Source organism: Cavia porcellus, unplaced genomic scaffold (genome assembly GCF_034190915.1).
Source record: "Cavia porcellus strain 051 isolate PalLab524CR breed Dunkin Hartley unplaced genomic scaffold, mCavPor4.1 scaffold_11, whole genome shotgun sequence".
NCBI classification, from domain to species: domain Eukaryota; kingdom Metazoa; phylum Chordata; class Mammalia; order Rodentia; family Caviidae; genus Cavia; species Cavia porcellus.
In genome coordinates this window covers 30,749,912-30,989,593 of record NW_026947494.1, presented here as the reverse complement: position 1 = coordinate 30,989,593, position 239,682 = coordinate 30,749,912, and the positions used below count along the sequence as shown (strand labels likewise).

The 239,682-nt window shown below is 36.6% G+C and overlaps 2 protein-coding genes across 11 annotated transcripts; both read left to right on the top strand.

Annotated features, from left to right (window-relative positions):
* Nucleotides 1-8,134: 8,134 nt before the first annotated feature.
* Nucleotides 8,135-69,371, top strand: Nup155 (nucleoporin 155). The gene is made up of 35 exons (XM_003470279.5): nt 8,135-8,422; nt 10,175-10,312; nt 11,010-11,106; nt 14,332-14,402; nt 16,260-16,352; nt 16,940-17,106; nt 17,764-17,869; nt 20,043-20,116; nt 20,383-20,474; nt 22,892-22,989; nt 23,999-24,151; nt 26,921-27,021; nt 31,637-31,807; nt 32,842-32,952; nt 34,262-34,356; nt 35,381-35,469; nt 35,901-35,963; nt 36,569-36,716; nt 37,788-37,854; nt 39,873-39,988; nt 43,602-43,693; nt 46,754-46,884; nt 49,729-49,920; nt 50,626-50,764; nt 51,656-51,791; nt 57,336-57,489; nt 57,690-57,794; nt 58,455-58,609; nt 60,872-61,001; nt 61,851-61,964; nt 63,468-63,588; nt 63,991-64,101; nt 66,752-66,888; nt 68,451-68,557; nt 69,169-69,371. The coding sequence occupies exons 1-35, from the start codon at nt 8,266-8,268 to the stop codon at nt 69,305-69,307; spliced, it is 4,170 nt and encodes a 1,389-aa protein (XP_003470327.2). The 5' UTR covers nt 8,135-8,265; the 3' UTR covers nt 69,308-69,371.
* A 5,919-nt stretch (nt 69,372-75,290) lies between these two features.
* On the top strand, nt 75,291-204,727 carry Cplane1 (ciliogenesis and planar polarity effector complex subunit 1). Of its 10 annotated transcripts, XM_063258079.1 has the most exons (55): nt 75,291-75,798; nt 94,907-94,958; nt 101,698-101,820; nt 103,069-103,201; nt 103,308-103,427; nt 104,019-104,251; nt 105,985-106,091; nt 106,939-107,095; nt 107,640-107,743; nt 108,759-108,941; nt 111,712-111,961; nt 112,462-112,617; nt 112,779-113,548; nt 114,248-114,456; nt 114,645-114,725; nt 118,069-118,233; nt 121,205-121,378; nt 122,051-122,279; nt 123,735-123,874; nt 126,356-126,573; nt 128,878-129,042; nt 136,273-136,411; nt 140,067-140,176; nt 140,332-140,490; nt 141,222-141,330; nt 142,398-142,689; nt 144,169-145,099; nt 146,249-146,397; nt 147,425-147,588; nt 148,272-148,345; nt 149,847-149,923; nt 151,135-151,212; nt 153,436-153,628; nt 156,851-157,132; nt 157,295-158,059; nt 160,944-161,110; nt 162,421-162,553; nt 163,353-163,404; nt 166,310-166,414; nt 168,842-168,919; nt 170,153-170,274; nt 170,601-170,796; nt 170,984-171,133; nt 173,571-173,827; nt 176,493-176,580; nt 179,621-179,782; nt 183,236-183,266; nt 183,879-184,010; nt 187,766-187,931; nt 189,482-189,540; nt 189,957-190,124; nt 191,726-191,847; nt 194,627-194,716; nt 203,449-203,627; nt 204,043-204,727. In XM_063258079.1, exons 3-55 carry the CDS (start codon nt 101,740-101,742, stop codon nt 204,211-204,213), a joined length of 9,825 nt encoding a protein of 3,274 aa, XP_063114149.1. In that variant the 5' UTR covers nt 75,291-75,798; nt 94,907-94,958; nt 101,698-101,739; the 3' UTR covers nt 204,214-204,727. The 10 variants fall into 10 exon arrangements, with proteins under 10 accessions (XP_063114149.1, XP_063114152.1, XP_063114148.1 ...); XM_063258082.1 differs by lacking the exon at nt 94,907-94,958 and having other exon boundaries at nt 173,694-173,827; XM_063258078.1 differs by lacking the exon at nt 94,907-94,958.
* Nucleotides 204,728-239,682: the final 34,955 nt, after the last annotated feature.

The following is a 239,682-nucleotide window of genomic DNA, read 5'->3' as shown; positions in this document are numbered from 1 at the left end:
TGGGAGGGCTGCTGAAGAAACACAAGCACCCTCTGAAAGGAACAAAGACAAACTATGGGCTTTATTTTGAAGAATGATGGCAGAATGACGTACTGACAGCTGATTAGCGGAGCATTGGCATGCATGGAAAAAGCAGGAGGTTCAACTATCAGGTTTTGTGAGAAAACATAGAAGTAAATGCTGAAGGAAGGCATCATCTGATTCGCACATGGGAAAAACCCGTCACTCAGTTCAACAGGTACAGTGGGAAAGCAGCCATAGAAATGTAAATAGGAGTGATTGGATTAGAGGCTTGGGAAGGTTGTTGCGATGCAGAAATATTAAGCACAATGTTGCTATGGTGTATACAAAATTTCTAGAGTTGAAAACTCAGGCGGCTGGGGATTTAGCTCAGCGGCATAAGCGCCTGCCTTGCAAGCAGGCAGTCGTAAGTTCGATCCCTGGTACCGATAAAAACGAAAAAGACAAAAAAAAAAAAAAAAAAGAAAAAGAAAACTCAGTTGTTTGTTGTGTGTTGAATTAAAAGCAAGAACCATGCCAAACTGTCACATTTTAATCTGCGATCTACAAACAAAAATAATTGATCCAGGCGTGGTGGTACATACCTCTAATCCCAGCACTCTGGGAGGTCAAGCCTAAAAATTGCAAGTTTAAACTACTCTTGGGCAATTTTGCAAGACTTTGTCTCAAAAAAATTACAGATTTGGAAATGTAAGACCCATTGCCTATTTATCCATCAGCAATTAAAATTCTACCTTTTCCTGGTACAGTAGACGCTCTCATGTTTAATTTCCTTTTCAACACTTTCAGTTACTCATGGTTGACTATAACCCAAAAATACAATATGGAAAACTGCAGTAATACTTTATAACTTTTATTTATTTAACACCTAGTACATTAGAAAAGAAGAAAGTTATGCAATATCCTCATATCTTTCATTGAGAAATTAAAAATAAAAGACAGAATAAAAGCAAAAATGAATAGAAGAAAATAATAAACAGAAAACACAAACCCTTATCAAACTGCTAACATCATTTTTCATAGAGATTAACATTTTGACTCTCCTATAAAAATTGAAAAGAATTAGAATAGTCTAAACAACTCTGATAAATGAACAAAATCAGAGCTCCAACCCTCTCCAGCCCCATGACTAATCACAAAGTTACAGCAATCATGACAAAGTGGCATTGATATCAAGATAGACAAACCACCAAGATAACAATATAAAGCCCCAAAATGGATATCATATAAAAGACAACTGATTTCTGGCAAAGATACAAAAGCAATTATGTGGAGAAAGGATTGTAATCTCAACAAATATACTGGAACAATTGGATATCCACATGCAAAAAACCCAAACTTTACAGCACATCAAAAATTTCTTAAGATATCCAAAAGTCAACTCAAAATGGTTCACAGTGGGTTAGCTCAAGTAAAAGCAGACGTGGCGTGAGTCATTGTTCAGCTGAAGTCTTTCTCTCTGACACAAAATGCACTTTCTTTCTTTCTTTCTTTCTTTCTTTCTTTCTTTCTTTCTTTCTTTTTGGTACTGGGGATTGAACTCATGGCTTAACACTTGCTGAGCAGGTGCTTATGCCACTGAGCTAAATCGCTGGCCCCACATGCTTTTTCTTTATCATATTAATTAAACCATATGATTTTTATACATGCGTGACATATTTATTTCACTAAGTATATTTTCAAAGTGTATTTATTTACACATTAAAATGCCAAGTTTATCATCCTTTATGGCTGAATAGTATTCCATTATATAGACATACCACATTTTATCCATTCCTAAGTCAATGAGCATTTAGGTTGTTCCCAAGACCTGGCTATTATAAACTGTGCTGCTATAAATATGTGTGCACATATATTGCTGTAGTATGACATTTTTAATTCTTTTGGGAAGATACCCAGAAGGGGAATAGTGAGTCGAATGAGATCTCCAATCCTAGTATTTTTAAGAATCTCCACACTGATTTCCAAGGCACTTGCACCAGTCTGCATCCCCAACAATGGAAAAAGGTTTCTTTTTCCTTACAGCCACTCTATTTGTTATTGGTTGATTTCTTAATGCTAACCATTCTTTCTGGAGAGACTTGAAATCTCAGTGTTTTAATTTGCATCCCTCTAATCATCAGTACTGTTGAACATTTTTCATGTATTTATTTGCTGTTTGTACTTCTTCATCTGAGGAATGTGTGTTCATCTCAGATGCCCATTTTTGGAGTGGGTCTTTAAATCTGAGAGGACTGATATTTTTCAGTTCTTTATAGATTCTCAATAATAATCCTTTATCTGAGGAACAGCTGGCAAACATTGTCTTTTTACTCTGTTAGTGTTTTCTCTCGCTGTGCAAAAGCTTTTCAGTAGACTGACCCCATTTATTGATTCTTTGTGCTAAGTCCTGTGCACTCTGGGTTTTATTTATAAAGTCTTTGCCTATACCAGTGTCTTCAAGAGTTTTACCTACTCTTCCAGCAGATTTAATGTTTCTGTTTTAATATTAAAATACTTAGTCCATTCTGATTTTAGCTTAGTACATTGTGAAAGATATGGGTCCAGTTTTAATATTCAGCACGTGGAAAGCCAGTTTTCCAACACCATTTATTAAAGAGACTATCTCTCTTCCAGTGAATGTGTTTGGTACCTTTGTCAAAGATAAGATAGCTTAGTGTGTCTGAAGTTATATCTGCATCTTGTAATCTATTGCACTGATCTTCAGGTCTGGTGTTTTTTTTTTTTTTTTACCAATACCACACTGTTTTTATCATAGTAGCTTTATAGTATAATTTCAACTCAGCAATTGTAATTCCTTCTGTCTTGTCTTTGTTGCCCAGGATTGCCTTTGCTATTCTAGGTCTCTTCTGATTCCAGATGAACTTTAGGATTGTTTTCTCTAATTCTGTAAGATATGCTATTGGAATTTTGATTGGAATTGCATTGAATCTGTATAAAAATTTTGAAAGTACGGCCATTTTCACCATGTTGGTCCTTTTACCCAAGACTTTAGGATATCTGTCCATTTTCTAATATCTTCATCAATCTTCTTTTACAGAGTACTACAGTTTTTAATGTAGAGGTCTTTTACATCTTTAGTTAGATTGATTCCTAGGTATTTGATTTTATTTGGATACTACTGTAAAAGATATTGTTTCCCTGATTTTTCTCTCAGTGAGTTTGCTATTCATATACAGGAAGGTTATTAATTTTTGAGTGTTGACTTTATAACCAGCTACATTACTAAATTTGCTTATTAAATCTAGAAGTATTTTGGTGGAGTTTTTGGGGTCTTCTATGTAGAGTACCATGTCATCTGCAAATAATAATAATTTAACTTTTTCCTTTCCTATCTTTATTTTTTTCTCTTGTCTAATTGCTCTGGCTAAAGTTTCCAAGACTATGTTGAATAGCAGTGGTGACAGTAGACATCCTTGCCATGTTCCTGGTTTTAGGGTGAAAGCTTTCAATTTTTGCCCATTTAGTATGGTGCTGGCTATTTGTCATAGATGGCTTTTATCAGATTGAGATCAAGACTACCTATTCCAATTTTCTATAGGATTCTTATCATGAATGGATGCTGAACTTTGTTAAAAGCTTTTTCCACATCTATTGAGATGATCATAGGATTTTTGGCCTTGGCTCTATTAATATGGTGTATGACATTTATTAATTCGCAAACGTTGAACCACCCCTGCATTCCTGGGATGAATTCCACTTGATCATGCTGTACAGTCTTTCTGATGATTTGCTGCAGTCTGTTTGCCAGTATCTTACAGAGTATTTTTGCATCAATGTTCATTAGGAAGATTAGCCTGTAACTCTCTTACTTAGGTGGGACCTTCTCTGGTTTTGGAATCAGAGTAATACTTGCTTCCAGGAATGAATTTGGGAGTATTGCTTCCCTTACAATTTCTTTAAAGAGTTTGAGAAGTAGTAGTATTAGAATTCTCTAAATTTCTTATAGAATTCAGCAGTGAATACATCAGGGTCTGGGATTTTTTTTTTTTTTTGTCTTTTTCCTTTTTATTGGTACCAGGGATCAAACTCACGACTGCCTGCTTTCAAGGCAGGTGCTTATGCCACTGAGCTAAACCCCCAGCCCCTGGGATTTTTTTGTTAATAGGTTTTTAATTACATCTTTGATTCATTTATTGATAGTGGGCTATTTAGGATATTTTTATCTTCTTGATTCAGCTTTGGTAATTCATATGTACCTAGGAATCTGTCCATTTCTTCTGTATTTTCCATCTTATTAGAATATAAGATTTCAAAGTAGGTATAGGTGATTTTCTGGATTTCTGCAAAGTCTGTTGTGATTTCCCCCTTTTCATTTTTAATTATGTGGATTTGAGGCTTTTCTTCGCTTTTTGATAAGTTTGGCCAAGAGTTTGTCAATTTTATTTAATCTTTCAAAGAACCAACTGTTTGATTCATTGATTCATTAATTCTTTGTACAGTATTTTTAGTGTTCAAGGTTAATTTCTGCTCTGATCCTTATAATTTCCTGAGTTTTTGGTTTAGCTGGCTCTTTTACTGGAAGTTTGAGGTTCAACATTAAGTTGTTTATATGTGTTTGCTCTGTTTTCCTCATAATGGGTTTTTACTGCTATAAATTTCCCTCTTAAGATTGCTTTCATTGTATTCCAAAAGTTCTGGTTTGTTGTATTGTCATTATCATTCACCTGTGATTTATAAATTTTAAATTGTGCATTTACTGTGATATAATCTCACTTCAATTTGCTCAGTTCTGCCACAGATGCAAATCATCCCTTTGTCCTGTGTTTCCATATTGGGCTTTGAACATGGCATTTGTGAGATGCAGCATGTGAAAGGAAAGTACAGTATGCAGTAAAAAAATTACCAGGCCTGGGGATTTAGCTCAGGGGCTCAAGTGCTTACCTGGTAAGCATGAGTTTGTGAGTTCAATCCCTGGTACAAAAAAAAATTACCAGTTGCCAAGGGAATGCAGAAATATTTTAAGAGTTTATTGATACACTGCAAGAGAAGGACACACAATTTCCAAGTGAAGAATGCAACATTAGTGTGAAAGATAGGATTTTATAAATGTTTGAGGTTGCGAGAGGGCTATGATTAAAACAAGGTTTCCAGAAAGATTTTCTTTGTTTTTTTCTTTCTTTTGGAAGCAGGGCCTCACTATGCAGTCCTGACTTCACAGAGGACCCTCAAGGACACTGTGTGCATCAACTCTGAGAATTGGGTTACAGATTGAAAGAATTTTGCCCTAGAATAAATTCTGTCTGATTATGACAGTGGTCTAATGTGGGCCAAAATGGAAGCTCACCACTTCCTGCTTCTTCCTCAGCCTTAAATGCAACTCCCTTGCATGAAGAATATTCCAATCAGCTCCTAGTGTGTCATCAATGCCCACTCTAAGCACCACCCCTGCTCAAAGGTTACAAACGTTCCATACCCCATATCCCTGTCGAAGGAGACAGCATATCCACCATGGGTTGTGTGCTCCTTTCTACGTCCTCATCTCAATAAACCTGTTTGTTTTGTACTTTCACTTCTCTATTGCACCAGAAAATTATTTCACAGATCGTTGGGAAAACATGTGTGTTCTACATCAAAAGGATGTTTACACGCACTTTTATGTGTTTTGCCCTTATAGGCACCTATTATACACCAAGTGATGCAGCAAGAACTTTATTCTTAAATGTTATAAATTAAATTCTCTGCTGGCATTTAGGCTCCACACTACTATTGAGGTATCATACTTTGTAAATACTTGCATTCAGCTGATGCTTATCTTACTTAATAATGGCTCCCAAGTGCAAACATTTATTAATATATAATTGCTCCAATATTAATTATTGTCATGTGTTTTACTATGCCTAAAATATATTAAACTTTGTTTGTTTATATTGAAAAAATTAGTTAGCAATAGCTGTGGTTTCAGACGTGCACTTGGGGTCTTAGAACTAGGGGGCACGTCTGTATATTTGCCATGAGGTCAAAACATAACTGTGTGGATCTGTAATGTCATAGCATTTTTTAAACAAATTTTTCAATGTCATACAATTTTTAACATTAAGAAACTTATTCAAACCTTTGAGGGAGTAATAAAGTAATTCAAGTAACAGAAAAACACAACTCTGTTATTGATTTGCTAAATAATGAACATAGCTAAAGGTTTACCTATTAGTTTGTTTGTTTTGAGACTGGTTCTCATATGAAATTCAGCCTGATTTACAGCTGATCACTCAACTCATATCTTCCTGTGGCAGCCTCCACAGCGCTGGGATTATGATGTATGCCACCATTCCCAGCAGAGATTTTATTTGTTGGTTTGGTACTGAGGATCAAACTCACGACATCACACTTACCACGCAAACGCTTGAGCTAAATCCTGGGCCCTCAGAAGAAATTTTTTTTTTTTTTTTTTTTTTGTCTTTTTCCTTTTTATCAGTACCAGGGATCGAACTCACAACCGCCTGCTTGCAAGGCAGGTGCTTATGCTGCTGAGCTAAATCCCCAGCCCCTAGCAGAAATTTTAAAGGACTTTTTAAAATTCTCTTTTTGTCTTTTTCCCTCCCTACATCCCTACACTGAGGATGGAATCCTAGGCCTTAGGCATGTTAGGCAATGATTCTAGGGTTCAACTCCAGTTCAGGAACTGCTTTTTAAAGACAGGTGTCTTGATTTATCCACTCAAGTTTCTTACTGCAAGAAATATAGCTTCTCTTGTTCCTTTTATCCTCTATTTGAAAAACTACAGTGATGCATTTGAATTGCTTTGCATGTCTCCATGAAAACACCTTAAGGATAGGAATGTTTTTTAATTTTTTTATTTAAAGAGAAAAAAAAAAGCAAAACAGAAAAAAGGGTAACAATACAGAATAATTAACAAAAAAAATAAACACTAAGAAATCACTAGTTGATAAATTACATACTGTCATCTTAGAAACAGTTGTTCAAGTAACAAAATTAAAGCACAAAAAGTGGACATTCAGTGATACTGCAAACAGTTCTGCTCAACAATTCAACCAAAACTGAGTAATATGGTCATCTGCCTGACACACTTATACATGCAGTTATATCCTTTAGATTACTTTCTTTTCCTCTCTTTTTCACAATAGCAACTACACATTTTGGGTTTTATTACTCCTGTAGTTCTTATTACTTTTTACAGTAGAGACACAATGTGATATTTATAAATGATTATTTATTTCACTTATGAGGGTAGTCTCAAGTTGCCTCCATTTCAATATGAAGGCCTCAAGTTCATCCTTTTTTTAGCTCAGTAATATTCCATCATGTAAAAATACCAAATTTTCCATCTAGTCTGTAGTTGATGAACATTTTGGTTGCTTCTAAGATTTAGCTAATACAAATTGTGCTAAGGGATAGGAATGTTTGTTACTTACAGCAACAGGCACAGTTCCCAACAATGCAGAAAGTTATCTGAAATAGCAGGTGGCATCTTTTGCAGCAACTCCTGTACTGATTGCTAGGGAGAAAAAGAGTAGAACCACTTGCTCCATTTGTGCAACAGGAGGAAAAACACACAAGGGCCCACGTGTATGAAGAAAATATCTCCTCAAACACATAATGTTTCACAATACAGGACCACAGAACTAATGGCAGATGTGCAAATATGAAAGCCTAATTATTTTTATTTATTCCGCCGTCCATATGAGGAATAAAGTGAAGTTGTCGTTCGCATGTAATCTGTTTCTAACAAGCTACCTATTCCTAAATTATTTAGACCACAAAGGTCATTGATGCACGTGTCCTCTTTAATACTTGCAGTTGCTGGATTCCGCCGTGGGAAGCTCCCGACCAGAAATCCGCACGTGCCCAACCCATCCGGAAGAGCACAGGGCCGTCGCCCTCCCCGCTCTCCATTTCCGTATTCCTCTTCCCTTTTCCTCCCCAACCAACCCGGCCCTGTCCCACCCCTCTCCTTCCCAGTCCTTCCTCAGTTTCGTCCCTAGCCCCGTCCCTAATAAATCTTCCATTTCCCCCGCCCCTCCCCATATCCCCGCCCTCTTTCGTGTCCCCGCCCCTATCCCGAGTTCCCGCCCCTCGCCCCACCCCATGAACCGTTTCCCTTCCCGGTACCCTAAAGGCTTCCTCCAGTTCCCCGCCCCCAGAGCAGGAAGTGCGTCATGTTCCGGCGCCGGGGCGCTCGTTTGGCGCGCGCGCCTTAAGCCGTGTGTCTGAGTTTCTTGGTTTTCTCATAATCTTTCCTTGGAATTTGACCGTTTCTGGACTCTGGTGTCTACAATTTTTGAAATGCCGTCTTCTTCACTCGGCGCAGTGATGCCGGCCTCTACGTCGGCCTTAGCCCTGCAGGAAGCTTTGGAAAATGCAGGACGGCTAATGGACCTACAGTTGGAAGAGGACCGCACGTACCCGGACCTTTCCGATCTTCTCATGGTGTCTGCCCCGAGTGAGTGATCGGTGCCTATTTAAGTGCTTCTCCTTTCTCCGCTAAACGAATTCCCATGACTTTATTAGAGTTTCATCCAGGGTTGGTCCTGGAGAGGATTTGCTGAGACGTCGGGCGCTGTTCGCTGGCGTTTTCAAGAACAGGATTTTTTGCATTTACTTTCTTCATTGTAGATATTTGAAGCAGAGTCAAAGACGCCCAATTCTAATAAGCGTTTCACTGCCCCCAAGTATTTATCATTAAAGCCAGATAAGGATTTCCTGATCCTAGTCCATCTTTATTATTCCTTGTGTTAATAATTTTTTTTGTGTGTTTTTCGTTTTTATCGGTACCAGGGATCGAACTCACGACTGCCTGCTTGCAAGGCAGGCGTTTATGCCGCTGAGCTAAATCTCCAGCCCCATGCTTTTTTTTTTTTTTTTTTTGTCTTTTTCGTTTTTATCGGTACCAGGGATTGAACTCACGACTGCCTGCTTGCAAGGCAGGCGCTTATGCCGCTGAGCTAAATCCCCAGCCCCACATTGGTGATTGTTAACACTGGGTAATCAATATCTAGAGATTTATTGTATATTATTATATTCGTGTGTATCATTTAAGTTTCATACATTCCAAAATGCTCTTCTAATGTCAAAATTTCTCCCGTCTTCTTTCTAGAGAGCCGGGGGTAATTAGGTTGTCAGCAGGTCTGTTGTTCAGAAGTAGGAGGCTCAAACTGAGTAAACCAGCCCAATCCTGCAGTTTGTGATTTTTTTTTTTTTTTTTTTTGTGGTACTAGTAATCGAACTGAGAACCTTGCACATGCCAGGTGGACGCCTTGCCACTTAGCTGTATCCCTGGCCTTTGTGATCTATCTTAAGGCAAGAGAAAGGCTGTTCAGTGAGAACACTTTTGGAAAGCAGTCTGTGTTTTTCTCTAATAAGATACTGCTTGTGTGATACAATTTGCATTAGGCCTATTGGTCTGAGGGAAAAATCTAGAAGGAAAAAGCTTGACTCGTTTCAGTCTAAGAGTGTTGAAGGTAGGAAAGGGAATAAGCCCCACGCCCCCATATTTTCTTGGCTCACAGTTGTTTTATCTTTATTTATTTATTTATTTATTTTGTCTTTTTGAGATGGTGTGGTGGGCTCACTTTGTAGCCCAGACTGGTTTCAAACTTGCAGTGATCTACCTGTCTCAGCCTCCTGAGTCCTGGGATTACAGGAGTGCACCAACACACCCAGTTTATCTTTTAATCTCAAAATAATTTTATATTTTCCCATTTCAGATTAGTAAACTAATAGGAAACATACTGCACTATTAAACCAGGGATTCCTTTTTTTTTTTTTTTTTTTTGTCTTTTTCCTTTTTATCAGTACCAGGGATCGAACTCACAACTGCCTGCTTGCAAGGCAGGCACTTATGCTGCTGAGCTAAATCCCAAGCCACTGGGATTCCTTTGTTAAGAAGTCTTGGTGAGAAGTAATTTTCCCTCAGGTTTGAAATCATAACTGCCCTCTCTTTAATGTGTTGTATTCTGCATCAGATCATCTTTTTATACCTTTTGAACTACTATATGTATATATTTGTGACCTGAACTGCTGCTTTATATATAATTAATCATTAGTATATTTTTGTTTTTTTTTTTGTTTTTGGTACTGGGGATCGAACTCAAGACTGCGTGCCTGCAAGGCAGGCTCTTATGCCACTGAGCCAAATCTTCAGCCCTTATTAATACATATTTACTATAAATACGTGCTTTGTCCTTTTTTGTAGATAATCCCACTGTTTCTGGCATGTCTGATATGGATTATCCTCTACAAGGACCTCATTTGCCGTCAATACCCAATCTTCCAGAGATTAGCTCCATCCGAAGAGTTCCTCTTCCTCCTGAACTTGTTGAACAGTTTGGACGTATCCTATTACTTTGTGTTTAAGTATTTGAAAAATGTTAAAACTAGTACTTTCATTATACTTCTTGTTTTGTGTTTAGTTAGAGTAGTATATATGTGTTCATTTACATGTTTTACTTTAAATATATTTCAAATTAAGCATGGTGATGTACATCTATAACCCCTGCATTTGAAGGACTGCAAGTTTGAGGCAGCCTGGGCTATATAGCAAGACCCTGTTTTGAAAGAAAAAAAAAACCCATTTAAGTACATAGATAGCTTGCTTTTTTTATATATTTGTTTGTTTGTTTGTGACATTGTCAGGGGTCTAATGCAGGGCCTTGTACATGCTAGCTGAGACCTTTCACCGAACTACAACCAAACTCCCTACTCCAGATCATGAGTGATTTTTTTTGTTTGTTTTTGAAACAGATCTTCTCTATGCAGTTTGGGCTGGCCTTAAACTCACTCGTAGCCTAGGCTGACCCCAAACTTGGAGCAGACTTACTTCCTGCTGCAGCCTCAAGTGCTGAGATGATAGGCATGCATCATTACACCCAACCTCGTCATGAGTTTTTGTTTTTTGGTTATAAGCTTCAAGTCCAAGGGTCAGGAATATAGCTCAATGGCACAAATGCCTGGGGGCGGAGGGAGATATTGAAACGATCAAAAAAATGATGAAATTGAACTCTTTCTACCTTACATCAATATTACTTCAGATATGCAGTGTAACTGCATGATGGGTGTGTTTCCTCCTATCAGCAGAGCATGGCTCACGATTGACAGTGATATATTCATGTGGAACTATGAAGATGGGTATGTATTAGGGGGTTTGCTTTAGTGCAGTTAGAATTCAGATAACCTTTATTAGTCGTTACAGCTGGTGTTCTACTTATTATATTCTGCCTGATTTATCTTTCCTTCATTTCACATCCACCTCAATAATTCTTAATACTCATACTAATCATTGGGAATGTTAAAATGTGGGTTCTGTGTTAGGATTTCTGAAGTTGTCCTAAGAATCTGCATTTTTAACCAGCTCTCTAGTGATGCTGCTGGCCTCAGTCAGCATCAGTCTTCTTGTGCATATGTGTGTGAGACATAATTTGACATTTTTATTTTTTAATTTTTTGGGGTTTTGGGAATCGAACTCAGGACCTTGCACGTGGCAGGCAGGCATTTGTGTCACCTGCATCCAGGCCCAAGATTTATAAAGACTTTTCCTGGAATTCTGCTTCTGTGGAATGTGCATCTGGTGATTTATTGAAGTATCAATAGTTTTGTTAGCATTCATGGTCTTAACTTTGTATATAAGTTAAGTGTACTGAATAGAATCTAAGCAAAGGCCCAAGACAATCTTGCTTAAATATAGTAAATTGATCTGGTGATTTTCCTTTTGACTTTCCTTTTTTCTTTTCTCATTTTTGGTACCGGGGATTGAATTCACGACCTTCTCTTTGCAAGGCAGGCGCTTATGCCTCTGAAGTAAATCCCCATCCCCTGACTTTTCAAAGATACAGTTTTATTTCCACTTGTACATTGTATTAACCTTAAGTGCAGTACAAAATAACTGTGAGAAGGCCCATATAGTTAAAATGTTAACCATTTGTTTTGATACTGAGAATCAAATTCAACAACCTCATGCTTGCCAGGCAGGTGCTGTGCCACCAGGCTATATCACCTGCCTAAAATGTTAGCTCTTACCCCTAGTAACTAATGTTCTTTTTAGGAGCCTAGTCACTACACATTAAAAAACTGTATCATTGAATCAAAACTATGTTGATACTATGTTGATAGTATGCAACAGCTTACATTTGTAGCTTATGTGAAATAAGTTTTTTTCTGAAGTAGAGGTTTCTGTATCTATTTTTAATGTTATAATATTAATAATCATAGTAGCAGTGGTGTGTGATTGTGATTATTCTATATACACCTTGAATATTGTCCTCCTTTGTTAGCATAACCATCATTATGCTTTATTTTTTTATTTTTTTTGTCTTTTTCGTTTTTATCGGTACCAGGGATCGAACTCACGACTGACTGCTTGCAAGGCAGGCGCTTATGACACTGAGCTAAATCCCCAGCCCCCATTATGCTTTATTTTAGGCATGTGTTTCTTTGAGGAAATACAATGCCAAAAATGTTACAGAACAGATAAGTGTGGGAATAATTATTTAAGAATAGTATGCATTTTTCTGAAATTTTTACTTTTCCATTAAGATCTAACTTTTGTTGCTTTTGTTTGTTTGTTGAGACAAGGTCTCACTGTGTAATTCATGATGGGCCTCAACTCACTACGTCATCTAGGCTGGCTTCAAACTTGCAGTGACTGCTTCAGTCTTGTAAGAGTCGAACATTCTTTTAACAAATATTTATTGTGCTATCACATATTCCACATTGTCCTACCAGGAATAGTACCGAGTGAGATACATATGCTCCCTGCTTTAGTCTGAGGTACTATCACAGAATACCATAGACTGGATGGCTTATAAATAACAGAATTTGTCACATTTCCAGAGATTGGAAATACAACATCAAGGCCCTAGCAGATGTGGTGTTTGGTGAGGTCCACTTTCAGGTTCACAAATGGCCTTCTTTTCCTTGTCTTTACATATCAAAAGGGGCAAGAGTGCCCTTCAGAGCCTTTTTATGAGTTACCCATTCCATTCGTAAGGAGTCCACCCTTGCTAACAAATACTATTATAGTGGGAATTAGGGAGTAATATGGGATTGGAGCAGGGCGCAAACATTGAGTCTTTAATAACAGTATTGAAGAAAACTACAACTCATTGTAAGAAAACTGCTTGAGCCAGGCATGGTGGCATAGGCCTGTAATCTCAGCCCTGGGGGGCTGAGGCAGGATTGTTGTGAGTTTGTAGTTTGTAGTCTAGGCTACAAAGTGAGTTCAAGGCCAACCTGAATGGCATAGCAAAGAAAAGAAAGAAAAAAAGAAAGAAAACTATTTGAAGAATATGCTTATTGAAAAAAATCAAGGCATAGGTACTAAGTGTAGACTTATATATTCAGTTTTGTAAAACTTTTAGACTTAGTTCCATTTACTCACTCGTCTTCCTTTTATACGAGATATGATAAAAATGTACAAAATATGATTAGATTTTTTAAAAATTATGATAAAAGTCTTATCACCACTGATCTCTCCTCAGAATGCTCCCCCTTGTTATGGATGCACATCCATTGTTCCTGCCGTTTCTGAGGCAGTTCTGGAAGTCCTCTCATGTTGTGTTGTCATGGCTGTGTTGGTGTTCTGAGTTGATAAAAAAAAATTTACATTTATGGTCATTTTGACTTTGAAGAAGAACAAGAAGTGATAAATAAGATGGCTAAAGAGCCTTGTAATATTTTTCATGAGCCTGCTTTTCCATTGGATGGCACTTGCTAGTGACATCATTGTACTTTGTATTTATCTTATATAGGCATTTATGTAACTGAGCTTCAGAGCTGCTTTTTTGTCTTTTTTTTTCTTGAAAGTCAGCATCATGCAATAAATGACATTCTTAAAAATGGGCATGTCTTTCTTGCTGAAGTATAGCAGAGAAGCCTTTATTGTAGGAGGAGTTGACTTTTTGCACGTTGAGTTGAGCCAAGTTCGGGTTTTGTTTATTATTAACTTTAGAGTTCCACATGTTTCAGAGTCCTTTAAAATTGCCTTGGGTTTAAGATACAGGTTGAATTGCTAGGGACTTTTTTCTCAATATTTCTGTTCTACCTGATGCTCAGCTTGTGCTTTCCTTATGAACTCTTTCTCCTAACAAGTTCCTCTTCACACTCTTGCCCTTTCCCCAGTAGACTTGCTTTTATTTGATTATCAATGCTGTGCTTGCAGTCTACTTGGAGAGATGTTCAGAATGTGGTTTCCCTTTTTTTCTGATTCGTAATTTTGCAGGTCTCTGTCCCTGGGGTTTGGGACAGAACTAGTTTTTTCATTATATCATATGTCCAAAAATTTTTAACTAATAATATTATAAAATAAGACCTTGTTTTATATTTATGTATAACATATTTTTCTTCAATTATTGACAGAGGAGACCTTGCCTATTTTGATGGACTTAGTGAGACTATTCTTGCTGTTGGGCTTGTGAAACCAAAAGCTGGTAAGAAAAAATTGAGTGTGGAGCTGTGTTTGTAGATTTACAGATGCCAACTGACTTAAGGTTGAATAATAATACACTTTAAGTAGTTGAATTTCCCATTGAGGTTTTGTAATTGGAGATACTAATCTGTGTAGTCTAGTATTGTGAGGTTGTCTTTTATGTGTTAAACTGTAATTGGTGAATTTTATTTTGTTTTTCTTAATTTGCCCACTTTTTGTTGTTTTGTTTTTGGTATTTTAGATATTTTATCAGAGTTTAATGTAAGACTAATTTTTGTTTCTGCAATTTTTTTTTTTTTTGGTCTTTTTTTTCCTTTTTATCGGTACCAGGGATCGAAACTCACGACTGCCTGCTTGCAAGGCAGGCGCTTATGCCGCTGAGCTAAATCCCCAGCCCGTTCTGCAAATTTTTGATACTCATTGCATATGGAGTTTAGATAGGGTTCACAACAAATCTTTAGACAAATAATGATTGCTTAACTTAGATTGTCTATTTAATAATGCCATGGTATTTTTCATGACATTTAGCAACCTTGAGCAGAACGAATGTGTATTATAAAAGAAATGTCCGTAATCAAAATCAGTGAATGTTGTAACTTGGTAACTAATAATTGCAAGAAGATCTTGAGTTCAAAGCCAGCACATTTGAAACCATCTCTCAAAAAACCAGAAACCAAAACAGAATCATCCTTATATCATCATTGATGTTATTTTCATTCATGAATGCCAAGAACAACAAAACTTTATGTATCATTGTTCAATAAATTCAATACATAAGTATGAATTACCATAAAATTTTGTGCTTAGTGTCCTCTTTTAATTCATTATTATGTTTTAGAGGTACATGAATGTATAAATTACTGTCCTCTAATTGTTGCCACTATCCTAGCATTTTCCCCAGTAAATATATATGTGTATATATGTGCCTGTGTGTGTATATATGTATATATGTTTTATTTTATTACATTTAGGAAGTGAAATCTTTATATGCATGTATTTCAGTTCTAGGTAAATGTATATAACATAAATGTTGCCATCTTTACATTTTATAAATGCAAAGGTTCGTTTATGAATTTAAAGGTTCGTGTTATTAATTACATCAAATTGTTACGGAGCTATCGTCACTATTCCTGTCCAGTTCTCTGTGACAGGTTAAATAATACTTTTCTTTGAATTTTTGAGACAGGGTCTCACTATTAAGTTTAGACTGTTCTTGACATCACTGGGTAGCATAGGCTGGCCTGGATCTTGCAGTCATCCTCCTGCCTCAGCTTCTCAAGTGCTAGGATTACAGGCATGCGCCACAACATCCAGCTAAACAATAATTCTTACTCTTCCTCCAGCTTTTGGTAGCCACCATTCTATTTTAGTCCTGGTGAATTTGACATAAATGAACGCCATAGTATTTGTCACTCTGATTGGCTTGCTTCATTTAGCATGTATCTTTAAGTTTCATCTGTGGTGTGTGTAGTAGAATTGCCTTCCTTCATAAGGCTAATAACATAAATGTATCACATTATGTAATGTATCACATTTTGTTTAATCATTTCTTAATGGGTTCACAAATTGTTTTTGACTATTGTGAATAATGCTGTTGTGAACATGGATATAAAAATGCAAGTATCCAAATCTTAATAAATGTAAATTACTAAGTTGATTCTTTACAGAACTGGTTCTTTGCTATTAACTTATTTAAATGATCAAACAGTAATAATTTAGTATCAGAATTCACTGAGCTAGATTCAGGTGCTTCATACACGATTTAATTAGTAACTCATTTTAAGGGTAAAACAACATTCTGTTAGTGCTTAGATGCTGGATGTTTCCTAAATTAATTCCTTTCCTTTGTTTGCTGTAGGAATCTTTCAACCTCATATACGGCACCTCTTGGTTCTAGCAACTCCTGTGGATATAGTAATTCTAGGCCTCAGCTATGCTAATTTGCAACCAGGTATGGTAAGCTACATGTTATGCTTTTTTAAATAAAGAAATAGTACTTTGATTCACAAATGTTTCTGTTTGCTAATAATTAGGTTTACAAACAGAAGCATTTTGCTTCCATTCACAAACTACGATTGGTGACAAACATATTTTCCCCACGCAAACACAAATGCAGTCATCTTGGCTAAAATTATAAAACAAAACAAATTGTGTGTAAATAGAAGTACCGGTGTAATATGTTACTCCGTTAGTATAGTTAAAAACTAATCCAGTTGAATTGTTCAGTTTTAGTGACTCACTCATGACTGTACTGCACAGTCCTCAGGCTCTTTACCACAATTTATTAATGTGGATTCAGTATTTGATTGCTATTCTACTGTGTAATATTTATGTATATTGTAGGTTCTCTTTAACTTAAATTATCAAATTTTTAATATCAGACTTTTTTAGTAATTTAAGAATTGTATAGATAGCTTTTAGGTGTATTAATAAGAATTCAGGAAGTAAAACAAGATCATGCAAAGATTATTTTAAACTTAAAAATTAAATATTTTTAAAAATTAAATATTCTTGTACTTTTTCTTTTTAAAAAAATAGGTTCTGGAATTCTTAATGACAGCACGTCTGGTGGAATGCAGTTGCTTCCAGATCCTTTATATTCTCTCCCCACTGATAATACTTACCTTTTAACAATAACATCCACTGACAATGGCAGAATATTCTTGGCTGGAAAGGATGGCTGTTTATATGAAGTAGCATACCAAGTAAGTGTGACATTTCCTTTCTTTTCTGTCTCTTGATAGAATAAGGGAAATACAGACTTTTGTTTAAATTTTCTAATTTCATATTTTTAGGGAAAATAGTCAAACAGATAAGTAAAGCTATTGTAGTCTGTTACTACACCATGCCTATAAAACCCAGTCCTCTCCCCAAATGTAAAAATCCTTATCAGTTTTTTTATTCAGTGCTGGGAATTGAACTCAGAGCTTTGCACATGCTAGGCAAGTGCTCTGCCACTGAGCTGTGCTTCTAGCCCCCATTATCACCTTTATGTAAATATGTTGATGTATGTATGTATAAATATTTATACATATATATTTATGTATATATACATTATTTATGTATATACATTACATTATGTATATATACATTGTTTATTTTCATAAATGTATGTTTTTACTTATACTAATGACTATTTTCACAATTGGTTTTTCACTTAACATGTCTTGAAACACTTTTGTGGTCAGTATTTGGTAGATACTTTTAATTATAAAATTCAACTCCATAGTTCATTCTGAAGGGTTTATCTTGCTTTGTGTGTAGTCACTAGTATGTTATGAAGACTCAAGTATATTAGTAAGTAGGGTTTTATAGTACTCGTTATGAGTTACATATGTTTACCAGTCATTTTTTCTTTTAAGGCAGAAGCAGGTTGGTTTAGTCAAAGATGTAGGAAGATAAACCATTCAAAGAGTGCACTTTCTTTCCTTGTTCCTTCCTTGCTACAATTCACATTTTCAGAAGATGGTAAGTAGGAAACAAACAAAAAATATTTTCATTACATTATTGACTTAACATTTTCTTTTTCTTTTTTTTTTTTTTTGGCAGTGCTGGAAATTAAACTAAGGACCAAGCAAATGTTAATCAGGTCCTCTTCTATTAAGCTAGATCTTCTACCTTAGAAATTCTCTTATTTTTTGGCGTGTTTTGGTTTGTTTTTTAAGACAGGTTATGTAGTTCAGGCTGATCTTGAGCTCACCGTCTAGCACTGGCTGGCCTCATAAACCCACAGCAGCCTTCTTGCCTCAGCCTCTCAACTGCTGGGATTACAGGCATGCCCTACCACACCCAGCAGAAACTCTAATTTACTCTAACTTACAACAGTTTGTCATTTTAAGTACACATTGTTAATATAGTTCATCGGATCCCTTAAAGAATCAAGGGATTATAAAACAGAAAAATAAGAATTTTTTTTAAGTCAAGTTACTCATTTCATGTAAATGTAGCATCGTAGAACATGTATCAAAAACAGCAATGCACACTTAAACCAAAATGTGAGTGCGTACATATATGCACAAACAGATAGGACTGGGGTGGGGTTCTGACATTTAATACATGGTTTACTTGGTCTCGAACAGATTCTCAGTATGAAATATATATGTCTGAATTTTTAAATAAGCTAAAAAAATGAAATATGTGAAATCAATTTAAGTACTTTGTCAGGATAAGGTAAATATAACTTACAATTGTTGGTATGACTGAAATTTTAGTCTTTAAGAACTAAGTAACAGTTTAGTTACTTACGAATAGGGGTATATTCTGACAGGTGCCTTGTTACACAATTTCATCATTGTGCTAAAATCATAGAGTATACTTAAAGATGCCGATAACATCGCTAGATGATACAAATTTATAGGATTAAATTGTGTGTGTGTGGGTCCATTGATTAAAATGTCCTTATATGGCACATAATGTAAGAGTTCTTTCCTTTCACATGAATTATGCTAACTTAAAAGTTTTGGGCTGGGGATATAGTTCAGCAGCACAGCTCCTGAGGTCAGAAGTTCAATTCCAATTGCTAAAAAAAAGACCAAAAAGAACTTTTTTCTTTCTTTTCCCCTCATTTCTAGGGATTGAACCAAAGATATCCTGAATGATAGGCAAGTTCGCTTCCACTGAGCTTTATATCCCCAGGCTTTTTGTAAATAGAATCATTGAATGAATTCTATGACCAGAATTATGGGAAGAATTAAGTTTGTGAGCCAAGCTACCACTATATTTTTAAATTTTAAGATAGGATCTTCTTCCTATATTGCCACAGATGTTCTCAAACTTGTGTTCCTTCTTTCTCAGGCTCCCAAGTAGCAGGGATTAGAGGCATGTACCACTGTACCAAGCTCATTCAACAGTATTTAACAAATAGTTACTCTGTAACGATTTAACAAATGACAGTTTTACTTAGAATTTTTATTTCAAGAAATTCCAGATTGGGCATGGTTGTGCTTGCCTATAATCCCCGCTACTCAGGAGGCTAGGGCAGAGATCAGAAATTTGAGGCCACTCTGTGAAAATTAGTGAGACCTTGTCCCAAATTTTAAAAATTAAGGGCTGGGGATGTAGTTTATTTTTTTTTATTTTTTTATTTTTTTAATTTTTTTTTTTTTTTTTTTTTTTATTTTTTTATTTTTTTAATTTTTTTTTTTTTTTTTTTTTTTTTTTGTCTTTTTCGTTTTTATCGGTACCAGGGATCGAACTCACGACTACCTGCTTTCAATGCAGGTGCTTATGCCGCTGAGCTAAATCCCCAGCCCCTGGGGATGTAGTTTAATGGTGGAGTGCTTGTTTCAGGTCCTGAGTTCAATCCCCAGTATCACTAAAAAAAAAAAAAACAAAACAAAGATAGAAAAGAAAAGAAAAGAAATTGAATGTGGAGGTAATCTAGAACTTTCCTTCGGTGTAAAATTCATTTAGAAGTCAAAACAATAACAAGTGATGTTATAAACCCCTTCATAGTATTTTTATTTGCCACCTGATCCCAATGTTTCCCAGTTTGGCCTGGTGCAAATATCTTAGGACTTAGCTACAAAGCAAGACAGAGGAAAGCCCCTGACTATAAAGTTCTAATTCAGAAATTTAGATTTGTTAAGTGCTTACTTTGCCTGATTTATTAATCTTTGGTTTTGTTTTCTCTTATTTTTAGATCCTATTGTTCAGATTGCGATAGATAATTCTAGAAATATTTTATACACACGGTCAGAGAAAGGAGTAATACAGGTAAATATTCATATTTCACTCTCATTTAAGAATAGAAAAACATTCATGCTTTAATAAGGAAGATTTAGTTACTCCTTCTCTGTGAAGTGTGTTTTTTTAATAGACTCATCCCCTAAACATTTGTTAGGTATCCCAAGATTTCAGATCTCTAAACATTTCCATGCCTATTATGTATCAAATTAAAAGATCCCTTCAAAAGGAAAAATTTGTTTAATAAAATATGTACAGTATATGATCATGTTTAAGTGAGCTGTTTTTATTCACAGGTTTATGATTTGGGCCAAGATGGACAGGGAATGAGTAGAGTTGCTTCAGTTTCACAGAATGCTATTGTCTCTGCTGCTGGAAACATTGCTAGGTAATATGTAGTTTATTGTCACGCATTTCACTTTAGGTATCATTATTTATGTATGGCATACTGTGGTTAAATTATTTCCTCAGAACACCTCAAAAAGATAAGGAATGTTGGAGATGCCACTCTAGGTCAGTGATGGTGAACTTTCTAGAGCTTTCAGTGATACAAACAGCACACTGTGGCACACGTTCATAGGTTCACCCCTAGGCTGTGTTTGTAATAGGGCTGCTAGAGACTTCCTTTGTGATGATTTGAAATATAAGGTAGATTGTTTTTGTTGTGTAGTAAAGTTCAGCTTGTCATAAACATTTTTTGTTTTGGAACTTTTGATTTTTTTGCTTTGTTTTTCTGGTTCTGGGTACTGAAGTTAGGACCTTCCATGTGCTAGATAATTACTCTCCCACAGAAACACATCCTTTTTTCTTAGGACTTTACATTAACCTTAAGTGATCAATTACAAACATTGTAGATGTTATAACTAGGTGCCATGGTGAGTCTCCCTCATAACTAACTTTTTAGCAGGCCTGCATTGTACTAGTTTAGTCAGTCTGGTTGTTGGTAAAAGTACAGAGTACAGAATTTCAAACTGTCGGGTCTTCCTTTGCTTAGGGGGAGATAGCACCTAAAGGACTGCTAAGATTTCACTGGAGTCTCTTAAGTGCTGGAACCCAATCTGAAAACCAAGAAATTCTGTACTATAATAACTTTCACATATTTCCCCAATGTCTTGGTCAGCCACAGATACTCTTTTTAACATACTAAAGGCATTAGCTTTTCGGTTTTTCTTATCCATATACTTGAGTAATTACAGTGCATAGTCTTCATAAAAGATCAACTTTTTGTGTGTGTTACTGGAATTGAACCTAGAAACTGTCCGCACTGAGCTAAACCCCAGTTCTTCTATCTTTTTCCTTTTCTTTTTCTTTTTTAGACTGGTCTTACAATTCAGGTGACCTCCAACTGCTGTACTCCTGTCTCAGTGTCCAAAGTAGCAGGTTCACAGGCGTGGGCCACCGTGCTCAGCAACTTTCCTTTGTTCCCGCCTCCTTTCCCTCTTCTCTCCTCTTCCTCCCCCTTCCACCTTTCCCCATCTCTCTGTCTCTGTTTATCTCTCTGTCTCCTTCTCTCTTTTTTTCTCTTAAGTGACAAAAGAAGTCATGCTGAGTATAGTAGCTTATACCAATAATACTAGCTACTTAGGAGGCTGAGACAGGGCGCTAGGTCAACCTAAGCAATTTAGCAAGGCCCTGTCTCAAACCTGAGAAAGAGCTGGGAATTTAGCACTCTGTAAATTCAGTCTCCAGTACAACACCCAACGCCACCCCCACCCCTCAAGAAAACTCATAAGGCTACTAATTAAGACAGTTTGCTGTTCATTCCCTCCAACTTTCTTTAGGAAAACTTTTTAAATCTATGAAAAAGTAAAAACAATGTGGCAAACACTGATGTAATCTCTGTCTAGATTCATTACTTGTGAACATTTTGCCTCATTTTCTCACTGCCTTTTTCTGGGTCATTTGCTAATAAGTTGGAGACATGGTACCTTTACCCTTAGATTCTTCAGCTTGTCTCCTCTATAAGTCTTACATAATGACAGTACAGTTATCAGACCTAATAAATTAATAATTTTATAATATCTGCTATTATAACTGTATAATTACACAGTTTACATTAAAATTTTCCAGTAGTTCCAGAAGTAGCCATTTGCCTTTTCACATTTCACAATCAGAGTTTCTGGCTTCTATTAGTCATTAGTTTGTTGAATATAAACTACTCTCCCCTCCTGCCTGTTCTTTTTGATAAAGCTGGCATTTGGGAGAGAGGAGCAGAAGTGTTTATAGAATACCCCAATTTCTGAGTTCATCTTTTCTCTGTAATTAACCTTTCAGTTTTATTGCTTTTTAAGCAATATTACATAGGTTATGTGAACTGCTTCATTAGCAATAACTATTATAAATATCTTCATTACAAAGGCCCATTTTGCCACTTTTGATTAGTAGCAACCTTTACAATGATAATTTGAGAGCTGGGGATATAGTTTAGTAGTATAAGCTCCTCCCTGGCAAGCATGAGGTCATGAGTTCACTCCCCAGTACCAAAACCAAACAAATAAACAAAAGATAACTTGATTCCCTAATAACACATTTTTCTCCACCAATCATCTAGTAGTTTTAATTTTCTTAATGATCTTTCTTTGAAAATAGGAGTAGTCTTAACTATGCAATTTCTTTAGTACAGGTTATAGAGTTTTTGCCACGTTTCTTACTGCTATTGTCTTATTGCTTTTGTGTTAGCTTCTAAAGTAATTAATTTCAACATATTTTAGCATGTTTAGATATATAAATATACTCATGGAAAATGTGCCTTATAAAGTATTAGACAATTTATAAGTACTATACTAGGTTTTTACCTCTTTTTAGGACCATTGATCGTTCTGTTTTTAAGCCAATTGTTCAAATAGCAGTGATTGAAAATTCTGAATCATTGGATTGTCAGTTATTGGCTGTCACACATGCAGGTATGTTTTCTTTTTTTTTTGAGCCAGGGTCTCTCTATGCAGTTCAGGCTGGCCTGGAGCTCACTTTGTAGCCCAGGCTGATCTTGAACTCCCAGCGGTCCTCTTGCCTCAGCCTCCCGAGTGCTGGCCTTACAGGCATGAGCCACCACGCCCACCAAGACATGTTTTTTAATGTATCTGTCATTGCTTTACAACTTTTTTTTTTTTTTTTTTTTGAGACTGAGTTTTGCTGTGTAGTTCATGCTGGCCTTGAACTCACTGTGTAATCCAGGCTGGTCTTGACCTCAGGACAATCTTGCTGCCTGAGCCTTCCAAGTGCTGGGCTTACAGGCATGCACCACCACACCTGGCACAACTTTTGATAATATGTTTGAAAATTTGTGATTAGAAATGTTTTTACTTCTCTATCAGTTATCAAACTGTATGAGTACTTCATAAAATTAAGGATTTTGAAAATTGTCAGATTCCTCTGATTCTGTACTCATTTTATAGATGTATACCTAGGTAAAGTGGCTTACATTGGGGACAGCGCCATGCAAGCTCTGTTGGAGTAATTTCTTCCTACTGAAATATATTTATTGACCTCTTAATTTCTAGAGACACTTAGAAATCTGTCACACTTATTTATATTTTTCTATTTTTTATTAGTACCTTTGCAGTACATAATGATTGCATTCAATGTGGATCGTTCATACGTGTGCACGACACATCTGTATCCCTGTTTCCTTTTGTCTGTCTTTTACATTGTTCTTTATTTTTATACTTTTAGTTTCTCACATAAGAGAAAGCCATGAGATAGTTAAGCTTATGTGTCTTACTTCATTTAATATTATGGTTGCACGGAGCATCGGTTTAGAAATCTGTTTTAGCTAATAATAATCTTAGATCAGTGAGGGAAATGACAGTATGTTTTACTAAAGTTCTGTGTTTCTACACGCAATTATTTTGGTATGCGTGTGCCTCAGGTCCTTGATTTTGTTACTGATTTACAATTTTACCCCATTATCAGGTGTTAGGTTGTATTTCAGCACTTGTCCATTTAGACAGCCATTAGCGCGGCCTAATTCGCTGACACTGGTTCACGTCCGCTTGCCTCCGGGATTTTCAGCATCTTCAACAGTGGAAAAGCCTTTAAAAGTACATAAAGCTCTTTATACTAAAGGTAAGTTCTGAAATGCTATCAGATTTAAGATGAGATTTTAAAATTATTAAAATTAAAAGATTTGAAGATAGTACAAATTTTTCATTAGCATTTAAATTCTTTAGGAATTTTTCCAGATTTTTTTTTCTTTTTCTTCTTCTTCTTTTTTTTTTTTTTTTTTTTTTTTTTTTTCAGTACTAGGAATTGAACTCAGGACCTTGCGCTTGCTAGGCAGGCACTGTGCTGCTGAGTTACAGACCCAGTCCCATATATTTTTTATTAACATGCTGTTTTGAGCATTTCAATTGAAGTATTTAAAACTATAGTGCTTTTAATGAGTACTTTTAAGTTTTAATTTTAGTAGTAGCTTTTGTATGAACTCACTTGTCAAAATTGGTTTTATATTCAGTCTACTAGCATTTGTTAACTTTTTTCTTTAGAGTAATCAGGAAAACTAAAATGATTTTTCTGATACCATGCCTGGTGTTCCAGTGTCTTTATGGATGTGGACAGTTTTATATGCCACCGTATTAAATCTTGATGGCAAATTGTTTATAATTCCTGATTGTTTAAAAATTGTAGTTAAATATCCAAACTTGGAAACTTGGTGTGTGCTTTTTCCCTTGGGGGGAATTATTTCCAGTCATTCAAAAGGCCTTTTCTATGCTTATTCTGTTGTCCCTCCCAGCATTCTATTATCAACCCCTACACAAGTGAGTGGGATTTTGATAATGTAGAATGTAGTCTATAAGTCAAATTAGAGAATGTTACATTTTAATTATATTGTTTACACACCACTGAATACCTACAACCTTTCTATTTACACCTCTTTTGATTTCTTTTAGTGATACGTTTGCAGTGTACAAGTCTTGCACTTTTTTTTTTTTTTAAGATAGAGTGTTGCTATGTAGTATAGGCAGATCTTGGACTCACTTATGCCCAGGGTTGGAATTCTCTGTGATCTTCCTGCCTCAGACTTGAGTACTGGAATTACTGGCATGCATCACCATGCCCGGTTGCACTTTGTTGCTTTGTTTTAAGAGGACTAAACACTATTTAAGTTTATTGGTATATTTTAGATATACATAATGATCACATTTGTATAGAGAATTTGTACCTGTGCATGATATAGCTTGATTTTTTTTCCCCATTCCCCTACTCTCACTTTAGTTCCTCTTCCCCTCGTTTATGAAAGTTTTTTTCCATTTTTTACTTTTCTCATTTTCCATTTTCTCTTACTTTCTTTTCCCTTCTCCCCTCCTTAGTTCCCTGTCCCATTTGAACATTTTCTTCCTATTTCACAACATCTGTTACAGTTTTTGTTGTTGTTGTTGTTTTTGTTTTGGTACTGGGGATCAAAATCATGACCTCACGACCTCATGCTTGCCAGGCAGGTGCTTATGCTGCTGAGCTAAGTCTCCAGCCCCATACACAACATCTGTTACATGTTCTGGTTACATTATTACACATTCCTGCACTTCTTTTGTTTTATCCTTTTTGTTTTATATAATTACAAATAGAATTAAGTTTTAATTGTAGAAATTATTCAGGAAAAACATGCGATAGTTTAAGTTATGTGAATAATAGAAACTATAGCTTTTCAGCCCTGCATAATGCTACACACCTGTATTCCCAACAGGTTTTTTTTTTGTTGTTTTTTTTTTTTTTGTCTTTTTGAGACATTGGTCTCGCAATACAATTCAGGCTGGCCTTGAGCTCACTATGTTGGCCAGGCTGGTCTCAAACTCGCAACAATCCTCCTGCCTCAGCCTCCCGAGTGCTGGGATTACAGGCATGAGCTACCACGTCCGGCTTGTATTCCCAACAGTTTTAAAGGACTGCAAATTGTATCCCAGCCTGGACAGCTTTAGTGCCATACTAAGACCATGTCTCAAAACTTACAAAAGGGGAGGGGACATAGCTTCGTAGAAAGGCCATGGGTTCAATCCCAGCACTGAAAGAAAATAAAATTATATTTTTTAAAGTTCTACAAAGAAAAATTTAAGAGACAGTTTCTTCCACTTTGATAATAATCTTTATAAGCAAGTTTTGTGTTTTATTAATTGATTATAGTTCCTCAACCTAAAACTATCTAGTGAAATTGAGAATGATACATCTAAACTTAGTGTGAAAGGGGCAGGTTTGCAGAAGAGGCTGCAATTGCACATAGAAGAGTACATTTAAAGTCAGCTATAATAGCTGGCTTTGCTGAGACATTGCTTTTATGGTACATTTATCTCTGCTATTTCATTAAAACCATCACTTTTATTCATAGTGTGTATTTGAGTTCACCTGTACAAAACTAATTCATTGACTACTTACAAGACTGATTATGAGTCATAGCATTTTTTATGTACTAAATAAAATTTTATAAGATTAGTAATCAGTGAACTCTTCAATTGTGAATAGCTAGCTATTCTTTTTATAAAGTGTAGTCCAAAAATATGAAGAAAAGTTTTCCTGAAAGAAATACAGTATAAGATTGAGGACACCTGGGCTGGGGATTTAGCTCAGCGGCATCAGCTCCTGCCTTGCAAGCAGGCAGTTGTGAGTTCGATCTCTGGTACCAATAAAAAGGAAAAAGACAAAAATAAATAAATAAATAAATAAAAAAGATTGAGGACACCTGACAGCTGTACCCAAATAATAATTATATGTTCTTTCAAGGAATTTTTTATTTCATAACTTGTTTGTTTATAAAGATTTTTATATACTAATGTGAATTGTCATAAAGCCGATAGAGAATGCATTTTGTTTGACATCATGTAATAAGAGTTTATTAAATTTTAGGTATTCTGTTGATGGCAGCTTCAGAAAATGAGGATAGTGACATTTTATGGTGTGTCAACCATGACACGTTTTCTTTCCAAAAGCCAATGATGGAAACCCAGGTAAGTTATCTTGAGAATTCTAAAGAAACTTTAATGTAGTAGTCTTTTTGGTGATTGTTGTTATAATGCTGAGGGTTATAGCTCAGGGCACTGTGCTTGCTAACAAGGTTCTATGACTCAGCCACACGCTCAGCACTTATACAGTATTTAAGAATAATATGGAAAATACCTTTTGATTTATTGTAGTTTACTTCTAGTAATACTTTGTGTTTAGTACTAAAGCTGGGCGTGCCGGTACGTTCCTACAATACTAGCGTTTGGGAAGCTGAGGAGGCACAATTGCTGTGACTACAAGGGCAACCTGAACTACATGGTGAAATTCTGTCCTTACTCCACCCACCTCTGAAGAAATAAGAAAGAAATCATATTCAAAAGAAATGTAATCTGTTAATGCTTTGTTCATTAACAGGAAATTTTTGCATACCTTTAAAGAAAACATTAAGACCCTTTTGGAATGTTTTCCGTAATGTATCTGAAAAGAAATGTATCTTTTCTGAAATGATCTCCATCTCATTTAAATATATTGTATTTTTAGTTCTTCAGTTTTAAAGCAATAGATTACAGTTATGTCCTAGAATTTTAATTCTTTTTTTTGTCTTTTTCCTTTTTATCGGTACCAGGGATCGAACTCACGACTGTCTGCTTTCAAGGCAGGTGCTTATGCCGCTGAGCTAAATCCCCAGCCCCATGTCCTAGAATTTTATTTTAACAATTCCTATAGTTTTTCCTAAATTTTTAATGACTTTTAAATTACATAAACTTTTTAAAATACACTTTGAACACTAAATTGAACCCCACGAGAGAATTACTAACATTTTATCATTTTATTACATCTGTTTTTTTCTATCTACACAGATGTACACACACCAGCATACAGTTGTGTTGCAAATGCATAACCATAATGATATCCTGGGTTGGGAGCAAGGCTGTATTGAGTCCACCTACTGGTTCTTCCTGGCCATCTGTTCTAGTCTTTGTTGTTCAAATAAGAGGAGACAACAGCATCTTTCCCTGTCCCCTTCACGTCCTCTGTTTCGTCTGTCCAGGTTACTCACGCAGGGTCCTTAGCGTCTGCTCATTAAGCCAGATAAATCAGTCCCACTGAAGTATAATTAATAGTTTCTTTTGGAGCCATCTCCTTGTAGGCAATTTTGTGCCAGCTGTCACTGACTGCTTCCTGGTGTTTCTCAAATTTGAGCCTTTTCACTGAGGAAAAGAGTGCATAAGTGAGAGGAGGAGATCCCAGTACCAGAATGAGAGGATAGTTTGAATGAGCTCTATAGTTTGAATCAACTCTACCAAGTTCTGACATGTTTCAAGAAGCTAGGATAGGATCATGAAGTACATGCTGAGATACGTGCCCATTTTATTTTTTTAATTCTTTGAACTTTTCTCACCACCTGTTACGAGCCTCATGCTGTGAGAAATTGTAAGAACTCACAAGATATACATCCTATCCTGATACAGATGCCTTGACTGGTATGGGGGTAAAAGTTTAAACTCTGGTCCTACCTCTAAGCTGTGTGGCAAAGGATTTAATAGTTGTTAGCACTCCTGTTTCATCTAAAAAATTTTTAATAGTACTTACCTCTATGGATCAATCAAGGGATTATGTATATAAACACTCAGAAAACTGCCTGATACATAAGAAGTAGTTAATAATGTTAACAGTCCTTTTTATTTTTTTCTTAAAACATATAATTTTATTTGTATAACATCTGATCTATGGACTTTTCTTTTTAAAAAAAGCTACCAAATATGTAAACCTTGAACAAATTATGGTTTTCTAAAAATAGCTGTAAGGAGCTGGGGATTTAGCTCAGTGGCATAAGCGCCTGCCTTGCAAACAGGCAGTCGTGAGTTCGATCCCTGGTACCGATAAAAATGAAAAAAAAAAGACAAAAAAAAAAAAAAATAGCTGTAAAAGACATGAGAATAACTGAAAATTTTATCTTGTCTGAATATTTGATTAGGGAATTGTTAGCACTCTTAAATGTTATAATGGAAGGCATATGTAAATGCCATTTGGGTATGTATTTACCTCTAATTTTTGTTTTGTTTTGTTTTGTTTTTGGTACTAGGGATCGAACTTACGACCTCATGCTAGCCAGGCAGGCGCTTGTGCTACTGAGCTCAATTCCTGGCCTTTAATATGTTATAATGGCATGAGTACATAAAAGCATCTTTGTTTTTTTAAGATTCATAGAAATATATGTAGTAGTGACATGACAACTGTACCTTTTAAGATAGCTTAATAAGATAAAAATATACAAAAAGAGCAAACATGGGCAGAATGGTAGTAATTATTTGGGGTTAGGGACATTTACTGTAACAACATGTTTGTATGCCTGAGATGTTTCACTCAAAAATATTTTAGAAAATTAAAACATTTAAGCTGGGCATGGTGGCTCACACCTGTAATCTCGGCACTTGGGAGGCTGAGGCAGGAGGAATGTTACAAGTTCAAGACCAGCCTGAGCTACACATTGAGCTCAAAGCCAGCCTGAAGTGCACAGTGAGACTCTTCTCAAAAATCCAAAAAAAAAAAAAAAAAACCACCCCAAAACATTTAAAAATCTTAGAATGCAGGTAGGACTTCATATTTTTTTCTCATTTAATTCTTTAGTTTTTTATTTTAAAACACTAAAAGCAATACAGAATTGCAAAACAAAATAATAGAAGATTAACAATCGTTAATATAAATAGAAGATTAAGAATCGTTAATATATTGTGCATTACTGTCTTCAAAGTAGTTGCTGAGATTACAAGTTTAGACATGAAAAAATGATTAATGCAAGCACAAACTTTTTCTTTTTAGGTGCACTAATAGAGATTAGGAGTATAATTGTCTTATCATGTAATTATCTTTTCCCTTTACCTTCTTCTTTCTCTCATCCTGTTGTTCTTTCCTTTTGAGCAGTTTCTTCCCTTTCGCTGTCACAATATCTGTTGTACTTTTTCTTTTTTTTGGTACCGGGGATCAAACTCATGACTTCCTGCTTGCCAGGTAGGCACTTATGCCACTGAGCTAAATTCCCAGCCCCTCTGGTACATTTTGGATCTTATTTAATCTACCAGTTTTTTTAAACTAGGGAGACAATTGGATGTTTGCACGTGTGAGTCTGAATTTAGTTCACTTACAAATATGGTCTCAAGTTGCATCCATTTATTAAAGCGTTGATATTTTCCTTCTTTATAGCTGAATAGTACTCAATTCTACAAGAATACCATGTCTTTTTTTATGCTTTCCACAATTGATGAGCATTTGGGCTGTTTCCAAGATTAGCTATTACAAATTTTGCTGCCATAAACATGGCTGCACATACATCTCTGTGGTATGATCTTTTTAATTTTTCTGCGAAGATACCGAGTTGAAGAATAGCGGGGGCAAAGGGGACTTCCAATCCTATTTTTTCCCCCAAATCCATTTTATTCAAGGATAAATAGAAGAAAGAAAATAGACAATAAAATTTTAAAACACACCAGTTGGGGCAACAACGGTATATACATTATGCACTATCGTCTCGGAATCTTTCACCCAGAGTACTAGACATCTGCATTCAGTTTTCTGAACAGTACCAGTACCAATCTTTCCCTTCAGTGAACTTAGAGAAATCAGTGGTATAACTATCTTAACCATTTTTTATATACATAGACACACACATACAACATTTTTTCTTTGAGCTTGTCACACTAATGAAACAATATGATGTTTACATGTGTCTTCTTTATTTCACTATGTTCTTAAGTTGTATCCATTTACCTATAAAAATGTCCAGTTTATCCTTCTTTATGGCTGAGTAACATTCCATTGCATAAAATACCACAACTTTTTATCCATTCCACATTTGATGGGCATTTAGGTTGTTTCCAAGATCTGGCTATTATAAACTGTGCTGCTGTAAACATGGATGCACGTACATCTCTGTGGTATGATGTTTTTAATTCTTCTGGGAAAATACCCAGAAGAGGAATTGCTGGGTTGAATGGGACCTCCAATCTTAGCATTTTGAGGAATCTCTACAGTAGTTGTACCAGCCTATACTCCTGCCAACAGTGGGGAAGGGTTTTTTCTTTCCTCACAGCCCCACTGGCATTTGTTATTGTTGATTTCTTGATGATAGCCGTTCTTCAAGAGTGAGATGGAATATGTGTTGTTTTAATTTGCATTTCTCGAATGACCAGTGATACTGAACATTTTTTCATATTTATTTGCCATTTATATTTATTCATCTGAGAAGTGCAAATACATTTCAGAAGCTATTTTTGGACTGGATCTTTGAAAACAGGTAGGACTTTAGAAGAGAACAGTATTTTTTATGTGTCAGCTAAAAAATAACACTGGATTTACCAAGACAGGTTGGCTATCCTGCAAATTTGGTAAAACAATCATCCTGAACAGTTAATTCTAAGAAAACTTTGCTTTTATTCTGTAGTATGAGAAGATTCTTATTATAGAAGATGCCTAATGAAGAGAATAGGATAATAGAAATGAAATGCATACTATTGAGGATGTTCATATGAGTGGTTTACAAGGATATTACATCTATTTTTCCAGGAGCTTTTGTTTTATGACTTCAATAAGATGTGTAAAAAGTGCATTTCTTTTCTATAGATGACAACCCGTGTGGATGGCCATGCCTGGGCTCTTTCTCCAATAGATGAATTGAAAGTAGATAAAATAATTACACCTTTAAATAAAGACAATATTCCAATAACTGATTCACCAGTTGTTGTGCAGCAGCACATGTTACCTCCAAAGAAATTCGTTCTTCTCTCAGCACAGGTAGGTGCACATTAAGGAAGAGATAAGAATAGAATAGATGCTTAATGTTTTTTGTCAAATACTCTGTGAAGTAGTCTTATAATATTTTAAAATATATTTGTAGATACTAGAAGTGGTACAAAAAGATCTAGCTCTCTTTACCAGAGAGTTATACTTCTGGTTTTTCTTTGTAGTTTTGTATCTTTTAGGGGGGGTTACTGGGAGTCAAATTCAGGACCTCATGCTTACTGTTCTGTACCTTGTGTTTTACAGTCAAAACTTAAAAACTTTTGAAGGACTTCCTATATTGATATATAAATTTCTCATTTTGCTTTACAATTGAAAGGTATTCCTGTGTATCAGTATACCATGTTTTAATCAATCTATTAATTGAGTAACTTCTCTTTAAAATAATGTCACGGTCTTGTGCATTTGTCATTTTGCATCTATATAAATAAAGCTGTTATATTCACTTGGTTAAAGGGTATGTGCATTCATAAGTACTGTATTGCCATATTTCTCTCTATATATTCACTAATGATATTTGTGAATGCTTGCTTCCTCACAACCTCTTTTTGCTTTCTTATTAAGAATGTGATTGGGGGCTGAGGATTTAGCTCAGCGGCATAAGCGCCTGCCTTGCAAGCAGGCGGTCGTGAGTTCGATCCCCAGTACCAATAAAAAAAGAAAAAGAAAAAAGAGAATGAGATTGACACTTTTCAAGTGTTTATATTTCTGTGTCCTATTCTTACTCTATACGTTAGTGCTGCTTTATCTACATTTTCACACTACAAGATTCGTTGCATCATTCAAGTGCAGTCTGAATTATTAGTGAATAATGAACTTAAGGGCTCCAATGAGAGGGGTAGCATGGGAAGATCAGAATTTGTAACATTTTCTCTGAATATATAGATCTAGTGTAAGTTGGAACTGAAAAGTAAATGAACTTTGTATTTTTGGGTCTTTTTTATTTCTCTGATTAAAAAGGTAGTAGTTTCAGTTGTACGAGCCAAAACTAATAAATTCATATTGTTTAATCTTTTTGAACTTCTCAGGGGAGCCTTATGTTTCATAAACTTCGACCTGTAGACCAACTGAGACATCTACTTGTGAGTAATGTCGGGGGAGATGGAGAAGAGATTGAAAGATTCTTTAAATTACATCAGGTAATTTTTTTAAAATATAATATTTTAAAACTATGAAACAGTGAGTTAAAATTTTACCTAAGTTACAAGTAAAATACTGTAATAAGCAGATAATCTCAGTAGTTCGCCTTTCTTTAGCTGAGCCTGTGTACACTGACATTTGAAAGCAGACATGATGAGACTTCTTTCATAATTTTATTCTGATGTTAGTAAGTTCTTAGTAAAATACTACTAATTAGAGTCTGCTGATCAAGATGTGTGATAAATGCAATTTTTAAAAAGCAAATGACATTACCTTTATAGATTTGCAAACATTCACACATATGTCTATACTTAATGCCCTGACAAAGAAACTTGAGGGTGAGAAACTGGGGGTGCTAATATCACTAAGCCATAAATGGGACTGTGGGGTTAGCAATGTGAATGTGTTGCTTGAAATGAATATCTGATCAAATTGAATTATATAGCCCCATCTGGCATGTTAGCACATGCCTATGATTCCACATTTTGAAGGCTGAGGCAGGACGATCACTATAAGTTCAAGGCCAGTCTTGGCTACATAGTGTGTTCAAGGCTAGCCTGGACTCTATAGCAAAATTGTCTCTAAAAAGCAAACAAATGAAAAAAGTTATACATACCATAAATTCAAACCACCTGTTAAAAATCTGAGCCACACCACTACGGTGCTTACTTGAATTCGCTGAGCATGAGGGTTTTTTTAATGTACAGTATGCATTGTATTATAATATATACATAAGGAATATATGTGAAACTATTAAACTAGTACCAGTCTCATAACAAGATACTAGTAAATCTATTTACCTCTTTGTGATATTTTTCATAAGGCAAAAAGCCATGAGAAAAAAAAATGGAGAAATAAACCAGAAGGTATATTAGAATCTTAACAAAAAGAGAAAGGATCCTTTTATCCTAGTGTTTGTGTTACACTTTAAAATCTGTAGTCTTGTATTGTAGCTGGGCATGGTGACACACACCTCTAATCCCAGCATTTGGAAGGCTGAGCCAGCAGGATCCCTGTGAGTTCAAGGCCATCCTGAACTGCATAGTGAAACCCTGTATCAAAAAGGAAAAGCAATAAAATTAGAAGTCTTTACTTTTTATTTTATTTTTTTTTAGTATCAACTGATTTCATTTATCAACAGTTACTCATTGAAGAGAGCTTGTACAGTTTTATAAATGTTTGAAAACTTGTAATCACAGATTTGAACACTGGATATATTAGTAAAACAAAACTTCTGTTAAGATGTTTATGTTTAATATGTTTAAGATATTTATATTTGATCTAGGGAGACTTATTTTTTTTTAACAGGAAGACCAAGCTTGTGCAACTTGCCTTATTCTTGCTTGCTCCACTGCCGCCTGTGATCGAGAAGTATCAGCTTGGGCTACACGGGCTTTCTTCAGGTAGATGTGACATGTTTTTGTGTTGGCCACTTTTATAAATGGCAGCTTTGCCAATGTCACAGCTTAAGGTTGTGCCAAACAGTTCAATCTCTACATAGGCCAATTATTCATTTGCAAAAGAGTAAAATTGGAAAGACTATAATAATGACTGAACACCTAGACTGGCATAATTTTGTGTTACTTTTTTTTCTGCTTCCTCAAACTACCATTTCTGCTGTATATGTATCATTAGTCTGAGGGATTCTGAGTCATGTTAAGGAAATTTATTATGAGAGAATTTTTACTTTTCTCTCCGTGGTCCTGGGGATCAATTCAGGGCTTTATGCATGTCAGGCAGGTTTTTCACCACTGAGCTGTAGACCTAGTTCTGAGAGAGATTTGTGTGTTTGTTTGTTTAAATATTTATCTAAGTAGATGGATGTGGCATGCATGCTAACTTAATCCCATCTAATTCCAGCACTTTGTAAGGTTGAGGCAGAAGGATTGGAAGTTTGAGCCTGTACTGGGCAATTCAGGGACTTAGTGAAGAGTTGTCTCAAGAGGGAGGAGAGTTAACTTTGGGATGTAACTTAGCGGTGATGCACTATGTTCAATGCCCAGTAACATTAGAATAAAATAAAACACACACACAGACAGCAAGTGAGTTTCAAAATGATTTTGTTAAAAACATGTTTTAATGTATGGTTTGAATATAGTCTGATGTGGAAATTATAGGGCTATTTTCCCACTAAGTAAATTCTATGCATTGCATATCTTTTTTCTGTTCTCTTGGTTAACATTTACTGAATATTATTATATGTCCCAACTATATATTTCATGATCAGCACTATGAGTTAAAATCTAAAATTTAGAACATTTATTTGGAAGCACAGCAGGCCTAGGAACAATCTGTGTGTAGTTTTTAAAATAAATAATTTTAACGAACTCAGCTTCTATTTTCAAATAGAAAAAGAACTCAGCTTCTCTTTGTGCTTAACTCAAATAACTCAAATAGAAAAAGAACTCAGTTTCTATTTTCAAATAGGTATGGTGGTGAAGCACAGATGAGATTTCCGGCTACTCTTCCCACTCCAAGTAATGTTGGTCCCATCTTGGGGATGCCTGTATGTTCTAGTGAGTATGACATATTGAAATGAAACTTGGTAATAGTTTGAATTTTAGGAATTTTATGATATTTCAATCAGTAGAGCTTTTTTTTATGTTTTATAGCTGCTGTATTATGGGTGGTAAATTATAGCTTGTGCTTCTTTAAAGTTATTTTATATTAATATTAAATTTTTAATGTAATAAAATAGATAAAATAGATGCAACCAATAGTATTTACATAACTCATTTTGTTAAAATGCGTCTTTTAAAAGACAGCTACACGATAACATTCCAATGTCAGCGTTTTCAATATGGGGTTAGAAAGTTTTGGAAAAAGACGAGTTCCTAATTCTCCTCCTTATTTCTACTTAGAAACACATTCTGTGCCTAATTTTGATCAGATTCAAAATATGGGAAGTTTATTTTATAGATTTCATATTCTTCTTTCCTTTTATTAGGTTCTCCTGTTCCTAGTGGTAGTCCCTATCCTAATCCATCGTTTTTGGGAACACCGTCTCAAGGTACCCTTTTACTCTGTGGTTTTTTTTTTTTTTTTTTTTTTTTTTTTGGTACTGGGGATTGAACTGACAACCTCGTGTTTGCCAAGCAGGCACTTATGCCATTGAGCTAAACCCCTGGCCCTGCTCCTCCTATTTTTGAAGAAGTAATGTTATGCATTAATATCATTACTGTTTACTGTGAAAAAAGATGAGCCTTCCCTATTTCCTTGGAGAAAAATGTCATTTAATAGAAGTGATATCCAAGCAAGTATCAGCACTTGGCCATGAATGCTTTCATTTAAGCACTCCTAAGGAGTGTGCCTAGGAATATTAGCACTTAGCTGGGCCCAGAAATTATTTTTCTAATCAAGATGTTAGGAATGGTGATTGTATAGGTTTTTGTTTTGTCTTTTTTTTTTTTTTTCTTTTATTCTGCATTACCAACCCTTGCAAATCTGCCTGGAATTTTTTTTGCTTGGAAGAAATCAAGTCTGAAGACTCTTTTATCAAGCAAAACTAAATGATATCTATTATTTTGGGGTTCAGATGTGACAAACTTGGGTAATTGAGAATTCTTAGTTTTTAAAGTAATATCTTTTAGAGCTTTGTTATTATGTGTGATTAAGGTATGCACCCTCCTGCCATGTCAACTCCGGTTTGTGCTATGGGAAGTCCAGCAACTCAGGCCACAAGTATGAGCGGTGCAACTGGACCAGAGATTGTGTTTTCTGGAAAGCACAATGGCATTTGTATTTACTTTTCGCGAATCATGGGGTAAGTAGGCTATGGATGTTGCTCACTTTTTGCTATTTGGAATAGTAAAATATTTTTAAACAATAAATTTGAGACTTTTTATGTTAAATTTTACTGTTACTTTTAGCTCTTTTTTTTCATTGATAAGGTTTTCTATCATTCGTGCTATGTATTATCTATGTGTTTCATTGCTGTCTTTTAGTCCTGTGTGTCTATATGTAGCATCAGAATATATCTGTTAGAAACCTAATACAGCATTTCAAATCATGCCATAACCGGCGACATGTGTCTGGATGTCAGATGAGAAGTTCTGTTCTTGTTCATTTCACTCATGCTTATGTATAGGTTAGGAAGGGCTCTTTTTATCTTTGCTCCATTCTTGTATGTTTAGGAGAATGCTTGTTTCCTGGTCTAGAGTATCCTCAGCAGAGATAGCTATGCTGTTGTGCACATGATTTCATCCTCTTCACCCTCTGGGGGCATGGTTCCTTGAGAAGGAGTAGAAACTTGCAAAGCTTGTTGATACCTAGACTCAGAACTGGCCTCCCATTTACTTTTCCACTTCATTTGCTTGGTGGAAGGGAAATCAAGGCCCACTCAGGTGGGAAATAGACTTCCTATTTGTAAGTTATGAAGTCATATGGTAAAGGCAATAAGTATAGAGAAGGATAAAATTGCACTGTTTTTGCAATCACTGTGTCATCTAATTTACTGTCATGGCCAGTGTACACTTTTCTTAAATTCGAAATGTGTGCTTTCATTCATATCATTCAGTTTGAATTGTGACTGAGGAAGGAACTCCATTATAAATATATGGCTTTCTTCATCATAAGCCCTCTTTATAATTCATTATCCAGAGATTTTTTATTTAATTTTAGCAGCATTTCATTGTCTAAAATAAATAGTTTATATTTGATTTGAAAATTTTCCTGTTTTCCACCTTTCTCGCTCATTGAATACATGGTAATGAAAGCATTGCTATGTTTTGAAAACTGAACAAAGTTTTTACTTTCTTACAGAAAGGAATTTACTGTATATTGTAATTTTTTTCATAATTTATAGCACAATTGTTAAAATAACTTTCTGTTTCAGAAACATTTGGGATGCCAGCTTAGTTGTGGAAAAAGTATTCAAGAGTGGCAATAGAGAGATCACCGCAGTAAGTGTGTATAATATTATTTCATTGTTTGGATGTAATTGGTTGATGATATTATATTCTTTCACATTTCTTGGTATTGTAAATAAGGTGCATTAATTATTATTATTATTATTTTTTTTTTTTTTAAAGCCAGTCAAATTTAGCAGTGGGGGGGTGGTATACCAACTTTAGTGACACTAATGTTAATAAGTTCTAATAACCCACTGCCATCGGACCAGCCTAATTATTTTTTTTGTATAGATGTTTGTGTTCTTGTCCAGTAAACTGTTCTGTGATTTAAGCTTCAGCTGTAAGACTTATTACCTATATGATCATGAGTAAATTTCTTAACATTTGAAAGCCTGATAACTTTCTTTAAAAAAGGAAGAATAACATGTCTCTTTGTTAACTTGTTGTGAAGTATGAGTAAGTGCTATTACTTAATTTCACTCAGAATTTACTATTAATACTTGAGTGGTGTACAAAATACTACTGGATTCAACATTATCCCTGCATTGAGATACTTCCCAGATTGCTCTATGAAACATCTTATAGAACTTTGTAATTTACACATTTAAGTAGAAAGATTTCTTTAATGAATATAGGATATAGATACAATTTATTCTAAGCTTTTTTTTTTTTCTTTAAAGGTACCAGATAATTGGTAATGGGGAATCATAAGTCCAGGGTCTTGGCACTGAGCTACGTATCAATCCCCCCCGCCCTGGCCTTTTTTTTTGACACAAGGTCTTACTAAGTCTCTGAGTTGCCCAATCTTCTTCAGCCTCCTAAAGTACAGGGATTACAGATATATAGCCACATGTCTGGTCCCCAGTATCTTCTTACCTGTGATACTCTGACTTTTCACATCTCTAAGGAGAACATATTTAGCTGACAGATACAATGATACCTTAGTTGGAAAACAGCTCCCACTGTGAAGAGCAGAGCTGGAAAAAAGAAAATCTGCTCAGAGTTCTTAACTTTGCTTGATAGTCAAACCAAAAACCACCTGTACGCATCGTGTCTCTCAGTTAGTGCAAAGGAGTGACGCTTCAGTCTAAGCACCACTCTCGCCCAGACAAAATACAGTGCCTGCGTTAGTATGGAAAAACGTTTGTCAGTGTGCTTGTTCTTTTGTGCACTTTGGTTATGTAAAATATAATAAGCATGGCTGCAAACAAAGTGATACCAACAGTAAAGCTAAGAGGAAAACTATGAGAACCACAATAGAGATCAAGAAAGACATTTGTTACAACCCTACAAAAATGAATTTATATAGATAGATAGATATATAGATATATTTTTTTGGGTACTGGGGTTTGAACTCACAACCTTGTGTTTCCCAAGTAGGCATTTTCGCTGCTGACCTAAACTCCCAGCCCTCAATTTATAATTTTTGAGATTCAAAACCAGTTACTTGGTTTTCCATTATTTCTTATGGCAAAAACATATTCAGTTCTCGAACTTTTTGGTGTTCAAACATGAACTTGGAACAAATTGAGTTTGACAAGGTATCACTATATGAAATTTAAGAATTAGAAAAATTAATCTAGTGGTAGAAGTAGAAGTGATTACTTTGGTGGTAAGATGAGTAATAGCTAGAAAAGCACATTAGGAAACTTTCTTGTATGCTAGAAATGATTCTGTACTCTGATCTGTATTAAAAATACAGAAAGTTGGACTGGGAATAGCTCAGTGGCACAGTGCCTGTCTGGCAGGCACAAGATCGTGAGTTCAATCCCCAGTACCAAAACAAAAAATAAAAATACAGAAAATAAGATGTTCATGTAATATTTATTTTATTATATGTAAATTATACATTCATCTTACTGGACCAAGTAGAGACAAATATTAGATCCTTCATTGCCCAAAATCCAGGTCAAGATATGAATTGATATTAGAAAGAACTGTACTGTTGATAAAGGTAGGACACCTCAAAGGTAAATTTTTGTATATACAATTGCGACTATATGCATTATTTTATAGATAAGCTTTTCCCATTGTTTCTTAAACTTCTGAAAATTCTTCATTTCTTACAGATTGAGAGTAGTGTTCCCTCCCAGCTGCTGGAGTCAGTACTACAAGAATTGAAAGGTTTGCAGGAATTTCTAGATAGAAATTCTCAGTTTGCAGGAGGACCATTAGGAAATCCAAAGTAAGAATCAAAAGAATTCATTCACTTTTTTCTTTTTTGGGGGGGGTGGTTTGGAGTAGGGAAATTTACTGGAGAATAGGAATGGAGAATGAGGAATAGGAATAGTTGCTGAGAGACAAGAAGAGTTCCAAATGGGTTGCCCCTCACTTTTTTTGTTTCTACTGTATTTTTTGTTGTTGAGATATGTTTTACATACCATAAAAGTTATCCTTTTAAAGCATGTATGTTCAGTAGGTTTTACTGTATTCACTGGACAATATAACTATCCCTACTGTCTGATTTCCACAGCATTTTCATCAGGCCAGGAGACCCTATGCCCATAACATGACTCCTCTGTGTTTCCTCCAGTTCTTAGCAACCATTACTCTACTGTCAGACTGGACCACCAAATTCTACATATTGTATGTGAACAGAAATAGGCAAAATAAGCTTGTATGTAGCTACTTGCCCTTGAAGTAATTTTAAGAAAGCATCCATTCCAATTTTATTGAGTTCTTTTAGATCAAATGATTAAAAACCTTTTCTGCATTTTACAGAGATGAAATTATACAAATTTTTTTCTTGCCATAGAAGAATTAGATTGATATATTCTGCTTTTGATGAAACCTTAGGATACCTGCAACATTGATTTCATTTATTATGGGAATATTTTAAGCATGTTTTTGAGATAGTTTTTGTACTATAAAATTCATTTTAAATGTTCATTTCAGTGACTTTTCATAAATATATAAAATTATATATTCAGCATGATTCCTTAAAAACATGCTCTTGTCCATTTACAGTCATTGGCTTGCTTCTACTCTTGCTTTAATTACTAATCTATTCTATGAATTTACCTATTCTTGATATTTCACATAAATGAAATCTTATAGCAGTGATGGCAAACCTTTCAGAGAGTGATGTCCAAACTGTAAACTAAAACCCACTTTTTTTTTTTTTTTTGTCTTTTTCATTTTTTTTATCGGTACCGGGGATCGAACTCAGGACTGCCTGCTTGCAAGGCAGGCGCTTATGCCGCTGAGCTAAATCCTCAGCCCCTAAAACCCACTTTTTATCACTAAGTGCCAACACTACAATTAAATCCAAAAACTGAGGTTTTAGTTTAGACACAGCAGCTATTATCTGATGCTTGGCTGCTGAGGTGACTTGGCTCATGGTCCTATGGAGAGAGCTGTGTGTGCTTGCTGTGGCATGTGTGCCATAAGTTCACCACCACCACTGTCGTAAGTGTGTGGTCTCTGAGTTTGTTATCTTTCATTTAGGATGTTTGTGTATTAGTTCTTTTTTCCGTTTCATTGCCTGATAGAGTTTTAAGATAATAGAGCATTTCTTTCAGAGACCTTCGTGTATATTTTATGTCATTTTTTCAGTTTGTTATAGAGGAAAAGTGTGTTACCTATCTGACTCTATTTTCTCTGTAAGTGATATGCTTTTCATTTGGAATTTTTTGTGCTTTTCTTCTTGTCCCTTCCTTCTTCCCAGTATCTGCTGTAAATTTTGGTCCTTAACAGTTAGTTTCTCTCACTAGAGAAACAACAAGGTATTTACACATGTTTCTGATTCATTTTCACTAAATAGTTTGGTTTCAGGAATACATCCATTTGCTAGAAATGTCTCAAGCTTACCTTTTTATGGCTGAACAGTACTCATTGTCTAAAAAGAAAGCACATCTTATTTATCTGTTTTTTATCCATGTCTTCCAGGTGTAGCTGGTTTTGGTTTTTGAGTCTGTTGTAAGATCCTACTTCTTCAATTTATTGGGGATAAGAAGTTATTCCTATTTAGCTCAGCCCATGGTTCTTTGGTACTGGCCTATAGTCTTGTTTATGATCCTTAGGCAGTCTCAGTCTTGCCAGACCTAGAACAACCAATTAGAATAATATCACGTTGGCTAAAATAGTACAATCAACAATAACATTAGTATCAAACACAGCCTAGAAAATAACAAACTGTGGTAACTATTAATTTGCCACCTTTAACTATATGAACTATATTTGTAGTTGTGTAACAAACTCAAAAGGCAGAAAATTGTATGCAGTAAATAAGCCCTCAATATGCCAATTTTACCCTCAGGAGAAAATTTACAAGGGTTAAGGAAAAAATTAAAGGAATAGAGGAGGAGAAAGAGATTAGCGGCAAGGCTAGAGGACAGGATCACACAAACTGGGACTGGTACAGAAGACAGGAGGGAAGGAGAGAAGGAAAAAATAAAAGGAACGACCACAAAAATATCTAGGCTGCTTTCTGGCTGCGAGGCTGGGACTCCACCCTTTTAGCCTGCAGCTTTTGGCACACTTTCTGGGGGCTCAAATTCAGTTGGAAGCTGCTGGAGCAGCTGTCCTGAGTTCTAAGCTCAGTTGGCCCTCTAAGATGACTGTCAGCCGGTTACCCACTCCCATGGAATGTCGAGATCTGCTCCACTCACCAGCCAGTGCAGTCCTGGTGTCCATTTCTCCATTGCACCACTGCATCTCTGGGGAGGACTCTGGGATTGCCAGCGTTTTTCATGTGCCTGCAGGTTGGAACCTGTCTGCCATGCAGTCAGTCCCGACTTAGGGAGAAGGTGCTGCTGGCCACCACCTTCTTCATTGGAGTTTCTCCCTTTTTGCTCTCCTTGTGGGCTTCAGTTCTTACTTTAGATCCTTCTTGGGTCCAGGGACCCACTGCTGTCTTTCTTGTCCTTGCATTGCTATATTCCAGTGTCTGGACAGCAAATCTCAGAGAGGCTCTGTCCCTGCTGCTTACCACGCCACCATCTTCTCTGAAGTCCGCCATACATTTTAGGAGTATTTTCTTCTAGTTGTGACAGGGATGCTCTTTGCATTTTGCTTGGAATTACCTTGTTGTTAATAGTGTGGCTATTTTAATAATACTGGTTCTGCTAACCGAGGAACAGGGATGTCTTTCCATTTTCTAATGTCCCCTTCAGTCGTTTTCTTTTTTTTCTAGAGTACCATAATTTTCATTATAAAGATTTCTCAATCACTGAAATTTTTTCGTGCTTTTGTTGAAGCTACCATGAATAGGAATTTTTTTTCTTTTTTGGTGGGTTCATTGTTGGTGTACATGAATATTGTTCATTTGTGTTTATTAATTTTTATATCCTGCCAATTTGCTGAATTATTCATTATGAGTTTGGAGTCATGTTGCAGTTTTTAATGTCTTCTATAAAGTATTATGTCATCTAAAAATAAAAATATGTAATTTGATATCCTTTCCTGATCATATACCTTATATTTCTTCTTACCTGCTAAGCTGGATAAAATTTTATATGATATATTGAACAAGAGTGATGAGAGAGGATACCTTTGCCTGCTCCTATTTTTAGAGGGAAAGCTTTCAGATTTTTCAAATTTAGAATGATACTGGCAGTGTGTTTGTCATAAATGCTTTTATTAATTGGAGACAAGATCCTTACATATCTACTTTTATCAAGGTTTTTATCATGGATGGTGTTGGATTTTGTCAAAGGCTTTTTCTATATCTTTTGAGATGATCATGTGAATATAATTTTAAAAATTGAATTGTATGCTTTAATTGGATAAATTGTACGATATCTCAATTATCTCTCAATAAAGCTGTTACATACACATAATTGTGCAATTTTTTTCAGGACTCCAGCTAAAGTTCAGCAGAGGCTGATAGGATTCATGCGTCCTGAAAACACTCAGCAAATGCAACAGGATCTCCAGAGGAGGTTTCATGGTAAATTATTGCTTCTGATCAGTTACATGTATATAATTGTAATAGTTTTATTACTTGACTAGAAAATAAGTAGTGGGCTGCTTTTGGTAAGATCTAATTTGTTTTTTGAGACAGTTTCACTATATAGTTTTAGGCTGGCCTTGAACTCACTATATAGACCAGGCTGGCCTCAAACTCACCATGATCCTCCTGCCTCAGTCTCCCAAGTGCTGGGATTACAGGTGTGCACCATTACACCTGGCTTGATAACAATTTTTTTATTAAAATATAATCAATATGATTGCAAAAATGGCACAAAGTTGAAATCGTTTATTTCCATAGCTCTTTTAGCTCATATCATTTTGTTCCTTTTGACACCGAAAAACATGTTACCCATTTTTTGCTTTCTTACTGTGGTAATCTGTATGTACCATCAGCTTACCATTTTAACCTTGCTTTTTGGGTAGCTGTCACCAACATCTTATCTCCTAACTTTTTTTTTCATGTTTTCAGAGTGAAACTCTATGTCCTACAAACAGTTACTTTCCATTTTTCCCCTGTCCTCATCCCTGGACACTACTGTCACATTTTCTGTTGTCACTGGCTTATTTCGTCTAACACACTTGTCCCTTCCTTCAGTCTGGGGATCAACAAAAGGCACTTTGCTGAGCTATATTCCCAGTCCTTTTTATCTTTATTTTGACACCAGGAATTGCCAAGTTGGCCAGGCTGGCCTGGAACTTGGAATCCTCCTACCTCCGCCTCTTCAGTACATAGGTAGAATTACAGGAATGTGCCACCATGCCTTGCTTAGCATACTGTCTTCAAGACTCTTCCAGGATGTAAGATGTATTAAAAGTTCTTCTACCGTAAGCCTGAGTAAATCTCATGTGGTACTGAATGTCACATTTCGTTTGTTCATTTCAGTGGGCACTGGGTTGCTTCTACCTTTTGGCTATCAAGAATAACGCTACTCTACACATACCCAGATACAAATTTAAGTCCCCATTTTTGCTTTTTTAGAGATATATACACAGAAGTAGACTTGCTGTATCACATGGTAATTCTCTTTTTAAATTTTATCTTCAGATAATCTTGCTATATTGCCCAGGCTGATCTTAAAATTGTGGGTTCAGGCAGTGTTCCCACAGCATCCTGAGTAGCATATATCACTCTAGCCAGTTTATTTTTAATTGTTTTAAGGAACTACCTGCTGCTTCCCAAAGCTAGCAGCTGTACCATTTTGCACTGCAGTGCAAACAGGTTCCAGTTTCTCAACATATTTTCTTCTTTTAAGTTTATACTAACCATTTTAATAAATATCTCAATGTAATTTTTTTGCCTTTACCCAGTGCTTTGTGACAAACTTTTTTGTAAAGCTGTGAAGTAAATATTTGGCTGTTTTTAATCTATTATAAATTCTAAGAAAGAACAAGAAAAATCATGATATTCATCAGTTGCTCCATATATGAATTAGAATAATACATTTTACCAGTCATGGTAATGTCATGCACACCTGTAATCCCAGTACTTGGTAGGCTAAGGCAGGAGGATTGCTGTGCATTTGGAGGCCAGCTTGGACTCCTGAAATCCTGTCTCAGAAAAAAAATGGTTTTTTCACTTAAATTTTCCCTGCCATTTATTTGTTTGTAAATTCTTTGGACTTCCGTTATTAAGAGTTAGTTTATCTGGCTCATAGAGTTTTCTGCACTAAGATCCATGCATTTCTTTTATCCCAGGCTACTTTGCATTTTACAAGTTTTCTTCAGAACTTTTTTAGAAAGTCCTACAGTTTTATTACCAAGCATCACTGAGGATTTGACCAGTAAGACCAAAGTGATCCTATTGCTTCAGCCTTCCAAGGGTTAAGATTACAGGCATGAACCAACACTCTTGGCTTGTACATACAAGTAAAACTAGAAATCTTATTTCTGGGTATGCATCATACCCCACTCTTCATCCAGCTTTTTCTTTATACTATGTTTCACATTTTTTATTATGACTTGGATGATTTTGGTTTGTGGTTTTTTTGTTTTTCTGAAGTGCTGGACATTAAACCCAGCTCTTTGCTCATGCTAATAAGCAAACTGCTGAGCTGCAGCCTCACTCAGATGTTTAAAATCATATATATATACATAATTCAAACAAAATTTCTTATATCACTCTGCTTGTTTTTCATAGTACTTGGGATCGAACCCAGGACATTTGAAGTAAGCTATAATCCCCAGTCCTCCTTGCCATTTTTCCCTCCCGAGTTAAGTTCTAAATTGTTAAACTGTTCAGAGAAGGCTCAAGCCTGTGATCTGCCGAAGCTAAGCAGAGTATTGGTCTACCTGCTTTACAGTTTTGTGGGTTGTTTTTGTCAAATAATTACTTTTCATTTTGGTGTGATAATGACATTGTTATTACTCAAGGAAATGTCCATCTTGTTAAAGAATACATAATAAATACACAGTATAAAGCATATAGGACTAAAATAACAGCGTGTAAGATCTACTTTCAAAAAACTTAGTAAAGCAAAATAAAAGAGAGCACACATTAAAACAGACTGTTGAAAATGCAAAGCTGTGTCATGGCTGACTCAGTTGATTACATAATCTGCCAGTGTGTATTGATTCAGAGTGTGCGAAAATCAGTTATAGGCATCTTAATTATACTTTCCAGGAGACTGTGTTTAAGGATATATATTGCATTGTTTTAGTAGCAAAACATTGCAAACAATTTAAATGTCTTTTAGTGGAAAATGGGCCAAACTGTATACTTACATGATGATAACTACTCAGCAATAAAATTAAATGTACCTGACTTATATTTATCAGTATGGATAACCTTTGGACATATAACTATAGGAAAAATGATGGTGTGATTCTTAAAACCATATTTTTTACATGTATATGCACGAATGCACATGTATGTAGCATGAGGATGAAAATCTAAATACAAAGCTGATCTTGGTTGCCAGTGATGGCGCTGGAAAGATAACAGTGGTGGTTTCAACCTTAGCTATAGTTTTATTTGAAGTGAAGAAAACAGCTCAGACTGTGTCACTGTAAAACTTCATTAGTTGTATTTTATCTTTAGAGGCTCAACTGAGTGAAAAGGTTTCACTTCAGGCAATTCAGCAGCTGGTTCGAAAATCATACCAGGCTCTGGCTTTATGGAAACTTCTTTGTGAACATCAATTTACTGTGATTGTAGGGGAACTTCAGAAGGTAAAGTTTGTGTTTTTTCTTTAGGATCATAACAGTAATACTAAGTTTATTTTCTTTCGTGAGTTTTAATTTTACACTTTGATTTGGAAAGCATGTGAAGTTTTATGTTATAGGAATATTGCAAAAACTGTAAGGAAAAACCTTTTTCAAAGCACAGATTTTTAATGTGAGAATTTTGTATTTGGTATGTAAGTGAAGTCTTACTGTACCAAACATAATTTTTTTTTTCTTTTTGAGACAGAGTCTCACGTTGCGGTTCAGGCTGGCCTTGGGCTCACTTTGTAGCCCAAGCTGGTATCAAATTTGCAATGATTGTCCTACCTCAGCATCCTGAGTGCTGGGATTACAGGAGTGCACCACCACACTTGGCTCCAAACATTAGTATTTTTAAAACAGATACGACCTTCATTTGGGCTACTGGTCTCTTTGGGAATCTTGTAAAGTTTTCTGTCCACACCTTCAGTAAAATACATATAGACACAGTCACAAATTTTTTGTATACAATTTTGAGTCCAGCCTAAATGAAACACTTCTACTTACGATATTTATGATTGCAGAAATTTTTCTTGCTATCTTCATTTGAATCTGCTTTAAGCACAATGATAACTGACTGACTTTAATCTACATGTTAGGATCTTTGGGGGAAGAATGTATTCGTATCTTTCATTGTAAACAGTTTTAAACATATATAATAAGGAGAGCAAATACAAGAAATGCTATATGCAAATATTCTAGCAAATACTAATTTCCACAAACCCTTGACTATTCAGCATTTTTAAGATTTCTACCAATTCTTTTTAGTCTGTCCTCTTTTCTTTTTATTTACTAAGTTTTTTGAAAGTAGACACTCTACTGTTTAATCTTATATACTTGATGCTGTGTAGTGAGTTACATTGTGTATTTCTTTGATAAGAAAGACATTTCTTTGAACAATAAGTATCACACTTAACAAAATTACAAGTAATTATCTGACATCATCTAAAATAATGTTTTTTTTTCTGATTGTTTTACAAAGTTAGTTCTTTTGAATTAGGATCAGAACATTTGGTTCACTCATCAGACCTGCCATTTCTTAAAAATCTTTCAATCCAGAGCAATCTTTCACTTTTGTTTTCCTTGCTCCTTTGCCTTGTGGAAATCAGATCATCAATCTTATAGCACGTTCAGTCTAAAGTTATTCTTCTACCTTCCTTATAGTAAACTTATTCTCCTATCACTTGCATTTTCTATAAAATATAAATTAAATCTAGATAGGCTTGATTAGATTTAGGTTCATTAATATGAGGAAGAAAAGCAATCACCAACCCATTCCCAGAGAGGGTCTTGCTGTGTTATCTAGGCTGCTTCTGCTCAAAAGCTGCCTGCCTCATCCTCCCGAGTAGCTGGATCATAGAAACTCTTCTTAGATCCTCCTGTCTCAGCTTCCCGGGTATTGGGGTTATAAGCTTGCACCACCCTGCTGGTGAAAATAATTTTCTAAACTACAGTTACTTCCATAGTTATTGACTACAATTCTATAAAGAATTTTTTCTTGTCTTCTGAATGCATTAAGTCTTAACTCTTAAGTACCAGTTTTCAAACTTAAGGCTGAGCTCCACTTGTTTTCATTAGTGTCAGCTGAGTAATGTTTGTTTTTTTAAGCACATATTTTTTCCACCCCTTTTAAAAATTCATCCTAATACATCTGGTTATGAAAGCCATTTTCTTTTTCATGCTAGGTAGAATAATGGTTTTCAGGTAACAGATATTATGTAGGTAGCTTTTTAGCCAAGGTATTGTTTGTGATCGATTATTGAAACTTTCTTCTTGGGACCAAGAATTTAGCTCAGTGGCACAAGTGCCTGCTTGGCAAGCACAGAGTTGTGAGTTTGATCCCCAGTACCAAAAAAAAAAAAAAACCCAAAAACTTGCACCACCAATTTACAAGCTCAAAGAATAGATTGAGTAATTGTTCAAAAATTTGAACACAATTTAAGTGCTTGTTGAAATTTGGAAAAGGGAAATACGTGTATCATCAAATAGAATATTCTATTCTGATATATATCACCATAACACCTTATAACCCCATTTGTTTGAAATGCAGATCCTGCTCCAGTGTTAGAAGGCCTCAAATAATAGAATTCTAACCTTTTTTTGGAAAAAATAAAATGTAAGCTCAAGATTTTTTTTTTTTTTTTTGGTGGTCTTTTTCATTTTTGTCGGTACCAGGGATCGAACTCACGACCACCTGCTTGCAAGGCAGGTACTTTTGCCGCTGAGCTAAATCCTCAGCCCCAAGCTCAAGATTTTTAAAAAACATAGCCAAATGATTATATTTTCCTGGTTGTAACTAAAGACAGGTGACCTGGCTATGATTTTAGCTTCACCTTCCTTATTGGTAAAAAGAGAAATTTTAACTAGACCTCCTATCAGTTGTTTTCCAACTCTAAAGTGATTTTATGTAAGGGGCAAGAATTGTTCTATAGGGAGAGGGAAAAGAGAAATTGAAAAGAAGAATTAAGATGTGTTATATATGTATACCAACTCCACATGAGAGATGTAATCATTATGTATAGTACTACAAATGTGTACTAATTTAGAAAACTGCAAAAAAGATTTAAAAAGAGAATTGTTTCATTGTTTCTGTACTTCAGTTTGTTTTGTATTTTTGGTGCTTATGATTGAACCTGGGCTTCATGTATAGTAGAAACACTCTACCACTGAGCTACATGGCCCCATCCCTATTTTGACTTACATACTCTGTTAGTCTTTTGGTTATTTTAAGTTATTAAAAATTTCATTCTGTGTAAAAATACATTTCTATAATTTTGGTAGCAACAAAAGATTTTTCTCTTATTCTCCCAGGAGGTTCAAGAGCAGTTGAAGATCACCACCTTTAAAGATCTGGTAATCAGGGACAAAGAACTCACAGGGGCATTAATTGCTTCTCTTATCAACTGCTATATCAGAGATAATGCTGCTGTTGATGGCATCAGCTTACATTTACAAGACATCTGCCCGCTTCTGTATAGTACTGATGATGCTGTTTGTTCTAAGGTATGATGTTTTGTTATCTAATTCAGTGTGTTTTGTTTTGATAGGTTTTGTGGTATGCTGATAAATCACACTAGAATGGAAATTAGGAACTGTCATGTTTACACACACACACACACACACACACACACACACACTCTCTCTGTCATGTATAACCTCAGGATGATTCTTAATCTGTCCTGGCCTCAGGAGTTGAAATATATGGAATTTTAAAACCCTGGTATACTCTGAAGTTTATAGTAGAAACTAGTAGTTTCTGAGTTCTAGTAGAATTTGTATGCCATGTTTAAAAAATAACATAAAGTAAAGAAAAGCATAAATTTGTACATTAAGGAAATCAGGCAATTAATCTCTCCTAAAAAATTAAGGAACATCTGTAATGAATTAGGGTTAGTAGAGCAATTTTTATTGATCCTTTTCTACAGGTGGACAAAAAAATCAGTGTTGCACTGCCTGTTGACCAATAATGTATTGATTATACATAATTACAGACGCTCTGTCTTTCTTAACATATTTGTGAGAGGAATTAAGAACAGGTAGGATTGTTCTGGTCCAAAACTTTTCTGCCTAAACTTAAAAAGTTTGTATATTTGTTATTTTTAATGATAATAAACCACGTATAAATTTAGATATAGACTAAAAGCTAATATTGACAGCATTATCCTGTTGTTTGCTTTCATATTTTTTTAAGTTCTTATCTTATTTCAGGCAAATGAGCTTCTCCAGCATTCTCGACAAGTCCAAAGCAAGACTGAAAAGGAAAGAATGTTAAGGGATTCATTGAGAGAATATCAAAAAATTAGCAATCAAGTGGACCTTTCCAATGTTTGTGCTCAGTATAGACAAGGTGAGAAATGTGCTTCATCTTTTATTTAGCTCAGAGGATGAACGACAGTGTGTGAATTAAGAGAGGCAATGTTGAAGAACCTGGTTCTCCCTTCACATCAGTGGCTCAAGTAATCCCTTGGTATACATAACTTTTTTTCCCCTCTGGGTCTGGGGGTTATATCCAAGGCCTCGTACTTGGGAAGCAAATCTCTTATCACTAAACCTTACCCCTAACTGGAATTATGTAACTTTTTACCAGTAGTGTTTCATGCCTTACTATAATATATATAATACATATATATTTTAACTAATTTTAAAAACAAAACCTTGTTCTCTTTAAACTTACTTTAAATGAAATATAACAACTATAATGCCTATAACTATTAGCAAAAGTATTATTTTGAAGTCTTAAATCCTCCCGCCAACAGAGGACTGAAGCCCTCCTTTCTGTTATTTTAAATACAAAAATATTTTCCAGTGAAGAGATTTATTTAGGAGCCAGGCATGGTGGCTTGTGCTTGTAATCCCAGCATTACAGAGGTTAAGGCAGGAGGATTGTTGCAAGTTCAAGACCAGTCTAGGCTACAAAGTGAGCTTAAGGCCTGCCTGAACTGCATAGATAGACCCTGTCTCAAAAAGATTTTAAAAAAAGATTTATTTAATAGCTGCCTTTCAGGCGTATTAGGGCTGTTTTCTTTGGAAGACTCATCAGAAATAATTGATGATAAAACAGGCACTTAAGCTTTAATGATTAGTATTTTTATTTTATATTATTTATTATTTATATTATTTATTATTTTGAGTACATCACCTAAAAAATTTGATCATGCTTTTACTTTAAAATGCCAGCTAAGAAAAATAATATCCAGTTGAGTAACTTTCAGTACTTGTCCTTTTTCTTTCCCATTAGTTCGTTTTTATGAGGGAGTAGTGGAACTTTCTCTTACTGCTGCAGAAAAAAAAGATCCCCAGGGCCTCGGACTTCATTTCTATAAGCATGGAGAACCAGAAGAAGACATAGTTGGACTTCAGGCTTTCCAAGAAAGGTGAGTTCTGGCTTCCTCCCAGATTGTCATCTTTACAGATAGAGACATTTCTTTGTGTTACGTTTTGATTGATATTATCTGGGAAATACTATTTTGAGTAGACTACCTATAAAAATTTGATCATGCTTTTACTTTAAAATGACTTACTGTAGGGGCTGGGGATTTAGCTCAGCCACATAAGCGACTGCCTTGCAAGTGTGCAGTCATGAGTTTGATTCCCCGTACCGATAGAAAAACAAAAAGTAACTCCAAAATGACTTACTGTTTTATTAAGGCCTTCATCAGAGATTCTAATTTATTATCTTCTTTTTTTGGCAAGGAAATAGTGGCAATGTTTTTTATATGTTTAATATATCTACAGAAATTGTCACAAATCATAGTTATGTATTGAATGAGTTTATATATTTATTTTACGTGGTCATAGAACACAATGTATATATTGCTTGTGTGGAGTTGGTGCGTGTACGTAACACATTTCAATTCCTGTTTCTCATTTATTTTTCTTTCCTCCCCCTTCTACGTCTTCATCCCTGTCCCTTTTGAGAATGATCTGTCTTTCTGACTTCTATTGTCTGTCTTTTATTTTGCTGAGTTTGTCATATAAGAGAAACAATGAGATACATGAGCTGGTGTGTCTGATTTATTTTACTTAGCATTATGGTTTCAGAGTATATCCATTTAAGGAGCTAGGGATATAGCTCAGTGATGCAGTGCCTACTTGGCAAGGATAAGGTCCTGAGATGGATTCCTGGTACCCACACACAAAAAAATCTTGATCAGAGTATATTCATTTTGGGCTAGGGATGTATAGTTCAGTGGCACCGAGCCTACCTTGCAAGCACAAAGTGGTGAATTCAACCCTAATACTACCCCCGCCCCCAAATCCATTTTCCTACAAATGACTGAGGTTTATCTTTCTGTATGGCATAGTAGTACTCAATGGTGTATAAATACCACATTTTCTTTATCCATTCATTTGTCAATGAATATATAACCCTGTTCTAAGATTTAGCTATTATGAATTGTGCTGCTGTGAACATATGTGTGCGTGTATAGCTACAACATGATACTTTTAACTCATTGGGGAAAATACCTTGAAGTGGAATAGCTAGATCAAATTGAATTTCTCATTTTGGTTTTTTGAGGACTCTCTCTGCTGCTTTCTATAGTGCTTTTGCTAGTTTACGTTCCCATCAACAGTATGGAAGAATCACCCTTTTCTTGTAGCCTCTCTAGTATTTATTATTTGATTTCTTGTTGATAGCCATTTATCACAGGGTAAGATGGAATCTTGTTTTAATTTGCATTTCTTTAATGGGCAGTGATGTTGAGCATTTCATTATGTATTTACTGGGCATTTCTACTTCTGTGAAATGTATTTATTTCACTTGCCCATTTTTCATTTGGTTTTCTATAGAGGGCCTGATTTTTTTTTCTTTATGTATTTTTTAGTTCTCTGAGAAAATCACTGGGAAAATTTTTTCCATTCTGTAGGTTTTCTTTTCACTCTATTGGGAGTTTCTTTGGCTATACAGAAGCTTTTTAATTTAATATGAACCTATTTACTGATTCTCTAAGTTATGTTCTATGCAATTGAGGTTCACTTCAGAAAGTTCTTGCTTATTCCTATGACTTCAAGAGTTTTTACCTATCTTGTCTGGTTTCTAGTTTAACATTTCTTTCTTTGATCTATTTTGATTTTATATGTGGTGGGAGATAGGGGTCTAGATTCAATCTCCTGCATGTGAATAGCCAGTTTTTTCAGCCTCATTTATTAAAGATGCTGTCTTTCCTACAGTGTTTTGTTTTTTTTGACTCCTTTGTCAAAGTTCAGTTAGTTGAATGTAGTTGCAATTGTTTGTACATCCCTTGTTCGTTCTCTCTCTACCAAAAATTGAACTCACAACCTTGCATTTGTCAGGCAGATGCTGTGCCATTAAGCTATATCCTCAACCCTGGATCTCCTGTCTGTTCTTTTGATTCATATGTCTGTTTTTGTGCCAGTATCATGCTGTGTTTATCACAGTAACTTTGTAATATTATTTCAAGTCTGGGTTATGATGCTTCCCTCTTTGTTCTTTTGGCCTAGCATTGCATTTGATATCCTGGGTCCCTTCTGTTTCCACATGAGTTTTAAAATTGTATTCTCCAGTTCTGTGAATCAAATGGGAAGGAGAGGGAAGGGGATTTAAAAAAAAAACAAAAACAGGTTAGGGTAACACCCTCCAAGATGATTGCTAATTGTACAAACTTAAAGCATATAGTGATAAAACAAAAAATTTTTTTAAAAGAATGCTATTATAATTTTGATTGGGGTTGTGTTAAATATGTATATGAATTTTGAAAGTTTGGGCATTTTGATTATATTGCTTTTGCCCATCACAAAACAGGAGATAATTTTTGATTTTCTGATTTTCATTTTTCACATAACTATGGTTTTGGGGTGGGTATTTTTTTTTTTTTAAGTACTATCTTTTTGTTGTATAGGTCTTTCACATCTCTTAGTTAGGTTAATTCCTAAGTAGTTAATTTTCCTTGGTGCTATTATAAATGACATTTTTTCCCCTAATGTCTTTCTAAGTGGGTTCATTAGTAGTATAAAAGAATGCAGTTAATTTTTGAGTTGTTGATTTTATATCTGCTATATTACTGAATTTGTTTATTAATTTTAAGAGTCTTTTGGTTAATTTTTTTATTTGCTATGTAGAGATCATGTCATCTGCAAATAATTATTTGCCTTCTTCCTTTCCTCTACACAGCACTTTTTTCTTTCCTAATTGTTCTTGCTAATGTTTCAAGTACTGAGTTGAACATAGTGGTGACAGAGGGCATCCTTGTCTAGTTCCTGGTTTCAAAGGAAAATCTTACAGCTTCTTCCCATTTAACAGGATATTGGCAGTAGGTTTGTCATTAATGGCTTATCAGATTAAGATAGTGTCCTTCAATATCTACTATTTTCTGTGTTTTTAATCACAAAAGGATGTTGGCTTTTGTCAGAAGCTCTCTCTGCCTCTGTAGAGATCATCCTGAGATTTTTATTCTTGCTTCTATTTATGAAATGTGTTACATTTATTCATTTTCCTATATTGAACCAATCTTATCCCTGGGATAAAGCCTCCATGGTCACGATGTGCAATCTTGATGATTTGTTGCATTCTGTCTGCCAGTATCTTGTTGAGGATTTTTTTCATTAAAGGAATTGGTCTACAATTTTCTTTTTTTGGTTGGATCCTTCTTTGGTTTTGAACTCAGTAATTAATGATAATTCCAGGAATAACTTTGTGTGTACTCCTTCCCTTTTAATTTCATTGAAAAGCTTGAGATGTATTTTAGAACTTGCCTAAAAGTTTGAGTAGTGGACCCATCTGTGGATCTTAAGTTTTTTTAGTTGGTAGGGTAGTTATTACTGCTTCAATTTCATTGTATGGTTTTGGATTATTCAGGGTTTTAAGATCTTCTTGGCTTAATTTTGGTAATTTGTATGTGGCTAGTAATCTATCCATTTTATTTGAGTTCTCCAATTTATTGGCATACAGGTTTCTTGTAGTTATTATTGTTTTTTATTTCAGCAGTATCTGTTGTGATGTCATCTTTTTCATTTCTAATTATATTGATTTGGGTTTTTTTCCTTTTTTTTGGTTAGACTGGCTAAGGCTTTGTCCATTTTGTTTATTTGTTGAAAGAACCAACTCTGGTTCAAAAATTTTGGTCTCAACTTTATTGCTTCTCTCTTTTTTAATTTCCTTCTTTGTACTTTGGATGGTTCTTTTTCTAGAATGTTGATGCATCATTAGGGTATTTATTTGGACTCACTCTGTGACATAAGTATTCACAGCTATAAACTTCCCTCTTTGGGTTGCTTTCATTGTGTCCTATAAATTCTGGTTATATTTTATTAGCATTATCATTTAGTTGTAGAAACTGTCTTATTTCTTCCTTGAATTTTTGTAACCTGTTTAGTTAGGACACTGTTTAGTTTCCATGCATTTGCACAATTTTTGTGTTTTTGTTGATTTCTAACTTTACTGCACTATGATCTGATAATATGAATAGTATAATTTCAATTCTTTTACTTAAGGCTGATTTACTGGGTACTGTGATTCATTTTGGAAAAGTTCCATGTGTTACTGAAAAGAATGTTCATTTTGTTGTTGGTAGAAAACTGTGATATCTACAGATGTTCCTCATTTAATGACCTATCTGTTTAGTAACTGTGTGTAATATTATGATCCAGGCACAGTGTTTTGTCACGGATTTATAACCTCTCCTTTTTTTGTACAGTTCTGTGTATCTTCTTCGTAGAGCCTCAGTGTTTGTTTACATAGTAATGTAATCTAGTAATGTAATTTTTACTGATCGTATAGTACTGTAGTTCTTTGTTGTGTTATACATTACAATACTGCATGTAAGAGTTATGCAAATAAAATCAAAGTCATCAAGTTGGAGTTAGCTTTGACCATTTCTTTGTACTCGATACTGTAATGTATGTACTATATACAGTTCTTCGTTTAGTGACAAATTCATTTAACTACCTAGTCATCTGATAGTAAGAACAAAACTGGAACATAAGCCAGAAGTGCCTATAGTCTGATGTATTTTAGTCACATTCACTAAGCATGTTGTGCAAGTAAACGTAGCATTCATGAAGAGACAGTGTCTTCAACGCATTTTTTACATACTGAATCAGTATCCAAAATGTTTTGCCTTGGGAGCTCAAGTGGGTTGTTGGGCTTTATATTGATAGTTGTGGTATGTCGTTGCTCCTTTCTGTCCCTGGGTGATTACTTTATCCAGTGTTGGGCCAAATGGTTACTCTTTGCTGCTGGTGCCCTGTGTTGTGCTTACTTGGGATGCCCCTGGGGGGTTCCACTCGTCTGTTGTGAGTCTGCTCTCCCATACAGGGGTCAGGGTTGCAGAATTCTAATTTTAAACCTTGAGATAAATTTTGGTCTGATTTTTTTTTTTTTTTTTTTTTTTTTTTTTTTTTTTTTTTTGAGACAAGGTCTTGCTATACAGTTCAGGCTGTCCATGAACTCACTGTTTGGGCTAGGCTAACCTCAAACTCACAGCAATCTTCTTTCTTCAGTGTCCCAAGTGCTGGAATTATAGGCATACACCACCATACCCAGTTGAAAAAGAAAAATTCTTAAAGTCTTGCAAATGTTTTTAAAACCCCATCTGTAGGTTTTGTAATTTTTTCTTCCTTATTATGGATTGAATCCATGTCCCTGTGCACCCTAGGCAACACTTTGTCACACATCCCCAGCACTTTTTTATTTTCAAACTGGATATAACTACATTGCCCAGGCTGGCCTCAAATTTGGTAATCCTCTTGTCTCAGCTTCCCAAGTAGCTCAGATTATAGGCATGTACTATCCTACCCATCTTGTATTATTTTTAATAATCATGTAACTATGTATATATTACATATTATATAATATTGGAGTTCTTATGCATATTTTTTTCTTGTATGCATTTAAGTAAAGTAAATCAGTTCCTTTCTGGTTAAATAATGTAATTGACCCTTTTCCATTCTTTTCCCAGACTACAAGCTTACAAGTGCATTACAGATACACTTCAAGAACTGGTAAATCAAAGTAAGGCTGCTCCCCAGTCTCCTAGTGTACCCAAAAAACCTGGTCCTCCAGTGTTATCATCTGATCCCAATATGCTGAGTAATGAAGAAGCAGGACATCACGTAAGGACTGAGCATATTTTAGTTCTGGGAGTAAACTTTTTTAGAAGTTCTGCATAGGAGTGGCGTGTAATCATCTTGGGGAAGAATATCCCTTAGAAGTTACCATTTAAAAATTCTTTATTCTTGCTTGGAGTTTAGGGCAAGATATTAGGATGTCCAGGAACCAAACCTTTATGCTAATTTTGCTGTTTTTATTTTAGTTTGAACAAATGATTAAATTAGCACAACGATCCCAAGATGAGCTATTCAGTATTGCCCTCTATAATTGGCTGATACAAGCTGACCTTGCAGATAAACTGCTACAGGTAAAAACTATTTTTATAGTAGAACTGTTAACATTCTTTTAAATTTAAAATAGCATAGCTTATTGAGTTAAGTATACATAAAGGAAATTCACACTTGCTTTGTGTATCTATTGGTAAGTATTAGTATAAAGCAAATATGTAACATTTTTCCTAAGAAGCAAAGTAGATTGTGATTTAATCTTATTCTAGAAGGTGATTAGGGTAGTTTACATTGTAGGGTAGACGTCATTGGATTTTGAATTAGGAAATTTGAGCTTTGTTTTAGTTCTGACATTTAGTCATTGTGTAACTTTAAATGTTGTTTTACTAAACTTAAGTTTCAGTTTCTATAAAGGGAACACATGGCATTTAATAATTTCAAGAGTGCTTTTGAAATCAGTCTAAGAATCAGGGCCTGTGTCCTCAAAGTTTATTTAAAGTTTTATAATTTAATGGTACATTATTTTTAATCTAGTATAATTGTTATAGAAATTTTCAATGATTATAGTAAAATAAAATTCACTTAGAACAACTGTTTGATTTTGGTATTTATATTAGATTATAATTTTTCTTTGTTTTCATAAGACAAAGTACAACTGTAGTTGCTTTACAAATATATTTTCTATGTAAAAAGTAGCTAAGCGGTCAGAAAATGTTTCTGAGTAATTATACACTTCCTAGATTGCCTCTCCATTCCTGGAACCATATCTAGTCCGAATGGCCAAAGTGGATCAAAACAAAGTTCGTTACATGGATTTACTGTGGAGGTATTATGAGAAGAACAGAAGTTTTAGTAGTGCTGCTCGTGTTCTGTCCAAATTGGCTGACATGCATAGGTATGGGATAATATTTTCACTCTGAAGAGTAGTTGTAGGTGGGTTTATATCCAGATTTCATAGATTAAATAAAACTTACTCAGGATAGCTATAAGTAGACCTTTTAGGCTTTTACTTGAATTTACCTAAACTTTAGTTTTCTTAATGCTATATGGGAGGCATTAAAACAATACTCATTTTGTCATCTTTATTCAAAGTAACTACTCTAAACCATGCCTTTAGACTCCTAGTGACAACAGTTGATTGTCGTTCTGTTCTTTTCTTTTTTTAGTACCAGGGATCTAACTCATGCTCTCACGCTTGCCTGGCAGGCGCTTATGCCACTGAGCTAAATCCCCGGCGATTATCATTCTTACTTAAAAGAGCAAAGGCTATCTTACAATGGTGTTGTCATTTTAAATGTTTTACTAATTCTAGGCACATTTCATCTGTCCTCACATTGGTTTAAATTAGCGTAATGTTTTAGAGCATTAAGAAACCTATTAAGATAAGCATGAGTTTCCAATGAGATTACAGTATCAAAGGCCATTTAATAAAATACAGGGCAGAGCATTAATTTGTCCCACTGTTTTCATGTAGAATTTTTTGTTTAATAATACTATACAAGTACTATTTCTGAAAACTGGGTATTAGTTAAGGCAGGAAGACAGAGTATTAAGGCAGGGTGATATTAGGTCGTACAGATAAGAATGGTTGTTTAAAGAGTTTACTTATGTGGCCAGATGTGGTGTCATGTATTTATAGATCCAGCTCCTAAGGAGATTGAGATATGCGGATCATCTGAGCAGGAGTTTGAGGCCATCCTGCCTGTGTATCTACCTGTCTCACTGGTAGTACATGTACTTAGCATGTCCAGGACCTTTGGATTAGTCTTACTCAAGAAAACTTTGTATCCTACCCAAAGTTCAGATCCTCCCAAAAAATGTTCAGTTACAACACACAGAAAGTATTGATGTGTATCAGTCTCTACATTCAGGTGTGCTGTTGTAGGTGTTTTCTTTCTTTCTTTTTGACTTTTTTAAAAATGGTTTCACTGTGCAGTTCACTTGAATTAACTTTGTAGCCCTGGTTGGCCTTGAATGTGTAGTGATCCTCCTGCCTCAGTCTCCCAAGTGCTGTGATTATAGGCATGCACCAGCATTCCTGGTGGGTATTGTAGGTGTTTTCATTGGACCCAAAGATTTCTTGGTTTTTTTGTCCTCCTTAGTTCTAATAGTCATTTGAATTTTTTCTACCTCACATGCAAAAGTTGAAGAGATTTTGGTTGGTTTTGGTAGAATGGAATGGAAAGGGAAAGGGAAAGGAAGGAAAGGAAAGGAAATTAGGTTCTTAAAGGCCTCATTGGGTATTTCTAGTACAGGCCTTAGTTGATGTATAGTTTGTACAATGAAGATAACATTAGTAGCATAGTGGCAGATGTCTGTCATCTCAGCTGCTCAGGAGGATTGTAAGTTCAAGCCTGGGCAATTTAGTGAAATCCTTTTCAAATTGCACAGGGCTACAGATATGGAAAATTACTGAGTTCAATCCCCTGTACCACAAAAGACAAAAAAGAATGAAAAAATTAACATTATCAAACATTTTAAATCATTGTTAGCCAAGTGTTATAGTAGTAAGCACCCTGAGTTGATTCCCAGTGCGTGCTTTTTAGAAAATAAAACATAATGCAGGTTTTGTTAAGGTAGAAGAATAAGAAAGATTAATTTTAAAAGGATCCAAGCTGAGTAGTTTCCTTGTGTGTATGCATAGGCGTGATCTCTCCATGTGTCCAAGCTGGTTGTGAGCTCTTGGGCTCAAGCAATCTTGCTGCCTCAGTATGCCAAGTGGTTGAGGGCTGTGCCACTATATACACAAGGGTCTAAGTTTTAACATATTAAACCAAAGCCAGGATGGGTGGCAGTCTTCTGTAATCCCAGCATTTGGAAGGCTAAGCAGGAAGACTGCCATGAATTCAAGGCCAGCTTACACTACAAGAGACTGTGTCTCAAAAAAACAATATATATGTGTATATATATATATATATATACACATATTTACTGAAGGTTTATAATCTACTTTTTAGATATTAACACTTCTTTAGTTGTCTAAAATTGTAACCTCCTAATAGAAATCTACAGATTTATTACCCAAAAACTTACTAATTTTTTCAAATTTCAGATGACCTTTTGGTTGATTAGGTTTAAAATAGTGCATTCTAATTGACATTTGTATCTTTAGTCCTTAAGAAATTGTATAATTAAAATAAAAGGTTTTCTTTCATAGCACAGAAATTTCACTTCAGCAACGATTAGAGTACATTGCTCGAGCCATTCTTAGTGCCAAAAGTTCCACTGCCATTTCATCAATAGCTGCAGATGGTGAATTCCTTCATGAATTAGAAGAAAAAATGGAAGTAAGTGCTAAAGATACTTATGTTATATCTATGTCCAATTGAAGACACATAGTTAACTACATTTTCAATCATAGGTCTATTGAAGTCATTATTAATTCTAGTCTCTGCCTATCTGTATTTATTTTTATGTTTAGGTACAAATCTTAAAGAGATTTTGTTTCTAGAATACCAGTACTTGAGATGTGAAACATCATTATAATTCATAAGCTTTTGTCTGTGGAATTGCTGTAGGTTTTTTCTACCTGTTCAAGTAGCAAATAGTTTATGTTACCGTCACCATGTATTTAAGTAAGTAAATCCATAGAATAAAGTGTCTTAACTAAGAGAAAATTGAACTTACGATCATCTAAGTGAAGAACCTATTTCCCTTTCACAGAAATAAAGTGGGTATTCCTGTTCAGTAGATGACTTTTCATCTACATAGTTGATTTAGGTACCCAAGTTCTATTTTCTGATACTGCCATTCTCTATGGCCTTTGCTTTATCTGATAGAGGACAGAAAAGAAATGTTTATAAGTACATTCAGTTCCTCAAAAACCATAGCCCCAGTATGACATAATTCTGTTCTCATCCCTTGATGAGAATTTAATCTTAGGGCTGTACTTTCGTGTATAAACAGCTGGGAAATCCAGTAAAACTGTTTGCGTCGCTGGACAGCAAAAGCTGTCTGCCATGGTACACTTCCTGTGTCTGACATGTTGAGATGACGTCTCTTATGATGATGCCACATAATAGAAGTCTTTATATGCTAGTTTAGCAAATTTAAACTCAGGTTCCAGGGTCATTCTTTTGAATACAGGTTGACTTATCATAAAGAAATTAAGACATCCTGTGTTCTGACTGAACTAGGTTGCTAGGATCCAACTTCAGATACAAGAGACACTGCAACGGCAGTATTCCCATCACTCCTCTGTACAGGATGCAATTTCTCAACTGGATTCTGAGCTAATGGATATAACTAAGGTAATTTAAAAATAAAAAAAAAAACTGAGTAGTTCCTATAGTTCCAGAAATGCCTTATTTGTTTTTGTACTTTGTGTTTTGTTTCGTGGAAAAGAATAACCAGTTTCTATAAAATTTTTTTTAAAAAAGCCATTTTTGGTAGCTTGTCAGTGGGTTGGCAGATCAGAGCTGCTGTGTCTGACTCCTCGAAAAGGCCAAGATGCTCCTACCAGGCCAGTAGTGGTAAAGAACCTATCAGCTCATGTAGGAATATAAAACTCCTCATGTAGGAGATAATGGCCCTGCTTCTTGCCTTGGAAAAAGTAACTTGTCTTTGCTTAACTCTGCAACTCTCACCTACTCTGTTTCCTTCTTAGCCATTCCTTTTTCAGTTACTCTTGAACATAATTCCATGTATCCTACAGTACCTTGAAATTTATTATTATTTCCATGATTCCTAACCTACAGTGTAGACATTAATTCAATAAGAAATATCACTGCAGCATCCCTTTCTTAGCCAGTAAAACAAGGCACACATACTAAAGTATACTTGAAAATTACCTTCATTCATCGTTTTTTCTTGGCGTAATGCCTATCTTAATACAGGTTAAGTACCCTAAACCATAATGCTGAAATCTGAAACTGAGCGCTGACCTGACACTACAAATGGAAAGTACCATACTTTTCCTTGTGTGCTAATTCATTGTCAAACCACACTGTTAGTCAAAACACAGTATTAGAAATATTGTGTAAAATTATCATCAGGCCATATTTAAAAGCTATATATGAAACAAATGAATTTCATGTTTGGACTTGGGTCCTATCCCAAAGATTTTATATATATATATATATATATATATATATATATATATATATACATACACACACACACACACACACACATATATTTCAAAATGTGAAACACTTCTCTTAACCATTTTGCCTGAAGGATATGCAATCTATATCATATTTTAGATAGTTTAGATAAAATACTTGGTTATTTTTAATTTTGAAGAAGTATTATGTACCAAGTTTTGAGGTGCCTTTTGGAGGTGGATTTAGGTTCTCTCTGTTAAAAATAAAGAATGGGTCAAGACAAGTGCAAATAGTAGCAAAGTTTCATTAAAGGTAGTTAAAGAAATAAGCTCTGCAGAGCTAGTTTGGGCTAAGTAAAGGTAGGAAAAGAAGTATACCCCACAGCATGAGGGTGGGACACCATGCAAGAGAGAACACTGGTAAAGCTCTGCAGACTGTCCTTTTCATATCACCAAGTACTTAGGCTTACATCAGGTCTACATCATATCAAAAACTTGTTTGAGTTCTCAAAATTTATATGCAGGGCTTTGGGAACTGTTCCGTGGATGTGCCCTGGGATTTTGTAATTAACAGATCATGCCTACTTCCCCACCCAGCTTTTCCATGCCCTAATTTCTTACCTTATCAGGAGTATTTCACTGTTAAGTTCTGAATGTTGTACCCTGGTTGGATATTTAATTTTAGGATTTTTTTTTTTTTTCCCAACAGCTTTATGGGGAATTTGCTGACCCATTTAAACTTGCAGAATGTAAACTTGCTATAATTCATTGTGCTGGTTACTCAGATCCTATATTGGTACAGACACTTTGGCAAGATATCATAGAGAAAGGTAAGTGTTCACATACAAGTAAATTAGAATACATTATTTAGTGACTTGGTAGAGGAAGGGACACCTAAGTAGAATGTAAGTGAGGGCATTTGCATGTATTGGAGGGGTGATTATAGAGAGTGAGTCCAGTGAATATTTTCAAGGATGCTCAATAAAGGAATGTGTCACTTTTATGATTTGTTCTACTTAGTAGAGTATCTGAGGTTCTTTCTTTAGACTCTCTTACAACTAGTACTCCAGTAAAAAAGAGAGATTTGTTACTAACAGAAACATAGACTTTGCTAATTAATGTGAATATCAATTCAGAAGTATTTTGTGTGTTGAAACCGAATTAAACAGCTAATGTAAACACTCCACATTAAAAATAAGTTGGGTTTCTACTGACATGTCTCTTTCTTATAGAACTGAGTGATAGTGTAACATTGAGCTCCTCAGACAGAATGCATGCTCTTAGTCTCAAGATCGTCCTCCTTGGCAAAATTTATGCTGGCACACCTCGCTTCTTTCCTTTAGGTAAGCAGGAACCCTAGGTACTCTCGTGTTTTGTTTTCCAGATTTGTTTGGTTTGCTTTTGTTTTTGTGACATAGCATCTCACTGTAACACAGACTAGCCTTGAGGTCACTATGAAACCTAGCCTTATTGCAAATTCTTAGCCTTCCAAGTTACGGGTTATTTTTGTTTCGCTGGTTTTCTTCATTTGACCATTTTTCTTCATTGAAAAATAATCATCTTTAGCCGGGGGTGGTGATGCATCCCTAAAATCTCTTCATTCAGAAGGGTGAGGCAGGAGGATTGCAGGCAGTTTAAAGCCAGCGTTGTCTTCATAAGCCAGTTCAAGGCTAACCCCACACTACAAAGCAAAACCCTATCTCAGAAAAAAACAGAAACAAGAAAAAAAAGATCTTTAGAGTAAAATGTAAAATGTCTTTTGTGCTATTGAAGCTCAGCAATTTAATTTTCTTCAGAAAGAAAGATCTCTAAAGAATAGCAGTATTTGTTAATAATTGGATATGAAATATTCTTTGACCAACTCTTGGGATTGTGCTAAGTGATTATGCTGTTGATAACCAAATACAAGTTGGTGGAGAGGAAAGAAAATGGCTAATAATCTGTAAATGGTTCAGTTGCTCTCTATTATGTTCAGGGTATAGCTTCTTAAATACCAGGTAGTTACATTAAAATTTTATTATTAGAAACTTTTCTTAGCCAAAGATGGTAATTACAGATAGCGCTTGTTATTATAAGCCATTTGCCAAGCTACAATTTTTCCTAAAACATTAGAAGCAACGATAGTACACCCATAAATTAGAATATTAAGTCCCTTTGTTAATGAAAATATTTAGAAACATATCTAAATATATCATGATACAGGGGGTTGTTAAAGAAGGGAAGTGTGGTTTGGAATGGACAGTTCTTGGTATCTTGGAACTGTGTGATCTGGGAAAAAGCACATAGTCACCATTTCTTGCAGGATGTCAAGGTGATAGGAATGGATAGTAAGTAGATGGCCAAGTCATTTAAATCTAAAATGGATTTGCTTTGACAGAAAGGACATAGTGTATTTCTCACAGACATAACCAGAAATACCATTATAATCATTCTCTTGGGATTTTGGGGGTTTTTTTGAGGCTAGAGTCTCACTATGTGGATCAGGCTGATTTTGAACTCACTGTGTAGCCCAGGCTGACTTCAAACCTGTGATGGCCCTCCTGCCCCAGCCTCCCAAACTAGAATTACAGGTGTGCGCCACCAGACCTAGCTTCAAACCTTGTTTGTTTAGGTATAGTATTAAAAACTAACATTTCCCGCATAAGTGCCTGCCTTGCAAGCAGGCAGTCGTGAGTTCGATCCCTGGTACCAATAAAAAGGAAAAAGACAAAAAGCAAACAAACAAAAATTAACATTTCCAGTCATTTTACAAATAGAGAAATAAAGAGAAAATATATATACGTACACACACATTATATACACATTTAGTAAATGTTTATAAGTATATGAAAGCGATATTTGTTATAATTAAAAAGGACCATATTGTACACAATTTGAGGTTATTTTTTATTTGATTTAAGAATGTTAATTTTGGGGCTGGGGATTTAGCTCAGCGGCATAAACACCTGCCTTGCAAGCAAGCAGTTGTGAGTTCGATCCCTGGTACTGAAAAAGACAAAAAAAAAAAATTAATTTTTGGGCTGGACATAGTGTTGCATGCCTGTACTGTAATCCAAGCACTTGGGAGGCTTGCCACAAGTAAAAGGCCAGCTGTGCTATAGTGAGATGGTGTCTCAAAAACACAGGGGAAAAAAATTAGATTCTAAACTTTCTGAATTTTGAACTACTTTTTAGAATGTAAGAGGCCTTTCTATTTCGGTCAGTTTCTCAACAGCAAACGAGCATCCAGGGACTTCAAACTAGGTCAAATTTTAGGATTTTTGGCTTTTTTTTTTCTATTTACTATAAGTATTTGAACGGTAAACTGTAATTTACATAGGTGTGATACCAGTTTTTCAGTTATTGCTGTTGCCCATGGACTTTTGTACTCATCACTGGCAGATTTCAGGTACCATAATATAAGTTTGGTCATTACCATTAAAGGTCTTATTTATGACAGAACAGTGAGAGTGGGACAGAGAACCATCATGGTAAGTAATATAAATCTGAGGGGCAGGCACTACATTTTAAAATCAGGATGTCTAAAATCAGTAACCCTTTCTAAGACAATTGTTAAGTTCGGAGTATGGAGGTTTTTTCCAACTTTTCTTTATTTTCCTTTCTTTTGTGGTAGTAGGGGTTAAACTTAGGTCATTGCATGTGCTGAGAAAGTACATACAGGTATGTTTATCTTTAAAATGTATGTTTTACTGGTTTTAGTATAGTCATGGAGTTGTGTCATTACTACAGTTTTATTTTTAGGACATTTTTATCATCCCCCAAAGAAAACATGTTATTTCCTGTTCCTTCCCACCCATCAACATCAGGCAACCACTGATCTACTCTCTATCTTTAGGTTTGCCTGTTCTCATATGTATCTTACCTATGTTTATTGATTGGAGCGCAAAATTCATTTTTAGATTCTCCCTAGAAAGTACTTAGTTATGACTAGAGCCTACCTTTTGATATCAAGAGTTCAAACTTTTTAAGTTTCTGATCTTTTTCCCTTCCCAGATTTTATTATACATTTCTTAGAGCAGCAAGTTTGTACTTTGGACTGGGATGTGGGCTTCGTAATACAGACTATGAATGAAATTGGAGTACCATTACCTAGACTACTAGAAGTTTATGATCAGCTATTTAAGTCACGGGTAAGGAAAATACTTAGTATATTAAAATAAAACTATGTAAGTCATTTTTCTAGATATAGAATGAAATATTTTGATTGCATGTTTGCAAGCATCTTCTCACTAGTTAACTGAATTGCAGCAGAGATTTGCTTCAATGGCTGATGCATTAGTCACCTTTGTATTGCTGGGACAAAATGCCTGACATACACAATTTAAAGGAGAAACAGTTTATTTCAGCCCAAAATCATCTGGTTTCAAGGTAGGAGGATCATGATGGAAGGGCATGGCAGAGGAAATGCTCACCTCATGGCGGCCAGCGAGCAGAGCAAAAGGGAAAAGCTGAGAAAACAGATGCCAGTCTAAGACATGGCCTAGTGACTGCTTCCCACAGAGGGACACCCCCTCTCACAGCCCATTCAGCCACTAATATCAGGTGATTAAGGGAACACCTTCATGATCCAGTAACCTGTAGGCCTCCCACTGCTGCCTCTGAACACTGCTGCACTGGGCTCAGTGTTTAGGGGGACAGTTGAGGGTTAAGCTAAAATAGTTGTGTGTGGGAAATTATGCTTAGACTGTTAAAAATGATGAAAGTTGCTCTGCTGTATATCATGAGAAAAACGACATGTTAGTATTTTCTATTTTGATAAACATTTTATTCTTGGTGAAATACGCTGAATCAGTGTATGGGATAAGCACATTAGAGAGGAGTTTTCAGTTTTTTGGGGGTCCCCCTCCCTTCCCAGTTCTGGGACTCAAACCCAGGGACTTGTACTGCTAGGCAAGGACTGTTCTGCTGAGCTATATTCAGCCCATTACTTTCTGGGGTTTTGTTTCTTTTTGGTGTGTTTACTGGATCATGAAGGTGTTCCCTTAATCACCTGATATTACTGGCTGAATGGGCTGTGAGAGGTGGTGTCCCTCTGTGGGAAGCAGTCACTAGGCCATGTCTCGCTATGCAGTTCAGGCTGGCCTTGAGCTCAGTTTGTAGCCCAGGTTGGTCTCAAACTCTCAATGATCCTCCTGCCTCAGCCTCCTGAGTGCTGGGATTATAGGTGTGAGCCACCATACCCACTTCCCATTACTTGTAAAGAACAAAGTAATACTGTATTTATTCTATGTAACCTCATCAAACATATCAGTGCCTGATGATCTTTCTCACCACATTGAATCTTATCAGACTCTGTGTTTTGTAATATTTATTTACTTATGTATTTTTGATGGTAGTATTTAGGATTGAGCCTAGTGGCACTCTTTCTTTATCACTGAGATATACCATCAGCCCTTTTTGTTTTTTATTTTGAGTAAGGTCTCTCTGAGTTGCCCAGTCGGGGCTCAAACTTGCAATTCTTTGGTCTCAGCCTCCCAAATTGTTAGGATTATAGATGTGTACCAAAACACCTAGCATAATATATTTTTCAATGTTTGTTCAAATATTAACCATAGCCACATAAATAATTTAATAACTATACTTAATGCTTTTTAATAGCAATACATTTTGTTTGGACCCTAATGAATCTTTTAATATAACTGAAAGATCACTTGGTATGATTTGCCTACAAAAATGTTTGTGTTCTTAATAGGATCCATTCTGGAACAGAGTGAAGAAGCCATTGCACCTTTTGGATTGTATCCATGTACTACTGACAAGATATGTTCAGAATCCTAGTCAAGTTTTGAATTGTGAAAGGTAACTATGAGTTAAGTATTATATTCTAGTAGAAGTTTTTAAATGTTTCTAATGAGTAACTGGGTAAAAAATTTAAAGAGATTATGTAAGAATAAGGGAATTTTAAAGAAGTATAGTTGATTGCAGTTCTTATATATGTTATCAATAATCATTTAAATGATACACATTATCTCCTATGAAAATGAAGAAGTTTTTAGATTTCTCAACCTTTGGCCTAAAATCTTTTCCTCAAATGAAGATAAAGCATCACCACACCCAATTGTGCTATGAATTAGTGACCTCAGGCCAAGACATTTCAGTCACATGTTTTTAATAATGTTTGCCCATTTCACAGGATATTCTTGAAAAAGCCAAAGGAATATAAATAATATTAACAGGAATCATCCCTTATTACTTCCTTTTTATTGTAATAATCTTCAAATGAAAATCGGTATTGACTGCCTTCTAGGTTTCCTATTCTTTGGTCCAGTGTTAGACATTCACCTAGTCATGGGATTTTTGTTTTCTGTGGAACTGTAAGTAAGATTAGCAGAAACTGGGGGAGAAGAAGCTGTATAGAAGGTAGTTTTCTAATTGTATATACAGTTGACCAAGTATTGTTTCTTTTATAGGAGAAGATTTACAAATCTCTGTCTGGATGCTGTTTGTGGTTATCTGGTTGAGCTCCAGTCCATGAGCTCTTCCTCAGCAGTACAAGCCATCACTGGGAATTTTAAATCTCTCCAAGCAAAATTAGAACGGCTTCCTTGATTATTGTAATGCATTTTTATCCATGCATTTTGATCTGTAAAATAAAGACTCAGCTGGGTTCATATATCAAGTGTTCTAAATCTGAGAATTTAGGTTCAATTTTAGTAGAAATATTTTTAGCAAGTGTACAAACAGTACATTTGTCAAAGAAATTATTTTTATGGCTACTACTTTGTTTTTTAATGATTAATTTCAACTGCCAGTATGGTGCAATAGTAGAGTGCTTGCTGAGCATGTGTAAGGTCCTGGGTTCAGTTCTCGGCACTGCAGACATAATAACTGGTTTCAGAAATAACTGGCTGAAAGAATATCTCATGCCTTTTGTCCCAGCATCAGAAGGCTAACATAGGAGGATCACTGCAAGTTCAGGTCAGCCTGGAATACATACCAAGGTTCTATTTTGAAAAAAACAAACTAAAAGAAACAAGAGAAGTAAGATTATATATGATTTCAACACTGCATTAAAAATATCCTTGTTTTCAATTTTCCTGCAGCCAGAAATTTTGAGTTTATATTATTTATGTTCAAGTTAGCCCTAGGATTTTGGTATCCAAATTTAAACCGGCTAGATAACAGGGTCCATTTTCATAATACTGGATTCTACAACAGCTCTTAAATAGGGAAATGACATGTATTTTATAAAAGTTTATTTTTGTGAAGGCATTTATTTAACTACTATTTTTATCAGACAAGTGAGTGATAATTAACTTTCCGTATCCTGCACAGCTATGCAGAAAGAGACTGTTTTCTTTTCCTGTCCACTTGGCTTTTTGTCTTGTGACTGTGGTTTTCCTCCGAGCCTTGATTGTCAAAAGCATTGTGTGCCAAACCAGCATGACCCTCACCTTGAGAATTTGTTCAGATACTCTCCAGATTCTGGTCCCACTGCAAACCTACTAAGTTGGAAATTTTGGAGGTGAGGCCCCGCTTTCTGTTTCAGCAAGCCCTCTCGGGTTGACATGTCAAATTTTAAAACTGCTCCATCAGCAGATACCGCTGCTCCCCACTGTCTGTAGAGCGACTTTCCCCTGCTATTTCTCCACCTCCCTTGTTTACAGTACACAAGTTTTATCCAATGTACGTGGTGTATGAAAGTTACTAATGATGTCGTGTTTAATTCGACTTCAACACATGAGGAATTACTAACCAAGTACTCTCGAATCATAACAGCAAGGGAATTGCAAAGAGAATGATTGGGGCTGACAGCTGTAAAACCCTAGACTTTGTTCCATTCTCCAAGAGCAATTAATTACTTTCTGTTTGTTGTCACTAGTGCATGTGTAACAATTTTTAAAATATATTTTGGATATATTTTCACTTTTATCTTTTCCTAAGATCTTGGCACTGTCTTGGCCAGGTTTTTTCTCAGAGAAGTTAGCTACCTTTTCTCCTATAATCTTCTGGTGTATAATATAGGTTAAAAAATCATTCATTGAGTGCTGCTACCTCTCATCTTTCAGCTTTTCATTTCCTTAAGTTTAACGTTTTTTAAAATATACAAAATGAATGTATAGTATGTATTTTTCAGTTTTGTAAATTTAAATTTTTTCATGTGTACTTAAAATGGATGGTCTTGCTTAAATGCTGTAATTTACATGTGAATCACTTTCTGCTTGAAATAAGTATGTATAACTACAGTTTTGAGCACATTTATATACTAACCCATTTATAGATTTATATATATATATACACACACACACATATATATAATATATAAAATAAACTCATAATATTGAAGGTACATCTTTGAAAAGGGCTGTAGGCTGCCATGTCTTAGAAGAATGAACATTCCATTCATTCACACAGCACACTTTGAAAGGGTTTAACATCTTCAGCTCTATGGCAGATATGTATAATATCTTCTGGAGCTAAGTAGCCCAAGAGAACAAATCAAGACCTCTTATCTTTTAATATTCTAGAACAGTTTCTAAAACTTTAGCCTAAGCCAGGCTTGAGGGCACAATGCCTGTAATCCCAGCACTCGGGAGGCTGAGGCAGGAAGATCATTGAGAGTTCAAGACCAGCCTGGGCTACAAAGTGAGCTCGAGCTCAGCCTGAAGTGCATGTATACCAAGACCCTCTCCCAAAAAAAGAAAAGAAAAACAAAAAAATGTTAGCTTTCAGAAGAATTAACCTGGAGAGCCTATCAAACCAAATTCTTGAGTTCTACCTCCCATGGATGCCAGTCCTGGCGGTCAGTGGTCACCTTTACAATCATATGGATTTAGCACCTTCATCCACCATGTAAATATACTTCGTAGTTGGTGTTTGCTCAGCATGTTTCTTTATCATGGTTATTAAACATTTAGGTAGGGAATCATTGCTATAACATAGTCTGTGAAACTGTATTCATTGTGGGAAGTCAGGAGTTACTGAAAGTCTTGGTTGTAATGTACCTGTGATATTTTAATATATTTTTATTACTGTGTATTTCATAAAATACTGGATTTCATTGTGACTTCCTCATACCTGTGTGTAACATATATGATCCTATCCATCCTCGTTACCCTCCTTTATAACTGTCTCCCCTCTCCCCTTGTAGTATATAGCAGGATGGTTAGGAAACAAAAATCAGTTTTAGTAGTTGGGGAAGGTATGAGATACTAACCCTGACTTGTATGTGATGTTTCTTTAACATTTCTTTAGTTAACAGTTTACTTCCTAGTGACTTCTTCATTGAAAACCTGACTACTAATACAGAAATTTCTCTGTATTTTCTAGTGAACTTAATCTCACAGATTACTCATTGTCTTCCTTGGGTATTTTCTACCTTCATGTTTTTCCTCCTGCTCATGAGAGACAAAATTATAGACATACAGGCAGTTAAGGAAATGAGCAACTAAAAACATAAAATCCAGAGGCTTTGAATGTTTAGAATTGCCTTTTATTCTTTAACAATATCTGTTTAAATTCCCTTAAAACTATTTTCTCCTGATTATTTTGAGTTCTAGAGTAAATCTTTGTCTTCTAAAGTTTGTTCTCATATATAAATGAGAATTAAGCTATATGGTAAGACAAATCCTAAATTTTATAAAAACTAAGGCTATATGGTTCGACTTCAAATGTAGAATGGAAATACTTTTTACTGTTTTTCATTTTAAATGAACATTTCTACAGAATAACATATTTGAAATTAAACATTTATTTTAAGACTATGTCATGTGTTTTACATTTTGGCAGCTTCTATCAGCAAGAGAACTCTTTGAAACTAAATTATGTGAGATCCAGGAGCCCTGCATCATGTATCCAGCCTACACTTAAATGACCTCCCAAAGCACCTCTGTCTGAGTTCACCCCTTTCTCCTGCTGTCTAGTCTTATCAGAAATATGGATATCATATTTAAAATTTTCTGTCCCTCTAAATGCATTGGTCACTAATTTCTAAGCAAATCTCTTCTTGTCCCGTTTTTAGTTACACTGTTTCATGTGGATCTTTGACATGGTATGTAAGTGATCTTATGCCATTCATTTCTTTTATTTTTTCACAGAGGACAGAATGGTCTTTAAAATGTGAATTTAAATATGTTACCCCTACCTTTTTCCTCAAAAAATGACAAGTTCAGAGGGTGGCATTAAGGACTTCATTGCAGGTGGACAGCGCAGCTGGATATGATTGCACATGCTTCGAACCTCAGTGCTTGGGAAGCCAAGGCAGGAAGACTGCCACAAGTTTGAGGCCAGGCTGGGCTACATAGTTCAAGACCACTTTGAACTATATAGGGAGACCCTGTCTCAAAACAATTCTCAAATTAGTTTTAGCACAAGAAGACTATTGGCACTTAAAACTAAAAAGTTCAAATGTAGAGCTTCTTCCACATGACTAGATCAAGAGTTTCAGTTATCAGCCAGCCGGGCGTGGAGGCAGAGGTGGGAGGATCATTGCGAGTTCGAGTCCAGCCTGGGCTACAAAGTGAGCTCAAGGCCAGCCTGAACTGCATAGTGACACCCTGTCTCAAAAAAGAGGGAAAAAAAAGTTCCAGTTATCTTCAGTTCTCTCTAGTTCATGTCTGTTCTTTTCATATTTAGTCTTTACAGGCAGTTTGCTCCAAACTGTTTTTGGAGGTGTTAAGAGACTAAGGGAGGTGTAATCCTGACATCTCTAAGCTAAAAAGAACTAAAGTGCTTAGAATGACACAGTGGGATAGGATGGTAAAGGATCAATACTTAAAGCATGTAGAACAGGAAAGGAGTGTGTCCCTAAAGAATTTGATTCTGACACACAAAAATCTCTTTATCTATCCACCTAATTACTATTCACTTCTAATGCTTTAATAGACTATAAATCCACAGTTCCAAGAAAATCAACCCAGAACAGCATATTAGAAGGCCACTCCAAGATAATCGTAATCAGATTCTCAGCAAACTAGGAATAAAAAAACTAAGCTTGATACAGGACATCTGTGACAAACATAAAAAACATACTGGTGAAAGACTGAATGTTTTCTCCTTAAGAACAAAACAAGGATGCCTGTTAATTGCTTCTATTTCAATGTGATATAGTGGTCCTGACTAGTGCAATATGGAAAACAAAAGAAATGTAAAGACATACAAATTTGAAAAAGTGAAGTAAACATCTTTATTCACAGATACCAATCATTATGCAGAAAATCTTACATAGAAAATACCTGAGCTAGTAACTAGAATTAAGATTTAGAAAGGTTACAAGTCAGTGTACAAAAATCAATTAAATTTCTCTATAATAGCAATAAGTAATGAAAAAGTTAAGATAGAGTTTGAGGCCAGCTTGGGGAACATAGGAAGACGCAGTCTCAAAGACATTTTAGAAAATAGCATCAAAAACCATATAAGAGGGGCTGGGAATTTAGCTCAGCGGCATAAGCGCCTGCCTTGCAAACAGGCAGTCGTGAGTTCGATCCCTGGTACCGATAAAAAGGAAAAAGAAAAAAAAAAAAAAAAACCATATAAGATTAGTATTAGCCAAATTTTAATGTATATGACCTGAAAACTACAAAACAGTGCTAGAAGAAATTAAACTCTGAATAAGAAATATATTAATGAAGGAGAATACATGAGTTCTCATCAAACACATGTACAGATTGCAGCAATCCCAATCCCCAATCAGATTCCTTCCAGATAATTTCTTAAGAAAAATTAATAGGTTCATATGGAAATTAGGAGGACTGGGAGTGGCCAAAACAGTTTTCAAAAACAATAAACTGCAGTTGCACACTTGTGTAATCCAGCTACTGCGGAGGAGGCAGGGATCACAAGTGTGAGTCCACAGTAACCAAAACAGGAAGCTATTGGCATAAAAACAGACAACCAATGAAACAATAGAGAACCCAGAAACACCCTAAACCAGCTGATTCTAGACAAAAGTACTGAAAGCATGTATTAGCGCCTCAAATCAGCGCTGGAGAAATACCAAATTCACTTAAATTAGACAAATGATCTGAATAGACACATCTCAAAAGAAATAAAAACGGCCAATGAATGTATTTTTAAATGTTCAATACCATTAACCATCAAGAAAAATGTTTTTCCTGTATGTTCTAAGGTACTCACCTGGTCTGTGGAGGGCCAGTGCACAAACTATTTTGGGGTCTGCGAAGGTCTTTGTCAGGAAGGTGGAATATAGCGAACTTAGGTATTAGGGGTTTTTTTTTTTGCGGGGGGCAGGGATTTGAGACAGCGGCTCACTGTAGCCCTTGCTGGCCTCGAACTCGCGACAATCCTCCCAAGTGCTGGGATTGCAAGCGTGCACCACCAGACCTGGCATTAGTTGGCCATTTCAGGGTTCTTATGCAAAGCCCGCCCCCATACCCAGGCATTCAGAAGACCAAGGCCTAAGGAAGATCAGACCAAGAGTATCTTGGCACTGTAAAAGAACAGAACCCCCGAAATTCCGGAGGGGAGGGGTGCAGCACGAGCGAGGAGCAAAGTACTGCTTACTGCGAACAGGCAAGGGCTTGGAGAGGGCGGTGGGGCTCTCGGGCCGGGGGCGGGGCTACGCGCTGGCGGGGCGGGGCCACGATCTGAGGCGGTGGAGGGCGAGTCTCCACGCCAGCTTCCCGCTCTCCGGTTTCCAGGACACAGTCTCGCGTCTCCCGGCCTCGGTGGCAGTCTTCGCCCTCACTGCGAGTCCTTCGGCTCGCTGGCTAGGTGTGGCCCGGGGGAGGTAACTGCAGCGGGCCGCCGCCCCCTCGGGTCCCACAAGACCTTGGGCCTCCGCAGCGCCCGGCCCCGGCCCACCGCGCCGTCGGGGCCTGCAGTCCTTCCCGCGCGGCCTCCGGGTGTCTCCTCGCGCCGGCCGCCATCCTTCCCCGCGGGGTCCCCAAGGACACCGCAGGCCCTCCCTTGGAGCGACTCCTGCCAGAATGTCAAGACGAGGCCCCTGTTTTTGACCCATGATGGTGATAAATTGCACCCTCAAGAATGAACGCGATTTCTCAGACTCCTCCGAGGTGAAAACAGGGAAGAACTTGAGATATTTTCTTGAAATTTCATCCGTCGTTTCGATTTAAATAAAGGTAAACCCCACCCCCGTACTTAATATTTCTTCTGACATATTCTGTATGATTGAATTTCTCTTTCATTCATGAGTTATGCTTTGTGATAATTGTTATTATCCCTCAGATAGCATTAGTTTTGAGAGGCAGGGTGGTGTGTAGGAGAAATAACCTTTGCTATGTAATTGGGTGATTTTAGAGTTCTGAAAGATGAAAAAGATTCTATCCTCACTTCTTGAAATGGGTAACTGTCTTTTTGTCCTTTACATTTTAATTCCAAAACATACATGCAGCTGGGGTATTTTTAAAGCAAATTCCTCACATAAATAAGTATGTACTGTATCTCATCTAGGACAGGTGATGACTTTTTAAAAAAAGAGTTATCATGCCTGGCGTGGTGGCTCATGCCTGTAATCCCAGCACTCGGGAGGCTAAGCCAGGAGGATCGTTGTGAGTTCGAGAGCCTGGGCTACAACGTGAGCTCAAGGCCAGCCTGAACTGCAAAGCCAGACCCTGTCTCAAAAAGACCAAAAAAAAGAGACGGAGTTGACACCTAAAGTAATATTAATTTCTTGATACCTAGTAGAGTCACTGATAGAATCTTGATTCTTAATGAATTAGATTCAGTTTTTCTCGGTTGTGTCTTTTAAAGTTTGTTTGTTTGTTTTGTTTTGTTTTGTTTTGTTTTCCAGACTGGAATCTTGCCCACATGCCAAGGAAGGTCTTGGCAATCTAAGTAACTGGGATAACAAGAATGTACCACCACCTCTGGCAGCTTTTTAGACTTTTAAATCATTTCACATTTACAGAGAAGTTGGAAGAATATTACAAAGTACTTTTGTACTTTTACTCAGATTAGTCCATTGTTGATTTGTCCATTCTTTGTTTATATGTGTTCCTATACAAACTATTTAGTTTGTTTGAACTATTTGCAAGTACGTTGCATATATCATACATTCATTCATTCCTTTAGTATAACATATATCTTAACAGTGATATTACCAAATTCAGAGTTAGCATTGATACATTACTTTGATTTATGCTTTAGTTCATGTCCTATTTTTATCAATTTTTACAAAACTATTATAGCAAATTTCCTGTACAGCATGCAGTTCAGGAAATTATATTGTGTTTAATTACTCTATATAATCATCTTTAGTTTTGAACAACTGATCTTTTGGTTCTCATGACACTAGCATTGTTAAGAAATTATAGCCCCATTTTTAGATGATTTTTTAAAATTTAGATTTGCTTCCTCATGAGTAGGCTTAGATTTGCATTTTTAGACAGAAATACTGTGTAAATAGTGTTAGGTCTTTTTCATGTGATCACCTTACTGGCTAGGATATTATCCTTTATTTCTATAATTTTTCTATTTTTTATGTCAAGTAACCTTTATTTTTGTATCCTGTATATTGTTAATGTAGTATCATGGAATTTTTAAAAAATTTTATTTAAAGAAAGAAAGAAGACAAAATTTAAAAAACAAAATAGAAATAACAAGAAAAAAAGTAGAATACAGAATTCAAAAAACGTTTACATCATAGAATCGCTAGTTGATACATTACATATTGTCATCTTCACAATAGTTGTTAAAGTTTAAAAAATCAAAGCATAAAATGTGGCGAGGCACTCAAACATTGACAGTGCAATCTCATCTGTTCATTGACCTAACAGAAATTTAGTAATATGGTCATCTCTCTTACACACTATACATACCATTATAGCCTTTAGAACACTTTCCTTTCCTTTTACTTTTACAATATCTATGATACTTTTTGGATTCTATTATTCTGTCAGTTCTTATTATTTATTACACTAGCGAGACAATGTGATATTTACTAATGGGAATCTTGTTTATTTCACTAATTCTCATTCTTTATTTTGCTAATTCTCATTCTTTTGTAGGCCATTTACCTACAAAGGCCTCAAGATCATTCTTTTCGTAGCTGAATAGTATTCCATTATGTAAAAATACCACAGTTTTTTCATCCACTCTGTGGTTGATGGACATTTGGTTGCTTCCAAGATTTAGCTATTACAAATTCCACTGCTATAAACATGGGTGCACATATATCACTGTGACATGAACTTTTCAGTTTTTCTGGGAAAATACCCAGGAAAGGAATAGCTTGATTGAATGGAACTTCCAATCCTAGTTTTTTGAAGAATTTCCATACTGATTTCCACAGTGGTTACACCAATCTGCACTCCCCTCAACAGTGGGGAAATGGTCCTTTTTCCATGCATCCTTGCCAACATTTGTTATCAGTTGTTTTCTTTTTTTTTTTTTTTTTTTTTTAATTTTATTTAAGGAGAAAAGAAAAAAAAAGCAGGGAAAGGGTACAAGTTATACAGATTTACAGAAAAAAAATGAACAGTAGGAAATCACTAGTTAATGGATTACATATTGTCATCTTAGAAATAATTGTTCAAGTCACAAAATTAAAGCTTGTAAAGTGGACATTCCATCAATGATACTGCAAACAGTTCTGTTCATTGATCCAATAAAACTCTGTGATATCATTTTCTATCTTATACACTTAAATATACACGCAGTTATATAGTTTGGAGCACTTTCTTTTCCTCTCTTTTGTACCATGACTATTACACATTTTGGGTTTCATTGCTCCCACGGTTCTTATTACTTTTTTGGAAGAGAGTAAAACCAAATGTGACATAACAGAACAGAATCGGTCAAGTCAAAAGGGTGGACATAATAGATAATGTAAAAACATAATACAAGGTGATCAACAATGGTTACCATAATGCCTCCCCCTATCTCTAATAGAATTGCCTATATCGTTAGTTATAATACAATTGAACAAAACAGTAAAGAATAAAACCAACAAAACCAAAACATTGGAGACATTGTAGGTCTTCAAAAGTAGATAAAAGTCAACAAGAATGGGTGTCATAATGAATCTCATTATCTTCACAGCTGATGCCTAAACTTTCGAACCTGATACTATCCAGCAAAACAGAATAGGGGAACATCAGTTAAAAACCAGATGGTGAGAGTAATACAGGGCTTTAAATCAAGGTAATGAAAAGTCAAAGTGGGTTACTATAATATATCCTGCTATTTTTTTCCTTTAATTAAAAGGATAAAGATAAAAAAGTAAATAATGGAGTGGAGATTGAGATAAAAGAGGGCATAACAACGAAACAGTGCAGATCAAAACATAACCATTTAAGCAGAATAGTGTTTCACCACCAGATAATCCTAACCTAAAAGTAGGTACCATATTGTCTTTCTTTGAAATCCTTGAGTACAACTTCGTATACTGTAGCATTAAGTATATCAAAACAATGTAAAACCATTCAAGAGAATGACAGCATTACAGAGTATTTAGAATCGACTAACAGAAAATGAATAATGGTTTCTGTATAATCTCCTTGTCTTTACAAGGTTTTTGCTTATACTATCTTACATAATAAAATCCAGTAAGATACAACCTATTTAGACTATTGGAGACAGAAGGACAAAAGCTAGATGAGACTTCAAAACAAGATGATACTAAATCAGTATTACCTATTAAGATGTCATTTTCTCCAAAATAGCTGTTCCTATCATCCAATCTTCTCTGCCTCATTTCTGTTGAGCTCTTTTTCTGTCAGTAGCTGTCAGTTTGTCTTCTTCATTTTGTTCTCTGCTCCATTCGTTGTGGCCTCTCTGCCATTATTTCTGGATTCTTTGTATTTTTCTTTTTTTAGAATATCCTGCAATACTCTCTGTAGAGTTGAATTGGTGGTTGCAAATTCCCCCAGTTCCTCTTTATCCTGGAAGCACCTTGTTTTTCCATCAATTTCCAGGGACAGTTGTGCAGGATATCTCAATCTTGGCTGGAGATTATTATCTTTCAAAGCTTGAATTATTTCCCCCCACGCTCTTCGTGATTTGATGGTTTGTGAAGAGAAATCTGCTGTAATTCTGATGGGTGTTCCCTTGTAAGTGGTCTGTTTCTTGTCTCTGACAGCTTTTAATATTCTGTTCTTGTATTGAATTTCTGGAATTTTTATTATTATATGCCTGGGTGTTGCTCTGTTTGGGTTGTAGGTAGCTGGGGTCCTGTATGCCTCATACATCTGAGTATCTTTACCTTTTGCTAAATTAGGAAAATTCTCCTGGATTATTTCTGTGAGTAGCTTTTGTAGTTCACTTGTTTGTGTCCCTACTTCTTCTTTTATGTTCTTAATCCTTAAGTTATGGATCCTCTTATCATCTTCTTGTCTTTGTATTATTGCTATTTGTTTCTTTGTTATTTTTAAGAAGTTTTTCATTTCATTCTCCCATATTACAAGTCTGCCCTCCAGTTCAGATAGTCTGTCCTTAGTTTCTTTCAAGCTGTTATGCCAGTCTTCTATAGACTTCTTGGTATCTTGGTAGTCCCTTTGAACCTGCTTCACGTATTCTATGGTTTCTCTGTTTTCTCCATCAAACAATTCTCCCCTTTTTTTCTGTTCTTCCATTCCACCGCCTGTTTTTTCTTGGGTGGTACTTAGCATTTCTCTAACTATTCTGCATACTTCTAGCTTCAGGTCGTTGATAACTTCATTCCTGAATTGGTCTATGAGGCTCTCTATATGGTGCCTTATGTATATTGGTGCGGTGTCTGCTATTGCCTGTTTCTCAGAATTGGGGGCCGAGGAGCCTTTCTTGTTGCTGCCTCTTCCCATGCTGCCTCTTCTTCTCTGTTCCTTATATATGCAAGCTTATATAAGAGGCCCAGCTTCTCTCCCAGTCAGCCACAGCCTGATCGAATTGCGCCAGTTAGGTGTTCCTGCTCACCGCTGCGCACCAGGGAGTTACGGACCAGGCAGCCTAGGCGTCTCCCCTCCCGGCCACCGTCAGGCTCTGGGATCTGGGTTGGGACAGCCTACCAGGTCCGCCAGCAGCGTCACGCAGGCCAGGCACTTTTCACCAATCCCGCCTGAGAGGGGGATGTGTGGCTGGAGTCGCCACCGCGCCCTGCTCCCGCAGGACTGCTTAGGCCCAGAAAGTCCTCCGCTGGAGTCAAACTGTGGTAGAGTGTCAGCTTCTCTCACTCACCTCACCACAAGTCAGTGCACGCCTCCCTGCCGTTCGCAGATTGCCGTTCTCAGAGCTTCTGCGCGTCTCTCTCCTTGCTGAGCCACTGTAGAGGCAGCCAGCCACCACGCAGCGGGAAACCCAAATCGCGGCTTACAATGGCGCGGGGTCCAGCCTCCACACCGAGGCTTTTCTGTTCCTGTTTTAGCACCAGGAATGCATTCCAAGTTGGTTTCTCTCAGCCCAGTTCGTTCCTGAGTCAGCAGAGCATATCTCCACCTGCTTATGTCTCCTTAGTCCGCACCATTCCTGGCTTCTGAGCCAAGTCTTTCAGAGAGCCTCCGGTAGTTGCTGTTATCTGTCCGCCATGTTCTCCCGGAAGTATCAGTTGTTTTCTTGATGACAGCCATTCTTTCCCGGGTGAGATGAAATCTCAATGCTGTTTTAATTTGCATTTCTCAAATGACCAGTGATGGTGAACATTTCTTCATATATTTATTTGCCATTTGTATATCTTCATCTGAGAACAGTGTGTTCATCTCCGATGCCCTTTTTGGAGGGGGTCTTTAAATTTGGGGGGCTTGATGTTTTTTAGTTCTTTATATGTTCTGGATATAAGTCCTTTGTCTGAGGGATTGTTGGCTAAAGTTCTTTCTCATTCTGTGGGTTTTCTTTTCACTTTGTTAGCGATTTCTTTTGAAATGCAAAAACTTTTTAGTAATATGAGATCCCACTTGTTGATTCTTTGAAGTATTTCCTGTGTGGTTTGCGTTTTATTCGTGAATTCTTTCCCTACCCCTATGTCGCCAAGATTTTTACCTACCAGTAGAAAAAGCTACCAGTAGATTTAGTGTTCCTGTTTTAATATTTAGGTCCTTGATCCATTTTGACTTTAGTTTAGTGTATGGTGGTAGGCATGGGTCTATTTTTCATCCTTGGTGTGTGGAAAGCCAATTTTTCCAACACCATTTATTAAAGAGGCTATCTTTTTTCCAGTGAACATATTTAGCCCCTTTGTCAAATATCAGGTGGCTGGGTGTCTTTGTAGTAATGTTTGTATCTTCTGATCTGTTCCATTGATCCTCAGATCTATTTCTTTGCCAGTACCATTCTGATTTTATTACTGTGGCTTTTTAGTTATAGTTTCAAGTCAGGAATTGAGATGCCTCGTGTCTTGCCTTTGTTGCCCAGAATCACCTTTGCTATTCAGGTTTCTTCTGTTTCCAGATGAATTTTAGGAATATTTTCTCTAGATCTGTAAGGTATGTTAATAGTATTTTGATGGCGATTGGATTAAATCTGTATAACAGTTTTGGGAGTATGGCCATTTTCACAGTGTCGGTTCTTCCTAACCAAGAGCAAGGAATATCCTTCCATTTCCTAAAACCCTCTTCAGTCTCCTTTTTTAGAGTAGTGTAATTTTCAGCATATAGGTCTTTTACAATCTTCATTAGGTTGATTCCTAGGTATTTCATTTTTTAAGATGCTATTGTGAAAGGCAGTATTTCCATAATTTCTCTCTCATGGAGTTTTTTGTTTGTGTACAGGAATGCTATTGATTTTTGAGTGGTGACTTTGTATCTAGCTGTGCTGCTGAATTTGTTTATTACCTCTAGTAGTCTTTTAATGGAGTTTGTGGGGTCTTCTATGTAGAGTATAATGTTGTCTGCAAATAATGATAATTTTATTTCTTCGTTTCCTATTTTTATTCCTTTTATTTTTCCCTCTTGTCTGATTGCTCTGGCTAATATTTCCAGAACTTATTGAATAGGAGTGTTGATAGGGGATATCCTTGTCTTGTTCCTGATTTTAGAGTGAAGGCTTTCAGTTTTTGGCCATTTAGTATTATATTGGCTGTTGGTTTGTCATAGGTGGCCTTTATGAGATTGAGATACATACTGTTTTTTCCAAGTTTCTGTAGGGTTTTTGTCATGAAAAGGTGTTGGACTTTATTGAAAGCTTTTTCTGCATCTATTGGGATGATCATGTGATTTTTATTTTTGGTTCTGTTGATGTGGTGTATTACATTTATTGATTTACATATGTTAAACTACTCCTGCATTCCTGGAATAAATCCCACTTGGTCATGTTATATAATCTTTTTGATGATTTGGTGCATTCTATTTGCCAGTATTTTATTGAGAATCTGCATCAGTGTTCATTAGTGAGATTGGTCTATAGTTCCCTTTTTTTGGTTGGGTCTTTCTTTGGTTTTGGTATCAGAGTGATGCTTGCCTCCAAGAATGAGTTAAAGAGCACTGCTTCTCTTTCAGTTTCATTGAAGAGTTTAAGGCATGTTGGCATTAAATCGTCTCTAAATTTCTAATGAATTCAGCCATGATTCCATCCGGACCTGGGCTTTTCTTTGTTGCTAAGTTTTTTTTTTTTTTTTAAATTTTATTTAAGGAGAAAAAAGAAAACAGAAAAAGGGTACAAGTTTACAGAGGGGGTTTCAGAAAAATAAACAGTAGGAAATCACTAGTTAATTACATATTGTCATCTTAGAAATGGTTGTTGAAGTTACAAAATTAAAGCATATAGAGGGGACTTTCAAACAGTGAGACTGCAAAGAGTTTTGTTCAATGATCCAACAAAACTCAGTAATATGGTTATCTGTCTTATACACTTAAATATATATACAGTTACATCTTTTAGAGAACTTTCTTTTCCTTTCTTTTGTACGATGACAATTACACATTTTGAGTTTTATTACTCCCACAGTCCTTATTACTTTTCTTTTTTTTGAAGAAAATAAAACCAAATGTGACACACCAGGACAGAGTCAGTCAAATCGAAAGGATGGACATAATACATACTGTAAAAACAAAATACAAGGTGATCAACAATGGTTACCATACTGCCTCTTGCTGTCTTAAGAAGAATTGCCTAAATCATCAGTTATAATAAAATTGAACAAAACAGTTAAGAATAAGACCAATAAAACCAAAACACTGGAGACATTAGAGGACTTCAAAAGAAGATAATAGTCAACCAGAATGGGCATCACAATGAATCTTATTGTCTTCACAGTTGTTGCCTGTACTTTCAAACTTCATACTATCAAGCATAACAGAATAGAGGAAAATCAGTCAAAACAAGATGGTGAGAGCAATACAGAGTTTCAAATCAAGTACATAGGAAATCAAAGTGGGTTACTATAATATATCCTGCTATTTTTTTATTTATTTTTACCTTAATTAAAAAAATAAAAAGAAAAAAGTAAATAATTTAAAAAAAGGGGGATTAGGGCTGGGGATTTAGCTCAGCGGCATAAGCGCCTGCCTTGCAAGCAGGCAGTCGTAAGTTCGAACTCTGGTACCGATAAAAAGGAAAAATTAGAAAAAGGGGGATTGAGATAAAAGAGGGCATAACAACAAAACAGCACAGGTCAAAACATAGCCATTTAAACAAAATAGTGTTTTTGCTTAAATGATAATCTTGACATAATAGTAGTTACCATAGGGTCTCTTCCCTTAAAATCTTTGGGTATAACTTCGTATACTGTAGTATCAAACATATCAAGACAATATAAAACTGTTCAAGAGAATGACAGTATTACAGGGTATTTAGAATCAACTAACAGAAAATGAACAATGGTTTCTGTATAATCTCCTTGTCTATATAAGTATTTGTTTATATTATCACATATAATAAAATCCAATAAGATACAACACGTTAAAACCGATGGAGACAGAAGAACAAAAGCTTGATGGGACTTCAAAACAAGAGGATATTAAATCAGCACTACCTATTACGATGTCTTGTTTTCTCCAAAATGTCTGTTCCTACCATTCAACCTTCTCTGCCTCATTTCTGTTGAGCTCTTTTTCTGTCATTAGTTATCAGTTTGTCTTCATTTCGCTTTCTGCTCCATTCATTGTGGCCTCTTTGCCACTATTTCTAGAATCTTGGTATTTTCCTTTTTTAGAATATCCTGCAGTATTCTCTGTAGAGTTTGCAAATTCCCCTAGTTCCTCTTTATCCTAGAAGCACCTTGTTTTTCCATCAATTTCTAGGGACAGTTGTGCAGGATATACCAATCTTGGCTGGAGGTTATTATCTTTCAAAGCTTGAATTATTTCCCCCATGCTCTTCGTGATTTGATGGTTTGTGCTGAGAAGTCTGCTGTAATTCTGATGGGTGTTCCCTTGTAAGTGATGTGTTTCTTGTCTTTGACAGATTTTAATATTCTGTTCTTATATTGGATTTCTGGAATTTTCATTATTATGTGCCTGGGTGTAGCTCTGTTTGGGTTGTAGGTGACTGGGGTCCTGTATGCCTATACATCTGAGTATGTTTACCTTTTTCTAAATTAGGGAAATTCTCTTGGATTATTTCTGTGAATAGCTTTTGTAGTTCATTTGTTTGAGTCCCTACTTCTTCTTTTATGTTCTTAATTCTTAAGTTACAGATTCTCTTATCATCTAGTCTTTGTATTATTGCTGTTTGTTTTCTTGTTATTTTTAAGAAGTTTTTCATTTCATGCTCCCACATTACAAATCTGCCCTCCAATTCAGATAATCTATCCTTAGTTTCTTTCAAGCTGCTATGCCAGTTTTTGATAGAGTTTTTAGTTTCCTGGTAATCTCTTTGAACCTGTTTCATGTATTCTGTTTTCTCTATTTTCTCCATCAAACAATTCTCCCCTTTTTTTTCTGTTCTTCATTCCACCATCTGTTTTTTTTCTTGGGTGGTGCTTAGCATTTCTCTAACTGTTCTACTTATTTCTTGCTTTATTTCATTAAATACTTCACTTTTGAACTCGTCTATGAGGCTCCAGAGATACCACTTTGTGTCTATAGGTGCCGTGTTTGATATTGCATGTTTTTTGTCTTCATTCTCTTTTGTATTTACCTTTCCTGCATCAGTGTTTTCAGTTTTGGGGACTGAGGACCCTTTCTTGTTGCTCCCTTTTCCCATACTTTTTGTTCCTTCCATACAAGCGTATGTAGGAGACTCAGTTTTGTTTTTTTTGTTTTTTTTTTTCTCTTTGTTAGTTACAGTTTGTTTGAATCCGCCAGTTAGGTGTTCCTGCCCACTGCAGTGTACTAGGGAGATACAGCCCTGGGCAGCCTCTGCTAGGCCCGCCCCTCCAGGTCAATCTACTGAATGTTTCACTGCTAGGGTACACCGCCAGGCGCAGGGACCTGATTTGGGCTAGCCTACTGGATCTTAGTCCGTGGCATCACCAGGCCAAGCGCTCCCCACCACTCCCGTTTGAAAGGGGGATATACAACTAAAGTCACTGCAGGGCCCTGTTCCAGCTAGTCTGCTCGTTCCCAGAATGTCCTCTGTTGCAGCCTCCTAGTCTATGAAAGGGTGCCCATTTCTCTCACTCACCGCAGGTCGATGCAGGGCTCCCTGCCAGTCCCGCTCTCAACGCCATTTTGTTCGCCCATTTCAGCTCTCAGAGCTTTCATGCATCTCTCTCCCTGCCGTGCAGATTGGGACACAACATTGGCAGCAGGAAATTCAAATCGTGGCTTCCAATGGTGCGGGATCCAGCTTCCGCAATGAGATTTTATCTGTTCCTGTTTAGCATCAGGATTGCATTTCCAGTTGGTTTCTCTCAGCTTAGTTCGTTCCTGGGTCGGCAGGGTATGTCTCCCCTTACGTAGGACTCCTCACACAGCACCGCTCCTGGATTCTAAACTGGTAATCTCAGAGAGCCTCCATGGCTGCTGTTATTTGTCCGCCATGTTCTCCCAGAAGTCCTTGTTGGTAAGTTTTTAATCACATTTTCAATTTCAGTAGCTGATACTGAATTGCTGTATCTTCTTGACTAAGCCTTGGTAGTTCATATGTTCCTAGAAATCTAACCATTTCCTCTGTGTTTTCCACCCTATGTGAGTAGAGATTTTCAACGTAGGTGTTCATGATCTGTTGAATTTCCATGGGATCTGTAGTAATTTCCTTCTTTTCAGTCCTTATTGCATGGATTGAAGTTTTTCTTTCTTTTTCTTGATAAGGTTGGCCAGGGGGTTATCAATTTTGTTTATTATGTCAAAAAACCAGCTCTTTGATTCATTAATTGTTTGTATTGTTTTTTTAGTTTCAATTGCATTAATTTCTGCTCTTATCTTTACAATTTACTCCCTTCTATGAGTTTTAGGTTTGACTTGCTCTTCCTCTTCTAGAAGCTTGAGATGTAGCATTAAGTTATTTATTTGTGTTTGTTCCATTTTCTTGATGTGACTATTTATTGCTATGTTTCCCTCTTAGGACTGCTTTCATTGTGTCCATAGGTTACAGTATGTTGTATCTGCATTTTCTTTTTTTTTTTCTTTTTAATTTTTATTGGTACCAGGGATCGAACTCACGACTGCCTGCTTGCAAGGCAGGTGCTTATGCCGCTGAGCTAAATCCCCAACCCTGTCTTTCCTTTTTATCGGTACTGGGGATTGAACTCACGACTGCCTGCTTGTAAGGCAGGAGCTTATGCTGCTGAGCTAAATTCCCAGCCCCTGTATCTGCATTTTCATTGTATTGTAGGCATTGTTTTATTTCTTAATTTCATCTGTAATCCACTGGTTATTCAGAAGATTGTTATTTAATTTCCATGCATTTATGGAGGTTTTGCAATTTTTTTGCCATTGATTTCCAAATTTAGTGTGCTATGATCAGATATTATGCATGGGATAATTTTGCTCTCTTTGCATTTACTTAAGAATGTTTTATGAGTTAATATATGGGCTGTTTTGGAGAGTGTCCCATGTGCAGCTGAGAAGAATATGTATTCTGATGTGGTTGGGTAGAACACTGTAAACATCCACTAAGTTCATTCGCTCACAGGTATGATTCAGTTCTGTTATTTCTTTGCTGACTTTTTGTCTAGTTGATCTATCTCTTTGTGACAGTGGGATGTTAAGGTCTCCTATTACAAATGTGTTCTTGAGTATTTGGTTTTTCATGTCCATTATTATTTGTCTTATATAGTTGGGTGCTCCTGTATTTGGTGCATATAAATTTATAATTGTTATTTCTTCCTCTTATAGTTTTCTGCTTACAAGTATGTAGTGGCCTTGTATATCTCTTTTAATCCTTCTAGGTTTGAAGTTCACTTTGTCTGCAAACAGAATAGCTACCCATGCTTTTTTCTGGATTCCTGATGCATGGAACACTGTTTTCCACCCTTTGACTTTTAATCTATGAGTTTCTTATTGAGTCAGGTGTGTTTCTTGTATACAGCATATTGTAGGATCTTGTTTCTTGATCCATTCTGTCAGCCTGTTTCTTTTGATAGGTGAATTGAGGCCATTTACATTTATGGATATCACTGATATGTACTGGCTTGACTTTACCATGTTGCGTTCTTTACTGTTAGTTTCCTGCTTTTCTCCCTTGTTTAATTTCTTGTCCAGCGTGGTGGTTTCTTTCTGTTGTTGTTCTGGAGATTGTGGTCATTTTCACTCTATCTAGCATGTCTTTCAGTACTCTTTCTAGGGTTGGTTTGGTGGACATGAATTCCTTCAGTTGTTCTTTGTCATGAAAGTATCTTGTTTCTCCATTAAATTTGAAAGACAGTTTTCCTGGGTACATCATTCTGGGTTGAAAGTTGTTTTCTTTTAGGGCTTGAAATACTTCACTCCAAGCTCATCTTAACTTGAAGGTTTGTCTGAAAAGTCTGCCGTGATTCTAATAGGCTTTCCTCTTGATTGGTGAGTTGTGTCTTTTCTCTAGCAGCTTTTAGTATTCTGTTTTTTTGCTGTATGTCTGGGATCTTAATTATTATACTTCTGGGTTTAGATTTATGTTGGTTGTGACTGTTTGGCTTTCTGTATACCTCACTTATTTGTATATCAGATTTTTTTCCCTATCTGTGGGAAATTTTCTGCTATTACTTCTCTGACTATTTTAGTTATGTCATTTGCATTGACTCCTGCATCTTCACTGATGCTATTAGTCTTATATTGTTTCTCTTCAAATCATCTTGAAGCTGCTGCATTGTCATTTCATGCTGCTTTATTGTTTTTATAAGTTCTACCCTTTCATTATCGCTATCTGCAATCCTGTCTTCAAGGTCTGAAATTCTATCCTCAGCTTCATTTAAACAGTTTTGCCAGCTTTCAATAGAATTTTTTGTTCCTTGGATATCTCTTTGAATTTGTTTCATGGATTCTGCTTGTTTTCTGCATGGTTCATTCAAAGTTTCAATCAATTTCCCATGGTCCTGTATTTTTTTTTAATCTATTTCTTCTCTAGCTATGTTGAGTAATTTATTTACTAAGATTGTTATTTCTGTCTTTATGTAAGACATTATTTCTAGTTTGATTTCCTCTATAGCCCGTATGGATTTGTTTCTTTACTTAATTTGCTATCTTTTCAGAGATTCCTGGTGTATGACCTTTGAAGTCCTGTATTTCAGTATTGTCTGTACTTACTCCTGATGGACTAGATATTTGAGATTGCATTTTGCCTTTTTGTTTTGTCATTTTTCACCTTTTGGGTAAATATTTGGTCTTTCAGTCCCAACAATCTCAACTGTCCATAGTGTGAATTTTAGGGTCCTACTGTGTGGTTGAGTTTTGTCCAATTGCTGGGCACTGTAGAAGAGAGCGGGCCTATTAGGTGGGTCCTATATTCTTTCTGGGCTATCTAGCCTAGAAGTATTGATGTAGGTCAACTCTTAGTTCCTGTGTTTCTATGTCTTCAGGTCACCAGATCTTCCTATCTAGTGTTTGTGTCAGCTGAGGCCCTACTGTGTCAATGGAGGTCTCATAAGCTCTTTTAATTTTCTCCAAGTTGGAGGAGGCCTTATTGGCACACTCCTCAACCTATCTGATGTTCTCTGTGTGGAGGGGATTATCCACTCTCTTGCCAGGCTCGCCAAGGTCTTACAGTTGGAGGGAGCTTCACTTCCATTCCTATTTACTAACTGCAGACTTCTATTTTAGGCACAAACTCACCACACTGACTGGAGCCTGCTGAGGTCTTCTGTTTGGGTGAGGGGTTCCTGAGTCTCCCATCCAGCCAGTACGGTAATCCACTGTAATCCAAGGTTCTGGGAGAAGCGGTTGGATCCAAATATCAGCTTTAGTACTAGGTCTAGGAGGCAGGTGGACTTCCCAAGGGCCAGGCTCACAGCGGTGTTCCTGGGGAGGGGCAAGCCCAGCATCAGCAGTCCAAGGTGGCTTGGTCATGCCAGGGTGTCCTAGGTGTTCCTGTGGAGGGGAAGGCCCAGCAGCGGCAGTCCAAGGCCCTATTTTTTTAATTAATAAGTAAAACGTGGGCTGGGGATTTAGCTCAGCGGCATAAGAGCCTGCCTTGCAAGCAGGCAGTCGTGAGTTCGATCCCTGGTCCCGATAAAAACGAAAAAGACAAAAAAATAAATAAATAAAAGTAAAACGTATAGACTTGTTTTTGATTGGATTTCTTCCTTCCCTTTGCTTGATTTACATCCACTGATGATTCTTGCCCGAATTTATTTATGATTTTGCAAAATAGTGACATTTCACACCTACCATTATAGCACTATGATCTCATTGATTTTTTTTTTTTTTTTTTTTTTTTTTTTAGTCAGGGTCTCGCTATGTAGTTCGAGCTGGCCTCGAACTCACTTCGTTGCCCAGGCTGGTCTGGAACTCACGGATATCCTCTTGCCTCAACCTCCTGAGTGCTGAGATTATAAGCATGTGCCACCATACCTGCCTTCGTCTCATTGATTCTTAATAGATTGTTTGTGTAGCTTATTTATTTTACTCTCAGACTGTCCCAGATATGTACCATCAAACTCGTTCCTATATCTTTTTGTTTTGCTCCTAGTGTATGTTCACTGCCTTAGTTTAGAGCATGGTGGTTCAGGTCTGTTTGGCATTTTCCCTGCACTAGCCTTGAAATCAGCCATTTCCCCAAAGACCCCGGTTCATCTTAGAGGTGGTACTTAGAAACCAATATCCACATGGTAGATGTGGTCATCCCTGCTGAAGTATCATTCTAAGTTGTTTTAGCATACAAAGGTAGAAATCATGAATTCTTATACTAATACCTCCAATTCTAATCCAACCCCTTTGGTGCTCTGCCTGTCCTTTCCCCAATGTATAGCTGCCTACCCTTCCTTCCACACTGAATTCTAGCTGCTGTAACACCTATCTATATATTCATTTACTCAGTCCTACAATATATTTAGTTATACATGTATAATGGTTTCCCTTTCTCCTTTTAAAAATGCCATTTATTTGTTGAAAATCTGCATCATTTATTCTATAACATAGTATATCTAGTATTTTTTTCATAGTTTGGTTGATTATATTCTGATGTGTTAAAATGTTCTTTCAATCTCTTGTCAAGTGGTCGTTATTTTATTTTGTTTTGTTTCCTTTTGTTTTGTTTTTGGTCTTTTTGAGACAGGGTCTTACTATGCAGTTCAGGCTGGCATTGAGGTCACTTTGTAACCCAGGCTGATCTTGAACTCGCGACAGTCCTTTTACCTCAGCCTTCTACGTGGTTAGATTTACATACAGGTTCAAGTTTAGTTTTAAATCCTTTATTTTTATTTTTTGTGGTTCTAGAGATCAGGACTTTATGTGTGGTAGGTAAATCCTTTCCTTCTGAGCTATATACCCAGCCCAATTGTTACAGGAATATTTCATAGATGTCTTTGTATACTTACTATTTACATAGTATCATATCAGGATAAATCTAATCTCCATTCATCTCACTGTTAGCAATTTTATGATTAATTGTATCAGATTTAAAAGTTTCTACACAGGAAAAGAAACAATCAACCAAATGAAAACCAAGTGAAAAGACAAAAGGGGAAAAGCATTTTGCCAACTAATCCTCAGACAAATTTTAGCTAGTATAAAAACTCAAAACAATTAGACTCTACAAAATAAAAGAACCGATCCAAAAATGCACACTTGAAATAAATAAAAAATTCTCAGAAAAAGTACAAATGACCAATGAATACATAAAAAAAATGTTCACTAGCTCTAGCAAGTTAAAACAACACAGAGCTGAATGTAGTAGTGCATATCCATAATTCCAGCAATCTGGTTGCTGAGGCAGAAGGACTGCCACAAGTTTGTGGCCAGACTGGGCACATAGGGAGTTCAAGGCCAGTCCGAACTATATGATGAGACCTTGTCTCACCCACCCCCCCCAAAAAAAAAACACAACACTAAAAAAAAACCCACTGAAATTCTAACTTACTCCAGAAAGAATGGCTGGTGAAGGCTGCTGGGAAAAAGGAACCTTTCCATGTTGTCGTGGGAAATGAATTAGTACAGTCAGTATGGAAATAAGTATGGAGATTCCTCAAAAAAACTAAACCTAGAAATATCATTTGACCCACCTATTCCCTTTCTAGGGATCTTCTCAAAAGTGTTAAAGACATCATACCACAATGCTGAATGCATACCTATGATTATAAGGGCACAACTCATAAGAGCTAACTCTTGTAAGCATCCTATATGTCCATCAATAGATGGATGGATTAAAAAATGTGGCATTTATACAAATGGGATATTACTCTGACATAAATAAGGGTAAATTTGACACATTTGTAGGAAAATGGATCCACTTCCAGACCATAAGGTCTGAAATAAATCAGACGCTGAAACTTAAATATCACACGATTTCTATGAAATCCAAAATATAAATAAAGAGCAAAATAAAAGACAGATAATAGCAAATAGTGAGGTGTTGTGCAAAATGGACATTTTCCTGAGAGTTTAACCCTCATGAGTCCCAGTGTTACTTTTTCCACAAACCTCAAGATACTCTTAGAGTATATCTTTAGCATATTATTTCATTGTATTATATCTGCACCCGAGTACATCTTGGCTGTAATATTGAAGGTAAAACAGGTCTGTGGTCAGTATTATTTCTTAGTGCATGCATACTAATGCATAAAAGCCATGTTAGTTATGAAGTGATATTTAAAAGGTTTTATAATTTATAAGAATCCTTGATGCATTGTTACAAGTGTTTAAGAGTTACTTGATGTTTGGAAAAATTAGATGAGCTGAGCACCATTTTTCCTTATTTGCAATAATGTAATAAAGTTTCCTGGTATCTGAAAATTTACCTACCTCCAAAAAATAAACAAAAATTTGGAGAATAAGGGATGCCTGTATTTTATTTTATATCCTTTTTGTCTCTTGATTTCTTTTTTTTATTTTTAAAAAAAGATTAAGATAAAAGAGAACATAACAACACAGGTCAGAACAATTTAAGCAACACAGTGTTTCACCACAAGACAACCCGACATAACAGTAGTTGCTATAGTGTCCCTTCCCTTGAAATATTTGAGTATACCTTCATATACTATAGTATGAAACATAATAAGACAGTGTAAAACCATTCAAGAGAATGAAAGTAGGGTATTCAGAACCAACGAAGAAAAAACGAACAATGGTTATTATATTATCTCCTTGTCCATAAAAAATTTTGTTATTACTATCACATATAATAAAATCCAATAAGATACAACATGATAAAACCGAAGAAGATGGAAGAACAAAAGCTTATGGGACTTCAAAACAAGATATTACATCAGCACTAGCTATTATAATGTCTTGTTTTCTTCGAAATAGCTGTTCATACCATCACAGACAGTAAAATCAAAGAGCCTAGAATAAAACCATTCCAACTAATGAATGAAAACATTATAAGGCTTCAAAGCAATATAATGGGGATTGATGATTACCACATACTATTCATGCCATTTCTTACACTAGATATTAGGTATTTATACATGTGAGTTTGATTTATTTCACTTATGAGTATGTTCTCAAGCTGCACCCATTTATAAATATCTCAATGTGATCATTCTTTAGAGCTAAGTAGTACTCCATTGTATAAAAATACCACATCTTTTTTATCCATTCCTCAGTTGATGGACACTTAGGTTGTTTCCAAGATCTGGCTATTACAAATTGTGCTGCTATAAACCTGGGTGCACATACATCACTGAGATATGATGTTTTCAGTTCTTCTGGGACTATGCCTAGAAGTGGGATAGTTGGAACAAGTGGGACTTCCAATCTCAGCTTTTTGAGGACTCTCCAGACTGACCTCCACAATGGTTGCACCAGTCTACACTACCACCAACAGTGCAGGAGAGTTCCTTTTTACCCACAGCCTGTCCAGCATTTGTTGTTGGTGGTTTTCTTGATCCTGGCCATTCTTTCAGGAGTAAGATGGAATCTCACTGTGCTTTTAATTTGCATTTCTCTAATGAGTAATGATGCTGAACATTTTTTCATGTATTTATTGCCAGTTTTATTTCATCTGAGAATTGTATATTCATCTCAGATGACCATTTTTGGATTGGATCTTTGAATTTTGGGGGTCTGATTTTTTAAAATTCTTTCTATGTTTTAGACAGAAGTCCTTTGTCTGAGGGACAGTTCACTAAGATTCTTTCCCAGTTTGTGGGTTTTCTTTTCACTATGCTGGAGATTTCTTTTGACATGCAGAAACTTTTTTTTGTCTTTTTCCTTTTTATCAGTACCGGGGATCAAACTCACGACTGCCTGCTTGCAGGGCAGGTGTTTATGCCGCTGAGCTAAATCTCCAGCCCCATGCAGAAACTTTTTTTTTGTTTGTTTGTTTTTTTTTGTTTTTGGTCTTTTTCGTTTTTATTGGTACCAGGGATTGAACCCACACCTGCCTGCTTATAAGGCAGGTGCTTATGCCGCTGAGCTAAATCCCCAGCCCCATGCAGAAACTTTTTAATAAGACGTGATCCCAGTTACTGATTGTGGGAAGTATTGTCCTCGAATAGATTTAGTGTTTCTGTTTTAATATTCAGATCTTTGATCCATTTAGATTTTAATTTAGTACATGGTGATAGGCATGGGTCTAGTTTTAGTTTTTGGCATATGGAGAGCCAACTTTTCTAACACCATTTATTATTAAAGAGACTGTTGTTCTTCCAGTGAACATGTTTGGCCCCTTTATCAAAGATAAGGTGGTTGAGTGTGTTTGTAGTTGTGGTTGTATCTTCTGATCTGTTCCATTGATCTTTGTCTCTGTTTTGATTCCAGTACCATGTTGATTTTACTATGGTTGCTTTGTAGTATACCTTCAAGTCAGGGATTGTGATGCCTCCTGCCTTGCCTTTGCTGCTTAGAACTGTCTTTGCTATTCTAGGTCTCTGCTGGTTCCAGATGAATTTGAGGAATGATCTCTCTACATCTATGAAGTATGTTGATGGTATTTTATTGGGATTGCATTGAATCTGTATAACAGTTTTGAGAGAATGGCCATTTTCACAATATTTATTCTTCTTATCCATGAGCAAGGGATGTCTTTCCATTTTCTGAGATCCTCTTCAATTTCTTTTTTCAGTGTATTATAATTTTCCCTATATAGATTTTTCACTTCTTTTGTGAGAATAATTCCTAAATATTTCATTTTTTTGATTGCTAATGTGAAAGTTATGTCTTCTCTTATTTCTCTCTCTGTGATTTTTGTTGTTACTGTATAGGAATGCTATTGATTTTTGAGTATTGATTTATTTTTGTGTGTGTGTGTCTTTTGAGATGGGGTCTCATTATGCAGTTCAGGCTGGCCCTGAGCTCACTTTGTAGCTCAGGCTGGTCTTGAACTCGCAACAATCCTCCCACTTCAGCCTCCCGAGTGCTGGGATTGCAGGGGTGAGCCACCACGCCCAGCTTTTTTTTTTTTTTAAACAGTATTTTTTTTTTTTGAGTATTGATTTTGTATCCAGGTACATCGCTGAATTTATTCTGTCTAGGAGTCTTTCAATGGAGTTGTGCGGATCTTCTGTGTAGAGTATCATGTCATCTGCGAATAATGATAATTTAACTTCTTCTTTTCCTATCTTTACCCCTTTTATTTCTCTCTCTTGTCTAATTGCTCTGGCTGGTATTTCTAGTACTATATTAAATAGGAGTGGTGAAAAGGGACATCCTTGTCTTGTGCCTGATTTTAAGGTAAAGGCCTTAAGTTTTTGGCCATTTAGTAGGATACTGGCTGTTGGTTTGTCATAGATGGCCTTTATCATATTGAGGTAAAGACCATCTATTCCAATTTTCTGTAAGGTTCTTATCATGAATGAATGTTGGACCTTATCAAAAGCTTTCTATGCATCTATAGAAATGATCATGTGATTCTTACTTTTGACTTTATTGGTATGGTGGATTAGAGTAATTGATTTACGTATGTTGAACCATCCCTGCATGCCTGGGATGAATCCCACTTGGTCATGGTATATAATCTTCTTGATGATTTGCTGCATTCTGTTTGCTGACATCTTATTGAGAATATTTGTGTCTATGGTCATTAGTGAGATTTTTCTGTAGTTATCTTTTTTGTTTGGGTCTTTCTCTGATTTTGGTAGTAGGGTAATATTTGCTTCCAGGAATGACTTAGAAAGGATTGCTTCCCTTTCAATTTCATTGAAGAGTTTGAGGATTGTCAGCATTAATTCTCCTTTGTATTTCTTGCAGAATTCCGCAGTGAATCCGTCTGGGCCTGGGCTCTTCTTTGTGATAAGGACTTAATTACATTTTCAATTTCATCAATAGAAATTGGGTTATTCAGCAATTTTACATCTTCGTGACCTAGCTTTGGTACTTCATATATTTCTAGGAATCTGTTTCTTCTGTGATATCAAACCTATGAGAGTAGAGGTTTTCAAAACAGGTGTTGATGATCTTTTGTATTTCTACAATCTGTAATGATTTCACCTTTTTCATTCCTTATTGCATGAATTCGAACTTTTTCTTCCTTTTTTTTTTTAAATCGGTACTAGCGATCGAACTCACGACTGCCTGTTTGCAAGGCAGGTGCTTACGCCGCTGAGCTAAATCCCCAGCCCTCTTTCCTTTTTTTAATAAGATTAGCTGGGGCTTATCAATTTTATTTATTCTTCCAAAGAACCAACTCTTTGGGGCTGGGGATTTAGCCCCAGCTTGCCTTGCAAGGAGGCAGTCGTGAGTTTGATCCCTGGTACCGATAAAAACGAAAAAGACAAAAAAAAAGAACCAACTCTTTGATTCATTGATTCCGTGAATTGTTTTCTTAGTCTCTATTGCATTAATTTTTGCTCTGATTTTTGTAATTTCCTCCCTGGCTTTGGGCTTGACTTGCTCTTCTTTTTCTAGATGTTTGAGGTGTAGCATCAGGTTATTTATTTGTATTCATTCTGTTTTCCTGATGTGGGAACTCAGTGCAATAAATTTTCCTCTGAGGACAACTTTCATTGCATCCCACACATTCTAGTAAGTTGTATTTGTATTTTGGTTTGCTTGTAAGTATTGTTTAATTTCTTTAACTTCCTGTGACCCACTGATTGCTCAAGAGTGTGTTATTCAGTTTCCATGTGTTTGTGGGATTTTTGCAGTATCTTTTATCATTAATTTCTAATTTCATGGTTCTAGGATCCGATAACATGCATGGGATAATTTCAGCTCTTTTGCATTTATTTAAATATGTTCTGTAGGCTAGTATATGGTCTATTTTAGAGAATGTCCCATGTACTGCTGAGAAGAATGTATTCTGATGTTACTAGATGGAACACTCTGTATATATCTGTCAAGTCCAGCTGTGATTCAGTTCTGTTATTTCTTTGCTGATTTTCTGTCTGGTTAATCTGTCCCTTGGTGTTAAGGTCTGTCCTTTCCTGTTATAATTGTGTTATTGCTAATTTGGTTTTTCATTTCTGTTAATACTTGCTTTATATAACTGGGTGCTCTGGAATTTGGTGCATATATATTTAAGATTGTTATCTCTTCCTCTTGAAGTTTTCTCCTAACCAGTATGTAATGACCTTCTTTATCTCTTCTGATCATTCTTGGTTTGAAGTTCTGCAAGCAGAATAGCTACCCCTGCTTTTTTTTTGGGTTCCTGTTGCATGAAGTATTGTTTTCTATCCTTTGACTTTCTGTCTGTGAGTATCCTTTTGGGTTAGATACCTTTCTTGTAGATAGCATATGGCTGGATGTTGTTTCTTGATCCATTTTGCCAGTCTGTTTCTTTTAATTGGTGCATTGAGACCAAATTTACATTAATGGTTATAAGTGTTATATATTGGTTTATTGTTGACATGTTATCTTTCTGTTCTGTTTAATTGTCTGCTTTGCTTAGTGGTTTCTTCCTAAGTATATCTAAATTGTCTTTCAGTATTCTTTGCAGGGTTGGTTTGGTGATCATGAAGTTCTTCAGCTGTTCTTTGTCATGGAAGCATCTTATTTCTCCATCTGTTTTGAAGGACAGTTTTTCAGGGTACATCAGTCTAGGTTGGAAATCATTTTCCTTTAGGATCTAAAATACTTCACTCCATGCTCTTCTTGACTTTGTGCTGAGAAGTCTGCTGTGATTCTGATAGGTTTTTCTTTATAGGTGATCTTTCTTTTCTCTGTGACATCTTTTAATATTCTATTCTTATGTTGGATTACTGGGATGGTGATTATTATGTGTCTGGGTGTAGTTTTATTTTGGTTATGACTATTTGGAGTTCTGTATGGTTCACTGATCCTGATGTCAGTTTCCGTTCTCATGTTTGGGAAATTTTCCGCTATTATTTCTCTAAATATCCTCTTTTATGGGGGACATCTTTTATGTTGGCCCCTTCTTTTTCATTTATCGCTATCAATTGTATATTGTTTATCTTTCTCATCATCTTGCAGTTATTGAATTGTTATTTCCTGATTCCTTGTTATTTTTAAAAGATCTTGCCTTTCCTGTTCACTAGCTGCAATCCTGTCTTCGAGGTCTGAAATTCTATCTTCACTTTCATTGAGGTGGTTTTGACAACTTTCAATGGAATTTTTGATTTCCTGTATGTCTCTTTGCATCTGCTTTATGTATTCTGTTTGTTTCTTACATTGTTCATTAGGCATTCTACCTTTTTGTTTAGTTCCTCCAATTTTTTAACTGTGTCTTCTTTAGATATGTTCAGCATCTCTTTCATTACTTTTATCATTTTTTCTTTTCCTGGGAGATTATTTCTAGTTTGAATTCCTTTAAGTTCCCGGAGTTGCTTCTTTATTTCAGTTGCTATTATTTCAGGTATTTCAGGTGTAAGGCATATATTTTCTTCTATGTACATAACTCCTAAGGTTTCTTGGGATGGGCTGGAGGTTTGAGATTGTATTTTGGTCCTTCGTTTTGTCATTTTCCTAAATTTCTGTGTTTCAAGTGTTATTCCAAAGCTTCCCCTGGGCCTGTTGGAAATCCTCTTCTATGCCTTTGGTTTCTGGGACTCTGGCTGCCCAGTCCCCTAGATTGAGAGAGGGTCAGTGGGGGTAGGGCAGGCAGGCCCAAGGCCTGCGGGCTGCGGGCTGCTCGAGTGTGGGAGGATGCTGAAGTTCCTTGGCTGGTGGGAGCAATGATCCCAAACTCCTGGGGCTCTGGATGGTGCAGGGACACTCACCTCTGGCCGCCAGTTTCCAGAATTGAGGGCGCATGCAGGCCAAGACCTGCTGAGCCGGTTGAGTGCAGTAGCCGTCTCATCTTGATTTCTACTCATTTTCTTATGTCATTAAAAACATATTTCATAGGCATATTACTTTTCTAGCTATGCCATAAAATGTGTAAACAGTTTCTTTTTTTTTTTCTTTTTCCTTTTCATTGGTACCGGGGATCAAACTCACGACTGCCTGCTTGCAAGGCAGGTGCTTATGCCGCTAAGCTAAATCCCCGTCCCCACCAGTTTCTTATTATTGAATGCACTAGGCAGTTACTGGTTTTTTGTACATTGATCTTCCTGCATAAGGGCTTTTTTTTTTTTGGTCGTTTCTATGAGTTAGCTAACTTCTTTTACTTTGCTCACCTAATAATCTTTAAAAAGGCATCATGTTGTGGGTTTTTGTTGTTTTGTTTTGCTTCACTTTGTTTTTTGTCTTTTTGAGACAAGGTCTCACTATGCAGTTCAGGCTGGTGTTAAGCTCACTTTTTAACCCAGACTGGTCTCACTTTCACAACAGTCCTGTCTCAGCCTCCCATGTGCTGGGACTACTGGCACATGCCACTATAGCCAGCTTCTAGCACCATGTTTGTTAAAAGGCTATCTTTAAATAAATAAAAATAAAATAAAAAAGGCTATCTTTCCTCCAGTTTTGCTCCTTTGTTTGAGATTAGATAGCAGAATGTGCCTGGAGCTCTTTCTACATCCTCTCTTCTATTCCCTTGATGCACAAGTCTGTTTTTATAGTGGGACCATGCTGTTCTTACTATTGTAGTTTTGCAATAGAACTTAAAATCTGAGACTGTGATGCTTTCTGCTTTGCTCATATTGCCTAGGATTTTTTTTTTTTTTTTTTTTTTTTTTTGCTATTCTAGGCCTCTTCCAGTTCTGTATGAATTTTAGGATTGCCTTCTCTAGTTTTGTGAGGAATGCTATTGCTATTTTGCTTGGAATTGTATGAAATCTGTGTATCAGTTTTGAAAATATAGCCATCAGTATTGGTTTTGCCTATCCAGGAACAGAGAATGTCTTTCCATTTTGTGATGTCTTCTTTCCAGAATACTGTAGTTTTTGTTGTAAAGGTCTTTTACTTCCTTGGTTAGATTAATTGTTAAGTATTTAATTTTTCTTGGTGCTATAGTAGATAGTATCATTTAATACCTTTATGATGTTTTTATTATTGGTATACAGGAACACTAGTGATATTTGTACCTGATATGCTACCGATTTTGGCTATTCTAGGAGTCTCTGTCTCTGGTAGAATTTTTTGGGTCTTCTATGGAGAGGATCCTATCATCTGCAAACAATGATAATTTGACTTCTTCCATTCCTTGATAGTATTTGTTTTGATCACTAGGTTAAATGAGAAGCTACTTGGATCCCATGTATTGTTCCACTTTAATCAAACATTCTATTTACTTATATGAACTCATTTTTGTGTTTTCATCCATTACTATAATTTGTTTTGATGTTCAAATTTATCTCAATATGGTCAATGAGATTCCCTTTCGGAATGATTTCTGTGCTTACTCGCACTGTTCTAAATGTTCTCCCAATAATGAATCATTCTTCTAAGGTTATGTTGCCCTCACCCTACCTGAGCTCTGACTCTGCATGCCCACTGTGGTCCCCACCTGATAGTCCTTTTCACTCTCCTTGGGCTCTAACATTTTTCTTATTATGTACCACAACTGTCCTCACACGTAGCAAGGGACTTACGTGTAAGTGATGCTGTTTTGTTGTTGTTGTTTTTTGAGACAGGGTCTACGGGACAGATCAGGCTGGCCTGCAGCTTCCTATGTAGCCCAGGCTGGCCTGGGACTCATGGCGCTCCTCCTTCCTCAGCTTCCCAAGTACTGGGATTACAGGCTGCATCACCACGTATGGCATGGCTTGGTTTTTTTATGAGTGATGGACTTTCTTTTAGCTTGGTAGGCTCAGAAGGTTGACTACTTATGTGGTAATGGGCTTAATGAGGAGCAGGGCAGAACCTGCATTACATTTTATGATTTAATATTGGAAAATTTGTACGATAACTTCTCTTGGTCAAAATAGTTATAAAACTGGCTCCTTGTCAAGGGAGGAGACATAGGTCATAGGACTCGGGGGAAAAGTATCACAGCCACAGTAAGAGGATATGAGATGATTGTGTTCTTGTGGCCATCTTTGCAAAATTCAGTCTGAAACTTTATCATCAAATCTTCCCTAGGTCATGCTTATCTTCAGTGTTTTAAGAAGTAATATGTTATGAAAGCAAATGCATTTTTCCTATTTAAGATGAGATACTGAATGCATTGTCAATTTTTTTTTGGTACTGGGGATCAAACTCACAACCTCGCACTTGCCTGGTAGATGCTTACGCTGCTGAACTAAATCCCTGGCCCTCATTGTCAACTTCTTACCTTAAAAAACAGTTGAACTGAGGAAAAGTAATTATCAAACTATAAAATTTCTAAATTAAAATCTGTAGTCAATATGGGCTATTTATTATTATTACTGTTATTTACAGCATCTTGGTTTTGCTTAGTTGGTCATTGGTACCTTAACAAACATGGAGATAAAATTAGAAGTTTTAACATCAACAAGTATCAAGCAGAAAAGACCCTGGCCGAGAATTTCCTGGTTGGGACATGTAAGTTTTTCTTTATTAATACAGAACCATTTTTATATGTTAAGTATGTGTTTTTTCTATAGATGTATAAATGTTCTATAGCCTTAAAGAAACAAAACACCATTCTCATAAGGATCATCTGACATCTGAAGAGGGTGTGCTTCATTTGTACCATAATGAATGAATGAATTTTCTAGAAAGATAAGTACTTTGTGTAGGAAGAAATTTTTTTGAGAATTTTTCTCCTTTATATAAAAATAGGTTGACTGTAATCCCAGCACTTGGTAGGTTGAAGCAGGTGGATCACCGTGAATTCAGAGCCAGCCTGGGCTTCATAATGAGTTCAAGACAACCTGAATTATATAACAAGACCCTGTCTCAAAAAAAAAAAAAAAAAAAGGCTGATACAATATATATCAGAAGGGAATGTTTAATTTCCTGAACTTCCCCTAATAGAACAGTCAAGCACAGTGTTTCCTTCTATTGTGATTTTCATGAGTTTGCTGTTAAATGTTCTCAGAGGTGGGACAGGAAAGATGGGCCATAAGTTAATATCCTGGGAGCACCATTTATAATATATATTATGGATTCCTCACCTTAGGAAAAGTGGGCAACCCTGTGAAATTCTTTTAGAATTGTGTATTGAAGTGTCACATTTTCTGTGAGAAATTGTACAACTAATTCAGTTGCTTGGAACATGATTTCTCAGGTTTTATGATGCATTAGAATCATCTGGCTATTAAAGCTATCAGGTGGCTGGTCCTGCCACCAAAGTTTCAAACTCAGCAATCTGGAGTGAGTCTAGGTTATTTGCTTGTTAACAAGTTTTCGATGCTACTGGTAGCTTAGAGGTACTTTGAGGACCACTGTACTGAGAAACAAGATTAATTCAAAACAGCTTACTTTTTGTAGATAAATAATAATAATTAGAGTCAAGGGCTTATGAATTTCTAAAATTTGCTCATACTACAATTAAAATTGATAGAGATTAAACTTCACTTAATCCACTTTGACTTGCAGAATCAGAAAACACTCTTATGTGAAAACTCAAAGAAATTTAAATACTACCTTACTGAGCTATACCCCTAGCCCAAGAAATATTCTAAAATAGAATGAAAAATCTGTAGGTTACTATAAGATATCAACTTTAATACTTATTTTATGATTTATACTACAAAATTAAAATCTTTCTTAAATCTTATTTTGTTGTACTTTCTTGGCTAGTATTTAGACCAGTTACTTAAGTCCTCTACATGTTTTGTCTCATAGGAGAATGAAGCTGTCTTTCTTTTGGATGACAAACTCATAAATGAAATTAATTTGCTATCAGGAAAAACAAAGAAGATCCCAAGTCTGCAGCCTTTGTTAAAGGATGTTTTTGTCCTGACAACGTCCAGTAATGGTTAATATTGACATTTCTAAAAGTCTAGATTACCCATATTTTTCATTGTTTAGGATAATAGTGAGGGAAATTTTGATTAAGAATTGCATTTCATTTTTTAACACAGATGCCTGGCTAGCTGGGGTACTTGCCAAAGGGGACCTTTTCCTTTGGAACAAAGATCAAGATTGTGTGAAATCTATACAAGTAACTGAAAAGCCTAAGGAAATGATTAAACTTGCAGTAGGTGAGAATTTTATTTGTTTAAATTGGCTGAAGTGGGAGAAATAAAAGAAAAAGAGGAAGAAACATTTTCCTATTACTGTTTTGAAAATGTATCTCTGTGTGCATATGTATATCTCTATGCATTTTTATTTGTTATATATGTATGCTTTGGTGGTATTTATCTGTGAAACATAGATTCCACTTCAGAAAAAAATGTCTGGCATGCCTATTATTTCCATGACAGCAATGAGTTTTTAATGCCATCTAAGGAGTACTTGTTGCTATTATTTTCAATTCATTATTTGTGCTGTATGTGTGTTAGTCTAGAGGATTGAACCCAGGGCCTGTGTGTTAGGCAAGTGCTCTATTGGTGAGCTACATCCTGGCTTTTTTATTTATCTATATATTTTTTGAGACAGGGTCTTACTAAGTTGCCTGGGCTGACTTTGAATTTGTGATCCTCTTGCCTCAGCCTCAAGCAGCTGGGATTACATGCCTGACATGCTGAATGATAATATGTTTTTTTAGTGCCTGAATAGATAAATTACGTACTTTGTTGGGTGAATTCAGTCTTCAGAGGTTTAATTTGGTTTTTTTGTTTGTTTTTAATCAGCAAGCTGTTTAAGACTACACTTGTATGTATCTGGAAATGGGAAAAGAGTTCTGCTTATATCAGCTTCAGGATGCATATATCTCTGGGAATATCTGGAATTAAAGAATATCTTACCTTCTAAAAGCTCCTCTTTGGTGGGTCAGTGGTCCCAGATAATACCTGACGAAGCAGTTCTTTTGCCTTCCACTGAAGATAAAGAAGCTGTAGTGAATGCTGTTTTTATAAAAAATGAGGTAAAACCTGTGGGAGACCAGTGGTGAATGAGGCCTAATTGGCCTTCTCTGTGAGGGCAGAGCAACATGCAGAGGCGACTGCAAGTTGCAGGTTCTAGAGAAAAGTCAGTACTGCTGAACTTAAATTGTTTACCTGAGCATGTAATAATGGATATTGGAAGGTAGATGAATCTTGTGTTACTTTAATTATTTGTGCCCATGTCTGAGTGAATGAAAAAAAGCAGGATGAGACACATGGAACCCCCTGCCTGCCCTTGTGCTAACTTCTGTGACTGTTTGTCTTTCATCCTCATTCAAGCCAGCAAGACTAGGTACCTACAAGTGGCACTGGCAAAAGGGGATTTGGAGGGAGCAGGGCTGGGGGTCTAGTTCCCCATGAGTGGCACCCTGGCAGACATCTGGGACCTGTAGGACAGGCTGGTTCGCTACAAAAACCTAAATCAGAATGTGGCAGGAGTTGAGATCTCAGTCTCTTTTAAAAGCAGATCCTGCTTGGGAACCTGTTAAAGAGCATAACAGCAAATTTCTGTGTCTCTAATCATTGTTGATTGTCATAGTAGTTGTGAAAATACTGTATGGAAAAGATGTTTTTATGTTTTTTGGGTCACAGTTTAAAGACTTTTATTAAAAGTGATTTGAGTATAGCTAGTAGTACAGTAGTTGCCCATGATGATCTACAGTGCCACAAAAAGAAAAAAAGAAATGTGGTTTAAAAGTAGAACTTCCGGGCTGGGGATTTAGCTCAGCTGTGTAAGCACCTGCCTGGCAAGCGCGAGGTCATGAGTTCCATCCCCAGTACCAAAAAGAAAAGTAGAACTTTCTTTCTTTTTTCTAATTTAAAGTATGTTTTTTTAAATTTAGCCAGAATTAGTGATACTAAATAAGTCATTTATCACTTATTTATTTATTTATTTTTCGAGCTGTATGAAATCCGATATCACTTATTTATTAACTAAAAATAAAACATTAAAATAGCTGCTTGGTTGTCTATATATGGACCAAAGTCTTTTACTTAATCCATTGTTAGAAATTACATTTTGATGTATTATTACTGTCCTCTCAGCTGCTGTAATATAAAAATAGAAAAAATAAATATAAAAAAGAAAAATCACCTATATACAAATCTTTTCAGTTATAACCACAAATATTTTTAATTTTTTTTTTGAGATAAGGTATTTGTATATCTTTATGGAGCAAATAATAGTAATTTGATAAACAGATACAAAATATAATATCCAAATAAGAATAATAACTATTTCTATCTTTTAAAACATCAGTAATGTTTGTGGATTGGAAATTTTGTGCTGTTTTTTTCTAGTCGTTTTGAAATATATGATAAATTGTTTTAATCAGCAGTTACCCTATTGTGCCACAGAAGAAACAGAACTAATGGTCTAATTTTGTTTTGGTGCCCTTTGTAGCATTTTTTAAGAGCGTAAACTGCAACCTGAGGAATTAGGGGTGTAGCTTAGTGACAGTGTGCATTTTAGTGACAGAGCATACATGAGGCTTTGGGTTCTGTCTACAGCAGCAAAGCCACCACCCCCAACTTGTGACTCAGAAAAAAATTTCTTAGACTTAAGCTGAATGTAAGAATAAAAATGCAAGCAGGGGTCCAATATTTTCCATTTATTTTATTTTACTTACGATGAGGAAGAATATATTTCTTACATCTTGAGTTATTTTCAGATTAATTTTATATTTATATAAAAGTACATTTGATTTGTCTACAGTTATTTGGAGACTGCTGCTTGTGTTCATTTACTTTTTATTCTGGGGAATGTCTGAAGCTAACATTTCTAGCAATTCGATGGCATGAAAGTGTATTTAGAGCTACAAGGTAAGGTAAATCTTTCTTTTGCCTTATTTTCTGTCCCATTTGCAATATTAAAAAAATATTATTTTAGCTGAGCATGATGGCACATGCATGTAATCCCAGCACTCAGGAGGCTGAGGCAGGAGGACCACCATGAGTTTGAGGCCCTGCCTCAAAAAAAAAAAAAAAAAAAAAAAAAAAGAAAGATATATTATCTTTTCCCCCATATATACTTAAGATTTGAAAATGTTAATGTAAATTTCAGTTTCTGGGGCTTCCCTCCATCTTTCATTGATAAATGTTTAATCTAGAAATTGTTTTGTTTCTCTTTTTAGAAGTGAGAACATGTAAAAGATAAAACAGACTATGATTTTACCTATCATCAGACTAAAAAACTATTTTAAAGAATAACTTAATTGAAATTTAAAAAGGGGCATAAGTGTTTGGATTTATTGTTGAACCTTTTAAATGCTTAGTTTTTTAAAAATTAAAATAATTTTTACTTTTAAAAGCCCAATAAAATAGAAAAAATGCAATAAAAGTATATAATGCATAGGTAAGATTTAGTAAAATAATTTTTGTTTATTTAATTCCTGTGCAAATATTTATATAAACATTAAACAGATATATTTGGAATTGGCCTAGAAAATGGCTGTACTAACAGAACGATACTAAGCTTAAACTGAATGACAGCTGCTCTTTGGTGCCTTGATGGAACTTCTGGAAGGTCACTAACAGGTCCCTTAGGATGTGAGCTCAAGAGATAGAAGCTGGCCTGAGCAATATACTGAGACCTCATCCTGAAAAAATACCCCTTCAAAACCCCTAAAATAAATATACCAAAATAAATACTATTTCATCATTTTCATAGGTCTTTGCCATACCGTGTTGACTGGGCACAACAGGATCATCAGCTGTGTAGTCTGATTCCCAAATGTGAATCAATAAAGTCAAGAGGAGCTCTACTTTCTTCCTTTTCAAGAGATGGTCTTACCTTGGCAGTGACTCTTAATCAAAAAGACCCAAAGGTTAGTAAATACAGTCAATTTTGGAAAGTAATCTAGAAAAGAGAGATTTACTCCAGTTTTGAGGTTTGTTTTCCTTCCTTGAAGAGTTTTTTTTTTTTTCTGAATGCTATGTTATATTCTTTAATTTGCGTCTTTTGCACACGTACTTGTGCGTGTGTGTGCGTGTATTGGTATGGTGTTGGAGATTGAACTCAGAGAGCTTTGTGTGTACTAGGCAAGGTATGCTCTTACCCTAAATTGTTAACTTCTAATACCTTGCCATTGTGGATTAGTAAGGTTACTTAAATTAGCTGCCATAATTTTCAAGAGCCAGGCTTTAGAAGTGAAAAGATTAAGATAAGGGAAAAGGAAGATTAGAGCCTGGAGCCCTAACTAAGGTTAAGGTAAAGAAAAGAAAAAGGCTACAGGGGGTCATTAGTGTGTTACCAGTTGGGAAAAGATTCCCTAAGCAGTTTGTTTATAAAAGACCTCAGGTCTCTGGAGTTTTAAGTGATAAAGATAATAAAATAGTTTTGATAATTTTTTTTCTTTTTTTTCTTTGTAGGCAACTCAGGTATTATTTATAAACACAGTGAATTTTGTTATTCACTGTGGTAGCCTTAAGGGATGTAGTAATAAAAATCCTGTAGTTCCAGATACACTTACCAGGTATGAACTCATATGTATTTCTAATAGCATTTTCTTTTCCAATAAGAAATGTAAGACTGTAATAATTGTGTCATTTAGATAATATAACTTCAGCATTTGTGTTTAATGATTCTAAAGATATTTTATATAAGGAAAGTCTTAATACTTAAAGAAAGGATTAATATGCAGATACGCCAATGTATGTTTTGTTGTTTTCTAGGTCTTCGTAGGAGGAGTGGAATCATGTGTAGGTAGAGGTATTTTCTGCGTAACGAGAAAGGCTTAAATGAAACTTCCTATACTAGGAAGACTATATTTATTCAGGGAAGCAGGAATTTTTAAGACCTCTTAAATAGCTAGTTTCTTCATGTAGTTGAGGAGCAACATTGGTAGTGATTTTTGGATGGTACATGAGCTACCAAGAGGACATATGCTGGATAATTGTATACAGATTTCCTCTTGGAGCTCCATATACATCCCTGTTCTGTTGTATGAATTTCCAGAGTTTTCAAGCATCCAGCTCACCTAATTTTCTTTTCTTTCTGAGTATTTCCTTTCCAAAAATATCACTGGTCTCCTTTATTGGGCTGTTTCATGTGGAGGAGATGCTTTTCTCATAAAACACTAATAACACCAAAGGGTTAAAAAATAGTAGCAAGAGCCATGTGCGGTGGTGTAATCCTAGCATTTGGGAGACTGAGGCAGGAGGATCACTGCCAGTTTGAGGCCAGCCTGGGCTGTATAGTGAATTAAAGTCTGGTTGAACCACATGAGAGTGTGTCTCAAAAAAAAAAAAGAAAGTAACAATGACAGTTTTGGGAAGAGGCAGAGTGCCTACTAAACAAGATTCTACCAAACTTGGAGAAGATCCTGGCAAGGAAGCTAGGAAGTCAAATTCATAAGTGTGTATAACACTTGCCTACTATCCACTCTTTTCCCTCATTTTAAAAGATATCTCACTCCTGCTTGGTATAGCCTGTTATAAACTGTCAAAGACAATGTCCTTTCTATATATGTTGCTTTTTGCTCTTTCTAGGTCCTATTGGGTAGGTGACATCAGCTGGACCCATGATAATCTTTTTCTGGCTTGTGTACTAAAACGTGGCTCCCTGGTTTTATTGACCTGCCAAGGTGAATTGTTAACATTAACTACATTTGGTTGCTCTATAGAATTTGGACCAGCAGAATTTATTCCTCTTCATCCACTCATAACATATAGGTAAGACATTTAAATAGTTCCATTTCCAAAACTTTTTCTCTCTCTCTCTTTTTTTTTTTTTTCTTTTTGTCTTTGTCACTTTTATTGGTACTGAGGATCGAACTCACGACCGCCTGCTTGCGAGGCAGGGGCTTATGCTGCTGAGCTAAATCCCCAACCCTGAACTTTTTCTCTTTTAGCCTCATTTCTATTATGTGTTTTTAAAGATAACATCATCTTTCACATTCTTGGCTTTCTTTAAGTCTGTATGTTTCTTATTTATAGTTTTCTTCTATTTCTTTTTGTGGCTTAATCCGGGTGAAAATTTGACATTGTGACTATGTAAGTATAAGTTATTTAAATATTCAGTAGCTCTAAGAGTTTATCTTTTTGGTATAAAAGAAAATAAAAGTATAAAATCACACTTACTATTATGAAAAAACAGCACTTAGATAAATTAATAAGTCAAAGTTAACTTCACACATTATTGTGTCCAATTTTTTTCCAAAGGGGAAATGTTGTTAGTAACAAAATAGTTTAGAATTTAGTCATATTTTAATTTTTATCTGTGAGTTGAAGTAGAGGTTTGGGTTTGAAGTAAGACAAGATTCCAATATTGGTTTTTTTCTACTTATTAGTTCTGTACATTACTCTTTAAGCCTCTATCTTCTCCTGTAAAATGATATGACCGTAATTATCTTTTAGAGTTGAAGGAATGAAGATGATTTATAATTTTAAATCACTAAGCACAGTTCTCATATAAAAATGTGAGCATGTGTTTGTCATTACTGTTCTAATATATATACACAAAATACTTTTAAGGCAGAAGCAAATGGAAAAGATGAATCCATTTGCTGAAAAAAAATAAGTGTGTTTTTGATTATGCTTAGCAAAAAAATGATATAGTACATAGTTTTCAATGAGAAATAATGCAAACGGAAAACTGTCATTTCCTGTATTAAAAGTATTTTTCCCATACTTTTTGTCATCCATTTCATTTTCTCCAATTCACTTTTAAAATTAATATTCTAGGATCTTTCAAAACTGATTTTTTCTAATTAAACGAAAGTAATGATCACTTTTTTAAAAATTTAAAAATCATGTTTCAAAGCTAAATAATGTAGAAAATAAAAAGATTTGTACCCCTGTACTTCAGAGATAACACTTAACATTTAGTGTGAAGAAGACAAAAAAAAAAAAGGTAATTTGAGGGAAAAAAAGAGCTCTAAAGAATACAACAGCATGTGTGTTTAGGGGTGTTAAATAGCTGACCATATTAATGTTTTTGGTTGGATCATTGAACACAACTGTTTGCAGTCTCACTGTTTGAATGTCCACTTTGTATGCTTTGATACTGTGATTTGAGCAATTATCTCTAAGATAATAATATGTAATCTATTAACTGGTGATTTCTTACTGTTTTTTTTTTTTTTTTTTTTTGTAGTTCTGTATTACTTATACCCTTACACCACTTTGTTTTGTTTTGTGTTTTTCTCTTTTTCCTTTTAAATAAAATTTTTTTAAAAAAAGGTAATTTTTCTTCTTACCAAATACTTACATATCCTTATTGGAATATATTTATGAGCTATCAGTATATTTATTTAAAGGTAGAAGCAAAAAGAAACTGAGTAGGACGTTTAGGGTGAATAATGGTGAATAAAATTTTATCAATTTAAAATTAAATCTGAGGGGCCAGAGATAAGGCTCAGCAGCATAAGTGCCTGCCTAGCAAGTACGAAGTCTTTAGTTCAATTCCTAGTACCAAAAATCAATTAGTCAGTCAGTCAGTCTGAGTCAGTTTCCACACAAATGTGCACACCTAATAGAGTAGTATACCTGATTCTGATTAGTAAATAATCACTATTTGAGGATTTTTAAACATAAAGGGGGACGAATCATTAAAATAGATCATAGTTTATATTTCAAACATCGATAAAACACCATTTTTTCTCAAACACCAAATTTTTAAATTACTTAACTGACCAACAGTAGGTAATCAGTTAATCACAGAATATTTATACCACAGAGATCTTTATAACCATTACTTTTTTTGTTTGTTTCCTGAAACAGGGTCTCCTTATGTAGTACAGGCTGGCCTTGAACCCATGGAGATCTTTCTGCCTTAGGGTTTCAAGGGCTGGGATCAGAGTTGTGTGCCACTATGCCTGGCTACAACCATTAATTTATTAGTAATATTGGACAGGCAGAAACATATAAGATAGACTGTTAAATCAAAATAGTAAACAGCACTGTCATATCATTTATCTTTATTACAGAAGACATGAATGCTATTCCTAAAAATGTTGTTAGTAATATTTTTAAAATTTAGAAGATAACACACTAAATGTTTTTATTTTTGTTTTGCCTTTTTGAGACAGGGTCTCTATATGCAGTTCAGGCTGGCCTTGAGCTCACTTTGTAGCCCAGATTGATCTCAAACTCACAATGATCCTCTTTTCTAGGCCTCTCAAGTGTTGGGAGTGCAAGCATGCACACCATGCCCATCTCAACTCTTTTTAATAATAAAAATAAAGAACCTTAATTCTTTTCTCAAATGGATTGTATATAGGTTAAAAACAGTATCTGCCACAATTCAGGAAAAAATTTTAAAATATACAAACATTTTTAAATCACTGTAATTTTTCATGTCAGGTATGTATACATATATATTTAATATTTTTATATACATTTCTTACATTTGCTTTCTCATTCTGTACCTTTTTCTTTGGAATAATATTTCCTTTAAGATCTTTCTGTTACTGATTCTTGAATTTTAATGTTTGTTTGATAGACCACAGCAGTTTACATTTCAAGATTCAGGTAATTCTGTAGATTCATCAGCTTCTGATGGTGACCCCATGAGACAGAAATTCTCTATAAAAGCACACTCTTGGTTACCCTACCTCATTATTTCTGATGGATACATGATCACAACCCTACGATTTCATGATAACCTGTCTCCATCAGTGCTCATGCGATCCCTTCTACTCGATTCGACCCAGAGGCTTGAGAAATCCTACCAAAGTGTGATACTATCTAAGGTATAGTGCTTTTTTGTATACTTGGTAGAAGTTGCTGTTTTAGTCACTTAATGGGACACAATACCTGACACCCACAACTTAAAGGTAGAAAGATTTATTTTGACTCACAGCTTGTAGAGGTTTCAGTCCAGTCTGCTGACTCAAAGGCAGGACCACATGGCAGAGGGGCGTCACACAGAAAAAGGTGCTCACATTGTGGTGGGGAAACAGAGAGAGGGAGAAAAGAGAGATTGCTTTTCAGGACAGTCTTGCCAAAACTGACCTTCAGACTTTTCAGACTAGACCCCACCTCCTAAGAGCAAATCAGCTATAATGTCCCTGTGACTCAATCACATTCTAAAATCCCCATCTCATAAAAGGCTTGAAAGGAACATTTAGATGTAAACCCTAACAGTGGCCTTTTTATTCTTTTCAAAGTTAACTGTGGAATTTTTAATTACTTGTAGTAAAATTGTAGATAAAATTTTGCTCTTGCAAATCTTTTGTCTTTTTATATCTAGCCAAAAGATAAAGGGCTGAACTTAAGATCACTGGATTCCCTCAGGTGTAGCCTGTTAAAACATGGAGAAAATGGATGTTCAGTGGATTCTACTTTCCCCAGATTTTTACAGGCAGAAGAAACAATGAAGTTAAATGAAGAAACAGCAGATTTTCAGGTATTACTAGCAGTACTTTATTTGCTTTTAATTTAACACTGATTTTATTGTAATAAATATTTCATTCTTCTCATTAAAGAGAAGAGAAACTTGAGAACACCAAAGTCATTCTACTTCTAAGGCTGAAATGGTATTAAGTATGGTTTTTCTCTTACATTTAGAATTTTGAAGCAGAAGAAACTAATGAAGGAAAACACTTTCCAAACAATTTATTTCCTTTTGGGAAAGGAAAAAATGATTCATTGTTTACCAGTGTCAAGGAAGGAAGATTGGAATTTGCAACTATGTTTGATACAATGCATGCAAAGGATGAAACCAACAAAACAGATAGAACCTTTACAGAACTGTGTTCTATCCAGAAAAATCTGCTTGCAGCATGGAATATAGGAATTTCAAAAAATGTCACAGAAAAAAATTTAATGTTAAATTATACAGTAGTTTGTATCACTCATTTTTTTTATATTCTTCAATTTATAAAATGTCCTTCCTTCAAACCGGACCACTTTTTAAGGGAATGCCCAAAATATAATGCATGGATACTTTGTATCTTTCAACTTTTCCGTAAGTGTTTATCGATCCAGTATTGGGATGTGAGATATAAACAAAATGTGGGACATTTGATAAGACTGACCTCAAATACTATAAAGCTTTTGTTGACTCAGCAGCAAAAGGGCCAATTATTCTCAGAGAAACTTTTGGCCTGTTTTTATTTACTCAGGATGGTAGCTAATAATTTAAATGGCATGTACAGTCTTCAATCAGAACTTATTTCATCATCAGCTGGTGGAGGTAGAACAGCAGAACATGACTTGTTGGTATTACCTATTTTTCAAATGTTTCAAGCCTATGATTCTGAGGAAAACTGGTCTTGGAACTCATCTTTCAAGATTGATCCTCAAGAAACAAATCTGGTTCAACAGCCAGGTCACAGGTATAACTAACTTTGTTTTATTAAAATATCATTAGATTTCCAGTATTATACATTTCTCCATTTTAAAGTATGTAATTCAGTGGTATATGTAGTGAAACTGTCAGTACTAATTCCAGGATATTTTCATCTCTCCCAAAGAAACCTGTATCCATTAGCATTCAGCATTAAAACATTGTTATTTTTTAAAATATTTAAGTGCATGTTTCAGAAAATTATGTTATACCTGATAAATATATAGTTTTTATTTGTCAATTTAAAAATATTTTAGGATTTATTACAGATGTTTTACGACATCCATATGTTTTTAGTCTTGATAATTATGATATTATTAAAAGAATTTGCTTTAGTTAAGTACTATAAGAAAGTGATCACAAGCTGAGTTTGGTGGCATACATCTGTAGTTCCTAACTACTTGAGAAGCTGAGGCAGGGGGATCATGAGTTCAGGATCAGTCTGGCAGTATAGCAAAATCCCATCTCAGAACAACTACAAAACCAGACTTTAAGTGTCTAAAACATTTCTGAAGATTTTTCATATGCATTATGTATCTTTTAATCACTAGAATTTGTGCTGTATTTAAATGTGACCTATATATGTTTTACATTAGTGAAGAATATAGGCATAAAGATAAAAGGGTTAGCCAAATTTATATTGCTAGTCTGAATTTTGGTTTTGATGAGTATCTGATTTTGTGTGCAGATTGATTGGCCTCTGGAGAATACTATACAGAAAAACTTTATGGTATCAAGCACAATTAAGTCGAAGAATTCCTGAGGATGATAGACAGTTAACTGAAAAGATGACACATGAAGCAGCTACTGTTAAATCCCTGTTATGTCATATGCAGGCTGACTTACAGATTGCTGGAGATCACTTGAACCAGCCCTTAGAACTTAGATCTTTTGATGGTCAGTATCTCATAAGCAATTTCTAGCTTCATGAATAAGTGAATCAGTTACCTGGACTTTTTTAATGAGTTGAAATTATTTCTTTTTCTAAATAATTTCTTGCTGAGAGATGTCTACTGAATGTTAAAATATGTAAATTTTTATGAAGTAATGTAATTAACTATGACCGTTGGTTAAAAACTTTCTAGGTGAAGAGAGTTTTCTGTTAGGATCATATGAAAAGGCTGTTCAGCTGTGGAAGAAGGCACTTGAAGAAACGCAAGAGAAAGGTATTGGGTGTTAAAAACTGCTTTTCTTCTACAGAGCTTAAAAATAATTCCAAAGTTGAGAGCACTCACAACATTTTAATGCTTGTCTTAATCACTTTCTCATTGTGGGGATACCTGTATTTAAATGAGGAGAGGTTCATAGGTCATAGTTAGTCTGTAGTCTGCTGGCTCCAAAGCAAGACAGCACAGCAGAGAAGCATTAACAGAGAAAAAGCTGCTTCCTCAGAGCAGCCTCAAAGGAGAGAGAGTGAAGAAATCAAGAAGGGAGAATAAAACCTTCCAGGTCACGGCCACAGTGACTACTACCTCTTCTCAACAGGCTCACCTCCTAACCACAACTGTAACTCCTCTGTAATCTAGTCACCTTCCAAAGGGCTTCAGGGGGACATCTAGACATCATCTATAACAATGCTCAAATATAATAGCTGTTATGCAGGCAACTTGACAGATATTTAATTTAAAATTATCCTTAGTTTTGAATTTGTGGCATAAAGAATCTTTTTTGATAATCTCTAGGTAAGTCTCATTCTGTCCTTGTTTTTGGTTAGTGATGAAACCTGTGGTTGATCATTAATGGAGAAAAATGAAATTTCTCATTGTGAATTTTTTTTTGTCACTGGGAGGATCTGTAATATTGAAAGGGAAACTTGATCAAATATTTCACCATCATCTTACATAGTCCTAGAGAAACATGAAGCTAAGGCTTCTTGCCCTCAAGTGATTTAAGAATTTCCTGTTAGTTGAATATATTATTGGGTTAGGTGTGATTTACGTGGGGTTTTTGATTAGAATGCAGGGATGTGGAGTCTAGGGCTCAGGTGTGGCTGAGATGAGGTCCTCAGCTAATGACCTAGTATGAACTCTAACTCCAACTACTACATGTCATAATGGGCTAGGTAGCACATTTATTTTCCAGCTGCTTTGGCTTTGTATGCTTTCTTTATTGAGCTACTTAAATCAGTATTTATTGGGTACCTATTGTATGCCCAGCTCTGTTCTGCTAACAATAATTGAAACAAACAACTTTACCTTCTAGTTTTCCACAGTCATCATTGTATTATGTGGTAGATGCTTGGGCACTCAGAAGAGCACTTCCTGCAGTCTGAGGTTGAGGTGCAAACACAGTTTGGGGAAAGCCTGAGAAATGGGGGTCTGGAGATTTAGCTCAGCGGCATAAGTGCCTGCCTTGCAAGCAGGCAGTCGTGAGTTCGATCCCCGGTACCGATAAAAAGGAAAAAAAAAAAAAAAAAAAAAAGAAATGGACATTTAAGGTAGAGGAGAAATTGATCAGTTAAGGCAGTGTGAGTGGCTTAACAGAGGATGTAGCATCCCCAAAACAAAAAACCTGAGAAACCATGGCATTTTGATATACTGTGAATACTGTAGAAGAGCTAGAGTAAATGACATAGGTATGTAATATTGATGGGAAGATAGTGTGATGTAGAGAACAGAAAGTGAAAGGTCTTGTGTCGAGTGCCACCCAGGAAAGGGTTCTATTTAAATATAGAAGGTCCCCAACTTACTAATGGTTTGACTTAAGATTTCTGAGCCTTATGATAGTGTGAAAACTAAGTATTTAGTAGAAATTAATCTATTCCTGGACAGGCAGTGTGTAGTGTATGTACACAATACTCTCTTATGATGCTGGGCAGTGGCAGTGCGTCATAGCTCCTAGTGAGCCACACACCATAAAGAGAAATAATTGATACTGTATGATGTACTGTATTGCAAAGCAACAGTGTTTAGTAGGTTAATCACATTTTCAAATTATAGTATCGTCCACTTAAGGTGGAGTATCATGTTGATGACAGTCTGTAATTCATATGTCTCACTACCAAGCACCTTGAGCCACCAGTAGCATATGCATGACTGTATCACTTCTATTACCAAGTAGGGTAAGGCACCCAATGGAAGTCATGCATGTACCACTGGTAGTTCAAAGTAGTAGGAATGTGTTAATTGGGATGTAACCTTATTGTATGTCAAGAAACATCTGTGCAGGCCATCTGGAAAGGTCACTTCAATACAATGTGGAGGGTCAATTACAGGACCATGATGTAAGATTGTGGGTTTTACTCAGAAGAAAATTAGTCATATATGAAGACTCTGAAACAAAACAGTGTCCAAGGGTCATGGATTAGAGGTCATATCAGATGGGTGTTTAATGAATTTAATCAAATGGTTTGTGATTTTGTAGATTTGTTAAAAATATGTAATGTAGTTCTCAGATAAGGAAATTATCCAACTGTCATTCAGTGAGATGAAAAGTTCCAAATAAAGAGAAAGATCTTATTTATTATTTTTTGTCTTACTTGGTGGGGGAGGGAGGAACAGAGTTTCACTGTGCAGTTCAGACTGGCCTTGAACACACTTTGTAACTCAGGCTGGCTTTGAACTCATTAATCCTCCTGCCTCAGCCTCTTGAGTGCTGGGATTACAAGCATCTGCCACCATGCTTAATTTTATTTATAGCTGTAGCCATTAGGAATAACTTGTAATGGAGGCTAAAAGTGGCAGTTGCTTCTTTATTTTTCTTATGGATGGAGGCCAGATTAGGGCTGATTTGGTGTTTCCATGGTATCACCAAGAACTCATCTTATTTTAGTTTTTCTGCTGTATTGTCGTTAGTGCGTTGCTTCCAAAACTAAGGCCATTGTATGGGCTAAAATGACTGCTAGAGGTCGAGCTATCATATGCCTGTTCTAGGCAGCAGACAGGAATAGGGTGGTTAGGGCAAAAAAAGAGTATACTGCACTTTCTAGCTGAATTACATCTCTTTACATGTTTCTTTCTGAAAGTTTGTGCAGTATTATGACTTGGCTTATGATTATATCTAGTGAAAAATTATGATCTAGGATTATAAAACCCAAAGCAAAATTGGAATTCTTTACTCAATAAGAATGGATAAGAGGTGGCAGTTGTTAGGGCCTTTTTTTGTTGAACTGTTGTTTCCTTCAGGAAGTTGTTTGGCCATCTTTTTGATAAATGAATGATTCCCCAGAGGCCTTTTGCCATGTTCATTTCTGTTTAATATGATCTGCATTTGAGATAGAAATCATTAGTGGACTTCAGCACTTGAAATGATAAAAATTTACAGGTTTCTTTAGTTAAAATCTTAGACATCCTCAAGACTAAAAAAAGAAAATAAAATTGTTCAGAATATAAAATGAAAACAAAATATTGCTGACCTGTTTTTAAAAAGTATTTTATTAAGATGTGAAACAGATATAAAACATAAAAAAGTTTATGTAAGTTTATAGCTCAATGAATTTCATAAATTACACACCTTTCTCTAACATTAACCATGAGAATTTAAAGTGAATGTAATTCTTTCTGGTTTCAGGAGGAAGAAGAACTTATTTTCTTCAGATACGCTATTATCTTTCTCTCTTGTACTGCCATCTCTATAATTATAATTTAAATGACGCTCAAGGATTATGTGATCAACTGGTAAGAGAAATACTGAGATGGTCCCAATTGCCTGTAAAAGAAAATGAAGATTATTTCGGTATGCTTTTCACAACTCAGTATGTGTAATCTTGTTAACTGTATTCATGGGTTTATAGAAATATTTTATGTACAAAACTAAGTTGCTGTGGGCTGGGGATTATGGCTTAGTGGCACATTGCCTGCCTGGCAAATGCAAGGTGATGAGTTTGATCCTTGGCATCCCCCCCCAAAAAAAATAGTTGATTACCCTGCTCTATACTCTAAATAGTATTAAATTAAGTTTTGAACTGTTAACTTCTTTTTTTTTTTTTTTTTTTTTTTTTTTTTTTTTTGTCTTTTTCATTTTTTATCGGTACCAGGGATCGAACTCACGACTGCCTGCTTGCAAGGCAGGCGCTTATGCCGCTGAGCTAAATCCCCAGCCCCGAACTGTTAACTTCTTAATAACAAGAATCATGTTGGATCTGTTAATTTTGTTTTGTCTGTTCTTAATCTTGCTATATACAGATGTTAGCAGTAATTGCCTGCTACACTTGTAGAATAATTTTGTCACATAACTGTTTAGACATAATACCTCATACCCCATTATCTTTTCTTAATATGTTTGTATTTTCTTTAAATGATGCTTAAAGTGATTTAGGACAGTTATCAAAAGCAGTTTTTGAGATATTCTGAATCTTTCTCAAAACCTGTTTAAAAAGATACAGTCTCTGGGTTGCCTTTTTTCCAAAAGATACAGTTAAATGAACCAGAACAAGAGAAATACATATATATGAGCATTTAATGTATTTATAATAATTGTAAGATGTTCGACTAGTACATGTACACAGTACATATGAATGTATTTGAAGGGCCCAGTATAACATACTTTTCTATTTATTAGTATATGTTTGTGATACATTTGTCATTAGAATTGGTACATATAGATATCACATCTGTAACCTTTTCTTTAATGTATCAGAACTACTTAAGTGAAGTCCACAGCATTTTATGTATGGAATCCCAGTCTTCCTACTGTTAATATTTTAGTGATGAACTCATGGCCTCATGACACTAGAAAAATGCTGTCCCACTGAGCTATACCTCAGCACCATAATAGCTTTTAAAATTTTAGCATTCATTATGGGGTAATACAGGTTCATTTCAGACAATTTTGATAATAAAATCACTTAAATTACTTTTTTGCCCAAGGCATTTCAATGTGTGTGTGTGTGTATATATATATATAGATAGATAGATAGATAGATAGATAGATAGATATAATATCTGTCTCTCTTTGGAGCTATTCAGTTTTGTAATCCTTACCCTTCTGTTTATAATTGTCTTGAGTATTATGACTATTTTTCAGTGTTCATAAATGGTCTTTTAAAAATACTTTTGCCTGGCAACCCACCTGTCTGTCTTTCCAACAGAAGCTTCCTTTCTCTCAATAAATATATTTTGCTCTTTAAAAAAAATTACTCTTGCAAAAGTTTCTATTGAAACTTTGTCCCATTTCCCATTTTAAGCTATAACCATATATTTTCTAAAGACTGTTTCAGTGTACTTAAATATTTGTTAGCATTATAAGATTTTTAGGGTAAATTCCTAGAAATGGTTTTAGTGAATAAAAATTCTAACATTTTAAGACTTAATTTCTATTCTTAGGTTACCCTTCAAAAGGTTAGCTAGCTATGTGTGAGTGGAAGACTTGTGTATGACTTTTTAAATATTTTTTACCAATATCTTTATAAGATTTTGCTTTCAGGATAAGTTAAATATCATAATTCATTTGTTTTAATTTTCAGTGATGCTTATTTAAAATATACTGAGCATTTACTTATTAGGTGAAGAATCTCTGAGACTGTCCTTCAAGTTTGGCATTTATAACGTGCAGTCATACCCAAAGCTGTGGTTTAAATGATGAAAGGAGTTAAAGCAAAATCAGCAAAGGAAAAGGGACATGGGGCGAGGCAGGCAGAAGTCTTCAGGAGTCCTCTCAGAATAGAGTCACACAGAAAGGTCTTGATTCCCCGGCAGGGTGTTTTGACAGCTCGTGTGAGACATCTGCTGTGGATGTTCATTAGGGACTCTGCTCAGGTTTTTAATCGGTGGCTGTCACACAGCTCCCTTGTGCAGAGCACATGACAAAGACCCATGTTCCCACAAGTAAGACAAATGTTCAGCATAAAATACATTGGTTTTGTAAACAGTGAAGGTCCAGTGAGCAATTCCTAGCATGGTGGAAATCTTCCCAGTAGCCAAGATCCCAGGTGCTGAGGAAGGGGCAATCGTTTATAGTTATTATTAATTTTTGTTATATAAAGTTGCCATTATTAACATCATTGTAGCGTATTCAGAATTACCTCTGCAGTTTTTCTTCTGGTACTGGAGATTGAACTCAGGGCTTTGTAATTGCTAAGCGCATTCTCTACTACTGAGCTACCTGGAAGCTGGACCTGAGAAATTCTCATGTAAATTAATTTTACTACCCATCCTCCTCACTTTTTTCACATCATACCCTATAGTCTTTTCACTAGTACCTCCTGAAAAACAACCAAGAAACGAAGGAAAGGAAAAAAGGAAAATAAATAATGAAATGCAAATGCTAAACTTGCAAGTCTATCATATCTAGATTATTTTGTAGATATTCATTGATTTTAAAAATAAAACTATTAGCTGGGCATGGTGACCCATGCTTGTAATCCTAGTACTTTAGAAGCTGAGGTAGGAGGATTGCTGTGAGCTTGAGACCCTATCCTAAAAAACCCCCAAAAATAGGGAGACCTATCCCAAAAAACAACAACAAAAAACAAGTTTAACTATGAAAATTGAATAGCTCCTAAGTGTTTGTGCTTATAATTATGAACTAATAAGTTTTACTGTCTTTATGATGTATGGGTACCTGTTATAACAGCTTGTATAGGCCATTGGTGCTCCTCTCTGAAAAAAATTTAATTACAATTTTCTTTTTGTCTAATGGACTTAAGTATTACTAGTTTTTGACAATTGGATCAGAGTCTCCTTCAGTCATTTGCCATCTTCCTTAGATGCTGAGAAGTCTCCTGGTGCATCTGCAGGGACTAGAAATGTCCATCCTGAGGCAGCAGTCAGAGTTGTCCAGTCCATGGCTCGTTTCATGGCCGCCTATTTCACCAATCAGCTGCTTTGTGTTTTGCCACCTCACAATGTCAATGTTCTTCCTCCACTTCATGTGAAAACAGGTAATATGATAAATGAATAGTTTTCTCACCTTTATGGGCACATGACAAATAAAACCATAATACATAAAGATCATTATTATATGAAATAACACTGTTCTAGCATAGCACTTGACACATTAGAGATGCTAAAGGACTATTTATGAACAACTAGAATCTGAGAAAGGCAGGTTGTTTTTATTGAATACAGATTTTCACAAGTTTTGGGCAAATTTTTATAAAATATCATATCATGTTTTGTTTTATTTTGGTTCTGGGGATTAAACCTAGTGCCTTCACACTGAATATATCCCCACTCCTTTTTTCATTTTCAAGACAGGGTCTTACTATATCACTAAGTTGCCTAAGCTGGCAATTTAGAGTCAGGAGGTAAAACAATGGTAGAGCACATAGTTAGCATATCAGAGGCCCTGAATTTGATTCCTAAATTCAACAAAACAAAAATACAGTGCATTCAGACTGGGAATTTGGGGAGCAATGCTCTGAGGTTGTTAAATTTAAATTGAACTCGTAACAAGAGTTTGCCACAGACAGGGGAGGACGTGGAGCCCGCTAACCTGAGCTTGTGCCAAGGTGCCAGGGCAAGAACAAGCTGAATGTGTTAAAGACATGTGAAGAGGCATGAGTTTGGATAAATGTATGTGACTATAATACTCATTTTTAATTTACTCACAGAGCAATCCCTTCGCCTTATTCCTCTGCAACACTCTAAGGTGACCAGTGTTGTAAGAGATCAGAATCTCTCTAATATATGGACAGCTGAATATGCCCTTGAATTATTATTTATTGGTGGCCTAGTTCCAGAGGCTGTGTGGTTGGCCCATAAACTTGGGGACTGGAAGACATCTGTTTCAATTGGTGTGGCCTTTCAGTTGTTCTGTAAGCATGACAGCAATTCCGTGAGGTATGTGTTTTAAACATAGCATAACAGTGTCATCTGAACTATTTCTGTCTCTCTTTTTTTTTTTTTTTTTTTTTGTCTTTTTCCTTTTTAGCGGTACCAGAGATCGAACTCACGACTGCCTGCTTGCAAGGCAGGTGCTTATGCTGCTGAGCTAAATCCCCAGTCCCTCTGTCTCTCTTCTTGGTATTTACATATGTGGATTTTTAGTTCTGAATTATCCAAGGGACTTTCTTTAGCGATTGCAATAACCTGCTTATGCCTGCTGTCCACTGTGGTGGCGATCCACAAGCTACCAGACAATGTGGTTGATGAAACCAAGGAGTTGCATTTTTAACTTAAATGTTTCAACACAAATAAGTAAGACACTAAGTCACTCAGTTTAGTAATCACTGTTTTAAATAGCACATGACTAAGTTTAGTTAAGTTAAAAAAGCAACTCAACATTTATTTAGTAATGCTATCATAGGGCACATAGTCAGTGAGAGAATTTGTCCCAAATAGGATTTGAGCTATAATCTAATTAAACAAATTTCTGATATTTTTCTGAATATCATGGCATTATCATGTCTTTTATACATTTTTAAATATCAATAATTCAGGGTATATTAAGTGGCTATTCTTTGCAAAGCTCTATTTAAGGTATCTTAGTGGATGAAACTTAAATGTCTCATAGTTTCTATGTTTAAGGTATTTATACTTTAATAGAGAAAATAAAACAAATCATATAATTTATATAGTACGCTAAGAAAAATGTCAGTGTTATTTTGGGGAGAATGGTAGCATCAAGTGAGGGAAAGACTCTAAAGGCATATTATCTAGTAGATGTTATTTGAGATGGGCAGTAAAGGGTAGACAGAATCTTGACAAATTGAGTAGCAATTGAGAGAGAGAACATTCTAAACGTAAGCAAAAACATTTGGCAAAAACAGTTTTGGGGCCCAGGGGTTTAGCTCAGTGGTACAAGTACCTCCCAAGCTAGTGCGAGATCATGAGTTCGATCCCTAGTACACCAAAAAAAAAAAAAAAAAGCCAGTTTTGGTTCAGGTTGGACAGTATGTATGTAGGAAAGCAAAGGGAAATAAAAACAGAAAAATATGTGTGGTACGTGCCTGAAATTCTAGCACTCTGGAAGGCTGAGGCAGGAGGATTTCAGGTTCAAGCTCAGCTTCAGCAACTTCATGAGATCTTGTCTCAAAAAAGGGCCTGCATATAACCTTAGTAGAAAAGCACTAGGTTCAGTCCCATGAAAAACATGGAGGATATTAGGCTGGCATAATGGGGGAGGGCCTTGATACTGTGTTTGCTTTTTAAGTGTAGGGTGAATAAAGACAGATGAATTTTTTTGACAGATGAATTCTAAAATGTCTAAAATTTTCATGTGTTGTTCTTAATGTGTAAAATCTTCCCTTTTAAAAAAAAATCAGATTTATTTCCCTTAATTTGATTTCTTTTCAGGTCCAAGAAAAGGAGTCTGAATCTGCCATTAAATATGACTCCAATACAGATTTTCCAGGAAAAACTGCAGTGTTTTTTAGGTCAGCCAGCCTCATTGGAAGCAAAAAATGAAATGGGCTCAAAATATAAAAAATTTACAGGTATTTTATCTATGTAAGGTCTGACATACATAGCAGCTTCATATGAACCTTTATTATAAAAAGCATATAAATATCTAGAAATGTATTAATGTTTTGAAATAAACTTATCAAAAATATACAAATAGTATTTAGAATTAAGTATGGCACCATCTAAAACTGATGCCAGCTCAAAACATAAGAGTTAATAACTGTGACTGATTTTCAGGTTTTCGTTACTGTATACTAATTTGTTTTTTTTTTTTTTTTTAAATGGGCTATCATTATGTAGTGCAGGCTGGTCTTGAACTCATGGACTCATGTTGTCTCCTGTTTCATTCTCCTGAGTGTCAAGAACTAAATGTGTCCACTACCATGACTGGCTTATACTAAATTTAATTCTGCTGCACTGGAATGATTTTCTTTTGCACTCATTAAATAATAGGATCTCAAACCTGCAAGTGCACTTGAAAGTGATTTAAACTCTCATCTAATATGTACATATATATATTTTATAAATTTGCTTGTAAATGTTTGATTGCTTGGATAGAATCTAAAGTCTTTCACATGCTAGGCAAACTTCCACTGAGCTACACCCTTAGCCTATATTTTTAAATTAGAAACATTAAAAACTAAATAGATGCTTAAAGTTATTAGACTAGATTAAAATTAAAATTACAAAATTAAAAATAATTGCATGTACTATGTAGATTTACCTAGGAATGCTAAAAAATTTGCTTACCCAAATGGAGTTATTCACAGAAAAAGTGTGAAGTTCTTTTTTTAATTTTTTTTCTTTTTTCTTTTTATGGGTACTGGGGATCGAACTCACAACCGCCTGCTTGCAAGGCAGGTGCTTATGCCGCTTAGCTAAATCCCTAGCCCCAAGTGTGAAGTTCTTTAAAGACATATATTTAATAGTAAAACCAGGACAACAGAGGGATACTTTCTTTTTCTTAGTGCTTTATTCCTTTAAGGAATAAGACTTCTAAATCTACATTCCTAAAACAATTTTTCTGTCTTGAGAGAACCTATCTCTGACTGTAGAAATCTGTTAATTTTTCTTTAATAATTTTCTCTCCAGCTCATTTAAGCTAATAAAATGATAACTATAAAAGCTGAATTTGACAAAAAGGCCTGAAAAGGCTTAATCTGAAACTAGGTGTGGAGGTGCAGTTGTGGAGACCCAGCTACTTGGGAGCCTGAAGTGGAGGATCACTGGAGCCTAGGAGTCTTAGTATAGCCTACACAACACAGCAAGATCCTAGCTCAACAAGACAAAGCCTAATCTGAACTCTCGGTCTGGTCCTATGTTATTCTATATTATGTGTACACTCTCCTCTAGTAAATACATAGGTAAAATGTGTTTCTAGATAAAAGGCAAAAAAAAACCTCCTATTTAAATCCCAGTCTTTCAGAGAGTAAAGGGAAATTGCCAGAAGTCTGAAAAAAGCAAATACAAATTCAAGGGATTCCACTCTTAGGTAATTACTCAAGAGAAATAAAACATAGATCTATTGAAAATTCTGTACATAAATATTTATAGCAGATTTTTCATAATGGCCAAAAATCAGAAATATTCCAAATGTCTGTTAGCTGGTAAATGGAAAAACAAATTGCAATATTTCTTTAAAATAATATAGTAATGAAGTAATAATACTACAATGTATTATAGCAATAATAAGTAATATAGTAGTGAATATTATATTATTTCTTTAAAATAAGCACTTTTTCTCATAATATTCCTATAGTGCATACTGAGTATGTTAGAGAGAAAGAGAGAGCACAGGTAAGAAACAAAAAAAACAAGAGTAAGAACAAGAGGGAAGAAGACAGGAGATGTATTGAAGGCTAAAGCAAAAACATAAAGCAACAGAGATAAAATATAAGAAAAAGAAAGATAGGGTTCATAACATAATAAATGTAGATCTGGGGGAAACCCTAAAATGTGTGTGAAGAGACAAGCTTCCTATTGAAGTCTTATTTGTCCAGAGGTGGCCATGTGAAGGACAAGCACTATTATCACTTCTGGTGCTCTATTGTTCCTTGTTTCTTTAAGGAAGAGAGGTTCTTCAGCCATTGATTTGCCCAAGTAACAAACTAAACTAAAGCTTTGTGCATAGCTTTATAGCTGGAGTGTAGCGAGATATACATCCATAGTATATTATGTACACTACAGCAGTGTAGTAAAGAATTTGGCCTTTGTTTTGACCTTGATTTTTTGGAGGTACTCTACATCATTCCTTAGTGGAATGTTTTTTAGTTAAGAATGTTAACTCACCATACCCAAGAGTCCTAGTGTGAAGGCTGGATCCATGGAAAGACCAGCTATACTGTTTAGAACCTCGTAAGTACTGCCTCGGCCTTCTAAGTACTGGGATGATAAGCATGTGCTACCATGCCTTGCATGTTTATTCTTGACAGTTTTACTTTTTCAGATTTACCAAATAGGATAAGAAGTTTAATTTAAGTTTTAACTGTTTCAGTAAATTTTGTGTTTGATAGATCCTATTGAAGAAGAAGATATAGATCTGCTGTTTAGTTCAGTGCAGGAAGTCCTGAAGGCATCAGCTATGACTGACGCAGATATTCTCTCAGAGACTCTTCAGCTTCTGGTGGACTCTGCTAAGGACGTCAGTAAGAGTCTGTGGGGCTTAGTGCCCATCCGCTTGTATCTTCCAGCTCCTCCATTGTACTGTCCCCAGCCAGCTGTTCTTAGTGAAGTAAGCTTTAGTGCATTATTGTCTTAAATAAAGATAGTTTTGTCTAATAATTATCACAAGCTTGGAAGACAAATTTCTGGGTCCCAGCTTGGCTGTTACTGTGTATAGTCTTGGGTAATTTACTGAACTGTTATTTAAATGTTTTGGTGTTTTGTTTTGTTTTGTGTTACCAGGGATCAAACTTAGGACCTCACGCTTGCCAGGCGGGCACTGGGCCACTGAGTTATCTCCCTGGCCCTTATTTAAATTTTTTTATCTATAAAAGACATGTGATAATAGCACTGTTATGAGTGTTAAATGAGATTTCTGTAAAAACTTTTAGCTCAGGAACTGGAACACATAAGTATTCAATAAATGTTAAGATTACTGAAATAATAAATCAAAATTGTGAGAAATTTCTCAACACTGGCTTTTTAAAATAAGGGTTTTTTAGGGTAACAATTGATGTAATCAATGAGAAAAGTAAAAGCCATCCATTGCTTGACTTTGAGTCACGTGTTTGCTTTTGCCTTTTTTGTTTGTTTGTTTGCCTCTGCCCTTGTCTTTCCCTGTCTTGAAGGACTTTTATTTTAATTTTTTTTCCATTTTCCATTTTTGTCTTATGTACTCTTCAGGAGCTTTTCCTCTACCATTATTAAAAACTCTTTAATCTAGGCTGAGGGAGGACAATTTCAAGTTCAGGCCAGTCTGGGCAATTTAGCAACTCTATAAAATAAAATTCTTAAAAAGGCTAGGAATGGAGCTCAATGGTAACATGTCCCTGGCTTAAATCTCTAGTATTGCAGACAAAATAAACTACCCCAAACCTGAAATTCTGTTAACCTTACAGTTGGCTGATTTTAATATTCAAATTGTTACTACATATATATTTAGATTTTTGAAATGTGTATTGTTTTAAAGCAGTTATAATTGTTTCTTTACTACTTTTAGTGCCAGCTATCTGTATCTAGTTTTTCTGTACTTCAGTTTCACTAAATTAAAATATGTCACTCATCGATATTACAGATATATTACAAACAAAAGGAGTGAATAGTTTATGGTACTTCTAAGTAATTCACCTTTCTCCTCACATGTGAGTCTTCAGTGTATTGGTTTAGAAAGGTACTTTTGGATATCTTACGGTGGTCTCAATTTGAGTGGTTACTTTTGTACTTATTTTTATTATAGTAATCCCCAAGGGTAGATTCTCTTCTAATTGTCACTCTATCAACTAGAACCTCTCATGTTGCAAATGATAGAAACCTTGGTCACAGTGGCTTAAACATTGAAAGCCTTACTGGCTCATGTAGTTGAAAAGTCCATTGGAGTGACAGGCTTCTGACTCAGTTATGCAGCAAAAACTTGGGCTTTTTGTTTGTCACTAGTGTGTTCTCTCTAAGGTGTCAGCACCTTTGTGTGAAGAGGACACTGCCAGCAGCTCTCTTTCATGTCCACCGGGAGAGGGATGGAGAGAAACAAAAACAGCAGAATTACTTCTCTCCCTGCCTCCCGTACAGGAGTACTGCAACAGGCTTAGATCACATGAAGGTCCTTTAGGAAGCACCTGTAGGGCTATTGCATTTAAAACCCTTGCTTGAAACTGGGCTTGAAGCTTTCTGAGTCATGTGGGCTATGCAGGAAAATGGCCAATATCCAAGATGGAGAATTGTTAATAAGGAGGACCAGAAGAAGAATGTTAGAAAAGCAACTGTTTATAACACATTCTTTCATTCTTTGCAAAAATAATTTTCACTGGTTTGAACAGCATTTATTCAACAAACACTTAAATGTGTTCTATTACCCATTGGACCTTATTCTGTGCCGTGTGATAATACAAAGACCAATAACATGTTCTTTGAGTTCTCATTCCTGTGGGAAACAGATACAGAATAAATTGGTAAATGCTCTAATAAAAGTATGAGCAAAGTCATGTCATACCATTGATGAGGTGGGCTCTACAAGGAGGAAACACTGAAAGGAGGGGGAAAGATACTCCAGGCAGGGGAAAGGAAAGAGTCTTTCCTGAAAATGAGCTCTCCTGTGACAGTCTCCTAGGAGTCCAGAATAGTGAGCCTACCCTGAGCTGGGGACGACTTGGGACTGTGGTCCACTGAGCTCTGTGCACTGTGTGAGGGGAGAAAATTATTTCTGAAACACCAGAGATAGCCTGAGTCAAAATCTCGGAGTCTGTGTGCCTCAAGATTTCCTGTCTCCAGGAACATTCTAGTTGGAGAAGCACTGATAATCATTTTCCTATCTTTATTTTCATTGTAATATTTCAAACTTCCTTGTTGTCACTGAAATTGAATACCTTATTGTCCTCAGGAAGATGAAGATGATCTCCTTTTAAGAGCTGAAAAAGAGAATCGTCAAAAGGTGTCTGGAATCCTTCAACGTATTCTCTTACTTTTCCGGGCAGCTCGGTGTTCTTTTCCTGTAGCACAGTGGTACATCTTGCAGCTGAGGTGGGCAAGAAAAGTCATGCAGAAGGTATGTAGATGTCTGGGTCATTCATGTGCTATGTTAAGTAACTGACGTACGCCAATATTTATACTATAGTAACACTTCCAAAGGATCCTCCCTTTGAACCCATGAATTTCATGCTAATTTACCATAAGCAGCCTAGAGAGTGTCGGTTGTTTTTACTGATAGGACTTTGAGCTGAGTCTTCCTGTCTGACTGTAGTCACTGTAATCTATTTAATTAATTCCCAGGAATTACACTTACTTTCTCCCCTCACAATCACTGAAGACTAAACTCAGTTCCAGACTCTTCTCCTACTTCTTTCTGAGATGTAATCTGTGTTGTATGGGAACTTTACTAGGTTCAAGGAGTGAAAAGTTCTTGGCTGTTTCCTGTCAGGAGTTTCCAGTAGTTTAGCTGTCCCTTTTGCTACTGTCTGCAGGTGGTTCAGTTTGGTTCTGGAGCTGTCGTCCTCTTTCATATTGTCTTCCTACTAGCTGTAACTACATTCTTGCACTCCATCTGAACAGAACACTCATATCTCCTTATCCAACTGCAAGTCTTGTCTTACCAGGTATTTTTGAAAATTAGCCTACTGTTTAGAGAAAGTCACTTTGTGAAATTTACATGCAGTACCTACAAAAATTTATTCTATATCTTTATCATCACAATGAAGACCAAAAGTAGATTAGTGGTTGCCAATGACTATAGAGGGGGGAAATGAACAGTGACTATTCATGGTTTTCCTGTTAGAGTAGTAAAAATGTTACAGCATTATACAGTGGTGGTGATTGACTGAGTGTACCAAAACCACTCTATTGTTCGTTTATTCATTATTTTATTTTGTAATATTCAGATTTGAAACCAGAGCCTTCACACTAGGCTGTATCCCTAACCCTTTCTCAGTTTTTTTTGTTTTGTCTTTTTTTTCCTTTTTATTGGTACTGGGGATCGAACTCATGACTGCCTGCTTGCAAGGCAGGCGCTTATGCTACTGAGCTAAATCTCCAGCCCCTCCTTTCTCAGTTTTGTTTTTCTTTGTTTTTTTTTTGTTTGTTTGTTTTTTTTTGGTACCAGGGATCAAACTCATAACCTCATGCTTGCCAAGCAGGCACTTATTCCACTGAGCTAAATCCCCAGCCCTTTCTCAGTTTTTTAAGAAAGGATCTCTCTAAGTTGCTGAGTTGTCTAAATGAGGCTCAAACTTGTGCCTAAGCCTCCCAGAGTGCTGGAATTAAAGGCACATGCTGCCAAACCCAGTGATTTTTACATTTTTCTGGTTGCTGCTTTTTTTTTTTTTTTTTTTTTTTTTTTTGGTACCAGGGATAAAACTCACAACCTTGTGCTTGACAGGCAGGTGCTTATGCCACAGAGCTAAATCCCCAGCCCATTGAATTTTACATTTTCAAGAGATGGATTTTATGGTGTTTGGATTTTGTCCCAATAAGAAATACTAAAATGAAAATTTTGCACAGTATTAGTCTTTTGTTCTGTGCTAATTGCCACAAATCTAGTGGTTTAAAACAGCACCTGTTTATTCTTTCTTTTTTTTTCTTTCTTTTGGTACCAGGAATCAAACTTATTGATAGAACTGTTGGGGACCGGCGGCAGCTGAAAAGATAAGAAGTATGAAATATAAATGACCTTTTTTTTGAGAATGCAGGGAGAGACACCCCTGACCCCATGGGGTGCGGCATCTCCACCCCAGGGTTGGCGATCTCTCCGTGGAACACGTGGAGTGAGGCACATAAGTAGCCTCGGCTTGGGCTGGAACCTAAGGGGGCATTAGGGATGCACAGGTAGCCCATTGGTCTTTGTTTGGTGCCAGAGGTATATTCCTAAGGGTGGAGGAGATAGGAGTTCCTTGGCTTTACCGGCTACAGTGTCCGGCCTGGGCCAAAACCCTTTCATATCCCGTCTTATGATTATTATTATGAAAGTGGCGAAGATTTCTCTCTTTAACTATTTCCTGCTGGCAGAGGGCACTGTACTGGGGTCTAGGGGAGTTGACGGGATGACTGTTGATGCCCAGGTAGAAGCTGGTGCCAGGTGTTTTAGCTAGAACAACTTCACTGGTGAATGCACATATGTTAGACTGGAAAAACAAAGAGACAAGATGTTATGAGGAGACATGGCATTGTAATATTTAAGGACCCAGGTGAGGTAGAGGGAAAGGTGCCTTTGATTTAGACATGTCATTGTATTAGGACCATGTGAAATATTTGCACAGTAAGGCAGAATTCTGAAAAATAAATGTGGGATTAGGAGGAGTGAAGTTATGAGAGGTGCTTATTCCCCATCTGAAAGCATAAAAGTTAAAAGGGTAGGTAGGTAAGGCTTGTCTCTGGTATGCATGATGTTGAAGTCTGTAGGAAATACTTTAAGAGTCCTGCTGTAAAAATGATCATTAATGGAACCTAAGAAATTAGAAACCGAAGTGGATAACAAAACATGACATCCTATGAGTCATGGCTGTGGGATCTTGGTAAGGCAGAGATGAGTAGTGAAAGGATGGTTAGATCTAGGGCTTGAGTGATGTGAAACCAAAATGGCAGTCTAGCAACTTTGATCACTGTTGAGGTTGCCAAGAATATCAGGTACGTATGGGTCACTGTAACCTGGTTGTCCATACCATCCTGAATGCGCCTGATCTCATCTGATCTCGGAAGCTAAGCAGGGTCAGGCCTGGTTAGTACTTGGAATGATTTGCTGTAACAGAACTTTAGCAAGCATATCAGCAGTTTCCCTGGTTGTGGGAAAGGCTCTCATGTATCCTGAAAAAGTATAAACAAAGTGAGAAGCCAAAATGTATCTATCAGCCTTGACCAGGGTTACCTGAGAAATTGGTGAATTAGAAAGGAAGGGGGTGGTCTTATATCACTGAGGAGAGGTTTACTAGTGATAACAGGTGTAAGCTGTTGAGGCCTCAGTGTGTCTAAGTCAGCCTGTATAAAAGGCATTTTAAGATTTAGGACTGGGACCTGCATGAAATAGGCCCTGTTTATAAATGGCATAGATTGACCATCAATACCCCGTCATAGAGATTGAGGACTTAATATAGCAGCCTGAAAACTCAGGAAGAACTCTGTATATATGGCCTCTATGTCCATAAATATAGAGAACGTTTTACCTGAGAGTTTAATGTGACTTGGACTCTGAGACGGACACCCACAAAGGGGGCTGTTGTTGCCCTGAACCCCTTCAGTCTTCGGCAGCAATTTTTGTCAGCAACAAATCTGGCAGTGTTGGCATTTTAGGATGGCTTACCCACTCTCTGGTGGCTAAGACAGTCCAGCAGCCCTGGAGTAAGGTCTCAAAGAACGCCAGGATGGGGCATTGTCTCTTGCCCAATGTCTTCTGCTGCATTTGAGCGTGGTCTGTGGCAGGGGGCTAGGCAGCTCCACCTTGTGTAGGTTTGCCTATGTCAGAACTCCAAGTGTTACAAGTGTTAAAATATGAAAAACCATATTAAGATCTCTATAGATTTGAAGGTCAAGTTTTGCCTTTTTGTTTGGGACTTGGACTACAGTAGAATTAAGTAAGTATGCAGGAGTTTAATATATTTAACAGGGTATTTATAACCTTAGTAATGACTTTCCATAAGGAGGACAAGGTCTACAGAACTTTAGGAACTGACACATTATTTATGTCATATATATAAGGTGTAAGTTTGGCTTGTGCTGCAGTGCTGGTCCCCCTGCCCTCTTTGAGCGGCCTGTGTGGCATTTGAGATCAGAGAGCAGGCTTTATCTGGATGGTACACCGCTTTTTTTTAGGGTGCCACATGGAATTAACAAAAAAGGCTTTTAGTCTGCCCTTTCTCTTTTGGAGTATAATCTCATTTTAATGGAAACATTTTGCAGTAAAAGTTTACCAATCTTATGAATAAATCTATGAAAACTGATCTAATACTGTCAAATTTTGAACACATTTACTTTTTTTAAACCTGTTATTTGCAGTACTATGAACCAAGACAAAATAAAATAAAAGTTTGAACAAAACCCTTGTCTTGGAAGAGAGCTAGTGGGTTTTTAGCAAAAAGGAATTTATAATTATCTGGATCTAAAAGAAAACGTTTGTCATGGCTGGAGCACACACACAAAAAAGGCAGCAGAAACAATCTGAACTTAATATCTGAAACCGCGAATATAGTGTCAGATCAGCAATGAGTTTATCCGTTGTGCCTGTCTGCAGCGGCAGACAGGTCGCGTCTGTAGAGAGAGCATACTCGAGCTTGGGGGCGGGGGCACACAGAGTGGCACACAGAGTGGGCGGGGTGAGTGCCAGGACGCACACAGGGGTGGGCTGGACTGCCCCTAGAAACACATAAGGTGGCGGCAACGGTGGCGCACGGGGGAGGGAGGGACTGGGACGGCACCTGGGGGAGGGGCAGCAGTCGCGTGGCATTGGGAGGCGGAGTTGGGGTGCAGTGTGAAGCTGGGATCTTACAGGCTGGGACCCTGTCTGCTGGGCACCGCGGTAAGCTGGAACTGCACGGGGCGTGCAGATTAGGGTGTGGCGTTAAAGCCAAATGCGCGTGTGGATCTGGCCACATGAGAGCTGAGACACCACTCGAGGTGTTGGGGGCAGCGGCGTGAAAGCCAAAAAAACTGTTTAAAGCCCAAAGCAGTTTTGTGCGTATCTCTTAACACTGTTTTGGTCTCATTTTTTATCTCGGTGGGGAATGGGTTGGCACACACGGGAAACAAAGGGATGCTGGAACGCAGTGGGGCGGCAGGGAGCAGGGAGGAAAGGAGACACTGAGAAAGCTCCAAAAGGCTGCAAGGGAAGACACTGTTACCTCTTTAAGTGTGGAGAAGGGGAGGGATCCTGGAGGAGCAAGAAAGGACACACATTCCCAAAACAAAGGCTTAAAGATAGTTTTGTAAGCTTGTTGGCAGTGTGATAAGCCATAGATAGGTATGGTTTTTTTGGGGGGGGAGACAGGAAGTGGTCCCCGAGATAATATCTGGTGTGGGGTCTAGCCCATGGAGTTACAATCAGATGAAGCAATGGGCCGTGGTCTGTCAAGCTTAAAGTCGTCACTTTGCACCTCAGACTGACGGGTTATATGGCTCCAAAACTCTTAATAATTGGCTGCCACCAATATTATGATTTTACGTGGGTTGAGTAAGAGCTCTGCTGTGAGAACTTAAAAAGCTCTAAAGGACTTGAGGGCCTCTCAGTGTGGGCAGTCCAGAAAACTCTGCCTTAGGCTATCTGAACCCAAAGGACCGGAGAGATTCATGGACGCAGGTTTGCCCAGGAAGACCCTGCCCTGGGCTGTCCAAAGGACGTGAAAGCATCACGAACCCATGCAAAGGGGGAGAAAAGCCACCTGGGGCCTGGCCCAGTGACACTCTCTGGGGAGTTGCTCACCTGTGGTAAATTGGTTGGTGTTGTTTGCGAACTGGCAACGACAAGTTTACAGCTCCTGAGTGTAGAAGTGAGGAATTAATGCAGGATGCAGTCCGGTCCTGGTCCTGAACAGCAGGGGACTCAAACTGGGAACCAGCCCCAGGAGTCTCTAATCTGCCATTTCCGGTCAGGGAATCATGATAGAACTATAGGGGACTGGCGGCGGCTGAAAAGAAGTGTGAAATATAAATGACCTTTATTTTGAGAATGTGGGGAGAGACACCCCCGACCCCACGGGGCATGGCATCTCCACCCCGGGGTCGGCTATCTCTCCGTGAAATACGTGGAGTAAGACACATAAGTAGCCTTGGCTTGGGCTGGAACCTTAGGGGGCATTAGGGATGCACAGGTAGCCCATTGGTCTTTGTTTGCACCAGAAGTAGATTCCTAAGGGTGGGGGAGATAGGAGCTCCTTGGCTTTACTGGCTATAGTGTCCAGCCTGAGCCAAAACCCTTTCACATATGACCTCTCAACTTTTCAGGCAGACACTTATGCCACTGAGCTAAATCCCAGGCCTGACCTGTTTATTTTTAAAATAGCACCTGCTGGGTATAGTGGCACACACCTGTAATCTTAGTATTTAAGAGTTGCAAGTTTGAGGCCAGCCAGGGCTACATAATGAGTTCAAGGCCAATCTGAACTGCACAAGACCCTGTCCCCCAGCAAACAAACTCAAGCTGTAATACTTGTTTATTGTGTCACCATCTCTGTATCAGAAATCTGTTTGTTGAGCTGGGTCTGGCTGAGTCTAGCAAGGCAAATCAGGATAACAGTGGCCTGCATTTCCCTAAGTAGCTTAGAGAAACATCCATTTTCAGCTTTGTCCATTTCCAGCTTCAGTCAGGTTTTTGGCCAATGTCGGTTTTATATGGCTATAGGACCAAGCCCCTCACCCCCTAGCCCTGCCATTCCCTCCTGGCCTTACTTCCTAGTGCTGTCTTGATAGTCAGTGCCATGAATGTGTTTGACAAGAACACTGTCTTACATGCTTACAAAGGAATGGGATTAGATCACATCTTTCTGGAATTGACTAGTGGAGGGGAAAGTAGATTGCAAGTCTTCTGCTAATCCTTCCTTCCCAGGTTTATGTTTCATAGATCCCTTTTCTTTCATCTATAACAACTTTTTTATTTTAATTCATGATTTGTTAGACAGGTAATTTGTTCTATACCACATTAACTTATTTTTATTTTCTTGTAAACTGGAAATTGATCTGTACTCATCAAGGTAAAGAGATTTGATTATATTCAGAATCAATCTCTCTCAGACAGATTCTCTGTGTTTTGTTGCATCCCATATGTGGCAGCAATGTCTGTTTATTTCACTTTCAGTGATGGTGAGATTGATCAGGTAATTTCAGTTATGTCATACCCTCTGTCCAGTACTCACCATCTATTTATTTTTTTAGGAGTTGCAAAATCCTTGTCTCAAAAAAAAAAGGTTATATATGTAGATAAATTTTTGTCTGTTTTTAGATTGCGCATAATTTATTTTGGAAAAAATTTAGGTACTTAGATTATTTTCTTTGTTGTCATCACTTGGAGAAAACCATGGATGAAGAACATTGAATTGTTTTTATACAGGTAAAATTGAGTGACGAGAGTGTAAGAACTAGTTAGAACCTTTATCTTTTTTGATATACAATCCAGTGAATTTCTTGAGTTGAATCTGGGCTAACTTTCTGAAAGTATGGTTGATTTCAGGGCTGTTTTTCTAGCATAGGAGAGGAATTGTGCTATGGTTTCCATTCTGTACAGTTATCTCAACTGCCTTGCTCTTTTATAGTTTTCTTTAGAAATTGTACTAATGATAATGTATTCTACATTCTTTTCTTTCAGATTCGAATGAAAGGGTCCCTTCCTTTGCTGAATCCTTTCCCCCAGTCCTTACTTAATTACTGTAAAGGAGGTGTAGCATTCTTTAGACCTGGAGCAGCTGGAGAGCACAAAGTTGATGAAGTTTCTGTTGGAGCAATAGGTTTGTCAAAAATGAATTGCATGTTAGTAATTAGCCTCAGTATGAATAATGATGTCTTTTTCATTTGATTTGGGAAAGTTTCTAAACTTTTGACTCTTTGAAGTATAGTATATCCTGATATCTTACTTTGTTTTTATGCATAAGTACTATATTTAACAGCCATGTATATACATGTATTACATGTATGATTTTAAGCTAGGAATTTATTATAAAAAACTGGCATTTGTGACTTATTGTCATTGATTTATTTAAATTTGGAATTTTAGCACACAAGAATACCATTGATCATTTTCTTGGCAGCATCTAAGGTATGCTGCCAAACACAATTAAGTGGATTGATTTTGAAACTTTTAGTATAGACTTAGCAATTTTCTCTGCTTTTGTAACTTACCATGCCCCACCTAAGCTTTTTTTCCATTTTATAAATATTTATATCTACTAATTTTAATGGCTTTTATTAGCAGACATTGAATTTTACTTTAAATTACCATCAGCATATCCATTTCTTTTTTGTATTTTGAAATAGTTCTGATTCTCAGAGGTAGAATTGCTAAGTAAATGAATTGCCTTTTATTGTTGCTCTGGAGATTGAACCCAGGGCATGGTGGCACACCCCTGTAATCCTTGTATTCAGGAGGATGAGGCCAAAGTATCATTGCAAGTTCAAGACCAGCCTGGGCTACAAAGTGAGCCCAAGGCCAAGCCAGCCTGAACTGCATAGCGATACCTTGTCTCAAAAAGACAAAAATAAAAAACATCACTATATATAGATAACAATTTTTAAAAATGCAATCCTATTACCGTACCTGACAAATTAAAATTTTGAAATATATTACATATTGTGTTTAAATTTAATTGGTTATCTCAAGTATGTCTTTTTTACAATTGTGTTTTTTTGAAATCTAAATGCAAACAAGGTCTTCCCCACATTGTATTCTGGTCCATATGTAACACTCAGTGCATAAAAATCCCCTTCTTGCTACTTTTTAAAATTTACTTATTTTTGAGACAGGGTTTTGCAGTGTAGTTCAGGCTGGCCTAGAACTCACAGCAGTTCTGCCTCAGCTTCAGAGCACTGGGATTACAGGTGTGTACCAACATGCTTAGCACCCCTACTTTTTGTTATATCATTTATTTATTGAGGAAACCAGATCATTTATCTAGTAGAATCCTTGTAATTCTGATGTCCATTGATTACACCTTTTTTTTGTGTTCAGATTTTTATGACCATGACTTACAGTAAGGTGTAGATTTTATATCAGTACAGTACATTTACCTATATAAATCTGGGATGGAAATTTAATCAAAAAAAGGGAAAAGGTGAACTATTATTATGTATAATGAACTCTTACTATTTTCTATTCTATATTTTTAAAATGACTGAGACCCACTGAATTCATTTTATAATCTAGTAGTTTATAACAGATTATAATTCACAGTTGGAAAACACATAAAAACATGCTTTTACATGAATAGCTGCCTAGTATGTTGTAGCACTTGATCATCCTGACTCTTGGCCGTAGTTCTGTTCTAACATGCCTGTGAAATAGGAAACCATGAACATATCTGTCAGTTATGTTGTCTTTCTTAAATACCGGGCTGTTCTCCCCTGGTAGAACATATCAGAATCTGATGTGGAGGTTTGGGACATAGTGCAGAAATGCCCACGGGTGAGCCTGGTAGTCTCCCTGGGAGATCTTCCCACCATCTTCCCTTTTGGCTGGCTAGAATTTGTGAAAGACCTAATCTGTATACTCTTCTTCCATATTGGCAGTCAGTACTTTCTAGTTGTATAATATTATTTAAAAATATAATAAGTAGCTTTCTAAAGAAGGTGAAAGTACCGCTAATATAAAAACCAGTATAAAAATATGTATTAAATTAATATTAGTATAACAATATTAGTATTAGTATAAAAAGTATTAGTATTAGTATATTAGGTTTTTTTTTTTAAATTTAGGCCTACATGAATAATTGTTGTATTTTAAGGGATTATCTCTCTATAAGAAAAGGTCATTATTAACCACAGTACAAAAACTTAAATTTAAATTAGGATTGAAATTTGTTTTATTAGCTGATTGTATATAAATGATTAGTAGCTGATTGTGTATAAATAATGATGCTCAATACAATGTGATACCATATTGGCAATAAAAGAAGTATATTACCACTATGAAAAGATAAGCAAAGTACATGAGCTTTTAAAAAGGCTAATTGTAAAGCAATATACACAGTATGAATTTTGCTACCTTTGAGTACTTGTATGCTGTGTTTTGTTTTATTTTGTCTTATTTGTTCTCAGTGCTGGGGATGCAATGAAGGGCCTCATACATGCCATATGTTCTACCACTGAACCACACTCCTGGCCCGTGTGTTGGTTTTAATAAAAAATGCATATTGGCAATAGTCTCTAATACTTAAAAATTTCAATATAAATGCATATCAGTTAGTGATTTTTCAAGACTAGGGCTATGGTTGTAGCTTAGTGACATAGCTCTTGGTGTGTGTGAGACATTCAGTTAGTTTCCCAGCACTAAAAAAAAGGATTTTGCAAATTAATTATGCTGTGTAGAGTTATGTGTATTGGCCTTGAAAAATATTTGTTTTTTAATTTTTATTTTAAAGAGAATAAAACTAAGCAAAATAAAATAGAATAAAGCTAATCAAAACAAACCAGTGTAAGTGACACAGGACTTCAAAACAATATGAAATCAACAATGGTTACCACAGTGCCTCTTGTTGTCTTCAAAATAGCTGCGATACCTTCCTTCAAACATAGTAAAAATCAAAACACAACAGAAGAGAACCAATAAAAACAAAACAATGAATGCAGTAAAAGACTTCAAAATAATATGGGTAAATCCAAAAAGACTACCATAATATATCTTGTTATCTTTGAAATGGCTTCCCATGCCATTGAATATAATAAAATCAAACAAAACCCAACAAAATAATGAAAATGATACAGGACCTCAAAATAAGACAACAGGGAATCAACAGTGGCCACCACCTGCAGAAAGAGAACCCCATAGGTGCTACAATGCATATTGTTATCCTCTCTCTGAATAAATTATCAGACCACCGGCTTTAGACCTGCAAAGTCAGTGAAACAGTAAACACTACAAGCACACTAAACACTATTTACCTCAATAGCTATCATTGCACTCTGTTCACTTATGGCAGAGGGGTGGGAGAGCGGGATGCGGAGCTCTTGTTTTCCAGCCCACGCACCAGAAGGGGCTGGCTTCTAGCTTTTACCTCAGTGCACATGGCTCTGATTTGCAAGGAGGGCTTGCTTCTTCATGAGTTCTTGTTCTCTTCCCCAGCAGTCCACAAATGGCACTGACTCACAGGAAAAGGCTGAAAATATCTATAATATACAATGAAGTTGTGAAACAAATTGATAGTGAATAGATAAGTTACTTACTCTGTAAATATGTTTTCAGTATATTCCTACAACTGATATGCATGAAATATTATAAATAGCAATGACTTAAAACTTCAGAAGGAACTATGACTTTTATATAAGGTGTTTATGAGCATGTGTTTCTTTTATAATCAAAAAATACTCTGAAAAAACAGCAGGGGTTGAGTTCTAATTTTGATACACAAACTGATACTTTTTTTTAAAAATATATTTTATATCTCTCTTTAGGCTGCTTCAGAGAACTCTGTGCCTTGTGCTGGGTGCTGCATATCCGGGATAATTTATCCTACAGTTGTAGGCAGTATCAGAAAGCAAGAGAAAATATGAGGAGGGAAAAGGTATTTACCAGCAAAAGAATTAAAAAAAAGAAACAAACATTACTTGGGAAATTATTGCTTAATAGAAAATTTTACTCTTTGTGGCATGATCAGATTTCATTCTGATCTATCCATCTGAACTGAAAAAGCAATGAATCTTCTCAATATCCATGTAGGACCTTGAAGTGGAGTTCGATTCTTGTGTAGTTGAGCACTGTCTTAGTGCTGTGGAATGGGCTTATCGAATGCTACCTTTCTCTCGGTTTTTTAATACTGAAGAACTTATTCAGGATATAATTTTGAGCCTTATCGGAGAACTGCCACCAGTCAGAAAGGTAATGTAATCGTAGGTAGAAAAAAACTAAAACTGAATCAGACTTTAAAAGATCCTTACTTTTTTAAATTAAGAATTGCATGGCTGGGGCTGGGGATATAGCTCAGCAGCACAGTGCCTGCCTGGCAAGCATGCATTTGTGAGTGTGAGTCTCAGTAATACACACACACACACACACACACACACACACAGAGAGAGAATAAAAGAACTGCATAAGTGTTCTGTGTTTGGCTTTTTTCACTTGGCATGATATCCTTACAGATACAGCATGGTAGAAATGGGGAATTGTTGGTAAAAAGTCCAGACTTTCATTTATAAGATACATGAGTTCTGGGCATCTAAAATGTAATATTGTGACTATAGTTAATACTACTATATTGTTTATCTGAAATTTTATAAGGGGGAGATTTTAAGTGTCCTCACCCCACCCCACACACAATGGTAACTACAGTGATGGATGTTTATTTGACTGTGATTATTATACAATGTGTATGTATATAAAACTATCACTGTTCCCATGAATATGATTTTTGTCAATTAAGAATTATAAATTTTTAAAGGGGAGACAAATGATGCTAACATGAATCCACAGGCTCATTCTTAAAGAGCCTTCAGTCCAACATTGAAAGATTAGTACTAAATACGCTTTTATATTTTGAGTTAAAATATTTGAGGAATGAAAAGGGAAGAAAATGATGTTGCTCATAAAACTTTAAAATACTTTTTCTGAAGGTAGCAGAAATTTTCGTGAAAGCGTTTCCCAATCCAGAGGATGTAAGAGTTCCTTTAAGAGAAAAATACCACTCTCTTCAGCAGAGACTCAGACACTGTGTTATGAAAGGTATTTGTTTCATATTTCTAATGGATAAATTGGCAAAGATGCTTTTCTTTTGAGAGCATGTCTTTCCTGCCATTTGTGTATCTATGCCTTTTTGCTTTTTCCTAGAGACAAGAGTGTGGGCTCAGTACCTTACCCTATTTCAGAACTAATTCTGTGGTTTTGGAGCCAGGTGGAGCTGACTGTAGGTCATGACTGTTAATCAGTAACTGTATGACCTTAAGACGCTCAGTCTCTCTGAACTTTCTTTCCTTATTTGTAAAATGGATATATTATTATTTACTTTATGAGTATGTACTGAGAGAGAATTTAAAAAATATATAAAATGAGCAAATTAAGATGGCTGTGGTGGCACAAACTTGTGGTCCCGTTTACTTGGGAAGCTGAATCTGGAGGACTGTTTGAGTCTATGAGATTGGTGTAGCCTGGGCATCTGTGCACGTTTCATCTCTAAACAGATGGGTACAGAGAGGATAGAGGCACATATGGTGCTCTGACTATTGAAGATACTTATAATACTCAGTCTCAATACTTAACCTTTTTTTTGGCTAGAGACTATGTTGCCTAGGCTAACCTTAAACTCCATCCTCCATCCTTATCGTCATCCGCCTGCCTCAGCCTCTGGAGCAGCAGGATTATAAGTGTGTGTCACTCTCACCCACCTCCAGTTTAAACCATTTTTAAGTGTGTGAGTCAGTGGCATGAAATACATTTACAGTGTTGTGGCTTTAGTTTGTGTGTGTGTGTGTGTGTGTGTGTGTGTGTGTGTGTGTGTGTGTGTTTGGTATTGACGATTGAACCCAGGGCCTGTCACATATTTTCCAGTGAATACTAAATAAAACATAATCTGTAATTATAGGGAAATAAGCCTTAGTTGTTAGGTTTCATGTCCTCAGAAGGAACCAGATTGGGTTCTTCATGTCTTTTTTTTTTTTTTTTTAAACAGAGTATATTTATTGAGAGAAAGAATGCTCTGTCTGGAAGAGAGACAGAAGGGGTCCCAAGTAGGTTGCCTGTCTTCCAGTAGAAACATTTTAATGGACCACAGACCTTTTGTTCTTTACTTTCAGGTCCCCAGAATGAGGAAATGATGTCTGTTGTCGTGCATTCTATCCATAAAGTGAGGGTGAAAGCCCTAAAAAGGGTGCAGAGAAATATTGGTTCTTTTGAGATGAATATTTGGGAACCAGTTGAAGAAGAGAAAACAGATGAGGTTCCAGGTTTCGACAGGTTTTCCCTAGGAACTAGCATGAGCAGAAGCACCCTCACAGAACTGGGCAATTCTGTGGTACACAGTGATGCAGACACCTTCTCTGAAGTATTGTCAGTTGAAGAAAAAAACAAGCTACCTTTCTACCACAGGTACAGTTGAGCTTTCCTAATAACAAGCCTGGACTTCGTTTGGAAGAAAATTCCTTCACTGTTTTTATGCAAGTGAGGAGTCCCAACAACCTTTGCAAATTGTATTATTAACAATATAAATGATAAGTGTGAGTATAATATGAGATGTGCAGGTGCACTAAAAATACTGTATAAATTACTATGAAATATAAATGAATTTCCATCTTTTCCTTATCTTTTTTATGGTGCTGGGATGCAAACCCAAGATGTTACACATGCTAAGCAAGAGCTCTATAGCTGAGCTACACCTCCAGCCCCCATACACAAGTGAATTTCAGCATAGACTTGGGATCCATGAGTAAAATGTCTCATAAATGTTCAAACAATCCAATTTTTTTTAAAAAAAGAAAACTCACAAAGTGCAGAAAACACACTTGCCCCACCACACTTCAGATAAGGGGCACTCAGCCTGTACTTTGGTGCAACTGGGTTAGCTGTATCCCTTTTAAGGGTTTCCAGGGTAGAAACTTATACATTCATCTTTGCAACATGTGTGTAATTTATTGGGAAATTCTTGCTCATTGTCTAAACCCTTATCACAGTGATTTAAAATGCAGTTTGTCCTCATGATTTAAAGACTATATAATCAGCTCAGCAGTAATTTTGTGTAAGTGAAATTATCACATCTACTCCAAACATCTGCTTTTTAAAATGGTGTGCTTGCTTCACAAAACAGCTGTGATTAAATGTTAGCACAGAAATGCCCTGCAGGCGGCTTATTGTATACACATCCTCAATGTTTAACACCTTTTCTCAATAATATTGAGAATCTAAAGATCCATGTTCCACCCTAGAAAACATGTTGACTTTTTTCTTTTGATTTTCATTTGATATACGTGAAACATCAAAAAGATCCATAGCTTAATGAGTAGAGAATTTTCTTTTAAACAGTATTAGGAACTAAACACAAAGCTTTTGTCCTGAGCTATGCTATCCCCTCAGCCCTTTTTAAATTTTTCAGTCTTACTCACTTACTCAGTTGCCCAGAATGGGGCTCAAAAAAGTAAACCTCCTGTGCTTAAGTGTAATTCCAAGTTTTTGGATTATAGGTCTGTACTGCCATCCTCAGTAATGGAGAGAATTTGAGGGTGGTGATATATTTTTTTTTTCTTTTTTTTATCGGTACCGGGAATCGAACTCACAACCACACACTTGCAAGGCAGGTGCTTATGCCACTGAGCTAAATCCCCAGCCCCCTGAGGGTGGTGATATCTTGAGACAGGGTCTCATGTAGTTCAGGCTGGCCTTGAACTCACTGTATAGCCCAAGCTGGCCTTGAACTCATAGTGATCTTCCTGCCTCAGCCTCTTGAGTGCAGAGATATCAGACATGGGCTCCCACACCACCACACCTGGTAGGAATTTTAATGCTAATTCTAATATCAGTTTTATAAATTAAATGATCATTAATTTTGTCTTTTTTTTTTTTTTTTGGCTCTAGGAATACTCCAAGTCATTTAGAATTATCGTTAGTTGATCAGCCCCGTAATAGAAAAAAAATTTCTAATCAGAAAGAAAATCCTATAAGGAAAGAAGATCACAAAAAGTTACCACAAAATATACTTCCTGTAATAGGTACTTGGGAATTTGAGCGAGATGATGATGAATATATTAAATTCCTTGATCTCTTTTTGAGTTATGTTCTTGAAAGAGACCTACTCAGTTCCGGAGATCCTGGCATTCCATTTCTAACTAGTTTTTCTGGACAGCTTAGGGAACATGAACTTAATTCTTTACTTTTTGATGTGCATACAACATTAAAACGACGTCAGGGCAAAACCAAAAACCAGAATGTGTTTAGAGCTGGCTCCTGCTTTGTTGCTGTTCCTGAGTCATATGAATCTGAAAAATCATCTGCTTTAAATGGCAAACATGCCATAAGTTTAGACAACCAGATTCTTTCAGCATCGGAACTAGTTAATGAAGGGATTACACCAGTTTTAGAGAATTCATCAAATGAAGTCAATGAAAGTAAAGAAAAGGGATTGTTTGGTTTAAAACAAAAATCAATTTACAGAATTCAAGATGGTAATCAAGAGAAATCTCTAATCCAGGAGTCATCAGACCATAGATTTTGGACTTCAAAGTCCATTAAAACTAGAAAATACCATTTCAGAGCTATTCAGTGCAGTGATATTAACCCGCGGGAGGATCTTCCCATGGTGCTAAAGGACACCTATGGCAATATAAGAAGACTGCTGGAGTGGATGGTAAGATGGTCTGATCGAAGACTGCTCTGTGATTCTGGAATCACTCAGTCTTCCTCGAAGTACAGTCCAGTTATTCGTGTAAAAACCTCTACAGCTGCCATTCTTACCTCGTTGTGGCTTTTGGAACAACCTTATTTTGCTACATATAAAGCAGAAAATAAGGTAAGTACATCAATTGCCTATTACAAATGAAAATACCACTTTTAGATTAAAACTGTTTTATTGCTTGTACCATTGTTGCTCCTTGATTGATGTGTTTTGAAATTTTGTTTTAGTTTTAGTTTTTTTTTTTTTTTCTTTTTCTCCTTAAAATGGATTTGGGGGAAAAAAAAAAAAACAATGAGTAATGGAAAGTTAGACAGTTCTGATGATACTCTGTATATGTAGTTTGTTTTGTTTTTTTCAAGAAGTTCTTCTCTCTCTTTTTTTTTTTTTGGTTCCTCTGATTCTTAAAAAAATAAAAAGAATGTACTTTCAGAGATGCCATGAAGTTTTAAGGTTTTATATGTGTTTATAAAAAAGAAAAAGGGATAGCGGGCATGGTGGCTCACACTTGTAATTCCAGCGCTCAAGAGGCTGAGGTGGGAGGATCGTTGCGAGTTCTAGGCTAGCCTGGGCTACAAAGTGAGCTCAAGGCCAGCCTGAACTGCATTGTGAGACCCTGTCTCAAAAAAGACCAAGAAAAAGGGAGCTGGGTGTGGTAGCATATGTTTATTATTCCAGCACTCTAGGAGGCAAAGCAGGAGGATCTGAAGTAATCTATAATCCCAGCATTTGGGATGCTCACTCAGGGGCATCACTGAGTTCAAGGCCAGCCTGAACTATGCAGCTAGACCCGTCCCAAAAAAAAATTTTTTAAAGGAGAAAGAAAAATAGATGGGCAGTAGAGAAGTAATTCTGATTAGTTTTTCTCTTCTGTAGTAAATGGCAAGTGCCTTCGGGCTAGTTGTTCTAAATTGAAGAGTATAAGTATATATGTATGTTAGAATTATTTAATTTTTAAATTTTTTTACAATTGTTTTCCTTTTTTGTGATCAGTTTTTCAGGAATACAGCTTATACAAAACTATATTTGTTGTCTTTAAAGTTTGTATTTCTGGGTAATACCTGTATACGAAGTAGTGGATTTACTTTTTCCAGGTAGAATAGACTTGATCATTGCTTTAGCAACAGAAATTGAGTTGTGTAAATGCTGTAAATACTTAATAAATGAGAGAATTAGAAACCGTTTACAGATATTTTGCATAATTTAAAAACGTAAAACAAAGGTTTTCAATAATGAATACAAAATGCTATAAATGGTTTGTTTTAGGTGCTAGGGAATCAGTGTATTGTGTCTCAGATCAAACCCAGTATCCAGAGGGAGAGCATAACCGATGCTGGCTGTTCAGCTGCAGGGGGAACTCAAGGTGGAACTGCGGAAAGTAATGACTCAAATGAATTTAGCCAGAGTGTCTTCAAGTGAGTTTTTTTGCTAATACCCTCCTTTTCAATACAAGTTGACTAGCGTTTGGGCTAATGGAAAAAACTGAAGCTTTGGAAATTAAAGGAATAAGCATTTCTTGAACTACAGAAACAAGAAGTGAGTTTTCTTTTTGTGCTTGTGTTGGGGATTAAATTTTAGGCCTTGTTTCATGCAGTTGCAGCACTTCTGCCTGTACCCTCAGCTAGGGAGCAAGATTTCTGAAGTTCTTTAGTAATTCATTGTAAAGTACACTTCTTTTGGTCTAGCATGTCTTCTGAGAGAGGAGCTAATTCATCCTAAGAGATCCCCTTAGTATATTTTTTCACTGTTATACGTCAGCCATTTTTCTATGTGAAGCAGTTTTATGCATTTTTATCCATTTCATCCATTTTTATATATGAAGCAGTAATAGTAATATATCTCTGAATACTGTGTAAGTCAGCTTTCCGTCTCTGTAATGAAGTGCCTGCAATAACCAACTTATAGAAGGTTTTTGACCTACAGTTTTACTAATCAGTTGACCTCATTGCTTAGTGCTTGTAAGGTGGTGCTCCATGGTACGAATGCACAATAGAATAAAACCACTCACTTCTGGGCCAGAAAACAAAACAGGAATGGCCAGGATCATACAATTCCCCTGCAAATGCAACCCATTGAGATGTGAGGACCTCTCACAAGACAAGGTTCTCAAAGGCTGTGTCCCTCCCACTGGCAGTGTGCCCTGTAGACAAAGTCGTTAGCACTTGAATCTTGGGACATTCAGTATACAGACTAAAGCAAATACCAAGGCAAAAGCACTTAAAATGTGAAAGTGCCTTTGTAAGAGTGGTAATTTTAGATAACTTGAAATTGTTCTACTGTTTGGAAACTTTAGACTTTTACTAAACTTTTACGAAGCAGAAAGCTAAGAAAGACAATAAATATGAAAATTATACTTCTTGTTTTCAAAAATTAGAGTCAAATGAAAGCAAGTTCTTTGTTTCCAGGAATGAATTGTAATAATAGTTGCCATATTTCTGTCAGAATGTCAACTGAAGCAGAAAACCCTGAAATAAAAGAAATCAGTGATGAGGTTATTTTCGACACTCATAATATTGAAGAAGAATTTATAGACACCAGTGGGAATCTTTTACAAATAGAAATGTTTACGCAGGAGGGAATGGATATGCACATAGCAGACTGTGAAGGTCAGTTGATGTAGATTTTCTTTTTCTCTGGCTTTATTTGAAACTGGTGAATGGTGTCTGAAATAACTTGTTTAGCCTTGTACCTAAGTTATGATGTCCATAATATCCTAAAACTAAAAATTGAGAGTGTTATATCCTTGAGTTAGTATATTAACTCATAATTTGATTTTTAATAAAACCAAGAAGTCACAGACTTTTTTGTATTGGTAGTTCTTTTACAGTTTTGGGGTTCTCTTGCCCTGCCTATGGAATAATTTTAGGTTAATTCTTAATTCCTATGAACCGATTCTATGAACCTCATCCTGGAAGCCACCCTTAAAGCAGAAAGTCTCAGAGCTCTCATGAAATTACATAGAATGAAGTTAGGCCTCTCAAGGCTCATCTAGGATTTACTTGGTGGAGGTGTCTCCAGGTATTTCTTTCTTTTTTTTTGTCTTTTTCCTTTTTATCGGTACCAGGGATCCAACTCAGGACTGCCTGCTTTCAAGGCAGGCGCTTATGCTGCTGAGCTAAATCCCCAGCCCCCTTCTCCAGGTATTTCTAAAAAATATTTTTGCAAGGAAGATAGAAAATGTTTTTGTTACTATATTCATTTCCTATAATATTTCATAGGCATTTAAAAAATCAAAAATACTATGTTTCAAATCATCAGTTTTTTCTTCCTCTTTTTTATTTTCCTGCAGAAAAACCTGTCAGAAGTCCCAAAAGTCCCAATGTTGCCATTTACATGCAGACTTTACCACAGCAGTTAGAAAAAGTAAGTTGTTAATAATATATAAAATCATTCAACTTTTGGCTAGGGGTGGTGATACATGACTATAATCTCAGCACTGTAGCAGATGAGACAGGAAGATCATGAAGTTAAACCCACCCTGGAGAATTTAGCAGTGTAGCAGATCTTCTCTTGACATACAGAAAAAAAAAAAAAAAAAAAAAAAAAAAAAGATCTAGGGATGTAGCTCAGTGGGGTAGATTTAGAGTTCAATCCCCATATCAAAAAAGAAAAGGATACAGAAATGAAACATTGAGGGTATAAAGGAGAATTTCTACCCTTTCCCCCACAAATTATAATTACAGCACTTGGGATGCTAAGGTAGGATCAGTGCAAGGTTAAGGCCAGCCTAAACCACATAGTAAGACTCTGTCTCAAAAAAAATCAGTTTTGGGCTGGAGATTTAGCTCAGCGGCATAAGCGCCTGCCTTGCAAGCAGGCAGTCGTGAGTTCGATCCCCGGTACCGATAAAAAAAAAAAAAGGAAAAAGGCCAATAAATAAATAAATAAATAAAAATCAGTTTTTGTTACACATCACTGTTATATGTTAAAACAAGAATATAGGAATACCATGTGGCATTTTTATTTCTTTAAAATTCTGTTACATGTCGAATAATTTTAAAAAGTGATTTTTTTTTTTTTGTCTTTTTCCTTTTCATCAGTACCAGGGATCGAACTCACGACTACCTGCTTGCAAGGCAGGTGCTTATGCCGCTGAGCTAAATCCCCAGCCCCGAAAAAAGTGATATTTTTTATTTAATAAACTGCGTTAGCAAATTAATTTAATCAAGTGATAAAAATGTCCTTTGTTTACAGTGTAGTTCAGTGTGGTTGCAGGGTTTTTTGTTTTTGTACTGGGAATTAAACTCAGATACTTCACACTGAGCTATATTACAACTTTTTTAAACATTTTTTCTCATTTTGTTTCTGTTTCTTTTCTTTGCCTTTGCTTTGCCTTTTCTGTCAGGATCTTGTTGAGTTATCTAGGTGGGACTAAAATTTGTAATCCTTCTTTTTTGGCCTCTTAAATGCCGAAATTACAGGTTTGCACAACCATGCCTGGGTAATTTTTGTACCTGTATGTACTTTGTATGTTGTTTTCTCAAAATTCTGTACACTGAATTTCCATACAGAGTATAGGCATCTCCAGTGATAGTAACAATAGTTTTAAAAAGAATGAGTTTTTCCTGGTTTTGCAGTTGTTTTCATAGGTTAAATAGTATGCTTGTCATTGTGTGTATATATAATAATGTGTTAGTCTACTAATATTGTCTTGTGCTTGTGCCTTAACATGCTCAACACCTCAGAGGAATAGGCCAAAAGCAGTTCACACAGTATAAAAGACTGGAATACATTTTAGTGTTTGATTTTTCACCTCCTTTTAGGTTGTTTTTACTCTAGGTGAGTGGCTAATGTGACACTCAAAATACCCATTGCAGGAATATCTATTTGTTTCACCTGTTTTCATTTTGCGTACTGTTAACAGCAATCCACAGAAGAGGTTCAGTGTCCAAGGAAAGAACCCCTGGAGACAAATGTGGAGGAAAAGTCTGAACAGGAAAAGTAAGGAGAGAAATATATGAAATGATTATCTCTAGGTTTTTTACCTCAGTGAAACTTATATAGCTTTTCTTTAACAAGTTATAGCACATATTTTATGGTGGCATGTTTCTAGTGAAATTGTAACCTCAGTCTAAAGTTTTTGTAAATAATGATTTTTGGTAGATGTTTTACTTGGAATTGTGGTAAGTGAAATAACTAAAATGCCTGTTGTTCTTCTAACACTATCAGTCTTTCAAATTAAAATATAATAGTAAATGAACTACAGCTTACTCATCTTTCACCACTAAGCTTTGTGTATATATTCTCTCCATTAGGTTTATGATGTGCGTATATGCTGGTTAGCTTACTGTTGCTTCCAGGAAAGTTGAACTCAGTTTTCATATGTTGCAATTTGGACATAATTCATTTATAGGATTTTGGAAGTGTTAGAATTTTGGAATTACCTTCACTAAAAGAATAAGACAAATGTTATATTTTCTTTTTTTTTTTTTTTTTTTGTCTTTTTCCTTTTTATCCGTACTGGGGATCAAACTCACGACTGCCTGCTTGCAAGACAGGTGCTTATGCCGCTGAGCTAAATCTCCAGCTCCCTATTTTCTTTTTCTTAATATGCAAATTTTGTTTACTTCTACTATGGATACATAATTAACGAGTGAATTTTTTAATTTGTTGGTTAGTTTTGGGTACATAATTAACAGAAGTGAGTTTTTTTAATTTGTTGGTTAACTTTTGGTGTTTTGTTTTGTTTTTTGGTGTTGGGAACCAAACCAGGACTTTGCTTGTGCTTTATTACAGAGCCCTTACAAAGTAATAGGTATTTCTGTTCAGAAAAATTTACCTTTGCAAAGTAGCAAATATGACAGTGAGCTCTTTAGTATTCTAAGCAAAATGTTCATTTGCTTTTTAGGAGAAATTTAGGGTCCTGACTAATCTCACATCCCTTCATTTTAGATTGTGTAGTCCTGTTACTGAGCAATTAAAAGAGTACATTGCCATGTGTTAAATCATCTGGACATATTCTTTGCTTTTGTTTGGATCTCTTCCAAATTGCTATGGAGACAAATGTAAACAGATTATGATTATGAGCTAAGCTTTAGAAAAGAGTAAAAGTATGTTTGGACTCTTAGGTGGCACAGCATTAAATCACTTCTACCTTAGGTTTGTGTAAAGAGTATCTTGCTACCTAATCACTTACTAATTCTTATTTGTAGTATGATCGAAGCTTGTTCAAATCCTGAACATACCATTCCTCTTTCATTTTGTATAGATACAAGTTCAGAAATTTCTAGGTAAGAATTTTTGTTCATTGTACCATTTTGAAATAATCATGTTTTATAAATAGAATATGAATTAGTGTTTGCTATACTTATTTGAAATATGTGGTAATTAAAACCTAAGGAAAGGGGCTGGGGATTTAGCTCAGCGGCATAAGCGCCTGCCTTGCAAGCAGGTAGTCGTGAGTTCGATCCCTGGTACCGATAAAAACAAAATAGACAAAAAAGAAAATGAAAAAAAAAAAACAAAAAAAACCTAAGGAAAAAAGCAGCTTGAAGAGTAGTATAGGTATACATTTATGACATCTTAGTTAATTAAAATATTTTCCATTATTAGTTTCTGTGTTTTACAGTGTGTATAATTTATAATGTGTTGAGCCGGGTGTGGTGGCTCACACCTGTAATCCCAGCACTCTGGAGGCTGAGGTGGGAGGATCTTTGTGAGTTCGAGACCAGCCTCGGCTACAAAGTGAGCTCAAGGCCAGCCTAAACTGCATAGTGAGACCCTGTCTCAAAAAGACCAAAAAAAAAAAAAAATTATAATGTGTTTGTTATTCTACTGACATCATTTAGTTTTTCCCTGTGTGTAAAGATCTACATAAGCTATGTTAGAACAGTTATTTCAGAAAAAATAAGTGGATGTATAATTGAAAGATGTAATTATTGTTCATTTTCAGCTTTTGATTTGTGATAGCATGTAATTCTCTTCAGGGCTGGGGATTTAGCTCAGCGGCATAAGTGCCTGCCTTGCAAAGTGTGCGGTCGTGAGTTTGATCCCTGATACCAATAAAAAAAGAAAACGACAAAAAAAAAAAATTTTTCTTAACAGAGGTTGAAAAGATTCCTTAATGCTTAGAAATCTTGCTAAATTAAAAGAAAACTATAGCACAGCTTTACTTCAGAAGAAATTTACATTATTAGAATTGATTGTCATATTAGTTGTTGAAAGGAAAGGCCAGTAAAGTTTTCTTCAAATAAGCACAACAGCTGTGGTGCCTGTTTTTCATGAATTGGCTAAATAAAATTTTGTTAGTGAACATATTGGACGTTGATTGAATGCGGATATTACTGGTGAAAGGGAATTTTTTTTAAAGAGAAAAAATTTCAAAACAAGATAAGAGGGTAACAATGGTTAATACATTACATTTTGTTATCTTTAAATTACTCAGAGTACAAGATACCAGCATTTAATTGTCTGATAATATTAGCACAAATCTTTCTTTTCAATGAATTAAAAGAAAGTAGTATAATTATCTTTAACTATTATATATATTTTTTCATTGTTTTTTCTCTTTCTTCTTTTGTCCATTCCTCTATGCCATTTCTCTTTCAAAAAGGAATTATTGTAAACTCAAATCTAAGTCCAAAACACTTGAGTAACTATTTGAATATGATAAATGCCTGATACCTTAGTTTGCAAAATTTATTTGCTTAGATAACACTGACCACCTGCTATGTTTGAGGAATTGCTCTCAATAATTTTGTTTAAAAAAAAAACTTTTAAAAAGTTCAAGTTTTAATTTTTATGTCAATATAAGCATTTTTAGTGTTATTATAAATGGAAACTTATTGATTGTCTGAATATGAATGTTCACAATACTGTTATCTGATATTTAATGGAAATCAGTTTTTGCTTTATGAATCCTAGAATTAAATAATTTTTCTTCAGTTTATTTAACTGTATTTTATGTTTTTCTGTTCTTTGTGGATTTTTTGTTACTTTTTTTGAGGCAGCGTGTCACTATATAGTTCAGGCTGGCCTTGGACTCACTGTGTAGCTCAAACTACACAGTGGCCTCAAACTCACTATGATTCTCCTGCCTCAGCCCTAGAGTGCTGGGATCATTGGCATGCAGCATTACACCAGGGTTAACTGGGTTAACATATTAACCAGCATTAACTGTATTTTGACTCACTAATTTTCATCAAAAAACTTAACTCTGGGCCATATTACAAAGTCTGTAGAGTTAGAATGATTATACTGGTTTCAAATTTAGATACCTGGGGGAGCAGAGGTGGGCTGTTGCGGAGTGTAACACTAGTAAGTGACCACTGCTGGGTAGATGGTACATGTCCTCAGTGAAGGCAAAAAATAGTGTTGTGTAGGAGAAATCCTAAAAGCTGCTAGACTAACCTTTCAATTTGAAGAAACAATGGGATCTAAATATTTGAATTGTAGACATCCAGTTGTTTCATTGTTGATTAGAATGTGGTTTTTATTTAAATGCTTCTGTACAGTGCACAAATTTCTACATCAAATGATAAGCCTCCCTCACTTTCTTCTCTGGTGTCAAATGGAGTCAAGGAAGCTTCACAGACACCTGTTGAAACATCTCAGAAGACCCACAGAGATGAACATGAGGCTCCATTACCGTATTCTTCAGATTCTGTTAGGCAGATGCTCCAAGATGAAATGTTTAAATTAGTTCAGGTAAGCACATCTCTAAAAAGTAATTCTACACATGATGTGTGTGTGTGTGTGTGTGTGTGTGTGTGTGTGTGTGTGTATGATTTAATTTAAACTTATAGAAATGGACAGGTCATAATTAACTTGTCTTTAAATTATTCCTGTGCTTTAGACACTTTTTATTTGTCATTCAGAAGTTTCTAATTGGTTTCTGGAATCTGTCTACTTCTAACAATGACTTCTGTTTATTGAGTTCTTTGGGACACAGTTGCTCAGAAAAAGGTGTGCACATGTGCGTGTGCGTGTGTGTGTGTGTTTGTTGGGTGGGGGTAGGCAATAATCAAACCAGACCAGTGGGCTGCTACTAAAAGCATTCAAAATTTTTTTCAAAGTTTGTTTTATTTTCCTTTTTAATGTTTTGTTTTTGTTTTTGAGACAAGGTCTCGCTAGGTACCCTAGGGTAGCCTCAAACTCAAGATGATCCTCCTGCCTCAGCCTCCCAAGTGCTAGAACTGCAGGTGTGCAGCACCACACCTGGCCAAAGGTTACTTTCTAATGCAAGCTGTTTTATCGTATGTTATCCACAGACCAAATTTTGGCTTGTGTTAAAAGTTAAAATTTCAATTTACTGTTCACTCTGGCTTCCATTGTCTTTTTTCATGTTACCCTTTTCTTTACCAGTAATTTCTAACTCCCTTTTTCTTTTTATTCTTAAAACATTACTTTACTTCTTCTAATCTTTCAGTCTTGTGTTCTAAATCTTTATATAATGGTGATGGAATATACCATTTTTGAATTGGATCCTGGAACTAATTTTCTTTTTTGAATTTATTGACTCTTTTTCAGTATGTCCCCCATTCTATAAGACTTACTGAAACTGATTAATCTGGTTCTTCCTCAGTTCTTTCTTTCCCATTTATATTGGATGGCATGATCTGTTCTATCAGTGTAGTCTCTTTTTGTTTTTGTTTTGTTTACCACACACACACAGGCATGTGCACACACACACACTGGGGATCAAACCAAGACCTTCACACATCCCCAGCCCTTTTTTTTTTTCTGACAGTCTGTAGCTGGGCTTGAATTTATTACCCTTCTCCCTGTGCCTCCTGGAGTGCTGGGACTACAGATGCACTACCAGCTCAAAGTTTTAGAGGCATTTCTTAAACTACTTTATGATTTACCTGGGACTTTCATTCTTAGAGAGTCACATTTACCTGCTTTCAGTATTTTTTTTTTTTTTTTATCGGTACTCACGACTGCCTGCTTGCAAGGCAGGCACTTACGCCGCTGAACTAAATCCCCAGCCCCTCCTGTTTTCAGTATTAATCCAGGTATTTTCCTGTGCCTCATGACTTTTGCTCACACCGTATGTCCCTATAGTCACTTGATTTCTGTAGGTATGGCCAACCTTGGATTTTTATTGTTTCATACTTCCATTGTCTTATAGATGCATTTTCTAGTATTGTCTGTTAACCTTTTAAAAAATCTTCAAGGGGCTGAGGGTTTATCTCAGCAGCACAAGTGCCTATCTGGCAAATGCAAGGTGAGTTCAATCCCTGGTACCAAAAAACCCCAAATCTTCAAAGCTGCCTGTGGTGGTACACACCTGTAATACCAACACTCAGAAGGCTGAGTCAGGAGGACTGCTGCAGGTTCAAGGCCAGCCTGAACTACATAGTGAGTGCAAAGCTAGTCAGAACTACATAGTGGAAGCTCATGTGAAAAAAAAATCTTCACCAGACCTGGTGCAGTGTTACATGCCTATAATCCCAGCTACTTGGGTAGCTAAATTATCAGGAGGTTTTCAGGTTCGAGGCCTTGCTGGGCACCTTGATAAGGCCCTGTCCCAAAATAAAAAATATAAAGGGCTAAGTATATAGTTCAATGGTAGGGCTCTTGCTTGTTATGCAGGAGGCCTTGGGTTCAATCCTCAGTACTGCAAAAGACACACACAAAAGTGACTAAATTTCAGTTATAAATTTGTGTACTATACAATATCAGTCTTGTTTTAAATCAAAGTGTAGAAGGACATACACTTAGTGTTAATGGTAGTTATCTTCAGAGGCAAAATGACAATATATTTGTACTTTTTTTCCTCAAATATGTGTGGATTTCTTTTATAACTGAATGTAATTGCAGTGTTTCCCTATTAGTCTGTTTTCCTCAAGTACAAATTTTTCTGTTGGCCATGAAAGACCTACTCCTGTTGTATATTTTCCCTCTTTCCCTATCGCTTTCTCACAAGTTTAGCTGTTTTCAAAGTGTGATCTCTGGACCAATAGCATCAACATTGCTCAGATCTTAAATATTCAAATTCTCAAGCTCCCTTTCCAGACATGCAGAATCAAAAACTTTAGTGGTGGAATTAAGCAAAAAATGATTCAACAAGTCTTCTCCTTCATGCCGATACCTGTTAGGGTTTCAGAGCTACTGAACTAATCTATCTTCTCATCCCTACTGTCATGTTCTGTTGTAGTTAATCCAATATCCCTGCTTTACTTCCCAAGCCCTTCTGTGCTTTGAAATCACCTGGTCTCCTTTACAAAATTGAGCCTGGCTTCCATTCCCAGACATTCTGATGCTATATATAGGTAAAGGCTGTGACCTGGCCATTGGGACTTTGTAATGCTACTCAACTGATTCTATGTGCAGCTAAAATTGGGAACCATTGCCTCACCATATCAGTCCTTTACAGAGAAGTCTGCACTTATCTGGGTAGAACTCTGTGCTCTCTTCTTTCCTGAAACCTTCAGTTACCCTCACTCTAGTCCATTAGATTCTACAGCTTTATGATCTGTGGGATAGTTAGTCATTTAGTTATGTTACTGAGCATTGAATACAGGGCCTCCCAGTGCAAGACAAGTGTTCTACCACTGAGCCACTCCTATCCCTTTTTAAAATTTTTCACTTTTAGTTAGGGTCTCACTAAGTTGCTCATGTTGACCTTGAACTTGTGATTCTCTTGCCTCATCCTCACAGTAACTCCGGTTATAGGTACACACTGTCAGGCTTGGTTCCTTGGATTATTTATGTAAACTGGTTTCTACCCATAAGTTCATGTTCCCAGATGACAGAAAACTGCTTTTTTTGTTTTTAAATCCTTCTTGTCCCTACTTCCTGTTCAGTATTCCCAAGTCTGACAGAAAGTTGTGACTTCTGTGGAATATGAAGGTGGTAGCTGTTGATTCCTTAGATTCTTTTCATTGTATTTTAAGGTGTCTCTTTCATTTTATTCTATTTCAGCTGCAGCAGATAAACTTCCTGAGCCTAATGCAAATAGTGGGATCATCCGCTACTAACCTGCCAAACGCACACCACCTTCTCCAGCAGGCTCAGTCTGTGGACCTGGTGGGAGGCCAAGTATCAAACCACACAAGAGGCAGTGGTGATGCTGAAATCAAACACAATAGACATCTTAAGGAGAGATTTTTCATGGGAGAGAACACCAGGGAGCCTGACAAGAACAGCTCACATAGCCATGAAGGAATTATCCAATCTGATCAAAATAGTAATGGAAATGTACAGGTAATGTTTATAAAATACCATTCATTTCCTGGTAATTGAACTGTTTTTTTGTTGAGTAAATAAATATTTTAACATTCCATCTCCTTCAAAACATATTGAATATCATTTACCAAAATAAGAATGTGTTCTAAACTAGCTTAATCTTTTTTTTTACTCTTTCAGAATGTTCCACATGGCAGTATTCCTTCATGCCAATTAGACAGCCAACCCCAGAAGAGAGTACCAACCCCAGCATCTGAAAACTTAGCATCTACTTTGTTTCTCCCAGCTCCCGCTAGAAATACTCATCCCCATCTTTTGTCCACCCCTTCTGCTGCCCCAAGGATGCCTAGACTTATCCCACCTGCCAAAACACCTAGTCCTGGTTATGGTTTTCCTTTGCTTCAGTTTCAACCTAAGCATGAATTCAGGCCCCTTCCTTTACATGTAGGAAGCATTCCAAATGCTCCCTCCAGGCCTTTAGCCCAACTGAGAGAGGCCTGGGCATTAACTGGTTCTCTCCAACCTCCTCCACAACAGAAAGTAATACACACTACCTCAGGATTCCATTCAAATTCAAGCCACTATAATGCTCAAGTCGTGAAAGAAACAGCTGACCAGAAGAAATGGGCAGAAACTGTAATTACAGATATGCCTAAGCATTTGAACATGGATCAGTATGTTGGACAAGAAAATGTGACTTCTCAACAGGACCCTTCAATATTTACAAAACCAGAAAAACAATTTAATGTTAACCCAGGGTCCCTTGAAATACCTCCTCAGACTTCTTGTGGACTTCCATTATTGTATCTGCAATCTAAACATCCTTACCTATTTTCATCAGTCTCAAGAGCATCACTTACAGTTCCTTCAATACATATGAGAACTGTAGAAGAGAAAAAATACCCACGACTATTACTTTTTCCACGTCTATCCTCAGAAAATATGGTAATGAATTTTTGTGCAGCGATTTAAAACCAGAGTCCTGCATTTTTCATACCGTAAACACTATATGTTCATTGAAAGGTCTAGTTTCACATTTCAAGAAGATGCTTGTATTATAGAAAATAACTTACAAAATTCAGGTTTAAAGTAATAATTTTGTTTTTAAAAGATTTTGTTGATCTTTATATTGTATACCAGAATTTACTTAACTCTGATATTCTGCTCAGAAAAGAAATAATTAAAAACAACAGAGGCTGGTCTTCTGCGCGCGCGCGTGTGTGTGTGTGTGTGTGTGTGTGTGTGTGTGTGTGTGTGTGTAAAGAGTTAACAAGTACACATACTGTTTGAGGTTCCTAGCAATTGTAATATATTTGTCTTCAAATCTGTTTCAGGTTAAAGTTTTTAAATAGACCCAGTCTGTCATTGTGCATGCAAAAACATGGTAACGTTGTAAACTCAACATATCCTCTTTAAATGTATTATCTGTGAGCTACAAAATTCAGATTTTTTATTTTCTAATTTTGTAGATGAATGGTGCCATTTTAGTGTCATTTTCAGTGCACTTTAAGATTGGAAGGTCAGAAGAAAAATTTTTTTCTATTCTTTAGAAAAAAATACCATGCCTTCTTTACTTCTAAACTTGTTTTGAGCAGAAGGGATTAAAGAAGTGGAAAATTCAGCACTTTCAGGAGAATTATTTTTATTTTTTATTTTTTTATTAGTATACGTTTACTGGGCCAGGGATTTAGCTCAGTGGAGTAAGCGCCTGCCTAGGAAGCACGAGATCATGAGTTCAATCCCCGGTACAAAAAAGAAAAATAATAATAATAGTGTATGTTTGCATACATAGTACTCACATTTATCTTATATCTTAATTCTTTTTTCCCTACTCCTCTCCTCTTCCTTCAGCCCTTTTCCCTCCCCATTTTCAGAGTTTTGTTTCCATTTTCCCCTTCCATTGTCTTTTAATCCCTTTTTCTTTCTTTCTTCTCCCCCTTCATTGTTCTCCATTTGAAGATGTTCTTCCTACTTCCTAATATCCACTTTGCTTTTTGTTTACCCTTAGGGTTTCTCACAGAAGAGAAACAATATGATATTTAAATCTGTGTGTCTTACTTCACTCAAAATTGTGATCTTGAGGTACATCCATTTACCTACAAATGACTCAAGTTTATCCTTCTTTATGGCAGAGAGGTACTCCATTGGCTATAAACACCTTTTCCTTATCCATTCCTCTGTTGATGGGCATGTGGGCTGGTTCCAAGATTTAGCTAGTATAAAATGTGCTCCTATAAATATGGATATCTGTATCTATTTCTATATCTATATCTTTATATCACTATGGTAGAATACTCTTAATGCTTTTGGGAGAATTCCTAGAGAGGGAATAACTGGCTCAAATGCAACCTCTAGGTTTAGTTTTTTGATTGATTTCCATCGTGATTGTACCAGTTTACATTCTCACCTATAATGAAGAAAGGTTCCTTTTTCCCCTGCAGTCTTACCAGCATTTGTTATTGATTTCTTGATGATAGCCATTCTTTCTTCAGTGAGATGGAATGTCTTGTTCTGATTTGCATGTCTTGATTGACCAGTGATGTTAATCAGTTTTTTATGTATTTGCTGTTTGTACTTCTTCATCTGAGAAGTAACTATCACTTCAGCTGCCCATTTTTGGATTGGGTATTTGAATTTGAGGGTTCTGTTTGTGTTTTTTTCTTTTTCTTTTTCTTTTTTTGAGTTCTTTTGAGAACTAGCTGATAAAAATTTTTTCCCATTCTGTGAGTTGTCTCTATTGTGTTGGTAGTTTCTTTTACTGCACAAAAGCTTTTTAATATAATGAGATTCCAGTTGATTCTATGTGATACTTCCTGTTCCGTCAAGGTTTTGTTCATAAATTCTTTGCCTATACCTGTATCTTTAAGAGTTTGCCTATTTTATCTTCCAGCAGATTGTTACTATTATAATATTTAGATCTCTGATCCATTTCAAATTTAGTTTAGTATGTGGTTAGAGATGTGGGTCTAGGTTCAGTTTCTATGTGGAAAGCCAGTTTTCCCAGCACTACTTATTAAAGATTCTAGTGAAGGTGTTTGGTCCATTTGTCAAAGATAAGGGAGCTGAGTGTGCTTGGAGTAGTTTCTGTATCTTCTGTTCCATTCATCATCAGGTTTTGTTTTGCCAGTGCCATGCTTTTTTCATCATAGTAGCTTTCTAATATAACTTCAGACTGGAGGTTATATTGCCCTCTGCCTTTCCCTTGTGGCCCAGATTTACTTTTGCTATTCTGGGTCTTAAGAGGAATTTCTTTTTTAAATTTATTAGAATAATATGACGAGTCCCCAAATTCCCATCACCCTACTTAAGGGTTATCAATATATAACAGATGTTTCATCTATAGTCTTGATTCCACTGCATTCTCCCTGTTTCAAATAACCTGAAACATTTAAACAAACTGTATAATTTTGTTCATGATTTTTTTCTGCAATTTTAAGAAGGAAAGTTTTTTAAATGTTGAAGTGCAATTTAATAGATAGGGACTTGTAGTTTAATTTCTGAGACAAGGTGACCCAGTTGAGGACCCAGTTGATGTAGCTCAGTAGTTAGGAGCTTATCTACCATTTGCAAGGGCCTGGCTTCAGTTCCCAGCACCCAAGAGAAACAAAACAAAAAATCCCAAAGCAAACAAAAACCAAAAACTACCTTGAAGTTGAAACTTTTATCACTTTAAAATACATGGTTCTTTACAATATGTATACTTATTATACCAGTCCAAGTTAATCTGTTACATTTGATTTGTTCAGAATTTAAACATAGTTTCTCAAATTTTTAATATAATGGATATTTGGGTTTTTAACTTTTTAATTTTGTGCTATCTTTCCTGTAGTACAAGAAGCCACAGCTTATTCCACTTGAAAATCTCACTGCATTTAAGCAAAGCCAACAAAAATTATCACATAATTTGTTTGAACAAGGTGATTCTCGTCACCTTCAGCTTCTAAAGGTCAAAATGGGACCATCCCAAATAATACAAGGAATGAACAGTAAAAAAAGGCAAGTTTGAAAAGAAATTTTATTTGATATCATATATCAGAAGGTCATTATTCATGGTCGTAGTCATAAAGATGGGCAGTATTGTGGTTTAGTCTCCTGGTTTGTATACATAATTTTTTGTATATTTGTCTAGATTGAATGTCATGTATTTAAAAATGTCTAGTAATGGAGAAAATTCCTGTATTGTGAGAAATACCACTTTTCTACTTTAACAAGGAATTCTTTGTTATTCATAGGCTAGAGGATTCTGTGTCATGTTTCTGTGCTAGTATAAGCAGCCATGTTTGCAGCACAAATATCCGATATCATACTATGCTCATACAATATCATACAATTTCACATTAACCAGACTGTAAAATCTATCGCCAGTATTCTTTCCAGAAAGGGTTACTTCCTTCCATCCTTTTCAGTTTTTTCCCTTAAGTCTTTCCTTTACCTTTTTGATATCTCTTTCCTCTTTGTTGGGATTTCACTGATGTAAGTGTATTTAACTGCCTTCAAATAGACAAGTGGGGCTGGGGATTTAGCTCAGCGGCATAAGCGCCTGCCTTGCAAGCAGGCAGTCGTGAGTTCGATCCCTGGTACCGATAAAAACGAAAAAGACCAAAAAAAAAAAAAGAAAACAAATAGACAAGTGGAGGTATGTGATAGAGTTTTTGGCATCAGGTTCAAATCTGCAGAAAAGAGAATTTGAAAATTATTTACATGCCTGCTGTGAGATTCCAGTGGCTAACACAGAATACTCAGTTCAGTTGTAGAGGAATTAGAAATAAATTTCAGGGGGCTGGGGATTTAGCTCAGCGGCATGAGCGCCTGCCTTGCAAGCAGGCGGTCGTGAGTTTGATCCCTGGTACCGATAAAAACCGAAAAAGACAAAAAAAAAAAAAAAAGAAATTTCAGGCTGGGGATTTAGCTCAGCAGCTCAAGCACTTGACTGGTAAGCGTGAGGTTATGAGTTTGATCCCTGTACCAAAAAAAAAGAAAGAAAGAAATTTCATGTCTTAGACCCTTTTTGTTTGTCTGTCTGTTTTGAAACAAGCTCTGTAGCCTGTGTAGTCCAGGCTGGCCTGGGACTTGCAATCCTCCTGCCTCAACCTCCCAAATGCTTGGATTACTGGAATGTGCCACCACAGTTGGCTTTATTTCTTTGATTTTTTGTTTATGTTTATTTGTATTTTACCAGAATGTATAATTAAATCCTATTAGAAAAAGCATACTTTTGATAACTGGCTTAATTTCATATAAAATGATGCAAAGGAGAAAAATTAATATACAGAGAATAAAGATATGTTTTATACTATTTTTAACAGGCAAAGAAGACGCGTTGAGAAAGAGCTACAAGAAAAAAGCTCTGAGACACACCAGAGAAAACCAAGTATGAGTTTCCGACCAGAAGAATGCCTCATTCATAGTGAGGACTCAGAAATGGTCATAAAACTCAAGGTAAAGATTAACTCCTGCAGATTCTTCCCTCATGTTTAGTATTCTTCACAGTTTGTTGAGTCTGCCAGGAGCTTCAGGTTGTGCTGCGAGCCTTCCCATCATTCAGTGTACAGATCCCTGCGTCCTCTCTCCACAAAACTGCACACCGAGTTGAGAGTGTGAAAAACATTCCAATGGCAAATCGAAGACTGTAGTTTAGGAGGTGATTTGTTTCATGTTTGAAATTACTTGTGGCTTTTTTTTCTTTCTCATCTCTTAATGCATGTATGTTATGTGATTTAGGCTTCTTTCATTATAGTTTCATCTATTTTTGAGATACTTCTGATATTTCCACACATTTCTGTAACATGAGTTTTTAAATGCTTGTTAATTTGCAGACTGTCTACCTCGCCATTTGGTTGACAGTAGATTAAATAAACAGAGACTTAATTTTATTTTACATGGATTTTTAAACAGCACCTTTTTAAAGTCCTCAGGATTATGTCTGGAGACACTTAAAATGTGGTCCATAAAAGATTTTGGCAGGCTGAGGGAACATCTGAGTATCAAAGCTACCCTGCAGTGGAGAATTGCATGTGCTAACCTAGTAATTCTGTGTTAAATTGAAACATGCTTTTTTATTTTTGACTTGTGAATTTCACATTACTTTGACAAAGCAAAATAACCTCATAAGTAAATTTGCCTAAATTTGGCCCTGTATCTATGAGTCCAACAATCTAGGTAGCAATTGAATGTTGTTTTCCAAAATAATAAATGTCTTGGAGTTAACCTTAGATTGGTTATTTGGGAATTCATCTAGGAACAAGAACATCGTGGTTCTCAGGCTTTGGATAATTTCAACATTCCTTTTGGTAAGTATACACAAGATTAATGTTTTAAGTTTTGAGTTAATATCATTGTTCTAAAAATAAATATAAGGTGAACTTTTTCATGTTATTTTTTGACTAGATGGAGGGGGTTGGTTTGATGTTTCATCCAATATGTCCTAGGTTGACAATATGGCCCAAAGGCCAGATTATGCAGTGCTTGTTTATGTAAATGCAGCTGTATTGAAACATAGTCAATGCCTGTTTGTCACATAATATCACTGCTTTCATACTATATTATAGTAGGGTACTTACAGCAAAGACCATGTGATAGTTAAGCTTAATTGTCAACTTGTTTGGCTTGGGAGCTGCCTGGGAGATTAGTAAAACAGGCTTCTGGGTATGTTTTGGTAGATCCTGGAGGCATGACCTTAGGTCCTCCTTTCTGGTGTTTATTCCCCTTCACTGCCTTGATGAACTGAGCAGCTTTGCTATGCCCTTCTTACACAGTGTCTGTGCCTTGGAACCAGCCAATTATGGGCTGAAACCATGAGCCAAATTAAACGTCTCCTTTAAGTTGTGTTTGTCAGATACGTTTTTTTCCCCAGCAAGAGGAAAGCTGACTAATACAGACCAGAAGGCCCACAAATCCTTACTATTTACAGAAAATGTTTGCATTGCAACAGTCCAATAAACTAGAATCTCAAGATATAAGACATTTAAAAGGAAATTATGGAAAAATATGCCTAGAATTCAATTAATCATAGAAAATGTATACACATTACAATAAAGGACTAATTTATGGGTGGAAAATCATATCTTTTCTTCAACTACTTCTTGCTCCTTGAATTTTATATTCCCTAAGTATTACTCCTCAGTAATACCTCCTCAATTTACTCCTGGGCTTGTCAGAGCAGTTATGCTCATGACTTCAGCTCTTAGATATTTTCATAGTTATAAATACTCATGTAGTCATTCATTTTTATTTCATTTACCTTAAGTAAATTAATAGGTCCATTTTGTAAATTACCATTCTCCTGATAGTGGTACCACTATTGTATTGACTGATCTAGAGTTTTACCTTCAAAGCCACTCTGGATTTATTTCTCATCTCCAATTCCCTGAATTCACTTCCTGCCTGGATCCACCCTTCCTTTCTCAAGGCCACTGACCTGCTTAGCATCAGTCTTTCACTTTCTAATCCATCTATAGTTCTTCTTTCCCAGTCATCATAAAACTACTTTCTTTTTCACTCTTAATAAGATTTTTTCACTCTTTCAAGGTAAAACATAAATATTAAAGAAAAGTTACAAAATGCAAACAAGGATCAAGATATTAAAATGTACCATCTATCTCAATATAACCAGTGTTAATATTCTTTCAGGTTTCATTATATAAACATCATTACACATGTATACCTGCAAATACATACACTTCTGTGCTTACAACTTACTTGTTTTTAGATACTATTATAGTAAATATATTCCTATATCACTAGATATTCTTTTTTTTTTTTTTTGTATTGGGGATTGACTCATGACCTTGTACTTGCCAGGCAGGCACTTACACCTCTGAGCTAAATCCCCTGCCCTCACTAGATATTCCTATACGGTGTTAATCTGACGGATGTCTATTGTGTCATAGCAAATAGCAGTTCTCTGATAAACAGTTAGTGTTCTGCAGGATTGATTTAAGTTGTTGGTTATTATGATTAAACTTAATTTCCAGCCCAGGCTAGGTAGATAAGGGGTTGATAGTTCTAATCTTCTAACCAAGTTTTTGGTTCTCCTGGTGCCCAAGTCCATCCTGAAGCTATCTAGCAGTCTGCCAGGGTCACCTTGTTAACATAATCACAGGTATAATGAGGAGGAACTCATTATGAATAAAAAAAAGATGCTTCTTTCACTCAGGAAATTCTGAGGTTGCAAAAAACTGTGCCTGAAACTAAGGATGAAGACAAATAAGTTTTTTGTTATACTACAGGGTTTTTTTTGTTTGTTTGTTTGTTTGTTTCTATCTTTCTATTTTGGGTTTTTTTGGGTGAGGGGCTACCGGGAATTGAACTCAGAACCTTGTACTTGCCAGCCAGGCACTGTGACAGTGAATTATATCCCTGGCCCTGTATCACAGTTTATAATGATATTGTTACCTACCTAATCTCTCCAATCATCTCCCAAGGAAAATCCAAATGTAAGCCCAAGCTGCCATAATGTACTTTGAACTTTGATTGTACTTCCTACTGAATTTTTCTGCAGTGGTAAAAATTGCCTTGAGTTCAGGATATGAAGTCTAAATTCTTCGCACCCATTCCCAAATTGGTTTATTTCCTGTGGTTTTTATCTTTGTATTAATAGCAGCCTAACCAAAAAAGCCAATATTCTGAATTCCACCTTTTCCCTTCCCTTTGCCTTTGCCCACTCATCTAGTCAACACCCAGTTCTTGTCTGCTTCACTTCATTTATAGTTCCTAAGTTTATCCTCTCACTGTTTAAACTACTTCAGCAGCCTCATCTGACTGATTGCCTTCAGTTATATCCACTCAAACTGTTTTCCACAAATGGGCTGCATGTCTTTTGTCAGAACAGTAATCTGACCCTGTCACTCCTTTTTAGCAACTTTTTTTTTTAATCGGTACGGGGGATCGAACTCATGACCACACACTTGCAAGGCAGGCGCTTATGCTGCTGAGCTAAATCCCCAGCCCCTTTTTAGCAACTTTTACTGGATCTTCATTAACCAAGTCAATGTCTAGCTTTTTAGGCAACAGAATTCTCTGCAGTTTTTGTTTTCATTTGAGATTGAGTTTATAAACCATCCTCATGCAGAATACTCTGGTAATATACCAACCTTTGGTAATATACTAACCTCTCTTGAGTACTATGCATCTGTGCTCCCAGTAACATGTTGGCTGCTTAATGATTGCTTGTAATGTTTTGTTATATTTTTTAAGAAATGCTACAAGATGACATTAATACTTCAGCTGCATTGCATTTCATGGCCTCTGTACAAAAAAAAGCCATAGGAAGTCAGGATGCAAGTACAAATACAGAGCCAGGTAAATACTAATTTTTTTCATTCACAAATTTGACATAGGTAAGATAATTATACTTTAAGGCAGTGATTTAACTAGAATTTAAAATTACATGATAGGGCTGGAGATTTAGCTCAGCGGCATAAGCAAATGTGCTTTGCAAATGTGGGGTTGTGAGTTTGATGCCTGGTACCAAAAAAAAAAAAAAAAAAGAAGAAGAAGTAAAATTACATGATATTTGTGATATTTCCCAAGCCAGGGGAAATTAGAATTTGAATTTTTGACAATTTAGGTAAAACATAATGCAAGCCGGGCGTGGTGGCACACTTCTGTAATCCCAGCACTTAGGATGCTGAACCAGGAGAATCATTCCCAAATTAGAGACCAGCCTGTACTACAAAGTGAGCCCAAGGCCAGCCTGAACTGCATTAAAAGACCATGTCTCAAAAATACAAAAAAAAAAAAAGCGCAATAAAAATATTTGTTCAGAACTGACCTGGATTATATCCCAAATCAGTAGATACAGTGTTTTCAATTGGATTCTCTGGCCCTAATTGCCTTCACTTGAAATTGTGCCTAAAGCTGAGGACCTGAAATAAAGCTGAGCTCCAAATATAACTGGATTTGGGTTAGTGTGGAGGGCTATGACCTGTTTCTAAAAGTAGAGAAAGTATTGGAAGATCTGCATTTATTGCTGGACAAACATCATTAATATAGCTAATCATAGCCAATTATGGTGGCACACACCTGTAATTCTAACACTTGGGAGGCAGGAGAATCTGTCACATGTTTAAGGTCAGCCTGGGCTACAAAACAAGACTGTGTCTTAACCAAAAAAAAAAAAAAAAAAAAAATCATTATGAACATGATCATGAATAGTGTGCTGCTATTATGTGCCCGTAATCCTTTTTTTTTTTTTGACTCTGTCAAGTTTCTTTTCCTTGTGTAAGAACCTTTTAAAACCTTTTTAAACCCCCTCTAATTCTGTCTAACTTATAAAGTATTGACATTATTTTTAAAGTAAATGATCACTTTAGACATTTTGGATAAGATAGCAAGCTATTGCAAAAATGAAAATTAACCAGAATCATACCACTTAGCATAACATTTTGGGATTATTTTTTCTTTCAGTTGTTTGAGTATTTTATATAGTTAAGTAAAGTAATATAAAGGAGAGATGTCTTCTCTGAGCGTCTTGAATTCTTATCATTTCTCTAGTCTTCCCCTAGCATTTTCCTAAGAGTTTAACCCTCATGAATCTCAGTGTTATTTTTTCCACATACCTCAAGAAACTCTTAGAGTATATCTTTAGCATATTATTTCATTGTATTATATCTGCATCCCAGTACATCTTTGCTGCAATACTGAAGGTAATTCAGGTCTGTGGTCAATATTATTTCTTACATACTAATGAATAAAAGCCATGTTAGTTATGAAGTGATACTTGAAAGGTTTTATAATTTATAAGAATCCTTGATGCATTGTTACTAGAGCGTTTAAGAGTTACTTGATGTTTGGAAAAATTAGATGAGCTGGGCACCATTTTTCCTTATTTGCAATAATGTACTAAAGTTTCTTGGTATCTGAAAATTCATCCACCTCCAGCAAATAAATAAAAATTTGGAGAATAAGGGATACTTGTATTTTATTTTATATCCTTTTTGTCTCATCTTGATTTTTACTCACCTTCTTATGTCATTAAAAAGCATATTACTTTTCTAGCATATTACTTTTTCTAGCTGTGCCATAAAATATTTAACCAATTTCTTATTGAATGCACTAGGCAGTTTCTGGTTTTTTCTATAATGTAAGTAATGGTTCAGCAAATATCTTCCTAATAAGGACTTTTTTTGGGTCATTACTATGAGTTAGCTAACTTTTTTTACTTTGTTCACCTAATAATCTTTAAAAAGGCATCATGTTGTGGGTGTTGGGGTTTTTTGTTTGTTTGTTTGTTTGTTTTGTTTTTTGTCTTTTTGAGATAGGGTCTCACTTTGCAGTTCAGGCTGGCCTTAAGCTCACTTTGTAGCCTAGGCTGATCCCAGATTCACAGTGATCCTCCTGCCTCAGCCTCCCAAATACTAGCATTACACCCAGTTTTATGGGTTTTTTCCTTGAACAAGGCTGAACATAAATAAGAGATTTTTTGATTAAATGCTATTTATTTGAGAAACATTGTTTAGATGTTCTTGCCCAATGATGTCTTTGTGAGAAACTCGTAGGCCCTTTGCCTTGCTGCTGTGTAAGTCTTTTAAAGTTAGCACAGTGTTTACTGTGATTTACTCTGGTAAATGCTTGTGACATCTGAAATTATATTATGTAAAAATTAAATTGTTAAACTGTCGATCTACTTTCCTACCACCTTTCATGTATAATGTCTGTGTGCAGTCATATTTTTTTCTTGTGTTTGTGAAATTCCTTTTTTTTTCCCCTTCAAATTTTCCAATGTAGTACAAGATAAGGAAGCTGCTTCTCAAGAAGTTATATCTGAAAGTGGTAAAAATCAACAAATCATTTCATGTGTCCCAGGTAAGATTTCATTTTTGTTTTTTTTCTGATAGTAGTTTGACTTACTACAAGTTAAATCTGTATGATGCTATAGCTGGAGTACAATCCTTGGTTTTTAAAAAAAGGTGGAGGGGAGTTACACCATTTGTCTGACTGAATAGAGGTGAATGACAAATATTTTCAAGGTTTTTTTCTTAGTTTTTCAGGTAACCTATAATTTCAATTCAAGCCTTGGTACTATTAAGTTGTTAAAATTGAGTTTCCAGGTACTCAGTAGGAGAATGAGTTATAATTTACACATGAAATTTGAAAATAATGCTTTACTATAATCGAAGTGCTAGAAAATAAGATTAGAGTTGTGGAACAAAAAGAACAGAATGATACTGTCTGCTGACCTACCCAGTGGCTGCCCTAAGTTTGTTTGTTGGATTGCTTTTAGCCCTGTGGTTTACTGTGGAATAAGAAGCAGATAGTGTTTGAAATTCAGATGTTAAAACATTTTAAGTGGTCAAATTCAGCTATGGGCTGTAACTAAACTAAAAGTCACTGAATGGTACCCATTTAAAGAGTATGAATTATATCTCTCAATTAAAAGAAAAATGACAAAAAAAAAAAGAAAAGAAAAATGACAACTGTTGAAAATTTTTTAAATGTATTTATAGCTTTATTCCTAAAATCTGACCTGTAAAAATCTTCAACATAAAATAAACATAACAATATATCTGAATATGAAAATAGGAAATTATAGCATTGTCTTGACTTTTTTTTTTTTTGAAACGGTGTCTCCCTGTGTACTGTAGGCTAGCCTTGAACTTACTATATAGCCCAGCTGACCTCAGACTAATGGTGATCCTCCTGCTTAACCTTAGCTTCCTGAGTGCTGCGATTACAGGCATGTGCCACCACACTTGGCCTTTGACATAATTTCAATACATTATTATTATTGCAGATCATTCATATAAGGAATATAATATTCATCTTCATCTAATTATGACTTTAGAGTAAATTACCCTTAAAATAGAAAAAAAAATTATTTATACCCATGAAGCTTTAACTTAGAGTTGCAGGAAATAATACATTTTAGGTCCATTGCTAACTTGTTCGTATAAAATTAATGATTTACAGGTATGTGTGACTATTCGTTACATTCCTGATTTTTCTTTTTTTGGGGGGGGGGTGTTTATTGGGAATCAAACTCAGGACCTCACACTCACCAGGCAGGCTACATTCCTAATTTTTCTTCTTTATTTTCAGAACATGAACCTTTGAATGATCCTCAGCTGCTGATACCAGATGTGTATCTAAATGTCAGACTTTCCAGTGAAATATCAGAGAAACCTTTGTGTCCTTCAGTGCCTCATACAGTAGCAAATGTGGTTTGTGCATTCAGAAATCTTAATAACTTTTTGCTAAAATTTATTGTCATAATCCAGGTGTGATATTCAATTATATAGGTTATGTAGGTGAATTGTTGCTAAAAATCTCAGATATATAGCTCTTTAGGAAACATCAAAAAGAATTTATTATGCCCCAAAATATTGCAAACTAAACCAGTAATACATACTTCTTGCAGCTTTCTCCAAGTATATAAACATACAAAAGCTATTTTTGCTTATTACTAGTAAGAATAAAGGATTAAAACTTTTTTTGGGAGCGTGGCCATCTAAAGTAAAAATTATGATTGTTACATGTTTTGACTCAGGTGGGACACACTTACATCAATGTGATTGACATTGAAGCTGGTGATCTGCAGGAACTGCCTGTGGGAGAAGAGTCAGCAAATGAGGGTGCTACCAATCAGCAAAGCAGTCACCTAGCCATCCCATCATCCGAGGAGTTACATTGTATGGCAGCGTCAGCCACCAATGCTGTTCTCTCTCACAATTCTAAGAGTGAAGGTAATAACTTGCTACTTTTTAAATAAAATACATTTTGAAAAAGTATATAGCATAGCATTGTTATCACTACTCAAATCTTTACCTCTCCTACAAACTCACTGCACTTTTAGATATTGATGTTCACATTCAGAAATGTTCTTATTTAGAAGTTTGGTGTCAATCTTGGTGCCTTTCATATTCTTGATAGAATCTGCCAATTCCACTGTGGATTTATTTTCTAAACCTGGAAAAGTGGCTCCAACCTACCTGGAAGGAAAAAGCTGGAAAATAGATGATAAGGAAGTGAAGGAGCCTGGGATTTCCTCAGCAGCACCAGCACACAGACAGCAGGACAAAGGTGAACAGCAAAATGTGCGCCTTGACCTACTCCTTCCCTGAATTCCTGTCATGTTAGAAATAGGTACTAAAATTTGGTAAATGCAAAGGAAACCTAGAAAATAGTTTTCATGCACCAAATCTTTCCTGTGATTAAGAAAAATGGGAAGGGTAGATAGCAAGGTCCTATGAGAGCTAAGTTCCAAATAGGTAAAGGAGGAGTACATAGATAATTGCCATGACAGCATTATCATCCTTTTCTCATAGAAAGGCTTATCTTAAACCAGACTGAAAGACAACAGGTGATGCTTTTGTTCACTAAGTCACGTTTTTTTAGAGCACACTTTCGAATAATCTGTTCTTCACAAAACTTCTATAAGTTAGAAACAATAAGCATCATAATTTTCCTTTTATTCTATGAACACTAAGTTAGAGATACTGAGGCTAAAGAAGAGAGGCATGCCAGCTGTCAGCCTGTGGCGGGGAAAAGATAGATAGGGGTGAAATCAAGCATGGTTGCACAGGTCTGTAATCCCAGCACTTGGGAGATTGAGGCAGGAGGATCACCACAAGTTCAAGGCCAGCCTGGGCTACAATGTGAAGCAAGACCTTGTCTTAAAAACAAACAAAACAAAGGTTTGGTTATGATACATCTTGGTAAGAGCTGTGATGGCAGGATAGGTAATTTTATAGGTACAGTAGCATCTCATCTACATCAGGAGATGTTTGAGGCCATTTAGAGGAATCATAAAGGAACACAGGATTTATAGCAAGGGGTACATTTAGACTGAGAATTGATTATATAGTGACACAGAAGTTTGATGGAGCCTTTAGAGAAGAAAAGTGTGTACCATTATTGATCATATTGACATTTAGACTTTTTTCCCCCTGCATTTAGACTTTTTTTTTTGTCTTTTTCTTTTTTATTGGTACCGGAGATCGAACTCACAACTGCCTGCCTGTAAGGCAGGCGCTTATGCCGCTGAGCTAAATCCCCAGCCCTGCATTTAGACTTTAAAAGTGAAGACATTGGCGATACATCAAAAGGTTTTAGATAAAAAAAAAAAAAGAATAATATCCAATTAATGTTTACTGTTTCTAGCTGGGCATGGTATTGCACACTTACAATCCCAGCTACTCAACTAAAGTAGGAGGATAATACATTAAAGGTCAGCCTAAACAACTTCGTGAGATCTTGTCTCAAAATAAAAAGGGTTAGTGCTATACTTTAGTGATCTCTGGGTTCAGCACCCAGTATTGTGAGAACAAAAATGTTTTTCAAAGGCCTATGTAAAATATGGATTATGTATGAGCTAAATAGGGCACTGTTTTCTGTCCATCTATTGTTTTTTGATGTGTGGGTGGGTGATTGATTAGTTGATTAAGAAATTGACAGAGTGTCTCACTATTAGGTCAGGCTGACCTTGAACACACTGTGTGAGTCTTAGCTTTCCAAGTACTGGGATTACAGGCATGTACCACCACTCCCATTCTTTGATCTGTTGTTAAAGTGCACGTTAAACAATGATGGTAGGAATGGTGGTATTTAGGAGGCCAAATTATCAATACTTGGTATCACTTTGGACCTGAAAGAAAGACAGAAACCTTAACTGACCCAGGCCCCTGACCTTGGAAATAGGGTGAATGATATTGCTCTTCACTGAGGAACATGAAAGAGGAAACAAATTAGAGAAATGATGAGTTTAGTTTGAAATGCTCGTGGGGCAACCCAGCTAGATGTTCAGCTCATAAGGGTTCTCCATGGCTGTGGAAGTCATCTGTGCATCAGTGACATCACTGGGAGGGGGTGAGAAGAGTGAGCAGAGGTGTGAGCTCCTACTCAGAAAAACCGGTGTGTAAAGGCAGAAAGAAAAGAGGAGGGGGGCTGGTAGGAGAGTACATTTAAGAAAGAGTATGTTTCAAATTCAGTACAGTCCTTGGCTTTGATACTGGCTTGGGGTGTTTAATGTTAGTGTTTGCCTGAGACCCCCAAATAAGGTTGGTAGTAGCCAATACTACACCCACCTTTTAGTGTGTGGTGGTATTGGCTTTCAGTTATAATTTCAAAAAGTAATAAACAAGGCCGAGGATTTAGCTCAACAACACAAGCACTTGTCTGGCAAGTGCAAGATCATGAGTTCGATCCCCAGTACCAAAAACAAAAGTCATAAACAATAAAATTTCAGTATGATGGAGTATGCTCATAAGAGGATAAAAAAAAACAAAACTGCTTTGGATGTAAAGCTTTGTTACCAATATTATTAAGCATCCTTTTTTCACAACAAAGACAAATTTCACAGGTCTAGAAGCTAAAACAGAATTTGCAAATATAGTAAATTAAAACCAGTTTGGAAAGTAATGTGATAATTGACTTAAAATTAGGTTATCAAAAATGGTATCTTTTATGCCTGCCTCTTCCTTAGTTATAATCAGTTCTGACTTTTTAAATTAATATTTAGATCTGCTTAAACAAGCTTTCCAGTTCAAACAGCAGAGCACAGAGGCTGACTCTGCAGAAGGCTATGTGCTGAGGAGCCTGCTGCAGAATGTCCCTGAAGCTCGCCCTGCACCAAACTCCACAGCGGCTTGCCGACTGCAGCTTCTCTCTGCTGAGCTTCAGAAGATTGACGAACAGCTGTTGGCAGTGCGGAACATTGCAGAAAATATAGAGCGGGACTTCTCCAGGCCTGATATGGTAAATCTACAGCATGAAAAGGTATTCTTTATTTTTAGTTTTGTCATTTGTACCTGGGTTGTTAGATTTGTAATGTTACATAATTTTAGACACTTGATCTTTTGAAACTATGTGAAATTTGGTTTATGTCAATTTGAGCTCCTGAAATTCAATATTATTAACATGTAGACCAGATAATATATTTTTGGGGGGTAGTGCTGGGAGCAAATCTAGAGTCTTGCACATACTAGGGAAGCCTGAACTACATAGCAAGACCCTGTCTGAAAAAAACAAAAAAAAAGAAAGAAAGGAAAAAAGTACTGTCTTTATATTTGAAATTCTTTTCAGTTTCTTTTAAATATTTTATGGAAGAAAACAAATTACCATTTTCTTAAACATTTTCTGTGTCTTTTAGAAAGTATTATAATTGAGCTGAGGGCAGTGACTCAGGAGGCTGAGGCAGAAAGAGCATGAGTTTGAGGCCAGCTGCTTAGCAAGACTCTATCTCAAAAATAAAAGTATTCATAATAAATGAATGTTTATAGTGATAGATAAAATGGTAAAAAAGGGGGCTGGGGATTTAGCTCAGCGGCATAAGCACCTGCCTTGCAAGCAAGCGGTCGTGAGTTCGATCCCCGGTACCAATTAAAAAAAAGTATAAAAAATAATTGTTTTACCAAAATCGGTGTCTGACCCCCCACCCCGTTTTTGTCTTGCTGTATTTCCTAGGCTGATCTTGAACTTCTGGGCTCAGGTGATTCTCTTAGCCTGCTTAGTAGCTGAGACTGTAGGTTTGAGCCACTGTGTCTGGCTCTATTCTTTTTTTAAAGAAGAAAAATTTATGTAATAAAGTGTAAAGAACAAATATTAAAATATATATTAAATGTGTTGAAGCCTAATATTGAATAATGCCAGTTAATCTGCAGGGTAAGAGTTTTATGTTGGCTTGGAGCTGGGCTTAGTATATGCTAAGCAGATGCTGTACTATTGAGTTACATCCCCAGCCTAGAATTCCATTTTCATGTTTCATTCATTGGGTTTTTTTGTTTGTTTGTTTTGAGATAGGGTCTTTCTGTGTAGTTAAGGCTGGTCTCAACCTTGAAGCGATCTACCTGCCTTAGCCTCCAGAGCACTGAGATTATAGGCCTGTGCCTCCGCACCTAGCTAGAATTCCACCTTTGACTTACCTAAAAAAGTAGTCCAGGTAGCTAATGTATTGATTTTTTTCAATATATGTATAATAGGTTTATAAAAATTATATATATTTTTCAGTATATGTTTCAGTATATATATATCTCAAGAAATGTTTGAGTCATATTAAACATGTTTATCTCCATAAACACTTAGCAAAGGCACTCAAAGTCTTTTTGTCTAGCTTTTTCAGAGACACAGTACATTATTATTATCTGTAGTCACCATGGATTTTTTTTTGTTTTTTGTACCAGAAATCAAACTCAGCCTTGCATTTGCCAGGCAGGCATTATGCTGCTGAGCCACATCCTTGGCCCTGTTAAGTAGTCACCATGTTATGTGGTGGCCCACCAAACCCCTTCCTCCTGTCTTAACTGTTATTAAAGTATCCTTGATCAGTCTTTCCCACTCCTACCCCAACTCTCCTTGACCTTTGTCCATTCCATCCTCAGCTTCTATGAGATCAACTCTTCTAGAGCCTACATCTGAGGGGAGATCATGTGGTACTTGTGTTTTTTGTGCCTAGCTTATTTCATTTAACCAATCTAGTTGCATTTACATTGTTATAAATGAAATAATTTCATTCTTTTTATGGCTGAATAGTATTCCATTATGTAAACCCACATTTTAAAAATCTAACCGTAGATAGTTTCAAAGAATTTTAAAGACATTTGCTCAGTCCGTAAGTATGTAAATCTTCCAGGATGACTATTTGAAAGAAATATCTTTAATGGGGCTGGGGATTTAGCTCAGCGGCATAAGCGCCTGCTTTCCAAGCAGGCAGTTGTGAGTTCGATCCCTGGTACTGATAAAAACGAAAAAGACCAAAAAAAAAAAAGAAATATCTTTAACTCAAATGACAGGTTTGGTCTATTTGTTTAAAATGAACTCCCCCTGTTATAATATCTACATCAGCACAAACATATTGACTTATATAGTTAAGAAGAGCCTGCAGGCCTAGAGGCCTAGGAACACTATAAACAAACACTGACCAGCAGCCTAGAACAGCTGGGTTGAAATCTGTATTCTGTCAGTAAGAAAATCACTGAATCTTTGGTCCTCATTCCCTCATCTGTAAATGGAAGGTTTTATCTGGGTGGTAAAGTTTCTTTCATATTCCAAAATTATATGCTACTATTTCCAAAGTCTCTTAAAAAGATTAAATTAGGCTCCAAGGTTGGTTGTGGTGGTACACACCTGTAATCTCAGCACTTGAGAGGCTGAGACACGAGGATCACTGCAAATTTGAAGCCAGCCAAGGCTGTATAGTGAGTTCAAGGCCAGCCAAGACTATAGCAAAACCCTGTCTCCAAAAAGGGTGGAGGGCAAAAAAAAAAAAATTTCCTCCTCTTTATCAGTCCTAATAGTTCATGTTGGATTTAGCTCCATTTCATTTATTAGTTCCATTAATGTAAATCTTTGAAATTTATATAAAATGGTCTATGATATTTTAAAATTATCCAAGTATAAAATTTAAAGCAATTGTTTTGTGGTGTGTCTTTTTCTTTTAAAACAGGTCGGAGAGGTAGACCACATTGAATTATCTTCTGGCCCAGAATTTGAAACAGCATTAGCTTCAAAAGCTGTTAGCATTTCTAAAGAAGGTTTGTGGAGTTGTGGGCCCAAAGCCTGGCTTAGTCTGAAAGAAAAGGCATTGCTTTTTGGAGTGCCATCCCTAGAAATCATTTTCAGAAAGAGGCTGAAGTTATTGGCCCCTCTGTTTTTGATTAAATTTGGTTTTTTTCTTTTGTTTTGTTTTTGTCTTTTTGTGGGGGAACAGGGAGACTGGAATCAAATCCAGGACTTCACACGTGCTAACTGCACTTTAAGCCCAGCCCTCAGGATTATTTTTGTAATAATGAGACTGGTTCCTACTGTAAGGCCATTTTAGATTTTTTTTTTCTTCTGAGATACTAATAACCTATTCTGGCTTTTATGCCAGAACTGTGCCAAGTGGCCTAGATCTTAGTTTCTGAGTTCTGAGCCACTGACTACAGACTCTGAAGGCCGCAGACCTTTTTGGTAAGGTTGCTGGTATTTGAGGTCCAATTAAACAGCCAAGCGGTGGGTGGACTGTTTCATTTTATTGAAAGATTGAAATTAGGGTACTTACGTTTTCATAGTCTCCTGTATTTGTAATTGCTTATACAGTATTTGCATTTTTAAATTTTACTTTTGTTACCTCTTCCATTTTGGGGAGGTTAATTTGTTGGCTTTTTCCTAACTCCATTTTTTTCTTAGTAACTATGTGTATTCAATGTTAAACATGTTCCTCCATGGACCTAGCCAAGGATATTGACATGACATTTGGTGTGTTTAGGTCTACATAATTTTATTAAGTGGATTTGGGCTGTGTTTTTCATGATTCATTTCCATTTTTCTTGCTATTAGATGATATGTATGATATTATTGGTTTTTGGTATTTATTAAAATTTCCTTTATGAGCTGGGTGTCATGACACACATTAGTAATCCCAGCTTTGGGAGGCTAAAGCAAGAGCCCAGCCTGGGAACTTAGTGAGATCCTGTCTCAAAAAATAAAAAGGACTGTGGATGTAGCTAAGTGGTGTAGGACCCCTGGGTTCAATTCCTAGTACCTCAAAAAAATTCCTTTGTGGCCCAATATCTGGAAATAGCTAGTACCTCAAAAAAATTCCTTTGTGGCCTAGTATATGGAAATAGTTTTTGTAGCTGGTCATTTAATTGAAGAGAATCAACACTCTCTGTAGGGTTGGTTTGTTGGTCATGAATTCCTTTAGTTGTTCTTTATCATGGAAATGTCTTATTTCTCCATTAATTTTGAAAGGTAGTTTTGCAGGGTATGTCAATCTGGGTTGGAAGTTGTTTTCCTTCAGGATTTGAAACACCTCACTCCAAACTCTTCTTGACTTGATGGTTTGTGTTGACAAGGCTGCTGTGATTCTGATTCATTTCTCTTTATATGTGATCTGTCTCTTTTCTCTTAAGAGCTTTTAATATTCTGTTCTTGTGCTGAATTTCTGAGATGTTGATTATTATATGTCTGGGTGTAGTTTAATTTTGATTATGGTTATTTGGAGTTCTATATGCTTCACTGATCTGTAGGTCAGTTTCCATTCTCATGTTTGGGAAATTTTCAGCTGTTACTTCTGTAAATGGCCTTTTTATCTCATTTGTGTTGACTCCTGCTTCTTCACTAATACCTATCACTCTTAGATTATTTTTCTTTGTATCATCTTGCAGCCATTGAATTATTTCCTGATTCCATGTTACTTTTAAGAGATCTTTCCTTTCACGATCACTAGCTATGATCCTGTCTTCAGAGTCTGAAAAGTCTATCTTCAGTCTGTTTCAAGTGGTTTTGCCAGCTTTCGATTGACTTTTTAATTTTCTGAATATCTCTTTGAATCTGTTTCATGCATTGTAATTCTTTTCTATATTGTTTACTCAAGGTTTCCATCATTTTCTTATGCTGCTCTCTTTTGTCTGTGTTCCTTTAGGTATGCTCAGCAATTCTTACATTTTTTTTTATTTCTTCTTTTACATGAGACATTATTTCTGATTTGATTACTTTTACAGTCTCATGAAATTGTTTCTAATCCTTGGGGATTTCAGGTATGTGACTTCCATTTTCTTCTATGAGTGTATCTCCCAGACTTGTTCTGTGTGGGCTAGAGGTGTGAGATTGCCTTTTGCTACTTTGTCTTGACATTCTCCTGGGTTCCACCCCACAAGCCAGTTGTGAGGTCCCAGCCACTTACCACATTGGCCACCCCTCAGCAGTGTAAGAGAATGGGTAGCACCTGGGTTTCTCTGACCTCAGGTTCCCAGGATGATCATAGGGCATGCAATGGGGTTCTCCAGTCCTGTGTGGCTACACTGGGGCTTCCCTGATGGCCAGGAGACTGTGGTAGGGAGCTGTTGCTTCTCTCAGCCTGTGTCTCTACACCAGGACAACCCCTGGTAGAAGTATACACTGAGGGGAGTGTTCGTCTGATTCTGGCTGCCCAAAGGAAGCAAGGGTCTCCAGTGGTGGCCTACAGGTGTATCCCTGCCTGCACTGGTTGTGTGCTGGAAGTAAGCTTTCTGATGGCAGCAGCTGGCAAGCAGAGGCAGATCTGACCGTGGCTGCCTGCCCACACTGGCTATACCTGGTGACTATAGTTTTACTCTCAAATTCTTTTTCAAATATGTCTGTTCCTGTCCTGTTTTTACATTATTGTTTCTATGCTTCCTTAAAAGCTGTTTGATTTTTTTTTTTACTATGACAGTTTTCATTTTAAAGTTCAGAACAAATTAGTTCTTCATACTGTAGAAAACAATCAGAAAAAGTATGTTGCAAACTTTTTGTTCTTTTTATTATTATTATCATCATCATCATCATCATCATCATCTTGAGGGTTTTTTTGAGACAGGTTCTCATTATGTAATTTAGACTGTCTTGAACTCACTCTATAGCCCAGGCTGGCATCAAACTTGTTTGTATTCTCCCACTTCAGCCTCCCAAGTGTTAGGATTACAAGCATGCACCAGCATTGTTTGCACCAGCATTGTTGCAAACTTCTAATGTGTCTATGTTGTCATGTGGCAATATTACAGTTTTTATACTTTTTTCCATGATTGTTTTCACTGTTTTCTTTCAATTGTAATATGTGCTCTGGATTAGTCCATTTTCTGACTCATATGAAGGAAGAGGATCAAACTGACAAAGAGAAGACTTCAGAAGCTGAATTGTCAGTAACAGAAAATCATTCTAATCAGAAAACCTGTGTACCTTCTGCCGATTCAGCTGTCAGCCTTTCCAGTGACCAGAATATTACTTCTTCTGGTATTGTTCTGTAGATTTTTTTCATATATATACACTTTATTTTCCTGAACTAAGTCTCCTGGGAATATACTTAATGAAGAATTTGTGAAGTCATTTTGTAGTACTTATTTCAGGGGAAGGGAAATTAAAATGTGCCATTCACAAGAATTTTATAAAATATACTTCAACCATGCATTATACACCTGTATGACATATTAATGCTAGATATATAGCAACTAGAGTTATTGTGTTTTGAGTTTTACAAAAATTGAGACATTCAAACCCTGCCAGTTATCAGAACTTTGAATTTTAACTTGAAAACAAAATACAGATTAATTGGTGTCTATCTTATGTGAGACCATCACTGTTTTGTTTGTGTAGACGCTTGTTTAATCCTGACCTATGAAGAAGACAGTTATTATCCCCACTTACAGTTGAGAATATTGAACCTTAGTTTTAGTTGGAAATGGCAGTTGAAAGTAGCATTCTTTATTCTAATGAATGCAGGTTTGTATAAGAATAAGAGGGTACAGTATTTTCCTTGTAACCTATATAAAAGTAGATAAAATGCTTTTTTCTATGGGTCAGTATATGATTACAAACTTAGGAAAAAAACATTTTTATAAGTGAAGATATTTAGATCATCTAATGGGTATTTTCTCCAGAGTTGGCAACTTAGAAAAATACGTTGTCTTTTCCTTGCTTTAATGATCAAAAATAGCTTAGATTTTCCTCTTTTGCAATTAAGTTCCATTTATAAGCATATTTCTTTGAGTATTCTTAGTGGTAAATAATTTATTCACTGAGGATATATTTAATTTTTGCAACCATACAATATTCAGAGGCTCTGCTGATATGTGAAGTAAATAGCTAGGCTGTCATTTTTTTTTTTAGAATTGAAGATAAGGAATCAGTTACCAAGGAATAAAAATGATCAATTGTATTTAATAAATCATTTATGTAGGCAATCACAAAAGAAGAGTTCCAAAAGTGCTTTGAAATGAAATAGTAGACTCTATGTGACTATTTTTAAAGGTTTTTAATACATCATTTACTGCTGTTTGATACAAGAACACTTTCTTACTAACCACATTTTTATGTGATTAGTCTGCACTCATCATTATCCTTTTTTTTTTAGTAGAGGAAGCTTTTTTTTTTTTTGAGATAATGTCTCACTACGTAGTTCAGGCTAGCCTTGGACTTACAGCATTCCTGCCTCTGCCTCCTCTGTGCTAGAATTACAGGCCCAGCTAGAAGCTTTTCTTAATAATATGGCTGAGTGTGATGATACATGGCTATAATCGTAATGCTCAGAAGGTTGAGGCAGCAGGATTGCTGATAGTTCAAGGCCAGTTTGGGTTACATGGTAAGTTTAAAAAGCTAGCCTGAATTTGTGATGAGACCTTGTCTCAGGGAAAAAAACAAAAAAAAATAATATGTAAGACAATTTATCTTTAAACATGAAGTTGTGCATTTTAACTGCACTTGTTACTAGAGTTCTGCAAAAAGGTATTTTCTTGGGTCTGGGGATTTAGCTCAGCGGCATAAGCACCTGCCTTGCAAGCAGGTAGTCGTGAGTTCGATCCCTGGTACCGATAAAAATGAAAAAGACAAAAAAAAAAAGTGTTTTCTTTCAGTAGTAGTGATTAAAAAATGTTTTTTATTTATTTTATTTTATTTATTTATTTTTTTATCGGTACCAGGGATCGAACTCATGACCACCTGCTTGCAAGGCAGGTGCTTATCCCCAGCCCCAGATTAAAAAATATTAAACTTGATGCAGGTGGGGGGCCAGGGATAAAGCTCAGTGGTGCAACACCTGCCTGGCAAGTGCAAGATTCTGAGTTTGATTCTCAGTACAAAAAAAAAAAAATTGGCTTGACGAGGTTTGTCCAGGTTTGTAAATACTGTGGCCTTGTGGTCATGGGTCCCTAAACGGAGAAGGAAGAGCAACTTGCCATTCACCTATGTTTGATGACTAAAACTTCAGCCTTTCACCCAAGAGATCATGTCTTAATCTCACCCACCTTGCTCATTAGCCCATACAGAAGTAGAAGGTAATTCTTCAAGCTTCCTTCATGAATAGGCTAGCAGGGGACCTCAGAGTGTCTTCTTAATGGACCCTCTCTTAGGAGAAGTATCTTTTTCTCCTAAGCAGAAACTATAAGTTATAACAGTTGTTATAATCTTAGATTTGTGTGAATATTTTCTCTTAGTAAAATTTAATTGCTGATAAAAAGTCACATATTCTCAGGTTCTAAGAAAAAGGTTAAAAATCCTTGTGAATCAATTGAAAAATGTATGCTTACAAAAACAAAATTATTTCATATTGTTCGATCCCCGGTACCGATAAAAAGGTAAAAAAGACTCCCCCCCCCAAAAAAAATGTGGATATATAAAAGTCTTAGAGACAGGTTTAGTTTATCTTAATTTAGTAAAATCTTAAATTTTTTCAGGAAGCAATTTCACAATTTTCCTTAAACATATATATGATTTTATTGTTTTGCTTTAAAGATATATAATCATATTGGACAAGATTTAAAAATTGTTTTTGAGGTCCTGTTCAGGTAAATTGCTTCTTGGATTTAAATTAGATATTTTTTAAAAGTTAAAAAAAATTCACAGTGTATTATTTTCAGATTACCAGAGTTTATTATTTGTTTTGTTTTTAAGTAAATTACACTCCCAAACTCTAAACTCTCTTTTAGTTACTTTTCTTATTGAGACAAACTACCTGACACCTACAGTTTAAAGGAGAAAAGATTTATTTTAGCTCACAGTTTGTAGCAGTTTCAGTCTGTATTAGGCTAGTTCCAAGACAAGGCAACATGCAGATAGATATTGCAGAGGAGAAACAGTCCATGGCAGAGCAGGAAGGAGGCACCGAGTATCAAGCAGCAGCAGCAAGCCTACTTTTCCCTTTTATTCCATCCAGGCTACAAACCTTTTAGGTGGTGCCACCCATATCCAGAGCGGAACTTCCATTATCCACACCCCAAACTATGGTAAACAAATTAATAAAGTAATCCAGAACCCCATACTCCTAATCCCAGTACCACACCCTTAATCCATATTCACACAACCTAGATGCCATTTCTGAAAACCCCACCTCTGACCACATGAAGCTTTGGGGGGACATCTAGATATAAGCTACAACAGTATCTTCTGAGCAGTACATTATAGAAATGTAATCTCAAAACAGATATTTACTACGAAACAGTGTATTTAATAGGAGCTAAAAATGCTTTATATATGTATCTTTAAACCAATTTAAAGGTTTCTTTAAAATATTTCAGTTTCTGGTGATATAATTTCTAAATTTGATTAGTAATTGAACGTTAAGGCTGGGGATTTAGCTCAGTGGTGCAGCCTGGCAAGTGTGAGGTCCTGAGTTTGATTCCTGATACCCCTCCAAAAAAATTGAAAGTTAAAGCACTGTCCTAAATTGTTATTAATAATGTTTCTTTTTTTAAGGTATGAAGAATAGTGATGAATTATTTGAGAGGTAAATATTTTAAGAATTCATTATCTTGGGGCTAGGGATTTAGCTCATCAGCATAAGCGCCTGCCTTGCAAGCAGGCAGTTGTGAGTTCGATCCCCGGTACCGGAAAAAAAAAAAAAAAAAAAGAATTCATTATCTTACTTAAATTTATACATAAATATGTCTTCTGGAGAGTTTGTCCCTGTGAATGTGAACTTTTAGATTATAATTTTTTTTGTTTAAATGAATATAATGTCTTCTGGGAATGCAGTGTTTTAAGAAACTAAAACTGTTACGTTGTGTCCCTTGCTATTATAAGTAATTACAAAGTGATAGACTGTATTTGCTATACTTTTTTTTACTGCATATTCATTAAATTTCAGTAGGCAAGACTCACACAGGTCTTCTCTAAGGTCGAAAGTGTTTTACTAAGCACCTATGAAATCATCAGTTATGAATGAGTGTGCTTTTCCCCTGAGAGATAACAGAATTACAGAAATAGAAGACGAGTAGATATATGTTTACCATTTTCAAATTTTTGTTCTTAAAGGCCTAGTTTTGCATATTTGTTTTTACTTAATGTAATAAGTTGGAGATGGTGATTTATAATTCTGAAATTACATTTCTAATTGAAGTGTTTCAGTAGATCCACTCCAGATGACCGGATTGACTGATATTGCAGATATTATTGATGACCTCATAACTAACTGTGGTGTTTCCAGTAAAGAACTTGGCTTAACAGAGCAACAAGCTAAGAGTATCTCTAGGTAATCATTGAAGATACTTCATTTCATTATTTGATTTTGGTTTCGGATGCTGAAGATGAAATCTCTGGTCTTGCGAATGCTAAGCACATGCCCCATCACTGAGTTGCTAGCTATTAAATAATTCATTTTTAACCCACTTAAAATGTTTCTGGTTCAAGAATGTTTAAAATTGGCCATATTTTAGTGTAATTTTTATGAAACAAATGTGCAGCTTCTCCAACAGTGTATAGCTGGTTTGTTTAGCTAATATAGCACATCTGTGTCCTGTGAGCTTTCCCCAGGTCTTGTCACTCATTTCTTTGGTACCAAGGATTGAACTCACAACTGCATGCTTGCAAGGCAGGTGCTTATACTGTTGAGCTAAATCCCTGGCCCAAAATTGTCAATTGTCCTTAGATTGTACACAACTTCAGCTGAATGACTTACTCTTTTTAGTACCAAGGATCGAACTCATGACTCATCACTCCTAAGTACAACATACAGTTAGTCCTGTTGCTTATTAAAACTAGTGAATATTTTAGCTCATGGTACTTTTTCCTAAATATTAACCCTAGGATATATTTATAATAGCCTTCCTATGGTCTATTACCTTAAAATATTTTTCCTTACAACTCTTCCTGAATAGAATGCAGGCTGACTCTTCTATTCATGTTTTCCTAAAAGTTTATTCACCTCTTGTCAATTTACAGAATTTATCTATTTTCTGGTTTAGCTATACTTATGGGGTTTATCTATTTCTGCTTTAATGAAAATGCAATGTACTATAAAGTCACAGGGGTATTACCTGAAAATAGTGCATCAAAAGATGAAAGAATGTTTCTGTTTAATTCATGGTATTTATCAGCTACATTGATAACCTTGTATTAAGACCATGAAAATCCTAATTTTCTAAACTAGTATACTTAGTGAATTCCTAGTTGCTCTTTTTTGTCTAAAGTTAATGATCTTGTTATAGATATTTCATCAGTAGCCTATGAAATGTCAAGAATTAGAATAAAAATGGAGAAAAACTGTTAAGATCAAGTTATGTAAGTGTGCTATTAGAAGACAGTTAGAGAAGGCAATTTCACCAGTTCAGGAATTTGATCAGTATCTCAAAATATCAATAGAAATTATCTGTTAGTGACTAATAACTGGGAAGAAGGATATTTCAGGCAGACAGAATATCATATGCAAAGTTATGATGATGGTGAGGACAGGTGTTAGATGGAGCTAGAGTTTGTGCATGGGAGAGTGGGACAAGCCAGGATGGAAACCAGAGGCACTTACTGAGTTCAACTCATTGGCAAACAGCAAAGGGTCTTAGTCTGAACCGGGAGCCAGTTAGACGACTTTACTTCTGGAGTCAAAGATCAAGTGCTCAGAGTAGAAAGTGCAGGTCACAGAGCTGAGGAAATTCTGGGCTCTGTCAGAAAGTGAGAGTGACAGATTTTTTTGGATGACTTAACTGATGGTGATTTCTTTTGCAAGTTGAAGAATGTGGTAGTGGTGAACTGACAACTGGTGGTCAACTTGTAACATCAGCTGAACTGAATCAGTGTGGCACTGAGTGTAGGGAAGCCCACCTGAGGGTTGTCAACAACATAAAAAAAACTGGAGAGGAAGAAGAGTTGTTATACAGTGTTGTTGGTTCTCCTGGGTGTTGCTGGTTTTTCTGGTACTGTTAGTTCTGTTGGAGGAGCTTGTCATGCTGGCTTTTCTGATGTGAATTTGGCAGTTCTGATTGTGAGAGGAGCTCAAGACCTTGTTGCTGAGAAAGGCTGTGGTTCTTTGGGGAAGCTCTGGTTTTTACTTAACTGTTTCCTGGCTCTTCAGGGGAAGATGGTGTGCTGTTCAGTATCCAGAAGAAGCTTGTCACACTGGCTTCCTGATATGAACTCAGCTGTTGTCATTGTTGGAGGAGCTTGGGCCCTTGTTGTCATTAAAAATGGCTGTAGTGTTTTTTTAGAGGAATCTTGTCCCTTATTTTGAACATAGCTTTTTGGCTCCAGTGCAGAAGCCTCAACCTACTAGCACAGACTTTGTGATTTCCACCGCTGACCTTTGAGTCTTCCCAGTGCAGATCCATGAAACAGACTTGCATGAAACATTGTCATGGACTCTAGGTCTTCAGCTGACTCATGCAGGATGTTGCCGTGGGATCTGGACCCTCAGCTCGATTTTTTGAGGACTTTAGTGTGTTGACAGGTTCTGACACTTTTTGTGTTTGACCCTTCGGGTGACTGTTATAAAATAATTCTGTGGGCTGGGGATTTAGCTCAGCAACATAAGTGCCTGCCTGGCAAGTGCAAGGTGCTGGGTTCGGTCCCCGATACAAAAAAAAAAAAAAAATCTGTAAATTTTATGTCTGTATTAAATTGTTTTCCTTGAAAACCCCTGACTTCAGTAGTGATTTAAAACATAAGGTAACAGGAAAGTGTCTAGTAACAATCAACTTAACGTCCTTTGAGAAGCTGATGCCAATGTGGGATTTAGATGAACAAGAGCTTTATGTGGAGAAATCTCTGTGAAGGGAAAGGGAGAAAGCCACACAAAGACAGTAGATCTGACTTTGTGCTGGGAGAGCCCCAAGATCACTATGGACTGCATTTTGCTAGCATTCACAAAATGTACCATATTCTGTAATTATGTTTATAGTGATAATTTATCCCGACAGTGATCAAAGCAAAGTCAGCAAAGGGAAAAGCTTCCCTGGGGTAAGATCCAGGAGAAAGTAGGCAAAGCCTTCTCAGAATCCTTTCCCAATCAGAAGACATCCTGACTTCTAGTGTAGAAAGTTGTGACAACCACGTGAAATATCCACCAGACAAGTATGTTAGGTTCTTGTTGGTTTTATCAGGGGTACTGTCTGGCATATTCTGTGACCCAGACTCTGGGAAGGAAAGGTGGTGTTCAGAATAAAGCACTGTGTGTGTGTGTGTGTGTGTGTGTGTGGTTCCATCTTCCATCTCACATGGTGTCTGCTTTACACTCTCGGTGATGGATCTTCCCCCAGGCCCAGCTTCAAGTACTCATTTTCTCATGTATTAGTACCACTTGCATTTTTTTAGACTCTGAGAAACAGAAGTCAAGATGGGATTGATATATAAGAGTTTTGTTGGGCACATGGATATGAGAAAAGAAGGAAGGAAAGCATTAGGGAGGCAGGGTCTCAAAGTGTAGCATAGTTCTAAGAACATTTCATCCAGGCTGATGGTAAGGCCTCAAGCCAGTGTCATCCACTGTCATCCTCAGAGTTTGCAGAAATAAGCCAGTCACAGCACTCCTGCCCAGTGTAGTCATTATCTCAGCTGGTCAATGGGAAGTGTAACACAGACCTGAAGATGGAGGTACATATGGACAGCTCAGAGGTCACCTCTGTAAAGTTTTGAAAGTGACTGAGATGGTCTAGAGAACAGATCATAAGTAAGCAAGTTCAAAGCAGACCATATTAATACTAACGTCATAAACAGGAAAGGGAAGCAATGTATGAGGTATATAGTATTTTGAGGATTAAGAAAAAACAAAAGATAAGACATAAGGGAAGAGTTTAAAGAGGTAAAGAATTTAAAGCCAATGTTACAGAGAAGTTGTTGGTATCCTTCTGATGCCATTTTCTTTGGAGTTCAGGGAACAGACTGGAGCAAGCTGACTACAGGATAGCTCTACTTTTAAGATGCAGCACAATCTTTCTAAATGAAGTTTTTAGTCGTGATACTTCTTATCTACATCACAAATTTAAAAGCAAATAATGTCTTGCATGCTAAATTCTACAGGATTCCACATTCTTCTGGCAGATGTCCACAAAGAACTGAGAAAGAGAGAAGAGAAATTCAAGTTTGGATGAAAAGAAAAAGAAAAGAAAGAATGGCAGACTATTTAAATCAGCTGGCAGAAAAGAGGAGGCAAGAGCACAATCCTTTTTGCCCCAGAAGGAATCCAGTAAGTCCGCACTAGTAAGGGTAATGGGAATGATGCAAGGTATATGTAGTTTTTCTAAGCCAAAATTCACAAAAAGTTTAATATAACTCGAATACCTTTTTTACTGACATATAGACCAGTCAACATTTTACATAAGTCTGAAAAAGTTTTTTAAATTTTTTTTATTTTTAAAGAGGATATAACAATAAAACCAATCAAAACAAACCAGTGTAAGAGATACATGATTTCAAAACATTATAAAATCAACAATAGTTACCATAATGCTTCCTGTTGTCTTCAAAATAGCCAGATACCTTCAGACATAGTAAAGATCAAACAAAACAGAACAAATAGAACCAATAAAAACAAAATAGTGAATGCAATAAAGGACTTCAAAACAAGATAATAGTAAATCCAAAGTGACTACCATAATATATCTTGTGATCTTTGAAATAGCTGCCCATGCCGTTGGATACAATAAAATCAAACAAAACAACAAAACCCAACCCCCCAAAACAGTGAAAATGGTACAGGATTTCAAAACAATAATCAACAATGGTCAATACCCTAAGAAAAGCTCCTCCATCTTCTGAATGGATACATGATCAGACCACTGGCTTTAAGCCTGCAATTTCAGGGAAGCACTAATCACTACAAGCATTAATTGTACCATCAGTACAATTAATCAGTAGCCATCATTGCAGCCTGGGTTTCTCTAAATCAGCCAGTGGCTTACCGTGGGTGGGGCCGGTTTGCCTCTCTTTATTTCCCAGCCTACATGCTGGAAGGGGCTGATATCTGGCTGGCCCCACAGTAGCCCCACAGTGGCATGATGCCAGTTCACTGGGAGGGCTTGCTTCTTGGTGACTGCTTGTCCTCTTCCCCTGCAATCTGCAAATGGTGCTGACTCATGAGAAAAGGCTGGCCAACAGTAACTCTTAGTGTTCCGAAATAACTGACATTTGTCAGTTTGCCTTATGGTACATTTTGAAATACAGTGGTACCTCAGTTCATGAACTTAATTGGTTCTGTAATTCTGGAAAAAATGGCCGTGTTTGTGTTCATGTGGAGAAGTTGGCCCCAGCCATATTTGTCGCTGGATGCACAGTTTGCAAAGAAAAAACTTTGCCAAATGTGTCTGTTTGCGAACCATATTATTTATAACTCACTATAATAGGTCTTTGGTAAACGTTTCACAGTATTAAAATGATTATTTTAGATGTCATTTCTGCTTTTTCAGCCAAGCTATTGGTGAGAGTAACTACACAATTGAGTACAAGTTTTAGGTGTCTTCATCCCTAAAATATTATTTTCCATTTTATATGTAGCTTAATAAGGATCTCCTTTTTTAAGAACATATATTAACTAGCAAGATACATTTTATATTTCATTTATTAAACTGGATATTACATTAATTGATGTTTTAATTAATATTTTTATATTTTGTAGTAAGATGCAATGCTTTATGAAATACGACACTTTTACACTATTTTTTAGCTAACTGAATGGTATATAAGGGTTTAATTACTTGGACTGAACAATAATAAATTAACCAGATACTTCTTTTGCAGTTTTACATGACTTCCAGGGAAATCAGGATGAGACAAAAAATGAAGCATGAAAAAGACAGGTAAGTCTGGGAGCTGTGCCTGGACATTCTCTCTACCTCTTCTGCCCTAGACATAGACACTGCCTTCAGGATTGCATAGTTTACAATAGTCTTTCTGTTCAATAAGCAGAAAATTATGGGAGGTATCATTGTTAATCTTTTTTGGAATTTGCTCTCAAATATTATTTGTGCCTTTCAACTTTTATGACTTAATTCTGCTGTTCTCCCTTCCCCAAACCCAGTACCTTTGGGAAGTACCTCAGTGGCCATTTTAGAGTCTTCTTCAACAATATCCTACTGCATAGTGGTTCTTGAACAGCTTATGACATGGAGGATTTGAAAAGCATTGAAAAAAGCAAAAAGCACTGTGTACTCTCTAGAAATCTTCCCCCTGAGTAAATGATGTTTAGTTCATTCATTCGTTTCTTTTTCTAAAGATTGCTGTTATCTAACCACTATAGTCAGCGACTCTCCCAAGCCTATAGTCTGATGAATGAACTGCTGGCAGAGTCAGCGCAACTACCAGCAACTGCACAGAAACCGTCGCCTAACAAACGCAGCACTGCTCGGCATTGTGGACAGCAGCGCTGCCCTTCTCCAAGGCGGTAAGACAATGTAGACATGTCATTTGGCAAAATGATGGCAGGTCTGATGAGACTTTTGTGACCCAAATTCAGTGTTTTGCATCTTCCCTGCCTACAGTTATGATGACAAAGTGAAGAAACAACATAAATCCTTTAATTATGAGGACTTAAATTTATAGAATCAACAAGAGGGCCAAGGATGTATAGCTCCCAGTACTCCCCCAAAAGAAATCAACAAGGAAGAAGACAAATCTGTAACTATACTGTAACAAATCACTTCAGAATACCTGAAGTACAAATTTTACCTGTTCAGTCTTATTTTTTCTTTATTTTCTATGTTTGTTACTTTTCTCAATGTCCAGACAAAATACCTGACCCCGTAGGCCAGGGATATAACTCAGTGGCACAAGCACCTGCTTGGTAAGTGCAAGGTCCTGAGTTCGACTTCTGGTACCAAACAAAGAAAAAAATCTGACACCCAAAGATAAAGGAGGAAAGGTTTATTTTAGCTCACAGTTTGTAGAAGTTTCAGTCCACAGTCAGCTGGCTCTAGGGTAGAGCAGTGTGGCAGAGGGGGATAGCGGAAGAGAAACAGTCTGAGGCCAGGCAGACAGAAGGCAGCAGCCGGCAGCAAAGCAAAGTGGCAACAAGTCTCGCTTCCTTCCCCTTTCATGTCACCCAGGTTACAAGCATTATGGGGTGGTGCCACCTGTACTCAGAGTGGTACCCGTTATCCACACCCAGATCTATGCTAAGCCAATCAGTGGGTTAATTTAATGTTCACACACCAGTAATCCAAGTTCACACATGCTTGATCCAGTTAGCTCCCAAAAGCCCCCACCAATGAGCTCATGAAATTTTGAGGTGACATCTAGATGCAAGCTATAACAATTTCTGTTCAGATTTGCTTCTGTAATTTCCTATGAACTACATCCCTGTTTCTTCACCCACTATCTTCTCTCTGGCAGAACAGGCAGACCCCCTCTCCCAGCTGACCACTTTTCTTGCTGTACCAAATCCTTTCCTGCGTGGTTATATTCATCTTCTTGTGGCACTATTTATATTTCACCTTTAATGTTTGCATAAGTCTACCAGGCAGAAGTATGCAACTTAAAGTTTCTTATATATGGCAAACAAATATGCAAAGGTAGGTCTGTTGATGATCCATGTTGTCAGTATGAATTGACAGCACTTTGTTAAAAATCACCACCTTTAAGAAGTAAAGATTAGACTTATGATCACATGACTTACAAAGTCATAAAGAATGCTATCAATATAGACTGATAAATAATCAGTTCACCTGTGTGCATGGTATGGAGTTTACTCAAAATACCAAAAGATCTGTTCAAATCTTTTTCAGAATGAATCAGGTAATTAAGTACATAAATAGTTGCTAACTGTGTGGAAAATTTGAAATGGGTAGAGACATAAGTAGAAACAATTTATTTGAAAATATATGAAAAGAATTACTTGTTGGGTTATCAACATTAAATGTTACACCCTGAGATATAGAATACACAGTGATAAGTGAATATACAAATCTGGGCTATAATTTAGGCTATTAAATTTTATCACTGATATGACACTCTAGGGATTTCATAATTATGTAATTTCTGCTGCAGAGAGAATCAACATGGGCACAATTTTCTAAGTCGACCTGGAAAGGTCAGATGTGTATCCAAATCAAGTTATACCCATACAGGGAAACCTCTTGGGCAACCTGAGGGTTCATCTTGGCCACGTGGTAAGATTTAAGGCTCTTTTGGTGGGGCGGGGTGGGGTGGTGTAATTTATTTTCATTAGTACAAACTTCCCCATATAACGATTGCATTCATCGTAGCCAATTTGTGACTGTACATATGTCTTAATTCTTTTTCCCCACTTCAGTCCCCTCCCTCCAATGCCGCTTTGCCTCCACAGTTAAAGCTTTTGTCTAGTGAGATCTGTACCTGTCCCTCCTTATCTCCAAAGTTGTGGTTTTGTTAGTAAAAGCTACAAATCGTAGTGAAAAGGGATTTTGATTTCAACAGAATGTAAGGGATTGAGAAAAGACTTTGTTATATCATGATACTATTCTTCTGCTTTGAAATAAGAAAGGCCTTGTGAATCTTTTCACCGATAGCCTTTTATATTGGGATTTGAGCAGTGAATTACTTGCAACTTATATGGGAATCTTTCTCATTTATTTGTCTGGTAAAGTTGTAGGCATCCTTTTCCACATTTGAGGATATATCTGCTATTTATATCTAGTTTTTCTTAATTAATTTTATTATACTTGTGTTTTGATTACTAAAGCAGAACATAGTTGTATGTAGAATGCTTATGTACTAAAAATGTATAAAAATTGATAATGCAGTATAAGTGTATACTGTTGAAAATTTTAGTAACTTATGTGTCAGGTTCTATTTATATTCTCTAATGGCAATCCTGTGACATAGGTATTATGTTCTTATTTTAAAGTTGAGGAAACTAAGACAGGGGAAGATTCAATAACTGCTTAGATGTGGCCGAAGTAAAATTTAATCCCAATCTGGGTCTAGAATTTATATGCTTAAGCCTGTAGCTTAATATGGTGCTTCCATTAGAAAACAGAAATTTTCTAAATTCCAATCCTTTTGATAAAATTTAATTTTGATTGTCGAATTTCAGTAAGAAAATTCTGGTCCTTTAAAACTAGAATTTCAGGACCAAGCATGTAGCTCAGTGACACAGTGCCTGGCTGGCAAGTACAAAACCTAGAATTTGATTCTTGGTACACACTAGGACCAGGGGTTTAGCTCAGTGGCACAAGTGCCTAACCCAATTCTTGGTACACAGTGAAAAACTAGAATTTCAAAATAGTGAACCATGCTTTTACTTAAAAAAAATTTTTTCACACTTGTTATATTTGCCAAAATTAAATAAAGACCTCCTCCCCCAAATTGGCCAAATTTTTAAAGCCCTGAATCTGATTTCTTAATATTTGATGTGAGTAATCTTGGATAACATGGAAATATGTCTCCCTCTTGTGTCTGGCCCCCTTCAGGCCTTAGTCATCACCTTGCACTCTGACTGCAGCTGTCTCCTCCCACCCTCTGTCCTTGTGCCCTGCTTTCCTGAGACATGCAGCGGGCTGTGCTGTGGCTCGGAAGCCCACAGAGACAGGCCAGACCTTCTGCCTGGCCTCCTCACTTCCTTTGCTCCTCTCCCCACATAGCCAGGGCTGCATTACAGCTGTCTTACCAATCACATGCCATGCTTTGGACTCCTACTCCTTAGGTGAAATTCTAGCATTTTTACACTTACAAATAAGTGCCATTTCTGTGTCTTTGAAGACATCCCTGATCTTAACTAAAGGTTCTTTGAACTTGATATATTCAGTTTTAAACTCTCCATTGTCATTTCCAAGTTGAGGCTAATACATGGTGGTTATAAAAACTAGTGATAAACAATGCTAAAGTAGTTATTTTTTTTGTATTGTGGGCTTTATTCACCTGGTTATGTCCCTCTTGAAGCACAGCAATGTCTTCTACTCATTGAACCCTATAGTAGACTAAAGTCCTAGAGAGTAGCAATACTCTTCCTCATCTCTGCGTTACCCCTCACGTTGAACAAATGAAATACTTGAAAAATTGTATGAATAAAAAAAGGCTGCCCCCAAATAGCTATCTCTAAACAAATTATTGTTCAAGGATGTCAATAGGTGAGTATTTACAGCACTTATATCAGACAACACTGTTAGGAGCCTAGCTGTTACCCTACCTAACCTGTCCCTGAGTTTCAAGAAAGGATGAGGTTTGAGAATCACTCAGATTAGGTTCATACCCTAGCTCTGCTGTAATTTTTGCTCTTAGATATTCTTAGATAATCACTTAAAACTTACACCTCCTGGGGTTGCAGTGCATACTTCCAGTCTCAGTCACTGAGCAAGCTGAGGAAGGAGGATCTTTTTTTCTAGGACAGTACAGCAAGACTCCAAGTCTAAAAATAAATAAGTAAATAAAACCTACCTCAGAGAGTTGTTCAGGACTATAAGTCAAACATTTTGCAGTTGCTTGCAAAGATTAAATTTAAGAAAACTTAATCAGGACCTTAGTGGTAGAGCACTTGACTACCAAGGCCGAGACCCTGTGTTTGGTCCCCAGCACTGTAAAACAAACAAAAGAAGCCTTAATGGTTCTCTTGATAAAAGTTAGCTTGGCATCTTATCTAGGTGTTTATTGCTAATAGGCTTATTATGTCCCTGTCTTTCCCAGCTGCCATAGATACTATCAAACTACATTTGCTAGTTGAAAAAGGGTCACTGCTGTATTCTAAGCATACCAAATGTTAAAGTAGAGCTTTCCCTCATCCTTTTCTACACTTCGTTTTGCTTTCTTGGTCCAAGTCAAGCACCATTTACTGGGCTCCTACTCTGAGCAGTTTTTAAGCAGAGTCAGAGCTGATTGAAAGGTTTAGTTTCTGTCCTCAAATCATTTACAGGATGAAATATGAAAACTCATGACTACGTTAGGGGAAGTTAAGTAATGGTGTTTGCTTTCTAGGAACTGCCACTTTCACCATCCACAGCAGAGCAGCTGGAGCCAAAGCGGCAGTAAGAAAAGCTGTCCAGTCTCCAGGTACCTCCTGGAAAGGTAAGGGATAAAGAAATAGTAGGAAGTCTTAGAATTACTACAAAGTTTTAAATAATTATAAGGCACTCTTGGAAATTTTACATACAGATTTCAGAATGAAGAGTGGTTTTTTGGTATAGTGCTGTGCTTCAGAAAAGAGCCTTTGGAGTTAGCTTATCTCCATTTCTAGTTCAATGCTGACTCTGTAACCTTGGGTAAATTTCTGGCCCCATTTATGTCAGCATCAGTTTTCTCACCTACAAAATACAGACTGCAACAGTGCAGATATGCAGAACAGTGTTGGTAAGTAAGCAGAAGTACTGTATTATCCCCAGTTTGCAGCTGAGGACACCAAGAGAAGAGACCTTCACATCTCCTTAAAACAATAAAAACAGCAAAGACAAGAATACTTACTCTGGTACAGTGATGACGAACGTTTTAGAGCTTCAGTGATACAAACAGCCTGCTGGGGCGTGCACGCCATAGGGTCACCATCACTGCTCTGTGACGAGCATTGTGTTAACATCTCATGTTCATGATCTGAACTATCATGTTAATCCACTGAGGTCTGTGGATTTTGTCCCCATTCAAAGAAAAGAACTATATTTGTTAGAGATGGTGGTAAAAATAAAACAGTTTATATGTACTATAAAAATGATGAAAAGTAGAAATAATCAGTCTAGTCCGGCTGTAATGCCTCACTCTCCCGAATACTTTCTTTCCATTTTTCAGTTTAGTACATTTCTGTGTCTAATCTGGTTACCTTAGCTCATCAATCAGGTATTTAATGTCAGTGGCTGTGTTAGGGCTGGGGTGTGACTGAGGAAAGAGCTGAGGGCCTTCATGCTGAGCTGCATCCCAGCCCTTTAAAAAATTTTGAGACTGAGGGCTGGGGATTTAGCTCAGCGACATAAACACCTGCCTTGTAAGAGTGCAGTCCTGAGTTCGATCCCTGGTACTGATTTAAAAAAACATTTTTTTGATACGGTGTCTCACTAACTCTTAAGTTCCACAGGCTGGGCTTGAACTTGAAGTCCTTTTGCCTCAGCCTTGTAGTGTGCTGGAATTATAGGCAGGCATCGCTATCCCCAGCCTAATGACCATATTTTCTAAAAGTTCTGTTTTTGGTTCTGTTTCCATTCATTTCCAGATGTATACATTAAAACTTTAACTTCTAGTCATTAGGACCAATATGAGTACTAATATAATATCCTGTGCTTTTTATTTTACAATTTTTATAATTCTTTCTGTCAAAGCCTCATTTTAGGGGCTGAGGATTTAGCTTGGTGGTGCAGTGCCTACCTGCCAGGTGCAAGGTCCCGAGTCCAATTCCCAGTACTCCTCCAAAAAGACTTGCATTTTCATCTTTTGTAAAGTATTTTCCAGGGTACTCAATTTTTACTTTTTATAAGGAAATATCTATTATATTAGTACCTTTTTAAGTTTTCAGACAGGACCTTGCTAAGCAAATGAGTTGTTTCATATGGCCTTGAATCGTGCTCCTGCTTTTGCCTCCCAGAGAACAGGTATATATTTCACCTTTTTTGGTTAGCAAGATATTTAAAAATTTCCTTTTTGTCTCTAATTTAACTTACTGGTTTTTCAGAAACAGGCTATCTAATTTCACAACTACATGAATTTTCCAAAATTCTTCTGATAACTGATACTTAGTTTCATCCTACGACAGTTAAAAAATATCATTGTACCTGCTATGTATGGGCTAAAAATGTGGTTCAAAGATCTAGATTCGCTCTTGGACACTGAAAAAAAACAAACCAAATGAAATAAACCAAAAAACCCACTATGATTTCAGTCTTCTTAAATGTGTTATGACTTGTTTTGTGGCCTGAAGGAATATTCTGCTGCTATTAGACAGAAAGTTCCATATATGTCTGTATTTCTCCCTTTTTTTGTCCATTAACATTTACTTCATATACTTATGTTCTTCTATGTTCCATGGAGATATACTTATGATTTTATGTTCCCTTGATGAACTGGACTCTTTATTATTAAATGGTAACTGTTTTACAATCTCTTCTGCCAGTTTCTGACTAGAAGTCTATTTTATTGACACAACTATAACCACTCCTCTCTCTTGGTTACCATTTACATAATATATCTTTTCTTCCTTCACTTTCATCACGGGAACCAGTGAAAACTTTCTAAGAGGAAAGGCAAGTGACATACCAGGAAAGAACTCCCTTCATAGGACTCAGGCTGGTGAAGTACACCTGTTTACCAAAGGACAGTGGACAATGCCACTCAGGTTCTTTAACCAGACTGTCAGCAATGCCTGGAGAGCTTAGATTAGAAGTAAAAAATGACAAAACCAGACCTGATACTTTCACTCCTGAAAAACACTGCTCCTCAACCAGACAGGTGGCACACTCCTGTAATCCCAGCACTCGGGAGGCTGAGGCAGGAGGATCACTACAAATTAGAGACGAGCCTGGGCTACAGGTCAGCCTGAACTACGTACTGAGACCTTGTCTCAAAAAAACCAACCGAATGACCAACCAAACCAAACCAAACCAAACTAGTAACAAAGAAATGAAAGAACTAATTAAAACTTCTCAGCATAGGAAAATCCAAGACCAGATGGCTTTACAACTAAATTCTGCCAGACTTTTCAGAGCAGAACTAATACTAAACTCCTCAAAACATACAGCTGAAGGAAATTCTTCCAAATGTTTTTGAGGTCAGTATCATCTTGATACCTAAGCCAAAGAAAACTATCAGATGGTATCTCTGAATAGCAGTCATATAACAATCATCAATAAAATATTAGCAAATCAGATTCAACAATGTATCAGAAAGATTACACATCCTGATATTCACAGGTTAGTAGAAGTGATCATATCAACTGCCACAGGAAAAACATTTGAAACTTTTTTTGTTAATAAACTCATTTAGAAGCTTAAGTGTATATGGAAACATCTTCAACATAGCAAGGCATGAAAAATAACTCAGCTAACATCATAATCCATGGAGAAATTGAAAGATTTTCCTCTTAAAATCTAGTACAAGCAGAGTGTACTACTGCCACTTCTGTTCAAGATAGTACTAGAAGTACCAGCAAGAACAATTACAGAAATAAAAATAAAAGATCTCCAAATTAGGAAGAAGTGAATTGATCTCTGTTTGCAGATGAAATCATCCTATATGTAGAAAACCTCAATCTACAGAAAAAGTTAGTAGAGGTAATTAATGAAACTGAGTAAAGTTTTAGATACAAAATCGACATACAGAAATTCTCTATGTACAAATAGTGACCTAGCAAAAGAGACAATAATTCCATTTATGAAAACATTAAAAATACTTTTTTTAACCATGGAGGTGAAAGACCTATGCACTGAAAAATACAAAACACTAATGAAAGAAATTAAGAGGACACAAATAAACAGGAAGATATTTCTTGTTCATGGATTAAGAGAGTATTGCAAGAATATGCATAGTACCTAAAGCAAGATATAGATTCGTGCAATTCCTATAAAAATCCCAATGACATTCTTCACACACAGACACAAAATTCCTGAAATACGTATGGAACTACAAAAGATCTCAAAATTCAAAGTATGTCACAGGAAAAACAGGTGGAAGCATCACGCTTTCTGATTACATTGTGAGCTATACGCATAACCTAGTGGTAGGATGTTTACCTGGTATCCATGGATTTAATTGCCAGCAGCACACACACAGATGTACACACAGGTAAAATTAAAATCATGTTACAAAGCCGTAGTAAAACAGTATGGTACTGACATAAAAATATACATAGACAAGTGGAACAGGATAGAGATTTTTAAAGTAACTGTCAATTCATTTTTGACAAAAGCACCAAAATGACCACAATGAGGAAAACGTAATTGCCTCAGTAAATGGTGCTTGAAGATGGGCAAGGTGACACACCCGTATGATTCTAGCACTGTGGGAAGCCGAAGCAGGAGCATTGCAAGTTTGAGCCCAGTTTGGGCAACTTAGCAGACCTGTCTCAAAATGATAAATAAATGTTAGGGTATAGCTCTGTGTCAAGACTCTGGATTCATTCCTTAGTACCCGAAAAAAAGTGGTATCTGGAAACCTGATATCCACATACATAATGAAGTTGGACCCTGTATTGTGCAGGTTTTCATAACCATGACAAAATGCCTTTGTTTCTCAAGTTATATGAAAGATTCTTATGGCTCCTGGTTTAGAAGTTTCAGTACATGATTGCTCATCGCCATTGCCTTTGTGCCTGTAGTATTGTCATGGCGGGAGTGTGTGGCAGAGGAAGCTGTTTGCTTCATGACAGCACAAAATAAGAAATAGAGAAGGGGCCAGGCTCCCCAAATCCCCTTCAGGAGCATGACCTAACTTCCTCCCAGTAGGCCAGTGGTAGTGAAACTGTGGCACACATCTTCAAGCTGTTTTTATCATTGAAAGCTCCAAAAGGTTTGCCCGCACTGCACCTATCTTTGGGGATATTCAATATCCAAGCTACAGCATTTCTCCTCTGCTTCCCAAAGGCTTGTGTCCATCTCACAGTGCAAGATACACTCAGTCCATTTCAGTTTTGCATTTTCCCAAAGACAGGGTCCAAGCCAGTGCTTGGTAAGATGAACCCAAAAGTTCAAGACCTAGCATGGCAACATACTTAGCTGGAGTAACATAACAACACATTGTCTCAAAAAAACAATGAAAATCCATTTTTGCAAAATGAGTAGATAAGAAGATAATAAAGCTTGCATGTTCTACATTGCGGGTAGGAACATCTTGAAAACATTTAGGCATGTTTTTCTCTCTTTTTTTTTTTTTTTTTTTTTTTTTTTTTTGTCATTTTGAGACAGGGTCTCGCTATGTATGCACTTCAGGCTGGCCTTAAGCTCACTTCATAGCTAAGGCTGATCTTGAACTTGCAGGATCCTCCTGGCTCAGCCTCCCGAGTGCTGGGATTACAGGCATGAGCCACCATGCCCGGCTTCATATTGTATTTTTATCAAAAGAATTTTTTCTCAATCTCAAGATTGGATATCCCAAATAAATCTTACAGAGATTTACTATAATCTGAGCGGAAGGAAATTACAGAACCAACCATGAATAAAGCACATGAGAAAAGGCCAGTGGTCCTCTGTAGAGACCTTGCAGGTCATAATTTATCCTAAATGCAGTTCACCTGGTTTGCTTTTGCTGGGTTTTTTTTTTGTTTGTTTGTTTGTTTGGGTTTTTTTTTTTTTTTTTTTTTAGATGGTTACAACTATGTTTACTATTCAGGGGCACTGAGGTCTAGATACCTAGCCGGTTGTGACAGAGATGAGTGTGGGATTAGTTCGTGTTTACATTCTTTGATAACTTCCTGTCATATCCTGAACACTTAAAAGACAACTTCAGCACCCTGCCTTGGCTTGTTTCCATTTGCTTTGAAGAAACAGCTCACCTGTGTGCTATAATAGTAACTATTTGCTGGGTTTTTTTTCAGTCTTACTTTTTATTGTTTTAACAGCTATTTTTTTTTAACCACAATGTGTACTCATATATGCATTCCTGTTGTCTGATTATAGATTATTTTCTCTCATAGAGTTTATCTTAGTAACATTTACTTAAATACTTACATACTTGTAACATTAGGTGCGGTATCAAGACTCAGTGACAGAAAAATGTCAAACCTTTTTTAGCTTACACACAGCACTCATATTAAAAGTTAAAATGGCAGGGACTGGGGATTTAGCTCAGCGGCATAAGCACCTGCCTTGCAAGTGTGTGGTCATGAATTCAATCTCCAGTACCGATAAAAAGAAAAAGACAAAAAAAAAAAAAGAATATATATATATATATATATATATACAAAAAAAGAAAGTTAAAGTGGCAACCACAAATGCTACCAAGTGATATTAGCTTAGCCTCTCTTTCAGATCCAGGGAACTAATACAAAGAAAAACCCCTAGGCCATCTGGCATTGTCATCCCCCTTTGCTGTACAAAAATCCAGGAAAACACTTCTAGCAAATGTATGCCTGAGAAATACCTGTGCATTTCCTACTTGATGAGAGGGTTATCTCCCAAGTGCCTCTTGAGTACTGTCTTCTCTGTACCCTGAGGATTAGAAAGTTTGTACATTAGCTCAAGTTGTAGTTAATTGTAGGGTGTCCATCATCATAGGCAAATCCGTTTTCCTCCTTCACAACCATGGATAACAACTTTATCCAACGTTACTGCCATGAAGAATATTCCGTTAGAGCTAGGTGTGGTGGCTCATGCCTGTAATGCCAGCACTTGGGAGTCTGAGGTGGGAGAATCGTTGTGAGTTCGAGACCAGCCTGGACTATAAAGTGAGCTCAAGGCTAGCCTGAGCTGTATAGCGAGACCCCATCTCAAAAAAAGGCCAAAAAAAAAAAAAGAATATTCCGTCAGCAGCTGTCCTGCTGCATAACAGGCACTCTCAGCCTGAACAACACAGACAGTAGAATATAAACAAGGGCGGCTTTAGCTGGTTAGTGGAGCTAACTTTGCTAGCATGATTAGAGGTCTCTAAGAAGGTGGTACTAAAGTGAAGATACTGCACGCAAGGAGATTGTCATATGAAGATAAAACAGAACAATTCCAGGCAGAGAGAACAACCTCTTAATACAGGAACACACTCAGCATGACAAAGGAGATGAGTGAGGAAGAGTGGCCAGAGAGGTGGGTAGCGAGAGAGGCTGTACAATGCAGGGTAAGGAAAGGAGTCTGGGTATTTTACTCTGGATTCAGTAAGACCACTGGTGAATTAAAGCAGGGAAACAATGTATTTTATATTTCAAAATAAGGTAGCAGAGCCAGGTATGAGCCAGACATGCCTGTTATCCCAGCACTTAGGAGGCAGAGGCCAGAGTATCGCTGTGAGTTTGAGCTACGCTGTGAGTTGTAGCTCAGCTAGCCGGAGCTACATAGTGAGATCTTGTCTCAAGAAAACCAAATATATGAATATATCTATATTTTAAAATGGGAGAAAGAGAAGATGAGGCAGGAGGAAGGACATTGCTTGTGCTGTGGTTGTAACAATGGGAAAATAGGAGAAATTCAATAGATTCAGAATATATTTTGAAGATAGACTAAATTGGGACTTGCTGATAAATTGGGTATAGGTAATAGAGCATTTAAGAAAGGATAAAGAATAACATTTTCAAGCTGAGCATTTCCTGGGATAAAGGAAATTTAGTACTAAAAATGGATAGTTTGGTGTTGGACATGTCGAAGTTCAGATGTTGATCACATATCCAAGCAAAGATGTCAGGAAGGCATCTTTAAGTTCTATGAGTGAGGCTGGCTGTACAGGTTGAGTTTTCATCATTTAGGTGATGTTTAAAGCATGGGACTCAGCCGGGGATTTTGCTCAGTGGAATAAGCACCTGCCTTCGTGATTTCTATCTCCGATACCAAAACAAACAAACAAACAAACAACCATTTGACTAGATGAGGTAAGCTGGGAAGAGTGTAGATGTGTGAGCACCCAAAGAGCAGGCCTGGGTACTCCAGTAAGTTCAGTGGAGTAAATGTAGATGAAGTGCTTAGCTCATAGTAAATGTCAGAATATGTGCTGTTACTGTTTTTATGGGTATATTTCTTAGTGGTATACTTGACTTCAGGAACGTAAGACTTGTAGAACCATAAAAGGCCAGATGGGCCCAAGGTTCAGCAGGGTCCCTCCTTTTCCTCTGATTGCCCAGGGGCACCTGTGTTTACTTCCTGTTGCTCCATAGGCCTTGGGTGTCTCTTTGGAAAATCACATTGGCAAAGGGTAGAATGTGCTCTCCAATTAGGTGAGAACACCAGGTGTGTTAGGTGGGATGTGCTCTTCTGTGGCTTTATGGAAGAAAGCTCTGTTAGCTGATGGTTTGCTCAGCTGTTCTAAGGCACTGGCTGGGATAAAAGTTTCTTTTAAATAAGTACTGGTATATGTGGCAAGAAGGAACAGGATTACGATGTGTTGTCACTGTGCTTATCTGGAGTCGGGGCCAAAGGTAAATTCTAAGCAGGACGTCTGCGTGAAGATGCCTAGCACACCACGCCTAGGATGCTTCCAAGGGACTTGCATAAGAGGCAAGGAACACAACCTGCAAGTCAAGGTTTCTCCCAGTTGTTATGTCTGAGCCTCTCCTCCTCAGACTTCATACTGTAGAGATTAATTACCATTACTTTTCAAATTAAAAGAAGTGGCCAGAATTAAATTTCTATCTCACACACAGGACAAGAATTAGAAGTCTGTAGTGAATGGAACCAGACCTTGTGATTCAGTTACAGAGATTCCTTGTTTAATAACCCAGCTCCATCCTGCTATATGCCAGGTTGTTAAAGGAATTAGTTGCTAAATGAGTTGCAGAGCCAGGTGTGGTGGTGCACATCTGTAATCCTAGCACTTGGGAGAGGCAAGAGGACTGCCATGCATTTAAGGCCAGCCTGGGCTACCATAGTTCAAGGATAGTCTAAACTACATAGCAAAACCCTGTCTCAGAAAAACCTAAGAAATAAAAATGAGACCCTGTATATAGTATGTATATTACTGTGCAGAATTAGAAGAAGCCACATAATTCTGCACTGCCACTGATGATCCTGAGGCAAATTTGAACAGTGGGTCAAATGTTCAAATGCCCACATTGGTCCCAACTCTCTACGGTCATTAATCAGGTAGGACGTTAACTGAGGAGTATCTGTATTTGGTAAAAGTGTGTGCCTTTTTAACAAATGAATTACTGAATGAATCAACCCCAGTGTATGTTTTGTTCTTCCTTTTGAAAGCTTCTAATGCTCCAGGTTGCAGTCTGCAGCATGCAAAAAACCACAGGCACACTGGACTTACAAGTGTGTCACAGGAGATGGGCATAGAGTATGAGAGAGAAGAGATGGTGGTGAGCCCTTGGGCTTTGCCTGAAGAAATCCACAAGATTCTCCTGGAGAGTCACAGTTCTCTTCTACAGGTAAAAGTTGTTCCAGATTTCTAATGATTGCTCTGCGTTCTTCAGTGCTTGTTCTTAGTATTTGATTTTTGCAACATCTGGAAATACTGAATACGTAGGTAAGTTTTAGATAGTGATTCAAAGCATCCATCCTTTTGGCTTAGTATTCTAGCACTTATTATTCATGATTCTCCTTGGATTTATATCTTTTTAAATTAAAAACAACAGAAATAAAATAACAGACAATTGTAGCACAGCTGTCAAAGTCCATCTTGCCCAATCTTATGTGCTACCGGCATCTGTGTCAAGTGATACTCAGCTCACTCTCAACCAGGATGTGGTGAGGGCCACAACCCTGGGTTCCTTCATATTTCCGTCAGCCCCTTGATGGCTGAGTAACCCTAGGAGCACAACTGACCATTTTCTCACTCCATAGGAATTGCCACCTACCGAAGAAAACTTTGAGCCTCCTTTTGAGGTGGGTGGCATGGACAACATATCTGAGAGCACTGGAAGCATCCTCAGCAAGCTTGACTGGAATGCCATCGAAGACATGGTGGCTGGCGTGGAAGACAGGAGCCTGTTGGTCCAGGGCTTCGACCTGTAGGAGCTGCATATCAACCTGTTTCCAAGCACCAGCCAGCACCTCATTAATGTGGCTCCGAAAGACTTGAAGGCAAAATGCGAATTTACCACCGCAGCCATATTAGTACCTGGATCCGCCATTTCTAAAGGGGAAATAAACATTTCTCAGTGATTTTGTCTCCATGGGGAAAGGCTTATTTAACTATAGATATGTAATTTTTTTGCATGGGACTTGTCTTTGGCATGATTTTTGTTTTTTTGAGATAGTGTCTCACTGTTTTTTTGTTTGTTTGTTTGTTTTGTTTTTTTTTTAATTTTATTTAAGGAGAAAAGAAAAAAAAGCAGAGAAAGGGTACAAGTTATACAGATTTGCAGAAAAAAAAATGAACAGTAGGAAATCACTAGTTAATGGATTACATATTGTCATCTTAGAAATAATTGTTCAAGTCACAAAATTAAAACTTGTAAAGTGGACATTCCATCAATGATACTGCAAACAGTTCTGTTCAATGATCCAATAAAACTCTGTGATATCATTTTCTATCTTATACACTTAAATATACATGCAGTTATATAGTACAGAGCACTTTCTTTTCCTATCTTTTGTACAATGACTATTACACATTTTGGGTTTCATTGCTCCCATGGTTCTTATTACTTTTTTGGAAGAGAGTAAAACCAAATGTGACATAACAGAACAGAATCGGTCAAGTCAAAAGGGTGGACATAATAGATAATGTGAAAACATAATACAAGGTGATCAACAATGGTTACCATAATGCCTCCCTCTATCTCTAATAGAATTGCCTATATCGTTAGTTACAATACAATTGAACAAAACAGTAAAGAATAAAACCGACAAAACCAAAACATTGGAGACATTGTAGGTCTTCAAAAATAGATAAAAGTCAACGAGAATGGGCGTTATAATGAATCTCATTATCTTCACAGCTGATGCCTAAATTTTCGAACCTGATACTATCCAGCAAAACAGAATAGGGGAACATCAGTTAAAAACCAGATGGTGAGAGTAATACAGGGCTTTAAATCGAGGTAATGGAAAGTCAAAGTGGGTTACTATAATATATCCTGCTATTTTTTTCCTTTAATTAAAAGGATAAAAATAAGAAAGTAAATAATGGAGTGGAGATTGAGATAAAAGAGGGCATAACAAGGAAACAGCACAGATCAAAACATAACCATTTAAGCAGAATAGTGTTTCACCACCAGATAATCCTGACCTAAAAGTAGTTACCATATTATCTCTTTCCTTGAAATCCTTGAGTACAACTTCGTATACTGCAGCATTAAGTATATCAAAACAATGTAAAACCATTTAAGAGAATGACAGCATTACAGAGTATTTAGAGTCGACTAACAGAAAATGAACAATGGTTTCTGTATAATCTCCTTGTCTTTAAAAGGTTTTTGCTTATACTATCGTACATAATAAAATCCAGTAAGAATACAACCTATTTGGACCATTGGAGACAGAAGGACAAAAGCTAGATGAGACTTCAAAACAAGATGATACTAAATCAGTATTACCTATTAAGATGTCATTTTCTCCAAAATAGCTGTTCCTATCATCCAATCTTCTCTGCCTCATTTCTGTTGAGCTCTTATTCTGTCAGTAGCTGTCAGTTTGTCTTCTTCATTTTGTTCTCTGCTCCATTCGTTGTGGCCTCCATTATTTCTGGACTCTTTGTATTTTTCTTTTTTTAGAATATCCTGCAATACTCTCTGTAGAGTTGAATTGGTGGTTGCAAATTCCCCCAGTTCCTCTTTATTCTGGAAGCACCTTGTTTTTCCATCAATTTCCAGGGACAGTTGTGCAGGATATCTCAATCTTGGCTGGAGATTATTATCCTTCAAAGCTTGAATTATTTCCCCCCACGCTCTTCGTGATTTGATGGTTTGTGCAGAGAAATCTGCTGTAATTCTGATGGGTGCTCCCTTGTAAGTGGTCTGTTTCTTGTCCCTGACAGCTTTTAATATTCTGTTCTTGTATTGAATTTCTGGAATTTTTATTATTATATGCCTGGGTGTTGCTCTGTTTGGGTTGTAGGTAGCTGGGGTCCTGTATGCCTCATACATCTGAGTATCTTTACCTTTTGCTAAATTAGGAAAATTCTCCTGGATTATTTCTGTGAGTAGCTTTTGTAGTTCACTTGTTTGTGTCCCTACTTCTTCTTTTATGTTCTTAATTCTTAAGTTATGGATCCTCTTATCATCTTCTTGTCTTTGTATTATTGCTGTTTGTTTCTTTGTTATTTTTAAGAAGTTTTTCATTTCATTCTCCCATATTACAATTCTGCCCTCCAGTTCAGATAGTCTGTCCTTAGTTTCTTTCAAGCTGTTATGCCAGGCTTCGATAGACGTCTTAGTTTCTTGGTAGTCCCTTTGAACCTGCTTCACGTATTCTATGCTTTCCCTGTTTTCTCCATCAAACAATTCTCCCCTCTTTTTCTGTTCTTCCATTCTACCATCTGTTTTTTCTTGGGTGGTGCTTAGCATTTCTCTAACTATTTTGCATACTTCTAGCTTCAGGTCATTGATAACTTCATTCCTGAATTGGTCTATGAGGCTCTCTATATGGCGCCTTATGTGTAATGGTGCGGTGTCTGCTATTGCCTGTTTCTCAGAATTGAGGGCCAAGGAGCCTTTCTTGTTGCTGCCTCTTCCCATATTCTCTGTTCCTTATATATGCAAGCTTATATGAGAGGCCCAGCTTCTCTCCCTGTCAGCCACAGCCTGATCGAATTGCGCCAGTTAGGTGTTTCCACTCACTGCTGCACACCAGGCAGCCTACGCAGGGGCCCGCCCCTCCCGGCCTCCGTCAGGCTCTGGGATCTGGGTTGGGCCAGCCTACGGGGTCCGCCGGCAGCGTCACGCAGGCCAGGCACTTTTCACCAATCCCGCCCGACAGGGGAATGTGTGGCTGGAGTCGCCAGCGCGCCCTGCTCCCGCAGGACTGCCCGGGCCCAGAAAGTCCGCTGGAGTCAAACTGTGGTGGAGTGTCAGTTTCTCTCACTCACCTCGCCACAAGTCAGAACATGCCTCCCTGCCCGTCCTGTTTTCGACTCCGTTCGCAGACTCCCGTTCTCAGAGTTTCCGTGCCTCTCTCTCCTTGCCGAGCCGATGTAGAGGCAGCCAGCCACCACGCGGCGGGAAACCCAAATGGCGTGGTGTCCAGCCTCAGCAGTGAGGCTTTTCTGTTCCTGTTTTAGCACCAGGACTGCATTCCAAGTTGGTTTCTCTCAGCTGAGTTCGTTCCTGAGTCAGCAGAGCATAACTCCACCTGCTTATGTCTCTTTAGTCCGCACCATACCTGGCTTCTGAGCCTAGTTTTCAGAGAGCCTCCGGTAGTTGCTGTTATATGTCCGCCATGTTCTCCCGGAAGTCTCTTTTTCGTTTTTATCAGTACCAGGGATCCAGCTCAGGACCGCACACTTGCAAGGCAGGCGTTTATGCCGCTGAGCTAAATCCCAAGCTCTGGGGTCTCACTGTTTTCAGCCTGGCCTTGAACTCAATATAATCCTTTTGCCTCAAACTTTCAAGTGCTGGAATTACAGCTGTGCCACCACACCCCGCTCAATTTTTTGCATTTTAAAAATAATACCTTTCAGGCCCCATTTGCATAATATAAAAAACTTTTAAATAAAAGTGTTACCTTGCCTCCTGTTTTACTACCCTCTGTGTTTTGTGAATGTGATAGGATAAAAGAAATTTTTTTAAATGAGGAATAGAAATAGCTCCTGAAGACTGGAGAGGTCCCAGTTTGACTGCCAACAAGCCCACCTCTCAAAGGAAGTTTTCCTAGAGCAAAATATCATGAGGCTGGTATAATATGGGTCAACACTGTGATCAGTAAGATTACAAGTATAGTTGCTTAGGTAATACTGATGTAATGGTAGCCATGGTACATGGGTGACATCGTTAACCTTGGTCAGTAATCTATACACTTAGTCTTTTTTTCTGTCTTACTAGTCTTGATCTTGGTCTTAGTGAGTGGAAGAGGATGGCCCACCCCTAATAGATAATGGGAAATCTCAAAGAGGAATACCAATAATCCCAAGCCTCTGTTCATCCCTTAGGGAAGTGTATAAAACTAGCCATTGTAACTTTAACCTTCACTGTGCCTCCAGCCACAGTCCTGATACATTTTCATCTTCTGCACTGACTCCCTCAAGGGCCCATCCCAGTCTGACTGCCTACTATATTTCTACCTAATTTAGCTGTCTATAACATTCCCCACTGTGCTAGACATCCCTAACTGCAGTTAGTAGAAAAAGGGTTTAATTTTCATCTAATTGCTTCAAGCTGACAAGGATCAGTATAGCAAAAACCACAGTCGGGCCTTTTCCAGACAGCTAAGCTAATGGGCCTCAGGTAGGAGTCATGTTGTACTTTAACATTTGTGAACTCTTCCCTAAGTGTAGTAATGCATGTAACATGCATATCACATAAAGGGTTTTTGGGGGGGGGGGATATTTGTCTTTTTGAGACAATTTTATTATGTAGTTCAGGCTGGCCTTGAACTCACTTTGTAGTCCAGGCTGGCCTCAGACTTGCAGAGATTCTCCTGTCTCAGTCTCCCAAGTGCTGGAATTATGTACTACCATACCCTGCAAGATCATGTAAGTTTCTTAAAAAACTATTCTTTGTGATCTCATGCTGGCTTGACATGTACCTCTTAGCTGGAGCACAAGAGAAAGTTTGAATCTATAAATAAAGATTATCACTATAAAAAAAAAATCTTGGTTTTACATCTTAGAAGACTTGTATACCAGGAAGGCACTCCTATATTTAGTACACCATGAGATTATTAATGTCATATCTGTTGTACTCTACTCAAAAAATAAGGCCCCATGATGAAAAACGGGGTAAGACCCCAAGATAGCAAACGGGGCAAGACGTCTTTTTAAAAGAAGCACTTTTAGGGGGCTGGGGATTTAGCTCAGCGGCATAAGCGCCTGCCTTGCAAGCAGGCAGTTGTGAGTTTGATCCCTGGTACTGATAAAAAGGAAAAAGACAAAAAAAAAGTAAAAGAAGCACTTTTATTTTAGCTGGCCCAGCGACACAGTGCAGATGGAATTTGCAAAGCTGTGCAACTGAGTTAGAGTTTTGACTGATTTTTATAGTTCATTTATGATTAGCTCATTGATCATTAAGTACATAGTGATGAGAAACAGAAATAGGATGGGCCTTTGTTTCCCTTTGCTTGAGGTCAGAGGCATTTCACAGTGGGTGGTAGCCAATTCATAGCCCTTGGTCTGCCAATTCCAGGAACATTTGTCTCTCATAAAGAGAACAATGGTTGACACAGCATCATTTGTCTCTTACAAGGGGAACAAAAGTTGACATAGCACACAGGTCACGAAGGTGGGGGGGATGACGCATTACAGAACAGAACGAGGTGGTCAGTTAATTTATAACTGTGGTTGGTGCATGGTTCCTAGGGTAATGAGCTCAGTACAGAATGACAATGTTACTAATAACTATCTTTTTAAGTAACTATTTTTGTTAATTCTTTTAATCAGTTTTAATTTTTAGCATCTTAGTATAACAATATCTAACCTTGTCTCTTAGTTTTGTAGCAAGAACATCTTTTAATAAAACCTTATTTTGGGATGTGGATGTAACTCAGCAGCACAAGCACCTGCCTGGCAAACACAATGTCCTGAATTCAATACCAGTACCAAAAATAATAAAGCCTTATTTTACCCACAGAAAATGCAAGTCTTTTGGTGATGAACAATGCAAACATGTCACAATCATGTTTAGCAACATTTATTGGGGTGTGTCTCAGATAAGGTAAGGTATTTACTGGGATCCATTAGTGAAAAAAGATGAAAATATTTTCATCCAGCTGCTGCTTTACTTACCAAAGGCAGTCCTGTCCAGCAGTTCCCCTAAGCCTAAAGAGTCCTCATTGAATTATCTTAAGTTTTTGATGATCTGTGAGAACCAGATCAAACAACACTTTTGCTGGACCAATGAAAGATTTGAGTTACTGTACACAGTAACTGGCATTTGTAAAGCCAGTCCTAATTTTGGTCAGTTGGCAATCTGAGTGGAAGCATGTCCTTAATTCCAATGACATCTATAAGCCAACTTAAATAATAGACAAACACTTTAAAAATCTGAAAAGGCAAAAAAAAATTTTGAGCTCAAAACAGCTGTAAGTATTGTAACCAGTCACAAATTGGACAGACAAGCATACATAACACAATACTTAATAGACCAGAGTGCACTCAGATGTATTTGGCCAAATTTAATTATACTCTTACAATTTTTTTATAATTTTAAAGTTTGTAAATATAGTTAGAACCTTTTTTTTTTTTTTTTTTTTTTTTTTTTTGTCATCTTCCTTTTTATCGGTACCAGGGATTGAACTCACAACTGCCTGCTTGCAAGGCAGGCACTTATGCCGCTGAGCTAAATCCCCAGCCCCTAATTAGAACTTTTTATACATCAATTATAAATCTCTTGTAATAATAATCAGAGGAATAAAAACCTATACCTGTGAAAGCAAAGACAATTTTTAAGACATGTCATAGGCTGATGGTTTATCTGACTGGAATACCCATCTATGCAGGCCTCACTGTCCTTCGATAGCTGTAGTTGTTAGATAGTCGCAGCTGATAGTCAAAACTACTGATTTGATAGCCACTGATAGCTGTTCCCTCTAATGAAACAGGCTCTTAAAGGTCATTTTAACTATTTCTAGGGGGGTGCACAGGCCTGGTTTGGGTGTGGGAAGAGGTTATCTCTGAGAGTAGTGACCAAGCCTGCAAGATGTTGTGGAGAAAAACCATGATGAAAGAGGTAGTCCTTTGTAGACGGGGGCTGTGCCTGTTAATACCTGTTTCTGTTTAAAACTTACTACACTCAAGGTTCCCTAAGAGTGTTTTGTTCTATCTGAACTTATATGTGCTACAAAAATCAGTATCATACTTGAGGCAAAAAGAAGTAGTCTCCAGTTTTGCCTAACAACTTAAAGGCAGATAAACTGGGACTAGAATTTCTATATTTATTATTTGAGAATTTTAGGGTTAAATCTAGACCAGTTTTTTAGAATATGGCCCAGAGATAAGTGAAGGTCAGCTTCACTCTGGAAGGGTTCTAAGTTTCAGGAAACTTGGCCCTAAAATCCAGCAGCCACAGATGAGATAACTGCTTTGGCTCAAACACTGTTGTAAACTGTGTTCTTGGGCAGGGCAGTGGAGAAGGGAAAGAAGAATAAGGCACATGAACTAAATCCTAACCATTTCAGGTGCAGAAAGACAAGATCAAGAGATTTCCCAGGGTGGGTTTCTAATGCTTAGTGAAACATGCTGCCGGTGACAAAGCTTATGATTGACTCCAACAGAATCACCAACAGAAAATGAAACCAGTAATCAAAGGACCTGAATGACCACTTTTTAACTTTTTGAAAGAGAGAAAATGATGGTGTTTCAATTATATTGTTTAGGTTTTATATTCTGATAAAAGACTGAATCAAAAGTTCTAAAATCTCAGCCTTTTTTATAAAGATCTTTTTTATAAAGATCTATTGTGAAGCAAGCACCTCCCTTCCCTGGTAAGCGGAGGCAGTGTGGCAGACTGCAGCCCTTCCAGGGGGAGAACCAGCAGTGTCTCCTGAGATCCACGCCATGTTGGAACTTAGGACTCTGGGAAGCCAAGCAAGCACCTCCCCTCCCTGGTAAGCGGTGGTGGTCGCCGACTGCAGCCCTTCTAGGGGGAGAACCAGCAGCAGTTCCTAAGATCCGTGCCATGTTGGAACTGAGGACGCTGTGAAAACAAATGATCATCCTGCCTCCCTGCTAAGCAATAGTGAACCTACTGCTACATGGCCTAGAATCAAATATCCCACTTCTCCTGTCCTCCTTCTCCTCCTCCCCCCACCCCCACCCATTAGCAAATGGGAACCAGAAATCTGAGCATCTCCTGGGAGGTTGACCATAGCAAATAAGGGGACTTCCTTCTACCATTTCTTTGAAGGCAAATATTTTATTACTGTTTTGCTCTTTTCTGATTAATGGTACTGCTCCATTCAATATTGTTTTGATAAGTTCTATATTTCATCTCATTTTTGAGAGGCTGGTAATAGTCCAGAAGAAATCTCTGCCCTAGGACAAAGAGATCTTCAAGACATTTTGGTTTCTCTATCCAGTCACTTCCACAGTCACTTTTAAGAGTAATGAAAGAAATGCTGAACACATCTAAAGACATAGTTAAAAAATTAGAGGAACAATGCAAAAAGATGGAAACCCTGAGTGAACAATATAAGAAGCAGAATGCATGAAGCAGATTCAAAGAGATATATAGAAAATCAAAAATCCCATCAAAAGTTGGCAAAGCCGCCTCAATGAAATTGAAGATAGAATTTCAGACCTTGAAGACAAGATTGCAGCTAGGGAACAGGAAAGGAAAGATCTTTTAGAAATAAGGAATCAGGAAGAATTTCTAAATTATTTACGCAAACAGATTATATAATACACGATGTAATGAACAGATATTCTGAAGAAGAGACACTAAGAAACCCAATGCTAATTCTGTAGTATTATAATATGAAATCTAGCAATACTATTATTCATTGTTCAGAGTGATATTAGTCTAGTCTCATGTTCAATTTCAGCATACATAAAGACAGCTACTTTGAAGAGAATGAGAGACATTATGGTAGACATTATTGACTTCCCCAAAATCAGGTCTTGAAGACCTAAAAAGCCTTTATCATCTTGTAATGATTTGATTAGTTCTATAATGTTGAGTATATATTCCATGTGTGTGAAGATGGGGACAACTATTTGAAAGAAAACTAGAGACAATAAGATAGTGAAGATCTCCAGTGGACTTGCTTTGAAATCTGTGTTTCTTTAAATTGTTTCCTTATGAACTGTTTTGTTCTGTTTTGACATGTTTAATCTTACTCTCTTTAAGATAAAAAACAAGTGTGTAGGACTGATAATCATATTACTAAGTTTTTGTTGGATCATTGAGTAGTACTGTTTGCAGTGTCATTATTTGAATATCACTTTGTGTGAACAACTATTTCTAAGGTGACAATATGTAACTTATCAACTAGTGATTTTTTACTGTTTATTCTGAAATTCTGTATTCTACCCTTTTTTCTGTTTTTTTTTCCTCTTTAAAAAATAATAAGGAATCAGGAAATAATTCAATAGCTGCAAGATGATGCAAAGAAAAACAACATAAGATTGATAGGGATAAATGAAAAAAAGGTAACAACGTAAATGATATCAAGAAGCAATTTACAGAAGTAATAGCTGAAAACTTCCCAAACATGAGAATGGAAACTGACACAGATCAGTAAAGCATATAGAATTCCAAATAGCCAGAACCAAAATTAAACTAAACCTGGATATATAACGATCAATATCCCAGAAATCCAATGTAAAAAAGAATATTGAAAGCTGTTAGACCTCACCTATAAAGGAAAGCCTATCAGAATCACAGCAGACTTCTCAACACAAACAATGAAGTCAGGAAGAGCATAGAGTGAAGTATTTCAGATTCTTTTTTTTTTTTTGTCTTTTTCCTTTTTATCAGTACCGAGGATCAAACAACTGCCTGCTTGCAAGGCAGGCGCTTATCCCGCTGAGCTAAATCCCCAGCCCCAGTATTTCAAATTCTAAAGGAAAACTACTTCCAACCCAGACTGATGTAACCTGCAAAACTGTCCTTCAAAGTAAAATAAGATATTTCCATGACAAAGAACAGCTGAAGAACTTCATGACCACCAAACCAACCCTGCAAAGAATACTGAAAGACATTCTAAATAGGCAGAGGAAGAAACCACTAAGCAAGGCAGACAAACAGAGTGGAAAGGCAAAGAATCAACAGCAGAAAGATAACATGTCAAAAATAAACCAATATATATCAGTTATAGCCATTAATGTAAATGGCCTCAATTCATCAATTAAAAGAAACAAACTGTCAGAATGGATCAAGAAACAACATTCAACCATATGCTGTATACAAGAAACCTATCTAACCCAAAAGGAAACTCATAAACTGAAAGTCAAAGGATGGAGAACGGTACTTCATGCAACAGGATCCCAAAAAAAGCAGGGGTAGCTATTCTGTTTACAGACAATGTGACCTTCAAATCAAGAATGATCCAAAGAGATAAAGAAGGTCATTACATACTAATTAGGGGAAAACTTGAAGAGGAAGAGATAACAATCTAAAATATTTATGCACCAAATTCGGAAGCACCCAGCTATACAAAACAAATATTAACAGAAATGAAAAATCAAACAATAACAATTATGACAGGAGACCTTAACACACCATTGACACAGTGGGACAGATCAACTAGACAGAAAATCAGCAAAAAAATAACAGAACTGAATCACACCTGTGAACAATTGGACTTGGTGGACGTATACAGAATGTTCTACCCAACAATATCAGAATATACATTCTTCTCAGCAGCACTAAAAAATAGACCATATACTAGCCCACAGAACATGCTTAATTAAATGCAAAAGAATTGGAATTATTCCATGCATGTTATCAGATCATAGCACCATGAAACTAGAAATTAATGACAAAACAAATTGCAAAAACCCCACAAACAATGGAAATTGAATTATACACTACAGAGCCATCAGTGGGCCACAGAAGAAATTAAAGAAAAAATTAAATAATATCTACAAGCAAACAAAAATACAAATACATCTTACCAGAACCAGTGGGATACAATGAAAGGAGTCTTCAGTGGAAAATTTATCGTGGTGAATTTGCACATCAGAAAAACAGAATGAACATAAATAAACAACCTGATGCTATACCTCAAAGATCTAGAAAAAGAAGAGCAAGCCAAGCCCAAAGTCAAAAGACGGGAAGAAATTATAAAAGAGCAGAAATCAATGCAATAGAGACTAAGAAAACAATACAAAGAATCAATGAATCAAAGAGTTGTTTCTTTGAAAGAATAAATAAAATTGACAAGCCTCTAGCCAGCCCTATTTTAAAAAGTAAAGAAAAACTCAAATTCATGCAATAAGGAATGAAAAGGGTGAATCGCTGTAGACCTGTGGAAATACAGATCATCAATACCTATTTCAAAAACCTCTACTCGTATAGGCTTGATGACACAGAATAATGGACAGATTCCTAGAAACATGAATTACTAACGCTGAATCAAGAAGATGTAAAACTTCTGAATAACCCAATTTTAATTAACAAAACTGAAAATGTAATCAAATCCTTACCAACAAAGAAAAGCCCAGGTCCAGATGGATTAACTGCAGAATTCTACAAGAAATTCAAAGAAGACTTAAGGCCAACACTCCTCAAATTCCTCAATGAAATTGAAAGGGAAGCAATTCTCCCTAATCCTGGAAGCAATATCAAAACCTGAGAAAGACCCAACCAAAAAAGACAACTACAGGCCAATCTCCCTAATGAATATAGATGCACAAATTCTCAATAAAATATTGGCAAATAGAATGCAGCAAATCATCAAGAAGATTATACACCATGACCAAGTGGGATTCATCCCAGGAATGCAGGGATGGTTCAACATATGTAAATCAATAATTGTAATCCACCATATAAACAGAGCCAAAAATAAGAACCACATGATCATTTCTATAGATGCAGAAAAAGCTTTTGATAAGGTCCAACACTTATTCATGATAAGAACCTTACAGAAGGCTGGGGATTTAGTTCAGTGGCATAAGCACCTGCCTGGCAAGGGCAAGGTCATGAATTCAATCCCCGGTACCAAAAAAAAAAAAAAAAAAAAAAAAAAACCTGGATCCAGAGAACATGGCGGACAGATAGCAGCAGCTATGTAGGCTCTCTCCGAGACCCAGCTTAGAATCCAGGAATGGTGCGGAGGGAGGAATCCTAACCAAGAGGAGATATACCCTGCTGACCCAAGAATGAACTGGGCTGAGAGATACCAACTGGGAATGCAATCCTGGTGCTATAACAGGAACAGATAAAGCCTGAGTGTGGAAGCTGGAGCCCACGCCATTGAAAGCCACGATTTGGGTTTCCTGCCGCCGCAGCTGCATCTGAATCGGCTTGGCAGGGAGAGAGACATGCAAAAGCGCTGAGAACAGGAATCGGTGAATGGAGTTAAGAGCTGGGTGGGTGGGGAGCCGTGCATCGACCTCCAGTGAGTGAGGGAAACTGGGACTCTCCCATGGTCTAGGAGGCACCAACAGAGGACATTCTGGGACTGGGCAGACTTGCTGGAACAGGGAGCTGTAGTGACTTCAGTCACATATCCCCCTCTCAAGCGGGATTGGTGAGCAGTGCCTAGCCTACGTGATGCTGCTGGCTGAGACCCAGTAGGCTAACACAACCCAGATCCCAGCGCCTGAACGTGCACCCTGGCAGTGAGGCCTTTCAGTAGGTTGACCTGGAGGGGCAGGCCCCGCATAGACTGCCTGGTCCGTAACTCCCTGGTGCACTGCAGTGGGCGGGAACACCTAGCTGGTGCAATTCAGTCAGACTGTGGCCAACAGGGAAGGAAGTTGGGCCTCCTATATACACTTGCATATATAAGGAACAAAGAATATGGGAAGAGGGAGCAACAAGAAAGGCCCCTCGGCCCCCAATCCTGAGAAACAGGCAATAGCAGACACGCCACCAATAGACATAAAATGCTATCTCCAGAGCCTCATAGACAAGTTCAGGAATGAAGTTATTAATGACCTGAAGCAAGACATAAGCAGAATAGTCAGAGAAATGCTAAGCACCACCCAAGAAAAAGCAGATGGTGAAATGGTAGAACAGAAAAAGAGGGGAGAATTATTTGATGGAGAAAATAGAGAACACGTAGAATACGTGAAGCAGGTTCAAAGAGATTACCAGGAAAATAAAAACTCTATAGAAAACTGGCATAACAGCTTGAAAGAAACTAAGGACAGATTATCTGAACTGGAGGACAGATTTGTAATATGGGAGCATGAAATGAAAAACTTCTTAAAAATAACAAAAAAACAAACAGCAACAATACAAAGACTAGAAGATGATAAGAGGATCTATAACTTAAGAATTAAGAACATAAGAGAAGAAGTGGGGACACAAACAAATGGACTACAAAAGCTATTCACAGAAATAATCCAAGAGAATTTCCCTAATTTAGCAAACGGTAAAGATACTCAGATATATGAGGCATACAGGACTCCAGCTACCTACAACCCAAATAGCGCTACACTCAAGCATATAATAATCAAAATTCCAGAAATCCAATATAAGAACAGAATATTAAAAGCTGTCAGAGACAAGAAACAAATCACTTACAAGGGAACACTCATCAGAATTACAGTAGACTTTTCGGCACAAACCATCAAATCACGAAGAGCGTGGAGGGAAATAATTCAAGCTTTGAAAGATAATAACCTCCAGCCAAAATTGAAATATCCTGCACAACTGTCCCTGGAAATTGATGGAAAAACAAGGTGCTTTCAGGATAAAGAGGAACTAGGGGAGGAGCTGGGGGTTTAGCTCAGCGGCATAAGCACCTGCCTTGCAAGCAGGCGGTTGTGAGTTCGATCCCCGGTACCAATAAAAATGAAAAAGACAAAAAAAAAAGAGGAACTAGGGGAATATGCAACCACCAATTCAACTCTACAGAGAATACTGCAGGATATTCTAAAAAAGAAAAATACAAAGAATCCAGAAATAGTGGCAGAGAGGCCACAATGAATGGAGCAGAAAACAAAATGAAGAAGACAAGCTGACAGCTAATAACAGAAAAAGAGCTCAAGAGAAATGAGGCAGAGAAGATTGGATGATAGGAACAGCTATCTTGGAGAAAACGTCATAATAGGTAGTGCTGATTTGGTATCATCTTATTTTGAAGTCCCATCAAGCTTTTGTTCTTCTGTCTCCATAGGTCTTAACATGTTGTATCTTATTGGATTTTATTATAAGTGATAGTATAAACAAAAACTTTTATAGACAAGGAAATTATACAGAAACCATAGCTCATTATCTGTTAGTTGATTCTAAATACTCTGTAATACTGTCATTCTCTTGAATGGTTATACATTGTGTTGATATATTTGATGCTACAGTATACGAAGTTATACTCAAAGATCTCAAGGAAAGAGACAATATAGTAACTGCTTTTATGTTGGGATTATCTTGTGGTAAAACACTAATTTGCTTAAATGGTTATGTATTGATCTGCACTGTTTAGTTGTTATGCTCTCTTTTACCGCAATCTTCATTTTATTATTTACTTTTTTATTTTTATCCTTTTAATTAAAGGAAAAATAAATTTTAAAAAAGCAGGATATATTATAGTAACCCACTTTGATATTCTATTAACTTGATTTGAAGCTCTGTATTGCTCTCACCATCTTGTTTTGACTGATGTTCCTCTATTCTGCTTTGCTAGTGGGATTCATTATGACGCCCATACTGGTTGACTATTATCTACTTTTGAAGACCTGTAACGTCTCCAGTGTTTTGGTTTTGTTGGTTTCGTTCTTTACTGTTTTGTTCAATTTTATTATAACTGATGATATAGGCAATTCTATTTGAGATAGCAGGAGGCATTATGGTAACCATTGTTGATCACCTTGTATTATGTTTTTACATTATCTATTATGTCCACCCTTTTGATTTAACCAATTCTATTCTGTTAAGTCACATTTGGTTTTACTTTCTTCCAAAAAAAGTAGTAAGAACTGTGGGAGTCATAAAACCCAAAATGTGTAATAGTCATTGTACAAAAGAGAGGAAAAGAAAGTGCTCTAAATGGTATAACTGCATGTATATTTAAGTGTATAAGATAGACAATGATATTACTGAGTTTTGTTGGATCATTGAACAGAACTGTTTGCAGTCTCACTGTCTGAATGCCCACTTTATATGCTTTAATCTTGTAACTTGAACAAATATTTCTAAGATGACAATATGTAATCCATTAGCTAGTGATTTCTTACTGTTTATTTTTTTTCTGAAATTTTGTATAACTTGTATCCTTTTTCTGCTTTTTTCCCTTTTTCTCCTTAAAAAAAACCTTACAGAAAATTAGAATAGTCTTTCCCTCAACATGATAAAAGCCATCTATGACAAACCAACAGCCAGCATCATATTAAATGACCAAAAATTGAAAGCCTTTACCCTAAAATCAGGAATAGGACAAGGATGTCCATTATCCACCACTCCTATTCAATATAGTGCTTTAAATACTAGCCAGAGCAATTGGACAAGAGAGAGAAATAAAAGAAGTAAGGGTAGGAAAAGAAGAAGTTATATTATCACTATTTGTAGATGACATGATACTCTACATAAGAGATCCCCAAAACTCCATTGAAAGACTCCTAGGTATAATAAGTAAATTCAGTAATGTAGCTGGATACAAAGTCAGCACTCAAAAATCAATAGCATTGCTATATACTAACAACAAAACCACACAGAGAGAAATAAGAGAAGCCACACCCTTCACAATAGCATCCAAAAAAATGAAATACTTAGGAATCAATCTAACAAAAGACGTAAAATATCTCTTCAGGGAAAATTATAATACACTGAAAAAAGAAATCAAAGAGGACCTCAGAAAATGGAAAGACATCCCTTGTTCATGGATAGGAAGAACAAACATTGTGAAAATGGCCATTCTCCCAAAATTGTTACACAGATTTAATGCAATTGCAATCAAAATGTGACTAGCATACCTCACAGATCTAGAGAAATCACTCATAAAATTCACCTGAAACCATAAGAGACCTAGAATAGTGAAGGCAATTCTAAAGAAAGGCAAGGCAGGAGGCATCACAATCCCTGACTTGAAGTTATACTACAAAGCTACTGTAATAAAATCAGCATGGTACTGGAATAAAAACAGACCTGAAGATCAATGTTATAGATTAGAAGATAAAACTACAACTACAAACACACTCATCTACATTATCCTTGATAAAGGAGCCAAACACATTCACTGGAAGAAAGCTAGTCTCTTTAATAAATGGTGCTGGAAAAAATTGGCACTCCAAAAACTAAAACTAGACCTATTCCTATCACCATGTACTAAACTAAAATCTAAATGGATCAAAGATCTAAATGTTAAAACAGAAACACTAAATCTGTTGGAAGACAAAGTAGGTAGAAATCTTGAAGACATAGGAGTAGGTAGAGAATTCATGAATAAGAAACCACATATGAAATACTTCACAGAATCAATGACTGGGATCGCATCCTATTAAAGTTTTTGCATGTTGAAAGAAATTTCCAGCATGGTCAAAAGAAAACACACACCTTGAGAAAAAAATTTCAGTGAACTGTCCCTCAGAAAAAGGACTTCGGTCTAGAACATATAAAGAATTTTAAAAAATCAGATCCTTGACATTCAAAGACCCAAACAAAAAATGGGCATCTGAGATGAATACACAGTTCTCAGCTGAAGAAATACAAAAGGCAAATAAATACATGAAAAACTATTCAGCATCATTGGTCATTAGAGAAATGCAAATTAAAACCACACTGAGATTCCATCTCACTCCTGAAAGAATGGCCAGGATCAAGAAAATTATCAACAACAAATGCTGGAGAGGCTGTGGGGAAAAAGCAACTCTCCTGCACTGTTGGTAGGAGTGTAGACTAGTGCAGCCAGTGTGGAGGTCAGTCTGGGAGTTCCTCAAAAATGTGGGCTTGGAAGTCCCATTTAACTCAGCTATTCCACTTCTGGGCATATTCCCAGAAGAACTGAAAAGAGCATACCCCAGTGATATATGTGCACCCATGTTTATAGCAGCACAATTGGTAATAGCCAGATCTTGGAAACAACCTAAATGTCCATCAACTGAGGAATGGATAAAAAAAAAAGATGTGGTATTTTTATACAATGGAGTACTACTCAGCTATAAAGAAGGATCACATTGAGATATTTATAAGTAAATGGATGCAACTCAAAACCATAGTCATAAGTGAAATAAATCAAACTCACATGTGTAAATACCATATAGTCTCTTTAGTGTAAGAAATGGTAAGAGTACATAAGATACAAAATAATAAATACCATGAAAAGATAAGAATCTACTTAAAGGGGAAAAATAATATCTCAGGGAAAATGAGGAAAAATAAAAAGAAAGGGAAAAGAAAAAATATGTAAATAAAAAATTATGTAAACACACAGGATAGCTAAGATGATTGTGCTACAAATTCTATAAGTTCTTGGAACAAAAAGTTAACATCCATAGGATTGGAACAATTGTGCATATTACTGTATGGTGATCAGAGGAACTCTTAAGGATCATTATGTAAAATAACAACTTTGGTTATGCTCCTACCACGTTGTTTGGAAGGCCTAAATTGTCAGTGTTTTGGGCTCTTTCCCATTGTTATTAATTTGTCTTTTTTGTATCGTGTTTTTCTAGGAATTTGTTTTGTTTTGTTTTCCCTCTAATACAGAAAGGATAGGTATACATGTAGAGACTCACACATGCGTAGAACTTCTCCTAAACAGTTTATGAGAAATGATTTAATGCATGATGAAATGAACAGCAAGACACAAATGTAAACGGTTCCCCTAATAGCTACTTTCCTCCATGAAAGGCAAAACTTTGTTGCAAGCTGCTGATCTGATGACAAGGTGGTTCTAAGTTAACCCTGAGCCAGTTGGAGAAAACAAGGAGAGTCTCAAACTTACTAGCAGAGAGAGAAAAGTATGGCGAATAAAGAGATTTTTCTGCTGGCTACATAGTCAGGCAATGAGGAACCAGTTTCCACCGAGGAACCTTTGGGTATCCTCCAGAGACTAACCTGGCCACAGCCCCTCAGCTGTACTGTTTTTACTGGTCCGCACAACCAGAGATCTTTTCTGAAAGAAACCTGTCTGGCCAGCATTCCATTGGTCATGGGTTTCAATAGGAATTCACCAGAAGGTGCTAGGAAATCCTATCTTCTGCTTTAAGAGTGGCAGCTGCTTACGAGCAGTTAAGTAGCTAGCAATGACCACTGTTTCTTAAAGTTTTATGAGGGACATAATCCTAGCTAAAACCCAAAAAGTCATTACATAGCATTTTGTAAGTGCACAATAAAAGTTTCAAAGTCCACAGCTTATTATCAAAGTATCTTCCTCTCCTATACACATAAATGATAACTAGACCTAGGAAGGGACAGTGAGGGTTAGAGATCTTCCCTTAGGCTAAGTATGTTTTTGTCCCTTAAGTATGGTGCTTTGGAAATAAGTTCTGGTTTTAGGGGCTGGGGATTTAACTCAGCGGCATAAGCACCTGCCTTGCAAGCAGGCAGTCCTGAGTTCGATCCCTAGTACCGATAAAAACGAAAAAGACAAAAAAAAAAGTTCTGGTTTTACCCAAAAGTTGTTTCTTTCCCCGGAGTCTCTGGGTCAGTCTCTTGAGGAAGACCTTCCTCAGACAGTAAGCCAGGACATGGCTTTTCTGAGTGTTCTCCTGGATCGGCAAAATCAGGGACCGGGTATGTGTTTCTCATCTGTAATGACTTCACTTGTCTCTAGGTGGTACAAAACACTTGTTTTCAGTGGGTTTGACTGAGTTGTTGGGTAGGAGGAATAAAAAAGTAAAAAGTGCAGGAAAAGATCACAAATAAGATCAGAGAAAAGAAGTGTTCTCTTCTCAACCTCTAGGGAGTTACTGAAACAACCTTCCCCTGAGCCATCACCCTCATCCTGGCAAGGTGAGGATGAGAAATCTAAGAGCTAAGGCCCCTCCTCACCAGCAGAAGCTCATACCAGAATGGAAGCTGAGCCAAATCAGACTTCACATTTCCTTTAGAGTGTAGAGGAGGATCAGGGCCAGTCTATCCTAGTGAATTCTGTCCGCAAGTCCTAAGAACAGCTGCCAGTCTATTACCTTTAAATTAGCAGGTAGGATCCTGTGACTTATTAATAGGCATTTATATTTACTAATATAAACTACATTTCATTTAAAAAGATCTATTTTACAGCACATCCTATCAAAGCACATTAGGGAATGCTGTAATAGTGTGTTTCCTTAGTGCTGGTGTCTAAGATAACAAACTACTACAGTCAAACAAAGAACACTGTAAGTTCAGCAACTAAGTCCACAATACAGCATATACAAGACAGGGATAAAATGCTCCATCCACGAACCATTATACTCTTCTCATGTTCTCAATTTAAATTTATCATGATTTTAACAAAAGACTGTGCATAAAATTAAAGGATGAAAATTTTGATTACCTAAGTGAGTCACAATCCAGAATCCAGTCAAAATATTTTAGAGGTGTCATGAAACAAAAGCAAACTCTTACCTGCTTCCTAATATCTTGGTGGGACCTCCAGGATAATATAGGGGAAATGCTAAATGTCAAATACACTGAATTCACGTTCCCTGAAGTTAAAGGATGAATTTTAAGGAACAACAGATATTGAGTAAAAAAAAAAATTATTGGAGAAAAAGAATGGGGAATAGCCACAGGGAAATGGGGACTCGGAATAGCTCTAGAGAGACAGAAGAGGTCCTGAATGAGTCGTCCCAAAATCCTTTAAGAAAAAAAATTCACAATCTCAGCTGAAGAACACAACAATGAAGTCTATTTTAAAATATATCCTTAAATTCACATGTGCAGGCTTGTGAAGCAGCCACTGGATACTAATTCCAAAGAAGCCGAGTCTCATGCAGCCCACATCTCCCATCTTCTAACCTTCACCCTGATAGCATTTGGGGAAAGAAACAGAAATGGACACATTGTGGGGCAGAGAGAATGTAATTCCTGACACCAGAAGGTTCATCTCAACATGGTAAAAATCATAATACAGAGTTAGTTAGTTTCTGAGGTTGCACCCAAAACATAGTTTTGGAGATAATTTTTATGAGAAATGACCAAAATCCAGGACCTTTCTCCACCACTTCCCAGTTTCTTGCATAGCATCAGAGTCCTGCTCTCTGAAAGGCTTTTCCGACTCTGTGTGAAGACAGATTTTCTCCATATACTGCTCAAAACAATATATTGTTAACAGTAGGAATTTAACTGGTCACATTAAAAAGATCAGGCTGAACATTAAAAGAGATTTACAGAACAATAATGCCATTCTTCCCAATTGGGGTTCTGGTGGGAGGGACAGAAATATGTATAAAAATAGGATGTATGTTAACATGTAATGGACTTTTATAACGGTTTGAAATAACACTTAAATTTTGTCTCAGTTTTAATTTCTGACCTGATGACTATTGACTGGTGTCAATAGTCTGGTGTCTTTTGGATTCTCAATGAGAACAAAGTTAGAGAATTGCTGTCTTGTAGCTAGCAGTGTGAACCCTGCGGATAGCACTCTACGGATAAATGGTATCCTGTCACCTCTTGGTCCACATTGCCCAGTGCTCCCTTCCCATTTCACAGACACTATAACTGTATCAGTTTTGTAGCAAAATAATTCATTTACCTATTTACTCCGGGTCAACTTTAAATATTCTATTCTATTATTTAAATATTCTTAAATATTCTTTAAATATTCTATTGTCTTTTAAGAAGTTATCCTTTATAGTATCTTTTTCATTTTTCTTATAGATATACATTTTTAGTGTTTTCCTTCCACTTGAAGAACATTCGCTTTTATTCCTGCCCTTCTGGTGGTATAAGGACCGAACCCCGAGCCCCCGTTAGCTCAGCTCAGTGCTGTACTATGCTCAGCTCAGCACTTCTTGTAGCGCATACTTTCTGGCAGTTAATTCTCTACGGTTTCATTGAGCCAAGTATATTTTATTTCAGCCTTGGCTATTAAATTTTATAATTCTGTTTTTAAGGTATACAGCATGCCTTGCTCAAGATGACATTTGATACATAGAGAAGTAATTGGTTAAGGGAATAATTCAACAGAAAAAGATAACAATTACAAATATATATGCATAGAACTCTGGTGCATCCAATTTAATAAGAGAAACATTACTGGATATCAAGGGTTAGATAAACTTCCACACAGTTATAGTGGTGGATCTCACTCTGTCACAAATAGACCAACTAGAGGGGGCTGGGGATTTAGCTCAGTGGCATAAGCACCTGCCTTGCAAGCAGGCGGTCGTGAGTTCAATCCCCGGTACCGATAAAAATGTAAAAGACCAAAAAAAAAAAAAAAAAATAGATCAACTAGAGAAAACATCAACAAGGGATTCTCAGAGATGAACCAAACCTTTGAACAAATGGATTTAATGGATACCTACAGTGTGTTCCATCCAGCAACAGAATACATTTTTTCAGTAACACTTATAACTTTGCAAAATAGACCATGTGCTGATCCAAAAGCTTGCTTCAGTAAATACAAAAGAATCCCACATCCCACATATATTGTCAGATCATCAGATCAGAATGCAGTGAAACTAGAAATCAGTGGCACCAGTAGCTACACAAATTATGGAACCGCATAGAAATGAAACAATTCACTTTTGAATAATTATCTTATTTTTCTGGTTGCTGAGACAAAACACCCAACACCCAAAGTCTAAGCAGGAAGTTTTCTTTTCATCATGGTTTGAAGAGGCTTCAGTCCATAATGGGCTACTCCAAGGCAGGGCGGTGTGGCAGAGGGACATCGCAGAGGAGATGGGCAGCAGGTAGCAAGTTTGAATGTCCACATCTCAAAACAGCACAAATGAATAGTCTAATAACACACTTCAAGATTCCAGAGAAACAAGAACATTCCAATTTCAAAGACCCTACAAAGAAGGAAATTATAAAAATCAGACTATAAGGCAATAAAATTGAGACAAAAAAGTACCAAAAAATCAATGAATCAAAGAGCTGGTTCTTTGAAATAAAAAACAATAGACAACCTCTTTAACAATCTTATGACCAAAAAAGTAAAGACTTGAATGCAATTAGAAATGAAAATGATGAAATCACAGTGGATACCATGAAAATTCAGATTATTAATAACAATTTTTTAAAATTGGTACCGGGGATCAAACTCACAACAACACGCTTGCAAGGCAGGTGCTTATGCCACTGAGCTAAACCCCCAGTCCTTAATAACTATTTTAAAAAGCCTTACTGCAGTACATTAGGTCCAGGGCTGGGGATATAGCAGCTTGGTGGCACAGTGCCTGCTTGGCAAGTGGAAGGTTCTTAGTTTAACTCCCAGTACCAAATAAATAAATAAAATAATTGGGCAACCCAGAAGAAATTCATATGCTTCTTAGAAACATGTGAATAATTAAAACTGAACCAAGAAAATATAAATAAAACCCTGAACAATTCAATAGCAGACAATGAAATTGAGGCAGAAATTTAAAAAAACCTAGCAACTAGGAGAATCCTAGGATGGATTCAAGGCGGAATTCTACAAGAACTTCAGGGAAGTTCTAAGGCCAAGACAGTGTTACCTCATTTCATGAGCTTAATTTGTTCCTTGATTCTGAAAATGATTGCCACAGTTGTGCTCATGGAGGAAAGGCAATGTCCATGTTCATTAATCAATGCAGAGTTCATAAACAAAAATAAAATTTTACCAAATGCTTCTGTTTGTGAACCAAACTGTGTACAAACAAATGCATTACTGAACCAAGGTGTCACTGTACTCCTCAAACTTCAGTGAAATAGAAGGGGGAGGAGTATTCACAAAACCTTTCCTGGAAGCTAACATTACCCTGATTCCAAAACCAGACAAGAATCCAACCAAAAAGAACTATAAGTCAATCTCTTCAAAGAACACAGCCACTAAAGTTCCCAAAAAGACACTGGCAAACAAGGCTGAAAATTATCACCAAGACCAAATTGACTTCTTCCTAGAGATGCAAGGATGGTTCAACATACAGAAATAAATAAATGAAGCCAGGCGTGGTGGCTCACGCCTGTAATCCCAGCATTCGGGAGGCTGAGGTGGGAGGATCATTGCGAGTTCAAGAGCAGCCGGGGCTACAAAGTGAGCTCAAGGCTAGTCTGAATTGCATAGCGAGACCTTGTCTTCAAAAAAAAAAAAAAAAAAAGACAATAAATAAACAAATATAATATAATACATAAACACAAGCAAGGACAAAGCATGATCATTTCCATAGATACAGAAAAAGCCTTTGACAAAATCCAAGGTTCATTCACAATAAAAAATAAAACCTTGGAGAAAATAGGTATAGAAGGACCTTACTGCAACCTGATAAAAGTCACTTGTGACAAGCATAGTACCAGCATGATTTACAGTGGGGAAAAGCTGTGCTCGCTGTGACAGCACACACATTACATGGGGAAAAGCTGATAGTGGTGCGACAAGGACGTCCATACCGGTCAGTGTGGTAGCAATCAGGCCATTAAAGGATATGTAAAGGGGAGGAAGAAGTCAAATTATCATTATTTTCAGATGATCCTTTCATAGATGTCCAAAAATTCCACTATAAGATGTTTACAGAACTCTGCATTGGTTAATTTAGCAATGTAATTGGTTAATTTAGCGTCCAGGTAATTTAGCAGTGCAAAATTTATTTATTTAATTGGTATCAGGAATTGAACTCAGGACCTTGCGGTTGCCAGGCAGACACTTATGCCGATGGGCTATATCCCTGACCCCAGAATACAAAATTTTAAAAAATTATAGCATTTTTGTATCACAATATTTAACTTACTGAAGAAGATATTAGAAAATCAGTTTCATTTTCAATAGTATCAAGAAAAAATTAAATAGAAATTAACCTGACCAAAGAAATGAAAAAAATTCTACAGTAAATATTATAGTTTCCTTCCTTTGTTTTTTAATTTTTGGTACCAGGGATCAAACTCACAACCTTGAACTTTCCAGGCAGGCATTTATACTGCTGAGCTAAATTCCTGGCCATTACAATGAGAATTATAATACTCTGAAAAAGGAAAATAAAAAGGACATCAGAAAATGGCCTTGTTCCTGGAGACGGGACCAATTATGTCAAAATGACCATACTCCCCAAACTGATATATAGGTTTAATGAATCTCAATTCAAATACCAAAAGTATTCTTCACTAGAGAAAACTCCTAAAATTTATGCATAATCAGAAAAGGACTGGTGGTGGAGCAAAGATGGCAGATAGATAACATCTGGCCACAGAGGCTCCCTGAGATAGTCAACGTAGAATTCAACATAATACAGAGTGGGGAGCCCCAAACAGAAGGAGATAAATTCTCTCGTCCCAAGAAGAAACTAAGGTGAGAAGAACCAACCAAACATACAGTCCTGGTGCTATTATTGGAACAGCTAAAGGTTTAGTGCTCCCACTGAAGCGGGCAACTTGCAGAGCCATCTGAGGTCCTGTGGCTTCGACTCACCAGAGGTGTAGTCGCATTGAGGTCGGGGCTGGCCAGCCAAAGGGAGAGCTGAGCTGGCAGGGAGCCTGCATTGACCTGTGGTGAGTGATGGGAGTGGAGCCATTCCACAGAAAGGGGGGCTCCGGTGGACGACATTATGGGACCAGGCAGGACTGGCAAGTACAAGGGGCAGAAGTGACTTCAGTCATTTGGTGGAGTGAGCGAGGCCTGGGTCATGCGACCTGGCTGAGACCCAATAATTATCCAAAATCAACTCCCTATGGCGGCAGTGCACACTAACCACACTAAAGCAGTGAAGCCTCAGAAGTTTGACTGACCAAGAGGGGAGGCAGCGCATAGTAAAACAGTGCAGGCCTCAGCAGCTTGACTGATCCAAAGGGGAGGGGCCAGCACATGCTGTCCCTGTCTACTGCTACTACTAGCCCACTGCAGTGGGAAAGGCCACCTAGCCAGCATGCTTCAGAAGAATTGTAACCAACAAAGACAGAAATTGGGGCCTCCTGGAAGAAAAAAAAAAAGATGGGAAGAGAAAGCAATAAGAAAAAGTCCCCAGGTCCCAATCCTGAGAACATTGACCCAGGACAGGTAAATACAAAGGAGAAAGAGAACAGCAAACATGCAATATCAGACACAGCTCCAGTCGACATAAAGAGATATCTTCAGGACCTCATAGACGAGTTCAAAAGTGAAATATTTAGCCAAGTGAAGCAAGATATAAGAAGATTAATAAAAGAGATGCTAAGCACTCCTCAACAAGACACAGACAGAAGAAGGGAGGAACTCAAAGGAGAGAACCATTTGATGAAGAATATAAACAAAATATAGAATACATGAAGTAGATTAAAAGAGATTACCAGGAAATTAAAAACTCTATGGAAAGATGGCAAATCAGCTTGAAAGAAAGTAAGGATAGATTATCCAAACTGGAGGACAGTTTTGCAATGTGGGATGATGAAAGGGAAAACTTTTTAAAAATAACAAGGAAACAAGCAGTAACAAAGGCTAGAAGATGACAAGAGGATCTTGAGAATAAAGAGTGTGAATGAAGAAGCTGGGATACAAACAAAGGAACTACAAAGGCTATTCACAGAATAATTAAGGAAAGCGTCCCAAACATAGGAAAAAGAAATGATATTCTGATGTATGAGGCATACAGAACTCAAGCCACCTATAACCGAAACAGAGCTACACCCAGGCATATGATAATCAAGATCCCAGAAATTCAATATAAGAACAGAACATTAAAAGCTGTTAGAGACAAGAAACAGATAACTTATAATGGAAGGCCCATTAGAATAATGGCAGACTTCTCAACAAAACCATCAAGTCAAGAAGATCCTGGAGTGAAATAGTCCAAGCCATGAAAGAAAATAACCTCCAGCCCAGATTGATATACCCTGCTAAACTGTCTCTAGAAATTAATGGAGAAACAAGATGCTTCCAAGACAAAGAGGAACTTGGGAAATTCACAACCACCAATCCAACTCTACAGAGAATACTGCAGGGCATTCTAGAGAGAGAGAAAAGTACTAGGATTCCAGGAACAGTGGTAGAGAGGCCTCAATGAATGGAGCAAAAAACAGAAAGAAGAAGACAAGCAGACAACTGATGGCAAAAAAAGAGCACAACAGAAATGAGGCAGAGAAGGTTGGTTATGATCTCTAATATAGATGGCTTTGATACACTAAATTGAACAACAGTGAACCACACGTGGAGTAGATCAGGAGGCAGGGTCCACCGAGATGCTATATATAGGAAATATAATTAACATGAAAAAGAGTACATGGATTGAAAGTCAAATATGAGAAAACAATGCTCTATGTGACAGAGAACCAGAGAATAATAGGGGCAACTAGACCAGGATTTGTGGATAGGTTGGAAAGACTAGCTTTAATAGGTAAAGGAATACAATTAGAGATCAAGTCCAGGAGAGAGAAGGTTCAGAACCACTTAGGTAAATAGCAGGTTCCTCCCCCTCAATTTAAAACCAAGGGTCTTGGTCAGACCCAAAAATGCACAGTGTACCCTGGGGAAGTGAAAGGGGAGGGAGACTCTTAAAAAAGATGGCAGAAGATATTGTTAATAGTATATCAGGATTTAAAACCCACATTACTCGCACCACTCTGCTTAGATAGATTTTATTCTGTCCCAGTTTGTCTACATGCATTAGATTTGAAAGTACAGACAGCTATCCCCAAAACATCAGGATAAGCACAGTAATCATCTTTAATTTCCTATTAACTTAATCTGGAGCCCTGTATGACTTATACTGTTCTATCATGACTGATCTTAGTTAAATCTGGTTTGTTTGATTGCTGTTTGGTATTGACAGATTTTATTCAAAACTGATATGATTGATAGTATCAAGTCTGAGAGTACAGACAACTACACTGAAGATGACAAGACTCTACACATTCTGGTTTGATAACTGCTTGCTTTTGAAGTTTTATACTATATAAAAAGTTTTGCTTTTATTAATACTATTACGTACTGATATATTTAATTATACTATGTCTGATGATATAGCCAATTCTATTGAAGATAACAAGAGACAACACAGGAACTATGGTAGAACTCCTTGTACAACGGTCTTATATGTCTTTTTCATTTCATATATTTATAGGAATATGTTTTGTTTTGTCTTGCTTTGTTTTGTTTCTCTCTCTAATATAGAAAGGATACAAATACATGTTAAGACTCATGCAGGTGTAGAATCTTTTTTTTAATTAATTAATTTTTTTTATCGGTACTGGGAATCGAACTCACGACTGCCTGCTTGCAAGGTAGGTGCTTATGCCACTGAGCTAAATCCCCAGCCCCTGCAGGTGTAGAATCTATAAACAGTTTATGAGAACTGATCTTATGACACATGATGAAATGAACAAATACTCTGAAAAAAAAGAGACACTAAAGTACCCAGTGCTGATCCCAGAGTGTCATGATGTGAAATCCAGCAATACTATTATTCTTCGTTCAGAATGAGTTTAGCCTGCTTTAGTTTGTTTAATCCCAACATAAATGAAGATATGGATACCTGCATGTATGTTTAAGTGTATAGGATTGACAACCATATTGCTAAGTTTTTGTTGGATAGTTGAACAGAATTGTTTGTAGTCTCGCTGTTTGAATTCCCACTTTATATGTTTCACCTTTGTATCTTGAACAACTATTTATAAAAGGACAGTATGTAAACATTAATTAGTTAATTATCATTGTTTATTTTTTCCTCTGAACATATGTGTTATTTCTACCCATTTTCTGTTTTGTTTAGTCTTTCTTTAAATAAAATTTTGAAAAAAAAAAAAAGAATCAGAAAAGGACCTAAGATAACAAAAGCAATCCTGGACAACCAGAGCAAAGTAGGAGACGTCACAGTCCTGAATTCCCCATTGTGTTACACAGCTACATTGATAAAAACAGCACAGTTCTGGCACAAAAACGGAGGTGCAGAGCACTGAGACAGGAGGGGAAGCCACCACTTTGTTCCTCAGCAGGTTAATGGATGAAGAAAGTGTGGTATTTATAGACAGTGCAGTATTTTTGTGCCATAAAGAAGAATAAATGAGTGATTTGGAGGAAAATGAATACTCCTGAGACCAATAATGGTACATGAAATAAATCAGACACCAAGCTTAAATATCACATAGTTTCTCTTATATGAGAAATCCAAAATATGTATAAATTAAAGAGCAAAATAAAAGATAGTTAATAGGAAACAGGGAGATAAAACTTGCAAAATGGAAGGGTATGAAGAGATGGAGGGGAGCGTAGGGGAAGAAAATAATAATTACGATGAGGTATGTGCATGTACTGCCTCCCCACATGCAAGTCGTCATCATGTACTGTAACCACATAGTAAATAACAACATGAAAAGTATAGTGGAAACAAAAAATTGAGTAAAAATGTAACTAACAAAAATTTCACAGAGGATAAACTAAACAAGAAGAAAACTTCTTTTTACTTTTATTAGTATATATTTGGGGTACTGAATGATTACATTCACTGCAGGGAATTGGTACATGGACTTAACACATTTCAGGTCTTTTTCCCCCTCTACCTCCACCCTCCTCTCATTTTTCTAGGATAAGATTTATAAGACCTTATGAAGTTAATTATTATGTTTACAGATTAAAAACCAGACTAATAGGCCAAAGAACATATAAAATAAGCTCTGATTGGCCCAAGTGCACGCCTGTGATTGGCTCCTGTGGTTGAGGCGCTCTGCGGCTTCCGTAGCTGTCCTCAGCACAGTTCATTGAGAGGCCTGGGTGAGGCCAGCTGTTTGATAGGCAGCTGTGGGACTGCTGTGAAAAACGGCAGAGTTGAAACCAGGGAGGGCCAGCTGTGTTCACCACAGCTGACTGGGGTTTAGGGAGATTGGGACTGACAATAATAGGCCCAGACCGTCCCTCCTGGGTCTCCGCCATGTCGGGTGGTCCTTCCCGTTTCAGTGAGAGGGCAGCAGTCTGCGAGGCAGCGATGAGAGGCAGGAGTGCGGGGAAGCATCTGGTGACACCTCAGCTGACCTCCGTTAGGAGCGTCCCAGAGAGCAGCCACAAACAGCCCAGGGGGACAGGCAGACCCTAGGCAAGAGGCAAGCTGAGAGGCTTCTAACGGCACAGTGTTCTCAGGGTGCACTGGGGTGGGGTGAGCAAGAGCGCAGGCAGAGGAAAAACAGGAGAGCTGACGCTTCTGTCTCTGATCCGCGCCTCAGGAGCGCAGCCCGTGACTCGAAAGTTTAGCTCCATGCACCCATTGCTAGGAAGCTAATGCAGCACACGCCAAGACAACACATTTGTAAGCTGAAAGGGGGAAAGGGAGAATGGATTCTGGATCCTTCCAGAGAAGGGAAGGAAATCGGTATAATTTTGCAGCAATCCCAGAAAGCCTGTCTAGATTGGTCCTAAAGTGCCCAAGCAGTGTGAACACCAAATGATCTCCAGGACAACCTGTCGGTGCAGCAGGAAGCAAGCAGCCAATGTTTTAGCTCAAGAAGGGAGTGCAAAATGCACTGGGTGCCTCCTTGATCCCTTCAGGGCCAAACTTCATCTCTGTTTCTCACTCCCAAGGTCGCACTCTGCTCTGCACCCAGAACCACTCTCCTCGAAGTTCACCAACCTCTTTCTCGGGCCGCCTCGGTCCTCTATTCCACCTCTGAACTGCGGTCTTCTGTTTCTAAATTCCGCTGTTCCGCGGTCCTTCCCATTCCTGGCTCGGTGATACGTCACCTTCTGTGTTGGGAAGCTGTGCACCACTGCAGAAAAAAATCACAAGTCATGCACGTCAGCATCACGGTTTCCCACACTGCAGACCGCGGTTAAGGAAGTAACCCTGAGCGCGCTGTACTGTTAGAGGCCTTTCACAGTTTTGAATGGCGTTAGGTCTTTCATCATCGGCTTCCTTCTCCAGCTTCATTTCTCAAAACTTCAGGACTCTTTTTGCTGCCCTTCCATGCTCTTCAAGATTTTCATTCATTTCCCTATTCCAACTCAATCTGGTTTCTGGTCTTATCTGGTTACTCACCAAGGTGAACGGCGGGTGAAACGTTTTTCATCTTGACTTTACGCCATTTTGTATGTTTTTCTTTACCTTTCTTGACCTTCTCTGATTCTTGCTTTCTGCCTTCCTCTAATGATTCCTTCGCCTCCTCCACAAGCTCATTGTCTCCCATCACACCTTGGCAGTCTTCAGGGTCCTTTTGGCCGTGTTATTCTGACTCTCCAGCTTACACGCTAATGACTCAATATAGTCCCGGCCTGGGCCTTTTCTTTAAAAGTGTCACCCTGTGCACATTCCTGCCTTCGAACATCATTTTCAACTTATTTAAAATTGAACCTGAGCCAGGGTGTAAGCTCAGTGGCACAAGCATCTGCCTGGCAAGCGTGAGGTCATGAGTTCAATCCCCAGTACTAAAATAAAACAAAACAAAATAAAATAAAATAATCAAATTTAATCGAACCCAAGTCACTCAAGCTGGGGAAACCTGATAGTGACCCTTGACACCTGTTTCCCTTATCCCATCACTCAGCTGTCAAGTCCTGCTGTTTTCCTACCTGCATCTGTAATTTCTCGTCTTCACCCTGCAGTCATCACGACCTGGTCCATCACTGTCCCTGAGACTGCCCTCATGACTGTCCTCTCTTGATGACTTCATCTGTGATCTCCATTGCTGAACTTTCCCTGACCCTTAATGGCCTTCAAATGCCTTATATAGAAAAATGACCAAATTATATTATCACTACATTTTTGTTGAAGTCACTAGAACTACATACTTAGCCTTTACTTTTTTTCTTTTGTCTTTTTCATTTTTATCTGTACCAGGGATTGAACTCACGACCGCACACTTGCAAGGCAGGCGCTTTTGCCGCTGAGCTAAATCCCCAGCCCCTTAGCCTCCACTTTCTACAGCCTCATCTTTTGGAAGCGCACTATAAGCATCCGGTTGGCTGTTTCCGCTTTCCAGCAGCCTTCCATCCTCCACTCCCCACTGTGTCAATATGCTGGTGAATCAAGAATATAAATGCACACACAAAATAGTTAGGGATTTCATTAAGTCCCAAATGATACACTAAGTGATTTTATTTACCAAAATACATTTTACATTATTTCTGAAACACATGGCTTAAGACTGTCTTCTGACTTCCAAAAAAGGTGTATTAATTCTTTTCTACCAGATAATGTAGAAAATAATTCAAATAAAAATACAACAAACATGAAATATTGTATTTTCCACTCTCCATTTATCTAATAAGATGGCAAGCACCACAAAATCTGGAAATATAAAAGTAGACCCTTCAAGATATTTTAAATATCAACAAAATTTAGCCTTTAAGTAGACTAAATTCAGAGCTTATCAGGAGACTTAGTAACTTCCTGAGATGAAATAGTTAAGAGCCTTGGTCTGCGTTCCACTCTGGTTCTAAGTGGATTTACAGTTTGTGGGTGTTGGCTCACCTCTTTGGCCCTTAATTTCATTTTAAGAAGTGCCTGGATTAGAAAAGGTTAAACCTGAAGCCCACTGATTCCCAAGACATTTGTGGAACTGGGAGGGCTAACCAGGACTCCCTTGAAGTTGCAGTCACAATTCAACGCGTGAATTTGTTCTGTTTGCTAAGGAGAGATTTCATATATTTCATTAGATTCTCAAAAGGGTTCATGAATTCCAAAATAGTTAAGAACATCTAGATTATTGTAAATAACTTTTCCTCTCATATTGTATGAGTCTAGATATATTTTTAAACTATGGAACATGGTGGCCCATTATTTATTTTTATCATAAATTAAGATCACAATGGTTTTTTCTTTGTTCCAAGATCTGAGTCTGATAAAGCCAAAATTACAATTCTAGACTGATTACAATCTAGACATGCTGTCATTTCTTAGTGGAAAAAGGCTAAAGAGAAACTAGTTGATGAATTAACACAATTTATCATTTCAATGGTTGACTGTGATTGAGATTACACAAGATCTGAAGTATAAATGGTGCAGTGGGGCACGCCTGTGATCCCTGCTACTCAGGCCGAGGGGAGATGATTGTGAATTCAAACCCAGAACAGGTAACTTAATGAGGCCCTCTCAAAATAAAAAAAATATAAACCCCAAAAGCCTCCAGTACTTGGGTTGGGGGATAGCAAGAAAAGAATTACAATCACTAACTGTAGTCTACTTATTTCAAGCAATAGCTAAGGCTATTAACAAAGAAACTCTGGTTATAGGGTATTCTCTCATTTCAGGCCCTCCAATATTGAGGTTTGGACCTAGATCCTAGTGCATAATCCATGCTCCACTATGAGCCACAATCCCAGCCTAACTCACATCTGAACTTTTATGAACTTACTCTAACTCATCTCCAATGGCCTACTTGGTATCTGCTAGCTAAATCCATTGTTAAAATTGGACCTACCTCATTTCATTATGTGTATATTGATACCTGTTACAGTTATGAAACCTCAAAAACATCAATGGAAATTTGGAAGACAGATCCAGTATCTCCCAAACCTATAATAAATTCAGGTCAAGAAAAGTGATAAAAACTGTAACTCCTCTAATCATTATTTTCATAGGTCCAATAAATTGCTTCTGCATAAAAAAATTGCCAGAAAAATAACAGGAGAAATCTATAGAGTAAGACCAAAGAAAAATAACACTCATTTTGCCCATAATAGTCTTGAACTCCAGGGCTCAACTTCTGTGGTTTGAGTCTCCTGAGTAGTGGGGATTCCAGGCAAAAACCATTATGCCCTGGTGGAAAATTAGGTGTGTGTGTGTGTGGAGGGGGGGGGGGGAATTGAAGACTTACTGAATATTTGCTATCAAGGGAGTATTAGTATGTAAAGATAACATTTATAGATAAAATGCCTTGAATTTCTTTCCAAAAATATCAGAGGGGGGTGTGTCTGGCCAACAGCTCAAAAGTTTGGTCAGAAATTAAGGACAACTGAAATGGAATGGTGGGTACATGGTGTTTCCCGCATCAAGTTAAAATAATTTTTTAAGATTCTGATGAAAAAAACTGTATACGTGCCATACCAACTCTTAAGTAATGGAGCCATGCAGAGCTGACATTTTAAAAAGGGTAGTTTAAGCAGTCACCCACAGTGTCATGCAAACCACCTGGGGTTTTTATGACCATTAAATGAACGAATTAAACTGGGATTTGTTTAGTGAGTGACCTATCATACCACACTTGCATTCAGTTGTGTCTAAGAAAGAAACACTAAAATAAGTTTACAAAAAAAACCCCAAACAAAAAAACAAAACACGAAGGCCTTCAAGTAAAATTAGTGTTTCCCGTTAAGATTAGCTAGAGGGTTAATCTTTAGTTTTAAAATGATCAAGGCAGTGCCTGACAGGCAAGCATGTAGTTATGAGTTCAATTCCCAATACTACCAAAAAATGTTTTTGGAGGTGCTAGGCATGCACTCTAATACTGAGTTGTATCCCCAGTCCTAACAAGGATTTTCAGAGCACAAATTCCTATCATTAGTGTTTTAAATAACGTGACTACTGTAAGGGGGCAACCTAGTGAATTTCTTTGCAAAAGTATTTTTACTACAGTTTAAGACCCATATTCCCTACTGACAGTTCTCAAGATGCAGGCCAGCTGGACACTGGGGTCGGAAGCAAGATTTTTTGTGTGTGCAAATAGTGTACCACACATTTCCCTGGTTAAGTTTACTTCCTAGATAAAAATATAAATTTATGTGTTGATAGTGAAGTATACATTAGACGAAAATCAGCTTGACCTACCTGTCCTCCTAAGATATAGGCTATACCTGTCTATAGGCTGTAACTGTCACAAGTTACCTGTCTACACTCATCACTATCAATTCAAATGATAAAAGCAGAGAAAGCAGTTTTCTCTAAAAGTAGTTTATTACTGATTTCTAGAAAATTCTCCAGATCTCTAAATTGTCCACGATGTTTTAATATTGATGTCTTTAAAACTAATGTCCCTTGTTAAAATGACAATTTGAAATTGTCTATTTAAAGTATCAACTTAAAATTCTGTATTAAAATTTAAAAGGTATGTGGAAACATCTGGGGAGAATGGTGCTGGGGATCCAATCTAGTGCCTTACGTAAGCCAAGAACAGGCTGCTTTGAGCTACAACCCTAAACCCTAAAATTTATACCAAATACATCTTTTTTTTCAATACAGTTCAGGAAAACACGACAACTTAGGGCAGAGTGATCTACAGTAATTACTCAATAAAATAGGTTGATTGAACTTTGTGAATCTTTGTACTAAGAAACTTTTGACATTTTATGTGACTTTGAAGATCCTAATTTTAATGTTAAGACATAAAATATCCACCATAGAGCTCTGCCCCTAACCTGTTTTATTTTCTTAATTTTGAGATAGAGGCTAGGTTGACCAAGTGGACTTGAACTTGCAAACCTCCTGTCTCAGTCTTCCAAAGTGCCTGGATTACAGGCTTGTATCACTGTTCATGGCTTAAAATATCCTCTGAAAAATCTTCAATTTTATAAAACTTTTTGTATTTAAGAATCACAACCTAATGATTCTATCAGCCTATGTGGCTTATTTTAATACATAAAGTATGGAGTTACAAATATACGGAAAATTTCAAATTTTTCAGTCCTAAATGATTAGCAATGATTCACTTCAGAAGAGTTGCTACTGTGTATCTACTTCCTGAAGCTTACTTCTAACAGAATTCCCAAGTAAATAAGGATACGTTAGGCATTAGTTTGCTTTCAATAAGGATCCTTCCACGTTAAGGTCTGATGCTCAGTTAGCTTAGAGAAGTGAGGCAATTATGATAATTCCGCACTTAAATCCCCTTGTGAAACTGATTAGCAAACTGCCGAATATTCTGAGCCTGTCTTTCCCATCTGTGAAATGAGAACAAAATACTTCAGTAGTAGAGGTTTTGTGAGAATCAAATGAAGGCATACATCATTGTCAGACGCATAGCATTCAAAACTGGCTTTTTTACTCATATTTTTTTTTATTCTGCAATACCCTCAGGTTAGACTTTGTATTTTTTCTAATTGATATTTTTCATAATCTACCTGAAACCCAGTGTTGATATAAACTTGCAGGGGGAAAAGCCCAATCTAGTTTTGTCCAGAGTTCACAGTAAGAGAGAAGGGAACATGCAATTAAAAGAAGAAAACGAAGAGAAAACATTTCCTTCAAGCAAGCATTCCGCAGAATCGCACACAGGGTCTGGACCTGCAAAGTCATATTCATTATGTTTTAGTAAGTGTTCACAGAAAGGTATTTTGTGGCAATTATTCTCCCTCACAAATTGAATACCTTCTATTTACTTGCTAGATTCATGAAAGTTAGTACTTTAGAGGTCAGTTTTTCCAAATTGTTTTAAAAATAAGTATACATTTAAAAATCAATTAAACTTGAAACAGACCTCGATCCACTCACAATTTTACAATTATTTTTCTGTCAACTATGCAAATCTAAGATTAAACACCTCTCAATTTAGTTGAGGCATTAGTAAATATGTAAATGAAAATTACTTCTGGAAGATGTATGATAAAAATTTTAGAATAGAAAATGAATATCCAACTAGTAAAAACTACTCTTTCTGCATTAAAAAATAATCTGTGAAAAATGCAGTGTGTGTAATTATGAAGTATCATACTCATTTCTATTTCTAAAATAACATGGCGTCACTTCTAAGAAAAATGCCGTTTTTCCAAAATAGAACCGTTACCTTTCCCCAAAGTTTAAAAAATAAATATTACCAACATGACATCACTAGAAAGAAATTGAAG

Excerpts from the sequence above, each read along its gene's own strand:
- Cplane1 (XM_063258078.1), top strand. The coding sequence starts at position 101,740 with ATGGAGATAAAATTAGAAGTTTTAACATCAACAAGTATCAAGCAGAAA. Across the intron at positions 146,398-147,424 it reads TTTAGCCAGAGTGTCTTCAA|AATGTCAACTGAAGCAGAAA; the intron begins GTGAGTTTTTTT and ends TATTTCTGTCAG. Across the intron at positions 158,060-160,943 it reads GTCTATCCTCAGAAAATATG|TACAAGAAGCCACAGCTTAT; the intron begins GTAATGAATTTT and ends TCTTTCCTGTAG.
- Nup155 (XM_003470279.5), top strand. The coding sequence starts at position 8,266 with ATGCCGTCTTCTTCACTCGGCGCAGTGATGCCGGCCTCTACGTCGGCC. Across the intron at positions 37,855-39,872 it reads GCAATAGAGAGATCACCGCA|ATTGAGAGTAGTGTTCCCTC; the intron begins GTAAGTGTGTAT and ends CATTTCTTACAG. Across the intron at positions 51,792-57,335 it reads CTTCAGGCTTTCCAAGAAAG|ACTACAAGCTTACAAGTGCA; the intron begins GTGAGTTCTGGC and ends TTCTTTTCCCAG.